We start from the raw sequence: 288358 nt of genomic DNA, 5'->3' as shown, positions 1-288358 counted from the left end.
AAATTGGAAAAGAAGAAGTAAAACTGTCACTGTTTGCAGATGACATGATACTATACATAGAGAATCCTAAAGATGCCACCAGAAAACTACTAGAGCTAATCAATGAATTTGGTAAAGTTGCAGGATACAAAATTAATGCACAGAAATCTCTTGCATTCTTATACACTAATGAAGAAAAATCTGAAAGAGAAATTAAGGAAACACTTCCATTTACCATTGCAACAAAAAGAATAAAATACCTAGGAATAAACCTACCTAGGGAGACAAAAGACCTGTATGCAGAAAACTATAAGACACTGATGAAAGAAATTAAAGAAGATACAAACAGATGGAGAGATATACCATGTTCTTGGATTGGAAGAATCAATATTGTGAAAATGACTATATTACCCAAAGCAATCTACAGATTCAATGCAATCCCTATCACATTACCAATGGCATTTTTTACAGAACTAGAACAAAAAGTCTTAAAATTTGTATGGAGACACAAAAGACCCCGAATAGCCAAAGCAGTCTTGAGGGAAAAAAAACTGAGCTGGAGGAATCAGGCTCCCTGACTTCAGACTATACTACAAAGCTACACTAATGAAGACAGTATGGTATGGCACAAAAACAGAAATGTAGAAAGCCCAGAGATAAACCCACACACCTATGGTCAACTAATCTATGACAAAGGAGGCAAGGATATACAATGGAGAAAAGACAGTCTCTTCAATAGGTGGTGCTGGGCAAACTGGACAGCTACATGTAAAAGAATGAAATTAGAACACTCCCTAACACCATACACAAAAATAAACTCAAAATGGATTCAAGACCTAAATGTAAGACCGGACACTATAAAGCTCTTAGAGGAAAACATAGGAAGAACACTCTTTGACATAAATCACAGCAAGATCTTTTTTATCCACCTCCTAGAGTAATGGAAATAAAAACAAAAATAAACAAATGGGACCTAATGAAACTTAAAAGCTTTTGCAAAGCAAAGGAAACTACAAACAAGACGAAAAGACAACCCTCAGAATGGGAAAAAATATTTGCAAATGAATTAACGGACAAAGGATTAATCTCCAAAATATATAAACAGCTCATGCAGCTCGATATTAAAAAAGCAAACAACCCAATCCAAAAATGGGCAGAAGACCTAACTAGACATTTCTCCAAAGAAGACATACAGATGGCCAAGAAGCACATGAAAAGCTGCTCAACATCACTAATTATTAGAGAAATGCAAATCAAAACAATGTGGTATCACATCATACCAGTTAGAATGGGCATCATCAGAAAATCTACAAACAACAAATGCTGGAGACGATGTGGAGAAAAGGGAACCCTCTGGCACTGTTGGTGGGAATGTAAATTGATACAGCCACTATGGAGAACAGTATGTAGGTTCCTTAAAAGACTAAACATAGAATTGCCATATGACCCAGCAATCCCACTACCGGGCATATACCCAGAGAACACCATAATTCAAAAAGACACATGCACCTGATGTTCATTGCAACACTATTTACAATGGTCGGGTCATGGAAGCAACCTAAATGCCCATCGACAGATGAATGGATAAAGATGTTGTGGTACATATATTCAATGGAATATTACTCAGCCATAAAAAGGAACGAAATTGTGTCATTTGTAGAGATGTGGATGAATCTAGAGACTGTCATACAGAGCGAAGTATGTAAGAAAGAGAAAAACAAATATCGTATATTCACGATATATTTTGTGGAACCTAGAAAAATGGTACAGATGGACAGGTTTGTAGGGCAGAAATTGAGACACAGATGTAGAGAACAAACGTATGGACACCAAGGGTGAAAGCGGCAGAGGGGGTTGGTGGTGGTGTGATGAATTGGGAGATTGGGATTGACATATATACACTAATATGTATAAAATGGATAACTCATAATAAACGGCTGTATAAAAAATAAATTAAATCATTTTTTTAAAAAAAATTAAATAAAAAAAGAGTAGAAACAAAGTGAAAAGAGTGACACCAATTACTTTGCTACTACAGCCAACAGGCAGGAAAGGATAGTAGCTTTGACTAGGATGCCTGTAGAAGAGATGGAGATACATTTTTAATGTGGGATTCTTTTTGATGGTAGAAGTAGCAGATCATGGTTCTGGGATAGAGGTGATGATGATAAGGTAGGCATCTAGCTTGGGGCCTGGGAAATCAGCTGCATCGTGACCTTGGCGACCCAAGGGGAGGTGGAGGTGTGAAGAAGGCAGCTGGAGATGGGAGCCTGGAGTTCAAAGTGAGATCTGGAGATGAAAGTGGGTGAGTCATCCTTTCAACCCATTTAAGGTTGCAGTCTTGCATGTAATCACCAAAAAGAAAGCATAGAGAGAAAGTTGCAGGGCCAAACTGAGCGACTCCATCCTTTTTTTTTTCTACTTGGAGAAGGTTGCTTTTTATCACTGAGGTATAATTGACAAAACATTATATTAGGTTCAGGTGTACAACATAAAGATTTGATATTTGTATACACTGAAAACAATGAGCACCACCATAAAGTCTAAGTTATCCTTTATCGCCATACAAACTTACAAAGTATGCAATGCAATATTATTGACTATAGTCACCATGCTGTATGTTACATCTCCATGACTTATTTATTTTATGAGTGGAAGTTTCTACCTCTTGACCCCCTTCACTCACCCCTACTACTCCTCCCTTCTGGAAAATACCAATTTGCTCTCTGTATATATGAGTTTGGATTTGTTTTGTTTGTTTGTTTGTTAGATTCCATACGTAAGTGCGATCATATGGTATTTGTCTGTGTCTAACCTATTTCGCTTAGCATAATACTCTCAAGGTCCATCCATATTGTTACAAGTGGCAAGGTTGCATTCCTTTTATGACTGAGTATATTTTCATTGTATGTGTGTGTGTGTGTGTGTGTGTGTGTGTGTGTGTGTATCACATCTTCTTTATCCATTTATCCGTCTCTGGACACTTTGGTTGTTTCTATATCTTGGCTATTGTGAATAATGCTGCAGTGAACATAGGGGGGCATATTTCTTTTTGAATTATTAAATTTTGTGCTTATTTAAATTACTGTTTTTGTTTTCTGCTTATAAATACCCATAAGTGGAATTGCTAGATCATACAGTAGTTCTATTTAGTTTTTTGAGGTTCCTCCATATTGTTCTCCATAGTGGCTGCACCAATTTACATTCCCACCAACAGTTCACAAGGTTTACCTCTTCTCCAGAGCCCTGCCAACACTTATTTGTTTTCTTTTTGATAATGAGTGACTTCATCCTTTAGGAATAAGAGAAGGAGGATGAAATAGCAAAGGAGGTGGAGAAGAACTCCCAAGAAAGGGAATGGACTCTCTGGACAGTCTAAACACTGTAAAAAAAAAAAAAAATTAGGGTCCAGGGAGGAAGGAAATGACATCATCAAAGAGAAGTAGTTGAGTTTTGAAAGATCCAGGGCTCTCGCATTCAGCTGTGGGGTCTTGTCCAGGAGAAAAAGTGTGAGAGGAAGTTGTTATTGATTGCTTTTAAAGGTTTCCATAAATTTCCGTAATGTTCTAGAACTAGTGATTTGACATAATTAGTATTATAAATACTGTATACACAAAGATAAATGATACTGTAAGGTAGTCCATTGTTCCGCGCTCTCTCAGTAACAAGTGCCTGACACGATTCAAAGTTGCTGAAGCAAAAACTGGAAATTGTTCACTCACACAGTCAGAATTCTCTCCCTGTGTCTCTCAGCATTAGTCCTTTCATCGGTCAACATAATTCCCTGGTAATGGACATTGTCATCCTCCGTCTCTCTGTGGCAGGGGACAGTGAGGTATGACACCAGAAAGATGCAGGTATCCAATATCTCGGCCTCAGGCATCTAGAACAAGGACAGAATCTTCCACCTGGAGTCCACATAGGAAATTCACAAGATCGTCTCCCTGGGACCTATGTCACCCCTTTGTTGACCACTTGGGGCAGAACAGAGAATAAGGAGTGACCCATCCTGGACTCCCATGGAGAGGAGGGGCTACACTCCCCAGAGGAAGGAGGTCCTCTTTCCAGCAAAAGACCGGGAGGGATGGGAGCTGAGGAAAGCACCAGCTGTCCACTGCAGACAGACAGCAAATGCATTATCCTGTCAACAAATGCATGTCCAATTAAAGGACAATTCAGTCTTCTCACTTGCTACCAAGTAAATTTTAATAGTGACAACTATTCCAGCTGAAAAATAGATTATCTTCCTCTGGGGCGTTAATATGCAAAGACAGCAGCATCCAATACAGGCTGTTCTTGAGTTAATTTCCTTAGGTGGCAGCAGTAGGAACATAAGATTTGGCTTAAAAAGAATCTAGCCTGCTGAAATAGTTTTGATATTTTCCTTCAGAACTGATGAATAAAACTTAAGACATTCTACAAGAGACTTCATGGACAATTTTTTAATTAGTTCACGTTGCTATCCAAATGGGAAACCATTGTTATGGTTATTACTACATAAAATGCATGATAAAATAAGAAAAGAATTCCAGAATCTCATAGTCTCATATTATTATGTGTTGAAAAAAATATATATATATACATATACATACCCACAGTTACATACACACACACACAACTGAACAAAAGATATTCTAGAGCCACAAATATGTCTGTTTTTATTTGTTCTGGGAGCTCATACAAGAGCCCTTGTCTGGCATTGACATGTAAATGAGTCAGTGATGGAACTATGCTTGCTCTGTCCCTGATCTACATGTCAATACCTGACTATTCTGTAATTTATGTACACAGAGAAATCAGCGACTAGGCACAAGTCTTATCACCCCTGAACACATGTTAAAAATTTACTCCCTGAAATGGGTATGCTCGAATCTAGCTTAGTAATATAGGCTAATATACTTTACAAGTTTATTCACATGCAAAGTATATTTTGAAGCTATTTACCTTTCTTTTAAAAGAAATCACTGCCTTAAAAACATCTTTGGGGTCGGGAGCCTCTGATTTCTGCATTAAAATGTCCAGCTGCGTATCATCGAGCAGAGTCGATCAAGCCAACGTGCACACCTGCTGACAAGGTTCCCCTGCAGCCTTTCATTACCAGACACCCAAATATCACTGTTTATGTCCTGCTCAGATGACTGATACTTGAAGATCTGTGTTTTAGAGTTTATACATTAGACCAATTATGATGAAAAATCTGGTTCCATGATGGCAGTAAGGCTGTGCCCATCACAAGTCCTGTCACTTCAGAAAGGTGTGTCCCAAGGAGGCTTGGGCCAAACTCCATTCCAGTGCCAGGCCTTTGGGCAGGGAGAGCAGCCCTTAATCACTCTATTAAATGCCTTCAGGCAAATTGCCCTTGTCCATCGAGGTCGCCTGACTTTCCTGTTTCAGCGCTTGTCCATCGAGGTCGCCTGACTCCTGTTTTAGCGCCTCCTCGAAAGGCAGCAGCTAGCAGCAGCGTGTGACTTCAGACTTCCTGTGACAAAGATGCGAAGCCTATTTTCATCAGAGTCGGTTTTCAAACATCTGTTAAAACTGGGTAGGTTGAGAAAGAACCCAGCCTTATGAAATCATTTTTAAAAACTTTAAGATCGATATGTCCTCAATGAGGGAAGTATACAAATGTATTAGTTGCAGAAAATGGTCAGGTCTCTCTAAGGTGAAATAAAGCAAATGCTGATCTTCAATGTCTATGAAATTTCTTTGGAAATATTTTATGATGCTATTCCTCATATCTAATTCCCACTATTTTGATAATTTTAAACATTGCGGTAGGAAGAAGGGCAACATGCTGTGATGGGAAAACAGCTCTGGAAGGGGAATCAACAGACCTGGGTGCTTATCTGCTTGGCTTTCCTTGGGGATCCCAGGAGAACCCCCAGGACCTCTCTTGGCCTCAATTTATATTTATATTTATTTATTTGTAAATATTTATATTTATATCTTATATCTGTAAGATTAGGGAATTTTAAATATTTGTTAAATGTTCATATCTTGTATAATGCTAATTAATTATCACTTTCATTTAGGGAAAACCAGAATGGCACTTAGGTACTGACAGTGATGGATGCAAAGTTGTAGGGTCTTAAGTCCTCTGAGATAGAATTAGAGTTCCTGCTTTTCTCTTTGTATCTCATTGAACTTCTGACTGTATTCTTGTAAAAATTAAGCAAAGCAAAACCAAACAAAAAAACTAGGTGTGCTAGAGGTTGAAACTGTGGGAGAAGTTGTAATATTTAAACGTAGGTCTGAACGTGACCAAGAATCTGCACTTCTGACAAGTTCCAGGTGGTGCTGCTGGTCCAGGGCCTACACTTTGAGAATCACTAGTGTTGTGTGTCTATCTAATTCCAGCACTAACTTGACATCATTAGGAGTCACTTTAGGGGTTTTCTGATTTTTTCCCTTTTTGAAGAGAGTTCTCTAAAGCCTAAGTAAGGTTCCTAAAGTTAGGAACGTATTTTTACTTATCAGAAGCATCTTCTACCATGAACAGATATTGTTTTTAGGAATACTGTGGCAGGCAGGCAGCATGTGCGTCATGATAATATCGCCTTATACCCCAAATCACGTGCAGGCAGAGAGAGGCCGCAGCTCTGGGAATATATTCTTAGTCCTCCTTCCATAGTGCAGCTTCTGGGAGCAACCGTGAGACTAGGGGGTTTTCCAAAGACCACCTACCAGGTAACAAAAACGTGCAGGGATGTCTCCCTCTCCATCCTTAGAAACCAAGGGAAGCACACGAGGTCCCTCGAAAGCCCAGCATGTTTTCCACTTTCAGCTGGAATCACATGTGGTGCTCCCAGCGACCCTTTGTGCGCAGTTCTCCTCGGCCGGAACAGGAGGCTGCTTCTCACACCCAGGTGAGGCTCAGTTCCCTGTCCAGGAAGGAGGTCACTCTCCTGATAGCTGCACTATATGTTGTTGCAGGATCAGAACTAAGTATGTAACATACTAACAGTTACGTATTTTAGCTTACACATTTAGAAACATGCTTTGAGATGTCATTCTCAGGTTCTTTCTTTCTTTCCTGCAAGTAAGTGTTGAAGTTTAGAGGATGATAGGAAGCTGCAAAGCAGTGCGGGGTGCAGGAGAGGGGTCTGGGCTTTGACAACAATCGAGTCCCCATGAAACATCTCATCTAACCATAGGTACCGCCGGCCTCCCAGCTTCCCCGCTAGTGAGAAGGGGGCTCTCAGCCCTGGGATCTGATTCAGAGACTCAGAGAGAAGGGGGCTGACTGGCCTGTCTCCTTAGGGGAGGGCTTGACAACTGAACCCCAGAGGCCCACCTCCCTTGGGATCCCCCCACACAGAGGCTCTCCCTGAACATCACTTTCTCCCCTCTTCTCCCCTTTTTGTGGGCTGGCAGAGAGCATCTCTGCCCCATGATACTGACACATCTACAGAGTCCAAATATTTCTTTTACAGACAAGGAAACTGAGGCCAAATAAGTTAGAGGGTTTTCTGAATGGCAGGAAAGAAAATCAGCTCGAGGACCAGACTGAATTCCGTGTCACCACACTCCAGGCTGATGTCCTGGGAAGGAAGATACATAGATATATGGTGTTGTTCTATTTCATCTGAGTTATTAGGTACTATGTTCCTTTTTTCTCCTTACTATAAAACTATACAAGGGTTTCTGAAACTGGGCACTGTGGACCTTTGGGACAACAATGTCATTGGTTGGGGAAGGGGCATTATGTACTGTAGGATGTCTAGAGCATCTTGGCATCTTCCTGCTAGATGCCAGTAGCACCAGGCCTGACAGCTGTGATAACCAAAAATGTCTCCCGACCTTTCCAAACACTCTCCAAGGGCCAAAACCTCCCAGGATGAGACCCATTTAAGTTATCCTGTGGCAACTAATAAGCTGCTAATATATGTCAAGTAGTTTACATATGAAAAATAACTATTTTTTAAAATAAATTTATTTATGGCTGCATTGGGTCTTCATTGCTGTGTGCAGGTTTTCTCTAGTTGCAGTGAGCGGGGGCTGCTCTTTGTTGAGGTGCGTGGGCTTCTCATTGCAGTGGCTTCTCTTCTTGCAGAGCAAGGGCTCTAGGTACGCGGGCTTCAGTAGTTGTGGCTCTCAGGCTCTAGGCACGCAGGCTCAGCAGCTGTGGCACACGGGCCTATTCGCTCCGCGGCATGTGGGATCTTCCCGGACCAGGGCTCGATCCCACGTCCCCTGCATTGGCAGGTGGATTCTTAACCACTGCACCATCAGGGAAGTCCCAGGAACTATTTTTAAAAGGGTATGTGTGGGAAGTATATTTGGGTGTGTGTCTGCATATATCGTTCCGTGTGTGTGTGTAAATGATAAAGAGTTCCACTAGATTCTCTTTGGTTAAATCAAAATGCATTGAGACTTCTGTTTCTGGCCAAGATCGAGTCAGAGTGACTGGATTTACCTGTCTGCCTGAAACCATCAAAACTCCAGGCAAATTGTCGGCAACAGCAATTTCAGATGCTGGTCCTCGGGCAGCGCGTGCAGGGTTCTGGAGAGAGGATAATGGGGGTTCTGCCACCCCCTCCACAGCTGCCCCAAGTGTGTCCAGGAAGGCACCTCCCCAAGTTAGGAGGCAGGACGCAGCACATCTTGTGTTATCATGATGGACCCAGCATCTCCACATCCTGCACAGCCCAGCTCACGCATGCGCGATGCTCTGCCCTCAACCTGAGAGATGCTGTCCTGGGGACAGGAGGCACGAGCCCTGGCCCCTCGCCTCCAAGTGGGGTGGACACGTTTGAAGTCTGCTTACACTGCATCGAAGATACAATGATTTCCTGTTTCAGAGAAAATACCTCCTTTCTAGAAAGGCTATTCTCTTGGCGTACAATTTCCCCATGTAATTTTGGGGAAAAGTACTTGCAATCTTGTTAATAAATAGACTTTTTCTTACTGACTGAAAATAGTGGTAATTTCAATCTGGCTGTAATCACTGGTATTTATATATTTTCTGATGTGTATATCAGCAGACCATCACCCCACCCCACCCCAGGGAAAGGAAGAGTTTCCCAGCCAAACAGAAACAGAGGGAGTGGATCGTGCTACCTACTTGCCAAACCTCAATTTCCCTTTCTTTTAAAAAGAGATAGTATGGTAATAATAATACTAACATGATCATGATGAGATCTTTCTCCCAAGTTTGCAGGGAGTGATAAATGAGTTCTTACACATGTGATGCTGAGCAGAGCCTGCTTGCTGTAAATACTGAGACTTTGGCTCCTCCAGTATTATCATTGTTACTATTACTACTTTTACTCCTGCTATTAGGAGAAAGAGATTATATGGAGAAGGGTTGAAAACTGGGTTAGAATCCCAACTATGAGACCTACTTAGCCATTTAATCATAGAAAGTCAATGATCACCTCCTGCCCTATTTCCCTGTAAGCAAATGGCGATAATGATGAAATCTTTCTCTAAGCACAAGGGAGCCAAGATCCAAACCCAAGGCTGTTTGACTCCAAAACCCTTGCTGCTTCATACCCCATCAAAGTCAATTATTGGTGAATCTAATCTTAAAAAGCCACGCCGTCCTTTAGAAGGCACCCAGATGACAAAGCCATCCTGCAACATGTCTGAGTCCTGGAGTCCTAGATTTCACATATGAAAAACTCAGGATAAATGTGGATTTGTATCTGTTCTTATCTCCTTCCACAAAGTTGCTACCACTCCCAGAAAATTCCTTCTGAGCACTGCCTGGCCCACCATCTGCGATATGCCGTTTACCTAGACAAACCTTCCTGCAGCAGGAAATGCAGGGCCGGGCAGACATGACTCAGAGCTCCAATTAAGAAAGGAAATTTGCATTAGGAGCCCTAACCGCCTGTCTCTCTCCTCCTTCCTTCCGAAGGAGAGAGGAGCCTCAGGGGTGTGGGTTTGGAGTTTTGCGAGGGGGATGGGGTGTGATTGTCCGGGTTCGAACGGCTTATTGTGGCGGAGGATCGGAAGCCTGGCAACACGCAAAGGTGTGGGAGGCGCCCACGAGGAGAAGATGGGCTCCCTTCCCTCCGGGCCCTGTCTCTTTAACTCTTCTCCATCCGCTCTCTGTGAGACCCTGGCAGCCCCTCGCAGCCATGACCTCTCTAAACTGTCAGCCTCAGATTAACTGATACTTCATCAATTTCGCCTGAACTACATTTGCAACCCGCTCTCAGGAGGACGGCCAAGTGCGTCAAATGCCAGGCATTAGCCTCCCAGAGCCAGATTTCCTTCGGAACGATGGGGCATTTTCCAATATTCTTGCAGGGGCCTGGGCAACAAGCCGAGGGGGACTTTGCCCGGAGGGGAAAAGCAAGAGCCTCTGATTATTCCTTGTAAATTTTTCATGAGGACATCTGCCCACCCTCGCTCCTCTGGAACTGCCCTCATCCCAGCCCCCCTCTGCATTCAGGCCTCCTGACAAGGCATGAAAAACGAGAATGACTGGGCTCGGCCCCCATTAGCCAGGAAGTGGCTGCTAGGAGCCTGGGATTTCAGTCTCTGGAGGGTCCAGGCTGCTGGAGCGGGGTCTTCGAAACAAAAGACCAGTGGGAGATGGATGATTCTTAGGTGAGTCTACAGAGCGAGGCCACTCCTCCGGTAGGTGGCCTGGACACACAGATGGTCCTGGTTGATAAAGCCAGCCTGGCCCAGAGAGAGCTGTTAGTCCTGCAGCCTGCGGACCCCACCGATCTTGGCCTGGGAAATTAGGGACCTTGGTCCTACCTTCCTTGCACTTCTTGGGGGGCCCTCCAGCATGGGGTGGAAAGGCAGGCTCCCCATGCTACCATATTCATATCCCCCAAGTCAAAGCCAGGGAGGATTAAAGTATAGAGATGGGGGAGGGAGGTGCTTCCTTAGTTAAGTAATAAAATACATCTAACCATTCCTTTGGAAATACCAGCAACTCACAAGCTTCAGAATCCTCTCTCTCTCCATACAGTTCAAATCAAGAGCCAGCACCTCTTTCTCATTAATGCATCAAATCATGTCGATGTCCTTTTTGTGCTCCCTTTGAAGTGGCATGTGCTTCAATTTATTTTTAATCTTCTAAGTGATGTCGTAAGGGCTGCCACCCAGGTGACATATGAAGTCGGTTCTTCCAGGCGGAAGAGCTGCGAAGGCTGGTTGGACCCACACCGGACCCATGTGCTGAAAAGCGTCCAGGGTCAGAGATTGACCTCCAACGCGGGGAGATGCCTGGAAAGGAGGATTCCACGATAGAGGGAAATTTATGAAGACACTCACCGCGCACACCTTGGAAAGGCCACCTTTTGTGCTGAGCTTGGCCGGTGCTCGGGGAGCCGGGGGCGGCCCTCCGTGGAGCAACGGTGCCCCCAAGCGGTCGCCCCTTGCCGCTCCCTCCCTTCCTTCCCGTCGCCGCCAACGGGGAGATGACAGAGAGAAAATGAGTTGCTATGAACTGTTGGCCTGAACATCACATCTTTAAATAGTTATCCACATGAAAGAAAGCCTGGGACTGATTCAAAGCCACCTTGATGGGAAAATCTGAGAATGCCCATAAAAAGCAGCACACAGAACTGAGGAATGTTTTTTTTTTTTTAGCTGTTGCTTTGTTTTGCGCTTTCCTCCCCCCCCCAAACAGCTATACTGGCGATTACATATTCCACAAGAAAATAAAATTAAATACATTTATTTAGTTGATTAATTAATTTGTGGATATCTACCACGATCCAATTCAAAGATCTGAACAACAGAAACTTAGCTGGGAGGGGTGCGGGGAGGACCTCTTTCACCCCAAAGCAGGAAAAGAGGACAGAAGTATCAGAGAACCGGGAGTCAGGCAGATGCAGATAAAACTCCTGCCCTGATGTGGATGGTACATGGTTGATGACTTTCAATTAGTCACTTTGCTGTTGGTGCTTTGGTTTTCTCGTCTGTGAAATGGACCATCTGTGAAATGATATTATTCGAGATAGTGCTTCTGAATGATGCAGTCAATACGAATGGGGGTTAAGCTTCCTTTCAAATTCCTGCCCATATTCCTGATGTCCTTCCTCCTGCTCTGCCTCTCCTTCGACCTCATGCTTTCTCCTCTTCACCTGAAAGTCTCACCTCCATCTTGCCCTCCTCCCAGGAAGCCTCTTCCCAGCATGTCCACGAGTGTCCACGACCCAGTTCCTTTCTGACCATCCATGTCCTCAGATGTTCTCGTTTTCTATCCCTCAGTTCCTCAGCCACACAGTGGATGCTTAAAAATCCTTACTGGTGAATAAGTTGGTTCTCAAATTAGAAATGCCTGAATTTTGAGGCAGAAAGCACAATGACAAAATCTTTGGATCCAGAATCTAACTCCATCACTGGATTTATCTCTCTGTGTCACTGAGCAGTCACAATTTCTGAGAACGTTTTTTCCATCTATAAAGCAAAAGGTTGCGTTGGAAAAAATAATAGTTTTATTTTTTTGGAAGTTTTCAACTCATTAGTTACTGAAGCCTTTAATAATCTCCCATGGTGAGTTGTTTCAGAAAAGGTTATTTAGTGAGTGCTGGGAATTACTAGATTAAATCATGTAAAGTTGCTATTTGTATGGGCTAAAGTTATCAACTATGAGAAATTTTATAAGATATAGCTAAAATGGCTTTTCCTGGAGAACTGGATCATACTAAGTGAGTTTCTTCTCTCTGTCAGGCATTTTAGTACCAAGGCGATCGAGGAAACAGCCATGCCATAGTCTTTACTTTCTTGGATTATCAGGGTCTATGAGGATTGAACAACATTGTCTTAGTATTTGCCAGGCACATGTGAAAGCATTTCAACTTTAAAATGTATTAAGAATAAAAAGGTAAAAGTGTGAAGGAAAGTTTTAACAAATGCTGGAGGTCAGAATGTGAGGCAATGTAAATATCATCTCTAAATACACACTGAGATGGTTTCTAGAAAGCACATCTGCAGACAGCTAACACTTCATAGTCGTTTCATACGAGTTTGTATATTGACAAAATCGGGTTCGTTAGTGGTAAGAATGTCTGATGGCCTTCGGTGTTCTTCCCTCTATACTGGCTCTTTTTCCTCCCAATCCTCTTCTGTTACGGTTCAGGTATATTACGATAGCTCTCATTTCTTATCTAGAATAACATTGTGCAATTTTGTTTCCTCTGATCATGCATATACTTAGGAAACCAATCTGAGAAACTAAAAAGCATCTGTGCCTATTTATGTACTTATTCATTACATACACCTACTTCTGAAGAAGATGTGTACAGTATAGGTGAGATAAGAGAAAACAAATAATGTTTTGGATGAATTTTAAATTTTCATTTAAAAATAAACAAAAACTTTTGTACCATCAAGAAGAAATATTTTATTAATAATAAGATTATACTTTAGTGAAAGAAATATGATTAAATATGATTTGGTATTTTTTTATGTTGGTTCGACACTTTGTGATACAATAAAGCTCTAAGTTCAGTTTATTTTTTATATTAAATTATTGTCATAGTTGAAAAGTATATTTCATGGAAGTACATAAATCCAGATAGAAATGAATCGTGAGCCATGCTTTCTAAATTTGGGTGCCACGATTCAATCCCATTCAACAATTACATGGAGACTTGCGGGGGGGAAGGTGGTTGTTAGAATCCAGGTACTAAATTTCCTTTTTCCTGAATTGTTCTTTAAAGCTTACATTTTGCCATTTTTATAATTTCATCCAAGTGGTTCAAAGCTCTATACCTCATTTTAGAAAAAATTTTAAAATATATATTTTTGTTGTTTTTACAATGCACAGATTTAAGAGTTTTGCTGTCATTGTTGATGTATAATATTTTGATAATAAAAATCACATCACAGTAGCATCACTTCCAGATATCTAATTCCAAGTTCCACGCTCTCTGTAGTATAAATTTCCCTCCGAAAGGAGTTACCTTCTCATTCATTGTTTAAAAAACACCTATGGGTTGCAGTATACACTTAAGATTACTCATTTAGTTATTCATTTTCAATTTCTTCATTAAAAAATACCTGGCTGGGCTTCCCTGGTGGCGCAGTGGTTGAGAGTCCGCCTGCCGATGCAGGGGACACGGGTTCGTGCCCTGGTCCGGGAAGATCCCACATGCCGCGGAGCGGCTGGGCCCGTGAGCCATGGCCGCTGAGCCTGCGCGTCCGCAGCCTGTGCTCCGCAACGGGAGAGGCCACAGCAGTGAGAGGCCCGCGTACCGCAAAAAAAAAAAACCTGGCTGGCAGCATTGGATGACAGCTAATTCTTACCACTACTCCTCCAAAGCATAACTTGAACAAATAATTTTTATAGCTCCATTTCACATTTGACAACTCTTAAGAACTTTGCAATGTAATAAACAGTAAACGTGTGTACTAAAGATTTTTGTATTTATTTCCCATGTTTTTAAAAAGTGTTGCAACATTTTAAAGGATCACTGACTAGGAATAATGTGGGGAGTGAATGGCTTGTGCTAGCATCCTTTGTCATTGGCAGGCAGAGCAACCCTGGTCACCTTTACATCAGTTTTTTCCATAAACTATCATTTTGTTAACAGAATTGTGTGCTGTTCAGATCACAAAGAAGTTTTTCGTAGTGTATTTCATTAGTGAAACTGAATTTAGGAAGTACCAGAAGGTTGGATATACTACAAACATCTGTATTTTACCCAATTGTAGAGCACACCTCCCAGACTAATTTAATCACAAATTGGTTTCTTCCAATCTTGAATAATATTTTTATGCATCTTCCAAAAGCACTTGAAGACAAGGGTACAGGAACTTCCCTAGGGGTGCAGTGGTTAAGAATCTGCCTGCCAATGCAGGGGACACGGGTTCGATCCCTGGTCCAGGAAGATCCCACGTGACACGGAGCAACTAAGCCCGTGCATCACAACTACTGAGCCTGTGCTCTAGAGCCCACAAGCCACAACTACTGAGCCCATGTGCCACAACTACTGAAGCCCACATGCCTAGAGCCCGTGCATTGCAACAAGAGAATCCACCACAATGAGAAGCCTGCGCACCGCAACGAAGAGTAGCCACACTCGCCGCAACTAGAGAAAGCCTGCGCTCAACAACAAAGACCAAGGCAGCCATAAATAAATAAATAAATAAATAAGACAAGGGTACGATTTTGTATATGACGTATTGTTTTGTCTGCTGTTCCAGCCATTTTCACCAAAGGAGGAGAAGCGCTATCTTCTTAATGGATACGGCTTTTCATCTTTTCCCACCAAACACCAAGGAAAAAAAATTCAGAGGAGACTTCTAAAGAATTATCATTGAGTTTATGGAATTTTGCAAAGTACAGGACTAAATAATGTAAAACCTGTAGCATTGGCAAAAGAGTTATATATTCTTGTCTTCATATTTGAATTCTTAGAGTACAATGTCTTCCTAATTCTGATGGAACTGCACTTTTGTGAGTTAATATGCCAAGGCACCAGCTCTCTGCCCACCAAAAGTAAGGATCATGGTTATCACGGTTGACTTAAACCTACATTTCAAATCATTTTTATAGTGTTGAAACTTGTGTTTGCTAGTTTCGGATTTTATTACCTTATTGCCCTTTTAATCTGGTTATGACAGAGGAAGCTCTTGAATCATGAATGGGACATATAGCAGCTCTGTTATTTCCTTTTTGTTCATCTGTACTTGCAATATTAGTATTTTCAATCCGTGGTTTTGTAGGAATACTTCTAATGTATTTATTCACTTTGAAGGGCTAGCAAAGTTAACACTAGACAAAATGATCTATAATAAATGCACTTGACCAGAGAAAAGTAAACGGCAGTTGCACAAAACCCTAAAAAGTGGGAGTGCATGTGGTGCCACCATAGACCCTCTGCCCTGGAGACCGCCCACTCCTCCTGCACGACTGTCCACCGCCCAACAGAGAGAGAGCCCCGGGTCTCCCACACCCTGACAGCCGTGGATGCGGGCACAGTCGGCTCCACTCTAATGCTTGCTCTGACACGCACGCTTGTTTCAACGAGATTATATATTAAGGAACGATTTGAGAATGATACAGATGTTGTGTCTTCAGATGCATGATTTCTCCTGCAAGAAACACTAGGTGAGTGCGATAAACTGCACCCAGCTGATCCGAGCCTAGGAACATGCACACCTGCGCACGCACATGCACACACTCACACACCCCTCCATCATCTCCCAGGTACCACCCACCACCAGATGTCTCTCGAACCACACCCACCGTTCCATTAGAACTGGGCCCCTTCCACATCTCCATCCTTCCTCCAAAAGCCACCACAGTTCACAAGAGGATCCCTTAGCACCCACGTCCTCAAGCAAACCTCTGGCTTTTCTCAAGTTTAAGTGCCGTGTTTACTGCAGTACTGATGTCAGTCCTCATCATTTAACAAAGTGTAAAACTGTAAGACTCTTTTTATTAGATTCTTATCCTTTTTTTATGTCACTGACAAAGATTTTGTTCAAGCATTGTGCCCCTAGATCCATTTTCCCCATAACTGACTAATTGATTACCCAATTTGACATAGTTTGGTGACTTTTAGGGAGATATGCATCCTGTTGTAAGAGAACTGATTGTGTAACTTAACTTCTTTCTTTTTTGTCTCTTCCATCAATTTGCAACCAAAAACATCCCTAACATATTCAGGCATCTAAACGGGATGAAATGAGCTAGAAGAGCTTATGAGAGAAAGTGGCACCCAAGTGAAAAGCAGAAGGATGGGTAGGAAGAGGGTGCCAGACCAAGGAAACAGAAACTCTATTGATGTTCTCTGGGGCACTTTGTATGCATAATTTCAATTAATCCTCACAACAGTCCTATGAGGCAGACATTTGAATCCCTATTTTAGACACAGGGAAAGGAGCCGTGAGTTATCAAAGATTGACTGAAGGTCACGCATCTTTTGCAGCTGTCAGACACCAATGCCCTCAATATTTCCATCATGCTTGGCTGGCACAGTTCCCCTTGGAGTGTCCCATCCTAATTCTGATCCAGCAGATGTCCTAATAGGAATCTGGGGCCCTGGCTCTTCAGAGAAAAGTATATTGCAAGACAAGTGAGCTGTCAGCTCCTGCAGGGAGAGAAAGACCCACCAGCAATGTTGAACAAGGTGAGGACATAAAGATGTTTGAGCCATCTGGTGTACCCACCCTGACCTCCTCCCTACTGTGACCAGTGGTGGCTCTGAGGAGCATATTTCCCACAAAGTTCACAAAAGGGGCAGGTCCTGGTGGAGGTACTTAGACTTTCACAGGCAACAGCTCCTGGTACCAGCTCTTCCCGCTGTCACTGCCTGGTGGCCACAATCAGGGGTGGCCTCCACCAGAAGCAGCTCCCAGAGGATGCTCCAAGAGAGGCAACAACACCTGGAACCAGCTGCTTCCAAGACTTGGTCGTGACAAGGACTCTCACCCCGCCCAGCACTTCCCTCTGCTGAAGCAGATGTCTGTCTTTGGTGCTGCCCAGTTTGGCATCATCTTCCCACGTGGTGGCAGGCACTGGCTGTGTGCATTTGAGGAAGTCACTTTGACTTAGTTTCGGTTCCTCCTACAGAAAATAGAATCAATGCCTATCAACATCGTTCTGAGGATTAACTGAGATAAGATATGAAAAGAGTGTGGCCATAAAGGCACTTAATCCATATCAGCTCCTTTCATGTTTGTCTGTTCATGGTGTGTGTGTGTGTATGGTGTGTGGTTTGTGGGTATGAGTGTGTGTGTGTGTGTGTATGCTATGTGTATGGTGTGTGTATGTGTATGGTGTGTGTGGTGTATATGTGTATGGTGTGTGTATGTGGTATGTGTGTGGTGTGTGTGCAAGCATGTGTGCCTGTGCTTTCTCCCCTCTATAGCACAGACATAAGAAGACTCCAGCTGAATTACTCTGCTATGATGCAGCTCATACAGGAAGAGCCCCTTTTTGGAACTGAGAATCATAGGCTATTAGAGAAGGGATATTAAAAAAAAGAGAACAGAGACCCAGAGAAGTTAAGTCACTTGCCCAAACCAACCCATTATTTTAGGCAATGGGGTATGATGAAATGGATTCTCCCTCCACTATCTCCCAGCCAGGTGGCATCAGGAGAGAGCCTATGGAAGCTTTGGTGTCCTTAAAGCCCACAGAGGGACTGGCCAGATGGCCTGATGGGCAGCCCTATGGACCCAAGTTGCCTGGCAGTGGGCTGACCTGACCAGGTGCATTGGTGGAAGCAGCTGCCCTGAGCTCAACGTCCCACAGGATGGGGGTGGGGAAGGAAGGGTGACAGGTTGTGGAACAGCCCAAGCCCCATCTCACCAAAGTTCCAATTGTCCCAGATCCTAAGCTCATGAGATACCATCACGTTCCATCATGACCACTGGACAAACCGTGTGCAGTGAAGGCCATTCCACGGGGAAAGAGCCCAAGGCTGGTCAGCTTTGCTTCTTCCTTGTTCCTGCCTCTTGTACAGCTGTTGCAGGCACCAGGCTCTTAACTTTCCATATGCTTTCTTCTCTCTGCTTGTTCCTTGGGGGATAGCACATGTGGATGCACTGATCTGATGACAAGTGTGTGCTGGTGCATCCCGGAGCATCTACACCCCTGGGCACACACCCCACCAGCCAATGGGCACTTGTACACCCCACTCAGAAACCACCTGAAATTGGTCTCCTTGGCCAATGGCCCAGCCTGGTCTTCAGCCCCTCTCCAGGAAACTGGGCAGACAGGATCAGTAACCTCATTAGTCCAATGCATTCTTTAGTTAAAATTTTTAATAAAAGTGCAGCTTCCTGTGCACGTAATTTGGCACACCTCATGAGGACATAATTCATGTCTTTGCATTTGAAAAATAAGACAAAATGATTTATGGTACTTTTTTCTGCATATCCGAAGGAACCCCCCTAGGGTTAAGTATTTCACAAATATCATTCAGGAGCCGGCAGCTCTTTAGAATGAAAATCACATTGTAAATCATCCTAATGAGGAGAACCCTCCTTAGGAGGCACCAGGCTTTTTACAGCGCACTTAGCTTCCCCTCATTTCCTGACCAAGGCATCTCTGTCACTAACCAGCTTCATTCAGTGTGCTGGGCACCAAGAAGCACTGGACAGAGAACTAGAGAGCCCGGCTGTGACCTTGAGTAAGACCCTGGGTCCCAGCATCCAACCCTGTGAAGGAAAAGTCCTCATGTTGACACTTCAGAAGGTATTGCTGGATAAAATCAGAACGGGAGATCCAGACACGAAATACCTGTTGAATGAATGGTGAAGTAATAATAACCAACAAGACGGTCATTTCCAAATTGTACGATGTTTAACAAACAGAAGAAATCAGTATATCTGCTGTTAAAACTGATTTTCTGTCTTTATATTTGGATGAAACGGTAGACCACGCTATCATTGTTTCTCAGATATGCAGAAACAAACGAAGACAAGCTGCAGAGAGAAAAGAGAGTGAGAAAGTGAAAGTGCTGCTGAACTCAACTGAAAAGACAGAAGGACAGGAAGGCTCACTGACGTGGTGATGCCTGAATGTGCCGGACGTGCCTTCAGCTCTTGGCTTGGGGTTTGATGTAACAGCATCTCTTTCAATCCTGGCTACAGCTCAGGGCAGTAAGATTGTCTTATTTTAATTTTACACAGGAGGAAGGTGAAATCAACTCATGCATGGAAGTCGCACAGGCAGAGAAGCGAACAGAGCCCCCATCACAAGGCTCTTCCCACCACTTCACAAAGTCCCCCCATGCTGGGCTCTCCTCCACTCGCCATCCTCTGTCCAGGGACACTCCTGACACACTGACAAATGCGGAGGGCCGTAGGAGGAGGGTCTTCCCTCCCAGGCTGCGGCACAGCAGGCCCAGGGGGAGTTCAACAGAGGGGACAGGAATCTCCTCCCCACGAAAGCTCACAGAAGGAACTCTAAAATCTCAGCAGGGACTCGCTGAAATGGTGGCCTAAACCTCAGAAGGACAGTACACCTTTTGAGAAGAAAATTAAGCCAATGAGGTTAAGAATGTTTCCTCTGAAGAAACCTCCTTTAACAGAAAAGCTTGGGAAGCCACACTTTGAGGCATCGAGGTAAAAAATGATGAAGGTAATTAGAAGACTTGAGCCATAATCCTTGAACTTGACAAATGCGGACAGACTCCTGGTGCTTACGAAGGTTCAAGCTGGCTGAGCCCTGAGCATCAAGAAGTGTAATCTGGGGCAGGTGAGGGGAGCACAGTGCAGATGAAAAGGGCGGCTGGGTCTGGCCAGGGAGGCCCAAGGCTTCGGGTGCAGAGCGAGGGTGTCTGCTCTTCCTTGGGCTCTGCACGGGGGCCCTCAGCCAGCACTGCCTGGACAGTCCCACCCCAGAGGGGTCTTTCTTCCACAGCGGGACCAGCCCTGGGAACACAAGGGGCCACACATGGAGGGGTCCTGTCACCGGGATGTCCCCTCACTTCCTCCGTCCCCACCCCACACACACCCCTCACCTCCTTCACGACCAAAAGCCTGAAGACCTAATAGGAAGAGCTGCGTTTTCAGGAGATGCTGAGGGTGAAGCAAAGCAGAAAACAGAAGGGAAAGAGGGGGCAGCCCCGCCCACTGCCACCTCTCTCTGCCCCGATCCCACCAAATGACCCCTAGGTCTCTGCGGCCTCCCCTCCCGCCTCTGGGCTCTTCCGTGACCTCTCTCAGCAGCTCCTCCACCATGTTGCCCTGACCCTCTCTCCACTCTACCTCCCTACTCGCCCCAATCCTAAGGAAGCTGTGAAGCCCCATTCAAACATTGCCAATGCCTCAAAGTTACAGCCTTTCCCCTGAGAACAGGAGGATGCGGGCTTTGATTCCAACACGGCCTGGGAGCTCTCGTCTGCTCCCTGAGCTCCGTGAGGCCAGCTCTTCCTCTGTAAGATGAGGGGACAGATGCAACGTGCCCCTCGGGTGTTGAGGAGTGAATGAGACCCGTGCTTGGCACGTGGCAAGCCCCCAGAGGTGCTGGTCCCCACTCTTCCCTGTGAGAAAGTCCAGCGGCCCCTTTTCCCATCTCCTGGTGCAGACTGCCTGCAGCCCTCTCTCCCCATCCTGCCTCCACTGCGCTGCAACCCCTGTGTCTCCTGCTGCCTCCTGGGGTGAGGGCAGCTTAGCTAATCACCTGTCAGTCTCTTCCTCCAGATCAAGTATCATTTGGGGCTTTTTGGGGGGCACAGGCATTTATACTACTTCAAGAATCTGACCACCCTCACCTTTGGCCTTGAACCACTCTCCCTTGACTTTCCAGTCAAGACATCACAGCTCATCCTGCTTCCAGCCCTCTCCTCCCCCATCATCACTCTTGTTCTTTCAGCTCCACTCTAGACTCCCCACCAGACCCCACGTAAGCTTCTGGCTAGTACCTTGGGTCCTCCTGACAATGATCTTGGTCCTGTTATCCAGCAACACTGACCCTGCCACCTCCAATCAAGAAACCTCTCAGATCTACCAGCCCTCTACCAGCAATCACAGTGGGCTCCTTTGAGGACCCCTTAGCCTGAGGGGACACCAAGATGCCCACTGAGCGTGCAGTCTTGCAGTCATTTAGTATTTGTAGAGTACAATTGTGGCAGAAAAAGAGGGCTCTTAATAGTTAGATAGGGATGTTCTGCTGAGGTGTGATGCCTAGCCCATGGTTTCTTATCACTAATAAAAATCTTGGCAAATGACCCATATTGAAAATAACACCATGTTATGATGATTGGAGAATGTCTATCTCCACTGAACACACTTTACCCCAGGAAGGACTCTGGAGTGGTATTCTTCACGGGCAGGATGGGAGTCCAGCAGGAGACACGGCAATGTCAGGAGCAGAGTGTCCTAAAGCCGTGCGAGGAGCTGGTAGACCCCACCATTGCCTCTCTTTCTCCACTCGCTTTGTTCTTTAGAGGGACCTCACTGAAAGCAGCATCCTGAAGGGAAGTCAGCTCACATCGCCTCACAGACAAACCCATCAAACCATCACGCCTGTTAACTGGAGCCTGGAATTCCGTGTTGAATTTCTCATGACATTAGCAAAGCACTCAGGCATCTCTCCATGGAATTACAACCCTATTATGTACAATTGAGTATACATTACTTCAATTTTCATGTCATTAGCTCAGATAAAGCTATTTCTAAAGCACTGAAGTATGTAAAAGTTACTTAGGGGCAGAAAAAGCTGAACCAGGGAAGCAAGATGCAAAACACAAGTTGATAGAAGCCATATTTTTAGCTACACATTCGCACGTGGACTGGGGCAATTAAGCAAACATAAAGTGAGACAAATTATTTTATTTATTTCCATTTTAACTATTGTCTAGTCAATTCTGGACCTGAATGTACCTGTACAAGTTATGCATTACAATGGCCCCATCACAGAGAAATGCTGTAAATGTGACTCTGCCTCCTCTGATGCATGTCTATGTAGATCTCCTTACAAGAAAGATACAAGCCTTGGGGCCAGATTGGGAAAAAAGTGGCGTTTTTCCCAATACCCGTAACAAATTTTTACTAAAAGACAACAGCTGCCAGTTACTGAAATATTTTAGTATACAGTCTAGGAAAATAGACTATGGAGCTAGGTGAGCAGCTGGACTATCATCATGAATGTTCAAATCCTGGCTCCACCACAGGGGCATCTGGTCTTCTCTCTTGGCCTCACTTTCTCATCTGTAAAATGGGGCTATAGCAGTGCCTATTGCATGGGTTTTCTCAAGACTTAAATGAGATAAAATGCATAGGAATTAGGTCAGTGTAGAGTGCATAGTAGACACCTGGTGGATGCTTGTTATTTTTATTATTACTGAGTTGAAATGTAGGCAACTCATAACCATTTTGAGCCTCAATCATCTTATCCACAAAGTAGGAATAATAATAATACCTAAGTCACAGCATTACTCTGAGGACAGAAAATGGTAATGTTGGCCATTGCTGTTGATAGCACTGGGGGGTGAGAGGTCAAGGCGAGCTTCTGGAGGATGGAAGATTCCAACCTCATCTTGAAGAATGAGAAAGGTAATGGGGTTCATCCTCCAGGAGAGCAAACTGTCATGAAGGACGCTTGGATGCATCCGCTGTGATACCATCGCCTGAGGGCAGAAGGGAGTGCAGGGCCCAGCTGGTCAATGGGGTGAGATGACCAGTGATGTCATCAGAGCAGCTTGACAGGAGCAACGAGATGCGGCCGGATTACAGAGGACTTGACTCCACCGACCCGGGGGAGGCAGCCTTGGTGGACCCGTGTGTGGGAGGAGAGAAGAAGGGCTACATGCTCAGGTTTAAGCTGATCAGAAGAAGGCAGCTGAAGGAAGCAAAGGGAGTCAGTCAGCTGTACTTGAGGTTCTGTAAAGAAAATGCACAAGGAGATGAGGACAGCTATCCCAATGATGTCACAGTTCCTCTTCTGCTGTCACTCCAGTGCTTCTCCTCTGGTGACATGAGTGACACTTTCATCAGTGACAACCCTTGCCCATGAAGCCATTGACCTATGGGTTATCCATAGACCTGTGTCCTCCTGGCTAGATCAAAAGCTCCAGCTGAAGAACTAAGTCACGTAGCTGCTGAGGGAACCCTCCAACCAAGGTCAAGAGCAAGCCCAGTGTGGTGGGGAGGGACCGGCCGGCAGCCCCTGGTGGGGCCAGAATGTGTGGTCCAGGTATGCTGCGTGAGGTCAGGGGAGCTGGGAGACGTGTGCATGGGAGGAGGGGTTGCTATGGGGTGGAATGAAGTCTTGTGCTTTTGTTTTTCAATGATCTGAAAGGCCAAAATAAAAGGCAGAGAATACAGTTACCATAGGTTTCCAACATGACTCAGATCTTCTGGATGACCAGCCACCAAACTAAAAACACGACTGGCGACATCTCTGTAAGCCCGGGACACATTTCCCTTTCAGACTTGACAATCGCTCCCCACACAGGGCAAGTCTTCAGGTTTGAGGGGCATGCACTCATCACCACCCTGCTCAGAATGCTTCGGGCTAGCCATAAATGAGAAACTGCATCCTCAAAAAATACCTGATCAAAGAGAACTCATCTGTTCCTCTCACCGTCCTACTGGCAGACAGACAACCTTGAAAGGATAGAAGGGGAAAAAAGAAGGAAAGAAAGACAGGAAGAGAGATCATGTTATATTGACAAAAGATTCCACCAAAATTACCTGGTAATTTAACCTGGCAGTTAAAGAAGAGTGTCTGTTTACGATTGTCCTATCAGAATCCCCCCCGAGGTTTGTCAGCATGATTTCAGGAGATGAAAACAAGGATATCCACTCGAGGTTCCCATCAGCTGTCAGTCGTGTGCCATGCATCGCCCACTTTACACGGCGTAATTAAATCAGCAAGCCCTTCAGACTGTCTCTGTTTCTAAATTACATGAAATGAGGATCTTTCCAATTGTTGCCGTCACTGTCTGCCTTGAGGAACGGTGAAGAGAAAGAAGTCAAGTCCATCTGGGAATTGCATTCAACCAGGGATCCCACAGGTGTGAGCGGTACACAGCTATGAGCAAAATTTATAAACAGGGTCCCCTCTGGTGTCAAGTCCTGCAGAGATTTCTGGGGGTTGGCTCTCAGGAGCTCATATTTTTAATGAATGGGCTCCTACTTCACTTTCAACATGGCAAATGTGTTATCCTCTGTAACAGACTGAGGCTGTGCATGAATTAGTAAGGATGCAGGTCAGAAACTCTCGGTAATTGCTTCAGTTTTTCAATAGAGATGCAACTTGTGAACAGACCAAGAAGATTTGAGGCAAAGATCAAAGAAAAATGGGAGATTACATACCTTCGTAGTTAAAAAGATGGCCCCATCCCTTAGTTCAAATGCTAACTCCATCACTGATGAGCTGTCTCCTTAAGCAAGTTACTTAACTCAGCTACGGGGCACCATTCCATTATCTGTAAAACAGACATCACATTAGTGGTTTATAAATCTTCCCTTGTGAGATTATTGAAGGACTACAGCATACATAATGAGTGTACAGGGTGAAGACTCAATAAACATTATCTATTATTAAAACTCAATTGCTTGTGAGCCAAGCAGGAGAGTTTCATAGATGGTGAAAGGGCTTTGATCTGCGATGAATAAAGCCCAGCATTTAAATGTTGTCTCTCCTGCCTCCTGAGCTGTGGCTCTGGACAAATCAAGGTTTCCGAGTCTTAGTTTTCTCGTTGCTAAAGCGCTGAGAATGACGCCAGCCTCGAAGGAGCAGTCGTGGCAGGTGGACAGACCGGCCAGAGTCTCCATGAGCGCCCAATACTAGTGCCACTCGGCTTTCCTCCTCCATCCAAGAGGGAAGTGGGAAGAGCAAAAGCAGACCCACAGGTATCAATGGATGGGGAAAATCGGAGCACACGGGGGTCAGATGCCTGCCATCATCTAACATCCAGTGGAGGCACAGCACCCCCAAGGGCACGGTCCCCAGCACCACACAGCCATCCACCTTTCCCCAAGAGCCCTACCAGGTGACCCTCATGAGATCACACAGGAGGACATCCAGTGGAGGCACAGCACCCCCAAGGGCACGTTCCCCAGCACCACACAGCCATCCACCTTTCCCCAAGAGCCCTACCAGGTGACCCTCATGAGATCACACAGGAGGACATCCAGTGGAGGCACAGCACCCCCAAGGGCACGTTCCCCAGCACCACACAGCCATCCACCTTTCCCCAAGAGCCCTACCAGGTGACCCTCATGAGATCACACAGGAGGACATCCAGTGGAGGCACAGCACCCCCAAGGGCACGCTCCCCAGCACCACACAGCCATCCACCTTTCCCCAAGAGCCCTACCAGGTGACCCTCATGAGATCACACAGGAGGTACACACCACTTTGTTCATGTTCTCCTTTGGCTGATCTCCTGAGTATTTCTGATGCTACAATGTATGAGGTAGTAGACCAACCATGCTCACTGAACACCATGAAACTTCACAGTGGAGAAGGAACATCTCTGTATTGTGTGTCTGATGAAAAGAGAACACATGGCTCACCCGAAAGGCCCTTCTGCCAGCCACATGCATCTTGGGTGTATTTCTTTTTTTTTTTTATTGGAGTAGAGTTGATTTTATCATAGGATATCACATATATGTGGAATCTAAAAAAAAAAATAGTACAAATGAACTTATTTACAAAACAGAAATAGAGTCACAGGTGTAGAAAACCAACTTATGGTGACCGGGGTGGGGTGGGGAGGGGAGGTGGATAAATTGGAAGACTGGGATTGACATATACATGCTACTTAGATAACTAATAAGGACCTACTGTGTAGCACAGGGAACTCTACTCAATACTCTGTAATGACCTATGTGGGAAAAGAATCTAAAAAGAGTGGATATATGTCTATGTGTAATTGGGTGTATTTCTGTCGGGCATAAACAGAAAGCTGTCCTTGAGCCGTTGCAGGCAATCACCACCCATGTCTGGTTCATGTCTCTGTGCCCCGGAAGGAGCCTGGGCCTGGTCCACCACAGGTTCAAGATGGCTGTATGTCTGGCGCTCGTTCTCCCTCTGCCTCTTTGGTTCTACGTATATTTTGGTTGATTTAGTAAGCCCACTGGGAAGGCTCTAGGGACACAGGCAGTAGAGAAGTCAGCTCCCGTTTCTTGGTGCTTTTCTGGTCCTGGAATCATGACCCTATACCAGGTCATGTGACTAAACTGATCCCTGTCTCTCAGCAAGTCTAATAGCAGCTGTTTATTAAGTGCCTCCTCTGCCTAATGCACTTTACATGAGTTATTCCGTTTAATCGTCACCATCTTGGGAGACAAGGGGGAATCATCCCCATTTTACAGATGAGCAAACTCTGGCTTGGAATGATGCATTTGCCCAAACTCTCACCATAAGGAAGTTCCTGGGACATTTGAGCAAGAAAACTACCTCACTTCCACTTTAGCATGCAGATCACAGCATCTCATACAATCCTCAGGATGGCCTCAGGAAGCAGTGACTATTATCCCTGTGCACAGACGGGGAGAAGGCACTGAGGTACCCCTTGCAGAGGGTAGAGCTGGAATTGACACCCAGGTCTTTTCACTTCAAAACCCAGAATTGTGGGCTTCCCTGGTGGCGCAGTGGTTGAGAGTCCTCCTGCCGATGCAGGGGACACAGGTTCGTGCCCCGGTCCGGGAAGATCCCACATGCCCCGGAGCGGCTGGGCCCGTGAGCCATGGCCACTGAGCCTGCGCGTCCGGAGCCTGTGCTCCGCAACGGGAGAGGCCACAGCAGTGAGAGGCCCGCGTACCGCAAAAAAAACCCCAGAATTGTGCCACATCAGTGAGCTCCCCACTGGGTTCCATGTGCTCCTTAAATGGGGTTTTGTGGACAGGAAATGCTCTTTTAAAGGCACTAGACACCAAGAAAGAGCCACAAACACCCTACCTAGGATAGGGCCTTTTTGAACTGTCAGCACCACCAAAAAGAGTGGGGAGCTTGGGGACGTGAGCTCTGACATGTGGTCAACACTCCAGGAAGTGCTTTACCTGTGATCTCCCTTAATTCTTCACTTAGATTTTTAGATTTTAATTTCTCTTCTATGAATTTTGTTTCTACCTATGAAATCAATTCAGCAAACTTTATACACAGGAATATGTGTCAGGCAAATTGCTGCTGTCCTGGTAAACCCAAAGTTGAAACACAGCCATTGCATTCTCCCAATCTTGCTGAGTTTTCATCCCCTTCCACACAACTCTACCACCAGTGTGCACAAGTGCACATGTGTGCACACACACACACACGCTCATTCATCACAGTGCCCTTGTTTTACATGTAGGTTCATCTTGCAAACTTGACCTCACCTGTTTCTCTAAGGCTGTACTTCGTACACCATCCATCTGCAAGCCCAGTTCCCTACTGTCAAACTTATTTTTTCTTTTCCAAAAATCCAATCCCCAGAGAATACTTGTCAAGTCCAGATCAAGAGTACCTGCATAATATGTATAAAATAGATAACTAATAAGAACCTGCTGTATACTAAAAAAATTAATTTAATTTAAAAAAAAAGAAAAAGAAGAGTACATGCAGAAGACGCGTCAACTGTTTCTGCCAGATTAAGAAACGGGGATGTCCTGTGGATGCCAGAGCAAAACACCACAGTCCCCAAACAAACGGATTCCATCAAGATGGGTGCCATCCGGCTTCGCTGGTTGTGCAGTGGTTGAGAGTCCGCCTGCCGATGCAGGGGACACGGGTTCGTGCCCCAGTCCGGGAAGATCCCACATGCCGCGGAGCTGCTGGGCCTGTGAGCCATGGCCGCTGAGCCTGCGTGTCTGGAGCCTGTGCTCCGCAACGGGAGGGGCCACAACAGTGAGGGGCCCGCGTACCGAAAAAAATATATATATATATGCTGTAGATAACATTAGACCGAAAACAATTGCTAGCAGGAAATAGACATACCTAAAGAGGAATGTTATTTATTCATAACTGTGTACACAATTCCATTATTGATATACATTTATTAATAAACATTATGATTTATAATATTGTTAGTTCCCACATAAAATGAGACTAAGGAATTATTCTATTCCTAATTATCTGAAGGGAAACTCAAAAAACTTGATTTTTACCCAATCTTCTTTGTGCCATGATTACAACTGCACGAAAATCCCAAACCCTGAAAATTGTATGTTTTCTGTGAATACAAAGCAGTGAAAATAGTTGTTATGTGTGGATGGTGAGATTATGGGAGATGTTGAAATCCTTATTTATGGGATGAATTATTAACTATATACATTTTAAAATTTTTGTTTTCTCCTTACTCAGAGTGGTTCTACTTTCCTTGATAAAAATTGTGGGAAAACAAAATGAAATATACCTCCTCACACCTTGCCTTTTGTCTTCTTCTCTTCTGTTGAATGTGTCTAGAAAACAATCACAGGATCTCAGAGTTCAAAGTGACATTTGAGGTCATCTTAGCCAAACACAACAACCCACGATATACTTAGGACACGACAGTCCAGTGATGGTTAATTCATTTCAAAATAGAGCTCTCCATTGTTGAATGAAGCTTATAGTGAGCTGAAATTTGTACCCTCCACTGCACAAAAATAAGATTTAGTTCTTCCCTTTGGAGCCACAAAGAACATGGGTATTTCCTGAATTTTTCTTAAAATAATAATCTATCAGCTCTTTACAAATAGCTATCAAAATACCTCCGCCGCACCATCTAAGAGCTCCCGATCCAGCATATGCCAGGTTTAATTCAAAGAACCAGCCACAACATTCCTCTTTCTTGTCAGGCTATCAGTTTCCACCATATTGATTTTATTATACTAATTATCAAAATGGGTGTATGGAGGCAGGTACTCCCCAGGCAAATATGCTTGTCTTATTTACAGCCTGAAATTTCAAGAGGAGAACCTCCAAGCACATTTGACAAACAGCATTGTGTGTTGATATAAATCAAAAGGTCCAGTGTTTCTTTCCATCCGTGAGCAATTTTATTGGCATATTCTGAAATAGCTTGTCTTCTCTGCTTCCATTAGGCAAATCACAAAAGCTGGAAGCATTTAAGAGGTCAGATTCGACGTGAGCCATTCATAACGTCACAGGCTATGCCAGGACAGTCAGCCCACGAGGGCCGGTCAAGATACCACAAGCCTCTGACTAGGACAGTAGATGGCCATGTGGAACAGTGGGTCAAGCAGTCAATAAAGGCATATCTGCAGCCCAGATGCCTCAGGCTCTGTCCCAGTAAGGGTAGAGCTCCCCTTTGACGGCTGCCGGGGATGCACTGTGTGACAGACCTCCTCTCCTCTCACTCCGTGGCCAAGCGCATCACCTCGGGGTCTCCGAGCAGAGCTCCAGCTGCTCTGTGCCCACTTTCTCCCTCTTCTAAGTGCCTCTTGGAGGAATCCTACCTCACACTTGACTGCCACCTGATGTTGCAGGATGGCAGAGAATGCAGACGGGGCAGGGGGTCAAGATGTCCCATGACAGGTTAGGTCCCAGGACTGAGCTGAGTCAGTCGGAGCCAGAGGCCTCCAGGGTGAGCTCAGACCTTCATGGAGGTGGATCAGGGAACATCAGATCAAAGAAAACAAACGAGTCCTCTCGTATAAGAGTAAGAGGGTTGAGGAAGAGGGTAAAGCACAAGCCCAAAGTCAGGGAAATCTGGAAATGAGACTCAAGATGAGATCCCAAGTTACAAAGGCAAGAGCATCAGCAGTCTTGCTATGAAGAGGGCTGATATATCAGAATCTGATTCTTATGGGATACAGACCATGTGGTCCTTGGAAGGGGTGACCTGGACCAGAAAAGGGATCAGGATGACTGGATGTGTCCTTGGCACATGGCAGCGTGACAAGATCTGGCTTCGTAACCTGTCTCAACTGGGTTAGAGCTATGTCGGCACGCTTTGCCGGCTGTGTGTGTTTGGGCAAAGTCACGTCGGGGAGATGCCATGTTATCATCTCCACGTGAAGATGATCCTGCCTGGGTTGTGGTTTTATGAAGATCAGGTGACATACGCGAGCCCCTCCTACAGCATCTGGCGCAGAGTGGGATGCTTGCATTTTGTCCACGTCATTGGCATAGTCGGAGGGCTTCCTGTGACCAAGCTTAGCCTGTTTTCCGAACGTGCTTTAACCCATTTCCCTCCCGAGGGCAGAGTTTTCAGCTGCATCAGCCCAGACTTCAGGATTCCTCTGGAGACTCCTAATTACAAATGGTCTGTCCCTTTGTCCCACCAGTAAACTTGTTTGCCCCGGTTTCCTGATTGTTTGCTCAGAAAACAACTTGTTCATATTCAAGGAGCCCAGAGGACTTTGTACAGCAGAGGCCTTCAGAGCCTCCAGGATGCTGCTAGTATAGACAGTGCAACACCACTGGGGACTGCTGGCAGGCACTGATGCAGAGGGGAGAATTTGTGTAGTAATGGGAAAGAGAGAGAGGAGTCTTGGTTGAACTGAGAGCTGGGGGTGAAGACGATGTAGCTGAGAGATATGGCAGAGCATATCTGATCCCCAGTGTGGCCAGAGGTAGAGCCAGGGAAAGACAGAGGTCTTTGCTAGAAACTTTGTGAGTCTAGACACAGCAAAAACTAATTAGAGTCTCAGTTAACCAAGATTGGTGCTGGATTGGGACGGTGGTCATTCTTTTGCTTTGGGCCAGTTCCAGCACCTCCCTGGCACACACTCCTACCGGTGGCTTGTGCACATCTGGCTACTGGCACATCTGCACAAACGTTGGACTTCTTTCCACGAGGACTTGATACTAAGACAGCAGTAAGGCTCCTTCAGACAGCTCCACGGCAACAGGTGTTGACGGTGTGAGGCGAGCAGGCGAGAGGGACATGGTTTTCTAGTAGCTGGAGTGGGTAGCTCAGCAATTGGGGCCACTCCAGGGCGTCGTGGCTGCAGTCACAGGCTGATGGAGCTGAAGATGCCAGGGACGAGAGTGACACGGAGGAGACGGAGGATTGGTGACGAAGAGCACAGGATGTCTCAGTGTCACAGAGGGAGGGTCCCTGTCCATCCAGCGGCAACGGGCTCTGGAAAATTTCAGGATTATTTATTTGTCCCACACAGACTAAATTCGAGCCAGTAAGGAGGCTTAAGATGATGCAGTTAATGACGTGCAAACAGCATTGTCCATTCAAGCCCACCCGGAACGTACATCTCTCCCTTGACAAAGGAGGGAAAGTGAGGCACAACATATAGTGATGATATCGTCCAAACTAAACCCCTGCTCTGCAGGTTCCAGAAGGTACCAGTGCCCTCCCTGCCCCTGCCCCCCGGGGGGGCTGAAGCATGTGCCCATTTAATCAGTATCGTTCAGAAAGCTTAATAGATTTTCTTTCTCTGCTTTCAGAAGACATTATTTCTAGGCTGTGAAAAATCATAGGTAATTTGCATTTAAATGTACAGTATTCTTCAGCAACAACATCAAACATCCTGCTCATTCAGGCTAAGAGGCCAATCAGTTTTCCCATTTCTGAATCCGCTGGGTCACGCAGCACCCACTGAAGATTTAGAGGGAAAAACCCCTCCCTCTCCAGCCCAGGGTAAAGCAGTGAGAGGGTGTCCTAGGGCAGGTCATGTGACCTGTTGTTGAGAGCCACTAACCCAAAGCAAGGAAATAATCAAAAATTTAAATCACTTTAAGTGTTCAAAAGAGAGTGAGTGAGAAATTGATAAAATGATAAACTGGCCTGAATTTTAAAATAAGATAAAGAAACATAAGCCCTGACACAAATTTTCTCTGAATGATTTTTTTTTGTCCCGTCTCTCCTGACACAACGGAACACAGTAGCTGTTTTCCTTGTCCAGCCAAGTCCCTCCCCCATTCATTATAACAATCCCACCCTGTCTCCACCACTTTCAGGACTCTGCTTCAGCTCTGCTCTTCCCTACGCCTCCCATCTTGTTCCTTCCCTTGGTTCCTTTGCCCTGACCCTACGAACTTATTCAGATTTCTCCAATCCATGGGTTATTTTTTTTTAAAAAAAGGAGCTCAGGGCTTCCCTGGTGGCGCAGTGGTTGAGAATCCGCCTGCCGATGCAGGGGACACGGGTTCGCACCCCGGTCCGGGAAGATCCCACATGCCGCAGAGCAACTGGGCCCGTGAGCCATGGCCGCTGAGCCTGCGCGTCCGGAGCCTGTGCTCCGCAACGGGAGAGGCCACAACAGTGAGAGGCCCGTGCACCGCGATGAAGAGTGGCCCCCGCTCGCCACAACTGGAGGAAGCCCTCACGCAGAAACGAAGACCCAACACAGCAAAAATGAATTAATTAATTAATAAACTCCTACCCCCAACATTTAAAAAAAAAAAAAAGGAGCTCAACCACCTTCCATTCTCCCTCCTTCCTTCTCATTCTAGAAAGATGGGCAGAGGAGGGAAGATCAGGGACAGCCCAGAGAGCCGGCCGGGCCCGGAGGCCAGGCCCCGGGGGGAGGCGGGTCCCCAGAGCCAGCTTCACGTGCTCTGCAGACAGCTTGTCCTGGTGACTGAGGCCCAGCTGCTCCTCTCGGGGCTTCATCCACATTTGGAGAGACAGCCAGGTGTGGGGCACGTGACCGGTAGAAACAGATGTGAACAGGGGGCGAACGCAGTCAGGCCCCGTCAAGGAGAGAAGGGAGTCTGTGTCTACACACCTCCTTGCTGAGATAGCACCATGTCCCTCTCTACCCATCTGGTCATAGGTGAGATTCGGCAGGTGCTTTTTTTTTTTTTGCGGTACGCGGGCCTCTCACTGTTGTGGCCTCTCCTGTTGCGGAGCACAGGCTCCGGACGCGCAGGCTCAGCGGCCATGGCTCACGGGCCTAGCCGCTCCGCGGCATGTGGGATCTTCCCGGACCGGGGCACGAACCCGTGTCCCCTGCATCGGCAGGCAGACTCTCAACCACTGCGCCACCAAGGAAGCTCCTGGCAGGTGCTTTTCAAGCGCCTCGGCTCCACCAAGCCTGGAGCTGGGGCCAGGGGCTGTGGAACTGGGAAGCAGGGATTCACGTGCGGAGACAGACAAACATCCGGCCGGCAAGCCAAGCCCCGTGCTGGGCAGAGCAGGGGGGCAGCCTGAGCCAGGCCTCAGCTCAGTCCCAGACCACGTGGAGGCTTAGCCAGGAGAAGGAGGGTGAGCAGGGAAGAGAGGAAGCTCCGACCAAGAGGGTGGGAGAGGACTTTACAGAAGTTGCGGGGGACACGCATCAGCTCACCCCAAGCATCCCCATCCCCCTCTTCCCGTTCGCTCAGCCCCATTGCTCCATGCTCAGCTGGGCTACTGTTTCCTCCCTGTTACGTGGAGTATTTCATTACAGCCTAATCTTCTCAAGGCCCTGGGTTAAGCCGACTCTAACACAAGGAGGAAAGGTTAATAAGCACAAACATGAAAATTCCTCATAGACCTCACCACACACGCTGTGAGTCAGGAGACAGCAACCAAAACGCACTGTGAGCCGCGCTGCTGAGGCGGCCAGAGCACAGCCAGAGGCAGCCCAGTGTCCGGGAACCTCGGAGCTGGAAATGGAAAAGCGCAAGTGCCTCCAAACACAAGGTGAAGAAGCCAAGCTTCTCTCTGATGACGACGAGCCACGTTTGAAGAAAAAAGAAAGATCTTAAAGTGAAAAACTAGTATTGAATCTTTAGGAATCAATACATTTAAAACAAAACATGGGGGAAGTGGTCCAGTGGGTAAGACTCTGCACTCCCCAATGCAGGGGGTCCGGGTTCGATCCTTGGTCAGGGAACTAGACCCCGCGTGCCGCAACTAAGACCTGGCGCAGCCTAAATAAATAAATATTTTAAAAAATAAATAAAACAAAACATGGGGTGTCTGGTTATCCATTAGATCACTCGGGATTCACATGGAGAGGAAAAAATTTATTAAAGAACAGAACTTGAGAGCTGTCAGGATACAACCTAAAATTATGACAATAAGCAAGAATCTGATCAATTTCATCCAGATAGCTGAAAACCGAATAAGGTATTTCCCAAACCACCTATCATTTGCCCAAAAATAAAGAAACATCATTCCCATTTATCATTTGACTTAACATTGCATCGAGTAATATAATGAATGGGAATTTCTTAGCCAATAAAATGTCCTATATTTCTCAGCAATGCTTTCACATACTGCAAACTAATTAATTCAAAATCTGTTTTGTCTGGTCCCTTGTGTTCTCAGTTAATGAGATTTCATGCAGTCCATCCTGGTAACAGCTTCACGCCCCTTCTTCATTTCCCCCAATGCTTAGAGCCAAAGGGCTTCCAACTAAAAAAATAAAATAGAAAATATTCCTCAATTTTGATAAAATGCTGGATCTACATAATCAAATTTCATCAGAAAGATTCTGAGAAGGGGCCAAACACAAACCATTTCAATTTCAAATATTAAAATATTCAATATTTTAAAATTAAAATATTCAATATTTTAAAATTAAAATATTGAATATTTTAAAATTAAAATATTCTTTTAATTTCTCCATCGTAAGTTTTGGAGTTATCAGACCAGGTCTCTGAATTTGAGTGTAGAAACCGTGGTCTCAGGATGAAGAGGGAGAAAATCGCAGAACTTACCCGGGTTGAATGGACATCAGAACCATGAAGTCCAATAGGCTGGATTTCCAGAACAGGAAAGTGGCTGGTCCAGACCAGAAGTGGTGCCCAAACCCAGGCAAGAAATGAATGATGGTTCTGGAGCTCACATTTTGGGGATGCCAGCGCACACTTCTGACTTCTGATTGATTTGGAAAGGTTTCCTGGGAAGGCTGGAATTTTGGTGGAAAAGGCAATGAGGAAAGATAAGAATTGGAAGGTAGACAACTGCTTTTTCAGACTTAACTAAATCTTTTAACTCTTTCGTATTCTTTGACCTTTTCAACAAGCCCAAGAAAGCGACATGCTGACACAATACCACATGTGCATGGAGGGTTCAGTCTGCCTAAAAGGAATAGAACACAATACAATCATGATCACAGGGCCACACAGACAAAGACAGCCATCAGAGCTGGTGTTAACCTGTGTACAATTACAGCTGCCATCTACGGAGCTCATTTTGGAAATATTAGACTACTCAAACTCTTTCCTAATAATTCTCAAAATAAATTTGGAAGGTAGATATTACTATTAGCTTTAGCAATCTAAAGTTAATCTAAATTCTCTTTTAACAGATGTGGAACATGACACTCAGACAGGTTAAGTCATTTGCTAATTTCCCACCAGCTCGAGAAAGACAGAAATGAGGTTCCTTGTGGATCTTCCTGAATTCATTTGTTTTCTCTCTCTCTCTCTCTCTCTCTCTCTCTCTCTCTCTCTCTCTCCAATTCTGCTTCTCCTACAAAGTCCAGATCTTTCAAGCTTGTGGGTTTCAGCCTGGCCCCAAGGCACTGAGAATTCACACTACCATCAAGACGTCTTATGCAATTTTACTACAGCTGGTGTGGAAACTTTAAGATCCCTGGAGTACTGAAAATCACAGCTCAACAGAATATAAATGAGACAGAGAGAAAGAGAGACAGAGAAAGAAGGGGGAGACTTAGATACGCAGAGAGATGAATTCATTGATATTTTAACAAAAAGAAAGCTAAAGGTGCCTCTCCCTCTGAAAGTTTCATGTCACCTCAATTCCTGGATCTGTCTCCTATGCCTTCCCTTTGAGGCTCCTGGTATGCCCTTCCAGGAATCAGATGTCCCCCTGGCCCAAGACAGCTGCCCCTGGCTGCAGTTGGCACTGCCTGAAGCAGGTCAGCTGGGCAGGTGGGTGGGCACTCCATATGTCCTCAGCCCCTGCCAGCCCTGGGAGCTCCTCATGGGGACAGAGATGCCCTGACCACCCTCTACTACATTAGCTCCTTTCACAGGGGACTGGATGGCTATTGGTGAGCATTTGTCTACCTCCTCCCATGGGGGCTGAGACTAACCCAGGTTACTTCCACCGGCTTCTCTTTTTTGCCACCCTCCCTACCTTCTGTTGTGCGCTGGCCGGTGGGAGTTCCTGGGAAGCCACACAGGCAGCGTCCTCTGTGCTCGTCATGCCAACCTTCATCAGAGCACACGCACTGGGGGCTCTTGGAGATGGGAGAGAAGTGGTAAGCTCTCAGAATGTCCTCCCTGGAGCCATTCTGGGGCAGGCTCACTTTCAGTGGTTTGCATGTTGTTCGCCACAGAAACCGTAAGATGGGCAAAGCAGAGAGCTATGGGCCTGAGTGGGAGCAGAGCACTCAGATCCCTCTGGCTCTCATTTCTTACTTACGATGACCCCAAGTACCCTCCACAGAGCACAGCTTGAAGTGGCAGATCTAACCAAGCTTCTCCATTTTACTTATGAGAAAATAAGCCTCTGAAGAAGGAAGACTAGCCCAGGAGACACAGTGACTTTGGCTCAGCCTTGCCTCTCCATTGGCCTCTCGAGTCCCAATTCCTGTTCTTCCAGCCATCCTCCCTCATCCAAAAGAGATTTCGTACAAGGTGGCGGTCCACCAGGTCACCTACTGCCCACTCAGGCACATCCTTCTTCATCCCACTTGCCTCTCACCAAGCTGTTTCTAGTGTGTGTAAATGTGCATTTATGTGGAGACCATGGTCCATTTGCTAAGGTACATTTAGGTAAGTGACAAATTCCAGAATGGCAGTGCATTAGTTACAACCAATTAGGAGAAAATTATCACTGCGAAGTGCTCGTATCCCCTGCACTGGGCCAAAAGCCAACATGTAGCATTTACTAAGTATTACCTCATTGGGCTCAGTAGACGGTAAAGAGGTTTAAATCCAATTCAATAAAATATTTGATGTTAAGACTGAATCCTTAGGACTATAAATTCCAGTTAGTGGACCAGAAAGAGGTTACTCTGTATTTCCATACATCACTCACCTCCTCTCTCCACTGTTATCGACAGCAATAGGTGTTGGAAAATCTTGGTGTTTTGAAGATACATCAACTTGTGTTCAAGCCCCAGCTTTGCTACTTTTAAGATGTGTGATGTCAAGATCATCAGTTCTCTTATGTATAAAATAGAGACAATAATACATACTTTGCCAGGTTGTTGGATTTAAAATGGGTAAAGTTTATAGAATCTACCTAGCACATAACAACTGCTCGATAATCCATCAATTAATATAGCTATTACTACTATATTAGCAGCCTTTACATGTTAGTGGTACTGCTTAATACTTATTAAAGCAAATATGTATCATTACAGCTAATAAGTATTTAGTGCTATGTACATGCCAAGCATTTTGGTACATCTTAGGTAAATTTCAAAGAAGTGCAAAATGTAACTCTTGCCATCAAAATAACTCAAAAGACAGCTGAAGAGAAACATTAATATATATTCTAACACTAAAATAATTTCAAATGGATTATAAAATAGAAGCAAATAGTAAAATCACAAATAGAAGAACATTAGGATATTAATTTTTTTTTTAATTTATCTTGGAAATGAGAAAAACTTTCAAAGCAAAACAAGAAAGGCAGAAGCACACAGATGTTTATAGCAGCTTTACTCATAATTGCAAAAACTTGGAAGCAACCAAGATGTCCTGCAGTAAGTGAGTGGAGAAATAAACTGTGGTGCGTTCACACAATGAAATATTCTTCAACACTAAAGAGATATAATCTATCAAGCCATGAAAATACATGAAGGAAACTTAAACGCATATCACCAAGTGAAAGAAGCCAATATGAAAAGACTACCTACTGTATGATTCCAACTATATGACATTCTAGAAAAGGCAAAACTGTGGAGACAGAAAGAAAGATCAGGCGTTGTCACAAGTCGGGGTAGAAGGCGGGTGGGGAGATGAAGAGGTAGAACACAGAGGATTTTTATGGCAGCGAAACTATTCCGATTAATACTGTGACGGTGTATATGTGTCATCATACATTTGTCCAAAGCCATGGAATGTATAACTACAAGAACGGAGCCTGTTGTAAACTGTGGGTTGATGTGATCATGATGGTCGTCACAAATGGTTGTCCTTGGTTGTCACAAATGGACCACTCTGGCGGGGGATGCTGATGATGGTGGAGGCTGTGCCTGCGTGGAGGCAGGAGGATTATGTGAGCAGCCTCTGTGCCCACCTCTCAATATCGCTGTGAATCAAAAACTTCTCTGAAAATATAATGTGTTTAAGGAAAAAAACAAAGACAGAAGCTATTAAGGAACAGGTTTCAATACACTAAAATTTTAACACATTTTCAGAAAAAAATAGCATAAGACAATACATATAACCTAGGACTAGCACCTAAATATATAAAGAAATCTTACAAATCAATATTCTAAAAAGACAAAGACCCAACAGAGTACTCAGCAGGGTATGCGAACAGACAGAAAAAGCAAGACAAACGACTTAGAAATATAAATTGACCCTCAGAGTCACATATATTTTAAAAAGTACAAATTAAAACAATGTGATAAGATTGTTTACCTATGCAACTTGAAAAACAAAATGAGGGAATATTAAACATTGTTGGCTGACTAAACTGATGCAACTTTTTTGGATGCCAAATGAATCGATGTTGAGCAAATTAAAAGTGAATTAAATGAATGTATTCTTTGACTCAGTGGTTACTTTGTTATGCATTTATTCCACAGATATACTCACAGAGTTGCACAATTATAGGTAGGTATACACATATATTCACCCATACACATACACACGCATACACACACACACTCAAGTTCATTTGCAGCATCAATTAATATAGCTAATGACTGGAAGCAACTGTCCATCCATCAAGAATCCATTAAATAAATTATGATTTATGTATACAATAAAACACTATACAGATGTGAAAACGAACCAGGTAGATATCTGTGTTCTCATGTGAAAAAATTACAAGATGTATTTTTCACCTTGTGAAAAACAAGCTGTAAAAAAATATGCATCGTAAGCTGCCATGTGTTTTAGCAAAACGAACATAAAACAGAATACATACCCCTGTGTAGCTATTTTATGCATGGAAAAAGAAAAGGGCTTTGATGAGAGCTCTTAACTAGTGAAGCTGTTTTCAGAGAGATTATTCCTGTAACTGGGAAGAGGCTACAGTGGCTTCGTTTTTCCGTGGAAAGCGGACAAGGGGACAGAGAGTGAGAGAAAAACACAGGGTCACTTCAGAGGAGGAAGGTCAGGGACCATGATCACAGACATCCAGGACCGCACGGGCAAAGCATCCCGGACTCCAAGGACGGAGGGGCCGTTGACCACATGGACCTGAGTCGACCTGACAGGAGGTGAGGCTGAGGTTCAGCTGTGTCAGAGCTGCGGGTGAAAGAGGCCGGCAGTACAAAGGAAATTCAAATCTGCAGCTACGGTTCAGGAATAAGATGTACTTTTGTCTGCAAAAAGAAAAAAAGGAATCTTACAACCCCAAGAACTGTCTCCAGAGGTCCCCAGAGGAGGGGTGGAGCTTCCCGTGGGCCCCTCGAGAGGTGAAATGAAGTAGGGGCTGGAAAAGAACCCCCGGCAGGTCCGGCCTCAGTGTGGGTTGCAGACTTATGTGCAGGGGGCTCTACTTCTTTGTGGGGCGCTGTGAGCATGTTCCAGCTTCCGGGGGAGGAGAGAGGGCCAGCGGGCAGCAGGAGAGGAGGTGTGCTTGTGGTTCCTCCTTAACATAACTTAACCTTGAGGGGAGTGAGCGCTAACGACACAGTGACACAGTCTGGGGTCATCCCAGCAGAGGTGAGTGGAACCAACAGGGGAGCAGGGGAGCTCATGAGAAAGGAGAGGGGGTCCCAGGGCCAGGCACCTCACCTACATCAGCACCTACAGTCTCCTAGCTTAAAGATAGAAATCACTGGTGATATCAGTGTACACAGAGGCCCTGAGTTCTCACCTCTGTGTAAGTCAGCATCCGGGCCAACTCACACAGTGGACGTTTCCGACGCCAACACTGCCTCAAGGGAAGGCCGGGTGATCAGATCAGAGCATGCAGTTTGATGTAATGGACTAGAGCAAGAGTTCCCCGTATGGGCTGAAATCTCAGCTCATAAAATTACCCTCGTCAGATGGGAGGGCTAAGAGGGAACGTACAGATCTTGCACTGGGAGGCGGCAGAGTGAGAGCTTAAAGCCAGATGATGGCGCCAGCCTGCTCGGATTTCAATTCCGGCCCTACCAGGCACTAGCTTGCGGCCCTGAGCAAGCCGCTTCACCCTCCCGTGGCTTCCTTTCCCCACCAGTAAAATGCGGATAATAGTATGACCTACCTCAGGGGGCCGTCTGCAGAATTAAACAAGTTAATGTCTGTAGAGTGCTTATAACCACAACTGGCCGGAAATAAGAGCTATAGAAATGTTACTTAAATAAATGTAACATTAACTCCCCCCTTTACAGATGAGAGAAGGGCAGGCTGAAGCGGGAGCGTGATTTCCCCAAGTTTGTTCAGGTGCTCTGTGTTCTTCCGGTACTGGACCCTGGTCTCCAGATGCTCCGTCCACCATCCACGTGGCCTGGGAGCCAACAGGGCCGCACAGAGGGCCTGCAGATTCTGGAAGGGTCCCCGTTGTCCCGCCCCACACTGTCACAGCCTGACCTGCCACCGTGTCCCCTTCTGGCGGGGTCTGACCAGGCCACACAGAGGAAGCCACTGAGGTCTCTGGAGTTCCAGCACTTCCCATCATATCAAATACCATTTCACTTTCCATTTCCTCAAGGGAGGGAGGGAAAGAGAGAAAGACGATATCGCTCGTACTCCCCTACTTCACAGTTTTGCTGTGACAATAAAAAGGGATAAGATATTTTACATGGTAAAGAGGGCTACATAAATGTCAAATAGGGAAAAAATGGGATCCATAGGGCTGCCTTCCAGTGAGAACTTATGAATCCTATTAATTAAAAAGACTCGCATGACTTTGCCCCATTTGACTTCACTCTAGATAATTCATATATGCGGACCCAGAGCAACCGAGCTCTTCTGGGAAATATGATAAAAACGCGTGGTCTCTGCCGGGAAGGTTTCAGTCTGTGGAGAGAGACGGCCATTTCCTGCTGAGGGCTTTTCCTCAAATGCTCGTAACTGGTGCTCATCCAGTCGGGCTTCACCGTCCTCAGTGAATGCTCATCACATTTACGATACACAATTCACTCCTCTAAGGAGAGGCTGAACGTAATCTGTGCCTGAATCACTTTTGAGTTCCCGCTACTTCAGGGCCCCTTCTCTACCTGCTGAGGGCGGTTCCCTCCATGTGCCTGTTGGTCAGCACCAAAGCCTCGGATTTGCTGAACTTACCGGTGCTTGCCCTCCTCGGTGGAAGACACAACCCTCGGAGTTGTAGACTCATTTGCTGCCTGGTTGATGCAGCTCCCATGGCCTCCTTCTTATTCCTCATACACACCAAGAATCCTCCTATCGCCTCAGGGCCTTGGCACGTGCAGTCGTGTCTGTCTGGAGCCACATCACTCCTGATAAGCGCACGGCTGGAACTTCTCACTTCTTCCAGGTATTCAAATATATCTTTAGCAGAGCAATCTCCTCACACCACCCAAGTTAAAACTTCAACCCTCTCCCCAACCTGGTTCTCCCTGTCTACTTCACATATTTTAATTTTGCCTGTGGCACGAACACCACCAGGGCACTAACATCGTATGTATTTATTTGTTTTTTATCTGTGTCTCTGACCTCCAGAGAGGAGGGATAGTGTCTGTGTTTATCTAAGACCTGTGTGCTCACAAAAGCTACCAGAGTAACTGACACTTAGAAGATACTCTGTCAATGGGTAACAAGTCTCTAAGTACAGAAGAGGAGGTTTTCTCCTAGAAAGTCAAGGAGAGCAGGGGACAGAACAAGGATCTACAGTCAGAAGGTGGAGTCCAGGCTCTATTCGTTATTACCTGGGGGCATTCAGCGAAGTCGTATAACCTCTCCTCCTTCATCTATAAAGTGATATAAAGTCTCACCCAATCCTACATAGGATGGACTGAGACAACTTATAAAGGGACCATTTGTAACTAACAAAGAGCTATACAAATACAAAGCTATACAAATCTGGGTATATTTGTTTTTCAGTTTTCATCTTTGGTTTTGATTTAATTATATATTTAGATTGAACGGTCACTGGGACTGGCTTTGCTGTCACCTGAGGCCTTCAAGTACAGTGCTTGGGGGCCCTCGCTGGTTCCAGGGTCAGTCAAACATAGCATGATTCCTGGGGCTCCACCATTAACTAGCCCTGTGACCTCGGGCTGGTTAAATCACTTCAAAATAGATATAAGTTTATAGCAGTATTATGATCCATAGATTTCATGTGAACAATACGTGCAATAATGCATGTGAGACTCTTAGCAGGTGTTTAGGGTTAATACTTTTATTGACTGAAGTGGTTTCTCTTTCTAAGGGAGATAATTCTCTGTTGGAAACATTTGGTTTTTAAATACAAATGGAAAGAGGCCTTCCTGAAAGTTTTTCATTTTTGAAACATGATCTCTTGTGCTGGGTGATGGGGTAAATGCTTAAGCTCATGTCACCTAGATAGCAAAAGTATAGCTCTTAACTCTCAATTTTTGTCTATTAATAAAATTAAATAATAAGCTGCCATTGTTATTGACTTTATATACATATATATATTTACCATTGCCATGCTTAAATTCATGGGCAAATCAGCTCTGTGTTTTGGCAGTCTCTCCTGTGGAAAAGAGTGTTTATGTTTATAATCTTCCAGAGCTGGAAAGGCTCAGTTTGCCAGCTCTGGAAATGACTCAGCAGTGAATACTAATAGGTGTGTTTCCCTTTGAGCCCACAGATTTGTGAAAGTCAGAATGTGCTCAGCAAGACAGAAGGAGGAAGTAGGGAATTAACCTTAACTTGGTGCCTTTTCTGGGCCAGGACCAGCAGCTCCTCTTCCTTGTATCACCTCATTTCATTCTCACATCAGGTCTCTGAGGGAAATGATGACGTCCTTGATGGAGAAATGAGAAAATAAAGTCACACTGAAGTTAAGTAACTTGTCCACAGAGCTAATAAAAGCCAAAACCCAAATCCTGACAAGCGGGATATTTGTTCCTCGGTTTGACAAATACTTATTTTGCATCTATTATATGCCAGGCACTGTCCTAGGCACTGGGATTAAAGCAATGAGAAAAAGAAAGCCTCTGCCTTCATAGAGGGCATATTCTAGTGCAAAAGTACAGATAAACACGCACATACTATACACAGAGATATAGCTATAAGTATGGGTGTGGGCATAGATAGAGATATGGTTATGAGTACAGATATATAGTTCTGGGTATGGATATAAATGTGATAGTTGTAGACAAACACACAGGCACGGACACAGACATGGACAGACACAGGCAGTCATGAGTTAGCGCTAAGTGGAAGAGGATGATGAAAGGTATTTCAGATCAAGTAATGTGGAAGGCCTTTTAGGAGAAATACCAAAAAGAGACTTAAAGGAAGACCCCTGAGTGTGATGAACAAGGTGACTTTTAAGGATCACACTGGGTGCTGCACAAAGAGCAGGCTATAGGGGACAGCGGAGTGTCAGCAGAAACACCAGGGTCGAGGTTACCGCCGCAGTTCTTAGGAGGAAAACAGAGGTTCCACTGAGCGGGAGTGACAGCTGCATCCTCCTTAGTCATACTGTAAGTCACACTAGACTCCCCTAAGGAATTTAAAGGTAATTTTTTACAGAAGACTAATTTACCTAGACGTTTTGTGGGAACCAACACACAATGTAACACATTACATACCAACACCAGGCTTTCCCAAGTTATTAAAACAGTAACAAAATGGTATAAAAACAACAAACCCTGTGTTACAATCTTGTTAAAAATTATAAGGGATTTAGGGTCATAGGTGAATTCCATTCATTATGCAATTATGAAACTATGGCCAATGGAAGTGGAGGGCCCTTGGTCCTCTTCCAGCCTGATGGTTTTGGTTTGCAAACAGAGAGAGTAACTTACGCACGGTCACAGATCCACCCAGTTGGGAATGACACCTACGTCCGCTTACAGCCAGAAGTGCTTTCACTCATTACTTCACTTATATTTATGCACAAAAAAGTGGAAGATGATACATCTTTTCATTAAAAGAGTGGCCACCATCAGATTTGTGGTTACCAGAGGCAGAGGAGGGGGGAGGGGAATAGGATAAAAGTGGTAAAAAGATACAAACTCCCAGCTGTAAGATACGTAAGTACTAGGGATGTGACATACAACACGATAAATTAACACTTCCGTATGTTATAAATGAAAGTTGTCCAGAGAGCAAATCCTAGGGGTTCTCATCACAAGGAAAAACATTTTTCTATTATTTAATTTTATATCTATAAGAGATGATGGATGGGACTTCCCTGGTGGCGCAGTGGTTAAGAATCCGCCTGCCGATGCATGGGACACGGGTTCGAGCCCTGGTCCGAGAAGATCCCACTTGCTGCAGAGCAGCTAAGCCCGTGCATCACAACTACTGAGCCTGCACTCTAGAGCCCGCGTGCCACAACTACTGAAGCCTGCACACCTAGAGCCCATGCTCCACAACAAGAGAAGCCACCGCAATGAGAAGCCCGCGCACCACAAAGAAGAGTAGCCCCCGCTCGCCACAACTAGAGAAAAGCCCACGCACAGCAATGAAGACCCAACGCAGCCAAAACATAAATAATAAATAAATTAATTTTAAAAAAAGAGAGAGATAATGGATGTTCACTAAACTTGTGATAATCATTTCATGATGTATTAAGTCAAATCATTATGCTGTATACTTTAAACATGTACAGCGCTGTGTGTCAATTATATCTCAATAAAAATGGAAGGGAAAAAAAAGAATGACCACAGTTTTTATACATGCATCTCCACATTCCCCAACACTAAGCCTAACACTCACTTCTAATGAAGCTCTCCTCGGGTAGAAATAGACCAGAACTGCTAGTCAGACTATTCAGGGGTAAGGGGAAAACTCCTTATTGAAAGTTCTGACTAGAGAAAATGTTGAAAAATCTTTTATGGCTTCAAAAAGCACTCATTGGTTAATGGCCTCGCTTTGTTGTTTTTTTTTAAAAAAAACTTCAGAATAGAAAATTTGGGTGTGTGCGTATGGTTGTTTTTTCAGTTAAAACTCAGAAAATAATCTTTCCTACCTCAAAGATGAGCACAAAATGCATTATGTTTGTAAGAGCTTACAGACCGGGTTCAGCCAGAAGTGAAATATGAGAACTCCCTCAAATGCCTTATTATTCTAGAGAAATGGGACACACCCTCAATTATGGCAAAATAAGTACAGCCACTAATGTCACGCATGTTAATAAAAATTTTGGAGACTTCACAGGAAAGTTTATAGTGTGTTTTTTAAACCATGGTATTTTGGTGATTGGTCAGTAATTACCAGCTCTTGGACCATGCTGAATCCATTAGCCATACCCTACATAAGCAATGCTTTTTGCATCTAGAGTAATACAAGGAGGGGAGTTGGGGTGGGGAGGTTTTAAGAGCAAGTAAACAAGGACACATAAAAGCCCCAGAATATTTCTTAATGCCAGATCTCAAATCATAAACATCAGAGGGAGGAAAATATATGCATACATATACATGTACAAAAACATGTATGTAGGTATGTGTCTATAATATTTATGGCATCAGATATGCTGACCAAATCTATTGCATTATAAAGAGCACTAGAAAAAGAACTGGGCAACATTTCTATTTTTGCATCTGCTACTAGCAAATTCTCCAACCTGCGCGGGGCAGGTCTCTCTCTGGGCCTCATTTTCCAGAACTATTAAAAAGAGAGATGGAGTTCTCTGATCACTAAGGTCTTCTTTTGAAAATGTTTCTGACCCCAGGGCTGTGTTTAGAATTCTTGAAGCAAGAAATTAGCCACTTTTCAATACTTGCTACTTTGACCTAGAAATGTTCCACGGTTTGTCCTTTGTTCTCCCATTAGAGCAGACATTTAAATAAAAATGAAAGGAAAAAAAAAAAAAAGAAAGGAACCACCGTTGTTTTTCCAAGCACAGTTTGTGTGTAATGAAGGGAGTGATTATCTCGGCAAAAAGAACAGCTCCTCCCTCAATGTTTAAAATTAGCACTTCTCCTCCCTCTAGTGGAAATGCCATGTACTTACTCTAAACGAAATTGATTTGTTTTCATCAAACAAAACAGAGAAAAAGAGCTAGCATGACTGAGTCCTAATACGGGATCAAACAAACACAATTTGCTACAGTGTTGTCCCACACAAATGTCTTAAATATATTACTTGTTTTAAACAATTCAAGATTAACAATGAAAGCCTGCAAAGTAGATTTAGACCCACCCAGGGTCTGCAAATGAAATACACTGGTCCAAATTCGATATTTTGTATTTAATTTATGCCCCCAAGAATGTTAAAATCAGTTCACTTATGAAAATTACTGAGTCAAAGCAGTCACTAAACAGGACAAGTGAAGCAAACCCTAAGACAGGAAAGCTAAAGACAGGGCTTTTGGGCAAGAAATGTCCATTTCAATCCAGTTTACCTGTAGGTACTTATTTTATGTGTCTTCTGATTCCATCTCTGTGAAACCTTTCTTGACTCCCCAGGCAAAGTAAATTGCACCCTGACTTGTCGTAAACACCTCCTCCAGCCACAGAAAGCAAGTCGACAATGGTGTGTGTGCATGTCCACCTCCCCATCTGGACAGGGAGCCCCTTACAGGGAGCTTCTCACCCTCCTTGTGTTTCTCTTCTGGTTGGAGAAGAATCGAGTGACACAGCTGGAGAGACTGTGACTTCAAAGGCACTCACATTCAATTGACTCAAAATCACTGTGCTGAAAAGTTATTTTTTCTTTAAGATAAAATCAAATAACACTGGGCTGGCTCCATTCAGCCTGCTAGCCAATCCGACCAGAGCCCTGGTGGGTCCTCTTTCCCAAGTAAGAGTTGTAATAAGATCTACACACCCTAAAGCGTGAACAAGGTAAAGGGCGATCACTAAGGAGGTCGGCTGGATGTCTACAGCAGTAATTCAGAAGATGAGCGCTTCACTCAATGCGATCACACCAATCACGTGTCGCTAATCTTCCACACCAATCATGAGCCACTGCCAAGCATCGCCAGAATCTGAGGGGAGCATCCTACCTGGAAGGTGCAAATAAAACAAAGCAACCTAAATGTCCATCGACAGAGGAATGGATAAAGAAGATGTGGTCTATATAGACAATGGAATATTACTCAGCCATAAGAAAGAATGAAATAACGTCATTTGCAGCAACACGGATGCTCCTAGGGATGACCATTACTAAGGAAAGTAAGTCAGAGAAAGATGAATACCATATGGTATCACTTATACGCGGAATCTTTAAAAAATGATACAATGAACTCATTTACAGAACAGAAATAGACTCAAAGACACTGAAGACAGATTTATGGTTACTGAAGGGGAAGGGGGGAGGGATAAATCAGGAGTTTGGGATTAACAGAAACACACTACTATATATAAAATAGATAACCAACAAGGACCTGCTGTAGAGCACAGGGAACTATATTCAATATCTGTAATAACCTATAGTGGAAAAGAAACTGAAAAAAGAATATCTATATACACACACACATACACATATATATGACTGCATCACTTTGCTGTACACCTGAAACACTGTAAATCAACTAAACTTTAAACATTCCAAAAAAACAAATAAATAAAAATTCACCTTAAGGGAAATGGAGATTTTGCATGAGGAACTTTAAACAAAGCCATCACTAAAGTCTCAGAATAGTAAGTAAAGACACTGCATCCAATAAAAAAGAAAAAATATTATTTTAAAAAGAATATTTAGGGCTTCCCTGGTGGCGCAGTGGTTGGGGGTCTGCCTGCCGACGCAGGGGACACGGGTTCGTGCCCTGGTCTGGGAAGATCCCACATGCCGCAGAGCAGCTGGGCTCGTAAGCCATGGCCGCTGAGCCTGCGCTTCCGGAGCCTGTGCTCCGCAACGGGAGAGACCACAACTGTCAGAGGCCCGCGTACCGGAAAAAAAAAAAAAAAAAAAAAAAGAATATTTACATAACAAGATAAAGAAAGGAAGAAAGAAAAAATGGGAGAGAGTGGAAGCTTTTAGAACTTAGAAACTTGAGAGCAGAAATGAAAGTCTTCGTAAAAGAGTTGAAAAACAAGTTGAAAACACAAAGTTGAAAAAATATTATAAAATGTAGTAAAGGTATAAAAAGGAAATATGTGAGAGAAAAGACAAGAAAATTGGAAAACCAGTCCAATATGTCCAACATCTGAATAGCAGACAATACAGAAAGAGAGAAAAGAAAAAAAGTGAGGAGTGGAATTCATCAAAGAAACAAGCCAAGAAAATTTCCAAGAATTTAATGACTTGAGTTACCAGATCCATCAAGGGCCCAGCGAAAATGGATGAAAACAGACCCACATCAAATTACACTGTTGTGAAATTCAGAACCCAGTGGGCAGATGGAAGATTCTATTTGCTTTCTAAGGGGAAAAAACTGAAGTGTGAGATGGTGAGGTGCGTGTCCCCCAGTTTCCTGTCTCCCGGCCTTAACACAGAGCCACAGCTCAGTGCGGGGGACATGGGGAGCATCCATCTCCTCTGAACTAACCTGGAACAAGGTCAGGTTAAACCAGACTGGGCAGAATGATTAAGCAGAGGAGGTCTTAACACCTACTTTCTTGACTGTTCTCTGTTCCGGGACATTCGAATACGCCCTCAGAGTATGTGGCCCCCGGGGGTGGGTCCAGTGCCCATGAAACTAGAGCTGGAGGGGGACTGTGGGTGGGCCTGCATGGAAGGATGACACTCAAGAGATCCCAGCACCAAGGAGACCCAAGCCGAGACCAAGTTCGACAAAACAGCCACAAGAAACAAATTTCAATTGCCTACGTGGGCGGGGCAATCCACATCCAGTTAGAGAGAGGATAATGTGACCATAGACCCACCCTCCGCTCAGCCCCAATGTTGCCTAAATTGACACTTTTGGCCCCACGCAGATGCCATTCTGGGAAGAGGCCAGCATGGCCTTTGAAGACTGAGAAATCTGAGATCCTGATCTCTCTAAAAAAGAGCATGCATCACCTAAAGGGCCTGTTAAAAGATCAAATGATATTAAGGCTTAAACCTGATAGGACTAAATATTTTTGTGTCTACTGACCAGTTAGGCTGCTCATGAGAAAGACCAGATTATTTATAGGCAATATAAAGGGACAGTGTTTCTTCCTAGTTGTAGATTGCAGCTGTAGGCTGAATGAGTTTCATGAAATTCCTATGCTTTTAAAGTGAGAGAAAAGGAAAAAAAAAAAAACCTTCCTGGGGGAAAAAAAAAAAAGGCCAACATCGATTTCTCCTCTCCCTGTTCATACTAAGAAAACAAGTATATGAACAAAGCTGCATTTACAGAAGCCTGAAGATTAAACGAGTCTGCTAGTGGATATACGTGCCCATGTGAGGCATAGTTATAGTTTAGTGCCTGACCTCTGCGTTCAAAATTCAAAGAAAAAGAACAGCTTGAATGTGAAACAAACCAAAGACATAAAAGACCCTGTCTCCCAGCATACCTGAAGCCATACTTCTGCTCTACGTGGAGTTTCCATTCTGAGTCAGCCAAACTTGTGTTGGTTAAAAGGGTTTTAGCTATATCCTCACTTGTTGCTGAAATTTAAATCACTGGCTATCACTGAGAGAAAAGTATTTTTGACAATTTACACCTTCTCAGGTGCATTCCACTTAGCATTTCATTAAAAGGATTTACCCAAATGTATTTAATCAGTACATATTATACCTAAGCACACACTATGCATACATGCACACCTCGGAGATATTGCAGACTCAAATGAGTATCACAATAAAGCCAGTCACATAAATTGTTCGGTTTCCCAGTACATATAAAAGTATGTTTACACTATGCTGTAGTTTGTTAAGCGTGCAATAGAATTCTGTCTGAAAAAGCAATATACAGACCTTAATTTTAAACAGCTTTATTGCTAAAAATGCTAACCCTCATCTGAGCCTTCAGTGAGTCTAATTGTTTGCTGGTGGAGGGTCCTACCTCCACGCTGGTGGTGCTGACTGATCAGGGTGGTGTTTGCTGAAGGCTGGGGTGGCTGCAGAAATTTCTTAAAATGAGACAAGAATGAAGTTTGTTGCATGGATTGACTCTTCCTTTCATGAACCACTTCTCTGTAGCATGCAATTCTGTTCAATAGCATTATACCCACAAGAGAACTTCTTTCAAGATTGGAGTCAATGCTCTCCAACGCTGTCACTGCTTTATCAGCTAAGTCCATGTAATATTCTAAACCCTTTGTTGTAGTTTCAACAGTCTTCACAGCATCTTCACCAGGAGTAGAGTCCATCTCAAAAAAGCACTTTCTTTGCCCACCAATAGAAGTAGCTCTTCATCCACTCAAGTTTGACCATGAGATTGCAGTAATTCAGTCCCATCCTCAGGCCCCACTTCTAATTCTGGTTCTCTTGCTGTGTCCACCACATCCTAAGATGCCCCCCTGAAGTTCTAAACCCCTCAAAGACATCCATGCAGATTGGAACCAACTTCTTCCAAACCCCTGTGAATGTGGGTGTTTTGGCCTCTTCCCATTACTCATGAATGTTCTTAATGGCATCTAGAATGGTGAGTTCTTTCCAGGAGGTTTTCAGTTTACTTTGCCCAGATCCATCAGAGAAATCACTGTCTATGGCAGCTATAGCCTTATGAAATGTATTCCTTAAATAATAAGACTTGTGCTCGCTTTGGCAGCACATATACTAAAATTGGAACGATACAAAGATTAGCATGGCCCCTGCACAAGGATGACAGGCAAATTCATGAAGCGTTCCATATTTTTGATGTGGCACATATACACAATGGAATATTACTCAGCCATAAAAAGAAACGAAATTGAATTGTTTGTAGTCAGGTCGATGGACCTAGAGTCTATCATACAGAGTGAAGTAAGTCAGAAAAAGGAAAACAAATATGCTAACACATATATATGGAATCCAAAAAAAAAAAAACTGGTCATGAAGAACCTAGAGTCAAGACTGGAATAAAGAGGCAAACCTACTAGAGAATGGACTTGAGGATACGGGGAGGGGGAAGGGTAAGCTGGGACAAAGTGAGAGAGTGGCATGGACATATATACACTACCAAACGTAAAATAGATAGCTAGTGGGAAGCAGCCGCATAGCACAGGGAGATCAGCTCAGTGCTTTGTGACCACCTAGAGGGGTGGGATAGGGAGGTTGGGAGGGAGGGAGACACAAGAGGGAAGAGATATGGGGACAGATGTATATGTAGAGCTGATTCACTTTGTTGTAAAGCAGAAACTAACACACCATTGTAAAGCAATTATACTCCAATAAAGATGTTAATAAATAAATAAATAATAAGACTTGAAAGTCTCCTTGATCCATGGGCTGCAGAATGGATGTTGTGTTAGCAGGCATGACAACAACATTCGTCTCATTGTACAGCTCCATCAGAGCTCTTTGGATAACCAGATTTACTGTCAATGAGCAGAAATTTTATTTTATTTTTTTTGGACAAGCCACGTGGCTTATGGGATCATAGTTCCCCGACCAGTGACTGAATCTGGGCCCACAGCTGTGAAAGCACCAAGTCTTAACCACTGGACTGCCAGGGAATTCCCAGCAGTAATATTTTGAAAGATTTTTTTTTTTTCCTGAGTAGTAGATCTCAACAGTAGGCTTAAAAATATTCAGTAAACAGATGATCTGTCATCCAGGCTTTGTTGTTCCATTTACAGAGCACAGGCAGAGTAGATTTAACATAACTCTTAAGGGCCCTGGGATTTTCAGAATGGTAAATAAATATTGGCTTCAACTTCAAGTCACCAACTGCATGAGCCCCTAAAAAGAGTCAGCCTGTCCTTTGGAGTTTTGAAGCCAGGCATTGACTTCTCCTCTCCAGCTATGAAAGTCCCAGATGGCATCTTCTTTCAATAGAAGGCTGTTTCATCTGCATTGAAGATCTGTTGTTTCATACAGCCACTGTCATTAATTATCTTAGTTAAACCTTCTGGATAAATTGCTGCAGCTTCTACATCAGCACTTGCTGCTTCACTTTGCACTTTATTGTTACACAGACATGGCTTCTTTCCTTAAACCTCATGAACCAACCTCTGCTAGCTTCAAAATGTTCTTCTGCAGCTTCCTCGTCTCTCTCAGCCTTCATAGAATTGAAGAGAGTTAGGGCCTTGCTCTGGATTAGGCTTTGGTTCAAGGGAATGTTGTGGCTGGTTTGATCTTCCATCCAGACCGCTCACACTGTCTCCATAGCAGCAAGACAGCTGTTTTGCTTTCTTCTCCTTCATGTATCCACTGCAGTAGCACTTTTAATTTCCCTCAAGAACTTCTCTTTTTTTGCATTCATAACTTGGCTGTTTGGTACAGGAGGCCTAGTTTTTGACCTATCTTGGCCTTTTGACATGGCTTCCTCACTAAGCTTCATCCTTTCTAAATTTTGATTTAAGGTGAGAGACATGCAACTCTTCCTTTCACTTGAACACTTAGAGGCCATTGCAAGGTTATTAATTGGCCTGATTTCAATAATTTTGTGTCTCAGGCAATAGGGAGGCCCAAGGAAAGGGAGAGAAATGAGGGAAAGGCCAGTGAGTGGAGTAATCACATCAGACACAACATTTACTGATTAAGTTCACTGTCTTATGTGGGTGTGGTTTGTGGCATCCCAAAACAATGACAATAATAACCTCAAAGATCACTGATTACAGATCACCAAAACAAATATAATAATGATGAAACAGTTTGATGGACTGTGAGAATTACCAAAACGTGACACAGAGACACAAAGTGAGCAAATTCTGTGGGAAAAATGGTGCCAATGGATTTGCTCAACGCAGGGTTGCCTCCAACGTTCAATTTGTAAATAAGTGTACTGTAAAGCTCAGGAAGGCAAAGGACAACAAAACAAGGTGCATCTGTCTGCACATTACGAAGGACATTATGCAGATATGATAAAACATTTCTGTGTGCATCACTGATCATTTCCTCGGTATATATTCCAAAAAGATACCAGGGTCTAAACATTTTTAAGATGCTTCACAACGGCTTCTAGAAAAGAGAGACATTTCACAGAGAGAAGAGTCAGCAAAAAGGGGGATTCTACCGTAGAAAATGGAACAAACAAAATGAGCAAAAGAAACAGACACCTGCCACTGAAAAGGGGAAGCAAATGGAGAAGGTGGATATTGAGCTTTGTGCACAGAAGCTGTGTCCCCAGGTGGACACGCCCTCTAGGATGGAACTCCAGACACTTCCATACCCATTCCTTATTGACTTTTCCTAAGTGAAGGCCGTCCCCATTCTCCATCTGCATAGTGTCACCCTCATCACTCGGTCCCCAAATGCCTCACCACCATCGCTGAATACCAAGCAGGTTAAAAGGAGAGAGGGACACCCTCCCCCTGACATTCCTGATGTCCCTTCTGCTCACAGGAAGAACCTGTAAGTGGTCACTTGGCCACTCCAGCTGTAAGGGAGCCTTGGAAATATACTCATAATTCTTGGCAGCCACGTGTCGGGCTCAAAGTTCTATTGCTGTGGAAAAGATGAAGAATAAATATTTGGGACACTAAAGGTCTATTACAGGAACAGAAACAAACCTGGTCATGAAACAAAGCCAAGCAAATGATGCCTTGTCGTCGGTTTCTGGGTAGGAGGCGCTGTCTGTTCCCATACTCAGTAATCTTATACGTATTACAGTGTATAGAGAGCGCAAGTGTATGAAGAATTCTTTCCTATTGGATTAGGGGAGAAAATCCCTTTAATACCTGCAATGAGGAAGGAATTGCACTTTCTTGAAATGCCGTTTAAAACAAAACAAAAATGCCCTCCTCTTCCTCTGAAAGCACTGTGACCACAAATTCACACCTTTTCACTTCTTTAACCCCAAATCTCCTCCTGTACAAAAGCCTCATTGGGGGAGCCCCTTCAGAAAAACCAACACACACTGTGACAACAGCATAGGTTAGAAAATCACAGCAAGTTTATTCATTGGCAAGAGACATAAAGAAAGCATTAAATGTTTGTGTTTCTAGGCTGCCAGCATAAACTTTTCAAAGTGTTTAAAGTGAATAACACCAAGAGCATAATTAGATATCACATCTTAAAGGACCCAAACACAATTTATCAGCTTTAAAAAATATCTTCAACTGAAAGTACATCTTTACATAGGTACATATACTATGTATAAACCACCTATAGTTGTTTTGAAAAATAATATGATAGAGTTAATAGAAACTTTATTATAATTTAAGAGTCCATGTGGTAAACCTGTTAATGCCATAAATTTAATTATTTTGGGGAAATGTCTTCTTTAGACATTTCCCTAAAATAATTCACAGATTCAATCTATCTTAGAACTGGAAGGAATTTTAAGTAATCACCTGGTTCAGTCAACTCCTTAAGACAAATGAAGAATCGCTATCACTTTTTAGATCAAATTACATGATGCTAAATGACTCATCCAAGGCCCCGTAACTATTAAGTTTCCTCTTTTCTCAGCTCTTTTTTTTTCCTAGCCAAACAGATCTCAACACTGATTTCATGTGTAACCATAAGACATTCAAGTGCAAGATAAATTCACTGAGAAATCCCATTCCAGGATCCACTGTGCTTACTCAGTAAGATAAATTAAACCTGTCTGATGAAAATACACAACAAGCATTGCATTCAGCTTCTTGTCTTCAATTCTGATTAGTAAAGCACAGCCCCTACACTGAGGACAAACAAGACATAAACAGCAGTATAAGTACGTTGCTGGATTCGCTAAGTTTAATGCATCTACTTCGGTGCAAAACACTCATTCTATCCAAAGCCATGTTTTCAGAGGAAAGAAGAGGAAAGTAACTAAGCAGAATAGAATCCAAGGACTGTTGGTGTATTTGTATTCAGAGCATTGGCCTCTCAGGGGCTGTAAGCCTCAGACACAAGTCAGATGCCTTCTTGGTCAGTGTCCCCCACCCACAAGATGGGTCTGTGGGAGGGTCTTCCGACAGCCGGGACACACAGACACGTTCTTCGGGAGTGGTTGGCTCTAAGAATCGGGGCTGAGCTCACAAAGACAGAGTGTGATTGGACTAGGAGGAAACCAGCTCCGAGCACATCCCCAAGATCTCACCCGGGAGCCAGCAGTGCAGGTGCAGGAGAGGCTGGAGGAGCTTCTGTTGATCTGGAAGGTCTTCTCGGTTGCTTCTGTCCACCTCATGCTTTCTAGGGGAGACAACCCTTGGAAGGATTTGGTAGGGGTGTAGTTGAAAATCTGTTCCAAGAAAACGTTTGTTATACTTGGCAGAAAGCGATCACCGTCTCTCACTGGAATGTGCCCAGTCTCAGTCCCGATGGGTCCATCGGGCAGAAGTGAGAACGGTGGTTCAGGTAAAATCGAAATGTCCCACCTTCTGCCACACGACAAGCTCATGCAACTGAAATCTGGGAAAACTGCATAACCAGTCGTGGGCTTAGATGTATCAAACAACATCAAATCTAGTAAAATGTGTCTCCTGGCCCAGAGGAACTACAATTAATTGCAATTATTTTGGATCTCGCTCAACACCATCTGGAGGACCCTTTCTCTTGAAGGGCTGGCATCAACCACGTGGCAGCCAGGGTTCTCCATCCGCTGGTAGGACACTTCTACCCTGGAGACAGGCAGAATGAAAAGAGTTGGCCCATTTGTTAACACCGCTCTTTACGCAAATGTTATTTTCCTACCATAATATAGACAGCTTGAAGCCAGGTCCCCATCTGGTTTATCGCACTTCCGCCACCCAGGCAACTCGCTTTGCATACAGCAGACATCCGATACATTTAGTTTCATAAATGAGAAATTAATAATAATGTTTAATAGCTTGCATTTACTCAAAACCTTTTATCTGCCAAGCATTAGCATCCTGCATGGTCTTCTCATTTCATATTCAGAGTAACTTCAGGAGGAGAATCAATGTCATCCACCCCCATTTTGCAGAGAAAGGAGCAAAGGCTCACAGAGATTAACTAAGTTGCCCAATGGCAAATTCCTCCAGAGTCTGCGCCCTGAAGGATTTCACAGAAGCCAGAGGTCCTTGGCATATACATTGTTTTCACTTAGGAGTCTTCTACAATCGCACTAGAATTCTACCTCTCCTTCCAGTCTTAGCTAGCCTTGGTGTGTACAGAATTGCCGGGGCTGATTTGAAACAGGAGGGAAGTGGGCAGGGCACGGCCTTTGAAAGAATGACATAGCCCGAGGACATGACATAAACTGATTAGAACCAAATGGGCCCAAGATGGCAGACAAGTCAAGTTCCACTGGACCTCAGTATACGCTCACTGTGACAAATCAGCAGGCTAAATGACACACCCACAGGCACCATGACAGTTTCAAAGGCTACCATAAGGATCAAAAAGCGGGTGGTGGCCCAGCTCCTGGAAATCCCCGCCCCCTCCTGAAATAGCCAGAATACTCCTCCCGCTCATTAGCCTATGAAATTACCCACCCCTATAAAAACTGACAACCCCATATCCTGGTGCCTTTCTCACCTTCTGAGATGGCCCACAGTTTGACTGGGGAGTGTGTTTCTCTCTAAATAAATCCACTTCTTACCTATCACTCTGTCACTGAATTCTTTCTGTGATGAGACATCAAGAACCTGAGCCTCATTAAGTCCTGAAACCAGGTGTGTGATCTCAGTTGGAGACTGTGGGTTTTGGCCGGGTTCGAGTCCCAGCCTCTTGGGTTCAAATCCCAGTCTGAGGTGCATGGTTTCAGATTATATGACCAAAGCTCTGGAGCTCTGCGGTTAAAACAAGCACCCGGACTCAGCCATATAAAAGAATGAAATAATGCCATTTGCAGCGACATGGATGGACCTAGAGATTGTTACACTGAGGGAAGTCAGACAGAGAAAGACAAATACCATATGATATCGCTTCTATGTGGAATCTAAAAAAAAAAAATGGTACAAATGAATCTACTTACAAAACAGAAATAGACTCACAGATGTAGAAAAGAAACTTATAGTTACCAGTGGGTAAGGGGTGGGAGGGATAAACTGGGAGATTGGGAGTGACATATACACACTACTATATATAAAACAGCTAATTAATAAGAGCCTACTGTATAGCACAGGGAACTCTACTCAATGCTCTATAATGACCTATATGGGAACACAATCTAAAGAAGAGTGGATGTACGTATATGTATAACTGATTCAGTTTGCTGTACAGCAGAAACTAACACAACATTGTAAAGCAGCTATACTCCAATAGAAATTATTAAAAAAAAAGTCCTCAGAGTAGATGGTGAGAAATGGAATATTTCCCGCCATTATCAGTAAACAAAGGATGTCCCAGTCATCAGCAATTGCAGCCACCACAGCTGGTGAGCTGGTGAGCCCTGAGGGAACTCAGGAAGGAAAAGAATACCTGCCATCTAGCAGCCATCAGACTGCAGCTACTCCCTAAGGTGAGCCCTGAGGGAACTCAGGATGGGAAAGCACAGGATACTGGCCCCAGATAGCTGAGGTGCTTTCAAAGGAATGATTTCAGTGACCCCAGACTCTTGCATCTTCCCACACACAGAAAAACGCTAAATTCCTTAACTTGACTTATCTGGTTTTCTTTAATTAACAATAATCTTCTGACATTCAGACTACCTGTCCTTTGTTGCAAAACTCTTATGTGTCCTAGCTCTCCTGTCACCTCCTCGGAGCAGTTCTCTCAGGGTTACTTGAGATGCTGCCTCCCGGGCTTGAAGTCCTAAAAATTCCCGCCAAATAAAACATAACTCTCAACTTTTAGGCTGTGAATATTTTTTAGTCGACAATGGTCTGGGGCCATAGCTCTGCCTCACCACCTACCAGCTAGGAGAACATGCCACATTTCTTTCCCACCTGTGCCTCAGTTTCCTCATCTGTGAAGCGAGGACGGAAATAATGCCTTCCTTGCAAGTTTGCTGTGAAGTTTAACTGAATTAATACCAACCAGTCAATCCTTTGACATGGTTTCTCTGCACACAGCTGAGTGGTTAATTATTTATGTTATAACAGCATAAGTTAGGATAACAGTGCTATCAGTGTTTATTTATATCAACAATTCTGTTTTGGCTTTTCAAACCAGTCCTACAGAAGTAATTTAGTCAGCCGTGAAGCAGTAAGATGGTCCGGACACTCCTGCTATTGTGTTCATAGCTTTCTAATGAAAATGAAAGCACTGCCTTAAAATCAGAAAGGTCTTGAATTTAAACCCAGTTCTACTACTCAGTAGATATGCAAGTTGTAGACAAATCACTTAATCTTTGAGCCTCAGTTTTATAAACTGTGAAGTACAGCTAACATTGTCCTTGCAAGGGTTACAGAGCATCAGAAGTAAAATGCCTGACACACAGTGAGCCCCTAATGGGTAAAAGTCACTGTGAGGCCGTCAGACAGTGCTTGTGACCATTCTGTTACGATGACCCAGAAAAGTGTATTGTCTCACTCAGGTTCACGCTGGTGCTGGCACAGCCAGGACTAGAAAGACTAGGAAGGAGGTCTGATCCCCAGTCAGATATCCTGTGGCTATAAAACCACCACGCAGTGGCCCCATGGAACAATCCCATTGAAAGGAGTGAATCTAACTTGGAGGATACTGCCTCTCAGGTTTGGAAAATGGGAACCGTGTCATGTCCTCCACTTTACCAGAGTCAGTGCTGTTTCTGGATCGTCGCCACAGCCAGGGACCCCTGCCCCTCACATGGCATCGGGACACCTACTTTTGACGAAATATGCTGTTGGCCTCCAGTTCAGCCTCCTCCTTGGTCCTCTCCATGCCCCGGCCCTCGATCCTCTGCATCCTCTCCTCGGGACTCACGGTGAGCAACAGGACCAGGTCGGGTTTGAGCAGGTCCCTGGGCCACTGGTATATAGGGTGATGGGCAGGAGGCAGGTGCTGGAGACCCCCAGTTACCTCAGTGGCTATGGCGTAGGTGGCCGTGCTGTGCCAGTACCTGAGAAGGAAAGCGGTAGTGAGTTCCCCGTCCACAGAGGAAGTCAAGGGAGCACCTGAAAACCAGCTGCTGAGGATGCTGAAACCAGAGATGGCTCTGCTGAACTTGTCCTAGTACTGTACACATTAAAGAGGTAAAACTAAATCTTATTTTTTAAAGTATTTATAAAATGTAAAAATAAGCTAAAATCAGCAACCACAATAAGAATCCAGTGCACACCACCCAGAGCTCCATTTACTCAGTTAAAACTGCATGTATTGTGAGACTACTCTGTTGCCTTGGCCTTGCAGGATGCTTTCTTTTGTGATGGCAGGTTGGCATGGGATGGTAGATTTGTTCAGTAGTCCACTGGTATTTAATGCTGTATCTTGGCCAAACAAAAATCTGCAGGCCCATTCAGTTCCTACAATGTTTTAAAACTGAACTTGCTGGGCTTCTCTGGTGGTGCAGTGGTTGAGAGTCCGCCTGCTGATGCAGGGGACACTGGTTCGTGCCCCGGTCCGGGAAGATCCCACATGCCACGGAGCGGCTGGGCCCGTGAGCCATGGCCACTGAGCCTGCGCGTCCGGAGCCTGTGCTCCGCAACAGGAGAGGCCACAACAGTGAGAGGCCTGCGTAACACACACACACACAAAATAAAAAACTGAACTTGCTGACAAGACATGGAAACAACCTAAACGTCCAACAACAGAGAAATGGATAAAGAAGATGTGGTACATATATACAATGGAATACTACTCAGCCATAAAAAAGAATGAAATAATGCCATTTGCAGCTACATGGATGCAACTAGAGATTATCATACTAAGTGAAGTAAGTCAGAAAGAGAAAGAAAAATACCATATGATATCACTTATACGTGGAATCTAAAATATGACACAAATGAACCTGTCTATGAAACAGAAACAGACTCACAGACACAGAGAACTGACTAGTGGTTGCCAAGGGGGTGGAGTTGGGGAGGGATGGAGTGGGAGTTTGGGATTAGCAGATGCAAACTATTATATACAGGATGGATAAACAACAAGGTCCTACTGTAGAGCAAGGGAATTATAGTCAACATCCTGTGATAAACCATCATGGAAAAGAACATGAAAAAAAGAATGTAAATGTATATATATGTATAACTGCATCACTTTGCTGTATGGCAAAAATTAATACAACCTTGTAAATTGACTTCAATTTTAAAAATAAATAAATGAAAAATAAAAAAAATTGGACTTGCTGATGAAATCTGCATTCTAGGAACCCTGGAGAGGAGGCCTTTGTCTTTCCCAGCTCTCCAGTCATCCAACTGCAACTGTATGGATCAGAAAGAGAAATAAACCCAGATAAAATCTCTGAAACTCTGTGAATGTCCTCCCTGAGTGACAGCGGTCACTCTTGACCGGCTGATCTTAAAAAATGCTTTGAAGAGAGGAAAAGAAAATCGCAACCATCAAAGAAAATCAAATCAGCCCACTCTTTCAAAAAGCCCAATGGGGCTTCGCTGGTGGCGCAGTGGTTGAGAGTCCGCCTGCCAATGCAGAGGACATGGGTTCGTGCCCTGGTCCAGGAAGATCCCACATGCTGCGGAGCGGCTGGGCCCGTGAGCCATGGCCACTGAGCCTGTGCTCCGCAACGGGAGGGGCCACAACAGTGAGAGGTCCGCACACGGCAAAAAAAAAAAAAAAAAAAAAGCCCAATGGCTTTCTACCACCTGCCAGAAAACATCCAGCCTCCATCTAAGACACAAGCCTCTTCCCAGTGTGGACCCAGGCACGTTTTTCCATGGGGGTCTGTCTTCACACTTTTCCTCCGGCTGGAATGAGGGTCTCAGGCAGCAAAGTGCCTCCTCTTCCTTCGGCAGGCCATGCAGAGGGAGACCCCAGCAGGATTCACTGTTTCCTCCTCTGGGCTCTCAATGCCCTTCATGCTCAGCTCTACTGAAGGACTTATTCTAAATTAGAGCCAGTTGTGTACAAGTTTCTCTCTTTCATCTCCTCCATTAGATAATTCATTTTTCAGTCATCTCTGTATTCCAAAATCTGAAACCAGCATCTGGCACACAATAGGTATGCAACTAATAATGTTTTTTGGATGTAGGAATAAATGAATTAGAATTATTTTATTGATTGGCATAGTTTATTACACTCTTGCCCTGTTCATGTCATATTCCAATTTTAAGTGACGAAATGCAAAACTCCAAATCCAGTATCAAAGGACTAACACCTACAAAAACATTTATGAAACAATTATAAACATCCCAATGTCGAGAGGCACCCATGGCCCCATCCTTGTCTGTATTTTCAATTTACTGCCTGTACTGTTTTAAAATCCTAAATTCTTAATCACTTTAGGTTTGAACTGCTTTTCACAGTGAAAAGGACATACTGGTCCTTTATCTACAAAATAAATGCAGAGTGTTATCCAAGCTGTGTATTGTTTTACTCTCTGCCACCTACTTGCTTTGTGTACATTGGTTAAGTCTCAAATTCCTCTTCTGGAAAATGAAAATCATGAAAGTTTTGTTTTCCTCCCATAGTTTTTACAAAAATAGTCAAGTGCTTTTTAAAAATGTATCACACTTGAATTGGGAGATTGGGATTGACATATATACACTAATATGTATAAAATGGATAACTAATAAGAACCTACTGTATAAAAAAATAAATAAAATAAAATTCAAAAAAGAAATGTATCACACTGTCATTATAAGGCAATATTTAATTCTTATTGGACACTAAAGCTGCAAGATTTCAAATTATGATAATACAATACAGAGAATACTGAAAAGAACAAAGGTAAAAAATTAATTTGGGGGCTGATCAATTCTAATATCATTCATTCTTCAAAGCCCTTTTCCACCTCCAAAAGCGTGGCCAGTGTAGCTGCTAGCGCCTTGAATTCTGCCTGGGGCCATTCCTATGTATCACTTACCAGACTTTTAATCACTCACAAACTTGTACTTTCACCTTCTCAACCAGATACATCTTGTCTCCCAAGCTGAATAAACCCAAGCAGGTCCAGGTTTTCTTCTTCTTGGCAACAAAACTACAATTTACACTGCATTTTGCACATGCTCCGTGTTCACTGAATTAAATACTTAGCTATGAATACAGAGGCTGATATCACCTAAATGTAAAAAGCCTTCTTTTTTGTAGAAAAACCATCAGCAAGAATAGATTTTTTAAAGGTAATGAGGGTGATTAAGTTGCCAACCTTAACCGCAGTCACCATCAAAAATTACTCCATCTCCCTTCTTTTTTCAGCTAGATGATGGTGTTGTCTAAAATGGATTTCCTTAAAATCTTTAAACATGAACAATACCCATCCAGACAACAAATAACTGCTCTTTTCTTCTCATCTGACAAGGTGATCTAGCATTATCTCTTTAAAGAAACAAAATTGCAGACAATTCACAGACATAAAGAAGAAAAATCAGGGAAGAATGGGAGCCCTGTTCTGCAAAGCCAGAGTTCTCTCACTGACAACACTGCTGCTCATTTTAAATAATCATACCCTCTGGCCATCAATTTCAGACTCATTATTTAGTATTCTCCATTCCTGCCATAGGGAAACCACATTAGCTCAAATCAAATGCAATTTGTTGACACATTATACATCACTTATAAAATAATGCTTTATATTTTTATAGCAATGTGCTATTTTCAAAGCACGTCCACCTTCATCAACTCATTGGATATTCACCACAAGTCTTTTAATTTTTATTCTGTATTGGAGTATAGTTGATGAATAACGTTGTGTTAGTTTCAGGTGTACAGCATGGTGATTCAGTTATACATATACATGTATCTGTTCTTTTTTCAAATTCTGGTCAGCAGGGAAGGGATAAAGAATATCATCTTTGAGGAGATTAGGAAACAAGATGCAGAGAATAAGTGTCTACCTACATGCAGAAACCCGTGCTGCTCCAGGATTTTTGGAAATCCTAGGAAGTAATGTGCCTTATGAAGTCACACTTTATTAGGAAAAGCCTAGTCTATCTCCTTGAAATAAAGAGAGACTAACAAAATATATATATATATATATATATATATATATATATATATATATATATATATATATATCAATATGGTAAATCCAAGGACTTTAACAATAGGGTGGATCCCACAGGTGAAGAAGTCCCACAAAGGAAAGCAATGTCTTACCCTTGTCTAGGATTCCTTGTAACTTGCCAACTTTGAAATCACTATCTTGCCATCCCCAAAGTTAAGAGTACCCACTGGCATTATAGCTTAGATGACAGCAAAGGCCTTCTAACTACTTTGTACGGTTTTCATCTTCCCCACCACCACTCACCACCACACACTTTTTCTTAGGTCCAGTCACCTTTCCCCAGGCTTCCCACACCTCAGACCACTCTGCTTCTTCGTCCCATAAATAGCAAGCCCCTTGCTTTGGGGAAGGCAGATTTGAGATGTGCTCTGCCGTCTCCTTGCTTGGCGGCCTTATGAATGAACCCTTTCTCTGCTGCAAACAAGAGTCTCAGTGTTTGGCTTGGGGAACATCGAACCTGGTTTGGTAACACACGTGGGCACCAAAGTTGTGTAAAAGAATGGTCATGGCAACAGGGACGATTCTCACAGGTGGCGTGAAGGAAGGCAGATGCAAACAGCAGTCAATGTCTATCTGCTTGTAGAGACAGTTCAAGAACACGCAGAACTAACCTACGGTGACGGAGTCAGGGTCATGGTTCCCACGGGCGGGAGGATGGGTCGTGACTGGGAGGGAAGGAACTTACAGGGTGGAGTAAGGTTCTAAGTCACGACCTGGGTGCAGGATGTACTTGAACATGTTCACTTTTTAAAATTCCTTGAGATTTCCATTTATAATTAGTGCTCTTCCCTGAACACTTGTCAGGTTTCAGTGCAACTGCTCATCTTTCCAAAAATAAGTCAAACTGCAGCAAGAACAAGATGTACACTGGAGTCATGTTAAGGACGAATTCACCTGCAACTGAAGCCCTTTGGTACTCCCCACCAACTGCATTTCTCTCTCTTTCCCAAGGGACAGCACTCTCCTAAATTTGGTGTTCAACATCCTTCCATCCCTTTTTTGGTATTATGTTTTATATTATTTTGCATGTGTTCTACTGAATATCTTTCTGCAAGTTGGTTTCTTTCATTTGAAATTATAGTTTTGTAACTTAGGCACATTGATGCATCCTACGAGTGCATATGGCTGTTCGGTGCTCCATTTTATAAGTATATGCCAGTATTAATTTACCCTTTCTTCTGCTGATGCCTTTGGTTTTTCAAGTTTTTCAATATTATGAACAAAGCTGAAACAAACTGTATTTCTTCAGGAAGTGGAAGCAATCTTCTCAAATTGCTCCCCAAGTCACCCTACAGGTGCCCACTCCCACCAGCACCATGTGAGTTTCTATCAACCCACATGATCTCCAACTCTGGGCTATCAGACTTTTCTAATGAGTTCTCACCAACCTGATGAGAGTGAAACAGGCTCTCACCGTCGTTTGAATTTCCATTCCTAGTAGGACTTGCCTGCCATTCCCTTTGTCCATTTTTGTAGCACTTTTAAGCTACTTCTTATATATGAAATTTCAAAATATAACTCAGCTTCTGTCACTCTATTATCTGAAACCTCCCCAAGGCCCCCTTCTGCACTCAGAATAAAATCCACACTCTTTTATCACAGCCACAGACCCTGCTGACCTGTCTCTGTCTTTTTATCCATCCAGAAAGCAGCCCCTCGTCCACATGTTTTCCTCACGATGGCCTGTTTCTAGCCCTGGAATGTGTTCGCATTTTCCCGTCTCTACACTTTGCTTTTGCTGACCCCTCTCCCACAAAGCTTTTACTCCAGGATTTTCAGGTATGTCTCTCTTTGGTCATTCAGAGCTCAGACCACTGGTACCCCCTCACGCAGGCCTTCCTAAGTCACATCTAGTGGGGGGTTAGCCATCCTCCACCACACGACCTTGATCTCTCCTCTTTATAGTATTTATTACTCTCTGATATTACCTTATGTATCTGTATGCTTGATTATTACCTTCTCCTTCAACAGAATGTTTGCTCCATGAAAGCAGGGCACTGCCTAGCTCATTTACCACCGAATACTCTAAATTGAGAACTGTCTTTGGCAAATGGTAGATGCCCAATATATGTTTGTTGAATAAGCCAATAAACAAATGAACCACTGAAAGCTTGATTTGTGAAGCAGAGACTTTTGTTAATATCCCCCATATGCTATTTCTAGCTCTGTCACTTTGGTAAGTTACTTAACTTTTCTAAGACCTGTGTTTCTCATCAGTAATTTTAGTATCTATGTAGTAGTTGTTCCAGATGTTAGTATAGTATGTATAATGTCTTTAGCAAAATGCCAGCCAATGGTGTAAGTGATTAATAAATCATAGACATTATTCCTGTTATTATCATAATACACTTCGTCTTAAACACTACTGTGTACTTGCATGTATATGTACACACACACACACACACATACACACTACTCATATGTTAGGAAGAAAATGCCAAATTCAACGCATCTTTATACCCACCTGTCTACAATCACAGGCGATTTGGTAGATTCTTTAGCTATTTCAGAAGCCACGATATAATTGCCCAAAGAGTAAAAAGCTCTTCTAATGATAGTTGGTTCATCATCAAAGATTTTCCTCCACTGGCTGATGCAAGAGGGTGGTGACTTCAAGAGAACAGCCTTGAGTGAATCTGAAACTGACTGGGTCACAGTGGTTTTACCTGCAGGTCGGATACAAAATGCAGCACATCTTAACCACAGCCACGGTATCACTCCCAAAAGTTAACACTGATGCCAGAGCAAAGACATTCTTTCCACCTGTTACCAGAAGGAGTTGATTAAATAATACAATTCTTTACAAAAAGTTGCCAACCCTTGGGAATTCAGGATTCCTGTTTGGTGTGAGAATGCTTGAAAGTAAAAAACAAATGGTCATCTCGTTTACAAACTAATGATAAACTCTGCTATCAGCTTCCAGGAACTCACTCCTCCCATCACGCCTCACCTGACTCAGGAAGGAGACTCACAGGGAACCCCGTGACCCTGTGGTTCTCCCAGACCCACCCTGTCCTTGGGTATTCCCTGTGGCCCTTGGAGCCACCCTTTTCCTGCTGTCGTGTGTTGGACTAAGCGTGGGCACGTCCACTGTATCCTGACGCCTATTTGGCAGCTCCAAAGGCTTCTGCCCTCCGCTCCCTAGCTCTTCCACACTTTGTTTCCACAGGGGCCTCTGAACTGCCTGCAGTTCCTGGACACACCAGGCCGGTTCGGGTCCCCAGCTTCACCCTGCTGTTTCTTCTGTCTGGAGGCTCTCTCCCGCCTTCCTCACCCGACCAACTCCTGTCCTACTGAAAGCCCAGTAGAGGATCCATCCTTCCAAGGTCTCCCGGACCGTGACCGCCCCTCATCTCCCACACGGAGGCTGTACCCAGTGCCCGCCCATGTTCACCGGAGCACCTGAGGCTCCCCCCACCTTACGGGGATGGATAACGGAAGTTATCTATCTTTGTGTCCCAGGCCAGCCTTGCTCCGTGCCTGGCACACGACAGAGGCTCACAGGAGGCTTATGAATTGAACCCTGTATAAAGTTTTGTGTGTCAAGAATTGTCTATTCCTACAACTCACTGCCTGTAACTAGAAGGTAATATTCTCTTACCTGTGGCATCCAGGCCTTCAATGACAATAACGGGGAACTTTCCCTTCTGGACCTGCTCTGGGCACTGGTCAACCAGGCCCAGCACAGCCCGGGCTTCAGGAATGAAGGATGTACACTGTAAAAGAATGTCCGTGCATCAGCAGCAAAGCAACGGGGCCCTGGCAGAAGCTACATCTAATTGCTGAGAAGAAGACCGCACAATGCTAATAAGGCATAAGCTATGTTTGGCACCATGCCAAAATGTGAAGTATTTTGAACCTGAGCAAGGGCTGCCTTGCTTTATTTTGTCCTGCGTAGCTGAGGCTCAAAAAGGCCGTAACTGTCGGGACCACCCAGCCTGCAACTCTCATTGACCAGTTTCCCCCAGAGGAGGAAGGGCAGAAAAGATGTATAATTGCAAAGCAGTGTCACGTAGCAACAGTGGAACCATGGGCCCTGTGTGTCACAAATGTGGGAAATCAGCCACACTGTAGGCTCCAAAGAAAGCAGTCAGCATCCCGTCCTTTGCTAAGCTCTTGGGGGCTCAGAAGAGTGCCAAGCACTGCAATCACCAAGCGGGTAGGGCGGCGTCTCCGGGAGATTCCAGGTTTTGAACTGTGCATGACCTCACGTGTACTCACAGCACCTCTACAGAGAGGCCCAGACATGTATTTTCTTCTTACGTACTTACTCTGAGCCAGGCAACAGTCTAAGTGCTTTCACAGTATTAACTTGGCCACTGTTGAAGGGAACCCTGTGAGTGTGCTACCGTTATTAACCCCATCTACGGATCAGGGAAACCAAGGCAAAGAAGCATGTTTAATAAACTTACTGGAAGTAACACAGGTAATACATGCCAGAGTTTGGATTCAGACCCAGGTCTTGCAATCTTAACCACTCGGGAATACTATCCCAAGGCCCATACAAGGTATCTAAGACCCATAGTGCAGCCTAGGGACCTGCCCAGGCTGCGCTCAGGCAGGATCTTAGCTGTCCCGCACAGAGCACCTCTTGTGGGTCAGATGCTTCCCTGTCCTAACACTGCAAGGCAGGTATTTTACAGATGAAAAGGCACAAAGCAACACGGAGTAGCCGAGTGTCTGGGTGGCAGCCAGTAAGCAAGCAGGCACCGCTTAATCTAAGTTTCTTAAAACCCCAAGCTCATGCCCTTTCTCTACACCCCGGCCTCCCGGAACAGGGTCCTCACTTCCAAGATGGCATTGCTTTCCCTGTACCCAGCAGCAACCCCCGCCCCCACCTCGGGCACCGCCAGCGCGGGAGCCGCACCGCTCCTGTTGGGATGTCAGTTTCCCCCATGGGGTTGGGGGTCCCTGGCGAGCAAGAATCTGGAAAGAGCCACGGTGTCTAAACAGAGGCTGGCCCACCGGCGACCTTCACCACCAGATTTGCGCTCGGGAGTAAAGCAACTCCCTGGCAAAGGGAGGTCTGGACAGGCCAGCCCCGCGGAGAGCGCACGGTGTCCACTTCCCTGGCCTGGGGGATCCACCCTGAGCGCTGGGAAGAGATCCAACTCTTACCGCCTCCAAGACGGCGCGGGCGGCCTCCAGGCGGGGGAAGACCCCGGAGCTAGGCAGGTCCGGCACCACCGGGTGCAGCACGGGCTCCGGCACGGGCACGACGCGCTCGCGGCCCAGCTGCCGCCACCCCAGGCCGTCCTGCCGTTCCCACGGGAGCTGCCACAGCCGGCAGAGCGGGTCGCCGGAGAACTCGGCCAGGCGCGGGCGCGGAGCCTCCGGGCAAGCATCCAGCAGTGCCAGCAGAGCGCTCCGGGTGTCGGGGCTGTCGCGGGGGTCGCAGAGAAGGAAGCCGTGCTGCAGGCCCCCCGCCCCGCCGCCCGGGCGGTAGCACAGCAGGCGGCGCAGCTGGCACCGCCGGAAGGGGCCGCGCCGCAGCTGGTGCAGCAAGCGCTGGTGCAGCCGGGCCGCGCGCACCCGGGCCGCGCAGCCCGCGCTCCCGGCCACCGGCACGCTCAGAGAATAGCTGCGGCCCGGGGGGCCCAGGAGCGCGGCCACGCCGGGGTCGGGGCGCGCGCCCGGGGCCTCGTCTCCCACTGCGAAGTGAGCCAGGGTGCAGCCGGGCAGCTCCAGCGCGAAGCAGCGCGGCGGCGCCATGGCCCGACCGCAGGCCCCGCGCCGCAGCCCCGAGAGACGCGCGAGCAGCAGTGGGGCGCGCGGGCGGCGGCCAAAGACCATGGGCGCCTCCCGGTCCCGCCCCGCGCGTCGAAAACGAAACCCGGGACTCGGCGGGCGGCGCCGCGGGGAAAAGCGAAAGCGAAGCGGCAGCGGCGGCGGCGGCGGCGGCGGCGGCGTGGGGCGGGGGCGGCGGCGGGAAGCGGGCGGGGCCGTGGATGGGGCGCCCTCCCCGGCCTCCGCTTCCGCCTCCGCCTCGCCACGAGGTCGCGCCGGGAGGAGGCAGCCGCTGGGAGGGGATTCCCGCAGGGGCCGGGCCGCAGGCTGCCGCCGATGGGGACCCGCGCTGCGATCGATGGGGAGCGGGCAGGGGGTGCCAGGCCCCGTTTGAATAATTCCTGGGAGTGTGTGTGTGTGTGTGTGTGTGTGTGTGTCTCACCTGCGCCACCACGCTCACCGGCTCTTGCTCGCTCTCTGGTACCGCCGACGCCTCACCTGGGCTCGCCTTGCGGGCCTCGCAGACGCGGCCGCTCGCGACCCCAGCCCTGCGCCCCGAGCGCCCTCCCCGCCCGCGCCCGGACTCCAGGCCTGGGAGCCGCTGGAGCGTTTTCACCCCGCTTTGCACACGCTTTCCCCTCTTTTGGAATTAACCCCTCCTTTTGCTGACTCTCAAACTGAGAAGTGTCCCCAGACTGGCACCTCTAAGTTGACTTACGCCAAATTAAAGTCGTGCACGCAGGTCCAATGAGACAGCAGCTTGATGGCCTGGAAGCGCCGTATCAGCCAGCAGCCGGCGTCAGATGCATTGCTGCCTTTGTATAGTAAAGCAGCATTGACAAGATTATTTGGGTGTTTTGTTTTTACTCATTGACTGATATCTTTGAAAATGATTGTCCAGCAGACCCAAAAGTTAGAATTGAAACAAAGATGGAAAACATTAGATAAACTGAAAGCATATAGTTATTTAATCAAATGTGCATTTAGCGTGGGATTAAGTTTAATTCTGAACGGAAAACCCTTTATGATAGACATGAACTATTACAGATATGTGGTGGAAGTATGGTTAATAGGCAAGGAATAATTCTGAGATTAAGATGTTTTCAGCTCTTTGAGAACAGGATCATTTTTATACTCTGTGAGCAATTTGACTTTTGGACATTTAGGGAGCAGAGATGTTGTCACCTGTGTGGAACATAAGAAAATAGGAAAAGAACAAAGTCCTTTTTGTTCCTTAGGACAGGATTGCATCCTCCCGTGAGCCTTTCTTGACCTTTTTTCCATGACACCCCCCCCCCAATCATATCTGCTCTTAATTTAAGTTTTCCTCTCCATTTTCACTCACCCTCCTCCCTTCCAGAAGACTGTGAAATTAGTGACACTGCAGGATCTGGTCTCGCTCCATGTTAACTGGGAGTCGAAGATTGAAGATACAATGTCTTCATTCATGAAGTGAGAAAAATCTCTGTCATATTTTTGAGCTCCAATTTCAAATTCCCAGGACAGAGAATCTGATGGACCCAGCTTGGGTGCATGTTTAGATTGAATAAATTGCCTGTAGTAACCTATCCAGTGGGTGTGGAAGAAAGAAGCTGGGCCTGGAAAGACACTTGAAAGAGGTCCTTGAATGAATGAACAGCACGACTTTATTCATTTATAAAGCCAGAGTCTTCAACACTAACAACGTCAACCAGGAAAACATGAAAGATTCTAGTCATTCTGCTCCTAGGGAAAAAAAAAGCAGAAAGGGAGAATTAACTAATATAAATGTTGTAATTAATAAACAATAAAATGAGAAAATAACATTTATTTTGAAAAAGAGATTGGTTTTTGGGGATCCCTTCCAGGCCAGGCTCTGGCCTCCAGAGACCAGCTGGCACCGCATAAAACCGCTCTGGGGGCCAGACCCCTGGGTTGTGGGCTTCTGATTTGAAGGGTACACTATCTTTTCTCACTAAGAAATATAGTTTATACAGCTCCCTGTGAGAAGAGAGCTAACACAGCAGGTGAAGATACTTACTCCTGGCGTCTCTACTGGGGAGCCTGGAGCCATGATTCATCGTGGCCAAATCCTAGAAATATGCCCTCAAAAGCTTCTTTATATCAGTCATTGATGGTTCTGTGTTTGCACCAGGAACAATGGACACGCCACAGCAACTTGTCAGGGTTGCTTCGCACAAACATCAAGATTGGTGATGGGCACCTCATTCACAGATGGGGTCCTGAGATTAGGTGACCCAAGACTGGTCACAGCAGGATGTGCCTACGTGTCCAGCCCACCACGTAATGGCAAACCTGAGACCCAAGCGGGCTTTCCTGACCAGCCATCTCACTCCTGTACCCAGGGTGGGAGTGCTTCTAGAAAGAAAGCACATCTATCTATGCAACCTAGATGGTGAAGGACTCAGAAGCTGTGCCCGTCTCTCCAGACTCCTCTGATGTTCATCTTTTTCCTGGTATCCTTGCTCTGCATCTCTTCCCTGGAATAAAGCCCACCTGTGAGTGTGACCTGTTCCTGTCCCAGGAGTCCTTATAGCCGATTAGCAAACACGTGGGTGGTCTTAAGGCTCCTAAAACACAACCCAATACACACACACACACACACACACACACACACACGGAAATTAAATTAGAAGTTCAAGGAACTCTTACTTTGAAGTGCTTTGATATTCCATTGTATTTATTTAAATACACACACTCACACACATAATTACAACTCTGTAAATTAGTGAAATGGCACTCATTGGATGAATTAAATTACAACCAGTAAATGAGTGAACAGGAAAGACAAAGAGTTAAAGAAGATATTTGCAAAACATATAACTAAGAAAGTACATCTATACAATGAATTCTTATAAATCAATCATAAAAATGCAGAAAATCCAATACAAAAAGGGGCAAGGGATTTGAATAGGCACATCGCAAACGAGAATATCCAAATAGCTAATAAATACATTAAAAAGATGCTTAACATCATTAGTCATCAGGAAACTGGAAAGTAAAACCACAAGACACCACTCCACAGCCACTGAGATGGCTAAAGTTAAACCAGATAAAACAAACATCTAACAGTGACAGCACCAAGTGAGAAGAAAGATGCGGAGCAATACTTACATTACTCTGGACGGAGTGTAAATCGGGCCAGCACTCTGGAAAACTCTATGGAATTATGTACTAAAGGGGAGTATATATGTATATATATATATTTTTTTCGATACGTGGGCCTCTCACTGTTGTGGCCTCTCCCGTTGCGGAGCACAGGCTCCGGACGCGCAGGCTCAGCGGCCATGGCTCACAGGCCCAGCCGCTCCGCGGCACGTGGGATATTCCCAGACCGGGGCACGAACCCGTGTCCCCTGCATCGGCAGGCAGACTCTGAACCACTGCGCCACCAGGGAAGCCCTATATGTATATTTTTTAGGAACCAGTGATCCCGTTCCTGGGTGTATACCCAACACAGATACATACTTATGTTGACCAAACGACATGTACAAGAGAATTCATGGCCTAATAGCAAAATAGTCCAAATGCTCATTATAATTGAGCAATTCAATGGATTGTGGTATATTCCAACAATAAAATCCTAGATGGTTATGAAAATGAACAAAGTACTGGTAGACACAACAAAACGGGTAAATCTACAAATATAACATTGAGTGAAAGAAGCTATACAGAAAGCAGTACATAAGGTGTTATTATATCCACAGGAACTTCAAAAGCAGGCAAACCTAGAGGATGGTTTTAGAAAACAGGACATGGTTATCTTTGGGGCAGAGGTAGGGTTTAGGGCCTGGGGGAAGGTACTGGACACGCGAAGGTCTGAGCAAAGTTCTGTTTCTTGATCGAGATGGTTGTTACACATGAGTGCTCGTTCGGTCCAAAATTTGTTCTGCTGTATGTGTATGAACTGTGCACTTTTCTTTATGCACAAGACGCTTCAGAAAAAGACTTACCAGAGTAATAATATGAAGATTGCAAGTAACTGAACCGATTCTGCAATCTGCTAATGTGTGCCAGCCGCTGTTTGATGTTACTGCAGGATGGTCCACATCAGGGAGCAGGGAGTACCCTGGGGATGTGCAAGCCTTTAAAGAAAAAAGTCCCTGGCTGATGAAAAATGGTAGTGACATTTGGCTGTTACCTGTTTGCATTTAGATGTCTTTACAGATGGCTGACTCCCGAGAGGTAGAGACCAAGAAGGGGCTGCCTTGACCTCCCTCCAGCGCACACCCATCTTGAGCAGTTGGGAGAAGAAATCCCTCCCTGGCCTTTGTCAGCCATGACTTTGAATAAGAAAGTCTACTTCTCTTGAGCCTTACTCTCGGATGCATGGAGGAAGACAGGTTTTGAGTGAATAAGCATATGTTCAGAGGATATCAAAATGACGTTGACTTTTGTGAGCTCTTTGCCAGAAGGGACTTGGACTTGTTTATTTTATTCATATTTATTAATATTTTATCTGATACATAGGAGCTTCTCAATAAACCATGGTTGAGGAAAAGAAGAAAGGAAGGAAAGAAAGAATCCTTGAATGAATGAGTGAATAAGTGAATGAATAAACAAATGAATGAATATAAAAGAAACTGGCCTGGATAGAACAGACTTAAGAAGTAATAATAGGGCTTCCCTGGTGGCGCAGTGGTTGAGAGTCCGCCTGCCGAGGCAGGAGACACGGGTTCGTGCCCCGGTCCGGGAAGATCCCACATGCCGCGGAGCGGCTGGGCCCGTGAGCCATGGCCGCTGAGCCTGCGCGTCTGGAGCCTGTGCTCCGCAACGGGAGAGGCCACAACAGTGAGAGGCCCGCGTACCGCAAAAAAAAAAAAAAAAAAAAAAAAGAAGTAATAATAAAATAATGTGATAGTAATTATCAATTATTAAGCAGTATTGCAAGTGTTTAAGTCCCGATTCAAATCCTCACTCCCTGTGTGACATAAGTTTCCCCAGCTGTAAAATAAGTTAGTGCCTGCAAAATATAGCCCAGTGCCTGGTACATAATGTTATATACATGCTAGATATTTCTAACTGATAATGTCGAGCTCTACTTTCAGTGCTTGATAAACTTCATGTCATTTAATCCTTAAAATGCCCTGGGTGAAATAGACATTAATACCCATATTTCCCAGGTGTGTTAGCAAAATCAGGCAGGTAAAGAAAGTTACCCCGAATTAAACAATACTGGCTGACCTAAGATTCAAACCTTAAAATGTGTGGCTTCAAAAGTCTGTGTGGTTACCCTTTATGACATATTTGTCATAATCATATTTGATTTGTAATGGAAACTGATTTGATTTTCGTTTCTTCATACACATGTGATCTAGAAAAAAAAAAGTATTTCTTGATTGAGCCAGGCCATGGTAAGGTTATAAAATACTTTTGACTGAGTCCTATTTCTCATTGCAGGCTTGGTAATCATTAAGCATACACTGGTTATTGTGCTGAATTTGCTTTCAGTTTCCTTCTCAGTGAAATAAAAGTCATCTTTGCTTCTATTCAAAACATAACACGAGTAGAATAACAAAAGCTGACCCTAATTGAATGGTTTTCCCGCACTGTTTTAAGTGACTCACATAAATTAGAATTCTCACTCTTCACAAATATCCCTTGAGATACCTGGTCTTACAGATGGGAATTGAAGATCCAGAGAAATAAAGTCACTTAGTCACCTAGCTAGTAAGTGACAAGCTAGGCTTGTGGTTTCATAAACTTAACCACTAGGGCTATCCCAACTTCCTACAAGTCTCATGAAAACATAAAACCACACACTCAAGATCAAACCCAATTCCCATTAAAGAGGGCTAAAGGATAGAAAATTTCAGTACAAATCTCAACACTTACTAGGAAAACTGTGAAAATAGATAATAAAAAAACACAATAATTCTTGCCAACTAAGAAGAATCTTGGTTATTAGAGAAATGCAGATCAAAACTACAGTGAGGAATCACCTCACACCAGTCAGAATGGCTGTCATCAAAATGTCTACAGATAATAAATGCTGGAGAGGGTGTGGAGACAAGGGAACCCTCCTGTACTGTTGGTGGGAATGTAAATTGATACAGCCACTATGGAGAACAGTATGGAGGTTCCTTTAAAAAACCAGAGTATAGAATGTGGATATTATATACTGAATGTTGTGTAAACTTTATATATATTAGTACTTACTTGTATTTGCATAAAGAAACATTGGATGGTGTAGTCACTATGGAAAACAGCATGGAGCTTTCTCAAAAAACTAAAAAAAATAGATATGATCTAGGATATGACCATATGATCTAGCAATTCCACTCCTGGGCATATATCCGGAGAAAACCCTAATTCAAAAAGACACATGCACCCCAATGTTCATAGCAGCACTATTTACAAGAGCCAAGACATGGAAGCAACCTAAATGTCCATCGACAGATGAATGGAAAAAGGAGGTGAGTGGGATGAATTGGGAGATTGGGACTGACATATATATATTACTGATACTATGTATAAAATAGATAACTAATGAGAACCTACTGTATAGCACAGGGAAATCTACTCAGTGCTCTGTGATGACCTAAATGGGAAGGAAATCCAAAAAAGAGGGGATATATGTATACATATAGCTGATTCACTTTGCTGTACAGTAGAAACTAACACAACATTGTAAAGCAACTATACTCCAATAAAAATTTTTAAAAATAAATAAAAAATAAAATAAATAAATGACTGTCTAAGACACACACAAAAAAGATGTGGTATATACATACAATGGAATACTACTCAGCCCTAAAAAGGAATGAAATAATGCCATTTGCAGCAACATGGATGGACTTATATATTATCATACTAAGTGAAATAAGTCAGACAGAGAAAGATAAATATCATACGAGATCACTTATATGTATAATCTAAAATATGATACAAATGAACTTATTTACAAAACAGAAATAGACTCACAGACAGAAGAAAAAACATACGGTTTTCAAAGGGGGAAAGGCAGGGAGGGATAAATTGGAGTTTGGGATTAACAAATACACACTACTATATATAAAATAGACAATCAACAAGGATCTACTGTATAGAACAGGGAACTATATTCAATATCTTGTAATAACCTATAATGGAAAAGAATCTGAAAAAGAGCAGGTAGATATGTATAGGTGAATCACTTTGCAGACATCTAAAACTAACACAACGTTGTAAATCAACTAGACTTCAATTTTTTAAAAAAGGAAGCATCTTAGAAAAGCATCTGATTTTCCTATTGTCTATTAAAAAAGGTATAGAAATGCATAGACATGCAGGGAAATACAATGTCTAAATTTGAACATGTAAAAATGCGTACATTGAGATAAATTACTAAAGAAAGATTCAGGCATCAGTGTCATTATGTGCCTATGCGTTTTTTTGGTTTTGTTTGTTTGTTTGTTTGTTTTCAGTATGTGGGCCTCTCACTGTTGTGGCCTCTCCCGTTGCGGAGCACAGACTCCAGACGCGCAGGTGCAGCGGCCATGGCTCACGGGCCCAGCCGCTCCGCGGCATGTGGGATCTTCCCGGACTGGGGCACAAAACCATGTCCCCTGCATCGGCAGGCGGACCCCCAACCACTGCGCCACCAGGGAAGCTCTGCCTATGCGTTTTGACTGTGATGTGAAAGGGGATGCTGAGGCTCATGGAGTTGGGTCTCATCCTCCAAGGGTCATTCATTCTTTTCACTATTTGGCTCTCCTAACAAACACCTGAGTGCCCCCAGGTGAAGGGTGCTGGAGTGGAAGCTTCTACATGTTATGTCATGCACAAGCAATACAACAGCTACAGACGTGGCTAAGTCTCTGTCTAGTCTACTGCTATCTGCTAGATCGAGATAGAGATCAGATGTCAATACCTTCTCCATCTGTATCCAGTTAGGAGGCTGTTATTTATACCCCTATTATTTATAGGCGGGGGAAGCAGCGGGGCAGGGAAAGCAGATGTCAGTCTTAGTCTTGAGCCTTCAGTCTTGGCCCTGTTCCAACTTTCATTTTCATGAAAAGAGAAATCGAAACTTGTGCTCAGCTGAGAGTTAGCCAAGGAAGGGGTGTCCCTGCTCCCCGTGTGACAGGTTGCCGGGCACATATAAAGTGAGCCTGCAGCTGCAGGGCGGCCTCAGGGAACCTGGCCACCATGTGGATGCTGGTACCCGTGTCATTCACTCTCAAGCTGCTGAGCGCCTTCGTGCAGCACCTGGGCTCCATGTGGAGCAGCCTGGGGACCCTGTTCCCCCGGCTCAGGGCAGCATGCTGGCTGGCAGGGGGCAAGAAGAGCCAGCAGCAGCGGGGCAGGAGAAAACCAAGGAAGCCCAGCAGGGAAGACGAAGAGGACCGCGATCTGCCCATCACCCCCATCAGCGTAAATTATCACTTCACCCGCCAGTGCAATTACAAGTGTGGCTTCTGCTTCCACACGGCCAAAACGTCCTTTGTGCTGCCGCTGGCGGAGGCCAAGAGAGGCTTGCTGCTGCTGAAGGAAGCGGGTGAGTCCGGACCCAGTACGAGATCAGCGGCTCAGCTGGTACGTCGCTGGCTGACAGGAGGGGGCTGGGAGCGCGCATGGGCTGGACGGTTCCCCCAGAATCCTAGCGGTTCCCACAGCACAGGGAGGATGCCCTCCCTCCAGAGGATGTGGAGGTGAATTTGGCGATGGGTGTCTAGACCTTCCCAGCCTGCAGAGTCGGCTGACCTGGGGGTAAGTGGAGCAAACCCATCCTCCTGACGCTGCTAAGCTAAGCGAGCCGCGCCTGCCCCTGCCGGGTCCCTGTCCGCCCAGCCCGCGGAACGAGGCAGGTCGGGAAGGTCGTGCTGCACTCTGAGTCGGCCCGAAGCACTTGGGGTTTCCCAGAAACAGTTAATGAGGAAGGTTGCAAACAAATACAAACACTTTGACTTAAGAAACGCAATAGCTGAATCTTTTATTTTGGACTATTTACCTGTTCTTACTATGAAACTTTAGAGAAACTATTTACGACTCAAATAAGGCAATGACTTTGCTCTGGAGACTCTCACTCAGTGTCACCACGTCAGCAACTCGAAGGCATATCAGAGAGACCCCAGCCTGTCCAGTTCTACGGTGACATCTTCCGCTCCAGATCTGCCCTCCTGTCTTCCCTAGAGCAAGTTCAGACACATGGCCAACTTTTTTCTCAACTTGCTTGCCTTTTTTTTTAGTAATTTATTTATTTATTTTTGCTGTGTTAAGTCTTCGTTTCTGTGCGAGGGCTTTCTCTAGTTGCGGCAAGCGGGGGCCACTCTTCATCGCGGTGCGTGGGCCTCTCACTATCGCGGCCTCTCTTGTTGTGGAGCACAGGCTCCAGACGCGCAGCCTCAGTAGTTGTGGCTCACAGGCCTAGTTGCTCCGTGGCACGTGGGATCCTCCCAGACCAGGGCTCGAACCCGTGTCCCCTGCATTAGCAGGCAGATTCTCAACCACTGTGCCACCAGGGAAGCCCCAACTTGCTTGCCTTTTTTACAGACATGTAACATACATTTGCACAGACCTGCACACACCCAGGTAAACAGCACACAACTCTAGACAGAAAACAGCAGGGCATCCAAAGCGCACGCTCCCTTCAGCCCCTGCCCTTCCTGCCCAGGATAACCACTAGCTCTTACTCTAACACACACACTAGTTTTGCCGGATTTTGTGCTTGATACGGTGAGATCGTAGGCTTGCACTTTACTGCATCGGACTCATTTTGCTTCCCATACGCCTGCCCAGTCATCCACAGCTCATCCAATGCCTGACCCACCTTGCCGTTCCCATTGGGGTCTGGTTCAGGGTCTCATTATTTCTCACCAGGACTGCTGCAATTCATCTCATTGTCTCTGGGTCCCCTCTGAAAGCACGTTATCTTACTAAAATACGTATTTTGATGGCTAACTCCCCCACTTAGCTCTCTTGCATGGCTTCCAAGCCCAAACTTGTCAGCACAGGCTTCAAGCTCAGTGTTGCCATCCTTCACCCCAATTCCTGAAGGGCCCCAAGCTGTGGACACATCATGTGACACAGTTCTCCCACAACACCTGCATCGTGGAGCCTGTGATCGCACTGTTCTCTCTTCCTGGAACGCTTGTCACCTCAGTCTCTGTTGGTGAACTTTCAAAGCTCCTTAGAATTATCCCTGGTCCTCGTCATGCAGAATGAATGCCCTCTCACCTTCCTTTGTGATCCCATGGTATTTGTTACAAATGCATGTATTATAGCATGTTTTATTTATTTTATTTTTTTACTTGAATGAAAGATTCTTTAAATCCTATAACGCTTTACAGTTTTCAAAAGTTTCACACACATGATTTCATATAATCCTAATTATAACCCTTTTTCTCTCTAGCCCTATCTTGCCCCTCCCCACTTCCCTCTCCCCACTGGTAACCACTAGTTTGTTCTCTATATCTGTGAGTTTGATTCTTTTTTGTTTTATTCACTAGTTTGTTGCGTTATTTTAGATTCCACACATAAATGATATTATACAATATTTGTCTGACTTATTTCACTTACCCTAATGCCCTCCAAGTCCATCCATGTTGCTGCAAATGGCAAAATGTCATTATTTTTTATGGCTGATTAGCATTCCTTTGTGTATATACACCACTTCTCCTTTATCCATTCGTCTATTGATGGACACTTTTTAAAAAATGTAAAAGCTTTTGCACAGCAAAGAAAACCATTGACACAATGAAAAGACAACCTATTGAGTGGGAGAAGATATTTGCAAATGATATGACCGATAGAGGGTTAGTAGCCAACATCCATAAATAGCTGAGACAACTGAACATCAAAAAACAAACAACCCAGTTAAAAAATGGGCAGAACTCAATAGAAATTTTCCAAAGAAGAAATGCAGATGGCCAACAGGCACTTGAAAAGATGCTCAACACCACTAATCATCCGGGAAATGCAAATCAAAACCACAATGAGGTATCACCTCACACCAGTCAGAATAGCCATCATCAAACAGTCCACAAATAACAAATGCTGGAGAAGGTGTGGAGACAAGGGAACCCTCGTACACTGTTGGTGGGAATGTAAATTGATGCAGCCACTATGGAGAACAGTATGGAGGTTCCTTAAAAAACTAAAAATAGAATTACCATATGACCCAACAATTTCACTTCTGGATATATATCAGGAAGAAGTAAAAACACTAATTTGAAGAGATACATGCATCCCAATGTTCATAGCAGCATTATTTACATTGCCAAGGTATGGAAGCAACCTAAGTGCCTACTGCAGCATATTTAAAATTGTGCTCTTGTGTTTTGTTTTTAATATCTGGGTCCCCAAAGAGTTTGAGTTCCAAGATTGAAACCTAGCATTCTGCTTATCTTACTGCCTAGCAAAGTATCTAGAAGGTAATAGGAATCTAATGAATGTTTTTGAATGGATGAATTAGTGCATGAATGAACAAATGAAGAGAGGTCTGGGGTTATGGAACAAACTTAGCCTCTTGATTCACACGGCCAGGATTTGAGTTCCTGCTCTAGCACTTAAACAATGTGTCAAGACATTTAACTTTCTGAATATCAGTTTAATATTCTTTAAAATACAGACAATAGTGATAACTCATATATCAACCTTAAAAAGTTGTTACAAGGCACAAATAAATAAATGCTCATATGTTTTTTAATAGAGTATAAACTATTACAGTTATAATTAATACTTTTATATCATGACCTCTCAGTTTTAAGTAAATAAAACCAAAGTTAGTTAAAATGGTTAAGGTATAGTATGGGTGATGTGTCCTGTAAGTAAGATTTCTGGCAAATAGAGGAAAATCTATTTTGGTAGCTATTAAAATTTTAAATTTATTTTTAAATTTAAACAATAAAAGTACATTACATTTAAAATTACTGCTCTGGCTGAAGATGCTTCTAAAATATATTATTTACTTCTTTGGGTTTTTTTTTTTTTTTTTTGGCTGAGTTGGGTCTTTGTTGCTGCGCGCGGGCTTCCTCTAGTTGCAGCGAGGGGGGCTACTCTTCATTGCAGTGCACAGGCTTCTCATTGCGGTGGCTTCTCTTGTTGTGGAGCACAGGCTCTAGGTGTGCGGGCTCAGTAGTTGTGGTGCACAGGCTCAGTTGCTCCGCGGTATCTGGGATCTTCCCAGACCAGGGGTCGAACCCTTGTCCCCTGAACTGGCAGGTAGATTCTTAACCACTGCGTCACCAGGGAAGCCCACTTCTTTGGCTTTTGAACAGAACAGACTGAATAGAACTCAAGCATTATGAGCATCAGCTATTGATCCATGCTGTGACAGGATGGCTTGTATGTTGGCACCACTGTGAATTAATTGCTCCTCGTCTAAGCTCTTAGCAACATCTCTACATCCTGTTTGTTCAGTTTTCTCATTCTTTCATCACCTCTAACCTAATCCTCAAACTCCTCACGGGCTACACCACTGGCCAATACACTGTTTCACTTTCTCTAGTTATCTGCCCCTATTTAACCACACTTCTAGGGAATCGTATTTTTATTGGATCATAATGCTCATCATACAAGCCACCTCCTAGCATGTTAGCTTATAAATAGTGAGGTGTTATAATTTACCACCGCCCCATTGTAGAAACATCTGAGAGTAAAAGAGGGTGCTAGAAAAAGCTAACTGATGAGATTTGGTCCTCCATAAACCGGGACTGTCCTGGGAAAGCTAGGATGGAGGGCGACCCTGCACACTTAGAAAGATCAAAGGCTTTGGAGCTTGGGCGTACGTCCTAGTGCCACTTTTCTCTCATCTCATTCTATTACATTGAGAAAATACTACTTTTGCCATTAAAATAATAATGGATGTTGATGAAGTGGAAAACTAGAAGGAAAAGCCGTGCTCTGTCTGTCCCAGGTATGGAAAAGATCAACTTCTCCGGTGGAGAGCCATTCCTCCACGACCGGGGCAAATACCTTGGCCAGCTGGTGAAGTTCTGCAAACAGGAGCTGCAACTGCCCAGCGTGAGCATAGTGAGCAACGGGAGCCTGATCCGGGAGAGGTGGTTCCAGAACTACGGTGAGAGCCTCGCGTGGCACGGGACGGCCGCCTCTGTCACTGTCTGTTGCTCTATTTCCCTCCATCCCGGGCTTTTGGCCAGGCCTGCTGGGGATCCAAAGGGAGGAGGAAACAAGTGGGCTTACTCTAATCTCTTTTCAAGCTGGTAGGGCTCTAAGTCAACAAGTATGGCAAGGCAGATAACAGAACAGACTAGCCCCAGAACTCTTCCGTCCATTATCAGCGTAGCTAGTTTTAGCTGAGCCGCTAGTGGGGAGAATTAACGCAGTGTACAGTTTTGCAAGCCCCGACCTTATCGTTTGCTATTCATGTTTAATTTTTAAAGTATTTTCGGAAATAACTCTATTTTAGTAGTCTCGTGTACAAATTAAGTGATTAGACTAGAACAGTCGTTCTCACCTTTGGCTGCATATTTGGCTACTGAGGAACTTTATAAAATATCTGTACTGGGACTGGACTCCAGACTAATTATATCAGAGCCTCGTGGTATGTGGACAGGCCAAGTTGGGGTGCTCCGAGGGATTCCATTATACGACCCAGGGTTACAAACCCCTGGTCCTAAGACTGGGAAGCTAAGTTTTACATAGATGTTAATATTCAGAGAGCAGTACCTGGAATTTAGGAGGCACTTGAAAAATGTTAGCTATTATTGCTACTATCATTTTGGGAAACAGTTCTAACTGAACTCTTAGAGTGTGCTTTGCTTTGTGTAAGTTGTTTGAGCCTTGAAATCATCCAAAGGGTAGTTGCACTTGTGATCTGTTGAGGACACTCACAGGAGATCTCTGATGAAATCCTCCTTCCAAGATAATGAAGAAATGGATGTGGATCTGGGTGTGGATGTGGGTAGAACAGCCCACCTGAGGAGGGTTAACAGGAAGACCACAGGGCAATGAGTCAACATCAAAATGACCGTGAAGGGAGTCACTCAGTGAAAGAGGGGGTTCAGAAGTTCAAAAGTAAGCTTTGGGAACCAGATTCAGAGCAATAAGACAGGGTTAGGGAGCTGTGTGATCAGAGAAGAACTGGTTGGGTTTGCTGTCTGTGTCCCCAGGGCAGCGTGCTCTCTCCAGGATGGGCTCTACATGCTGTCAATATGGTGTAAAGAGTAGGGACCAGGAGGGTTGCTGCACCTTTGGGTCAAAAGCTCAAATGTTGTACGGGAGAGGTGGTGCAAATTAGTGAATTTGGAAGTGCATAAGAAAAAGGATCATTAGGGGTAGGGAGACAAAAAGAAAGTGTAAGGACTATTAATAGTGGACACGTGGACAGTCATTTATGAACTTCCGTTGATCCTGGTCCTATATGGGAGTTCAAGGTTAGTGCTGCCATATGCTCAAATTATTAAAGATACACCATAAATCTACATTCTATGTTAAATCTATCCCCCCAAAAATAGTTGCAAACAGTTTGAAATATTTTTAGATGTCTGGAGGAACAAACAAAACGTTTATGTCTACCTATGTGGTCCATAAGGCTCCAATTCTCCACCTCTGGCTTAAAGGCCTGTGTCTGCATCCTTGGATGGAAAAGCCTAATGGTGACGGTTTTCCCTCAGGGGAATATTTGGACATTCTCGCCATCTCCTGCGACAGCTTTGACGAGCAGGTCAATGTCCTTATTGGCCGTGGTCAAGGAAACAAGAACCATGTGGAAAATCTCCACAAATTGAGGACGTGGTGCAAAGATTACAGAGTGGCCTTCAAGATAAATTCTGTCATCAATCGATTCAATGTGGATGAGGACATGACAGAACAGATTAAAGCCCTGAACCCCATCCGCTGGAAGGTACGTACCGAGTTGCTTTTGCTGGTTGTAATTAAGAGAACGGTCAGGAGAGACTTACTTCGGCAAAACCCGAAATGATAAGGATACAGAGAACTATGGACTCAGAAAGCCAGTTGGGAAAGCAGGCCCTTGGTCCTTCTTTCAGCTCTGCTAAACGTTAACTACTTACATTCGCTTTGCCTCAATTTCCCCCTTATAACTGATTTCCTTCTGGGAAATTGTGAAAGTAAATATAAAAGAATATGAGAAGTGCTTGGAGATATTCTGAAGAATATGTTCATAGGAAGTCTAACTCGTATGTATTTATTAAAATAATAAGACTGATTTGTCTTAAAAGCTCTTGGCCTATTTATAAATGGGTATGTGTTCTTCATAAATTCTGTTACTTCATTTTTCATAGAATTATTAGAAGCTATTAGGAGAAAGGCCATCCCCAAGTGGTAGCAAAATTCATTCCCAAGATTCCTTCACCCAGATGTGTGCTTTAGGGCTTAGCCCCACTAACAACTCCTAAAAAGTCTAAGGTTCAAATACTCGTAAGCCAGTTCACAGTGACTTACAGCACCCACCATGCACAGATGCTTACAAAGAATTATAAGCTGAAGGTTTCTGCCCCTGGATGTTCTTCAGAATGAACTCAGGGAACTGTTTCAAATCAGCTTCTTGGGCCTCATCCTATACCCACTATCCTGAAACAGATTAGCCGCAGGGTTTGTGTGAATATGTATTCTTAACAAGCTGCCCCGATGATTGCTATGCAGGTATCCAAAGTCTGTGCCTGAACCCCAGACTAATGCAACTAAAGATAAGATGTAGAATTCAATTCTAGCAAGTAAAAGAGTTAAAGAAAACTCTTGTAATATAAAGCTATGTGTGCTGGGATAATGTGGCAAGGTGAAACAGGCAAGGTTTATTTCTGCCAAAGAGCCAGGAAGACTTCGTGTAGGAGGAGGTATTTGGCTCCTGCTTGGACAGAGGGACAGAATTTCCACAGGTAGGGAAGACCTAGGGAAGGAATTCCTGTCTAGACACCAAGAAAACCTTTCCTATCAAAGCTGCCTGGGATGTGCTGTTAATCCCACGTTAGCATTCAGAGAAGGGTTGTGGAGATGGGAACAGGATTAATGTATTATTTTCCTGAGGTTATCCTGTAACATGTGGAAATGGGTTATGGGAAACAAGAAATGTTTCTTACTTTAAAAAGTTTTAATTTGTATGTTGAACTTGATGTTTGGTTATATATGTAAGTAAGCTGGAATATCAGCCACTCTTCCAGGTCCAGGAGGAACTGAAAACAGCTACAGAAACAGGTGTGATGGGAAGACCCCAGGCTATGACCCACTGTGTGGAGGTGTCAGAGGAGAGCCAGAGGGCTAAGCTCTAAGCTCTTAGATTTCCCTTCTAGAGCCCCCTGCCAGTCATCACTCATGTACTATACTTATATATTATAAATACATATTATATATATTTTTTCTCATAGCTTTGGTTTGCTCATGGCTCCTTGTCACTTCTTCTCTATCTCTTTTCTCCAATCTTTCGACCCCTACTCTGGCTTCCACTTGCCTGATTCACTCCAGAATTGCCTTTTCAAAATTCTGACTTTTTTTGGAGGGAGAGGATTAGCTGCTGTCCATTTAGAAAACAGTTTTTGCATCAGATCACTGAGGTCTGCAGGATGCAAGTTGATGTAAACCTGGATCAGGTGTCAACTGTTATGCAATTGCTCACGTGGTTCAGAACCTGGTCCCCCAGGCAGCCTCCTCCGCGGGAGGCCCTGGGCTTGCAGGCAACCATTATTTTGTAGTCTGAAAATATTAGGTTATAAGACTAGATCAAATGTAATCTAGATCAGTTTTTAAAAATTTATATTTTGGGAATGTTTGGGCTTCTAGTACCATATCCCTAAATTTCAGGGCATGTTCTCATTTCCCCAGAGCAGTGTCTTTCTAGAATGTTCCCTAGTTGGAGGAGTCTTCTTTGCTCAGGAGAGGTTCAGGGAGAAATGAGATTTGGGGCAAAAAGAGATGGAAAGCTCTTCACAAAGCCAACACCACACTTGTGTTTCAGGTCTTCCAATGCCTCATAATTGAAGGTGAGAATTCTGGAGAAGATGCTCTGAGAGAAGCAGAACTGTTTGTGATAAGTGATGAAGAGTTTGAAGCGTTCTTGGACCGCCACAAAGACGTGCCCTGCCTGGTGCCCGAGTCTAACCAGAAGGTTGTATGAAGCAAATGTTGTTTTGTTCCCCATCGCACATTTAGCTCCAAACAGGAAAGTGTCTCCACCAAGGGCTGCACACACTGTGGCTTTGGAGGGTTTGCGTGGAGAGATGGGAGTAGTCTCAGGGCTGAGGTGGAAGTTTCACTAGATCTTTAGGTTTCCAATGTGAAAAATTGGATCCATCCTGTTAGTCCAAATGTATGTATCATGTAGTTTAAACAGTGTCAGCCAAAGCACGTCTACAGTTTGGAGCTTCCAGGTGTTATCAGAGACAGAGTAAATAATCAGTGTGTTCTCAGAAGGTAAAGAAAAAAGAACTTATTCAAAGCTACATTACTGCCGTGTTAGGAACAGGAGTAAAAAATTGAAGGTAGCCTGATATTCAACATACAGAGAACAGGTAAGCTCATGTTCTCTGTATGGAATGTTATACTGACTATATAACCTATTTCAAAGAATATTAGGGAACAAGGATAAATTTGCATGATATGATATTAGGTACAAATGAAGAACTATAGGCAAAATTCATCTGACCTTTAATCTTAATGTGCAAAAAATGTGTGTATGTACACATCCCATGGTCATCTTGGGATAATGGGATTATCAGTCATTCTTGTTTACCTTGATAACTGTTTGGACTTTAAATTTTTCTAAAATAGGTAGTTTTATTATTTTTAAAGTATTTAAAAATCAAAACTTTCCCCATCTTCCGCCAAAAAATATACATGCAGCAAAATCTCTCCTTCATATGCTTACATCATATTAGAAATTTGAGAACAAGGATTCATTCCTTATACTTCAGATTTCTGAGTAATGTTGACCAGAGTACGAATAAAAAAATTCCTGAATGGGGTCAGAGCAGCTTTTGAAAAGAAGCCACAGAACAGAGGAGAATACTCATATCTATACACTATTTTATTTGACTTTTTAAAATTTGCCTTAATTACATAGGTAATGTGAGATCAAAGAAAATACATCATAAATTACTGCTTTTTGAGCACTTTACAGAGGCTTCATGAGCCAGAAATATTACCCCCGTTTTAGAAACTCTGAGGCTGAGTCATAGGGTTAACTGACCTCACCTACATGACAGAAAGGGTTAGCTGACCTCACTCATGTCAGGGGTAAAGTGAGCTGATCTCACCTACATGAGAGGCATGGTTAGCTGACCTCATCTGTGTCAGAGGTATATTAACTGACCTCATCTGTGTCAGAGGTGAAGTTAGCTGACCTCGCCTGTGACAGAGGTAGAGTTAGCTGACCTAACCCATGTCAGAGGCAGAGTTAACTCACCTCCCTTAGAGCCCAGCAAGGGACAAACTGGGGTTTGGATAACTCCAAAGCCTGAGAAGCTTACTAGTCAGTTCATTTCAAACTTCATTGTACAGACCCCACCCCCCACCCCCAGGCAGGGTCTTGCTAAAATGCAGATTTAGAGTCAGCAGGGTTGGGGAAGTTATTGAGAGGAGGTGACCACTATTTGACCCAGAGCTGGACTGGGGCAAGTGGAGGCTCCTAACCCCTCCTCTGTCTTCAGGACGTACCCTCCCACGGTGAGACCATCTGGATGGCACATGTGACTGAACCCAGCTCAGGCTTCTCTATAAACTTTTAAGACTAGCAGAGGGTGCTGAGGTCTTCTTGTCTTGCAGGTCACCCAAGACAAGCTTTGTGTGTCGGTTCCCTTGCATTGGTGAGGTCAACTCACTTCACCTCTGACATAGGTGAAGTCAGCGAACCCTGCCTCTCATGTAAGTGAGGTCAGCTAACTATACCTGACGGAAGTGAAGTCAGTTAACTATATCTCTGACATAGGTGAGCTCAGCTAACTTTATCTCCAATGTAGGTGAGGTCAGCTAACCATGCCTCTTATGTAGATGAGGTCGGTGAACTCTGCCTCTGACATAGGTGGGGTCAGCTCACTTTACCTCTGACGTGGGTAAGGTTTCACCCAGGGAACTCCCAAGTTTGCAAAACAGCAAGCAGGTCTTAGGTGGACCCATGATTCAGCATTTTAACCAGCTCCCAGGTGATGCTGATGCCTGGCCCACCTCCAGACATTCAGGAACAAGGTCCCGAACTGGCCATGCACAGGAGGAGTTGGCAAACTACAGCCCGTGAGACAAACCCAGAATGCAAGCCAAGAACGGTTGGAAAAAAAATCAAAACAAGGATGACATCTGTGACTCATGAAAAGTATACGAAATGCAATTTCAAGGTCGATAAGGAAGGTTTCAGTGGAACACAGCCATGCTTCCTCTCTAAGCATTGTCCACAGTGGCTTTTAGTTGCCACAGAGACCACATGGTCTATGAGGCTGAAAATATTTACTCTCTGGCCCTTTACAGAAAAATGTTTGCAGACTCCTACCTATATGGGGTACGTATAGAGGGTATACCTTCCTATGAGAGTGTAGGCACACTCTCTATATACCTATAGAAGGCATAACTAGTTACAAGTAATGTAAGTAATATTAAAATCCTCAGATAAGCTCCCAGGTAATAGCATTAAAGGGATTCTGCTTTATTCACTGAAAAGGGGGTCCATCAGAGGCATGGCAGACACAGGGAATATTGAACAATGAAGGACAGGGTTCCCCAGAGCTGGAGGAAATGGGGAAATTAGCCTGGGGGTTTCACTGTCAGAGGAGCTTTCAGAGTGGCATGTGACCCTTCCAGCATGGGGCAGAAGCCAGCCTGCTAGAATCTGCTAGAATCCGAATGGACACAAACAGATGGCTCGGAGATGAGTGTTAGGTGGGTATGGGGCACTGGCAGATGGCTCACCTTGTAACGGACGCATCTAAAGACACTCAAGAGATTTAAGAAACGTGGCCTCCAGAAATAATAAAGCACAAACGCACAAACGCGGTAAGACAGACAGTTGAGCATACATACTGAAAAATATGCTTGAAACTAAATTGGTATGTGATTTCTGCTTTGCAGATGAGAGATTCCTACCTTATTCTGGATGAATATGTGAGTATGTCTAATGCATTATAAAATGATCCCTTAAAAATTCATTAAGCAGCAAGATCAGGGTTGAGTTATAATCAGCATAACCATTTAGTCTATATTCATTCTGTCTGGCCAGCATTTCATATTTTTATTGTCACTGACTAACATTAATATTATAGAGCCCTTACTTCGCTGTGTCCATCTCTGAGCTAAGGGGTTGGGCAGGCATTGGCTTGCATCTGATCCCAGTGTTTGCACACACCCGCACTCGATGGTCTTTTCCCTATGGCTATGGATCCGTGGATGTCACACAGAGCTGACATCACACAAAGCAGTGTCCTTTGTTATGCCATCTTCGGCTGGGTTCTCTGGTCAAGGGGCACCCAGGGATCTTTGCAGGAAGGACATGTCACACTTGACGTTATTGCCTTTAATACCTCAGATGCTGCCAGCTTGTCCTCTGACAGATAGCTCTTGGCTTTGGAGAGAAGAGGTTACAGTTCCTCTCCAAAAGCCACTGGTACCTTCCTACCCCACTGCCTTCCAAAGGAAGAGATATGCCATCATTCTCCAAACTGAAAAACAAATCACTTCTCCCTTTCCTTGTGTCTTTTTGTTTTCTTTTTCTGTCCCAATTCATAAACTTTTGCCAATATTTCTAGCACTGGACAAATAATTCCATTCAAAGATCTGTTTTTAAGAAATGAGCTCCAAGAAGAACCATGGCTTTTCCATATTTAAACTGAATTTGGTGTTTCGAGAAATGCTTGCTGTGACTTTTGATATTTTATTATTTTCAAGTTAAATAGTGATGATTCACAGTCATTCATTTGTTGTCAATATGTGCTTTCTTTAAGGAACAGAGGGGAAAATGTGGTAACACAAATGTTCAGTTTATGGGTTCAAGGTAGAGAGGAAAAGTCAAACAGAATTTATTTTTGGAGTACGATGACTGGCTGGGGATTGTTTTTTTTTGGCTGGGGATTTTGACCAATGTTCCTCCACAAACTCTCTGGTTTCTGTACAGTTGGAATAAATAGAGAAGGAACAAAATTTACTTTTGGCAATCTAAGAACATTTTGATTCAACAAGTGTTACTACAAAATGCTGTGTGCCATGGTAGGTCACAGAGGTGTGAAGATCTGGCTCCTGTCTGTAAGATGCTTAATCTAGGATAAAAACCAAGACCCTTAGCAGGGCATGTGCTACTCTTCTTGATGTGGGACCTGCCCGCCTCTGTATCACCTTTCTTACCATGCTATCTCCCTTTCTTAAAAGAAGCTTTTACACTTTTTTTTTATTTACACTTTTTTTTTTTTTTTTTTAAATTCCTGCACACACAGTTTTCACTCCAGGAATATCATCTACCTGAAATTTCCCAAACTCACTGTACTGTTTCACGCTTCTGGGCTTTTACGATGTTGTTCTCTCTAGCTTACAATTTCAAAACATAACTTAGATGGCAACACATTCTGGAAACCTTTCCTGATTACCCCGCCCCCCAGTGGAGGGACAGGCACGTGTATATAATTCTGTTTATCATGCCCTTACCTGGTCTCAGGTGTTCACGTGGGTGATGGGAGCTGGTTGAGTACAGAGATGGTGTCCCCAGAGTTCAACGCCCCCAGTGAAGCATCTGGTTCACAGCTCTCCACAAACATCTGTTGAAATGATTGGAACATCAAAAGTCATTTTGAGTTGATCCCCCGAATTGAGTTTTACAGGAAATATCCCAATTTCTGTCATGAATTTCCTAGATGCGCTTCGTGAACTGCAGAAACGGGCGGAAGGATCCTTCCACGTCCATCCTGGATGTTGGCGTAGAAGAAGCTATAAAATTCAGTGGCTTTGATGAAAAGATGTTTCTCAAGCGAGGAGGGAAATACGTATGGAGCAAGGCGGACCTGAAGCTGGACTGGTAAAGCTGAAGGCTGAACAGCCTTCAGCCCATCTGTGGGGACCGCCCTGGCACTCAGCGCGTGGCTGCCTTGCTTCCCGTAGGCACTGCCAGCGGCCCCAAATTCGATTTTCAGTCGCACGTGGAATCTGATTGCCTGTGGTAACTGAACAGATAAATAACTGGGAAAATTGAAATCCTTAGAACATGCAAGACCATCAACTTTAGTTAATTAGCTTATTATGGATTTAATTTTTGAGTAGTATTTACTGACTCCTATATTTCCATTTTGAAGTTATTTTTCTAGTCCTTTCATTTGATAGTTATTTTCCCATATGGAAAAATTACAAATTATCTCCCCCGATTATTTCTGCTTGCAGTGAGGCTCTTTCCTTTTCGGCCTTCATATCACTGCAATCTTGGACTTTTTACCCAGAAGTTTAGAAATAGTCCATACATGTTTCAAAGAATAAGAAATGCTCATCTTACCAGGCTTTGATAAGTACCTAGAAGGAGATAACTCATCTCCCCGGGGCTCTGCATGGCCCTGACCCACGCTGGCTATTCCAGGAATGTGAGTGATATCTGCTGCTCCCCTTTCTCTTCCAAGATTCTTAACAAAACCAAGGTGTGCTTTAAATTTAGTGAGGACGTTGACATGGGGTCAGGGCTTGGGTTGCTGTGTGAATCTGCTGAGTCTGTCAAGCAACAGCATGTGAGTTTACTTGCTTGGTTGTCCCCGTGTCCCTGAAAAGCGACACGTTCCTGGACTGGCATGAACTCATCTGGAAAAGCAGCAGCAAAGGTGGAGCAAAGGGTGTGGCGAAGAGTGTAGGATGAACCAGAATTTCCTGTAAATGAAGCTGTGGCACAATATAATATTTCCCATTTAACTCTGAATCACTTGAAATTAAGAATGTAATCTAGGTCAATATAAGATCCAGAGCCTTCCTTTGCTAGGCTAAGAAAGAGCTTGAGGGAAAATGTCACTTGAATTGGGTCAAGAAAAAAAAAAATTCTCTTCTTGGAAATACCACATTCAGTTTGTTCATGCAACCTAGACAGTATACCATTTCCTGGGAAATAATAAGTTCCTATCACTGTTTTACAAAAGCAAAATCATGGACAATTTTTTGCTCAAAGAACTCTTGTAATCCAGCTGCAGTTCCAGAGTTGGCCACTAGGTGGCATTTAAATGTTGCCTGATTCCGCTATGCAGCCATGCAGAAATTCCGCTTCAGAATCTTTTTTCAACACTTGGTGATTTTGAAAGTGGTTTATGTGATTTTTTTTTTTTCCCAGAAAAGATATTCCTACTTCAAATTTTAAATCACTGTAATTCAACTGAAATATGTCTTCTATGATAGAATTGTTGTCATGTATTTTCCATTTTATTTTATGTTTTTAAGAAAAAAAAAAGAATTAGAAAGTATTTTTCCTCTGTGGGTCTTGATAGTATCTAAACCATGACGACCTTAATATAATCAGATAACCATAAAACAGGTTTTTTGTTTCTTACTTAACATGAGTTTACTTTGCTGACCATTACATTATTCCACAGAGAAAGGGCACATATGTGAAAGCACAGAAGACATTGTATGGTATCCAGTAGATGCTCAATTATTATAATCTGAAACAAAATCTGAATCTGAAGCCCAAATCCTCTGAGTTGAAGTGAATTTCTCGCGAGCTGAGGGAAACTGCATTTCTCTTTCCCTAAAGGGAAGTATAAAACAAAACACTACACTTGAGAAAAAAATATATATATATATGTATATATATATATAAAGAGAAAAAAACAAAAAAAATACAAAAATGAACAAAAATCAGAAAAAGAGAAAAACAAATAAGCTATTTTAAATGCAGTTTCCAGCTGTTTTTACACCACAACCCCCTTTCTTATGCACTGAGAGAATTTGCAAAGCCTTCATGTTTAAAATATTCAAATGTTCATTTTTCTTAAGTGGGAGAAGTCAGGACATTTATCATTAGAGTAAAATTCAAGTTTGGATTATATAACATTTTGTTTTATAGTTTCAGTTTTTAAATATGTGTATCAGCTTTGTGAGACATATTCCTTTTTATTAGGAAAACAAAAGGTAATTTAAGTGAGGTATCTCAATTTAAGTGTTAAAGGCAAGTATTTTGTGGTGCTTTCAATTATTGCTTAGTTTGGCTTGTGATACTATGAATAGAATTTTGTCTTAAGAAACCTGGAAAGATCAGACATTAGTAACAGCGTACTGGTTTAGAAAGGATGAACCATCTCTGTTATTTAGTGATAAATGCTATGAAAGTTGCCTGTTTAAGTTTGAAGACGAATGAGATCATTTGGCTGAATCATCTGAAATGTCAGCTCCTATTCTATGACAATCTGGAGTTTGGAGTCTAGTTGTTGGATCAGTAACGAGAATCATGATACTAAGACAGGCGGACAAATTCTCAATGAGGCTCCATCAGGCAATAATTCATCCCGCAGGCTGCTCTTCTGTTGAAAGGACTGTTTCATTCACTGCGATTAGTTGAAGACTAATCATGCAATAAGATTTTAAGGTTTTTTCTTGAGTATATTTAGGACATTCTTAATTTTAGAGAAATATATGTAAATATGTATATTTTTTTCTCTATATATGATGCTCTTGACTACTGGTCTGTTGTATTGTAAGATGTTATAATACATTAAAGTATTTTTTGTACATTACCTTCACTTTCAGTGGGTCAATGTAGTGAAGTCTCTCCTTGGCGTGTGTTTTAAAGTAATGACATGCTTTTACAAACCACCCTCGTTAAAGGCAAGTACACTTTAAAAATCAAGAAGGTTATCAATAATTAATAAGCACATCTCAACCAACCCACTGGGCAACAAGATGGAGCAGAGGTGATCCCCTGGGGAAAAAACTCCTTGTGTTCTAAAATAAAAGCCAGCCTCTTGGGGGCCCAGTGTCCAAAACTTGATCCCTTCTGAAGGAATGAATTCCTGCAGACAGGCAGCAGGAATAGTACCAGCCCAGGGTACGAGTGGTCGTAGAACCACCATTCTGAGTGTGACCTGGTCAGCAGTCCAAATGGCAGGCGTCTGGCACCCCGGAGTCCAAGGACGTGCAGAGCTCCCCCCGAGCACCCAGTTCCAAGCGGTCTATTGAGTCACCTCAGAGGCATCAGGCCGGCCCCGCCGCTGCTTCCCCCGTCAGCCTGTTTCTCCCTCCCACCTGCTCCCTGGCTGTGGGAGCTAAGAGTTTCACATCCCTAGCTCCAATGCCCACCTCACATCCTCCAGACGCAGACTCGTCCTCCTCGGACATGCGGCATTTCCCAGACATGGACTTGCACTTGATCTCCAGTTACAAGCACTCACTTCTTCAAGAAGGATATGGCCTCACTACCTTTTCCCATCCTGGATACAGGCCAACACTGGGCTCCAGCCCCCAGGACAGAGGTCAAATCCAGGGGCTTGAAGATAGTGAAAGAGACTCAAGGGGCAGCCAAGGTCCTCTGTCATCGTGGCTGGGACACGGACAGCCACATCTGGGGTACACAACCCAGTGTCAAGCCACTGCTGGCACACGTCGTACCAGTCAGGGGAAAAGGATGGGAAATTATGCAGAAAACCCACATAGCAATTTCAACTCAGATGTCATTGAGCTGGGTTTGAAAGACCAGAAAGAGTTTAACCACATTCCCCCCCCCCATGATTCTAAAAAGAATATGCATTTGGAGAATATCTGAAAAACAAAGTAAAGCAAAATGAAGAAAATAAAAATTACCCATAATTGTATCACCCAGAGGCAACTGCTAATTAATTTCATGCATATGTCCAGTAATGCATAGCTTTAATAGAATTGAGCTCTTACTCAATTTTATTTTCCACTAATATCTTATGAAGGGTTTTAAAGCCAATTAGCATTCTTACACTTTAATGAGAACAGCCAGTTCTTAACAATTCACACAAAAAGATGAGCAGAGATTCAATGGTATTCTGAAAAAAGCAGTTAATTTGAAAAAAAGTCACTGGAGTTCATTTTTGAGCTGTTTACATGTTTGATTATGAATGTGAGTGCAACTTGTGCTCTGGGAATTCACTTCATCTAGAAAATATACATATAATAACGGAAAGAAAGCTTCTCTGCGCAAGTTCATTCCAGGAGGATCCAGGGAACGGCCCAAAAGTGATTTATTTTTTCACCTGGGGCCATGTCGGCTTGTCCTTGCCTGATTCCTTTTTTTTTTTAGGCTGCACCGGGTCTTAGCTGTGGCACTCCAGGATCTTCCTTGAGGCACGTGGGATCTTTCAGTTGCGGCACGCGGACTTCTTAGTCGTGGCCTGAGGGCTGTTAGGTGAGGCATGTATGCAAAGTCTAGTTCTCTGACCAGGGATCGAACCTGGGCCCCCTGCATTGGGAGCATGTCATCTGACCCACTGGACCACCAGGGAGGTCCCGTCCTTGTCTGATCCTGCTCCTAATTCCCATGTGTGAGTTTTTCCACACCACCAAGCAATTCTCCCACACCAGCTGGATGTCCTACAATTCAACTCAAGTCTGACACTCTCTACCTGGTGGTAGCATCAGATTCTACAGGTTAAGGGCTCTGTCCTACAAGACTGTCCCTCACCACCCCTCCCTCCAATGCAGATGCCAATCACAACTGCAGGTTGTCACCTGTGCTTCTGACTGACCAGCTATATTGAAGGTTCCAAGGACCCCCTCCTAGGATTGGATTAATTTGCTAGACCAGCTCACAGAACTCAGAGAAACATTTTACTTATTAGATTCCCAGTGTACCGTGAAAGGATATAGCTTAGGAACAGCCGACGGAAGAGGTGCAGGGGGCCAGGTATGGGGAAAGGGCCCAGAGCTTCCATGGCTGCTCCAGGGGCAGCAGTCTCTCCCAGTCTCCACATGTTCAACAACCTGCAGGCTCTCTGAACTCCATCCCTTTGGGTTTTTATGGAGGATTCATTACGTAGCATGACTGATTAGATCATTAGCCACTGGTGATTGAACTCCCCTTCTGGAGGTCTGGGGGTGGGACTGAAAGTTCTAACCCCCTAATCACATGGTTGGTGCCCTGGCAATCACCCCCCACCAGAGGTGGCCTAGGGGCTTTCCCAAAGTCCCCTCAATAGTGTAGCAAAAGACATCCATATTGATGTCATTGAGATAGGCTGGGATCTGGGACCTGGGACCCCCTTACCTAAATGCTTGCACCTGCACAAATGTCTCCTACAACAATGGAATAAAAAGAAACTATAGGGGCTAAAAGTAACTGTGCACTTGCACAGTTGGGGCAAATTATGAACAAGATACAAAAAGGCTAAAACCCAGCTGCCACTTCTGAGGTGCTGGGAGCAAAAGCAGGGGACCGCACGTGTCCCCTGTACACAGCACCACCAAAGGGGTGGGCACACCATCCAAGCCACCCCTCCTGGACCCATCTATGCCCCCCCCACCCCATTTAAGGGACCAGCTCGCCCCCTCTGGGGAGCAAACAAGGAAACCTGTTACTTCTTTTCACTCCCTCCTGCTGTAGCATGAGTCCCAATAAAGCCTTGCCTCAATTCCTCATCTGACCTCTAATCAATTTCTAGCGATTAAAGTGATCCAAGAACCTAGTAATATCATCACTTAGGAAAGTCCAAGGGCTTTAGGAGCTCTGCACCAGGAATGAGGATGAAGACCAAATATGTATTTCTTATTATAAATTATGATCTGTCACCCTGAACCCCCTTAGCTCCATGTCTGAATAGATTGACTTCTACCAGTTCTCTCTTGGAGTTTGGGTTGTAATAAGTTTCCAAGAATTCCTCCCCATAAGCTGTTACTGAGGAGTCACAAGACGTGTGTGTGTGTGTGTGTGTGTGTGTGTGTGTGTGTGAAGCAGGAGCTGTGTATTTTCTCAAGGGATACCTCGTCGCTCCTTCCATCATAACACAGATGTCACTTTATTCAAGTGTTGTTTGCACTGAACTGACCTGTTGCAGTCAGCTCAGGTGGCCATAATAATACACCTTAAACAACAGACATTTATTTCTCACAGTTCCGGAGGCTGGAAGTCCAAGACCAAGGTGCTGGCTGATTGCGTGCCGGGTGAGCAATTCCTGCTGCCCTCAGGTGGCAGAGACGACCGGTCGGTAACACTGGGGAGGACTCGCCTGGGCTCCAGGCTCTGGGAAGGGGGTATTCCCTCTGCCTCCCCACCTCCCGGGACACCCAGACTCAGCAACTCCAGGTATTGCTTGGTTGTTATTTGTTTGTTTGCTTGAGTCTGTGGAGCCTTCTCTTGATGATTAGATGTTCTAAATGTGCATCTTCTTTCAGGGAAATGAGATGTGGCCTTACCCTGAGATCCTGTGATAAGAAAAAGTTCTCAGAAATACAGCCTGGTATCCAGCATTCATACACAGATATGAAATAAGACAGGGAGGAAAGGGGAAGACAGAGAATTGATACAGACCTTCATACACATGCAGGATGGGAACGGAGGAAGAGGAAGCTGCATTCTTTCATCCTAACATGGACCCATGGTGTCAGAGCCATGGATACCACGAGAGTGAGGAAAGTATGAGAGCTCGGGTCAGGCACAAAGGCTGATGACCTAACGACACCAAAGGCAACAGCAGTGAACTGAGATCTGAAAATATTAGGAGAAGTTTCCCAGCTTGTCCGGGGTTGGAGAACTTAAAGAGATTGAATAATCTCCTTAACATAAAGTATCCTTAAAATCATAGCAGAATAAAAGTTAAATACAAAGAAATCAAATAGTTCTTAGAAACAAACAGAAACAAGAGTCTCCAAAGGGGTCTCCAGGTCTGTTTAGATCCAGAAAGGGTCTTTGCAGCCACGGTTCTATTCTTATCCCCATGGTCCCTCAGAACTGTCCATCCACAGGTGGTACCCAAGGCCCCGTGGATCCTGGCTGTCCAGGACCCATCCTCCACCCTCATTTCTGGTAGACAAACCCACTGCCTCGCCCAACCAGTTGACCCCGCCTGATGTGTCCTGGTTCTCCCCTCTGTGGCTGTGCTGGGGCTCTTCCCGCTGTTTATGTCCGGGTCAGCTCTCTGGGAGGCAGGCTTTGCCATGGATGTTTCCTGGCAGGGAATGCTCTCTGAATGGCTCTCATAGGGAGTGGGGAGAAGAGGGCCTGGGAGGAGGTTGCGATAGAGCTTCAGCTGATGGGATTGGCTGGGACCCTTCAGGACTGTTCCAAATTAATGCAGTTGAGCAGGCCCTTAACTCCCAATGGACTGATGATTGGAAGCACTGCCTCCAGACATTTGGGTGAGGCAGCTTCCTGTGGCAGAGGAGAATTCCCAGGAAGTGAGCTGTCAACACCCCCTCACTCCAGGCAGCTTGGGGAGTGAGTGCTGCCTGGAACCATGGTTCCACGGTAGGATGGAAGAGCGCAGGTTCTATAGGCAGGTCTGTGCAAAGGCACTGCTGCATCGACCTGTCAGATCTCACCCAAACCCTGTCCACTGGACGGAGCTCATGTCCTGTTCCCCTCTCAGCCTTTATTGTAAACCTTTAAGACATTATACCACATGGCCACACGCATGAGGAATGAGCTCCGGGCACCACAATCTCTGTTCTGATTCTCGCCTGATTTCCTCACGGTGTTGCCTTTCTGCCTCTCTGATACCTCCATTCCTTCCAGGTTCCCATATTCTCTGGCTCCTGGCCACCTGCCTCAAACGTGCTCTCACATCTAAGACTTGATGACTCATTCTACGTACCTGGGACTGCACATTGACTCTCCTGAATTACTGTGACTCAACAGCAAGTCTAGAACGAAGGCATTAGTAAGTGTAGACTAGGTTTCCATAGCTTAACACGTGCAAGTGTACATTCTTCTGGGAATTACCAGAAGAATTACCTAACAGGAGGTAACCCAGGAACCCAGACTGATTTCACTGTAGGGTCCAACCGTCTCACTAGGTGGCTGTGTGCTCACTGTGATGGGGCCAGGCCAGGCCAGTTAGAGGTCTTGAAATTCTTCTCTCTGCCTCAGCTCAGAAGTGACAGTCCTGCGCACAGTCTGGTGAACAAAATGAGTCACACGTCCCCTCCTACCTGCAAGGGGCTGGGAGATGTGCGGAAGTACGTAGATATTTAGTGAGTATCAAATGTCTGCCCACAATTAAGTCCATCTAATGTTGAATATAACAGTCATTCCTTCAGAACTGGAAAAGCCTTTTAAAATTCTGTCAAGCCACAAGGGTCAGATCCCATTGATTGTTCTAGAAAAGCAATATAATAAAACATGAAAATAACTGAATCAGCCAAGAACCTTGAGTAATAGTACTGTGGGTGTCACTAACTGGCAGTGATCTTGGGACCTTCAAGGGCCACTTTAAACCTCAGTGTTTCTATGTGTGAAACGAAAAGATGAGATGAAACTTTCTCTCTGGTCTAAATGTCTGCGTAGAACCTATGGCCTTTGCATCTGAGCCATATAGAAGTACAAGGTAGCAGAGAGTCCTGGAAGACAAGATTCATCTGTTTCTTTCAACAAATATTTATCAAGTGCCCAGAACTTGTTCTTACTGTGCTGGGGTTGGTGGTGAACAAGACAGAAAATGATTTTACTTTCTGAGAGAGTGCCAGAAAACTATCTTTACTTTTTTATTAACATGGTAACCTTCTTGCTTATTAGCATGTACTTTATCACTTTTGTGTGACATTGTTATTTTTGTTATGAAATTCTTCTCTAAATCGTAGTCACCCATGGGCTCTTTCTAGCTACTTGTATTAATGTGCTAGGGCTGCTGAAACCAAATACTATGGGCTGAGTGGCTTAAACAAGAGAAATTTATTTTCTCACAGTTTTGGAGGCTAGAAGTCTGAGATTAAGGGACCGGCCAGGTCGGTTCTTCCTGAGGGCTGAGAGGGAGAATCTGTTCCAGGCCTTCTCCTAGCTTCTGGGGCTTAGCTGGAATCTTTGGTGATGCTTAGTTTGTGGAGGCATCACCTCATCTCTGCCTTCATGTTACCATGGCGTCCTCCCTGTGTGCCTGTCTGTCTCAAAATTTACCCTTTGTATGAGGACACCAGTTGTATTGGATTAGGGCCCACTCTTCTCCAGTACGACTTCATCTGCAACAACCCTATTTCCATATCAGGTCATATCAGGAGGTGGTGGAGGTTAGAACTTCAATCTATGAATTTGGGGGACACAATTCACCCCTAGCAGTGCTGTTGTTAAGTGATTGCAAGGATAAATTTCCCCTTCACTTGTACTTTCTTTCCTGAAGTTCTGTTTTTCTTCCTTAAGCTATCATGCTTTTTTTTTTTTTTGGTACGCGGGCCTCTCACTGCTGTGGCCTCTCCCGTTGCAGAGCACAGGCTCCGGACGCGCAGGCTCAGCGGCCGTGGCTCATGGGCCCAGCCGCTCCGCGGCATGTGGGATCTTCCCGGACCAGGGCACGAACCCGTGTCCCCTGCATCGGCAGGCAGACTCTCAACCACTGCGTCACCAGGGAAGCCCCGTGTTTTGTTTTTTTGACCACACACTTAATTGTGACGGTAAGGCAGTTTTGCTTTTTTGCATTTTCTCTCCACGTATTCTGGGAAAATACCTGGAGCCTTGCACTTTTTCTAGCTCCGGGGGTCTTTGTACAGCAGAAGGCAGAGCTGCCTGAAGACAGCCTCTCCGGGCTCCTTATGCGGATGCTCCGCCTGCGGAAGAGATTCTTTGGGACATCTAGGCTGGGAAGGAAAGAGAGGAGGTCTTTGTGGGAAGGGAGGCAGGGGTGGGACGATGAAAGCTTTCCCAAGAAGCCCTGAGAACGGCAGAGACTTGGCATCACCCTGAGAGGTGGGGAACCTCTCAGCTTCCTGTGTACCTGGAAGAGAAGCTGAGCACAGCCTGCTTGCAAGGGACTGCAGGGCTTGGAGAAGGGACTGCTGGATGGACAGGGTGATGGGCTGAAGAGGACAGGTTACATCCCATATCTCAGCACTGTAAAATCCCCCAGATTCCTGTGCGCCTCTAGGGAGAGAGAAATAGAACAACAACTGGCATTCTGATTACTTGCTACTCTAGAAATGAGGAATTGAATTTAAGTTAATTTTAAAAATTAAAGAAATGTGAATTTTCTATACTTTCAGAATGTGTGATTATGAATTCATACAAACTCCATTGTCTAAAATTGTTCAGTTTTAAGCCACCAGTGTGAATCTTGAGCTTCACTCAATTTTCTATGTAAAGGAGGAACTTCATAATGGACTTCCATTTCTCCAGCTTCTGGACCATTTATTTACTGTGGCACTGATCCCCTGGCCTGTAACCATCTAGCACAGAATCTTGCCCTTAGTAGGTAATCAAAAAGGGGTTTGTACAGAGAGTGAATGATGAGTCACATTGCCCACAGGCACAAATGCTTAGCAACAAAGGGTATTTTTTAAAGTGATCTTGACCTGACAAACCTCTGGGTGAGATGGCTGAGAGCCCCGACCTGTGCAGAGGGTCAGTCGGACAGAAAACCAACCAGTGATGGGTGGACGTGACCTTGAGAGACATTGGAGAGAACCAGGAAGGTTGCTCAGTGGCACAGCTCAGAGGAGATGACTCTAGTCTTTATTTATTGAGCACTTACTATGCTCAAGGCCCTCTGGGAAATTCCGTACAAAATTACTTCATTGCTGTTCTACAGAATCTCACGACCTAATAAAATCAGGCAGTAAATATCCAAAGCATGAAGTCTAAGAGATGCCATGATCAGCATATTATACAACTTCAGACTCCTGGAGATGGGGAAAGCAGTGATGGATTGGGAAGACTTCACAGAGAAAAACGACATTTGAGATGCAGCGTATGGCCTGCTGCAAACTGTATTGTCAATAATGGTGTCCTTTTTCCCCATCTTCCCGACAAAGATGATGTTAACAAAGACAAACAGAAAACATGGGAATGAAGTCACACACACACACACACACACACACACACACACACACGTCACTGCTTAAGGACTCAGTGACTCGGTTGGGTAAGAAGTTGGCTTTGCACCTCAGCCCTCTTCCTGTCAGCCCTCCCCCCATCCCCATTCCCATGCCCCTGCTAACCATACAAACATCTGCATCTCAGTATGGGCCCATTCATCCTCCTTCCTGCTATTTGCTGTCATCCTGTCATTCATTTAACCATTCATTCATAAGCAGTATCTCACCAGTACATTCCTGGTACCACAGCCAGTGTATAGAAGGGGTGAATCTATTTTCTGTGAAGCTCAGGCCTTTATGCAGAATCGTTTTCGTCTTCTGGCGAGAGGCTGGAGTGACCAAGTGTTGTTAGAATTCTTGCCATTGTGCCTTTTCCTTGAAAGATGACATTTGTACAAAGAATTAGACAAAGACATCAGAAGTGCTCATTCCTATTTGGGGAGGAAAATATTTACTGGAATAACTTCTCGATGTAGATGAGAAGATTTATTATGATCATGATCGTGATTTCTAAAAAGACGGTTATGTAGTAGAGGAAGACAAATGATGCAGTGTCGAGACAGTTAAGAATCTTGTAGTTTGGGGAAAAATGAGACAAATAACAGCTAAGGATTATGGAATCCTTACAATTTTCCAGTTATGTTGAGATTGCTTTATGCATATTTGCCTTATCAACCCCTGCCAAGATCTCGATGACCATCTGTATTTTTCAGATAAGAAAATCAAAGCACAGAGAAGTTAAGTAACTTGCTTAAGGTCACTAGGCCCGTAGGTGATGGCATTAGAATTCGTGTTGAAGAAAGCTATGGTGGTGGGTTTTCCCATGCTTCTGGAGAAAAGAGTCTGTCTATTGAAGGAGGCATTCTTTCATACGCACCAATAGGTTTTGTTCAGATACGCATGCCTGAGACATATAATTTAGCACTGGTGCAACCTCCAGCTACTAGAGGGAGTGGCAAAGAGAAAATTTACAGGAAAATTCTACCTTCAAAGATCTTTGGCTCTAACAAGCTAGAAACCCTAAGCATAGGAAGTAAACTGCTGTGCCTGGATCTCGGGAATCCCCAGAAGGAAGGACCAGACAAGTTGCCTCCAGTTCTCCGTCCGTCCAAGCAATCAGGTAGTGGGATGCAAAGACATTTCACGTGACGCTGGCGTGGAAAGGCCCTCAGCCTTCATCTCAATGTCCCCACACGCCGGGGCATCGAGCCCAGGTTCTGGGAGCCCCGATCTGCTCTGAGGCAGTGCTCTTTGTATCACCCGCGCAAAGAGTGTTTTGGGATCACCCATTTCTCTCCTGTCTTGCTGATCGTTTCTTCCGGGCGCACTGGCATCTGCGGCAGTCTTCTGGCTGCCGCCGGACGACGCGCCCTGTGTGCCTCTTGGCGGCGTGAGGTCCGGGTGGTCCTCGGGCACCGGGTTTCCCTGCGGGCCTGCGCGGCCCAGGGCGGGGCGCGGCGCGGCGGGCGGGCGGCAGGGGGCGCTGCGCGCCGGGCGGGGGCGCTCGGGCCGAGCTTGTGCTCCCCGCGTCTTTGTGCCACTCGGCGCCGCCGCCCACTCTCCCCCCGCGGGCCGTGCGCCCCGGCTGGAGGGCGGACGGGAATAAAGGGCAACTCCGGGCGGGGCGGCGGACGCGCAGCGCGGACACCCGGCCCCGGACCGCGGACCTGGGCACGGCGCGCGGAACCCCGCCCGTGGCCAAGCAGGAGCGGCGGCCCCGGGGCCCCTGCCGCGCGGGACCAGGTGGGTGACGCGCGTCCCCTTTGTGTCGGCCTCGCGGGAGCCGGGCGCGGCCGAGGGGCCCGAGAGAGGTGGCCGTGCCGAGCCGGCCTCGGGCGCCGGGATCGGGCAGGGGCGAGGGCCGGTCCGCGCCCAGGGCGCCACCCTGGCCCTGCCCCTCGGTGGCTCCAGTGCCGCAGCCACTTCGGGACCCCGCCCGCCTCCCCGGTCCGCCGGGTCTGCAGCGCCGCGTCCCCGCGCTCCGGCCGGTCCCGGAGCGGCCCTGGGTTGGGGGCCGCGGGACGGACGACCGCGGTGGACGGGGTCTGGTGAGGGCGAGCCGCCGGGGCGCGGGGCGGGGTGGGGGCGTCGGGAAGGTTCAGCCCGGCCAGAGTGGGCCGGCGCCGCGTCCTCCGCGGGGCACATCCCGGCGCCCGATGCCCGCGGCCGCCAGCCTCGCTCCTCCAAGCCGTCCCCTCCCCAGGGGCGCGCGGAAAGTTCCCTGCGGGTCTCCCCGCCCCACCCTCCGGCGGTGGCTCCCCAGCTTCCCCGTACTGTCCTGGGCACCCAGCTCTGGGCGCTCCTGCGAGCCGGGAGGCTCAGGGTCGCGGGGAGGAACGGGTGCCTCGTGCACCCTTTCGATATCCATAGGCAGACCTCTGGATGGGCACTCCAGAAGTTCTCTCTGCCTGCCCTTTTCCCAGTGAACAATTATAATAATAATAAAAATCTCGCTCAACAAGTATCCCATGCTGGCCTTGTGCCAGGCCTAGGGCAGGCGGGGTGAGGGAGCCCCAGGGGAGTATCCCCAGGGGGTCCTGCTGCCCTGCGCGGGGAGGGAGCTCTGGTCCCTGAACTAAAAACGGACCTCACATCTTGCCTTGAACTGTTGTGGGAGGAAAGCCTTTTTCTAGGAGCGGGCCTGGGGATCTGATAAGGACACATTCCAGTGAATCTGGCCGGGGGCAGCTGGCAGATAAGCTGTGCGGATAGTAAAGTGTGAGAAGGAAAGTGCTGTGTGTGGACACCTGCCAGAAGAGCTGTGAGCTCTGTGAGTGCCCAGGAGGTAGAGGCAGGGGGAGGAGGGTCCCAGCTGCCTGGTCCTGGGTCAGAGCTTGAAGGAGGGGCAGGTTCTAGGTGACAGGAAGGGCCCCAGGCCAGAAGGAACTGCCCGGTGGAGGAAGGGGGAAGAAACACAAAGTGTGACCCTCGAACTTTCCCACAGGCCTGCAGCCCAAGTGTTCCCTTTCCTGGTACTGAGACTCAGGACCTGGTCTTCTGCAGTTTTCCAGCACCTTTTAAATTTTCACTTTTATTATTTTTTAGAGAGTGCAAAGGAATTATGCCTAGAGTGGTCAGATGAGGGTAGATCGTGAAATTCTGAATTCCAGGCCTCCTTTGGCCTTGATCCTGTGGCAGTGGGAGCCATTGATGCTTTTGGAGAGTGAGCTGGGCCCGGATTTAGAGTGGTGAAGGCGGGGTTGAAGGATGGGGACCGCACCTTGCTGTCCACGGTGGGGTGTGTCGCCTTTAGTCCCCAGCGTGGGCTCCCACCTGTGCCCTTGCCCCTTATGAAAGGTCAGGCATGGATTCAGAACCTCAGGAGAAAACAAGGTGCAGATGACCTAATTTTAATGGGAGGGGCCTTTTCCAGATCCAGCACCACTGGGGTTTGGGAGTTTGTTTAAAGAAGCTCTGATTCAAGTGTCAGGACGCTTGGAGGAGGAGCTGATGAAGGGAGAGCTCAAGTGCGGGGGGCAGAGCTGCAGCCGGCAGATGATGGTACGGGCGCCCACGGGCCGTGAAGATGGGGGTACTGAAACCTGCAAGAGCTCTGACCAATCCCTGTGTTTTAGAAGCGTGTTCCGGTGCCCTTCCTGTGATCGAGCGTAATCCCTGCATCCAGGTCTTCACCTGAGCTCAGGGCTTGGCTTGTGGACTCGATGTTGTTTTGGACTTGGAAGGGACTGCCCACACTTCAGCTGAAGCTGCTGGCATTTAGCGGGTGAACGTGCTGCTAGGCCAGACGGCGGCAGGGCCAGACACCGGGAGCCACGTTGCCTGTTTTTTCCACTGTGGTTCATAATTTGTCCCCACTGCCGCCTTTTGTGCACATTTCTCCTTCTTGAGAGCCTTTCTCTCTGGTGTAGAGACAGGGGAAGTCTGTACCCGCAGACAGAGCATCACGGAGCTCGCTGGTCAGCACAGGTCACCAGGCCAGCCGGCCCACTGTGACGGAGGACATTGTGGACTGGAGGGGGGAGGTCAGGGGCCCCAGCAACACAGAGGGCCATGGCTGGCCTGGGCCTGGCATCAGCTCTCCCGACGGTCTGCTGTTCTTTCTCCTGTTCCACCCTAGAACTGGGAGGATGAAGACGTGTCAGCTGCCCTGGGGTCTGGTGGTCTGGAGCCCCCCAGACTCTTCCAGCGCATCTGGCCAATAAGGACCTCCCCTGGATCCCTGGGGTGTGGAAGATCAGAGGCAGCCACGGGGCTGTGAGTAGAATGGAATGCTTCTATGGAAGATGGACCCTCCCCGTATTCCCTTGGGTAGTTTCCTACCTTGGAGACCCGAGAACTAAGTTGAAGGTTCTTTCCTTTAAGACTGGAAAAGTCACGTGAGGCAATCATTTCTGGAACCAGCCTCCTCTCTCCTTTGTTTCTGCATTACTGACACACATGAATACCTTTTCTTAATTAGATGAAGAAATTAAACGGAAGCAACATACCTGCTGGGGATTCGGGCCAAAAGGCAGAGCTTGTACAACTTTCTGACCCAGCTCTGTGACCTTGAGCAAGTGTCTTAACCTCCCTGTGTGGCCCCAGTTCCTTCAACTGTGAAACTAAGGTGTTGGTCTAAATGATTTCCAAGATCCAGATATAAAAATGTGCTGCTTTAAAGGTCTTTTCCAGGAGCATCAATATTGCCAATGCAACCATTTTTAAAGAATTTTGCAAGAAAAAACATTATATATATATTTTTGCTTTCAGAACAATGGTTTTTCTCAAAGATGATAATTTGAGAGATGGGCTTTGAAGAGGGTGGCTCCTTGGTGATGAGAGCCTGGAATCTTCCTTCTTTCCTGGAATCTAAAGCCTGAATCGGATTGTGTTTCCTGAATGGCCTATAGATAGACGCAGAGTAGGGCTTTCACCAAGAAGCAAGTGGACAAGCTGGATGCAGTGTTACAGAGAAAAAATAAGTTCCTGGATAGCATGAAGAAGCATGTCAACCAACGTATTATAGTCTCCTGGAGTTTGGCTCCCTGGAGAGCCAGGGAACAGTGGGTGTTCATTTAGCGTTTTCCATCACCAGGTGCTGATAGGAAGTGCTCTGTATGCTCAGACCCAGTTCTCACTTGGCCCATAGGATAGGCATCTCTACTGTCCCCAACCTACCAAGGTGAGAGGGACAAGGAGAAGCTGTGGCGTCCAAGGCCAGGTACGTGGTACATGTTGAAGCTGACATGGAACTCAGAGTCCTGTGGAAAAGGATATCCTCCGTGACCTTGAGGAGGCAACGGTCTGGGGGGCGGAAGGTAGACAGTCACAGATTGTTCTAGCGCTGGGGTCGGTGTGCAGCATGCAGTGGGGCGTGGTGAGCAGCCTGCCCGCTGGAGCCATTGATGCTGGCTAGGACCCGAAGGAAGAGTCCCAGTTAACCAGGCGAATGAGAAGATCAGGGTCAAATTCTGGGGCTGGGAACAGCAAGAAACTGCCTGGGGTGGGAAGGGAACTTCGGGCCGGCATGGCGGGGCTAAGCCCCTGTCCTGTTGGAGGGTGGCCCGGCTATCTCTGAACCCTGTTCAAACCAAGCTCCTGGGTGCAATGCCGCTGCTTTCATTTCTGGAATCTCCTGGACCATCTCAGCAGTGCGGGGGACTTCCGTTCTTTGGTTTTGGAGCCTCTGTCCTAGAAGTCTTCCCTCCTTTTCCCTTCCCGCCCCCAGTTTCCTTGGTAGAGGAGAGAGGCTTCAGGGAAGATGAGAGGAAGCCCAGCAGCAGCCATGGTTTTTACAACCCAGCGTCGCCACGCTCTGTCTGCGGGGTCACCTGAGCAAGGCTGCTGTGATTCCCCAGGTGATGGCAGCCGGGCCTGCAGTGGGGAAGCTCCGAGCTGGAAGTGAGCCCCAGCGAAGGATGGCAGTGAGACTGGGGTCACCCCTGCTCCTGCCGGCTCCACCCTGCAGGCAGGAACCCGGGAAGAGCTGGTGGGGCAGGGAGTTCCAGACCCAGCACATGGAACCCTATGGTATGGTTGACCTGGGACATGTTTTGGCCTCCGAAGGGTCAGTTTTCAAACAGTCCTTTGAAACAGCATGTTTGATGTTGAGGCGGCAGCGTTTAAAGGTGGTTTGAAGGGAGGTGGGCTGTGCAGGCTGCATCGAAGGAGAACAGAATGCCTTTCGCACTTCCACTGACCCGCTAGCCACGCAGGTAGCCAGGGAGCCGTTCCTTGACGGTCTGTCTCTGCGTCTGGGACGTGGTCCCTGGCCAGCAGCAGGTGGCGTGTGCATCCCCTCCCTGCTTGTCCTCTGTAGCTGGCAGGTCTTCAGGCGCTCCCACGTTCCAGAACAGCCCCGCTGGCCACCCCTTGCTGCCCCCTCCGCGGGGAGGCTTGCGCACACACCCTACAGGAAGGGCAGCCTCCTGGGCAGAGAGGCTGCTTTCCCCCGCCCCGCTCATGGGTGGAAATTGCGCAGACCTCTGCATTAGGGGGCCTCTTTGACCTCAAGGTAGAACAGTCTCTTCAGTAGGTGTTCTGAGGCCAGAATCATGCAGATATTGTTTCACTTTCCCGGGACGACTTTTGCGGTTCCCAGTGGTGTCCACCTCCAGGCTCACCGCTGACCTCTTGTCACTTTCCTGCTGAGACACCGTTGCTTGTTAAGTCACGCATGTGCCCCTGGATCGAGCTTCTGAAATTCTTCCCCACTTGGTTCCAGCCCATCTTTCCAGGCTGATCTGTCCGCAGCTTCCACACGTAGGCCCTGGAACATTCTCCCACCACCTCCACGTGCCAAATTCCTAATGATCCTTCCAGGCTTCGCACACATGTTGCCTTTTTCTTAAAGCTGTGGGGTCATCAACGTGGGAGCCGTAGAGGCTGACAACTCCAGCACTGGCGTCTTGCAGATGAGAAAATGCAGGCACGGAGCAGAGAGGACGGAATGGCAGAACTGGGGCTCCAGCCAGGCCCCTTTCTTTCCAGGCCCCAGCCTCTTCTCCCGTGAGCGGGGAGCCTCTTCTCTACCAGGTGTTTCCACAGCAGCGTTTTTTCAGAACCTGTAATTGCTCTTAAACCTCTCTACTCTAATTTTCCTGTAACTTTATCATTTCTTTTACTAAATTATAAGCTCTACAAGGGCAGGAACTTCTTCATGTTTGCATTCCCTCAGTGCTTATCGTGCTCTCTCTAAATGAATTTTTGCTCTGTGGTTGAATCCAAGATAGAGAAACCTGGTTCAAAAGGGAACCTGAGGCAGGTTATCGACAAAGAGATGGGATCAGGGTTCACATTCTGTTCTCCAGCAAGATCTGAGCAAATCGAGAGATGTTTTCCCTTTGGGGAGGTCAGGCCACAGAGCAGGACACTGCAGGATGTGTTCATGAGGATGTCGGGGACCCGGGGCTGAGGGTGAGGCTCCATCAGCCTCATGAGTCTGGATCTTTCTAATGGGAGACAGAAGTGCTCTAGGTAAAGAGGTGATCAGGGTTCCTGGAGTGTTTGCCAGGTGAATGTGGTGGGGACCCTCGAGTCACATAGAAGAACAGAGCTGTTAGAGGTTCTGGACCTACAGGGCATGTAAGATAATCCATAGTGGTGAGTGTCTTCTCTGTCCCCGAGGGGTCTGTTTTTTGAGTGCCTTCCCCTCTGCTTTGGTGCATGGGGCCAGTTTGCATTCAAGAGCATCTTGTAGGCTGTGTGTTCCCAGAGCAGCTTCGCTCTGGGAAGTGGGAAGGCTTGCAGACACCCTGGGGGGCTGGCTGTTGGATATGCCATTAAGAACATAAAGAAACAAACAGTCCCATAAATTGATTTTTCCTGACACCCTGATTGCCACACGGTACTTCTTGGTACCACATGCATGGCTCATAACAGTCCTAGGACAATGGAATACAAAGAGCTTCCCGAAGGCTTTCAGAGCTGGCGCCTTGGGAGCCGAATTTGTTGGCGGAAACTGTATATTTCCTCCTAATCGCTTGGCAGGGGTGAGGCGGCGCCAGTGCTGTTGTGGACCAGACAGAGCTGGGTGTCCCTGCTGGGATGGCAGTTGCTTCTTCTTCTTTGTGTCCTGCTGAAACGTTAGCCTGAGATAGCGGGAGGTAGAGTGGTGGGTGGGCTGGATGTATGAGAAAGAAGAAAAACGGGATCTTTAGTCCCTCAGCTCGTGGGACCCTAAGAAATTGCCTCTGCTTCCGTGTTTATTCTCCCTGCTCCTCCCAATCTCGCTCACTGAGACCTTACTAACTTTCCTCTTGTCCTCAGGTAGACATGTGATGCTATAGACCCAGGGTTTGTGTGCCCCCCAAGTTCGTATGTTGAAACCTGACCCCCAGTGGGATGTTGCTAGGAGGTGGGGACTTTGGAAGGTGATAGGTTTAGATGAGGTCGTGAGGGTGGGGCCCTCATGAATGGGATTAGTGCCCTTGTATTGATAAAGTAGACCCCAGAGAGCTCCCTCGCCCCTTCTCTGTGGGAGGACATGGTGAAGACTGCTGTCTGTGAACCAGAAATGGGTCTCACCAGACACCAGATCTGCTGGCACCTTGTTCTTGGACTCCCAGCCTCCAGAACTGTGAGGAATAGATGTTTGTTGTTTAGAAGCCACCTAGTCTGTGGAAATTTTATTAGGGATATCTGGATGGACTAAGATAGGCAAAATGGCTCGTCACCAGTCATATTGGGGTGAACCCACTCTGCTGATCATCTTCAGAGACCCTTATAAGGTCATGTTCCCAGACGCTGGGACCTAGGAGTTCAGCATATCTTTTGGGGACACAGTTTAGCCCATAACACACATCTCCCAGTGCCATGCAGTACATGTGCATATGTCCTTGTATGTTACTGTATGTCTGGCCAGCAACACAACACTCCCTGTGTCCTCTGTGACAAGCCATGGAAGGGGCTGGTGGCTGGCCTTGGTTCAGCTGCTCTGACAACCCAGGGTCTCCTGTGTCTGCACCATCTTGCCCTGGACCCCGGGGCCAGATGGCTCTCCAGGCTGCACTCACACCCCGTGTTTAGGTAGCCGGAGAGGTGGGGAAGTTGGTGTCAGATCCACTTGTCTTTCTTTATCATGGAAACCACCCTTTCCAAAAGCACCACGGCTGCCTCTGTTTCTGTCTCATTGCGGTGGGCTGGACGGCAACTCCAGGGAGTAAGAGAAGCTGAGAACGTGAGAGACCACGGGAGCAGGGAGAGCGTCCCCGAGTGGACGGGACAGGACAGAGCTTCCGGTGTGGTGCGTGGCTAGACTGTGATTTAATACAATGTCTTTGCTGCTCTCACTTGCTCTTCTCTGAAAGGCAAGAATCCATATGGGATGAGATCCAGACCACTGTGCACGTGGCTTAAATGTTCGTGGTGTCTCGCCAGTGTAGTGCAAGCACACCTGAATCTCCCGTGGATATTTGTGGTTTGGGGTGCAATGAGGGCCAGGAAATCAGTCCAGTCTTGTTCATTTCTGTATCCCTCTAACACCTGGCACACGGTAGGTGCCCAGTAAATATTTGTCAAACTTAGTAGGCGTCTTTTTCCTTCAGAGATGTTCGAGTCCAGAAACAATCTCGTCATTCCTTCTTTCTTCTTGTTCATTCATTCACTTGGCAAAATGGTTTTGGTCCTGGGGGTTGAAAGGCAGATTAAGGAACAGACAGTGAGGGTGAGCCATGGGGGGTGGGGCGGGGGGACTGGTGAGGCAGTTTCTAGAACAAGATAGGGTGTGCTGTTCAGTAATCAACAGGACGGACAGGTATCAATCTCGTAAACTTTTGTAATTTTATAAATTGCGGTTTCACTAAAAACAACCACTTGGGACACATAGGAATTTCCATATAGCAACACTGCTCACTCTCCATTTCTCCTATTTGTGAAATAGCTCCAACGTAAGGTGCATGCTTTTTAATATGCTCAATAAATACTTATTGAGCCCTCACCCTAAGCCAGGTCCTGGGCTGTGGAATGTGCAAACGTGATAAGTCTCTGAAGGAAATGTTTTCAGTTTGTCCTTCGATGAATGTACCCTTCCTATAGCAGAGTGGCTGGGAGCAGTTCTTATCTGTTAATACTTTAATCACTCCTAGGATTCTTTTCCTTTGGCCTGAAGCCATGCTTCCTTGATAGTGACCTTGTTTTCTCCCTGTCCCCAGCCACATGCAGCTGGTCCAGCCTTTGTCCAGGAGGACCAGCTCGACTGCCCGAGGGGGCCGCTGGTTGGAGGCCTTGAGCTGTGTCCTGGGGCCTGACAGATAAGGCCTGTCTTTGGGGACCTCTTCCTGGTACAGCAGGAGCAAACCAAAGGCAGGCAGGCAGAGGGGAGTGCGGGTGGAGGTCCGGGCTGTCCAGGCAGCAGCCACTGGTCCTGTGGGGCTGCTGAGCCCTTGAACTGTGGCCAGTTCCACGTGAACTGTGTCCTGAGTGTAGAAAGCATCTGACTTCCAAGATCTAGTGTGAAAAACAGAATGCAAGATATCTCATTAATAACGTTGAAGTTGATTACATGTTGAAATGATTTTAGTTTGGCTGTATTGGGTTAAATATATTACTAAAATGAATTTCCTTTGCTTATTTTTACATTTTATTTTTAATGTGGATACCAGAACGTTTAAAATTACTGATGCGGCTCTCCTGATATTTCCTTGGACTGATGGTCCAAAGGGACTTGGAGGGGTGAGTTTCTTTTTCAGCTGACAGACCTTGTGACCAGCCCAGCTCTGCCCCCTTCTAGAACCTGGCCACCCGGGGACTCGGCACTGGTGGGGCCGGCCAGGAGCGGGTCTGGGCCTGACTTGTGTCGAGTTTACTGTCACTGGACGGTTCTCTCTTGAGTTTAGTCCTGGATGCTTGAGATTCCTGCCCAGCTCGGCCCATCCTCTTCTCCACAGCCTTCGCTATTCAGATTCAAACATTCCACTGAGTCCATTCAGTACCAATTCAGATGCAAGTCCTGGACTTTTATGTTTTATGTGTAAAAGGAGGGGCTTGCCTTAGATGAACACTTTTCTTTACAAAGCTCCTTGATCATTGAAATCTGCCTCAACTGTCAACTTCCGGCCTCGGGTTAATAGCCGCCCTCCTGGTTTTGTCTCCCAAGTCCCCTGTGGCTCACAGTGTCCACCTGGCTTGCCCTGGGACATCGGCTTCTGGCCACCCGCTGTCCAGGATCAGGTCAAGTGTATCCACCAGTCCTCCACCACTAGATGCCCAATGGAGACTGGTTGAGAGAATCCTCTCCCACACATGTCCCCTCTTGGTGAATCTTGCCACCTGTGCCTGGCCTGAGTCCACACATCTCGCCTAAGATGTTCTAGAGTGTTTTCTCCAGCTGGTCAGCCACCCACTCAGGCATCCTTCTCTAGCTGACCTCCGGAGAGCTGTCGTCCTCATTCCCAGCAACAGTGCCTGCCTTGTTTGCATCCCTGCTTTCAGGGCTGCCAGCTTTTTTTTCCCTGCATCTTTGAGATGTGTTTCTTTCGCCTGCCTTTTCCATTCTCTGGCCTGCTGTCCTTGGCTGGCTGTATTCCCCGCAGTCACTGGACACACTGCCATGGTCCAGGGCGACCCAGGATACCTCTGCCTCCACATCACCTGCTTTTCCCTGCATCCCAGGCTCACCTCCGTTTTCCTGACTCGGCACTCTGCCTTTTCCTGTGGTCATCCTGGCTCACCAGCTGCTTCTCTTCCTGCCAGTTCCTGGGAGCTCTGCGTGGCCCCTTTGGACCTCATCCTGGCTCTGAACTGCCCTGGCATTTTGTGGATGACACGGAGTTGAGTCAGCATCCTTTCACTCGCGATCACAGCAGGCACGGTGCCTAGGGCCTGCGAGCTTTGCAAAATTGAGTATTTTAAAATCCTGGAAACAAGTATTAGCTCCAAAGTATTATAAAAAAACAAGAAACAAAAAGAAGCCCAAAACCTGAAAAGCCAAAATTGATGGTAACACCCGTGTCGTGTTATGTCAACAAAATATAACTGTCATTTAGTCAGCTGAGAATTAAGGCACAGTTATATAGAAAATCATATTTAACCTGAAATGAGGGTACTTTTTAGTGTTTGGCATGATTCATGGTGGGGCCTCTGGGAGTAAAACATCCCTGAGGTAAGCACTGCTCTCCATGCTTTTGCCTTCTGAGATTCAGACTTCCCCATTTATTTATCACACGCTCCTCGCTAAATGGCAGGCCAGGCCTATCACTCATTTTTGAATTCCCAGCACAGGGCCTTTTACACCCAGCTTCAGTGTGCTAAACTTTTATCGCAATTCAGTACATTAAAAACATAAATAAATAAGGGACATTAAGATACTGCCTGAAGGTTTAAAAGTCTTCTCTTTTTTCTGAAACACTACCATATGGTAGTTTTTAAAACCACTGACATTTATAAACTGACCCCACGTGACAAAAACCCTTAGATGAACTGCTAATAAAAGTAATCATCTAGAAGCTGCAAATGTAGTTTGTATCATTTTAGCTTAGATCGTGTGTGGATCTTTCCTTCCATGGACCCTATGTACTTTACACCACACTGCTTATCTAGAGATCAGTCTAGTTACAGTGTAACTACCGTTATGTGATAATAAATACCTTGGGTAGTAAGATAAAAAATTTCTGGGTTAAAATTGTTTTTAATTGAAAAACAATCCTAAGATAAGTTAGCTACAGGGAACATTTGCTAATATGATGAAGTGAGCCCTGCTGCAGAGCAGGGAGCATTTAAATATAAATCATGTTGCCTCAGCAGGAAAAATGAATTTCTAGGTCTAATCTGGGGGAAGGGATGACTGAAGGATAAATGCATGATTTTTATTTGTAACCACATGATTACTTCAGACAGTTGCACTTTGGAGAATTTTGCTCAAGGAAATGATACTAAATCTGGAGAAAAAGAAGTGCTTTAGGCCCAAATGCTCTTCATTTGTTTCTTTGTGTGTTTTTAATAATAGCCCCAAATGGCAAACATCTAAATATGGATAAGCAAATATCCCGCTCTTATTTGGTAAGATTTTTAGAGATTATGGTCATGGGAAAATGTTTAAAATATATCATTAAATGAAAACAATTATGAGACTGAATTGTATGCATGATATGTGTACAAAGATGGAAAATATACTACAGAAAGGAAATCCTAACTCACAAGGATTGTGACATTTTTTTCTATTTTTGATTTTTTAAATTGTGGTTCTGTTTAATTTTATAGTGGAATTATTTCAGTTTAAAAACATTTAATTATAAATTCTGCACTCCCCCCTCAAAAATTTTATTATTTCATATACAACAAATATATTTCAGCAAATAACTCTGTGTCTCAAGTGGACGTTCTGCTTCCAGGGCTTGAAGAGAAATGAGTGTAAACTAGTAGACGTCCCTTCTGTTAAACACGATAAAGCAATACAAACACTGACGTTTTTCCCGAAAGGGGGCTCTTTCAGGCTTGCTTGTAGCTAACGCCCCTGCATCCCAGCAGTGACAGTTCATGTCAGAACCATGACTCGCCCTGTGAAGTCCGGGCACCTCCTAGCCCTGTGGTTATGGTCACTGCCTGAGCCGAACGGAGCAGGACTGCAGGCCCGGTGGCTCAGAATCCTGCCCCAGACTTCACATCTCATCGGTCACTTCTGCAAAAACCTTTAACCTCTCTGTAAACGGTCCCATTTTATTCACCTAAAAAGTGAGACTAGTACTAGGGCTACTTCTTTGTTTTGGCTCCTCTGAGGATTTCATAAATCGCCAATGAGAAAACCTGAAGAAACGCCTTTAAGCTCTATCCAAAAGGCAGAGTCACGAATAAGTCTTCAGAATTCCACAGGGACGGGGGCAGCCAGGTATGAGATGTGAGGAAGTGGTGAGGGGTCTGGGAACTCGGACAAATACTGCCTCTAAATGCACTCAAATTCCATCTGGGAAGCACGTCCTGGTTGGATACAATACTGCCCTTCTGGTCCACAGGAATGGAAAGTATTAGACCCATCAAGGCTGTTATTTTCTCTAGCTTTTCAGCTGTTTCTGTTGAGAACAGTCTAAAATGAAATAATGCCACATTTCTTCCTTTCCTTATTTTTCTCTTTTGATTGTTGTTTTGCTTTAAATTTTCAGTGAAAATGCTCTAAACCACTGCATTGCTGGTAGACATGGCAGATACAGGCTATGGGCTGAGGTTAGTCCTACGTGCATTTCTTATTGAAAGCTCACACTCCTTATGTACCATCTTAACCATCACAATTTTAGCCTAGCTAGATGTCTGTCAATTTTATTGATCTTTCAAAGAATCGGCTCTTGGTTTTGTTGCTTTTCTCTGTTTTGTTCTGTTTATGATTTCATTGATTTTTGCTCCAGTTTTTATGATGTCTTTTCTTCTGCTTGTTTTAGGCCTAAGTTGCTCTCTTTACTCTAGTTTTCTAAAGAGGAAGCTTTGATTATTGGTTTTAGATCTTTCTTCTTCTGGCATATAGGCATTTAATGCTATAAATTTCCCTGTAAGCACTGTGTTTGCTACATTCTGCTCATCTTGATAAGTTATATCTTAATTTTCATTCAGTTCAAAATATTGTTAGTTTCTCTTGAGACTTCTTCTTTGGCCCATGTGTTGTTTAGAAGTGTGCTGTTTAATCTCCAGATAGTTGGGGATTTTCCAGCTATCTTTCTGTTATTGACTCCCAATTTAATTCCATTGTGAAGTGAAAGCATACCCGGTATGATTTTTGTTGTTTTTGTTAATTTGTTAAAATGTGTTTTATGGCCTAGAGTGCTCCGTATGAACTAGAAGAATGTGTATTCTGCTGTTGTTGGATGGAATATTCTATGTGTCAAATAAATCAAGTTGATTGTTTAGTGCTGTTCAGGTCAGCTATGTACTAACTGCATTTCTTCTTGCTGAATCTGTCCATTGCTGAAAGGAGTGGGGAAGCCTCTAGCCATAATAGTGGGTTTGTCTATTTCTCCTTGCAGGTCTGTCAGTTTTTGCGTCTGTATGTTGCCACTATGTTGTTAGGTGCATACACGTTTAGTATTTTTATGTCTTCTTGTAGAATTGACTCCTTTATTGTTACGTAGTGTCCTTCTTTATCCCTGATGATTTTCCTTGGTCTGAAGTCGGCTTTGTTTGAAATTAACATAGCTACTCCAGCTTTCTTTTATCATTAACATGTTATGTCGTTCTCCATTCCTTTATTTTTAACCAGAGTCTTTTTATTTAAAGTGTGTTTCTTTAGACAACATATAGTTGAGTCTTGCTATTTTATCCACTCTGAAAATCTCTGACTTTTAACTGGTATGGTTAGACCGTTCACACTTAAAGTGATTATTGATATAGTTGGATTAATACCTACCATAGTTGAAATTGTTTTCTATTCATGACATCTGTTCTTTGTTTTTTTCTCCCCCTTTTTCTGACTTCTCTGGTTTTGAGTATTTTATATCATTCTATATTATCTCCTCTTTTGGCATATCAGTTATACTTATTTTTAACCTTTTTCAGTGGTTGTCCTAGAGTTTGCTATATATATATAGTATATATATGTATGTATGTATTCAATATACGTATTTTACTAAACTAAGTCAACTTTCAGATAACACTACACCACTTGCTATGTAGGAAAGGTGCCTTATAGCAAGTATTCCTGATTCTTCTCTCCCTGCCCTTATGACTTCACTGTCATTCTTTTCCCTTATCCATATTCTGTAGTCACCCAATGCACTGTTGCTATTCCTGCTTTAAATAATTTTCTTTTAGATCAATTAAGAAAATTAAAAAATGAAACATTATATTTTACCTTCATTTATTTTCTCTCTAACTCTTTCCCTGTGTTTATGTTGATCTGTGTTTCTGACTTATTTTCTTTCTCTCTGAAGAACTTTACATTTTTTATGGTAGATTCCCTCAATTTTTGCTTGTCTGAAGAAGTATTTATTTTTCCCTCACTTTTTTTTTTTTTTTTTTTTTTGTGGTACGTGGACCTCTCACTGCCGTGGTCTCTCCCATCGTGGAGCACAGGGTCCGGACGCGCAGGCTCAGCGGCCACGGCTCACGGGCCCAGCCGCTCCGCGGCACGCGGGATCCTCCCGGACCGGGGCACGAACCTGCGTCCCGTGCATCGGCAGGCGGACCCCCAACCACTGCGCCACCAGGGAAGCCCTTTCCTTCACTTTTGAGGGATAGTTTTCCTGGAAATAGAATTTTAGTTTGGTAGTGGCTTTCTTTCAACATTTTAAATAGTTCACTCCACTTACTTGCTTGTATGGTTTCTGTAGAGAAGTCAGATCTACTTTCTTATTCCTGCTCCTCTATAGGTACAGTGTTTTTTCTCCTTCATTTCTGGTTTCTTTCAAGATTTTCATTTGGTATTTGATTTGTGCAACTGAGTATGGTATGCCTAGGAGTACATATTTTGGTATTTCTCCTATTTGATGTTCCCTGAGCTTTCTGAATCTGTGGTTTGGTGTCTGTAATTGATTTTGGGAAATTCTCGGCCATGCTTGCTTCAAATATTTTCCTCTTTTTTCTTTTTCTGGTGTCCTAATTATGTATATGTCATATTCTGACATATGCATATGTCCGTATGTATATTGAAATTTTCCTACAGTTCTTGAATGTTCTTTTATTTATTTATTTATCTATCTATTTATTTATTTATTTCTGTTTGCATTTTAGTTTGGGAACTTTCCTACTGTTGAAATTTGAAATTTTCCTACAGTTCTTGGATGATCTCTTCCTTCCTTCCTTCCTCGCTCCCTCTCTTTCTTTCTTTCTTTCTTTCTCTCTCTCTCTCTCTCTCTCTTTCTTTCTTTCTTTTTGGTTTGCATTTTAGTTTGGGAACTTTCTTTTACCTGTCTTCAAGCTCACTGACTTTTCTCTTCACTGTGCTTACTCTGTTGATGAGCCCGACTAAGGCATTCTTCATTCTTTACAATGTTTTGTTTTCTAGCGTTTCCTTTGATTCTTAAAAAAAATTCCATCTTTATGTTTACATAACTGTGGGTGAAAAATGTCACCTGCCACATCAGTAGACAAAAGATGTTGTGGCCATCAAGCCATCAGCCACTGCAGCCACCACCAACTGTGTACCCTGAGGGGAATTAGGGTAGAGAAAAGTAGGACACTGGCCCTAGATAGCTGAGGTGCACATCAAAGGAATGGTTTCGGGATGAGTCCAGACTCTTATATCTTCCCATACGTAGAAAAGCGCTAAATTCATTAACTTGAGATGTCTGTTTTTTCCTTAATTAACTGTAATCTTTTAATGTTCTGAAGACTGGGTTTTTGTTGCAAAACTCCTATGAATCCTGGTTCCTCCCTTACCTCTTCAGAGCAGTCCCTCAGAGTGATTTGAGAAGCTGTCTCCCAGGCTTAAGTCCTCAGAAAATCCTCCAAATAAAACATAATTCTCAACTTTTAGGTTTTGCATTTTTTTTCAGTCCACATAACCCATTGGCTTTGTGTTTTGTCTACGCTGCCCAAAAGAACCCTTATTGTATTAACCATAGCTATTTTAATCCCCTGTGTGATAATTCCAGTATCTGTGTCATGTCTGGGTCTGGGCTTGATGCTTGCTCTGTCTCTTCAGATTGCAATTTCTCTTGCATATGGTATGCTTTGTGGGTTTTTTGTTGATAGCTGAGCATGATGTATTTGTTAGTAGGAACCAAGGTAGAAAGCCTTTAGGGTGAGGTTTTATGTTAATGTTGGTAGGAGCTGAGCTGTGTTTAATGTGTGCTGTAGCTGTAGGTGCCAGAGGCTTCAAATTCCTCTTGTGAACTTTTTTGTCTTCCCTGACATCTTTGCGGTTCCCTAAGAACTTTCCTAAGAACTCATCATTAGAGAGTGTCTGTTTCCTGCAGCCCTCTCACCTGTAATTCACTGTTACCATACTGGTGCCCTGTTCATGGGGCTGTAAGTTGCGAGGCAGGGGAGCATTCTATACTCTCAACATTAAGCCTCAGTCTTTCAGCAGGACAGTGTACCTGGGCTGTGTTCCTCACAAGAGTTTCTTAGCTATTTTGCTCCTCCTTGGGTGAGACAGGGTGAGACAGGACCGGAGTGGAGTCATTGCTGTTCTTCAGGTTAGGTGAGGGCTGCAGAATGGGCCCGTGTTATGTAGACCATCTGGGCATATTTCAATTGGTTACTCTTCCCCTCTCCAAGCTAGAACCAGGAGTGAATTTTCTTGGTTCTTCACTGTGAGAACCTGGTGGGATTCCTAGAGGTCAAACCCACCAAAGCATGGGGGCCTCCTCAAGACTGTGGCCCCTAGTTGTTTCTTTCTCGCTCAGTCTAGTTCATACTCAACTTCTAGCAATTCATGAAAATTACCATGTAGGTGATCCTATCTGTTATGGCCTAGAGGATTCTCCTTCTGGTGAGCAGATCCTGGCTGTGACTTTGTGACCTCTCCAGATTTCAGGGGATTGGTTTGCCCTGCGCCCTCAGTTTTCTGATGGGTCCAAGAAGTTTCTGATTGTGGGCTTGTCCAGCCCTTTCGTGTGAGAATGGGAGTGACAGCTCTTTATGTGTCAGAGCCGAAACCTCAGGTCTCCACCCTCACAGTTTTCTGCCCACATGTGTTATTCTGCCTTACTCTCCTTTGTTCAATAACAAACCTTGTGAAGATGTTGGCTGTGAGACTGGAGAGGATATCAATGGAAACCAGGGCACTCAGAACTGCGGTGTGACGCTGGGGAACTTTGTGGGTCTGGGCCTTGACTTTTTAACCTGTAAGTGAATGAAACCTCTGTTCCCTTCCAGCTTTGAATCTAACCTTCTCTTCCTTCTAAATTACTCATGATACTTTGCAGGATATTCTGCATAGGGCAGGTGTTCAAACTTTTCTTCAGTAGGCTGATAACTTTTTGCCCTTTGAAGTGGAACATAATTAGCTGAATAATCTTTTCATGGCTAATTTCATTGTTCTGTCATTTATGAGACATGATATAATGGATTTACATATATTAGGCATTTAAATATTTTTGAAAAACGTAGTGAATGACTAGAATGGAATTTTTCCAGGAAATATTGTATTTAAATTTTAGTTTTTAAAAATGAAGTGCAAAAGAACCCAGACACAAAGGGTCACATATTGTATTATTCCTTTTGTATGAAGTTCCCAGAATAGGTAAAACCATAGAGACAGAAAGCCAGTTTCTGGTTGCCAGGGACCGGTTGGACGGAGAGTGGAGATTACCTGCTTAGGAGGTAATGGGTTCTAGTCTGGGGTGATGCGACTGTCTTGGAACTTGATTGAGGTTCTGCTTGTACAACATTGTGAGTGCACTGAATGCACTGAACTGTTAACTTTAAAATGGTTAATTCTGTGTTATGTGAATTTGACCTCAATAAAAATCATATATAGCACATTAAAAATTCAAAAGTCTAACAGTATAAAGCAATTCTTCCTTCTGCCCCAGGCTTTTAATCTTCTGAACCAGATGCACCTGCTATCAGTTTCTTATATACTTCCACACCAGTCCCTCTCACCTCCCTTTTTAAGTGGGAAATGCTGCCTATTGCTTTTTTTCTACTTATTTTGGATTTTTCTTTATCAGCACATAAAGATCCACCTTTCTCCTTTTCAGAGCTACATAGTCAAAGGAGTTATTTTCTAAGTTCTTAAAGTTGGTGTGTGTTTTATCTCACCATTCTAAATAAACCATTCTTTCCTGTGGTGATGCCTCTACTATAGCAAGCTGCTTAATCTGTGCCTAATTCAGTATCCAGTTGGGTAAATCAATCTGCTCTTTGTGCGCAGGTTTAAACCTAAGAATTAGCTTCATTTTTGTGAGTCATTTCTTAGAATCAGGAAGGATGATGGTATTAGCCAAATGCCTTTTACCACAAGATAATTGAAAATCATTTAATTAATTGATAGTTAAGGAGCCAATGAATCTGTTCCATAGCTATAATTTGACAAATATCTCCATTGCTGAAGACCGTGTTTTATTTTCCCCCAGAGAAGACAAATGTGAAATAACTAACTGCAGGACGACTCCAAAGGGATGGCTGTGGGGCCCTCTGTCTCCCAGTGTGTGATGCTATTAGTATACAATGCCCGTAGACAGAGATGGCTTTATACACGCCGGACAAGACCTCTATTCATCTCAGAGTCAAACAAATTGCACATACGAAAACCTCCACTTGCTGTAGCCACAGAAGCTGAACCGAGTAGAACTACACGGATTTTTGAGTTAGGAACTTTCAAGCCCAGCAGCAACTAAAAGACAGTTCTTGATTTGGAAATTGAAAGATTGGGAAGAGGTAGAGGGACTGCCTTTGGATCTCTTTTGAGTACTTGTGTGTATGGAATTGTAGGTAAGTGGGAGGATCTCACTCTGTGAGCTGGAGTCTGTGCTGATAACCAGTTGAGTCTCAATGTCCATTCAGTGTAGAGACAGACAGGAAGAAGGAAGAGCCTCCACTAACTCTAATCCCTGTGCCCATGGCAGAGCCAGTCCCGCTCTAAGGATTTGCTTCAGGGAGCCCTGGAATGCAAAGCAATGGGGCTTTTTGTGGGATTTTAATTCAGTTTGCAGTATGAGATCCTGTGTGAAGCCAAAGAAAAATAACTACTTTCTCTCAATGTGTAGCATCTCATGGGTAATAGACTACATCAAAAATCTTTAGTTCTAAAAACTTAGAGTTATAAATGTAGAAAGTAAAAAAAAAAGTTTAGGAATAAAATGAGGAGTAAAATTCTCTTTAGTATAAAGTGATTACTAACTGTTTTTTTCTACATTCTTCTAGAAAAAATGTGTGTGTGTGTGTGAGTGTATAACTAAAACTTATGTTTGTGAATGGGATTGTTATACACATTGTTATGTATTATGCCTTTGTATTTGCTGTTATGTCTTAGACATCTCTTCGTACCAATGCCTGCAGGTCCAGCTCCTTCTTCTCTTATATGAAAGACACCACCTTATTTATTCGGCTTGTCCCTTTTGATGGACACTTAAGTCACTTTCCAGTTTTTATCTTGCAAAGAGCGCTGTGAAGCATTCTGTCATCTGCCCGTTCCCAAAGTGATACCTGGCTATTCCGACACCTGACATCCAGCACCCACTCTGATCACTATCGTTCCTCAGTGCAGCTAATCCTTTTGCTCCTGGTCTTCAGAAATACCTCACCCCCACGGGATCGTCAGCCCTACTTTCTTTTCAGCGTTCACTGCCACACTTATGTCTTCAATCCTCTTCTTTCTGAAATGTGGCCCTTTCTCCCACTTTAGTAATCACCTGGCAAAACCCATTTTTGGCTAAGTCCATTTTCCTGCTACTGTGTGCCTGCACCTGAGCTGCTGGGTGGAGGTGGGGGAGTGCTCCGCCTGGCCCCCTGCCACCCTAGATCTGACCACAGTGCTCCCTCAGCAGGGCCAAGCAGTCCTGCAGTATGTGTATATATATATATGTGGGTGTGCGTATATGTATTACGAAATTCTGAAGGTTTTGAGTGGTTATCACTAACCCCAGTTTTTTCTTTTGTTTTTGTTTTTTTTGGCCGTGCCATGAGGCACAGCATGCAGGATCTTTATTCCCCAAATAGGGATCGAACCTGTGTCCCCTGCAGTGGAAGCTCGGAGTCTTAATCACTGGACCACCAGTGGGAATTTCCCCAGTTTTTTTCTTATAAGCCTGGTTATTTTAGTGATTCCAGCTGTTCTTTGTTTGGTGAATTAATTTAACAAGGAATAATCTTATATATAACTCACTAATAGGACCCATTTATAAATTGATGTACATACAGTTGGTGAAATAATTTCTTTAATGCGTATTTTTGTACCAGGTTGGCTTTCTCAGGTTATTCCAAACAGTTGAGACCTTTGTTATTTGATGTAGCATCCCTGTTCCTATAAAAGGGTGAATTTATTAAGTTTATATTGGAATGAAATTGAGATTCCAGAGGAGCACAGACTTAGGAAACAAGAAGCCTGGTCCTAGGCTGTGGTGTGTCATATTTCTTCCAGTGACAAAAAGTAATGTTTTTTATGTTTGATCACCCAGGAGAGTAATGTGTGGGCATAAAAGTTCCTATCAATTCTGATCTCCTTGAGAGCAGGATCATGCCAGATCCATTTTTGTATCATTCCTACCCAGCATCTCAGCAGATGGTAGGAGTGCAAAAAAAAGGTTAATAACTGATAAATGTTCACTATAGGTGTTTCTGCTAAAACCCAGTACATATACTCCCAGTTCTCTGCAACACCAGCACTAAAAATAGCAGGGCTTGTGGGGACCGAGGATGGGGACTGACCGATCACAGTCTGTGCAGCTCTGTAAGCAGAGCTCTGTGAAGGGCACTGTTTCACACCTGGAGGATTGAGCCAAGGCTGGAGGTGGCCACCACTTCCACGAAACATGTGATTGAAGAACCACCGTGGGAAACACTGCAGCACTTTAATACTTTCGCCCCTGCCTGTTTGTGGAGCCCAGGCAATGCCAGCGTAAGGCAGCCCCCAGAGTGGGGCTCTGGAAGGTGGGCAGGGGTTTTCCGACCTGCTGGCAGCCTGAAAACACACAGGCTCACAGCACAGCCTCCGGGCAGAGAGCTCTGCGTGCAGCCTCTTTTCATGAACTTTTTCTAATGTAGCTAAAGGTCTTCTGTTGTCACTGCAGCAGCTCACCGAGAGCTTTTCTTTCTTGCTGAAGATTATAGTTTTATTTACTGGCTCTTCGTACCTGGGAAGAATGGCAGAAACATGTAGTAAAGCAGACTTTTGTATTATCTTTTGTTTGAAGGGTTCTTACTCATTGCCAAGTACAGGCAGAGAAAAGATGTGCAAAACACAGGGTCATATTTTCTGAAGCTGGTACCTTGATGCTTCAGGGCAGAGGAGCAGCTTCCTGCAGGTGAACAGGGTTGCTCTGTGCAGGGACCAGGTGACGGGCGGGGGTAGCTCAGAGGTTTCAGCCTCCACATCGAAGGCTGTAGGCTTTGGGAGCTGGTCAGGAGCATTGCAGGAAAACTCACTTGCTCAGGCCACACGTGGGCAAAGCTTGTCATTTTAGTAAAAGCACAGGGAGGAAGCGCTAGCTCCAGAGGAGATGTGCGTTTGTCCATTGGGATGTATCTCACGTCTACTCCGATGGAGACATCTGCTGCTCTCGGATGCCCTACTTTGAAGTGACTAGAAAGACAGAATTGATTTTGTTCTTTGCTTCCTGACCATAGATGCCTAAAAATAAGCCAAGTTCAGATGCTGGTGTTGCATTTCTGATGAGCAGATGCTGTACTTGAGGAGAGAGAAACTTGGGAAATTCTGGAGTTATTATGCCTTTACATTTTTTCCAGTTGATATATTTCTTTTTCAATAATAGTTTCATTGAGATGTAATTCATATAGTATAAAATTCATCATTTTGAAGTATAAAATTCAGGGGTTTTCAGCATATTCACAGAGTTGTACAAGCATCACCATCATCTAATTCTAGAACATTTTCAGTTCCCTCCCAAATCCCTGATCCAATAGCTGTTGCTCCTTACTCTGCTTTGGCTCAAACCCCTGGAAACCATGAATCTCCTTTCTGTCCCTCTGGATTTGCCTGTTGTGGATATTCCATATACATGTTTTCTTGCAGTTTGTAGCCTTTTTGGTCTGACTTTTTTTTTTTTACTTAGCATGATATATTCATAGTTCATCCTTATTGTAGCATTTCAAATCCGTTCTGTGGACATACCACATCTTGTTTCCACATTCACCAGTTGATGGACGTTGGGGCTGTTTCCACTTTGTGGCTATTTTGAATACTGCTGCTATGAACATCCATGTACAGGTTGTTTGTGGACATTTGTTTTCCATCCTCTCGGGTGCATACCTAGACGTGGAATTGCTGGGCCATATGTGACTCTGTGTTTAACCCTATAAGGAGCTGCCAAACTATTTCCCAAAGCAACTGCACCACTTCAGTCTCTAGTAGCAATGTGTAAGTGTTCAGAATCCTCCACACCCACGCCCACGCTTGTTATCTTCTGTCTGATTCTAGTCGTCCTAGTGGGTGTGACGTGGTATCTCATTATGGTTTTGATTCGCATTTCCATAATTGAATAACCATGTTGAACATTTTTAAATGTGCTTATTGGGCATTTGGATATCTTTTTTGGAGAAATGTCTATTCCGATCTTTTGCCCATTTTTTAATTTGGGTTATTTGTCTTTTTATTGTTGATTTGAATGTGTTCTTTATATAATCCGGATACAAAGTCCTTATCAGATACATGATTTGTATATGTTTTCTCCCTTTCTGTGGGTTGATGTAACTTTATTGATGGTGTTCTATAACACACAAAACTTTACAATTTTGATGGAGTCTCAGTTTATCTAACTTTTCTTTTGCTGTTGGTGCTTTTGGTGACATATCTAAGAAACTAGTACGTAATCTCAGGTCACAAGGATTTACTCCTATGCTTTCTTCTAAGAGTTTTATAATTTCTGCTCTTCCATTTAGGTGTACAATCCATTCTGAGTTAATTTTTGTGAAAGGTATAAGGTCTGTGTAGAGATTCATTTTCTGAATGTCAGTATCATTTGCTGAAAAGCCTATCATTTACCCTCTGGGTTGTCATGGCACTCTTGGCGAAAATCAATTAGCCATAAATGTATGGGTTTATTTCTGGACTGTCAATTCTAAGCCATTGCTCTCTATGTCTTTCCTTATGCCAGTATCATACTCTCTTGATTACGATAGCGGTTTTTTTGTTTTTTTTTTTTGACATCCAAAAGTGTGAATTCTCCAACTTTGCTTTTCCTTTTCAAGGTTCTTTTGGCTATGTGAGATGTCTTGGATTTCTGTATGAATTTTAAGAACTGCTTGTCAATTTCTGCAAAAAAGAAAGCTGAGAATTTAATAGAGATTGCATTGAATCTGAAGACCTATTTGGGGAGTAGTGCTGTCTTAACAATATCGTCTTCCAACCCATGAGCACAGGATGTCCTTTCTGTTTACTTAGTTTTTAATTTCTTGTAATGATATATTGGTAGTTTTCAAAGTACAGATCTTGCATATCTTGTCAAATTTATTCATAAGTATTTTATTCTTTTTGATTCTGTTTTGGTGCTCTTCTAACAGCATATGTTATTTATCCATTGTACCAATTTCTGCCTTTTGATTGGAGCATTTAGACCATTTAGTGTAACTACTGATAAGATAGAATTTATGTCTGCCGTTTTGCTTTTTTTCCTTATGGATCTTACGTCTTTTGTGTTCCTTTATTCCTCCATTTTGCCTTCTTTTGTGTTAGTTTCTAGCATACCATTTTAATTCTGTTGTTCATGTCTTATACATTTTTCCGTTGTTTTGTTAGTGGTTGCCCTGGGGATTACAGTTAACACAATCTTGCCTTATGTTTAAACTTTTCTATGGCCCTAAACCTCTGCCTGTAGGAGTCCCACTGGGGCAAACCTGAATGGCTGTGATTGGAAAAGGAGGGGACAGAAATGGAGACCCAGGGACACATTGTTATCTGAGAATTGTCTGTGTTGGTAGATTTATCTGTTAACTTCTTTGTGGAATTTGATTACCTGTACCATAAACCTTAGTTTCTTCTCCGGTGGTACCTTCCAAATGTTGATCAGATTAGATTTCTAGTAGTTATATCAATAGCTTTCCCCCTTGGGTTGGGGATTTGAAGGGCTGATGCTGGGTTCTAAATCAGCACAATGATCTTTGCTGCCCCCTGCCACCCCCCAACCTGCTCTCTAAGCTCCTGTGCCCTTCTCCTGCTCCCCAGGTGTTCACCCTGCTGAGCCTGATACACTCCCCATCCCCCAGGTCTGCAGGGACCCCAGTGCCAGAGATCTTCCCCCACTACTCCAGATGGGCAGCCTGCCGTGAGAGGGAGGGCCAGCTGAGCACATCAGGACACCAGGATTTGGCCAGAAGACCGTTCCTCTCCTCCCATCAGGACTTCTCAGAGGTAACTTTGACATTGGAAAATGAAAGCTTGAAAACCTTCATTTATGTCTTCTTGGTGGGCTCTCAGGCCATTGTTGGGAAAGACCCCAACCTGGATGGGTTTTTCTGTACCTCTTAAACCACACCAAATAAGCAATTGCCTAGTTTGTTTCCCCTGAATGAGTTTTGAGGATGGTCTTCAACATATTATGTTAAGCGGTTATAGTAATTAATATTTTACAAAGGCTACCACACGGGTCCTCATTTTCTGCTTTTAACAAGCTCACGAGGCTCTTATTGCTAGTCCGGTTTTGTAGACCAGGAAACAGGTTTAGAAGATCAAAGTGACGTCCCTAGGGTCTCAGTGATTCACTAAGTTGTCCAGAACATATGGATTGAGCAGCCGTATTGTGCCAGGTGCTGTTCTAACCCAGGACCCACGGTGAGCACAACGGACGCAAACTTCTCTCACGGAGATTCCAGGTTGCGGGGGGCGGCGTGTGAGTGGAGGGTGGGTCCAGGCACCAAGAGGCTGACCACCATGTGAAGAAGTAAATTTCAAGTCTCATTCCCTGGCATAAGTGTTGTGGAGAAAATAAAAAGCTACCAAGTTTAGAGGGGTGGAGTTTTAAATGGAGCACTCCGGGAGGTCTCATAAAAAAGTCGACATTTGAACGTGAATTTAAGGAAGTGTGGGAATTAGCCATTTAACCGACTGGGACAAGAGACTTGGAGCTAGAAGAAAAGGTGGGTGTGAAGGCCCGGAGTCCAGTCTGTGCATCGCAGCACGTTGGGGGATCACCGAGAGGCAGGGGAGCCAGCAGAAGCAGTGAGTCGGGCGGCGGGGTCAGACAGTGGTCAGGAGGTCGCAGAAACCCGTTAGCGTCGCGGGCTATTGGGGGGAATTCTAGGCTTTAGGACGGGAAATCAGTGCAGTGTTTTAGGCAGAGGAGGGACGGGATCCATTTTGATAGGCTCATTCTGGTATCAGTGTTGCATGATGGGGGGTAGACCAGGAGACCATTTAGAGGTCATTAGAGAAATCCATTGTCGTAAGTCAGACAAGAGATAATTTGGTGGCCTGCGCCACTGGGAGCCGTGGAAGTAGGGAAACGTGGTCACATTCTAGCTATATTGTGAAGAAAGAGTCTTTACGATGTCCTGGCAGAGTGGGTGTGGGGCTTGAGAAGAAGGGAAAGTCCATCATGATGGCAGAGATTTTAGGCTGTGCAACTAGAGGGAGTTGTCGCCACCTGAGATGGGGAAGTCTGCAGAGTGGGGAGGGTTTGGTGCCAAAAGAAGTTAGAAGTTCAGTTTTGAACAGGTTGAGTTTGAGATTATAAGACCCCCCCAAATGGAGACGCTGAGTGGACAGGTATATCCACATCTGATAGTGGAAGATGGTGATCTGAGCTGGAGGTACAACGGGGGTCTTTGGCCTGCAGTTGGGATGTAAAGGAATAAGGTCAGTGAGATCCTAGTGAGAGAGGAGTTCCCAGGATTGGGCCCTGGAACATTCCGGCTTTAGGAGGAGCAAAGGAAGTGGGAGACCAAGAGGCAGCCCCCAGAGAGGGAGGGGAAATCCAAGGGTGAGGCATCTCGGAAGCCACATGAAATCACTTCAGAAGGAGGGAATGATGAGCTGTGCCCAGTGTGTGGATGGGCCAGATGAGACGGAGACTGGAATTGACTCTTGGATCAGTGCCACGCAGGTCATTGGTGCCTTCGGTAAAAACAGCAAAATGTCATGTGGGTCTGATGACTATGGCAACCGAGGGAAAGATGGAGGGAGAACTCTGAGACCGAGATTGTTGATGGCAGTTTGGAGAAGGTTTGCTGCAAAGGGGAGCCGAAAATGGGGTGGTACCTGGTGGGGTGAGTCAGGCCAAGAGAATTCGTTTTGAGTTGGAAGCATTAACAGTATTTATACGCCGATGGGAATGATTCAGTAGAGAGTAAAAAGTTGATAATATAGGACAGAGGGTTGCTGGAAGCACGTCTTGAGTGGGTGAGGGAGGTGTGTTCGTGGACAGGTGCAGTTGTTTGCTTCAGGCAGAGCTCAGATAGTTACTGGTGGGGGACGGACTAAATGACAGATACGTGGGTGCCGAGGTGGTGCTCAGAAGAGGAGTTTTCTTCTGATCGCTTCTATTTTCTTTGTGAAATAGGAAGTAAAGTCACCAGCTGAGAGTGCCATGGTGCAGGAGGGCTTGTAAGTTTGGGGAAAAAGGGAGGAAGGTGCGGAGTGATCACCTGTTGGTCGTAAGAGTCCACCTGGGCTCATCAGTGAGATTGTGTGTTTCTCTAGACAGTTCAGCTGTGGAGCTGAGGGCACACACACACACAACAGCTCAAGAATTGAATTACGGAGATCTGTGAGTCTGTTTCTGCTTTGTAAAGAAGTTCATTTGTATCCATTTTTCATTATATTTCACATACACATGATATCCTATGATATTTGTCTTTCTCTGTCTGACTCACTTCACTTAGTATGATAATGTCTAGGTCCATACACATTACTGTATATAAAATAGATAACTAACAAGGACCTACTGTATAGCACAGGGAACTCCACTCAGTATTCTGTAATAACCTATATGGGGAAAGAATCTGAAAAAGAATGATGGATACATATATAAGTATAACTGATTCATTTTGCTGTCCACCTGAAACTAACACACATTTGTAAATCAACTGTACTCCAATAAAATTTAAAAATAAAAAGAATTGAATTGTCATTTGGCTGAGCAGAGACGGACCATTTGGCTGAGCAGAGACGGACAGATTGAAAGGGGTGGCCCCAGGAATAGCATCTGCAGGAGAGAGATGGCCCAGGTCACCTGGAGGTTACCACGATGACTTGAGGACAGAGGACATCGGTCGTGAGGAGGAGGTTGGGCTGGGCGATAGGGGGATTGGAGGTGCAGGAGAAGGGCCAGAGCTGTCTGGCCGGGGACACCGGAAGGAATGGCTGGGGAGACCGGAGGTGGTGGGCTGACCGTGTGCCTGAACCTGGGGATTTGGGGTGCTTTCGGGAACCTAAATTCCAACGTTCCTTCCCCCGAGCCTCAGGTTCTCATCACCCCGCTTTGCCTTTTCCCTGCCTGCCCTTTATTTGTTAAATGTTTTGGGCCACACCGCTAGGCTTGTGGGACCTTAGTTCTTAGACCAGGGATTGAACTGGTAGTGAGTGTGCGGAGTCCTAGCCACTAGGCCACCAGGGAGCTCCCTCACTGCCTGCACTGTGAAAGGGCCTGCTCGAGAACTCTTGTTGAATCCCGAACCAGACACCAATATTACCAGTGTTCCTCTGGTAATACTGGGAATATATCGCTTATTTCTTACTAACACATTTCTTTGCTGAGGCAGAGGGAGGCCTGCAGCCAGCTCATCAGTGCAGTAAAGACACAGGAAATGTGACAGCTGACATTTGAAGCCGCCCTTCCCCTTCTTCATAGGCCTTGGACACTAAGAGGATTTTTCTTTTTCTTTTTTTTTTTTAACCTCGACTTTAACGTTTTAGGGTTACTGCATCCCTCTCTGCAGTACATTTGCTGGTCCAGAGACAGAGTTCCCTCAGGTATGAGGAAAACATGAAAGCACCCTGGAACAAATGCACTGCAAGGCCAAGTGGAATTGTGCATTCTTTCCTGAATCTGCCCACTCCCACCTCCCAGGACGTTCTGCTTGGGAATCTGTCTCCAGCAAATTCCAAGAGCTGAAATGGCTTCATAGTTACAAAAGATTCATGTTGAAGAAGCCAAAATACCAGAAAATGGCATTCCAGCACAAGCAAAGATATTTTTAAATGGTTAGGTTTTATAAAGAGAAACGGCCTCCGTAGGATATAAACCACCCCCAATTCACACTTCTGTCATTGACGTAGCTGTATCTAAAAGATAGTTTCATTTTTTCTTTTTCTTTTTTTCCTCCAGTGGAGAATGTCATTGGTAAGAAAATAAATCTTCTGTTAAGAAACTTTAACTGAGCCTTGGCCTTGACTCAGCCTTGGGAATGGCCGGCATGTGGAGAGCTGCAGCTGGGACAGCTGGGCTCAACCATGCTCTTGGCTGGTGAAGCTTTAAGGCAAAGGTCGTTTAAAACTCTAACTAGAATCGAAAATATCAATACCCTGCTTAACTTCTCATGGTTTTGGAGTGGCTGAGGTAGTTACACGAGCAATATTTTTAGAAATAGAAACACTTAGAGATGCTGTTCTGAGATGCTATGGTGGAAGGCCCTGTTCAAATAAATCTTAATGACCACATTTTCCACATTTGTCTCAATTGCAGTTTCTTTGTTTTTTTAATTAAAAAATTTTTTTTGTTGTTCTTTTTTTTGTTTTGAGAGCTATATGTGCTATCCTCTAAGCCCTGCTGTCAAGTCAGTATTTCCTGGGTAAGTCTCCGTGAGCATTCTCGGTGTTTCCCCATCCCAAAGTGCAGAGGCAACGAGAACCACTGATCAAGGAGAAGCAAGTGTCTGTTCCCTAGGGCAGTGTGGATTTCTCTAGACAGCCAAGCAGCAGACACTTAATGAGCATCTATTATGTGCAAGGTCATGTGCTTGGGCCAAGAGGGATGGAAGAGTAGACACGGGGCGGGTTTCTGCTGTTATGTTTTCCTTTGACTAATGTTAACAAGCAGATATGGAACGCCAATTCCCAAAACTTGAGCGCAGGACAGAGCAGAAGTGAGGCTGTGAGAAGTGGGTGCTGAGTACTAGATCCCTTCATGGCTGAGACATGTCTGAATGGAGAGGAGAGAGGGAAAGAGATGAGAAGGCAGTACGGAAGGCCACTCGGGCTGGACCCTGCAGGTTTGGAGTTAGACTCTTTCCTGTGGCTGGTCGGGAACCATTATGATTTGCTAAGGGTAGTGATAGGATTTTTTTAAAAAGTGATTTGCACAGATTCATTGGGCACTCTTGTGCTCCTAATACAAAGAAAAGATGGAAAGCAGGGAAAACAGTCAAAAGGAAAAGTTTGATCATGTGGCTTAACAAAATTAATGGAATATTTTCCCCCCAATTTAAAAACTACAGTACTTTTTTGATTGTTCCCCAAAGCCTAAGAACAGAGCTTCAGAAACACATGCAAGCACTTTTACCAGAGAAATATCATCCTTTTATCATACTTATGATGTTAGCTACATTTAGCATTGCTTGATTAATATCAGTGAGGAAACCGTTAGTATCTAGTCATTATCATGATTGAAAACTGCATAGCATAATTGAATTATCTCAATCTCATTTTAATCCTGAATTTACTTATTTTAATGGCTGACTTTATGGGTGTATTCCATAATTTATCTATCATCTATATATAAACACACTTACCTGAATTTAAAAACAAGGTAAAATCTTTCTGATAGAAAGGAATTCTCATTGGCTCATTGGTTTGACAGTGAAAACTGTCTTCATCTCTTAAGTTATTGGAAGGAGCTAAATATGCAAATTATATGGACAAACATATAGTTGAAACATGGTTATAATAAAATCATGTATTAAGGTATTTTCTATGGAGAGGTGCATTGAAATGAATGTATTTTTTCTCAAATTTTTTTTCTGAGTGTATTTGTTTAAACAAAGGGCCTCTATAGTCAGCATGTTGTACATTAGATCCTCAGATCTTATTCATCTTATAACTGAAAGTTTACACTCGTTTACCAACCTCTGCCTATTTCCCACACCCTCCTGCACCTGGCAACCACCTTTCTACTCTTTGCTGTTTCTCTGAGTTTTACTTTCTTTCCGTTTTTTTAGATTCCACATGTAAGTGATATCATGTGGTCTTTTCTCTGTCTGGCTTATTTCCAGACAGAGAAATAGCCTCCAGGTTCATCCATGTTGTTGCAAATGGCAGGGTTTCCTCTTTCTTTGAGGCTGAATAATAATAATAATAATAATAATAATAAATACACACACACACACACACACACACACACACACGCATATCACGTTTTCTTTATCCATTCGTCTGCCGACAGACCCTTAGGTTTTTCCATACCTTGGCTGCTGTGAATAGAGCTGCAGTGAACATGGGGTGCAGATATCTCTTTGAGTTCATGATTTTGTTTCCTTCGACATATATCCAGTAGTGGGATTGCTAGATCACATGGCAGTTATAGTTATAATAATTTGAGGAACCTCCATACTGTTTTCCATAGTGGCTGTACCAGTTTACATCTCCATCATGTGCCCAAGGGTACCCTCTTCTCCACATCCTTGCCAGCATTTGTTAACTCTTGTCTTTTTGATAATAGACATCCTAACAGGTGTGAGGTGACATCTCCTTGTGGTTTGATTTGTGTTTCCCTGATGAATGGTGATGTTGAGCATCTTTTCATGTACCTGTTGGCCATTTGTACATCTCCTTTGGAGAAATATCTATTCAAGTTCCTTGCCCATTTTAAAGTTGGATTATTTATGCTTTTACTATTTTTTTAAATAAATTTATTTATTTATTTTTGGCTGTGTTGGGTCTTCGTTGCTGTGCGTGGACTTTCTCTAGTTGAGGTGAGTGGAGGCTACTCTTCATTGCATTGCGCGGGCTTCTCATTGCGGTGGCTTCTGTTGTTGCAGAGCACAGGCTCTAGGTGCGCGGGCTTCAGTAGTTGTGGTGCATGGGCTCAGTAGTTGTGGCTCGCAGGCTCTAGAGCGCAGGCTCAGTAGTTGTGGTGCACGGGCTTAGTTGCTCCATGGCATGTGGGATCTTCCCGGACCATGGCTCGAACCTGTGTCCCCTGCATTGGCAGGTGGATTCTTAACCACTGCGCCACCAGGGAAGCCCTGTACTTTTACTATTGAGTTGTATGTGTTCTTTCTATATTTTGGATATTAACCCCTTATCAAACATAGGATTTACAAATATTTTTTTTCCCATTCTGTAGGTTGCCTTTTCATTTTGTTGATGGTTTCCTTTGCTGTGTGGAAGCTTTTTTGTTTGATGTTTACTTTTTTTGTTTACATTGCTTTTGTTGCCTTCGCTTTTGTGTCAAATAAAAAAAAATCATTGTCAAGGCTGGTGTTAAGGAGCTTACTGCCTAGGTTTTCTTCTAGATTTATGGTGTAAGATAGGGGTCCAGTTGCAGTCTTTTGCATGTGACTATCCAGTTTTTCGAACACCATTTATTGAAAAGTTTATTCTTTCCCCATTGTATGTTCTTGGTGTCTTTGTTGAAAATTAATTTCTCCTATACATATGGGTTTATTCCTGGGATTTTTATTATGCTTTGTTGATCTATGTGTCTGTTTTACCCAATACCATACTGTTTTGATTACCATAGCTGCATCATATAGTTTGAAATTGAGAAGTGTTCAGCTTTGTTCTTCTTTCTCAGGATTGCTTCAGCTATTCGTACATATTAAAAAAAATGATATACTGAAAATTACATTTTTTAAACTGTTGCTACTTTATTTTAAAAAGGCAATATTTCCAATATGCCAGAAATTACATATTCTGCAACTATTTAAAATTCTTCTATAATTTTTAATGGCAACTGAGGAATGTGCTAAAGGCCTGTGTACTTGTAAAAGGTTATTTTTGGCTATAGCCCAGCCCCTCTCCAACAAAACCAGAAAATCTCTGCTTTGTGCCACACAGAGCAAATTCAAGGCTTTGTGGTGTGGTAGGAAGTGATGGACACAGGGGGTTAGAAGACAGGTCTAGGCCCAGCTTCACCACTAACTGCCCAGTGCAGCTTGGGAAAGTCACTGACGTCTCAGAGCCTGGATATTTTCATAGCAAAACGGGAATGACAGCAATGCTTCCCTACCTACCCGGAAGTCCTTGTGAGGATCAGATGTGCGTGAAGGATGGGGACATTTCTCATGATGTGTAAACAACTTTCAGCTATTATTTACTGGTTAGGAACCAAATGCAAATGAAATGACCACCTGCAGCCTCCTCTGGGACCTGAGGGAAGGGGCAGTGAGGGTAGTGTGTGTGCAGGCGGGGCTGGACCTTGGAACCACAGAAGATGCAAACAAGATGACAGGAGGCACGTTGCTCACAGCTGTGAGGAGGGCTAGGCATTCCCGCAGTCATGCGCGTTTTGTTCTCTGAGGAGGGATATTCTGATTACTAGGGAGGGCTGCAGGAATTTGGAGGATCTGGCTAAGGGATGTCTTCCAGCACGGCAGGGAGAAGCCACAACGCTAGAGAGTTTGATTTACTCTCTGGCTTCTGAAGCCACTGTCCAAATGTCTAGGGAGAGATGAGGTAACTACTGATGGCTGCTAATAGCTGTCGTTGGTATATCGCTTTGGAGTTCATACATGAACCTCCATGTGCACTGTGTACTGTTACTAGCTTACACAGCTCTCCTGTGATTATAGCTATTGTTCTTCCTACTGTCCAGTTGAGAAAACTAAGACTGAAAGCGACTTGTTCAAGATGATGCAGCTGGAAGTTGGTGGTGGAGCCCAACAAAGCCAGGACACCCAACTTCCAGATCTCACTTGACCTTTCTGCCTGATAAAGAAGGTTTTGTATGCACTCCCAGCACCAGGAAAGCAGGGAGGATTAGGAAGTCTGGGAGAACATCTTGGTTCAGAAATTTCAGAAACAAAGTTATTTAAGTTTTTTTTTTTTTTTTGCTAGATATGGTTAACTTTACAAGAAACTTCCAAACTGTTTTCTACATTGGCTGTAACATTTGGCAGTCCCATGAGCAATGTATTAGAATGTCAGTTCCTCTGCATCCATGCCAACAGGAAGTTATTTAGGTTTGCAAGACATCTTGAGTGCCAGTAGTAACTACCCAGCTATGGGAGGGGCCATATATATTGAAATGTGATGAATTATTTGCGGAGTTTTGGAACATCACTGTGAAGTCCATTAGTGGGCGGGGTTGGTGTGAGGGAAGAGGCCAGTTGGGCTCTGGGGCATCCATCCCTAGAAGTATTAGGAAGTGTAGGCTGTATAAGATGACCACAGGGTACTTCGTAATTGTGTTCTGGATTCTCTCTGCTCAGTTCAAGTTCAACACTGTGGTGCAAGCTGAAGTGAACACCAGAGAGTGTAATCTTATCACTAATGTCCCCCAGAAAGAAAATCAAATGAACTATGGGGTTTTGAAACATCAGAATGAAGAGCAGACTGTGACTTCTCCACTGTGTGAGTGAGTGAACTGAATGTGAGCATTAACAAGAAGCAGGATGTTTTGTGTATAAATTGCTCCAAGATGGGGAAAGAAATCATATTTCATAATCTTTGAAGAGGGGGCTAGCCAGGGGAAAACATTTCATCGTCCTTTTCCCCCCGTTTTTAGGGAATCAAAAAGCTTCCAATAGAATAGAGAAGAAATTACAAGTACATAATCTGAGGAAGGTTCTTATTCTTTTATAGGACAGGACCCAAAGGATGTCCTCTTTATTGAAAGGATCATGAAACCTGTAGACCTTAAGAGCTGGTATTGGAGTTGAATCTGGACTTCTTGCGCCCAGAGCTGCCTCCCTGGCCGGGGCGATGGAGGCGTGGGATTGGGGGGCGGTGTGGGCATGGTCCAGGATATCCGTTCAGAGAGCTGGCCACCAGCTCAGCCCGGACATCCTTGTTTTCTTTAATTTCATTGATGATGAATCAACAATGAGCTTTCTGAATCCAATGAGCTATTGTTGCTCATAACCACCAAATTCGAGTTCCTAAAGCTTACCAATTAAGCTGGGTACTTAATTTTTTAAATACATATATGCATGTAGTAAAATTATTAAAATATAGACAGGTTATTAAATACAAATGTAAATGCTTCATCTCTTTGTCCTCCCCAGAGGAAACCACTATTGATTTTTATTTTTTTAAATTTCCCCATCTAGAAAATTTAGTACCCATGAAAAGATACTCATTTTAAATCTGAACCAGATTAGACAACACCATTCTAAGCAGATCTTTTAAAGAAATGTGCAGATCTTTTAAAGTCGGATCCAGTACATACAACACTTTATGTATGTGAGTTATGAAGCATAATTAATGAATATCCATGAACCTGTCTCTTAAACAAAAATATCATTAACACTGTGATAATGGTGTCGACATTTTCCTCTATCTGACTGCTTTTCCCCGCACTATCATTTAATCTTCCCTTGCTATTTTTGGTAGTCTGTACTCCTAAAAGTATATATAATGTTACTCATTAAAAATTGTGTCATGCTGTTGTTCAGTGTTTTGTTTCTAAGATTTAACCACCTTGTTCCGTGTAGCTATATTTATTCATCTCGCTTACATAATATCTGATAAGGTTAACATCCATGCTTCCTCCTGTCAGTGGGTGTTTGAGTTATTTTCAGTCTTTTACTGTCACAAAATACTCTGCTATTTATATTCTTGCACATATATCTCTGCTATACGTACACCATTTTTTTTCCTTGGTTATATACCTAGGAGGAGAGTTTGGGCCTGAAGAAAGGCTAATTCATGACCAACTTTACAAGAAAATGTCCTGGTGATTTCCATAGTGATTATACCACCAATGCACATTGCCATCAGCAGTGAATAAAAGTGTCCTTTAAGATTCATGTCTGCCTTATCCCAACACTTGGTGTTATTGGACTTCTTAATTTTTGACAAATTAATAGCGACGTGAACTTAACGTACCAATAATATTGAGCTTCTTTTCACATATTTAATTGTCATCTGTTTCATCTATTGTAAAAGGACTGTTCATCTCCTTGTTCTAGTTTCCCAGTGGGTTGTATATTTTTTTTCATTGATTTGAAAGCATTCTTTATATATTCTGAAGATTCATACTGTTAAAACTATTACCTTCTATTTTGTGCCATATATTTTCACAAGGTGCTTTTTGATGAACAGAAGTTCTTGATTTTAATGTATACAACCTTGGCCATTTATAGTTAGAGCCTTTCACTTAAGATATTCTTCTGTACCCAAGGTTATAAGTTACTCCCTTATTTTCTTTTATCAGTTTTACAATTATTTGGAATTAATTTTTGTGTGTGATAGAGGAATCCAGGATTATTTTTATCCATAAAGAATAATAATTCTCCTAGTACCACTTATTGAATAATCCTTTTTTTCTATTGATCTGGGATATACAGTCTGTAATATATTGAGTTTCCCTAAGTGCATGGGTTTGTTTTTCTGTGTTGTCTCTATTTGTATGTTGGTTAATTTGCCCACCTCTGTATCAGTGCTGCCTGCTCTTAATGACTGTAGCTCTCTACGAAGTCTTGATATTTGGTCCTTTCATCTTTTCCCTCTTATTGGGTGATGTTTGGCTGTACGTGGACTTTTGCTCTTCTATAGAGATTTTAGAGTTAGTTTATGAAACAGCAATAGCAACAATAAAAACAACAACAAAACCTGTGGGGAATTTGCTTGGATTGCAGTCAATCTATACATCAATTGAGAAAAAATTGACTTTTTTTGATATTGAGTTCTCCTATCCATGAACATTGTGTCAGTATCCATATATTTGTCTTCACAAATGTTTTTTGGGAAAGCTTTATACTTTTCTGTAGATAGATCTTACTCATTTGCTGTATACTCCTAGGTACATGTGACATGTTTGTTTGTTTCCAGCCACCTCAGTTTTGGGGTGCCTTCAGAGATGGCGTCTTTGCTGGAGGATAAAAGTGTAATTGATATCTATACATTGATCTTGCATCCAGCCTCTTAACTCAACCTTTAGTATTTCTAATATTTTGTCTATGGATCCTTCTATATGTAAAAAGCCATTTGTGAATAATTAAAGTATGGTTTATTCCTTTCAATTCTCACATTTTCTTTTTCCTGTTTTCCTTGTTTGAGTTAGGACCTCCAGTACAATAATGAATTGGAGCAATAGAAGATAGCCCTTCATTGTTCTTAATCTTTATAAGGAGTGTTCTAATTTGATTAAGAATGTTGTTTGCTATCACTTTTTTTCCAAATACCCTTTATTAGGTTAAGGGCGTTCCCTTATGCTTCTGTTTTACAGTTTTGTTTTCTGTTTTTATTCATAAGTATATGCTGAGTTTTATCAAAGGCTGCTCTGCATCTATTAAGATGATCGTATGATTTTCACTGTTTTCCTATTACTATGTTATCTTACATGTATGGCTCATTCCGATGGTAAACTCTCTTCTATGCCTAGGATAAATCTAGCTTGTTCGGCTTTATTTTTTTCCCCCTAAATACATGCCTGATGCACATCTGGATTCTATTTGCTCTTATTTTGTTTTAAATTTTTGTTTCTTTACTCATGAGTAAGTTTGGCCTCTATTTTTCCTTTCTTTAACTGCTTTTTGTCTGACTTAAAGAGGATTTATTTTCTATTTTTCTATTTCTTGCAAGATTTTCTGTATGATTTGAATCATCTGCTCTTGAAATTTTGGTAGTACTCAGCTAAAAACAAGAACTCGTGCTTTCCTTGTTGCAAGATTTTTATCTATTTAATTTTTTTGAGGCTTTTAAAATGATCTGAATCCCTATTTCTTTTTAAACTGAATTTCTTTCAGTTTTCCTAAATTATATTTTTCTAGGAGTATATTCCTAGTTACCTGTTTTTCAAATTAAAATTAGCGTAAAATTGTTCATTTAGTTTAAAATCCCTATCCATTTTTTTCATTACAAATATGTTAATTGGGCCATATCTCTTTTTTCTTCCTTGACCAATCTGCCAGATAGTGTATGTTTTATTATTTTCAAAGAAAAATACTTTTGACTCTGTTGACTCTATTTTAACTTTGTGTTTTATTTATTTTTGTTTACCTGTTAATAGCTCTTTTCTTCTACTTGCTTTGTGTTTATTCTGCAGTTGCTTATCTAACTTCTTAAGCCAGAGACAGCTCAATAACTTTTAGACTTCTTTTTAAATATAAGCATTTAAGATTATAAATTTCTTAGTACTGCTTTAATGGCATCTCATAGGTTTTGTTAAACAATATTCTCAGTATGTTTAGTTCTACATGTTTTTAAAGTTCAATATTTTCTTCTAAACCCATGAGTTTATTGATGAGTCTTCTGTGATTTTCAAGCATGGAGAATCTTTTCATTATTGATGTCTGTCTTTAATTGCACTGATGTCAAAATACATGATCCACATGATACCAGTTACTAGAAATTTGCTGGTCATTCTATATGTCCCTGTGTAAGGTCAGTTTTTGTAAATGTTCTGCGTACTTTTGAGAAGATTGTGGATTTTCAGTTTGTTGATTATGAGAGTTCCTATGTCTGTTAAATTTAGATTGTTAATAGTGCTTTTCATATCACCTCTATTTTTCCTAATTTTCTATATTTGCTATATTAAACAATGTGTTGTGATTTCCCCACTGTGGTGGTATATTTGTCGTTTCTTTTCAGAAACTATTTTATTTTTGCTTTTTATATTTTGAAGCTATTTGATATATACAAACTTAGAATTACTATAGCTATGTAAAGAACTGGGTATTTTATTGTTACATAATTGCCTTCTTTTACTCTAGCTATGTTTTTTGCTTTAAGTCTTCTTTTGTCTGATAGCTTTCTTTGGGTTGCATTTTTCTGGACCACCTTTCTCCATCCTTTGACTTCCAATCTTTCCAGTTTCCTATGGTTTTATGTGTATCTCTGTTTTTAAATTTCAATTTTATCTTTTTTTTTTTTGGCTATTGAGTTTAATCAGTTTATTTCTTACATGATTTAAGGTTGGTTATTTTCCTAGTAAATTATTATTATTATTATTTTTTGCGGTACGCGGGCCTCTCACTGTCGTGGCCTCTCCCGTTGCGGAGCACAGGCTCCGGATGCGCAGGCTCAGCGGCCATGGCTCACGGGCCCAGCCGCTCCGCGGCATGTGGGATCTTCCCGGACCGGGGCACGAACCCGTGTCCCCTGCATCGGCAGGCGGACTCTCAACCACTGCGCCACCAGGGAAGCCCCTACTAAATTGTTTTTATACTATTTTCTTTGTTGCTTGTTTTTTTAAAGTGCATGTTTGTCTGTTTGTATTCTTTTTCCACTTCCTCCTTTTACATTGGGCAGTTATATATTCAATTTCTCTTCTCTCAGTGGAAACTGCTGAAATTTTACCATAAATTCATCTAAGGTCTAAAATAAATATTTTAACTCCTTTGTTCTCAAAATACACAAAAGCCTCAGAACACTGCAATTAACTTGGAGGCATATAAGCTAGGGGTACTTATTTATTTATTTTTGGTTCAGTATTTTAACTGGACTTTAGTTATCTTCCAGTGTGAGAGAACTCTGCAGAATCTAATTCATCATACTGAGAGAAGTAGATGTCTCCCATTTATTTTGTTTTAAAGTAATTGAATCTTTGTTGCTACCGAAGATATGGATGGTTTCCAAGCCCATTTCAGTATTGGGAGCATCCCTGTGGCTGATAACCCCTTACTGCTAGGAAGGTTTTCATGACATTTATGTAGATGGTCAGTGAAATGGGTGCAGCAAGTGTTAGTGTAAAGAAATATTTGTTGGTCAGTTTGGACCAGATGACTGATCCAGATGTAACCTGTATGTAAACAGAGGGGCTTCCTTCATACATCATACAGACATACAGAGAGGACACAACAGCATTAACATTGCTTCGTATCAACATGGTATTCTAGATTTTTTAATTCTGTAATTTCATTTTACCCTTATTTTCTATAGTATATCAACATTTATAAAGATACTTACACCCTCTTCCCTCAAAAAAAAACAAGTCCAAGTGTGTATTTCTTTAAAAAGGAACCTCTCTGTCCCATGTTTTTCTCAGTGACTTGAAGTTCTGGGATCTGGCACTATGCCAGACCTTATGGGGCAAGATCACACTCTCTCTTCTCCTGCACGCTTCCCTGCCAGGCAGTGCCGATGTGTCTGGATATAGAATTGTGGAGTGTTCTGCTTAAAGGAAATCGTGCTTCTCATGTAGCACGTGGTTTCCACAATTATTTCGGGGAGGTGGTTCAGTGATCCTTTCTTCAAAGAAGTCTTCGGGAAGCCTGATGTCTCAAAAATAAACAGGCTCAGATTGGAACAAACTTGGGGCACCTGTAGCCTGTGCCAGTGAAGGCCTCCCCACCCTGGCCCCCAGGGAGAGCCGGGGAAGTGCAGACCCTACACAAGGCCTTTCCTTCTAGCTCCTAGCTCAGCAGAGGAGAAGCTGGAGACCTCAAAGGGTCCCCAGGTTGGCTGGGGGCTGGAGCAGAGATCAGGTCTTTGCATCCTTTTCTAGGCCTTCCTTGCCGCTAATAGTTCATTTCCACAACCAGGACAGCTGCTCGTTCGTGCAAAGCCAATTAGGAAGCAATTTCCACGTTTCCACTTTCATTATTTTCTTTATATTCAGAACCATGTCTAGACGTTTTGCTTGGGTGACCCCAGTTCACCAGCTAGACTTGCTGCGTCCTGTGTCTTCTGAAACCCCAGCCCCAGGTCTGTTGTCAGCTTTCTTAGCGGTCTCCCAGACTGGGGAAAAGGTGGCTGGTAACAGGGAGATGGTGACAAAAAGCCTCATTTTATTCTCTGTCTTGGGTTTGCTTCAGGCCCTTTGCTGGTCTTCTCCCTGCTGGTCACAGAGGGACCCATTCCTTCAAGCAGACAGACCACATGCTATTTCTGTTCTGTAAATTTCCAAGGCTTCTCCCCTGGCCACTCTCCAGTCACACGCAGGAGCAGAAAGTGTATTTGCAGCTATAATCAGCATGCTTAAATGCTGGTTAAATTCAGAGTAAGTACAAAATCTGTACTGCTCTTGACTCCAAAAGAAGCTATAAAAATATCACATGGCCTTGAGCCCTCTGAGACCTTTGACAATGAGGTGGTCCCTCTGAATCATTTCAAGGCTTATGGCTGTTCCAGAATATCCCAGATTACATGGTAAGGGGGGTGTGATCCATAGAGGACTGAGTCATGGCTGCTGACGGGCAAATTCCTCTCTTGTTTCTATTTTTCTGGGACAAGATGCACAGTAATGGTCATTTATTTTCTCGTAAACTCTTTGAGGGCGGCACCTTCCTTAATTGTCTCGGTAGCCTCAGTGTCTGGCACATGTACGGACCCGAAATAGTTGTGAAGTGGCTGAACTAAAGAGTCAGGGGGCGGAGGGCAGAGGGCCGCCAGCTCCCTGCCTGATGCTCCCACGCAGACGCCCCTGATGCTTTCCCGTTTCATTTATGCAGTCCCCGTGACCGCCCCATGAGATGTGGGGTGGTCGCTATTAATTCCAAATTACAGATGAGGGCGCTGAGGCTTCCAGGGGGTGTGGAATCATCCAAGAGCTTGTGAAGTTAATGTACAATCGGCTCTTGAGTCTAGGTCTCTTGAATCTTAGGGGTTCTTTTCGTCTCACTACCGGTATATCCTCAAAGATGCTCTTTTTTAATCTACTGGCCCCTGGGGGCACTGGGCTGCCTCAGCATCACACTCTGGAAGGCTTGCCACTTTAGATCCCATGCCCTCACACGTTCTCTGGTAGCCTTTCACTATGTACATACACTACTGAAAACAGAGAGGCCGCTTCCAAATCGTTACTGATCTTCAGCAAAGTTCTAACTGGTTTCTCTGCCCCAGTAATCTAACTGGGTTACTGCCGAGGAGTAATCGTCCTAAAATGATAAACATACCCTCTGTTCAAAACTCCGTCACTGGCTCCCAGAGCTTCAAGGACCAAGATAAGAGTCTTTATCTGAACCCACGAGGCAGCTCCAGCCTACCTGCGGCCTTGTCTGCTCTGAGGTCCCCGGCACGCACCTGGCTGGAGTCCAAGGAGTGATTTCTCAGTTGTTACTCCCTTCGCTCGGTCCAGTGTCTGCAGGAAGCTGGTCCTGAGACCCAGTTCGGTGGAGAAGCCCCTCCCCTGTCCCCTGCATTTGCTTTTGTTGGAGCCCGTGTCCCTCCTCCCTGTCATCAGGATTTAACCAGCTCTGAGTAGACTGTGAGCTTGGTGGGGAAGACCGTGCATCTCCTTGGGCTTTGACAGCGCCTGGAAGGCCGTGCACTTAGTCAGTGAGTAAACGGACTGCGTTTACAGTTCAAAAATTCCCTCTTGAATCCCCTTACATGTGTGTGCGCAGTATGGGTATTTGGAAGGATGTGATGGAGAGGAGGGGGCTTGCCATGGGGTCACTCACAGGGAACGTGCTCTACCTCGCGTTCACCTTGGCGCTGGTCCTGGGCTCCAAGCCCCTGATGTACGGAAGGCGCTGTGGCCTCTGCCAGGGAGGCTGCCCCATGGGGTTCGTCTCTGTGCTCTCCCAAGCAGCTCTGCACAGCGCTCTGGCACGGCTCTGGCTCTCAGCGATGTTTATGGGGTTGTATAACACTGTAATTTCTCTCAACACTTAGACTTTTTTTTTTTTTTTTTTTTTTTTGCGGTACGCGGGCCTCTCACTGTCGTGGCCTCTCCTGTTGTGGAGCACAGGCTCCGGGCGCGCAGGCTCAGCGGCCATGGCTCACGGGCCCAGCCGCTCCGCGGCATGTGGGATCTTCCCGGACCGGGGCATGAACCTGTGTCCCCTGCATCGGCAGGCGGACTCTCAACCACTGTGCCACCAGGGAAGCCCAACACTTAAACTTTTTGAGCCTTTTCGGTTCTGGGCCTCTCATAGATCCCAGAGAACACTTAGAGGGTTGCTCTGAGAGCTAATTCTAGAAATGCTTTTGTTGTAATAAAAGCAATATCCTTTGCTCCACCCTTTCCAGTCTTTGAGCTGTGTCACCCTGTGTGTCACCCTGTAGGCCCCGTGGGGACCTCACACTCCCTGCTTTCCCAGCACCCTGTCCTGACTGGTCAGTAGCCCGATACAGGTTCTCAGCTTTTCTCCTGGACCGAGACCACCTAATCTTGGATGTGTCCCATTAGTCACCTACAGACTGGGGTGGGAGCGGCAGGGGACGTTCCGGGAAGCATGTGAATCCCCGGGGGGCTTCTGCCCTGTGCGTGGAGCTGACAGAGGGACGCCGGCAGTCTGTAGAGTGGCTGTCATGTGGCAACCTCAGGGGACAGGCCCGCTTGTTCTCAGGATGCTGGGCCCCGTCCCATCGGCCCTGCCCCTGCAGCCCCTCCATAGGCCCCCTGCTCTGCACTGCTGCTCCTGTAGAAGCTGGGAAATGTCCAGAAAGTAAACAGGAATGATGGAAACACAAAGCCCGGCTAACTCGCTAATGCTGTGACAGAGACGGTGTACACAGACAGACGGACAAAAAACAGACAAGCTTTCCTTGCTCTCTCATCACCCAGTGAGGGAGAAAAAAAGCCCTACTGCAGGTAGAGCAGTTTCTAAGAAGAAAGGTCCTTAGCTCCCCTCAGGCCTCTCGGCACAGACCTTGAGAAAGTGGCCATGGGACCCGTCTGCGGTTCCGGAGTAGCTCTGGGCCCCTTTGGGCATCACACAGTCAGGCTGGGACTCGCACCTTTAGCTGATGACATGGCAGCCTCTCCTGAATCATAGTGGCAAGTTCCTGGGCCTTTGATGTGGCTTTTTGGGCCAGGCCAGAGCCTCAGCGTCCACTATTCTGGGAACATCCGTGTGACCACAGTTGACTTCCCAGAGGGTCCCAGGCTGGCCTTCCTTCCCAATCAGTCCGGTGTTCCCGTGAATCTTGGTAGGAGATGTGAGGGGTTTGGCCCGCACGTTGCACAGGTGTCGCTGACCCTGGGAGGGTGCGAGTGCCTGAAAACACAGGATTCAGAGGAATACGGGGGCCTTTCGGTCCTTGGTTTTGTTGTCAGGGCAGGTGGTGTTGCCAGACCTAGAGGCTGTCCACAGCAGCAGGGTTCATTCAGAGGGTCTCAGACCCACAGGGGCCTTAGCAACGAATATAGACCACATGTTACAAACTGCTTTTGTTTTGGCAGTGGAACTTTTTCCCTCCAAATCAGCTATCATGTGTGATCTGAGCTGGGGTGGAGGACGCAGAACCCCCTTCCCTTCTACCCCAAATCATTGTGCAAACCCTGGGGCCCCTTCCTGGTCCTAAGCCAGCCCGCCTGCCTTCACAGGTACACAGACACACAGATGCACAGACATACAGATGCATAGACATATGGATGCACAGACGCACAGATACACAGATGCACAGACACAGACACACAGATGCACAGACGCACAGATGCACAGATACACAGATGCACAGACACACAGATGCACAGATACACAGATGCACAGACACAGACACACAGATGCACAGACATATAGATGCACAGACACACAGATGTGCAGACACACAGATGCACAGACACACAGATGCACAGACACACAGATGCACAGACATACAGATGCACAGACACACAGACCGGGGGTCAGAGGCTTGAGGGGCCCGGCGGGTTGTCCAGACGCAGGCGGGCTGTCTAGCAACGTGAAGGGGGAAGGCCAGAGTGCCGTCTCCCCCCCCCTTCCACATGCCCGGCTTCACCATGAACATTCACCAGCCTGATGCCATCTTCTTGGACCTTGGCTCAGGTGTCGGGAGCGTGGTGGCCTCGGGCTGTCGAGGAGTTGAGGCTTCACCTCTGTCCTCCTGGGCTACCGCCACCGTGTGCTGAAAGGGCTAGCTTTGCCAGTGCCTGAGACCGTGAAGGATGACCAGCCCCACTGACCACTTCTTAAAAACCCTTGCAGTTAGGATGTGGTGTGTTTATATTCAATATTAGGGAGCTTAGAGTTTTGTTTTTTTCTTTAAGAATCATTTAAAAGCCCTTTCCCTTCAGTTCAGTGCTGACTCTGTCATGAAGCACCGGATTCAGGCAGCTGGCATTGGCGGGTCTCCTCTGTCCAGGCCGTGGGTGGCTTTGTGCACAGAGAGGCTGGTTCATCCCTCGCGGAAACCTCACGCACGAGACAGGCCTTATGCCCCTGTTTTTCCCATGATGAAGCAGAGGCGCAGAGAGGTCAGGCCTGTGCCACAGGGCTGGTCAGTGCTGACCCCCTTTTAATGGCCATGTTTACCTGACTCCACATCTGCCCCCTGCGTCGCCCTCCGCCCTCCACTCATCCAGCGGTCAGGGCACACTGTCTTTTACTTTTGTACATTTTTACACACCTGTGCCTGTTCTCCCGAGGCCAGATCAACTCAGCACACGTGTCTTAAGCTTCTGTTTTGCAGAAGGCAAACGTTAGAAGACCTAAAGTATGAAAACGTGGAGAAACTGCCACTTTTCTCTCAAAACCCTGCAGGAGAGGGTCGGGGTCATGATCTGGGTTGAGTGTACAGGGTACAGAGTAACACTGCGGTGGGTTGTGCAGAGATCAAGGTCTAGAGCGGGGGGGCCATCTGAGAGGACTTTGGGTACTGAATTAAGAATTATATTTTCCCCTTCGGTCAGCCCCCCTAAATCCTACTTCAGATGAGCCAGCATGTGGCTCGGTCACCGTCGAGCAGGGCTGGCTTCTCCTCTGATTGTCCTCTTCTCCCCTTAGAGCAGGGACGTGCGATGCTCCCGTCAAGTTGCCCCAGTGACTTATCTGGAATACACACCTCCCCCTCCCCCATCCCTACCCTGCGAGGACAGGGGCCTCCGGATCCCTGTAAAAGGTGCTGTTGCAGCCCAGTCACAGCCCCGGGCCAGGTCGGCGATCTTATACGGCACAAGCATCTCAGGCCTGAACACGGGGAGCTCTCAATTCCACATCCCTGGACTCTTAGGATGCCTTGAAATGTTCACAGCCTCTCTCCTAATGGGAGGTCTGGGGTTCCCAGGAGTAGGAATAGGTGGACAGGAAGAGGAGGAATTGAGACCTAGGATGGAGCAGTGGGAGAGAAACTCAGAACCTCTGCAGAATTTGATGGTTAGTTAAGAGCATGGAGGCCTTGGGTCCGTTTGCATGCTCACGTCCGGGCAGGAGAATTGTAGCTGGAACAGCCAGTGGAGCCCCAAGTCCCATGGGTCCCCCAAGACTTGTCTGGCATCAAATAGGACTTTGATCTCACCTTCCTGCAGGTACAGAGATCACACATTTCTCCTCTAAGCCACTTCTTCTCTGTGACCCTTTGCTTCCTACGATCTCCCCAGCCCTCACGATCTGAGAGTCTAAGAATTAGTTCTTCTTTGGAAATGTGCAGCTTGCCTCTCATACTTGAGAGGGTGATTTATGACAGTGGAGGCCTTTGGAAAACTACACGGACACACGAGAAGAGGAAAAGTCAACTGTGCCTTGTTTTGGTTTCTTGCTTATTGAAACCCTTTAATTTTATTTTTGTTTCTGTTTCTCCCCTGGGGTGGGCTAGGGAGGATGTACAGTGTAGATGGAGACGTTGGTGCCTTTGGAAGAGAGTCTTTATAGCAGAGCCAAGCCCTCTGAGGTTTCCAGATAAACGCTGGCCTATGTTCTTATTTTTTGAAACTTAGCATCGCAAGAGTCTGCTCTGATGCTTGGAAGGCTCACCCAGAAGGGAGCCTTTGCTTCTGTTCTGTTAGCAGTTGAGTGGGGGCATATGTCCACGAGGATCCCTACACGCTGCCCTTTCCTCCTGGCAATGAGAGCGGCCAGGCACGCGTTATGGAAAGTGGTGACCAAGACCTGTCATTGAAGAAATTTAACCCAATCTTGAACGTGAAGAGAAAGCAGTCATGACTCAGACGTGCTGGAGTTCAGGGAAAGAATTACTGAAGTCAGAGGAGCCATGGGCTTGCTTTCTGCCTGGCGTTCATTTCATCTCACTGGCCCTCAATTTCCTCACCTATAAAAGGAAGAGGTGCTGGCAGTCCTGTCTTTGCAAATCGCCCTGCATGTGGCTGTGTGTGTACTTACTCACCTTGCCCTGGACGGGCGAGGTGTTGCAGGCAGGGTGTCGGGAGCTCTGCCGTGTTCACAGTCACAAGTGGTTTGTTTGCTACCTTCAGTATGAAAGGAAGAACAGAAGAAAGTACTGTCTGCCTTTTATTTTGAACTTGGCAGTGAAGGGATTGTGTGAAGCCATTGCTCAGTGTAATGCCAGTTTAGGGTGTGCGTGTGTGTGTGTGTGTGTGTGTGTGTGTGGTATTGAAGAAACCTTTAAAACAGCCTGCTTAGGTTTTTGAAATAAACCTGGCCTCCTTCATGTCTTTCTTGGTTTGTGAGTTTATCATTTGACTCTTTATGCCTTTTCTTGTATTTTCTCTTTAAAACATCAAGCCATACTTTTGCAATTGGAAAAGAAATAATAAATGCTTTTCTCCTTTTTACGTCTGATGTTAAAGCAGTCCGTGGGTTTCTCACTGCCTCTTACTGCATTACAGAGAGGTTGGTTGCTTCATAGGTATTTGATATATATTTAGATTGCGTTTTATTTCTTTCGTTGTACTCAGATGTTAAAATGATAATACGCAGCAAGGTCAGACCAGGAAAAAAAGCAATGATTTTCTAAGGGGTGGAGGTGTTTTATTTTTGCCGTTGAATTCCTGTGACAGTACACTGTGCCTCTCAGGATGCTATCTGCTCATTTAAGATTTGTGTTAAGTGACGACTACACTCAAGGCTCTGGGAGTGGACCTTTTGGGGATTTGAAGATATTTGGCATAGATCCAGCCTGCACAGAGATGTTTATGTATTTGGAGAGATGGGACATGCATGATAATGACATCGGTAATACTTTATTTCAAGAGACACATGTCACTAAGAAATGGGAATTCTGATGTGGGTGGCTCCAGCAAGGTCGTGCTTTCATTTCTGGCATGTGGTTTGTTACTTTCCATCACTCCCTGGTCCTCCTGCCTGGCATCTCTTTCCTCTCGCACAGCAGCATCCTACTAGTCCCTTAAAGCCACACACAAATAGCTCCTCTTCCGTGAAGCATTACCGATGAGTTCCTCTGGAAACGCTGTGTCTCTTCTGGGAACTCCTAGAGTGTTTGGCATTAGCTATGGTGTCTGGTTGGCATTTGGAAATCTCCCATTGTTGACTAAATACATGTAAGATGTTGTGAGAAGTCTTTAACCTTCTGACAGTAGGCTTCCTCGTCTGTAAAGTTAGGGTAACAAATATCCCATTGGACTGAGGTCCTGGCTGAATTCATGTAAACAGGTAAAGCTCCTAACACTTACTGGGCAACCAGTAAAACATCACTTCTTTTCCCTTCTATGTTGTGTAGTTGTTTGTGCACGTGTCTTATTCTATCACCTGCGTTGGAAACCTCCTGAGGCTGGATGCTGTCTTACCCAGGGTCCAGTGAAGACCCTCACACACGGACTGGATGGCCCTTTGCCCTCTCCATGGTTTGTGCCATCGTGAGGCCAATGCTGGACCTTTGGAGTCTTTGGTTGGTCTTGGTCTAGGGAGACCGCATGATCATAATGTTGATCTTGAAAGACGGGGCCGTCCTCGGCGCTGGGAAGCAGAGGACAGGGGAAAAGTTGCGCGTGGCCTGGAATCAGGCAGCAAGTCTGAGCGCGGCAGATTGATTGTTGAGATCCAGCTTTCTGTGTTTGAGGCACGTGAGAACGTCTTTTTCTGTCCCTTCCACAGAGAGGCACTGGGCCTTGAGAGGAGGGATCGAGGTGGCATCATGAGTTCTCCGATGACACAGATTTTAAATGCCTAACGATGCAAGCCCAACTCTTGCACGAGTGTATTTTCACCCTCACTGGCCAAGCAAGGGGTCTTTGGGTTGAAGTATGTCCATGCATTTTAGAGAGAAAATAATTTCCACTCATTCTGTTAGGGCACCAAGTTACCATGCAGCCGATTCTGATCAGCGAGATCCCCCGTGTTGGCTTCTTCCTGTTCTTGAAGGTGTTGATGGAGCCGAGCGCCCTCCACGTGCCCCCACCTTCTCCTCACATGTCACGCTGCTCCTCGGCACCTGGCTCTCCTAAGTTAAACCCTTTGTCTGGCTTCCTCCCCCTTCTCAGAACGAATCTGTGTAGTCAACTGTGTGATGTCTGCTTAGATGTCCCCTGCCTGAGCCCCACGTCTGGAAAGAAAATGACGGAACGAAAGAACATTACAAGAGAAGAGAACCAAATAAACTACATGGTTTAACTAACTCCCTTTCCTTCCTCCTTCTCTCTTTATCTTTCTTCCACTTTTCTTTCTTTTTCCGCACCCTTCCTCCCTCCCTCCTGTTGATGAGTAAAAGTCTTCCAGCTGGTTCATGACCTGTCCAGGGATAAAACTCAGGGTTTCTGGCTCATTTGTCTTTTACGTGCCAGTCATTGGATGAGGAACTGGGGTCACGGAGATGCGTTTAATCTAGTCCCTGGTCCCGAGCATCCTCAGCTGGGGAAGGCGTCAGGCACACAGGCTATGCAGAGTGAAGCGGTTTTGCACTGGAGAAGGGTCCCTCTGGGAGTCTAGTGTTTTCCTTGCTCACCGACTGGCCCACCTCAGCAGCTTGAGGCAGAGCTGTAGAAGAATTAATGAAGTGGCCCGGAAAAGAGGAGTAGGGTTAAAGGAAAACCATTGCAAGAGTAGCGGAGATGGAAAGGAACAACAAAAAAGCAGGGGCAAAGGAACACACTGGTTTCAGTGTGAATTCTCCTTATTTGGAGCAGGGCTTATGGTTTGAGATCAAGGAGAGAGTAAGGAGATGAGATACAAAAGCAGGGTTTTCTGCATAAAAAGGGGTCCCGAGTGCGTGTTTATGCGGGCCCTCGTTTGGAATTGCATGTAGCCACGTGTACTCAGGTGGGAACTGTTTCCTTCACCTTGGCTGGCGAGGCTGTTTTGAGCATATTACAGAAGCGTAAGCACTCCGCAGACGAATGGGCAGTGATCGGGCTGGTGAGGAAATGAGGACGTGTCCTTTGCTGTTGAAGGAGGGCTGTCTGAGGCGGTGATACGAGACAGGTTTTCTGACCCTGCTGGGGAGACTGAGGTGTCTGTGCAGGGCTCCCCGCCGGCCCTCCCCGCTACCCACCACACCTGCCAAGGCCGATGGGAGCCTTGGGGTGCGTGGGCTGGCAGCACCAGGCCCCCTTCCCTGGGGAGGCTAGATTTCTCTCAGTTACAGAAAGGTCTGTACATTTAGGGCCTTGATAAAGTTTGGGGGACCAGTTTCTTATAAAGGCAGAACCTCCCAAAGTCTTGGACAAGGTTGTAAAACGGCAGCTTATCCGCGTGCAGGTGGCTTCCCCAGATGTGCAGGGCTGATAGGCCAGTGGCACCAGTTCTTGGAAAATATTATAGGATTCTACCTTCAGGGTTTCCTAGATGAAGCCATCTGTCTACCCTTTCCAGGTGAACAGTGAAATAAGCACAACCTTTTTCTTTTTCTGCAAGTAACTTTGTAATAGTAGAAGGACATCTTTGTTTTAACTATCAGGTATGTGTTTCTTGGGGTTTTCATTTATTACGTTTCCAGTTTTTAAACAGGATTTGCATTTTAGTTTTGAGAGACTTAAAAGTTTAGTGTTATTTGAAAAAGGAAAAAAAGAAGAAAGAAAGAAAAGGGAAGAAAAAAGAAGACTGTCCCCAAACCAAAATCCCACGTTCAGTATTAGGAAAGTCCTCACTCAGCAAGCACTTGCTGTGCCCTCGTGAGGCCCTGAGTTTGCCTCGTTTTTTTAACTCCTACATAGTAAGAAAAGAGGAGGTTTAATTGACCGTGTGAGTCTTAATTGTGACAAATTGGCCAGAAGGGCTCTAGAATATTTTAAGATTGGGGGTATCTTCTCCATGTTGGGTATTTTCTTCACCTTCCGGCTAGGATGCAGGACCCAGACCACAAGCACAGCCGGCAGACTGCACGGTATCCAGTTGCCATGGCCCAGCCCTGGGCTTCCCAGAGACGGGAAAGGCTGTGCTTTGAGGGTTGTTTTGGGAGAAGGGTAAATTGCCACTGGAGAAATCCCCAATCACCAAAATATCCAAAACAATCTGTTATAAAAAGAACATTTTAGGGTAGAGGCTAATGGTAGCTAAATTAACAACCTCCTCCCTTGCATTTATGAAGTCCAGTCAATATTGGTCTGAGAGGGTGAGTGACTGGAGGCTATTTTGGGGTGGTCTGAAGAACCTCAAGTTTGTCTAGTAGAATAATAACTGAGGAGGGTGTTCTGTGAACAGGACAGTTAGGAGGTTAGTGGTTAGGGCCATTGGGCAGGTTTCGGCATGCCAGGTGGTCCCTTGGGCTGTGGGTACCCAGATAGGTGTATGAGCTACCCGATTCCGTGTTGACAGACCTGGGATACAGAGACTGGGTTTGTGTGTCCACCTGGAAGCCCTTCTGTCTTGGTAACGTCCATGTTTCTGCCTGGCACAGACTCCTGTTCTCAAATCAACCCTGCTTTCTTGACTTCTGTTACCGTGTCAAGAGTGTCTCCAGGACCTGCGAGGGGCATTTGAGGGATACTTCTCTGTCTCCTCCTCCCCAGCCCCCCGATCCTTACCCGCATCCCTCTGGCATCTTCCCTCACTGACTGTCCCATCCATCCTATGCTCCTGCATTTTCCCATCGCCATCCCCCTGAATGCAGGTTCTCATCAATTCAGACACGTATTCTAATAAATTCTAACCCATCTCTGTGCATTTAGGTTGTTCTGTCTCCAATTAGAGACTAATTTATTTGACAAATTACCCCAAATCAAGCTTGGAAGATGTTCTGTGAAACATCTAATTCCTCATGTACAGAAAGGCACAGCCCGTTTGTCACCTGCCCCAGGAAGTCTTCCCGAAGCTCAGAGCCGGGCACTCCCGTTGGTGGGGGGATGGAGACCCCCGGTCTGCAGTGACTCCTGTGGTCTGTACCCCGCCCCGCCCCCTGCAGCACCCAACTGTGGGGAGGAAGCCCCCATTACCCATGGGGGGAGCTGTTCCTGATGAATCCTGCTCTGGCTGCCTTTCCTCTCCTGCCTCACTCTGCACGTCTACAGCTGGGTCTCTGGGATCACTTCCCAAATAAACTGCTTCTGCTTCTGGGGGAGGCCAAGCTGAGATGCTTCCGTAGGCTCTGTTTCTCTATGTGCGAAACGAGGGAAAAGCCGAGAGCTTGCTGGGAGAATCAGATGAATTAAAGGGCATGGATGTACTCTTAAACTCAAAGCGCTAACCTGTTTGAATTTGGAATTTGTGTGTTGGCGGACCTCCTATGAGCATTTCAAAGAACACTGATGCTTTTCAGAAACGGGTCACTGCTTGCAATGACAAGTCGCTGACATCTCTGGGGCCCGAGAAATGGTTCCCTCTTGAAAGGATTCTTAGTTCTGTGGGATTTGTTGTTAGTTGCTTTTAAACTGTGTCCCTCTCCTGCACTGCACTACTATTCCCCCTGCATTGCCACTATGACACGGAGTGAAGGGAACGTTTCTATGAAGACAGGATATTATGGCCCGGGACAGTCTGATGCAAAGACAGCACGGCAGGGGCAGACGTACTGGACTTACGGTCCGCAGACAGCCCATCCCTGCCAACCCCTAGTGCGTCCCTTTGTCAAGTCTCTTCCGCTCTCTGGGCCACTGTCTTGAAGGCTGGCAGAGAGACATTCCAGGGCCCTCAGGCTTTCCTTATCTGCATTAGAAAATACAGAGTCACAATATCCTCCAGGGTGACTCTCAAGTTGAAATATGTTGGCAAAAACACTTTCATTTTATTTTGGTCGAAGGAGGAGTGCGGTGAACATTTAGGGCACAGAAGGAAGCCAGGTGGGAATTAGGGCCGCAACTCCCTCCTGGCTGGCAGGCCCCGCTGAGCCAACTGCTGTTCACCTCCACAGCCGGGCAAACCCTTGACTGATTCTGGGAAAACACAAGCCCGTTCAGTAATTTTAGTGTGTCCTGTGGCAGGGGCAGGGATGAGGGGCTTCTGACCCAGCCTGCTCTTGTCACAGAAACAGACATGCTTGACACAGAGGTCATTCTCTCCAACCATACAAAATAGCGCCCGGAATTCCTTGTAAATTTGTTCTTTACAAGTCAGTTGAGCCACCATGTCTAGAAAAACTAATTCACTCTTCTTCAGGACAAAGGAGGCACTTAGAACTTAGGGGGCAGTGGGCAATGGCTCTGCAAATCTTCCTCCTCCAGCATGAGAAAGGGTGATGGTGGCCACGCTGTGTCCCCGAGTGCTGCCCTTCCAGGCCACCCCGTCCCCTGCAGAGAAAGTGTGAGGCTGGCAGAGTGTGACCCGTCCTGCCAGACAGGTGGGGTCCTGTGCCTCGGGCTGTGCCTCCTGCCTCTGGTCCAGGGCTTGCACACGGCCTTGGTGACAGCCTGTCACCAGGGATGGAGCTCTGGGAGTGATGATGACATTGATGGTTAGTCCGTGAAGGGCACTGGCTGAGTTTAGGGCCCTCAGCAGAGTCACTTGGGGTCTTCACAGGTGGAATTAAGTTGAAATGAGGTTATTAGGGCAGAGACTCTAACCCAATATCATGAGTGTCAGCATCAAGTGGGGAAATTTGGAGACAGAGACACCTCAAAAGGGAGGACGATGTGAAGAGACACGGGCAGAAGATGGCCATCTACAAGCCAAGGAGAGGGGCTGCGGAGGAACCAACCCTGCCCCCAGCCTGCCCTGGGACTTGCAGCCTCCAGAGCTGTGCGACAATAGATGACTGTTGTTTCCGCTGCCCGTCGGTGGTGCTGTGTTGAGGCAGCCTTAACTAACTAATGCACATCTCCTTATCCTCATTCTATAGATGGGAAAACTGAGGCTGGGCTGCTTGAGTAACTTGCCCAAGGTCCCCAGAGAGCATGGGCCGCAGGTGGGTGTGACCTAGGTCATCTGGTTCCAGCCATGTGCTCTCGGCCCGCAGGCCCAGGGGGTGGGGATGTGGGCCTTCTTCCTGCACAACCTCAGGGGCTGAGTTTCCTCACCCTGTGGAGACTTCTTAAGGGACCCAGGGCTCCCTGCCTTTCTCCCAAGACCTTGTCCCTGTTCAAAGTTTTCTTAAATTAATTGATTAATTAATTAAATTTTGGCTGCATTGGGTCTTCGTTGCTGTGCGCGGGCTTTCTCTAGTTGCGGTGAGTGGGGGCTACTCTTCGTTGCAGTGCGTGGGCTTCTCATTGCGGTGGCTTCTCTTGTTGCAGAGCAGGGGCTCTAGGCGCATGGGCTTCAGTAGTTGTGGCGCACGGGCTCAGTAGTTGTGGCGCACGGGCTTCGTTGCTCCGTGGCATGTGGGATCTTCCCAGACCAGGGCTCGAACCCGTGTCCCCTGCATTGGCAGGCAGATTCTTAACCACTGTGCCACCAGGGAAGTCCCTGTTTGAAGTTTTGAACTAAATGTATTGCCCCTGAAGCATGGCCTGCACACAATTTATTGCAGAAAAAAATGTTTGGGGCTTCCCTGGTGGCGCAGTGGTTGAGAGTCCTCCTGCTGATGCAGGGGACACGGGTTCGTGCCCCGGTCCAGGAAGATCCCACATGCCACGTAGTGGCTGGGCCCGTGAGCCATGGCCTCTGAGCCTGTGTGTCCGGGGCCTGTGCTCCACAGCAGGAGAGGCCACGACAGTGAGAGGCCCGCATACCGCAAAAAAAAAAAAAAAAAAGAAAGAAAGTTTGTTAAAAAAAAATGGCAAACAAACAAAAACCTTGAGGACATGAACTTTGTGCGCTAAAATCACTCAGCTCTACCTTACTTTCCTAAATTTTTTTCTTCTTTGCCACATTTTTCTTACTTGTTTTTCTTCTTACAAAGTATAACATACACTTTGTGAAATATCTGGCAAATCTAGAGAAACAGGAATACTGATAAGCACCTTGTTTGACTTTATTGCTGGTGCCTCTGGTTGCCCACTGTCCTTTTCTGTCCTGGCTGCAGAAGCTCCAGCCGGCTTGAGGTTCACCGTAGCCCGGAAGTTATGCGGGGGCCTCTAGGGAGGGCTGTGCAGCGTTCTCTTAATTCTCGGATTTCCAAGAGTCTGTGAACCATTGTGAACCCATCTGAGTACTCCTCCAGCTGTCCGGTTTCTCCAGTCGACCTGACTTCTTTGGTGCTGTGAGCCCAGGACGGGGCTGTGGCGCGATGGCTGGGGGACGGTCCCGCCGATCGGCATCCGGTGCACATGGTAGTTCCAACCTTGCTCTGCGTAAATGCCAGGAAGATGATGAATGCTGCAGAGTTAAAATACGGAGCTACCTCTGAGACGCGATGGTTCAGAGTGAAAAACAGATTGGGTTCTTGGGTGGGTCTGGGTAAAAACAAGATACAGTGTCAGGGTTACTGAGCATTTTCCTCGACCCTTCTCTGTAGACCTCGTGCCCTCTGCCCCTCATTTCAGCTGTGTGAACAGCTTATTCTCAACGCAGACAGCCCTCCAATCTCACTGTGCTGGTACGGCGCCCCTCCGCTGACCTGGGGATTAGGGGCCTGTCTTCTGATTAGATTCTGCCGCTCTGCTACGTGGCCATGGAGGTCTCTTGTCTCTGAGTGATGTGTATGGAAGAGGGCTTGGACAGTGTGATTCCCAAAGCTGTCCCTCCTCTTTTACTGTGTTAGCAAGTGTGGAGTAAACTCTGCTTAACTGCAACTCTACCTTTGAATGAGGCCTTGCGTGTTTCTCTGCTGTAGGTTAAGTACAGCATGTATATTTCTGGATTCCTTGTTGGCTTCTTTTGAATTTAATGCAGTTTTCTTTCTGGTCTTTTCTTACTGGCTTGCACACAGGGGAGACCACAGCCTGGTTCCCGAGCGGTGGGCCATGGGGGAGGAGCCTCATTTCTTTGTTCTCAGGCTCCTGGGGAGGAATGGCTCCCACCCCCAGGCCCACAACCTTATGCAATAACCGCAAATCAGGCTGGAGCCACAGAACCCCTCCGCTATCCTGGAAGCCCCAGCTCAGCACACAGCTGAGAAGATGCTAATTTTACATGATCTCCCTCCCCCTCCCCACCTTCTCCTCTTCATCACGAGCCAGGGTTTGGGATGGGCTCACTCGTGGGCACATCAGTTCCACAGAAAGACTGGGTGGCAGTCTGAAATGCTGCCACGTTTCTTTGTTCATTTGTCAAACTTCGGGAGACAGCTTTCCCCCAGCCTACAGAAAGGATGTTATGTAACTTCTGGCATTCACCGCACCCCTCACCTTCTTAAACTGCAAGTCTTCATGTGTTTGTAACTGATTTTTCCCTTCTAGAAGAATTTTCGAGTGGGTCAGGCTGAGCAGAAACAGCCCCAGGTGGTTTCTTCTGTGGGCTAATTGCTCTTTCTCGGTATGGGAGCGTAGGATCAGACTCCTTGGCAACCCTTTCCCTTTCTAGGTCCTCCCCACCCACTTCCTGGCCTCTCTAGCTTATGCACCATCTTACCATTGGCTGTAGGTGTTGCTGTGATCTCGGTTGACAAGGCAGCCAGCAGTGTTCCAGGGTGTGTCTGACCCTCCGTGAGGGCACTGTCCACACCTACCAAGGCCGAGATCAGGAGGCCCATCCCTGGGCTGTGTCCAGGCCCAGACTCCCAGAGGAAGACCTCCTGTAGATGCTTGTGGCTGGCGGAGCAGTTGATGAGGCAGGAAAGAGTTGATGAGGTCAGTTCTCCAACCCGCCTTAGCTAGAGAGGTGTACGTCCTCTGCCAATGAGGAGAGAATAATCATAATAACAGCATGTGTTGAATGATCAATAACAACGGACACCATTGCCAGTGAGGCCAAGGGGCCCTAGAGTTTATGGTTGGAAGAGTGGGATTCTGGAGCCAGAACACCTCGGTTTGGAACTAGGCTCTGACACTTAATGTTGGACAAGTTGCAGCACTTCAGTGCCTCAGTTTTCTTATCTATAAAATGGGGATAAGAGTGCATACGTCACAGTTGGTGGAAGTATTAAATGAAGCAGTATGCATTTTATACAGCCTAAGATAGTGCCGTGGTAACTGTAAGCTGATGTTAAGTTTAAGTGATTTGCCACCATCCTGTGGCCGTGCTGAGATTCAAACCCAGTGGCCTCTGGTCCTGGAGATTGTCCACTTTCAGCAAAGGCCACTGTCTATCAGACTAGGCTCCTGTGATGTCTTAGGCTCCTTGGATAAAGAGACTTAGGATCTTCTCTCAGAATTGCCACTAACTCTTTAACCACAGCCTGGCCGGGTTATCGTACTGCACCTTCTCAGCTCCTCGCGTGTGTACTGGGATGGTAAAGCCATCCTATTGCCATTGACCCACAGAATAAATGCTTACGTAAGAGTCAGGAGCGCAAGGCAAGATGGCGTAGCTTTGTCTGGAGGGTCTTAGATACTGAGCATGGAGGTAAGACGTTGTGTCTGAATAAGTTGTGGTCGGGGTACCTCGGACCTGGGGCCGGTGAGATTCATGGGAGGGTCACAATGCCTCGCACTGCAGTGATCTTGGCAGATGCCATTAAGCTGGATGGTGAGGGGGGCACGGATTCACTAGGTGGAGGAGAGGCGTGGACGTCCACGCCCTTGGAACAGAGCGAGCAAAGGCCCAGGACTTCTGCAAGAAATAAACACTAGAGCACGTGGCCTGAATGGAAGGATTTTCTTGACCTTGACTGGGTCCCCGTCCTGCGTGAAGCCAGGCGGGCTGTTCGGTGCACAGTTTCTTCGGGCTATAGTTGGCAAAGCATCAGGTCGTGTAGTGTCTTCACTGCAGGCTCAGGCATTCAGAATAGAAATGATTTCAAAAAAAACCAAAGGCAAACTTTGTTACAGTATTGAACCAGGTTAGAGCAGCGGGACGGTCAGAAAGATGGGCAGGATTCCCCCACAGGCATCTACCCCATATCCTGACCCCTGGTTTCATTGGCGTACAGCCCCGCCCATGGGTTAGGAGCTGCCTCTGGCTGCTTTGAGGCTACAACTGCCGAGTGTAGCCGTTGCTGCGGAGCCTCTCTATGACCCACAAAGCCTACGGTAGGAACTGTCTGACCCTTATGGGGAACATTTGCCAGCCTCTGGTCTACACCTTTACTGGGTTTTCATAGCACATTATTCACTAGTGGAAGGAAGGATGTAGAAATTAAGATTGGGTAAGAATTCTAGACTCCACAGCTCCCAGGCCATGCTTAGTGCTCGTCTATTGACGGTAGCTTGGACACCACCCACTTACCCGCTCCATCTCATTCATACTCTGTAAACTGGGATGGCAAGCTCACTTACCCCTGTTCACCAGCAACGTTGTAACTGAACACATAGGATTCTTAAAAAGCAAGAGCGGCGACTGGAACGTGGTCCCACGTGTCGCTGAGGTTATAGCTGCCTCGTGACAACCAGTGCTACGTGCGGTCTCATTGCATTCAGAAAATAAAGACGTACAGCCTTGTGGTTAGAGAACAGGCCTGGGTCCTGCCTGCCGAGAGATGCACCCCACCTCCACCACTCAGCCTCCCTGTACCCCGGCCCTCCTGCAAGTGAGGGGTGATGTTTCTTACAGCTGTTGTATGATTAAGTGGCTTGTGGATTTGTGCTCAGTCAATGTTAGCTGTTATTATTATTTCTTAATCTTTATTTGAATTGATGTTGCTTTTTTTTCCTTGTGGGAAGTATAAAACCCTCCCCCAGAGGCTGACACTGTGAGAGTCTTATTACTCTGCGAGCTGACAGGCCCTTGTCTGAAAACTTAGCACTGCCAGGCAGGTGATCAGAGGATGCTGAGCCTTTCAACAATAAAATAAATGCCAGGGTTTAAATCTGGAAGAGACATGGAGGAGAGCAGATATACGGTGACAGTTTTGGAACTCTGAGCTAGCTCAGAGAAGAAAAACACTATTAAAATATCATTTGGAACTTTTCTCTTATACAATTTTGAAATGCATCCGCTGACTTTAAGTAGGCAAGTCTATGTGTAGAATGAATAGGCATTATCCCTTGATGGAATTAAGACCAGGCAAGAGATCCTCTGTTTATCCTAAATTACTGTTATTAAAATACTTAAGTTTATTTCATTAAAATCTTTGTAATCTCTAAACAGGAGTATCCATATAGTTCACGATCAATTTATTTAAAGGTAATATTTGAAGAGTCCTGTTTGCCTCTGTGCCCGGTCAGTCCCTCCACCCTCTAGCCCAGCCCACTCCGCTAGGTAACTGCTTTAATTATGGTTCGGGTATTCATCCAGTGTTCCTTTTTTTTCCATTTTCTTTTTCTTTCTTTTTTTTTTCTTTGTTGAAGTACAGTGCTGTGTTAGTTTCAAGTGCACAGCAAAGCGATTCAGTTTTATATATATATATGTATTCTTTTTCAGATTCTTTCCCCTTATAAGTTATTACAGATATTCAGTATAGTTCCCTGTGCTCTACAGTAGTTCTTTTTTGGTTGTCTATTTTATATGTAGTAGTGTGTATGCGTTAATCCCAAACTCCTAATTTCTCCCCTTTCCCCTTTGATAACCGTAAGTTTGTTTTCTATGTCTGTGAGTCTATTTCTGTTTTGTAAATAAGATCATTTGTATCATTTTTTTAGATTTCACATATAAACAATATCCTATGAGATCTGTCTTTCTCTATCTGGCTTAACTTCACCTAGTATGATAATCTGTTTTTCCGTCCATGTTGCTACAAATGGCATTATTTGTAAATAAGTTCATTTGTATCTATTTTAGATTCCACATATAAATATCATATGATATTTGTCTTTGTCTGTCTGACTGACTTCACTCAGTATGATCATCTCTAGGTCCATCCATGTTGCTGCAAATGGCATTATTTCATTCTTTTTTATGGCTGAGTAATATTCCATTGTATATATGTGCCACATCTTCTTTATGCATTCCTCTGTTGATGGACACTTAGGTTGCTTCCATGTCCTGGCTACTGTGAATAGTGCTGCAATGAACACTGGGGTGCATGTATCTTTTTGAATTATGGTTTTCTCCAGCTATATGCCCAGGAGTGGGATTGCAGGATCATATGGTAGCTCTAATTTTATTTTTTTAAGGAACCTCCGTACTGTTCTCCATAGTGCCTGCAGCATCCATATGCAAATAAAATAAGTACGAACATACATATGAAGTTTACACAGCATTCAGTATGCAAAATACATGTTCTACACTTTGCCTTTTAAATTTACTACATTGTTCAAATCTTCCCATTTTAATGCGTGGAATGTTTCTCCTCTTTCTACAGTAGCCTAGTAATCCATTCCAGGGTTGACTTCCTCAGTTTATTTAACCTGTCACCTACTTGGATTGTTTTTAATCTTTTGATATTTCAGACAAGACCACAATGACAAACTTGCTCACATATACGCTGGTCACGTGCCCGAGAAGTGGGATTTCTGGATCAAAGGATAAATGTAGGTAAAGTGTCAGTAGATTCTGACAACAAAACCCTTTTGATGTGTTGTATCATCTCGGACTCCAACCAGTCGGGCAGGAGAGCAATTATTGACCGACAGCCTCGTGGACGAGTGTTTTGTCAAACGTTTGAATGTTTGCCGGTTGGAGAGTTGAGAAGTGGCATCTTACACAGTGAATTTGCATCTCTCTTCTTAGGAATGAGTCCATCTGGGGACACTTGTCTTTCTTTCCCTGTGAACTACTTCTTGTACTTTGATCATTTTCTATTACTGTTGCTCTTTTATCTCTCAATTTCTAAAACTGTACAAAGGAAGTTAACTGGAATAAGTTTTGCAACTGTTTTTTAAAATAATTTTGTTATTTATTTTGACTTACCTTGGCTTTGCAGAATTTTTTGAAATTGTATATATAAAGGAATATTGCCAGGAAGAAACATAATGTCTCCTCATTCTAATGAAGCAGTGATTTTACTTGTGTGGGTGTGTATCCTTTCTTTGTCTGTGGTGGCTAACATAGCATATGATTCTTATCCAAAATTATATTGTAAAGCCATTGGTTAAGACTGTAAAATATCATTCTGTGGCTCGTACTTTTCCATTCTTCTGTTTTTACTGGTTTGGTATTTCTTTTTAAAACGTATATTTATGCTCTGAAAACTTTTTTAATATTACGGGAAATGCTATAATGAACATTTAATGCCCTTGATTTTTTTTATTCTTTTTTTTAAAAGATAGATTTATTTATTTATTTTTGGCTGCGTTGGGCCTCCGTTGCTGTGCGTGGGCTTCCTCTAGTTGCGGCGAGCAGGGGCTACTCTTCATTGTGGTGTGCGGGCTTCCCATTGCGGTGGCTTCTCTTGTTGTGGAGCACGGGCTCTAGGCACACAGGCTTCAGTAGTTGTGGCATGTGGGCTCATTAGTTGTGCCTCACGGGCTCTAGAGCGCAGACTCAGTAGCTGTGGCGCACGGGCTTAGTTGCTCCACGGCATGTGGGATCTTCCCGGACCAGGGATCGAACCCGTGTCCCCTCCATTGGCAGGCGGATTCCTAACCACTGCACCACCAGGGAAGTCCTGATTTTTTTATTCTCATGGATGAATTCCCAGAAACGGTGTTACTTGATCAAAGGAGTTGAACGTTTTTAAGGTCCTTGAAAAATATTGACTGTTGCCTCTCAGTAGTGGTCTATCATTATGTATTACCATTAGCCATGTGTGTTAAGTAGTGGCTCCATGACTATAGCCAGATTATTATAATTCAAAAAATGTGCAGTTGATCTTATAGGTGGAGGATCAGCCCTATCATCTTCCACGTGAGTAAATCAGGGTGCAGAGTGCTCAGGAGGTGGGTCAAGGTCACAGAGCTGGCTACGGCCAGTGTCCTGGCTCCCAGGAAGAGAGAGCTGGCACCTTTCCACGTGAATTCACACCAAAGCACAGGTGACTGGACGTGGTTCTTTGGACAATTTTCACATAAATTTAACTGGGCCAAAATGAGCAATTGTATTTCGCTGCAGAGAAAAGTCACACCAAATTGCTAATTTAGTAGTTATGGAGACATCCACTCAGTAAATATTTACTTTCCACATGTAGCCCATAATACCAGGTAGTGGATATGACATGGACATAAAATCCTTCCTGTTCCAGAAAAGCTTCTAGTAGAGCAGAGATCCCTCTCACCCAGTCACCCCGGCTTTCTCCCAGGCATGAGTTTGGAGCATCAGGTAGATTGTGCTGACCTATTTTCATGGGACACGTCCTCTGTGCCGGGGCCTTTGGATGCAAGTGTGAGAAAAGCCAATGAAAACCAGCCTCCTCGAGGAAAGGACGGCAGAGGATAAACGAGATAAGTAAGATAAGCCGCAGACAGTGATGGGCTCTGAGGAAGAGGAAGGTGGGTGCAGGTGGGGCTTGAGGGCTTTGCATTTCACCTGCACTGCTGGGGAGTGGTCAGAAGCTTTCAAGCAGGAGAGACCTGATGAAACAGTGTCCTGTCCTGCAGACACGTGAGGCTGCTGCGGAGCCCGGAGAAACAGCCCCTCGGCTCCCATCCCTCATCGTCTCTGCGCAGGTGCGAGCGGACTTGGAGATGAGATCTGGGTGCCCGTGGGCGAGGGTGTGTGTGGTCTTCCATGGCCCTGGAGCACCTGAGCCTGCTCCTTTCTGGAATGTCAGGAAGCATGCAGACGGCCCTTGATGCATCAGAGGCCTGTAATAACCTGTGAAAGAGGAAAACGTTGGCTGGACATAGCGGGTCCTATTATTTTGGGTGCTGTAATTCTACACTGATGATTCTCAAGTGACCAAAGAGTTGTATGTCTTTGAGAGAACGTAGTCCCTTTAGACCCATTATCATGTCAACAACTTGGTCCTTCCCCGAAACAGACTTCTCCATGTCTGTTCTCCGTGAAGGAAGGCTCCACGCACAGGAACACCATGTGCCGCTCCGAGGAGTAAAACTCAGGTTTCAACACTGGGCTGGAAATAAATGCGCTTTCTAGACTCGCTTTCTTATGGGTATTCCCAGCAGGAATGTTGCCCACCTTGCAAGCTGGCGTTTTCTTGAGAGTTATCTGAAGTTGGCATCTCTTTTTCCCTGCAGGAAAGGTTGCGTCAGTTTATTTGATTACATCCAGTTCCCTCATGGGTGGGCTTTGAACAAAGCTGCATGTTCAGGAGACGGTGAAGTAGTTCTGCAGGCAGAGTGCTGACCCTGTTCGTCTGGGGCCTTCCTTCTGTCTTTGTGACTCTTCTCTAAATTGAAGCTCTGTGTCTGCACCTGTGGGGCATCATCGTCACCATGTCAGAACTAATTTTGAGTAAGTTTTGTGGTTTTGATATTTAATAGAGTCCGCAGTGTTGTCTAGCTAAAGGCTGGAGAGTGGGGACAGGCGGGGTATTGGGACTCCCTAATCTTGGCCACACCTCTGGACCCCTGGTCTTCAGTCCTGTCCAAGGACATACTGATGACCCAGCTTTCTTCACAAAGAGGTTAGGAAACCCAGTAGGGTGATAGATTGTTTCTCCTGATTATTAGAAAGTACAGACTCTGGCATTGGGCCTGGGGAAGACAGAGGAGCTTTTTGTGACATTATGATTCATCATCTCATCAAGGAAGTGGCGCGCTGGATTGATTTCGGTATCTTAGCCTAAATGGACTGTCCTTAACCATCATGGGGCCAAATGCCTCATTTCATAACTGAAGGACTCTCGGTGACGGAAAGGATATTTTCATGTGCAAAACATGACACTTTCAAAATTCTTAGGTTAAAACAGCAGTGGCGTTTTTTCTCAGAGGGTGGCCTCTTGTCATCTAAAGGTGGAACAGCCAGGTTAGCAATTGGCTTTTGTGTGCAGTGGACGAGAGGAGAGGGGCCGTGAGTGGAGTTTTTGTGAGTGAAGGGGCCTCTCCAAGCCCCAGGGAAGACTCTGCCACCCCATCAGCAATCTGAGCAGTGGGTGCCTTGAGCGCGTTCGGTGGACCTAAGAGTAGTGGAAACGTTGGTGCGGGAAGAGAATGTGGCTTTGGAAAGTCAGGAAGGGGGTGAGAATTCTGGATTTGCCATCTGTTACCTTGAGACTTTGGCAAATGTTTTATTCTTCTTCAGCCTCTGCTGTTATCTGTTAAATGAAGATAACTGAGCTGATTTCCTTCTTTGAAGTGTTGATTATCGACTATACAATAGAAAGTGTTTTTGAATAGAAGTTCAGAAACGTTGCAGGCAATCACAAGGGCATTCTGAGGTGCTATTCAGCATTGTTTGGTCAGAAAATAGGTGTGTCCTCTTCACCCCAATGAAATAAGTAATGCCCACTGAGGCTGGTATTTTTTTTCCACCTAGTTAACTAGGCAGTAAAGGAAAGAACTACATACAGCCATATTTTTCTGAGTAGGTTTTTTTAAACTGTCGGATGGTAATACTGACTCTTCTCATGGAACTTACTTTCGAGGGGGAAGAAAACAATACATAAATAAAGAAGTGCATGTAGAAAAGGCCTGGGGTAACATAAAGAGGGGCAGGGGACCGGAGGTGATGGGATGCAGGGGGTTTTATGTAGGTGATCAGATGACTGAAAGAAGGTGAAAGATGGGATAGTCTGTAGGTCATGGGCTTTGGAAAACAAAGATTCGCGATATTATTGTCATAATCATCATACCGATGAAGTGACATGGGATTCTTTAGGCTTGTTCCAAGCTCTCGTTTTCTGAACACAGGGGTCCTTTAATAGTTATCAGGCCATTATTACAATGAGAAAATAGCTGAGCCCCCAAGGGATAGAGTGATGTGGATTCTGCCCAGCTCGGGGCACAGCGGGTTATAATTTATTGGTGATTGAAAGTGAACTCTGAGTATACCCAAAGGTATAAATGAGAGTTTGGAGATAGCATAGGGAAGATACTTGTCATAGAAGTGTTACAGGGTCCAAGGCAGGGGACACCACTCCTGCTCTGCACATGGGATTTGCATGTCTCTCCCACGCCTGTGCTGGCAGGTGTCAGAGGTTACTGCTTCCAGATCTAAAGACATGGGGACTGAGTGTGGCTCACACCACGAGGTGATTGCACTTTTATGTGTCTGGTCCCTGTGTGAGCAGTCACCTCATGGTCTGCTCCAAATAGGAGAAGCGGGATTTAAAGCTTCCTGTTTGCTTTCCCACAAGAAGTCTCCTGGATGCTGAGGGTGTGCGCTGGACCTTCTGACTTGCGCCTGCTGTGGTCTTTCTAGGACAAATCCTTAGGAGCCCTTGGGTCTCAATGAACTAGAGCACAAAGGATGGGGCACTTAGAGCTGTCTTGTCCAGGCAGTGTCCAGCCTTTGGCTGTCATACATGCGGAAGCAGAGAAAAGGCCCAAACCTCTAGTTCTTTCACTTCCTTTCTTCGAACCTCAGGCTTTGGAGAGTTGCTCACGGTTACGGGTGTTTAAAGTGACATTTCCAGGATGCTGTTGTCAGGCCCTGGCCTTGGTCCTGACCTTGGGCCTGCTCTCCTGGAGGACTTCTTGTAGGGATTTCCTGTCTCTGAGCCTCACCCAGGAGTCCTAGTTGGCTCCACCCACGGAATCCAGGATGCCGGCCTGTAAATCAGGAGCTGGCAGACTTTTCCGCGCAGGGCCAGGGAGTGAGTGTTGTAGGCTTTGCTCGCCCACATTTCTTTGCTTGTGTTTTTCTTTGCCTTATAATCTCTCAAAATGCAAAAAGACATTCTTAGCTTGAAGGTTGTACAAAGAAAAGGCCTGGCCCTGGTTCGCAGACTCTGCTCTTCACTTGGAGGGCTTCTGCCCCTTGCAGAGCCTGCCTTGCCTGCTGGTAACGTGTACCCACCGTGTCTGCTTCCTGGGAAAGCGGTTGAGCTGGGCTCAGAGGGGCTCGTTGAGATCCTGCAGCCGGCGGTAAGTGATGGAGAAACCCTGGCACCTTCCTCCCACGCCCACCAGACTTGAGCAAGGGCAGCTCTGTCCTTCAGTCCTTCCACTTGCGAGGTCAAAGGTCTTGGGGCTGTCCTGGACCCTGTCTCTCTCATAGCCATACCTGGGCTGTCAGCTCATCCTAGCGGCTTTTCTTTCCAAGCAGGTCTAGAGTATGACCACTTGTCCTCGGCCTGTTTCTCATGGCATCACCCGGACACACCCCGTCTCTCACCTGGACAGTTGCCGTTGTCTCCCGCCGGTCGCTTGGCCTCTGCCTTTGCCCCGCTGGTCTGTCGGGGACCCTGGACACCATTTCAGCACATCTCCCCCGCCCTGCTTGTTTTGCCCACTGCACACGCATTACTGGCTGACACACTGTCTGTCTTACCGATTTACCTTATTTATTTCCTGTCTCCCCAGTGGAGTGTTAGCTCCCAGAGGGCAGGGGTGCTTGTAGATTCTGTGCACTGTTAACGTTTCCGGTGACCAGAGCAGTGCCTGGAACAAAGCGCTCCGAGATACCTGTTTAATGAATGATCGAAGGAAGACTGCCTTCTGTTGTCCCAGGTGTGAATTCCCCTAGGGACACATTTTAGTTCATCCCAATGATATCGTGTACATTTGAAAACTAAGGGGTATATGTGTATGTACGTTTCTCGGGCATGCAGACCCTGAACGACCCCAGACCTCTGGCACGTGCTGTGGCCTGGCCTGCAGGGGCACCACCGGAACCTCAGGCTGGGCCACGTGTGCCTCTTGGTTATTTCAGGCCCCTCATTGAGTCCTACATGTCATCCTGCCAACTCTGTCTTCAGAGAATCTGGCAGATACCTGGCCTCCTCACTGAAAACATGAGTCAGCTCTAACTACCCGAGTGGAGTTTATTGTATCCACTTACTCTGTTTTTAGCAATACCCCTTCCTCTCATCTGTTCTTGAGAAGCAAAGACAAAATCCAAATAAACCTGATAGAAGAAGTGTATATATCGGTACAATAAGAAATCTGCTGCATGTATTTGGACGCTCCAAATTTTACCTAATTTTCTGGCTAAAGTACATCAAGGAAGCCGAAACCATCTGCAGCTCAATATTGATAAAAGGGTGATTCTGCTCGACTCCCCCAAGGTTTCTTTGAACAGATTCCCTGTCATTGTATACCTTTTATTTGATCCCTTTTCTTTCATGCTGAGGTCTTCAGGTGCTTCAACCGGAGAAAGCAGGTGCTTCAACCGGAGAAAAGGCTTTGGTTGTTGCCCGACGTGCTGTGTGGGTGAGACCTCTGGCCCTTGTCATCCCGTGTCTAGAACAGTGTTTGGATCATTACAGAAACCTAACGCCGGCTGGCTAACTGCCGATCGGGAGTACATGGAAGGATTGGGGTGTGTAACCGTAGGCGTTGGGATGGGAGGGGCTTGAGGTGGAATTGTGGTGAGCTCCTAGAAAGGGCGGGCAGGAGTGTTGAGATGATTTCGTGGACAGACAGGGCTCACAGCTGCAGGAGTACCTGAGCTCTGAGATGGGTCTGTGGTGGCAGGATCGATCCTTCGAGAGCATGTTTTATCCTCTAGCTCTCTCTCTCTCTGAGATGCATCGCCCCCCAACGCCCCCGCCGAAGCCCCCCTTTGCTGCTGCAGTCACAGCAGCAGTCACTCTTGCTGAGAGCTGGGTGACAGCTTCCCAGGTGGGTGGAAGGAGGGAGGGTTCAGGGGCCTGGAGGAATCCAGCGAGCCAGGCCCAAGCCAGCGCTCAGATGAGGCTGCTGATCCAGGAGGGTCCAGGACAGGTCCCGGGGGTCGCGTGGTCAGTGGGCAGCAATGCTGACATGAGAACCCCGGCTTCTGGAATCTTCACAGAGGCCCGTGTCCATCCCACTGCGTGCTCCATACTCCATCACGTCTTGTTCTGTTAACCCAAGGGATGGACGAGCTCCACACCGAGGAGTTTCCCAGGCTCCTTGTCTCAGCAGCAAGACCTCTGCTTGGTGCCTGGAAGGACACAGCCACGTACCTGTCCTGCCCCCACCTGAGCTGGCCAGAGCGTGCTCCCATCCACCAGGACTGACTTAGAGGGGCGGGGGGACGCAGGGGACACGTGTGCCCCGCTGAGGGCCCTTTCTTCTGCAGATCGTGATTAGGAATGTTTAGAGCAGGGAAAGGGCGTGGCCCACGCTGTCCGTGCTCTATCCTACATGTGTGGACATGTTCTGCTGCTCTTTTCTCTGTGTCCTTATCTGAAAAATAAAAAGCGGAGATAATGATTCACTGCGTCACTGGCAAGGTTTGGCAATAGTACCATCAGGGTAGTTCATGACCAGGTAGAAGGCGGTGGGACGGCGTGAGGTGGCCGTGCGACCTCTTAGCAAATCCCTAAACAGCTGGGAGCAAGGAAATCATCTCTAAAAGGACACACAACCCGATGATGATCCCCATCGGCCTTAAAACGCAATGCCTTTATGTCTGACTTTTAAAGTTGTTGCTCGCTGGTAGCCAAAGTGTGACGTTTGCGGTGGGAACAATAGTCCCTTTGTGTCTCCCTCTTCGTTTCATTCCTGGACCGAGGTCAGAGAGCCAGGCTGGGCTGGGCCGCCTGCGGGAAGCAGTCTGTGATGAGGAAGATACTGGGGCGTTGTGAGTGAGTGCTCTGCCGTGAATGTCACTTGTTTCGTAAAGCCAAGCCTCCCACAGAGGGGCAGCTTCCAGAAGCAAGTGCACAGGTCTGCCCAGGCCGGGGAGGAAGCGTCTCAAGGCCGGCGCCCCGGCTGGCGCTGGAAATGTCTGTAAGGGCTTTTTCAGCCGGATTTCTGTCGTGTCTGTGTGGGCCTCCCTCTTTTGCACCCCGGGCAGCCGGACGGGCTCCGGGCCCTGCTGCAGGAAGACTCACTGTGTTGGCCTCGCCCCAGCCCAGACGTTTTTTCTGGCAAGAGAAGCGCAGACCCAGAGCACCAGGGTAGGATGGAGGGAGGAGGTGGGCCTGCTCTGTAGAAGGAAGCGGCTCGTTTAAGTCAACCTTCCCCTCAACCCCACTGTGTACTTCAGTGCCCAGGAATAGATGCTGCATCACAGTCAGGATGCGCCAGGTGAAGGAGCTCCTCTTCGCTCTCACCTGTGCAGGTGCATTTGAAAGGTGCAGAGCTCCCATTCGTGGATGGTTTTTTAAACCCACTTTTAGTACATTTCAAGATTTTGAATATGACAAATTTATCAAGCCATGAATCTGTAGGCAAGGCAGTCAGAGCCCCAGAGCCCAGTGGCGATGGGAAGCAGATCTCCTTCGCCCTCCAAACGACATCTAGAAGGGGGTTAAGTTGAAATATGTTGAACTTGAGATAACTACAAGCAGAGAAGCTCCCGGGGCAGATCCCACAGCATTAAAGGAATAGAGCATCGGGCCAGACCTCTGCCTTCCCTTCCCTGCTTGAATGCAGGTATTTCCCAGCATTAAAAAAAAAAAAAAAAAAGACAAAACTAAAAATCCCATTTTACGGAAAAGGTGACTGAGGGACACCAGTGTCAGGTAACCGACTGAAGACCTCAAGGGGAAACAGGCTTACCTTCCTCAGACGCGGGGCCCGGCTGGGACACGGGTTTGTGGGACAGCCTGGCAAGGGGGTTGCCTTACTGGATGGGGCCTCAGGGATGGGGTGGGGGGTGGGCAGCCGAACGCAACAGGACCTGTTTGCCCGGGAATGGCTGACTGCCTTAGACATCCATGCTTTCAGCACAAAGAGGCTTCTGGGTCACTGTTAACAGAGGTGAGTTTATATGCTTGTAAAATGGTCCGAATCTTTGGGAGGCAGGAGGGAAGTAAACGGAAGGTCCCAGGTTAAGTGAAGGCAAGTTTCCTCATCCTGTCTATGGTAAGGGACCCTTGGGCCTCTGTGACGTGCGGAGTGGGAACCCTTACCTGTGCCTGACAGGTCTCTGGCTGTTTCTCCTGTGCAGAGCGCAGCTCGGACAGGCCAGAGTTCTCTGTGGTCCCTGGGCCCCTTGTTGATTGTCTCCTCTTTGCTCTTTTCCCTGCAAAGTCTGAATGTTGGGGAACCTGTGACAGCGAAACGACTGAAAAGTAGCTTTTTCTTCCCTTTTTAACCTTGATGGTGTGTGGTTGTGCTTGAGAGCGTGTTTTGTGCTTTGTCCAGTGGAGCCATACTGTACGGCCTTCTTGGAGTATCACTGTGTTCATTACCACCTGAAGACCCGCACGGGGTTTGATGGTTAAAAATAAGCACACGAATCTGCCCAATTATATTTAATCCCGTATTCCTCTGATTTTTAGTATCACACTTAATAGTACTGTTTGGAGTCAAATCTAAAAAAAAATGATACAAATGAACTTTTTTACAAAACAGAAATCGGCTTACAGGCATAGAAAGCAAATTTATGTTTACCAAAGGGGAAGGGGAGTGGGGAGAGATAAATGAGGAGGTTGGAATTAATGGATACACACTACTATATATAAAATAGACAGTCAACAAGGACCTACTGTATAGCACGGTTTACTATACTCGATATCTTGTAATAACCTCTAATGGAAAAGAATCGGAGAAAGAATATATATATATATATATATATATATATAATTTAACTGAATCACTGTGCTGTACACCTGAAACTAACACAACATTGTAAATCAACTATACTTCAATAGAAAAAAGAGAATAAGTTAAAAAATAAAAATAATACTGCTTGGGGAAAACATGGTCTTAAAACAGATTAAAATCTTAGATTCTTAAAAGATTCCAGTTGACTCTGCATGTTAATAGGCTTATTCGGGTTTAAATGAAAATAACAAATTTTTTAAAATAAACTTTTTATTTTAGGGCAGTTTAGATGAACAGATTTGGTTTTAAATTTACCTTTAGGTTAACAGATTTGGACTTATATTTAGAAAGTTGATGCAGATTGTATAGGGAGGTACCATATAGAAGAGTTTGAGGTCTCCACCACTGCTGACATGCCATCCCCACCAGAGGCGTGGGTGTTACAGCGATGAACCTACAATGAGACATCCCTCCCACCCAGAGTCCATAGCTTGCTGTATTAGCCCAGGCTGCCGTAACGAAACACCATAGACTGGGTGACTTAAAACACAGAAGTGTATTTTCTCACAGTTCTAGAGGCTACAAGTCCAAGATCGGGAAGCCAGCAGGGTTGGGTTCTCCTCAGATGCTGGTGAAAGCCCTCTTTGTGGCTTGCAGGTGTCTACCTTCTCCCTGAGTCCTCACCTGTAGGAGAAAGAGAGGGCGATGCTGAGATCTTCCTCTCTCATAAGGCCACAGCCTTACTAGATTAGAACCCCACCCTTATGACCCCACTGAACCTTAATTGCCTCGAAAGGCCATACAGTCATCACACTGAGGGTTAGGGCTTCAACATAGGAACTTTGTGGGGGACACGACTTTGCCCACACCATTGACATTGGGGCTCACACTTGGTGTGGGTTTTGGCAGATGTATGATGACGTGCATCCACCATTACAAATCATACTGATTAGTTTCACTGTCCTAAAATATCCTCTGTGCTCGGCCTGTTTATCCTTTTCTCCCTGACAGGCAATCTCTGATCTTTCTACAGTCTCCATAATTTTATCTTTTCCAGAATGTCATATAGTTTTAATCAGACAGTCTGTGGCCCTTCAGAGAGATTGGCTTCTTTTACTTAATAACATGCATTGAAGGTTCCTCCATGTTTCTCCATGGCTCGATAGCTTCATTTCCCATTAGCCCTGAAAAAATGTTCCATTGTCTGGATGTCACACAGGTCATTTATCCGTTCACCGCCTGAAGGACATCTTGGTTGAGGCCACGTTTTGGCAATCATGCATAAAGCTGCTGTAAATATCCACGCACAGGTGTTCATGTGAATATAAGCTTTCACGTTAGTTGCGTGAATACCTGGGAGCAGCACCGTCTCCTCTGGAGGAGATGACATTCAGACACCTTCCTGAAGGTTCATGGAACCACATACACTTGGATAAGTCAACCTCCCTGCAGTCAATTTTCTACCCAGCAACCGTTCTCATGTTTCTGCTGTGACTGGCAGCTCCAAATTGTGAAGCTGTAGCTTTCCACCCCGCCGCCAACGTGGAAGCACTCGGGTTAGGCCCAGGAAGCTCCGTGGCAGAACTGGAATTAGTTTGTCTACAGACCCAGAAGGCTCCCTTCTCATGCAATCCATAGGATATACAAAGGAGGTCTCGCAGGCTGGTTACGTGCCTTCTCTGTGTCTTGCTTTCCTCATTGTTGAAACTGGAATAATAACAACTACTAGAGCCTCAAAGTCACTGTGCGGATACATGAAATAATGTATAAAATTGGTTCACATAATGCCTGATGCACATATATGCGTATGTAATGGGCTGTCTGCCTGTGACCAGCACTGTCCAGCAGGGTAGAAAGCACTGCTTTTCAATTTGGGGGACAAACTAACACACGTGGCAGATGTGGAAAGGCCACGCTTCCCCGGAGGGAGTCATGGCAAAGAATACAGGAGGCTAATATGCAGAGTCTAACCCCGTGCCTGGCAGACACAGGCTGCGCAGTGTAGCATTTTTGAGAGGTGATCATGTGTTGGGCTTAAGCCCCTATGGGCTTCAGGGTGGGAGGGTCCTCGGGGGAGATGCTATCCTGTGGAATCATGTAGCCCAGTGGTTCTTAGACTTCACTGCAGATAGGAATTCCCTGAAAGGCTAGTGAAAACTCAGATGGCTGTGACTCCCCCTGCCCCCTCGGCTGGGGAAGAACCACCAACATGCCTCTGCCGGCTTTAGGGCAGTCCTGAGAGTAAAAGTTGGGTAGTGATTGGCTGACACCAATTTGATTTTCCCTTCCCCTACTTTGCCTTGAAGGGGTGACAGTGGGTGAATAGGGACCTGCAGAATCCACAGCCCCAGAGCCCAGGTGCGATGGTCCTGGCCAAATAACCACATCGTACTTTTAAGACTATCTCCCTCAATGGGTTCTTTTCCCTTCTAGCTCTTTCTCATCCTTGTATACCTCTCATCACAATGCACCCCCTGCATAACCCAGTCGTGCTTAATAAGTAACTTGCCTTATAAACATTTTGAGTTGCTTAGGTTGAATAATGCTTATAATTGACCAGATGTTCTTAAAATAGTTTGTTGTTTCATTCTACTTGACATTCACATTAGGAAAACAAACACTTTTTTTTCTCTTATTGTGCATTGTGATTTTCTTTGCAAATTCCTGTTTCAAGTTTGCAGCTGTTCAATGTTTGCAAAATCATATTCGGCCCATCCTGTGTGTCGGGAAGGTCGTGATGGGCTTAGACAATGTATCCTTTTTTTTTTTTTTTTTTTTGGTAAAATATGTCCAGTTGTTGTTTCCATTGAATCATGATTGTGAGCTCACCTTAGAGAGTGTCTACTCTGTAGGAAAGAATACTGACAAGATGCCAGGAGACCGTGTCTGACATGCTTCAAGGCTGAATCATGGGGCTGGGAGGTGAGAGGCTACGGCTAACCTGTGCCCAGGGCAGTGGAGGCCACACTGTCTCAGGTCAAGTGGAAATCATGGTCCAGGAAGAAAGGAAGTGAGAGATCAAGCCTTGCAAGTTGAACTGAGGGTCATTATAAACAAGAAAGGAGCCAAGCTCAGAAGCTGGGGGAGAGAGAATTGTCTGGGGAGGAACCAGCCAGGATGGGACCAGTGGTCCAGGGTGAAAGGCAGTGAGTGGGGTCAGGGCCGTGGGCTTCAAGGACTATGTCAAAGGGTTAAGTCCCTGATTTCTGCCATTTGGGGTGATGTCCAGCCTTGGAGCAACCTGCACAGCACATGATAAAGCAGGAGGCTGCTGAGGTTTTGGTGTTTGCTTCTTCCAAAGATGACGGCCATCAGCGTGAACTTCCTGAGACTAAGTGCATCTTACCATCTCTCAGTTTTTCTCCTCCCCTTGGTTCATATGGGTTAATGTCCAAGCTCTTGAACCCGACAGAGCCTAATGACCTTTACTTACCAGGAATTTTAAACGTATTCTTTCTCACTCACTCTTCACAAGTGTACCTGGGAGGTGATGGTGTGTAAGTTTTACAGAGAGAAAAACACTAAAGTTCCTCGAGGTTGAGTAATTTCTCCAAAATCACATGACCAAGTGGCAGGACAGGAATTTGGACCCAGGTCTGCTGGGTGACATGTCATCTGCTGCTCAGTGCCCTATAGAATCTGGACCCCAGACCTTTTGGACAGTGTCCACTGCAGCCTTTCCCCAGCTCTCCAGGACAGAGAAGCCAGTTAAGCAACCTCTGTCCTCTTGGGGACATTTCCAGTCTTAGGCAGTTTTCTCAATGCTTCCAGTAAAGCTTTGTGATCCCTGATAGGGCTTAGCTAACAGTCTTAATCAAAACACAGTTGACACTCTGTACTGTGAGCTTTAAGAGATATTAAGGATTAAAACAGAAAAAGGTGCGGAGAAACATACAGAAAAAAGTCTTGGCACCTGAGCCCAGGATCCAGGCAACACTGGACATTTAAAATAACCATAATAAGCATAAATTCAAGATGCAGGGAGATGTTCCAAATGAAAATGAACTCAGGGACATGAGGAGCCTTGATTCTGGTACACTCTGCACCCCCAGATCGCTGAGTGACCCCCAAATCACCTAAGTGTTCTGGTGCCCTTGGATTAAGGTCAAATGATCATGTTTGTTTAAATTAGCCGGAAGGCTCCAACCCACCCCCAAATTACTTGAATTTGTGTCAGAGTTCTTTTCTAACAATGGAAAGTGCACTTACTTTAGACTAAGTCGCCCACAGATACTAACTGTCCTGGGAGGAGGCTGCTGTCCATTCCCTGCCCCGACCTCGGATTTCCCGCCCTCACTCCCAATGCCGATTCCCGCCGGAATTCAGTAACGCCCCTCACTTGCTTGAGCTCTTATAGGTCAGGGTCTCCTCCGCTGCTCTGCCACCCTGACATCACTCATGCGCCTGGGTCGTGTGTCACTGTGTCTTACCTCCTCTGTGCGTTCCCAAGACCATCGCAGAGTCTCTTCCCCAGCTCACACGTGCCTTCCCCGCCCCCAGCGCCCTGCGTAGAACCCACAGTGGTTCGTCCTAAGTAAATATTTGCTTAGTGATACCCGGTGAGCTGTGACTGTCAAAACACGAGAAGTGGATATAATTTTTTTCTAAAAAAAAGTATCATGACAGCTCCCTGACCCCAGAAATAACTTGCACACCCAGCCCCTGGTTGGTATCAGCAGAGGCCTTCTCACAGGTGGATAAACTGTGGCCAAATGAGGCATCCCAGGGGAAGGGACGAGGGTTTACTGAGCATTGCCATGTGTGTCAGGTCCTTCATATGATCTCTGCTAATCCTGCACCAGCCCTGGGAGGGGGAGGTTGTGGCCCCATCACACACATGAGCAGACTGAGACTGACAGTGGTCAAGTAAGCCAGCACCCCACCAGATAGGGGTGTTCTGTTTGCCCTGGAGGAGCAGAGTTCCTTCTGCCCCTGTGGTGCTGCCTCCACACCCTGTTGCCTGGTGAAAGATGCTGGGATTCTTCTCTCTCTTATTTTGACATCCACCCCCTTTTCACCTGTATGAAATGTAACCTCCCCTTAAAACTCAAGCCTTATCTCCCCTGCGAAGTTCTATTCGGAAGATTCTAGCCCAGGCTGATTTCCAGTTTTCCCGAGTGCCTTGAGCACTGATTTCACACATAATCCTACACTCTGCCTTGTGTTATCAATTAGCTTTTTATTTGGCAAAGGATGTTCCTGAGTTGAATCCGAAGACCCTAAGGTGGGGAACTCTGTCTCACACATCTTTGAGACTTTCCAGGATCCGAGAGCCGTTTTGTGTACGTTCTGGGCGTTGGTTGGTGTTGCTTTGTCTTGTTTTCTTTCCCTTCATGTGTGTACCTTTGTCGTTATGCGTACAGTCTTCTGCTGTACATGTGGAGTTGAACGAGACAAACCCTCTTTTCATGGCCTCACAAACTCGGGGAGAATGTAGGTGTGTCTTGCTATCCAAATCTTTTCATGCCTCAGTTTAGAGAGTGAGGTTAGGGGTTCAGTAGGGAAGGATACCAAATTCTCTAAATCAATTTAGGTCCTGAGATTTGGATAGCAGATAGAGTTTGGATAGCCGTGGATTTTATCTGAAATTTTAACTGAATCTTTCTCAGTTCTGAGTTTGGGGGGCAAGGGGGTGCTGGTAGAATAAAGCACATATTTACCCACCACAGGTGCAAAATAAGTGTTGTAAGGCTTAAATCAAGTCGCAGGGGGTATGCTAGGAGCAAGGAGCCATTTCCCTGGATGCAAGAATTCAGTCAACCAACAGGAAATTATTGAGGCCACCGTGGGTCAGAGCCGAGCTAAGAGCTGGACACTCACACCTTCTCTGTTTCCCTCGAGCAGTAAGCAGTGGAAATCGGTGTGTAACATAGCAATAGGAAGATGCCTGTTATCAGGGGAACACAGACCAGGGGTGGATGTGCACAGAGAATGTTGGGGAGGGTGGGGAAGTGAGGATTGTTCCATGGATGATTGTGAGGTGTCTGTCACATACCGGGCACTGTTGGATGCGCTTGACCCACATAAATGAACAAATCTGCCAAAGGGCCTTGCCTCTCTGAAACTTACATTTTAGACGGTCTTCCAGGACTTCGGAGGCAGTGGTGCTTGAGCTGCTTCTGGAAGGTCAGGTGACACCTGGGCGGTGAGGACAGAAACCAGTGTGGAAGGACCATTCTACTGGGAGGGCACAGAGAGGCCAGAACTCCACCAACTGGTTTCCCTGGGATATCCCTACAGCATAGACTGGAGAACACTTTGATCTGATCAGTAACTATTTTAACAAAAGCGTCCTTTGCCGGGTTGCTAAGGTTCTGCCCTCCTGAGCTGGGTGCTTCGTTTAGTGGACAGTGTCTTCCTTAGTACCCATCGGAGGGGTGGAGGGAAGGATGCCAACGGGTAGATCACTCGCCGTTTTGAATATTACCATCAATACGGGAAGGGAATCACCGACAGACTCAGATCGGGGACCTCTGGCTAAAACTTCTCAGAGGCCCCAGACGAGGACTCTAAAACCCCGGGCCCCTCAGTGTTCACTTGGCCACCCCCCAGAGCCCCAGTTTCAGCCAGGAGTGACCCCTGCCTCGGTTCTGGTGGAGGCCACAAGTGTCTGATGGCCTGTGCTTCTCTCGTTTCAGACTGCTCTACCATGACCACAGCACGGTGCCGGCCCACCTGGGACCTGGCCCTGGACCCGCTGGTGTCCTGCAAGCTGTGTCTCGGGGAGTACCCAGTGGAGAAGATGACGACCATTGCCCAGTGCCAATGCATCTTCTGTACCCTGGTGGGTCTTGCAGAAAACGCCAGTTTAAAAGAATTTCAGGCTGAGCCTTTTTCACTTTTGTTTTTGGAGATACCATGCAGCCCTTTGCCCTCACTTTTACCCAGTTATTGGAGGGATTCTCCTCCAAATCAGTCAGGCTCCCCAAGCAGGTTCGATTGCAGGCGCTCGTGGTGCAAAAGTAATCAGTTAAACAGAATCTTAGGAGCTGGGAACGCAGTTGAGAAACCCTGAGCATGGCGTGTGCGCTCCTTTCTGGAAAGGCAAAGCTTCACCACAGCCCCCTTTAAATTTAATTGCACAGTGACATGCCTGAGATTGCAGGGGTGCTGGCCTGGTGAGTGTGTGCGGTAGAATAGCCAGTTCTCCGTGCCAGCCGTCACCGCTTTAGCGCTAAGCTGGAGAGGCTGCATCCTGAAATCACATTTGAATTTCCTGAAGATGCAGCCAGCATCACCGTGGGCCAAATGGCCCGCTCTTAATGCCTGTAGGGGCTTCTGTTCCCATCAGGCCTCTCTCAGACCCAGCATTTTACCTATCAGAAGAGAAAAATGAGGGTGTAGGGTTTGTTTCCAGTTTGTCTCATTTAATTTTGCTTGGTTTTTCTTCCCATTCAAGAAATACAAAAAAAAAAAAAAAAAGCCCGGAAAAAACAATTTTCCTTTAAACTGTGAAAAACTAAAAAAGTTTCTGAATTTGACTACTGTTATAAATGGACTATAGGGACGGCCTTCCCATGTATGGTTCAGATGTCTGGATTGGGTTCTGTCCCCGACAGCCTCCTCCTGATTTTCAGAGACTTCTTTCTCCCTGCCCCTGTTTTACAGACCTTATTCTGTTTGTCTCTGTCTTACAGACCTTGTCTGTTTGGGACGTGTGTGCATTCAGTAGCATCATCAGCGTTTTACAGATGAGACGGAGCTTTCAGTCGTTTAAGTCTGGGTCCTGACTTCCCTTTATGTTAGACGCTGGCTTCCTGAGGGCACAGCTCTGCCCCCAAATGCCTGGTTTGCAGCGGGGCCCATGATAGATAATCGGGAGAGGCAGCTGCGTTGAACCGCACAGAGTCAGCCTCAGCCGTGCGCTTAGCAGCCGAGAAATGTGCCTCATTAAAGCCCCAGGAAAGTAACTTCAACCTGGACCACCGGAAGTTGCTTTGGGCTTTTTCTAAGCTGGGGAAGGTTGGGAGGGAGAGAGCCCTGGGGGGAGGTGGGTGGAAAGACGGACGTGCAGCCAATGAACACAGAGAATTGGACTCGTTTTCATTTCTGGAGGATGAGATGGTCCAGCGTGGGGATGGATTAAAGAGTTCTCTTTATGCAAGAATTGCCTCCCTCTTGCCTGAAGGGGAGTTTTCCGCAATCTCAACCAATTGGCTTGATTCCCCTCTGCAGATGTGCCTGTAGGCGAGCTTGCTGCCACTCGTGTCCCCTGCCTGCGTCGTGTGGGGAGGGCCTCATGGACCCACGACTTCTTTTCTTCCACCGTGAGGTCGCCCATTCACCCTGGCATGGTTTTACCCAGCCTTTCATTTGTTGTCATTGTTGTTTTAGTTTTCTATTTCTAGAGCATAGTAGTGAAAATAAATAGGCAAGTCTAATTCAGATCAAACATTTAATTTAAGTCATTGACTGTGAATAGAGGAAAATAACATTGTTTTCTCAAAGAGGGGTTTGCTGGGAGCACTGAGAAACAGGTGACAGCTGTGATTGTTTTCTCACAGCCATTTATTAAAAATTAAGATGTTGAGGCAGGCTTACTTGTGTCCGCAGCTCCCTGCACCGTGAAGCACAGGAAACACCTGCGTGTCGCAGACTGGGGGAAGGCGCCCATGTCCCCTAGGGCTTCCGTCACGTGCTGTCCCCTCTGTGCAGGCCTCAGGGCCCCCCAGCCAGCAGAACTGCCACTGTCTTCTTCCTGGGGACAGACCTGGGAAGGTAGGAAAGAGTGAAGAGAGAAAACTGTGCAAAGCTGAAAGGGGGCACTCTTCGAATAAAACGCTACTAGAGAATTATGGGCTTTAGGTCTGAGGTAGATTGACCTCAAGGAGGAAGGGGCTCGAGAGGAAAGCCTAGTGATTGGGGTCAGGCGTCAGGGCACTGAAACGCAGGCTGTTTCTGACCTCAGCTTCCCTTGTGTGCCTTATCTGTATAATGGAGCTGAACGGAGTTTACCCTAAGGTTCAGGAAGGACGTGTGAAGGAGTTGCCACGTGGAGGCTCAGATCCTCTCCATCTCGCTTCTGAACTGGGACTTAGAACCGCAGGGATTCAAGGGAGCTCTGGGCAGCTTTCCCCAAGCGTGTGTCCTGAGGAACACTTGTCCTCAAAGATGCACTCAGACAATCTGTGTGTTTCAGTGGATTTACTAAACACAGCATGCCGTGTCCCTCTCTGTACCCTTACCCCTGGGACGCTCTGGGTGCCCAAGAGCACAGAGAAAGCCCCGAGGAACCCACACGAGGGACAGCTGTTGATTTAACCTGCATCTCCCCAGATTCCTCGAGCACCAGAAGTGTGTGCCTACCACGTACTAACGTGGCGTGACCATGACACATGTTCCGGGGGATTTCCCTTGTTTATAGGGTGCCTGGTGGCTTTAGGGTGAGTTCAAAGGTCATGGAGAGCCTGTGCATGGGGCCAGTGGGGCGTGACACAGGTAGGAGAGGGGTGCATTGGTCCAAGGGTCTCAGTGGCTGGAGGGACCCTCCCAGCCCCGTGCACGTTCCAGGTATGATGCTAAGCTCCAGGGGTTTGGAGATGTGACGCCCACCAGGTAGCTCAAATGGTCAAGCTTTGGCTGAGTGTGAAAATGAAACTTAAAGAGATAAACGTAAACTTGAACATTTGTGTGCAAAAATGTGAAATCTTCAAGTATGACCAACAGTTTCTGTGCAAAAGTACTGGGAGGAGAGAAAGGGTTGTTGACGTTTATGTCAAAATATGTCCTTAAAATAAGATCCTGCACTGAGAGCCAATCCCATTTCCATTTCGTCAACCTATGTTTCTGGTGGCCTGGGAGATGCCCCGTGGACCAGAAGCTAAAATGTATGACATTTTAAGCTAAAATGAAGCCCATCAAGGCCATTGTGGTCTCCCCGATACTTGCAGCATCCTATAACATAGAACGTTTATGGTGTTTCACTGCTGACAAAGCAGGGTCAGTGTGACAGCTCGCAGCACTGGAGGGGATCTACTTGTTCCAAAGGTTGGGGGGACTTGAGGCTCAAAGACGTGGGGTGCTGTGGTTCCCCCCTCAAAATAACACGCCCCAGGGATCAGGAAGGTGGAAATGTCTGTTTTCCGAGACCCAGAACTTCTGACTCTTTCCCTTAGTTATGTTTTCTCATCCAGAAATCCATCACGTGAGGAGATGGACCTTGACTTGCACACCTTAACATCCCCATCAGCTTTGCACAAAGTGGGTGCTTGGTCACTTCCATTCTTCAGTCCTTGTCAAGCGCCAGCCTGTGCCAGGTGCCCTGGGTACCTGGGGAAGATGAAAGCTTCCAGTCTCTGCTCTCCTGATCCCATGTGTAGGTGAGAGAGAGGTCTGGGTTGCTGTCATTGGGATGGAAAGACTTGTAATCGCAGTATAAACAGAGGTATGTGACCACACAGAGAAGGGAGCTCACCCGGCAGGCTTCAGGGGGTCATTTGAAGAAAGCGTGATGGATACAGCCCCATCAGGAAGGGCAGGCAAAGGACGGGGTGTTGTGAGGGGTTCCCACAGTGACATAACTGGCAGGGACTAGAAGGGCATCAGGCCAGAAAGATGTGAATGTGCAGCTGTGCTTGGATGGTGATGTGCAGAGAGCAGGGCAGCTTGGGTCATCCGCCTCCCGCATGAGGCCAGAGATGTGCAAGGAGCAGAAAGCTTTGGGCCTAGAAAATGCACGAATCTTCCAGTGAGACCAGCTTCTCGGCAGGGCATTGTTTGCATAGACAGCCACAGTTTGGACACTGCAGGAAGGGCGCTTGGCTGTAATTCACAAGTGTTGACTAGTCCTAGGGTCCGCCCCACCGTTAACAATGGGGGGCCCTGGGCGAGTCCCTTTCCCCGTCTTCTCTGGTGCCCTTGTCCAGGGAAGGAAAGTGGGACTCTTTAGTCTCTGAGCTCTCAGACTGCACGGACATTGTCACTTGCCAGTCCCACTGGCACTGCCTTTGTGTAGGCATTAAGAGCTTCCGGTGGCATGAGGATCCTGCCCGTGACCCAGGAAGCCTGCAGAGCTGGGGCTCCCAGTGATGGTAACAAAATGGTAGCAGCTGCAGACGGCACGTCCTCACCCCACGCTGTCCACAGGTAGAGCGAGGGCATCTCTCTCAGTAACTTGTGGGTAAAGAAGACACGTGTGTTCCCAGGGAACCCTCTGGCCTCATTGGCTGTGTGACCGTCATTGATCCTGTTCTTGGGGCCGGCGAGCTGGGGCACTGCTCATAGGCTCCGCAGGCGTGGTTTTCATTTTTACGTCTGGATTTAGGGTCCCTCTAAAACTTCCCCTTGTGGGTGAAAGAACAGCTTCTCTGATTGCCGGTGGTCTACCCCGTGCCTTGCGACATGGCCGCACTTCCCATAAGACTCTGCCAAGTGGGCAGGATTCTCCATCTCCTAAAAGGGACACCACAGCTCAGAAAGACGGGACCAGCTGCTCTAGAATGTTCACTGGGTGTGCCTTGACTCTGGTGCATTTGCTTTTTGCATTAAAACCTGATGCCTGTGCATTAACCATACAGAAGAAAGTGCTGACTCCTGGTATCAGCTTTGCTGACAAACATAACAAAGAACTGAAGGGCTGCTGGGAGGCATTTGCAGGCCATGTCCTGGGTCACAGGCACTGGGCTTCCTTCTCATGCCCCCAGATCTCAGTACCTTCCTACCCAGTAAGGACACTTGGGTCCCTCTTTCTCTCTCCCCGTTTTGTGCACTTGATTCTGAATCTCAAAGCCGACCTCCCTGTTCTCTTGCAGGAGGCCCATCCACATCCTGCTGCAGTCAGGGTCCTGGAACCCTGCCCCATTGATGGCAAGACACCCAAATGGGCATTCTCGGTCTCCCCAGCCCCTTCTTATTCATGAGATAAAAGACAAACAAAAGTCTCGGTTTCTCCATTCGATGGAATAATCTTCAGTCGTTTGGAAAATCTAGACAGCTGAACCTAACGAGACTGGGTGAACAGAGTACCCCTCTGTTAGAATTAGCCCTCAGGTACCACCTATTCTGAGCAGTTGCCCATGTACTCCCATTGTCACACCCTCAGACCCTCACAACTCGTCATATCCTTGCATCCCCTTCTCTCACGTGCCTTCTTAAGTTCACATGCACACAACACACAGATCCCACACAACTGCGCACGAAACACACTCATTCTACTTTCAGGAAGAGTTCAGCCCAAGGTTTATCTGTTGCTTCTGCATTTCCGGCCTCCTGGACTTTTGGTGCAGAGTAAATGAATATCTGTTGAGTGGATGAAACAGAGGACCCCTTTGTGTCCCTGACTCTGATTTCCATATGTTAACCCTGCCCACCACAGCCGGCTCTGTCTGGCCTTCCCTGGGAGCTCTTGGTGATGAAGGTGTGGTTTGGTGAAATGCTCATACTTGCTTCTCCGCGGCTTAGGAGAAGAGAGACCTTGTCCTACACACACGGCGTCTCCTGCAGCTCGTTTAGAAGCCCGAGGGTGAGGAGAGCGCCCTCCCTGCGGAGGAGAGAATGGTGTCTTCTCCCCAGAAAGGCCCAAGGACAGCCAGGGAGCAGAGCACCGAGGTTACCTGGAGCAGGGTTGACCGTGGGGCTGCACCTGGTCTTCAGCAAAGCCGAGGGGTTGGAGCTCAGGGGAGCTTTACTCCAGGAGACAGCAGATCCTGTGGTTTGTCAAGAGCAGAGGACAAAGAGAACACATAGATGAGAGTTGGGTTTTGTTTTCTGGGGGTTTTCTTTTGGTAGAAAGTACGTCTGAATTTTGTTTTCCTCTAAAATTTTTACAAAAGCAACCTTCATACTCTGGACTCCCCTGCTTTGGGTAAAGTCACATTCCTGCAGTCTGGAGCAGTGTCGCTGCCAGAACATTCACCACGGGGCCGGCTGGGTGGCCTGCTCAGGTTTCCAGCCCCTGGTGGCATGGCCGGGGGGCGGGGGGGGGGGGGATGCACGAAGCATCCTTGTCATGCCTGCTGTGACAGGCGGTGGCTCCCGCCTCCCTGAGGACAGCTCTGTGAGGAAGGGCTTGCCCTCCCCGCCTGCGGAGATGCCTGGGATGCCACGTCGTCCAGCTGCTCTTTGGCAGTGACCTGAGGTCCGCGCCGCCCTGGGTCTCCTCCCCTCTCTGCACGGCTGCCGAGTGTCCGTGTCCATGCGGGTGTCGGCTTGTCGTGTGTGTGAGCGCTCAGCTCCCCAGTTGTTGGCATCTGCCTTTCCCTGTGGCGTTGTTAATCCCTTGCATTCTACCAGCACTCACAGGCACAGGGACTGGAGAGATAAACAGTTCTTGCTTTCAAAGAGCCTGCCTTCTAATGGAGAAGGAATGTAAGCAGACCCTCAGTGATGGAGGCTGAGGGGATGCCGGGCAGGACACGTGGTGCGTGTGCGGGCACCATGCCGGAGCACTGCGGACCCTGGGGCACCGACTGTAGAGGCACCCTTTTCTGTCCGCCAGGCTTGTCTCATTCCACACTGTGGAGGACGGGGGCTCAGAGAGGCACAGCTCCGGCTCCAGTCACACATCTGGCAGGCGGGTTCGCTGGCATCCCAACCCAGGGCGGGGATTCCAGGGTCCTTGCTGTTTGAACACTGTTCGTGGGGGTCCCACCACAGTTGTTTGGACCTGCCTGCATGGACTGTTTGTAAACAGTGGATCTTGGTAAGCAGAAGCTACTCAAGCACCTTTGAGCACAGTTTCTGGAGGTTTCTTTCAGCTGTTAGCATCATCAGTAGCCAGCAGGCCTCCAAGGGAGAAAACAGGTGAAATTCAGGCTTGCTGCAGACTTTACATCAGGCAGAGGTGTCTGTGTGGCCCCCTTCTCCTTGGCAGAAAAATTCTGGCACAGCGGAGGTACCTTAGCAGATCAGCAGTGCTGCCTCTGCCTTTGGACCGGGTTTCAAAGACTTGGACGACAGAGTGGAACACGAAAGGCCTGGAACATTCTGCGGCTCTCAACAGCCCCCCTCCCTCCTCCTGCCCTTTGTGTGGTAGACGCTCCTTTGCTGGGACGTCTTGTCCCTCTGGCCAGCTCTCCATCTCTGGGATGCCACCCGCGCCCCTGAGGTGGGACCCCACTGGAGCCCCAGCACAGCGCGTCTTAAGGATCTGCACCCGCATCTTTTCCCACAGGGGCCTTGGGGTCTTGATGTCATGGAATGTCCTGGCATCCAAGCATCAGGGACACATAAAGACACAGCCTAGTTTGACTCAGACTTTGCCACTTTAAAATGCATACAATGCTTTGTACTGAAAGAAAAAAAAAACCTCATGAGGTAACAGAAAATAAGTAATAAATGATTGCTTATGAAAGAATTCCTTTTTTTTTTTTTTTTTTTTTTCGGTATGCGGGCCTCTCACTGTTGTGGCCTCTCCCGCTGCAGAGCACAGGCTCCGGACGCGCAGGCTCAGCGGCCATGGCTCACGGGCCCAACTGCTCCACGGCATGTGGGATCTTCCCGGACCGGGGCATGAACCCGTGTCCCCTGCATCGGCAGGCGGACTCTCAACCACTGCGCCACCAGGGAAGCCCTGAAAGAATTCTTGATTGGGGAGGAAGAAGACACGAGTTTAATAAAACAAAACCCTCACCTCTTTGGAGTCAGGCACACGTGGGTTTGAGCTCGAGCTCCTACACTTACAGACTCCACCTCTGGGCTCGTTTTTAACCTCCCTGAGCTTTGTTCTCTCCTCCATAAAATGGGAGTGATTAACACCTCCTAAGAGCCTCACGTTTGTTTAGTTGGCTAACACAGGTAGTGATTAACACAGGGTCCTGAGGCATTTGGTTACAGAGAGCTATAACTAATATGATAGTGGGAAATATCAGTACATCAGTGTCTGCCTTTGTCATGTATATTTTGACTGAGGTTTCTCTGGCATTTTTTTGTGCTCATTTCAAGACATCTTTTTGCTATTAGATTGAAAAACATAGCTTGTGAGTCATGGTCTGCTTTATATCTGGAAGAAGCCCGGGCTTGTTTTCGATGGATGCTTGGTCAGACACTTGGATCCTCATCTCTTTTTGTATAGTAAACAAATGGATGCTTCCAGAGCACAGTCATTTTGCAAATTGCATAGCGGCCTGCTAATGGCATAGGACGGACGCTCCTGGGTAGTGCTCCGCAGACGTGACGCACTGCTTGTTGATACGTGCAGTCTCTTCAACAGCGTCGTTCAGACTCGGAGACGCCCCCCGGGTGTGTGCTTCACACCAGCTTTCAATGTTGCATTTTGTAAACCTGCTCTCATCGTGTACTTCTCTGTACAGTATTGTGAGAGTTTTCAGCATTTTATCAGCTTACGGCATTCCAGTGTCCTCCAGAGACTCAATTTAGACAAACTTAATTGTAAAAAGTAAAATAATGATCTTGTTGCTAAGGTTTTGACTTTCTTTTCACCTATGACTGTAAGACATCTATCACCCATATACACACCGCAGGTAACAGCGGTCCCTCTTACTTAGCTGGTCTGTGTGTTGGGAATTGTGCCGGGTGCTTTTACATAGTTTCTTTCTTACCGTTGCAAAAGCCCAGCAAGATGGGCATCTGTATTCTGTAGTCAAGGGGGCTGTGGCCCAAACTCTTCACATAACCGGTCCGCGGCTCTGCCTGGAAGGACAGGGATTGCAGGCGTCTCTGTAACTCTGAAGCCTGCGGTGTTTCTCTTCCTCAGCCTCTGCCCCCAGCCCCACACAGGACATTCGCTTTCCAGTCACCTCCCACTGTGAACAGACCTTGCTGTAGGGGTTCAGCACGCCACCAAACCCTGGTGCCGTCTTCCTGAAGAGGTGCAGGCCTGATGGAGGCTCGGCGTGACCCCCTCCCTCCTCCTCTGCCCCTCCCTCGTTCTGGGAAGCTCCTTTGTTGGTTTTGATGAGTTTACCTCTGAAACCTCTGCCATCTTAGGCCTCAGAGGCAGTGCCAGGACTCGGCTCATCCTTACTCGGTTCTCTGGAGCTCTCTTCATCATCACTGCATTGGTGAAACATAGATGATCTGGGGAAAACCTGAGTTCAGGGCCCGCGTGGTCACAGGGAGCTTGGATAGGACAGAGGCATACAGGGCCCTTGGGTCGTAGGCACCCAGGCTGCAATTGACACGTGGAGTCTTCGCGTTCTGTTCAGTGCTCTTGAGAGAGGCTGTAGGAGATGGGTCTTTTCGAGGATTACCTTGATTTCTATTTTTTAAAGAAACTGCCATCTTTAGAGTCTTTAGTGAATGAAATATTCTGGTTTGCTAAAATGGTGAGAATTACCCATTTAGATCAACTGTCATTTATATATTGAGCATACACTCTTGTCCATGTAGTCTTCTAGACTCTTTCTCTTTTTGTTTTTTAACATAAATGTATTTACTTATTTATTTATTTATTTTGGCTGTGTTGGGTCTTCGTTGCTGCGCACGGGCTTTCTCTAGTTGCGGCAAGCGGGGGTTACTCTTCATTGCAGTGCGTGGGCTTCTCATTGCGGTGGCTTCTCTTTGTTGCAGAGCATGGGCTCTAGGCACGTGGGCTCAGTAGTTGTGGCGCGTGAACTCAGTAGTTGTGGCTCACGGGCTCTAGAGCGCAGGCTCATTAGTTGTGGTGCACGGGCTTAGTTGCTCCGTGGCATGTGGGATCTTCCCAGACCAGGGATGGAACCCATGTCCCCTGCATTGACAGGCGGACTCCTAACCACTGAGCCACCAGGGAAGTCCTCGACCTCTTTCCCTTGCACAATATTTTTTCGACTCCACCATGATGTAGGCTGAACCACCCTAAAATGCAGATCCAGAAAATGAGGCTGGTAGAGAGGCAGACTTGTTCAAAGCACAGAACCAGTGGAAAGTGCAGCTGGATCTGATTTTAGGCCCATCCGTTCCTAGTAACCATGCATTCTTATAATGAAATGGATTAGACATTTTGCGGGGGCGAGGAAGAGGCTTAGGAAACAGCTTATGTGCTTTACTTTTTTTTTTTTTTTGAATTTTTGAATTTTATTTTATTTATTTTTTTATACAGCAGGTTCTTATTAGTCATCAATTTTATACACATCAGTGTATACATGTCAATCCCAATCGCCCAATTCATCCCATCACCACACCCCCTGCCGCTTCCCCCCTTGGTGTCCATGCATTTGTTCTCTACATCTGTGTCTCGATTTCTGCCCTGCAAACAGGTTCATCTGTACCTTTTTCCTAGGTTCCCCAAATATGCGTGAATATATGATATTTGTTTTTCTCTTTCTGACGTACTTTACTCTGTATGACAGTCTCTAGATCCATCCACGTCTCTACAAATGACCCAATTTTGTTCCTTTTTATGGCTGAGTAATATTCCATTGTATATATGTACCACATCTTCTTTATCCATTCGTCTGTCGATGGGCATTTAGGTTGTTTCCATGTCCTGGCTATTGTAAATAGTGCTGCAATGAACATTGGGGTGCGTGTGTCTTTTTTTTTTTTGCGGTACGCGGCCCTCTCACTGCTGTGGCCTCTCCCATTGCGGAGCACAGGCTCCGGACGCGCAGGCTCAGCGGCCATGGCTCACGGGCCCAGCCGCTCCGCGGCATGTGTGATCCTCCCGGACCGGGGCACGAACCCGTGTCCCCTGCATCGGCAGGCTGACTCTCAACCACTGCGCCACCAGGGAAGCCCCTGCATGTGTCTTTTTGAATTATGTTTTTTTCTGGGTGTGTGCCCAGCAGTGGGATTGCTGGGTCATATGGTAATTCTAGTTTTAGTTTTTTAAGGAGCCTCCATACTGTTCTCCATAGTGGCTGTATCAGTTTACATTCCCACCAACAGTTTATGTGCTTTTCTTGATGAATCGCTATGACACGTAATAGCGTTATTATAATAGTGTAGTGGTGGTGGAATTATGATCCCCAGTACTCCACTGGGCTGTGACTGAAAGGAGGTTTGGAGACGCTGGTGAGATATTGTGCTTTGTTGTCCCTTCACTGAAAGGTCTGGTTTCCCATGCTCTTTGAGTTCTGATGTAAGCGCTTCAGTGTTTGTCTCAGTCACAAATGGTAGTGAGCTTGCAACTAGGGAAAGTCATGACCTTTCTTCTACTTGTTGTTTACAAAGGCTTTTTAAGGGAGTATTGGATTTTTACGACTAGCAGACAGTGAAGCCAAGAGTAAACTGGCATTGGGAAAGGCCTCCTCACTTTGGTATGAACTTTGCTTTGTGTCCCTCACTGATTTTTCTGACTTACTTCAGATGTCCAGCCAGACTGCCAAGTAGCGGAAGGTGGTAGCAAGTAATTGCCCAGTAAGTAAGGGGTCCCTGAAGGAGGATGGGCAGCCATACCTGGGTTCTCGGTGTGGGGTGCAGGGGCGACTTAGAGGCAGGCGAGGCTGGCTTGGAATCTGGGCTCTGCCCTTGCTGTCTGGGTAAGCTGGCAGCTCCTTCTTTGGTGACTCAGTGTTCACACCCGAGTGATGACATGGTCACACCTTTCCTGTGAGAATATTCTAAGGAAAACGTGAAACAATGGAATATAGGGGACTGAGCGTGGCGCCTGACGTCTGACGTGTGTCTGAGGGACGCGGCTTCCCTGCTTCCCTCGATGCCTCTGCTCCTGCCCTGGGCGCACTGGCATGGTGTTTGCCGAGGTCGGGCCCAGGGGTCCAGCCCGCATCCCTAGTCCCGGTGCAGAAGAGGTACCCCGCAAATATTTGTTGAGTGAATACAACCCCTAATTTGGTCGTTGCTATGGCTACATGGCAAATATACAAAAAAACGCATTGGAACAATGTTCTTGATTTGCCCTTTTTTTTTTTTTTTTTTTTTTTTAATGCCTCACTGCTCCTTCAGCCTTAGGGAAGTAAAGATGTTTACAGATATTTCTCTGTTTTGTTTTTTCTTTTTTTCAGTGCCTGAAACAGTATGTGGAACTCTTGATCAAAGAAGGATTAGAAACTGCAATTAGCTGCCCTGATGCTGCCTGCCCCAAACAGGGCCACCTACAGGAGAACGAGGCACGTTCAGCTGGGAAAACTGGGGTGCACGAGCATGGGCTCCTCAGCGGATCGGGGGTTATGGGTTCTGTCTAGGCTGACCTGGCATTGTAGTCTAGCCCTCAGATTGTTATACTCCTTTTTCTTTTTTCCCTTAGATCGAGTGTATGGTTGCAGCTGAAATCATGCAAAAATACAAAAAGCTACAATTTGAAAGAGGTAGGTGCCCCAGTGCCTTAGCCCGTGACAGAATCCGGGTAACTTCGGGGAGTGCTTTGGGTGATTGTGATTATATATCATTTGGCTACAGCAGAAGTGAAAACATTGATGTAAATTAGACTTCTAAAGTTCGGCTGTCATTTGAATTCTCTGCAGAGCTCACAGTTGGAAGGCCTCTGTTGGGGATCTAGTTAGGAACAGGAAAGATTCGTGAAACACAGCTTGCTTCTAGGGGTTTGGGATTTTGGGGGTAGTTTAAAGAGACCCTCGTGGGGCATTATTCTCCAGCCAGGTTAAGGCCTAACAGTCTGAGAACTAATTCTTTGACCTCCGGAGAATTTAAGAGATACAAAGGCCTGGAAGCAAGTCCCGAGGTCACGCAGGGTGGAATCGTGGCGCTCGCCATCCTGACCGCACGCATGTCCATCGCCTTCACAGGCTGCGTCGTGCGTGCTGGGACCAGTGGGTGCTGAGTCCTTAGTTCACCAAGTCTCCCGACAGCCCAACAAGGTTGTCTGTTAACCTGACACCCACAGAGACTAACTGACGTGCCCTGATTTCCATCTCTGGCGGGTAGTGGGGTGGGGTGTGGACCAGATCCCCCGCAGTGCCCTGCCCAGCCCTGCTGGCTGGAGCCGGGCCGCTCCAGAGTTCAGACACGCTGAGCGTCCGGGATGGGTCTTTCTCTTTGCTGTCTGAAATACTTCAGGATCATAACATGGTATTCTAAAGAGTCTGTGGATTCTGTTTGGCCTCGTTTTCATATATATTCTGGACCTTGGGCTCATCTGAAAAGGAGCAGAATAAGACATGGGTAGAAGATGCTCTGTATGTAAAACTTTATTGTGAAGATGCTGCATCCGCACTGTAAAATTTTCAGCTCAGTTTGTGAGCACTGAAGTTTGCTCCCCGCTCTTCCTGGACTGGTCCTCAGTCCTTGCCTGGATCAGGCATTTATGAGAGATGAAGCCCTGGGTGGCGTGTTTACAGGAAAACACCATCAGGATGGGAATGGAATGCGGAATAGACTAGAGGAAAGTGTCCAGAGACTCTTAGTTTAGCTGAATGTGGAAAGTTTTCTTTTTTTTTTTTTTTTTAAAGAACTGCTAAAGATAGCTGCATTTCCTCTTGAGGCTCACTTCTCAAGAAAAAAAAAAAAAAAGGTAATGTGCGGCCAACCTAAAAAAAATCAAACAGGACTTTTGATGGCATTGAAATTTGTTTTCAAGAGTTTATTTAGTCAAATGCCATATATTGTTTGGTTTGGGGCAGTTTATAGCTTAAATATAATGCCATGTGATACAAAAGTCAGTATGTGGAGCAATAAAATTAATTTGGATTTCTGAGACTTTGAGCGTCTTCTGAAAACATTTTCCAGTGGGAATCTTGACAGAAACTGGCAGTTACTTGGGTTACAAGAAAATGAACTTTCTATGACATTGAATTTAAAAACGCAGCTGGGTAAATATTCCTACATAATAATTTTAACTGTGTTATTTCTTCCGAACTTTAGTTTAGTCAAAGATTTTTTTTTTCCTTTGCATAATAATGAACCCAACTCGACTTAGGTTAAAAAAATATCTCTCAAACCCATCACTTTAAAACATTTTTCTAGCATTACGTTCAAAGCAGCAAAACACACAAAAAGGACTCGGACTTAATAGGACCAGAGACCGGTCTGAATGAAATGTTAAAATGTTAGGGCTAATAAAATACAGCTCTTGATTATAGCTGGTCACTGAGCAAATTCTGAGACAGGATCAGTGAGCAAGTTTCAACGTACTCCCTCCCTTTGAAATTCGTTTTCAAATGAGGATGGCGACTGGATTAAAAGTGACAGTTGCCATGATTTTCTGACAACCGTTAGTTACTAAAAAGTCCTATGGTTAAAGTTTCAAACACTGTCTTCCTGTGAACTTTGCACGTCTCATCTTATATCAGAGCCTTGATTTCAATCTGAGTTTCCCCACTCCTCCAGCCAGGTCCTTGGGAAGCAGGAAGCCAGGAGGGAGGCTGTGAGGTGCTTTCTGAGCACCTACTCTCCCAACTGGAAGACCCCCAAGGCTGGGAACAAACAAGCTTCCAGGGAAGGTCCATCGCCCTTGCCTGCGTTCTCCACTGGACTACACACGAGCTCCTATTTGGGCACTGACCACACCACGCTGTAGGCATTTGTTTATATATCCAGGGCAGTGAGAATGGACCAGTATGAGTGGGGATGCTGGGCCCTTCACAGTGTGCTTCTCAAAGGACAGTTGTGTTTAAGAAAGAAAAACATCTTTATGTGGCACATATATACAATGGAATATTACTCAGCCATAAAAAGAAACAAAATTTAGTTATTTGTAGTGAGGTGGATGGACCTAGAGTCTGTCATACAGAGTGAAGTAAGTCAGAAAGAGAAAAACAAATACCGTATGCTAACTCATATATATGGAATCTAAAAAAAAAAAAAAAATGGTTCTGAAGAACTTAGGGACAGGACAGGAATAAAGACGCAGATGCAGAGAATGGACTTGAGGACACGGGGAGGGGGAAGGGTAAGCTGGGACGAAGTGAGAGAGTGGCATGGACATATATACACTACCAAATGTAAAATGGATTCCTAGTGGAAAGCAGCCGCATAGCACAGGGAGATCAGCTCGTGCTTTGTGACCACCTAGAGGGGTGGAATAGGGAGGGTGGGAGGGAGGGGATATGGGGATATATGTATATGTATAGCTGATTCACTTTGTTATACAGCAGAAACTAACACACCATTGTAAAGCAATTATACTCCAATAAAGATGTTAAAAAAAGAAAGGAAAGAAAAACATCTTTTAAAAGAGTTGGGCTTTTTGATAAGTAGAGCTATTAGGGAACTGCTTCATTAATCTATTATGAATATACCTTTGGGAGATGGGAGTTAAGATGAGTTTCTTCTAGTGTGCCAGAAAATACACTGCTTGCCTTGTGTGAAAATATATACAAATATGTATATATATATATATTAGATACAATATTTATAATAGTTATAATATATCATATGATATAATGTATCTAATGTATAGTATAACATATATATGTAATACATAGATAGACAGACATAGATATGTATGTATATACACATCCTGGAAAGAAAACCTCTGCTGTTGCCCGGTGTGGATTTTCCTGTTGATTGCATCCCATCTTGTACAACCAGCTGGCAGGCTCCAGCAGCGGGGTGATGATGTAGCATTCTAATAGACGTCTGAGAGAGGAGCCCAGGCTGTGCCCACAGGGGCATGTGTGCCGGGAGCACGACAGAATGGTGTTCTGAGCTAGCAGATCCATGGAGCAGAGTGTTTGCCCTCCACGTCTCCCACAGGGAGTCTCTCCCATAGGGATGGGCGGTGCCATAAGGACACAGGTCACACAGTTGAAGTCGTTACCATGGAAACCCTAACTGGGTCTCCTCTGCTGTGCGCTGCGTGATATAATTGGGCCTTTCATGAAAAGCTCCCCCCCGCCCGCCCCCCCGCCGGCAGCCACGCGTGCCATCTAAGAGGAGTGGACGGAAGATGGCGCTCTGCCGTGAGATGCAGGCAGAGATTCTGCTGGTCCCCTCCTGATGTCACAGGCTCCTCAGAGCAGAAGCGGGGAGCGGTGGGAACTGGAAGGGTCTAAACTGGACAGTGTTGTCCCTTTAGGGGCAACAGCACTAAACACCTTGCCAAGTTGGCAGGGAAACAGACCCCGCTGAGGACGTACCTGCCCGTGTCCAGCTGTTGGAAGGCCGAGCGCGCACATCCCGCAGCACTGCCCTCGGGGGCCGGGCACATAGGGGCCCCGTGATGTAGGTGCGGCAAACCCTGGCTCACCCACCAGCACACCAGTACGGGAGGCAGAGCTCTTAGAGAAATTCCAGATGACGGAGGGGGAGGGCCGCCTGCTAAAAGGCACAGGACCCTGGGGCAGCGGCCTTTGGTGTTTCCCCTGGTGCCCCAGGCCGCCTCTGCATCCCTCCCTCTGCCTTCCTCCTGCCTCCTCAGCCCAGGGGCCTGCAGGCCGCTGCCCCACACACGTGCGTTTTCCCAGAAAACCACTGCCTCGGATCGGACAGCCAGAGACGGTCTTAGAAAATCCACCACTCTCAGCTCATCGTGACAAGAGCGAACTTTACTCCTTCGCTCACTATTAGGCGCATCAGGAAGATTTTACCTTATTATAAAGAAAAACAATTAAAAAGTATCACATTTTCCTGAATGCAGGTGTTCCTCTGTATTAGCGAGTCTTCTAAAGCTTCTGCCAGACCTACCAATTTGATACTTTTGTGCTGTTGATTAATTCACCTTTTAAAAAAGTTAGATTAGGTTAGGAGTCGGCCAGCCATGGCCAGTGGGCCAAATTAGTACGGCCCCTGGCTTGGGGTTATAAATCAAGTTTTATTGGAACACTCATTTACGGATCAACACAGATGCCTTTGTGCTACCACAGCAGAGCTGAGTAGTTGGATGGAGAGCTCATGGCCCTCAAAGACTGAAATACTTACTGTTAGCCCCCGGATTGGATGGTGAGATGGGTTTTAGTCCAGTAGTACCTGACAGGAGCTCATTCATGGTGGGCTGAATCCACATTTGATTGGGGAGCATGGCAAACACACAGGTGGCCTCTTGAGGTGAGGCCCAGACGCCTGCAGCTCATGACAGCCCCAGCCTGTTGGAGTTCCCAGTGCCTACAAATCCTGTCTCTGATGTGGGTGAACCCACCCACCCTGGCCGTCGCTGGTCACGTGGCCGAGAAGCCTGCAAGCGCCTTTCACTGCTTCCAAGTTCCCAGCACAATGCAGTCCGTTCCTTCTCAAGAGCGACCCTCAGTGGCTGACTTGGAGGCCTTTGAACACACCCTGGAATCCTCTGGCCTCCCTCGCGGCGTTTTGGCCTTGCATCAGCATCCGTGTGGGTTCCTGCCCAGCTCTCCCTCCCGCTGGCCTGCATTGAGAGTCCAGTCACACTGGACAAAGGGTCCAAGGAACCAGTAACCAGGCTTACGTGAAGGACAGCTCGGGACCGTTATTTAAAGAAATGTGAGATATGAAAGCAGATGTGAAGGAATGGGAGGGTTGTGGTGTTCTGTTTTTCAGAATCAACTTCCTGACTGATTTCATCAAATCAGCCTTCTCAGTGATGTGGGCTCCACTTCAGAGGGAAAGCCTGCTGTTGAAGAGTGAATTTCATACAGTCCTTAGCTCAGGGCTTAGATTTGAACTTGGGAGGGAGACAGTCATAAGTCAGAGGTCTGACCTTTGATGGGAAGAAGAATCAGCCATCGCCCTTCCTTCTTTTCCTTCCATCCTTAACCAGTATTTTGGGATGCCCGATGCACGCCCCACACTGGGCTAGGTTGTGAGGCTATGAGCCTGAAGGACGGGCCTGACTTCACGAAGCTATGTCCCAGGGCAGGCGGGCAGCGAGCAGGACGTGGTCCCTGGACCACAAGGCTTCCAGGATGTAGGGGCTCCTGAGACACAAGGACTCTGGGGGTAGTTGGGGATCTGCTGTCCCCCACGTGAGTGGAGTGGGAAGTGGGGAGTGCCTGGGGGGGAGGAGGTAGAGCCAGATGGGTCCCGGATCGTGAAGGGGATGTTATGTCTGACCTTGATTTCCTTTTCTCCCTTAAATACGTGAAGTCCGTGTCCATCAGTCCGAAGCCCCGCCAGATCCTTAGTCCTGCGGAGTTTGACTTGCCCGTTTTTATTCCCTGTGTCAGAGGTGCTCCTGGACCCCTGTCGGACTTGGTGCCCGGCATCCACCTGCCAGGCTGTGTGCCAGCTCCAGGAGATGGGGCTGCAGACCCCGCAGCTGGTGCAGTGCAAAGCCTGCGACACGGAATTCTGCTCCGCCTGCAAAGCCAGCTGGCACCCTGGCCAGGGCTGCCCGGAGACCATGCCCATCACCTTCCTTCCCGGGGAGACCAGGTACGCTCGGGGCACAGACTGCAGGCTGGGAGATGGAATCAGGCTTCTCCCGCAATGTGCCTCTGGGGAGGACAGGGCTGCACCCCGGTCAGTCTCCAAGGTCAGTCTTCTCTTGGGTCTCATTCAGACCTGGATTTGTTTATTATTAAATTTTGAGAACTGATTATGTGCCTGGCACTGTGCCAGCCTCTGGAAATATAAAGTTGCATAAGAAACAGAGTACACTCTGCCCATCCAGAAAGGCAAACGTATGAACAGTCAGTTCCTATGCAGGGTTTTAAGTCCTGTGATAACCTGAAGTTTTGCCAAGACTCCATTGTGCTGAAGATGATCCGAAATGGGGGTGCGGGAGCAGAAACGAGGGGGGGCAGTGGTTAGAAACACCAGAAGGATCGCCAAATACAGGCTTCTGGTGCCTGAGGCCAAGGGGGCCACATGTCCCTGAAATGGGGGCCTTGGCAGGAAGGATGCAGTAAACCACTATAGCGGTTTTGCCCTCCCGTCCCCCGCCAGACCCTCAGCCTGGATGGCCAGGTGGACACCACAGCATCACTTGAAATTTAGTAGGTTGAAGCATAGAAACTGATCGTATTCAGCTGTTTTGTCCTCCAGTATCTGCAGTGGCATCTGGTTCAATCAGATAGAGGTGGCCCAGCGCCTGTTGAGGCCAGTTTCTGGTGGAGTAAATCTCACCATCCACCTGAAGGTGTCACCAGCCTGTCTTCCTCTGTCCCCATCTGCTGCCCCCGCCCCTCTCACCACAGCTCGACCTGCCCAGGGACCCTCGTGGCGACGCCGGACACACTCCTGTCCCCTGCCGCCTGCACCTCTGTGCTGTGCCTGGAATGTCCCTTCTTCGCCCTCCTGCTTTCCCTGGGGACTCCTTGCCACCCTCGAGGACGTGGCTCATGTCCCCTCTTTTGTCAAGCTTCCCAGTTCCCGGGGCAGGGTTGGAGACCCATCCTCTGTGTCCCCCCTGGAGATCGTCTGCATTGATGACAGCACCAGCCTTGTTGGCTGTTAGTTCATCTGTTTATGTGGCCAGTCCCTCCACTAGGCTGAGCTTTTGTGTGTGTTTGGGCGTTGTCACCCCAAATCTTGGCATACAGCAGGCGCCGAAACGCTAGAATGAGCACTTAACTTATACTTAGGGTCTTGATCCTTCATAATTTTGTGAGGAGAGCCACACTGCGAGTGTGACAGATTACACATAACCGGAAGAGCTGGATTTCCAGGCTGGGGAAGAAGCAGGTAGAGGGCAGGCGGGGCTGTGCCCTTGTGAAGCAGTCGGGTGACTGTTTAAGAGAAGGCCCCGCTTAGTGAGTGAGGGGCTCCTCCCTTCCAAGAACCAGCGAAACCAGGAGTCAGGAAGAGCCGGTGTCCTGCTCTTGGGACGGATGGAGAAGGGATCCATAAAACCTTCTTAAGGTGGAGGGTGGTGGGTGTTGGGAGCTTGACGACTTAGTATTTCTTCATCTGTGGTGCTCTGATTTCATGGAGGTCATTGCCCAAAGACTGCAATCATGTCACGGTGGCACGACATACATGTATATTAAATCATCAGTGATATACCTTAAAAAGAACAAGAACAAACAAAATGAAAAAAAAAAATCAGGTTGTGCAACCTAAGAAACTGACACAAGGGCAATTTGAATAAGAACTCACAAATCTCATTTTGTGAAAATATAAAAAACAGAGATTTTACCCCCCAAAAATCTGACTTTCTGGCTTATCCAGCCACATGGAACTTCATCCCACACAGGAGACAGGTGTCTGGAGCTGGGCAGCAACCCCTTCTTTATCTGGGGTTTCTGGCATCTTTACTTTGCCACAGTCCTCACCACTCCCTCTTGTCTCCCTGGCCCCTGGGCTGACTGTCAACTACCATTTATAACTGAGGACACACTCGGTTATTTTCATATAAGAGACTTTTTTTTTCCTTTAAGTTAAATCTTCCTTTAACCCCCATTCCCACCCACCACCTGATGAGCCCCACTCATTTATGTTGTGTGTTTGCCCCTTAAAGACATTAGACCATGTAAACTGTGATGAAACTGTCAAAAGACTCCTACCTGCCTTCATAAGTTTGAGTGTATAGTAGTAGTTGTTACTGATAATCTTTTTAAATATAATTAAGGTACCAGAAAATGTTTGAAAACTGTTGTCTATACCATATAATTTCCATGCCGCAATGCACCAGAACTTACATATTTTAACTGTTTCTGCTTGAAAAGTCTCCCTGAGAGGCACTTTCCACTCTCCACTAACGTGGCCTCTGTTCATGGCATTTCCTTCAAAATTAGTTTATGAGTCACATGAGAAAATTGGTTTCATTATTTTAAGGTCACACCTGGCTTTCAAATCAAAACAATGTTTTCTAACCTGATAGTCAACCTTAATCACGGGACTTGGTACCTCCTGACTTTTGGCCTTTGTTAGAAATCAAGCTCGTTCCAGAAGGAGGAAGCTAGCGTCCGTGCACGGCTGGCCCCTGCCCGTCCCCATGGAGGCACCTGCACGTGTTACGACAACCCTGCTTCATTGTAAATCTCATTCTGTGCAGCCAGGCTGGTCCGCAGTTTGCTGTTAAATGAGAGATGAATTTGAGCTACAGCTGTATTATCTTTCAGTAATAGTATTACCAACAACTAGCGTTTACCGAGTGATGACTATATACGTGCTGGGTTCTAGGTGCTCAGCACAGAGAAACTCTTTACATCTTCATCCCCCGCTCTGAGACGGATGCAGTTTGCCTCATGTCTGCAGACGTGGACACTGATAGTATGGACACAGCCCAGCCAGGGCTTGCATGTCTGTCTCCAGACCCCCTGACTACGAGGACATACTGCTTCCTTCCAGGTCGTCTTACCTGGTCACCTTGTACTAGTGAACGAAACAAGAAGCTATTAAGCTGGGGCACGTGCCCCACGGTGCAGGAGCCTCGAGCTTAGGAAAACCCTGAGACTGCAATTGTTTGGAAGCTCACTGATCCTCAGACAGCCGTGTAAAGTGATGACATAATTAAGGCTGACATTCACTATGATGCTTGTGGAAGATCCTTCAGCCAGAATTTACTCAGGATGCCAGAGTTTGCTCACTTGTAGTGAGTTTAGACTCATGAATGCATTAGGTTCTGAAAAGGCTGCTCATCCCAATGGGAAATCATGTTTCTCCCGGTGACGTTGAGTAGCTGCAGTGAGCTCAAACAGTGCGTGCCCCATACTCAGTGATAACGGCCCTTGATGGCTTCTTTTTCCAGATGATTCCATATTTTTAGCTGTCTTTTAAGATGAATAGCATGGGATGGACATCGCTCTACAGTCAACCTAAAAAGATACCTAGGCTGTCTTTTTATGAACAGCATAGAATCATTGCTGCCAATTACTGGGCACTCCACACAGGCCTGCACTGCCCTTTGCCCTTCACACATGCATAACCCCATCTGTCACACTCACACTGACCAGAAGGCTGGGCCTCAGAGAGGTTGCCACCCAGCCTGTGTGCAGACGAGCTGCACTTGACCCCAAGCTTAAATGCCACCATGCTCACCCCTGTGGGCCTGCTCAGACCTCTCAGGAAAACAGTTTTGTACAGACAAGCCAAGTAGATCTTAATAAGCGATTAGTGTGTATGTGTGTGTTTCTTAATATTTTTTTCTGATAATGGCAAAGAACATACCATGTGTTATCAACCCTTAGGAGCGTATACAATTATATGAATAAGGGCATAAAATTCGACCATAATCCCATTATTCAGAGACCTCCATTCTAAGCCTTTTGCCCTATTTTCTTTGGTTTGTCTGTGCACGTCTAAATTTAGACATGTGCTGATCTTGCTTTTTCTTTTCCCCAAGTCAAACTGGCTGCTTCACAGTTTTTCGGTGATTGTTTTCCAGAGTTCGAGTGTCTTTGGTTTCAACATATTTCACAGGTGACCCCAGTCCCTCTAGTTGAGCTAGTGCTTCCAGGGTTAACCTGTGCTGGCAGGTGTCTCCTGGCCCTGTGGCCCTCTGAGCACAGCCCTGATGCAGCTTCTCCCTCAGCAGCTCCACTTTCCAACTGGAGGAGGACGACGCGCCCATCAAACGTTGCCCCAAGTGCAAGGTCTACATCGAGCGGGATGAAGGGTGCGCACAGATGATGTGTAAGAACTGCAAGCACGCCTTCTGCTGGTACTGCCTCGAGTCCCTGGACGTGAGTACGCGGCGGGGGCTTTGTGGGTCAGGCTGAAGCCGGAGGCGTGCGCCAGCCGCTTCACTGAAGTTACACTGTCAGGCGTTTTCTCTGTGCGTATTTATGGTAATGTGAGCTCCCTGGATGCAGTGGTATCAAAAGATGGGAGTCTGTGCAGGAGCTCTGGGAGCGAAGGGTCAGCTCAGGCTGTGGTTCAGCCTGGGTGTTAAAGGGGTGGGTAGGATCTCAGCATCTCCGCACATCGGGGAGCTGAAACAACAGACGTTGATCTCTCCGTGCTGGATGCTGGACGTCTGAGATCAGCGCCGGCGTCATCAGGTTCTGGAGGCTCTTCCTGGTGTACAGACGGCCGCCTTCGCTGTGGCCTCACCTGGCAGAGAGAGGGAGCTCTGGACTCTCTTCCTCTTCCTATAAGGACATGAATCCCATCACGGGGGCCACAGCCTCATGACCTCCTCTGAACCTAAACACCTCCCAGCAGCCCCACCTCCAAACACCATCACACTGCAGGTCAGGGCTTCAACACAGGGATTTTGGGGAATGCAAACAGTCCATAGCAGGGGCCGTTACTGGAATAGCAAGGATGATGGAGGCAGGGGACCGCGGATGCTGGGCGCGGGGCGGTTACTTTAGTGACACTCGTGTCACCTGCAGGGCAGAAGAACATGCAGACCCTCTGCTGTCTGGCAGAATGGAAGTTTCTGGCCTCCTACGGCCACCATCTCCCCAGTGTACCCTGCACTGTCTCTGCTGTTCAGAATGATGTCTGAAGCATTAAAAAGTCTTCAGGGCCTTCAGAGGCTTTATGTGTATAGTTTCTTTATTTATCATATATATAATTATATATATAGTCCAAATATATAGTCTCTATATATCATATATAGGCTATATATAGTCTCCCTGTATTATACATAAGATATATATATGTAATTTGCATTTTACTGTATTTCTTTTTTTTGAAAACTGATTATTAAATTATGTTATATTATCTAAAGTCTGGCCTGCAATTTGCAATTCCTTATCAACTTTTCCTAAAGGGGGAAGGAAATGAAATGCCAGTTTTACCTCATGTTATCAAATCTCCTGGTAGATGTTTTGCGGGGAAGTATTAGAAATGGACAGACACAGATTTCCAGAGGGAGCATTGCTTCTGCTGTGACCTCCCCTGCTACCGTGACCTCCCCGAGGTCTGTTCCCTTTGAGCCCAAAGCTGTTCTCTCTCTGCTCTGGTCTCTGGAGAGACACCCTCTCTGTCCGTCTGTGTGTCCTCCTGACTCGGCTGTAAAGCACAGTCCCTGCCGGCCAGAGGCCCCGTTGTGTCCTGACTCTGCCCGGACCAGGGACAGAGGTAGCACAGGGCAATTTCCTCCTTGAAGGTCAGTGTCCTTGGGGCCAAGGGTGGCCTGTTTTCCTCTGTAGGTGATGAGCTGCTGAAAAGTGACCCTGTGACCACAGAAAACAGACCCTGAGGGACAGGGGGTCTGCTCTGCAGCGGTCAATCAAGGACAGTAGCCGTGATTTAGGGCAAGTGTGTGAACGTGTGTCTGGAAGCAGCAGAGCTTCTGAGACGGAGGAGGGGCTTACACGGCCCCCTTCCCTCCTCTCGGGAATTTTCCTCTCCGAGCACCGGCTCCTGGGCACGTACACCTCCCGGAGTTATCAGTCATCTTAGGGTGATTCTTTCCATTCTCGTCCTTGCCCCTGCCCCCCCGCCAGGCCCCACCCTCACCCGTGAGGCCCAGGACTGCACTGCTTCTCTGCTGCCCCTGCGGGCCCAACATTCACCACTTACAGACAGAAGGGACCCGCTCGCCTTCTATCGTTTTTGGAGTTGGTGGTAAATGGTCCCTATTTATGAAGTGATGCTTACGTGGGCTGAAGGTTAGCCTATCTGTGACATGCGCTCCACAGCCCTGTTGTTTCATACGGGCACTCCTTCTGTGAGAGGTGGAATGATTGTTTCCTGACTTTAAGAAGCAGTCCAGGAAGGTTAACCATCTTTCCCCAAAGCACCGAAGGAGTGAGGAACGGACTCAGCATCCACTCTCTGATCTTTCAGACCCTAAGACCCAACAGCTTGGGTACGACCAGTCACTGTCAGCCAGAGTAGGACAGGAAGTCTCACACCTTCCGTGGTGGAGCTGCTCTGAGGAATTCACTGTTATCTGCGAGCATCTGGTCCACCGTGCTCTCTTTCGCCAGCACCATTGTTTCTGCTTCCACCCAGAAGCTTGATGAGGCTTCTCTGAACAATGTAAGGGAAACATTCACTCTCACCACGCACCTAGGTTCCTGGCAGGCCCTGCGGTGGGTATACCCAAGGGCTTCATCCAGGAACTTAAAAGTCAGGATGAAATCACTTTTATATTGTAAAAGCATCTTGGAGTGCTTTTGTTAGGGAGAAGGCTTTTGTTTTGCTCAGGAAGCATGCCCTGAGTGTTGGCAACTCAACTCCGCATGGAGGCCTGGGCTGCCAGGATGTCGCTGGCAAAATCCGTGACCTTGAGGGGCTGGTGACCTCCCGACTGAGAAGCCCCTAGTAGCACCTGGTCCTCGTGAGCACAGTGCTACAAGACGGCTGGTGTGGAGTCCCCAGCAGCCCCTCTGGGGCGGGTCACTGGGTCTGGGGTGGGAGTGGGGTGTGGGCACAGCTATGGAGAGTTAGCTGACCAGGCAGAGGGCAGAATGTGGGAGACGGGTCACCTCCAGAGGACAGGACGTGGTCAGGAAGGATGTGGCCTGTACATGGTCTGTGTCTGGCCGAGGCGGGGAACGTGACCAGGGTCTCCGTGCCGAGCTAGAGCTGGACCTCTGGCACGGGGGCTCGTGCCCCCCAAACACTGGTCCAACAGCAGCTTGATGAGGGCCACGTGGGGCATCTGTGACCTGGGTACAACCCCCCCCCCCCGACCCAGAGTCAGGATCCGCGTTTCCCCAGGCGGCCCCAGGGACTGTAACGTGCAGTCCCCGGGTTTGTCCAGCTTTGCCAGGCGAGAGCCCTGAAGACTTTTCAGCTGGGTCACGCAGAGCAGCTCAGCTTGCGTTTCAGAAAACAAATCCAAAGGCTGTTAGGAGTCTACAGAGCAACGCCGTGAGAGGCAGCCTGGGAAAATGAGGCTTAAAGTGGGACGTTACTCTCCGTGGTGTGTGGGTGAAAGAAAACAGAATTAGGAGTTCGAGGAACAGAGAGTCTCCGTGGACAGAAGTCATCAGAAATGGCCCCAGAGAGGACAAGCTCCAGCCAGAAGAGGCGTGCGTTCACCCATGCCTGTGCTTCCTTGGACAGATGAGGGTCTAGGACAGGGGGTGAGTCGGGGGGTGGCAGTCTGGGCCCTCGCCACAACCCCCAAAAAGCCAGGATTTCCTGATGCTCCAGCGTGTGTTCAGGCTCCACGAGGCCGACCTATAAAATCATCAGACTGCAGGCTCCCTGGGAGGACCACCCAGCGGGGCCGCTAAGGACCAAAGGACACCATCGCCCCCGGCTCTGCCCGGCCCTCGGAGGAAGAGTGACTTCCCGCCTCAGACACGCTGGGCCTTGTGCTTATTTCCCCTTTTCTCAAAAAGAGGCTCTGTTTACAGCCTCAGTTAAGTGAACAAACAGCGTCAGCCTCTCTTTTGTGCTGTTTACTGAGCTGGTCCTTTTTATGGACGATAGGAGAGAAAATGGCACCTCCTGTACATGGAGAAGCAGAGGGTTTTGTCCAGAAAACGCACTCCTGTACCTCGGTCGCTGCTCGCTGAGGTTTGGGGGCCGTGCACCGAGCCGGGGATGTGGTGACAGCGGCTGACTGATATCAGCTCAGGGTCCCGGCTCCAAGAACCTGACGGTCTGGTGAAGGTTGTCAGGGGAAGGTGATTGGAGATGGAGGTGGGACGTGAGGACACCTGGAGGTGGTAGGGTGGGCAGGATGTTCCCTCGAGCTGTCTCTCACTTCTAGACAGTCCGAGGTGGAGGGTGGGTCTCCTCTTGAGTACTGAGAACATTTTCTTGGTCTGAGCTGAGAGGAAGGACTTTCAGGGCGAGGAGGATGGACCAGACATAAAGGAAGTCATTGCATCCCGGAATAATCCTGCCAGGGTGGTGGGAAGATGCACAGGCAGAGACTCGTGGGGAGTAAAGCACAGCCAGGGCTGGGGGCAGCTCGTGGAGCAGCAGGGGGCTCTGACCTACTTGTTCAGAAGTCCTGCAGCAGCACCGAGTCCCTGAGCCCGGCGGGGGTGGGGGTGGGGGAGCCAGGCTGCAGCAGAGACCGAAGCTGGAGCAGGGCTCCCTCTAGTGGCCCGTGAGCAGTCTGTCGGGGACGCTCCACGGAGGATGGAGAGCCCGGGGACTCACAGGGACCTGGGGTGGCAGCAGCTCCCTCTGGGTGTACGTTCTTCCTCTGCTGTTGTCCTCGTTCTCTCACATCCCCAATTAGAGCTTTAAAAAGAGAAACTGGGACCAGGCAGGACTCATTCACTGAACAGAGAGGACTGTCCCACCCACCCCTGTTCTTTCCCTTCCTTCTCAGGATGACTTCCTTCTGATCCATTATGATAAAGGGCCCTGCAGGAACAAGCTGGGTCATTCCAGGGCATCTGTCATCTGGCATCGGACACAGGTAGGAGGCCGCTCACCTCGCACTCTGACCTATGGGGGAGAGGGGGAGAGAGAGTGTGTGTGTACACATGTGTGGGGTTTCCAGGAGACTTGCCAGTTGGTCAAAGGTCTGTTATATAGAAAAACAGCTAGTAAATGGGGTTCCTGCCTGAATTTTTCCTGGACCAAGATTATGCTTTCAGCAGGCCTGGAATAAATACGCACCACACTTAGCCCCTGATGATTCTTCAACATCAGGCTTTTGATTGCTTGCACCTACTCTTGACCTTGGTAATGACCCACTGTGCTTAGTCAATCCTTGCATGGCCTTTAATGGAAGAGCTTTCCATAGAGGCTCCCAGGTGAGCAAATTAGTCACAGAGAAGGGTAAGAGGGAAAGAATGGAAAGGTCCCTGGGTGATGATGTCTGTGCAGCTGGTGCAGTTATTCATACTTTCAACACATATTTATTTCCTATTGTGTGCCTGGCAGTATTCTAGGAGCTGGGAATACTGCAGTGAATAAGATAGATGCATCCTTCTCTGATGGAACCCACATTCCATGTAGGGACAGATAACGTATATATATATGATGTGAATTCAGCTATAGGGGAGGTGTGATTGGGGAGAGGTCTTTTAGATGGTGTGGCTGGGAAGGCTTGTTGGAGGCGTTGCTTTATGACTGAGCACTGAGTGTTGGGGAGCCGGCGATGGGAGTAGGTGGGACAAGGCAGAGCGGACAGTGCAAGCAGGGGGGACGGAGAAGGGCTGATGGGAGGAACTATGGCATAAAGGTCCATGGGGACAGCAGGAGGCAGCAGTGGTCAGAGATGATCAGAGTTGACCCCATGGGCTTTGCAGGATGAGGTGCGATCTTCGGGGTGTGCTCTGGGCGCGGGGGGAGCCTACCGAGGGGAGCTGCAGGCAGGACTCAGGTGTGCGCCAGCTCCCGGGTGCGGGGAAGAGCCTTGATGGGCTCCGACCATTACCACATTGTCGGCATTCCTCAGCACAGCCTTGAAGCAGGCGGGCTGGGAGATGCAGGAACCGAGACTCAGGCAGTTTTGTGGGAATGGGAGGAGACCACCCGTAAGTGTGCTTCTTCGGTGATCCTCGCTGCAGACCGCGAGGCAGGGCTGATGAACCCACAGGTGGCCGCACAGTAGACGGCCCTGGCTTTGCAGGCCGTAAGGTCTCTGTTGCAACCATCAGCTCTGCCTGGTAGGGAAGCAGCTGCTGCAGCCAGTAGGCCGACAAAGGCCCGTGGTTGCATTCCAGGAAAATGCTTTAAACAATCAGGCGGTAGCACTGACTGTGGCGAAGGCTGCGCAATTCTGAGTGCACTAAAAACCATCAAACTGTACATTAAATAGGGGAGTTGCGAGGTATGTGAGTTATAGCTCCATAAAGTTGTAAGAACCAAACTAAACAAAACGGACTGCGGACCAGATCTGGCCCAAGGGCCAGTCTGCCGACCTCAGCATGGAGAGTGGATTTTAGCTGCATTTTATTTCGTCCTCCTGGCCAGTACGGCCAGCTCCAGTGCTCGCCCCTCCACCTCTGCTGTGTAAAAAAAGCACCCCAAACAACAGAAATAGACTCCCTCACGGTTCTAGAGGCCAGGAGTCTGGAGTCGAGGTGTGGGCAGGGCTCCCTCGGAAACCTGTAGGAGGGCCCCGCCTGCCTCTTCCGGCCCCTGGTCGTTCCCTGCAGTCCTAGCTCCCAGGTGCGCCTCTCCAGTACTTCATCTTTCTCTCTGCACATCTGTCTCTGTGTCCAAACTTCCCTTTGGATAAAGACAGCAGTCATAATGGATCAGGGCCCATCCTGGTAATGTCATTTTAACTTGATTCCCTCTGTAAAGGCCCTCTTTCTGCATAAGGAGCTGTCTCTCCATGTGGCCTGAGCTCCCTAAGAGCATGGCAAGCTTCCCAGGAGAGTGTGAGAGCTGTGGAGACCGTGTCACCCTGTCCAATAGCAAGGCTGGGCTGGGCGCTCACACCTCAGCCCTCGTGCCTGCTTATCCCCGGGAGTGAGTCACGTGTTCCTGGGGTCCTGGAACAGTTGCGGTTCCTGGTAACGGTCATTTAGAGAACAGGCCCTTGAGAAATGCAGAAGCCTGGACGGGGGTCCGTAGCCTCCCCTGTTGTTGAGGAAGGATCCTGGGGGCACCTCCCACCAGCCTCTCTCAGCATCGTCGGTCGGCATCTGCCAGGGGCACCTGCTGAGTGCCAGCTCTGAGTCACCCCTGGAGCCACATGGACAAAGGAAGCCCCCCCCCCCCGCCGCCCCGATCTCAGGCCCCTCTCGGTGCTCGTGGAATTGAACAAAGGCACTCGGGGTGCAGGGGTCTCTTCCTTGGGGTGTGAGGAACCCTGGAGACACGCAGGGCTGTAGACAGATGTCCACACATTAGTGTTGGATTTGGGGTAAACAATAAAATATGAGTGAGCAGTGTCAAAAGGAAAGGAAGGGAGTCACGAAAACTAGCAAAGCGTGTGACATATAAACCAGGAACGAAGGCCAGAGGCTTGGGAATTAGCGAGGGACATGGTGTGCAGTGGAAGAGCCCCGCCCAGAGCAGACATTTGTGTGCAATCACAAGACCAATTTGCTCTTAAGCCTTCAGTTTTCATAGTTAGAACCACCTCCCAGCACATGATACAGAATCTCCATTACTGAAAGGAACTTTCACTCTCGTAATTTGCTTTTAGAGGTAAAGCATCCACGTGGAAGCTGAGAAAGTCCTCCTTTCCCTTGTGAGTCTCCTGGCTTTCCATCCGATTGGTGGCCTCCATTCCCTTACCCCTCAAACGGGCTTCTGGCTCAGGGCATGTTCATGATCTGCTTCGTCAATGATCCGCGAGTGGAGTTTCACTTTGCATTTATCACCAAGTCTCTTAAGCAGAAATGCAGGTTTGATTATCTTCCATCAATTTACTCAGGAAAATTGCATTCAGTGTCTCCCTAGCACCCGGACGTCGTAGTAGGCGCTGATGCCCATGTGCTCTGGGACGGCGGGCAGGCCCCCGTTCCATGGCCCGACTCTGGGTCTCCCTCCGCAGCCCCTCCTCTTTTTCTTCTCGTCACTCACTGGACTTCGGGACGGAAGCCCCCAGCTGTGCTGTGTCCCTCTCCCTGGCCCTGCTGTGGCCCCGCTGTTGTCCTGGTCTTCATCACCCACCCCTCTCTCTCCCTGTCTTGTCCATGCCCAGCTCTGCACATCCTAATTCTGCCCCCTTCCCTGACCACACTGAGGGGTCACAGTCCGGGCCTTCCACCTGCCCTCAAGAGCATCTCTGGAAACACGCTTGTTGTGCGGCGCCCCCTGCCTTTCCCGGTGCTGTTCCAGCAATCAGCCATCGTGCGTAAGAGACAAGGGCGGCATTTCTTTCTCAGTCAAGTAAATCTTCTTCCTTAGGAGGCCAGCACCTGACAAGGTGGAGTCTCACCCACACTGGCTCTTCCTTTTCTTCTGAGCAGGAGACCCACCTCCCTGTAACGAGAGAGCTCACTTTTAGCCCGAGGGTGGCATTTCACACGCGGCTGATTGCTGATATCTGTGTTCACACGTGGTGGAGCTGTCCTCACTCAGCCCCCCTGAGGCTGGGCTACAGGGCAGGGGCCTCACGCAGTGACCTGTTCTGAGGGTATTTTTCACTACGCTCAGGAAAATACACACAAGTTGTGTCTTGTACTTGAACTAGACGCCCAGTCCTCTCTGTCTTAAGTGCTGGGGCCTTTGGAATCGCTCTTTGGCCATAGATTTTGCATTGGTGAAATGAGAAAATTGGACTGGATTATTATCCAGGGTCAACCTGGTTTCATTATTCTACGTTTATAGGCAGGTGGGACCAGCGCTTGTGACCACGGCAGGGAGGGGACGTCGTGTCAGCCCTCTGTGTGCATTCCTAGAGCCCACGGCCCCCCGGGACTGCAAGGCTATGTCTGCCTCACTTCGGTTTCCGTCCTGGCGGCCCCACCGAACTCGCAGCTTCGTGCCTACCTGGCTGCCGGCCATCTCCACTTGGACGTCTAACGGTACATTTCAGCTAGAACAGGCACGAACAGAAGTTTAGATTTTCCCTCAAGATCGCCTCCTTCTCCAGGTCTCCCTCATGGCGGGAAGCGCACCCCCAGCTTCCGTATCTTCTGAACAAAAGACCTGGGCCGCCCCCAGGGTTCCCACTCCCCCCAGCACCCCTCCACTCGGGCCACATCACCTCCTTCCTGCTCCCCGAACACTACTCCCAGGCGCACTGCACGGGTAGCCGTCTTCACGTTCCCTGCTGGGGTCCTTCTCCTGCAGACAGCAGCTCGGCGATTCCCATCCTCAGAGACAGCTTCCCGTGTCTCCCTTATCAGGCCCCCATCTCCACCTGCCTGACCCCTGCGGGACCTGACGCCTCTCCTGGGGCTGTTTTCAGTGTCCTGACTCTGTTTTGGGGCAGAAGTTTTTCATTATTTGCGTCCAACTCCTCCTCCCAACGGGAGAACCCATTCTCTCAGAGGACAAAAGCAGACCCTAACTCTCCCGCACTCTATCCAATCCAGAACGGCAGATACTCATGAAGCAGAGAAAAGAGGGGCTCTGTGGTGGGGCGAGGACTGCTGCAGTGGGAGCAATCGGTAAACGGTCCATGCAGACGACGCAGCTGCCACCGGCCCCCTTAGCTCATTCATCCCCTGCCTCAGAACACACACAGGGCCAGCGCAGTGAGGATATTCAACAGCTGGCCATGGGGCGGCAGGGGGCGGGCCGACTTTGTAGGGTTGGTCGCTTTCGGTGGTGTCAGCACCCCCAGGATGGCTGTTTCAGGTTGCCAAGGTGATGTCATTGGATGGAGAACTGGAAAGAGACATGGGAGCAGCCCCCATATACCCCAGCACAGCCCTCGGGCCAGTGGCCCGGCCTCTGCGCATTCAGGCCTGGGCGCGGCAGACACCCAGGCTGTGTCCAATGCCAAGTTTCAGTAAATTAAATGTGTCCCGTTCATCTCACCATCTCTTTGACTTGGGTTAGTGTTCCCAAGCCCTGGAGTGGTTTTGTCACAGAACCCTCTGGGGGCAGAGGGTTCAGAAGCTACTAGATTCCATTGAACTGGTTAATCCTATAAACACATATTGGACGTTTGTTAAGGCAGAGCCACCAGGCTGTGTACAGGGGCTTATGGTGGTCACACAAACTGTGTTCTGCTCTGAATGAGTGTACCTCTTGAGAAACTGTCTGACAGGTTAGCCGCTCCTTTAAATCAGGGTTTGCCAGTATGAATGATCCTCATTTCACCGTGATTCCTTCTTTATCCTTCTGTCTTCCTACAGTATATCGTTTCTGCCTGACACGTACTTATAAGATGCTCACGAAGTGATTATTTTTGTTGTGAGGTATTTGCTTCCTGTCTCATTCTTTATTGTTGGCTGACTTCCCTCTGACAATATCTGTATCCTCCCGTCACCAGTTGGGACCCACTGGGTAACATCGCTTGTTCAATGGCATGCAAAGAAAGAGACAAGATAGCCTGAGTGAAAATGAAGATGGGGTCTTATTGACCAAGAATGTGAGCATTTGGTGAAGGATTTTGGTGTGTTATTGGTGCAAGAGTCCCTGGCTCCCTAGAGACTGAGAAAGTTTCCCAGGTGGTTGAGGTTATCCAAGATGCCCTGCAGATCAGTGATGCCTTCCTGGGGGGTTTTATGTATTCTGAAATATCTGTGTGCGTGATTTTGACAGAGCATGATCTGAATCCACACCACGTAATTCCACCGTTGACATTATGTTCAGACAAATGGACTCAGCCAGGTGGCAGAAAACACAGATTCTTAGCATAAGCACAATCTGATTTAGAAACACAACATGGTGTGTGTGTGTGTGAGAGTGTGTGTGTGATTTTCCGGCAGAATCTAAGGGTGCACTTTCATTCACACCGCTGTGATGCTGCAGCGTAGCATCACACTTCAGGGCTGATACTAGCTCTTGGAGATCTTTTACTTTATCTGCTTATTTTATGATCGAGAAAACTGAAGCCCAGAGAGGTGAACTCACTGAGTCAGGATTAGAACCATGAGCCCGACGGGTTCATGTATTTATCGCTCTGAACACTAGGTGGCGGACGAGCTCCACCTTCGGATTCCGATTCTGGACTCCAGCAGCTGGTGGAGGGGGGACCAGTTAAAGAACCACCCCCCTTGCTTCTTTGTCCAGCCTCACTGCCTGATTTGAATGACAGTATGTCTACATTTGAGGCTTATTTCCTTCGGGATTTACTCATACCTAGGGGTAAATATATGTTTTTTAAAAAAATCAAAATTCGTAGCAGTAAATGTTGGGTTTTAAACTCCAGGAATAACACAGGTCTGGTCACCCCCTAATGCACCACGCCTGTGCCTTTCTGTTCTCCCACCTGGAATGCCTTATCCCACTCATTTTTGTTTACCACCCACGTCCTCGTAACCCTTATAATCTCAACCATTTCCCATTGCACGCAAAGTCTCCTGCCCCTGGCTAATGTAGGTGTCTGGCTCCTGGGCTCCCTTTACACCCTGGAGCCCAATGGCAGTTTTTGTAAAATGTATTATTATCAGTTGTAGTCATGGTCTCTTTCCATCAGACTGGGTGGTCCTTGAGAGCCAAGATCTAATGTGCCTCTGTGTTTGCCACCCCTAATACAGCCTTTGGCTCAGAGGAAGATTGTTGGTTAACTGGATGTATAATTGGATGGATGTTTGGGTATTTAGATGGAAGGAGGGAAGGGAAGAGAAGGGAAAGGGAGAAAAAAAGGGAAAAAAGGGAAGGGGGAGTGAAAGGAAGGAAGTGAAGGGAAGGAAATATGGATAGATGGATGGATAGGTGGATGGATATACGTGGGTGGATGATGGATGCGTGGATGAATGGATGGATGGATAGATGGGTGGATATAGGTGGGTGGATGGATGGGTGGACAGAGGGATGGATGGTTGGGTGGATACAGATGGATGGATGGATAGATGGGTGGATATACGTGGGTGGATGACGGATGCACGGATCGTTGTGTGGTTTATACTTTAGCTATCGAACTTACAGGTCAGCCAGCTTACCCTGTGCCCCTCCGTCTCCTTCTTGCAGGTTGTGGGCATTTTTGCTGGATTCGGGCTTCTGCTCCTGGTGGCCTCGCCTTTCCTGCTCCTGGCCACGCCGTTTGTGCTTTGCTGCAAGTGCAAGTGCGGTAAAGGCGACGACGACCCCCTACCCACCTAGAGGAAGGCGTGATGCTGGAGAAAGACCCCACCTCCGGGAAGCGTGGTTCTCTCCCATCCCCACCCCGCCGTCCCCCTCTCACTAAACATGTTTCTTGCCTTATGTGCCCCATTGAGCTTCACAGTGTCACGCCGGATGCCGTGATTTCAGGGACTGATATCAGATCGTTGGCGGAGGCCCCAGGTGCAGTCACCCCGGCGTGGGGGAGGCAAGGCTGGCATGGGTGGGGCGCGTCCCACAGAGGCTGTCTCTGCAGACTTGACAAGGGAGCTGCTGTATGGACCACAGGTGGTGGTAGACTAGGAGCGTCTGGCGTTGCTTAGGAGACCTTCTCTCGCAGAACGTTGTCCGTCTCCTCCTTGGCTTCAAGCTGGCGCCACGTTGCTGAGAGAAGAAGTCTTTTCAGGATCGCATCTCACTTCAGACAGAATCCAAGTGTTCTGACTTGAGAAAAGCACTCTGTTTATGACAACTCTTTTTATTACTAATGGCATTTAGTAAAATCCTTTTTAGAAGGTTGTTTTTTTTTTTTTTTTTTTTCCAACTGGGTAGTGAAAAATCAACAAGGTGCATTGAAACCATCCTATGCCTTTTCTTGAAATGTGCATTTTAAGAAGTTACGGTTAAATGACCTTTCTGGCTCGGCCACTTTTCAGGAGATTTAGAAAGCCTTATGCGCTCTTTGTGTTTTTCTTGAAACTTGTGGAGACTTTTTGGATGCTGTAAGCTGTGTACTGTTATCAACGTGTTTCCTGTATCATTGCATTTCTTTGAAAACATGGATGCATTTGAAGGGACATGCCCATCCTTAGGTTTGCCTTTTGTCTTTCTCTCTCTGGTGATTCAGCTCAGCTCACAGGGCTCCTCTCTTTTCACCCAAGTATCAGTAAATATTTTTTCATGTCTTCAGAAACCAAATGTTTTACTTGGAAATAGTTCTGCTGAGAATCCCTGTGGTTTGGCCGTAGCCTCAGTCTCCTCAAGCAGACAAAACCAAGCAAATAGTGACATTGATGCCCAGAAGGGGGGCCTCCTATCAGGGCTGGGGGACTCCCAGGGGCTGGGGGAGAAGCTTCCGGATGTTCACAGTGTTTGTAATGACTAAGCCAATTTGGAGAAATCATCTTAGTTCCAAATCCTGTTGCTTACCCTGCTGAAAAAAATCTTCCATTTCACTTAGTTATTTGGATTGGTCTTTTACAGGCTGTGTGTGTCGATTACCATGGCAGCAGGATGCCCGGATCAGTAAGACACACGGAACTCCATCAATTGCCTTTGGACAGTGTGTTCTTTACAGAAAGTTGACTTTAATAATGGCTTTTAAAGAGCAAACTGATCGCATCCAACTTGGGACTTCTAAACATAGTAGAAAGGCAAATGTTGTAGATTTATCATGGTGGAACTTTTTTTTAAAACTTACTGAGCATTCCACAAAGGAGTAAAATGAAAACAAAACCTGACTTTTATCTCAGTTGTTTGCTTGTGGCAAGCACATTTGTAAAGTGTGGTGGTGTTTTATATCCTTGACTTCTGCAATTGGGTATCTGTCTCAGGTCCTGGTTTACCTTCCCATAGAGAAATGTCTTTATTTCTTAACATTTCATCAGTTAGGAGAAACAGGCTCACCTCACTCTTCCCCTCTAGTATTGATTTTCTTTTTGAAACCGAAGCCATTTAGGAACCCAGTCTGTGTCAAAATTACATGCAAAAAATCCTCCTTATAATTGCAGTTTGAAAACTCAGTAACAATAAGAACATGCCTGGGACCATCTTTTTGGATGAAGCCTGGGCACTAGGTCTCTGCAGCTTGAGACGTTTTGATCGGCCCTGGAGGTAGAATGGCTTTTCTGGAGAGAGTGACAACTCCAGGAGGCCTGAAGATGAGGTTGGTGGCCCAGGCGTGAGATGGCTTCATGATCTGTGAGTGCGCTTTAGAATTCGTATGGAATACAGCAGGCTCGTGGCCCATGTCCAGTGGTCCACGGAGCAGGCCTTCATCACCCCAGGTCATCCTGCCTGTGCTCACCACTGCCCATTGCATACAGAGGTCCATACAGTAGTACCCCCTCCTTTGGGGTGGGAACCAGAGGCTTTGGAAAGGTTGCATTCCCTGGGTCAGTGCTCAGGTCCCTTTATTCCTAGCGAGTCAGGCTGTCTTGTCTCTCCTAGAAGAGTCCATGGGCAAATCGTGCACATTTAGAGCATCAACCATCCCTGTGCCTTTACCTCTGCTCATAGCACATGGTTTGACCCAGGTAGGGAACACCGGAGATTCTGGGGCCGGCCGGGTACCTACTTGCTCTGAGTTTTTGCATCAAGTAGCACCTACTTGCTCTGAGTTTTTGCATCAGGCATGCCTCAGAGTGCTCAGTCTGATTCAATAAAAACAAAACTAAAACTGTCTATTCCCTAGAAAGATACCAGCGGGATCGCATTGAGATCCTTACATAGACTTGCATCGCCCCCATATGACTCCTTTTCTTTCAGGAAGGAATGCCATCCCGTTGTTTGTGGGGATGCAGTATGAACCAGGCTTGATGTCAGATGTAAACAGGATGTGGGAAGGTGGCCCGCGGTTTGGGTTTTGACCTTTCGGTCCCTCCCAGTAAAACCTGGGGATTCGATGCTTAGGAGCTGGTCTTAATTAAAAATGACACTTTTACAGGTGGTTTTCCTGCTGACTCTCTGGAAGCACACGTCTGTTTATTCATTTAGAGGCCTTTAAATCTGGGGAGGAGGGGTGGAAGAGCATGGAGACAGACCACGGCTGACTCTGCCCCTGTCCGGGTGGGGTTATCTGAGTCCCTTTGGTAACTGACAACGCTGTGAGGTTTCCCCGGCCGTGCCTGGTCTCTGAGCCTGATCCTGCCCTGCATCCTCCAGCCTGGCCGGCCGAGCTCGCCATCGTCACAGGGGACCAGCGCCTTCAGAGGCGTCTCTGTAGATGCTCACGGGACAGAGACCGACCTAGGACCTGAGCATGCGCAGAGCCTTTGCCAGCGCGCATGGCTGTCCAGACCAGTGTCTGCTCCACCTCCAGGGGGAGCTGCGGGCTGAGGGACCAATATCCGCCACCTCTGGCATCTTTTTAAAGGGGAACAAATTCTCTTTACAGCATATTATTGCACAAAACCGGTTTAGCAACCAGGCCAGTTCCCGGGGGAAGGGGAGTATCAGATATGCAAAAATTACTCCAAGATGATTTTATCTTTCTCTCCTATGTTACAAATGTTAAAGGTTATTTCGCAAATTAGAAGAGAGCATTTTCCCTTGGTCGTCTTTAAAAATGAGAGGATTGGAAAGAACCAGGGTGGTTTTTTTGTATATTTCTCAGATTCTTGTTGATTAATAAATACCCCGGGATGTGTATATAAATCACAGTAAAATCATCAAGGGAAAACATTTTGCATGTATAAATCTTCCTGAAGGTCTCTTTAAAAAAATGCCAAAGCTTGTTTATTCCTTATCATTAACCCAAGCCCTTATGAAAGTAAACAAGAGTTATGACTGGTATTGTCAAAAATGCCTGCTGGAAGGAAGGGGCTGCATTAAAGCAGAATGATGGATGCATCCTAACCAGGAGAGCCTGCTGTTTGGGTGTGTAAAGCCCGTGGTCTCCCCATCCTTGGTTTGCACAATCCTGTCTTCCGAGATTCCAGCAGCCTTCAGGGAGGGGTAGGTACCCGACCTTTCCTTCATTCCATGCTCATTTACCATGGGTGTATTTTAATCTTGTATAAAAATATGCATGAATGAGTCATGCACATGTATACATTATGTATTTGACAAGTGGTGGTAAAAGCAAAACAACAAAAACAAGTTTGGTTTGTGTTTTTGAGATGTCAGTACGTTTTGTGCCACTAACACTGTGATGTATAAAAGAGCTGTTTGAATGCCTTTTAATGTTGTGTTTTGTACTTTGGAATCATATGGAAAAGTTTGATTTGTAATTTCAATATATATTTTAAGTGTATTGTGTCTTATGTAGTTTGCCCCCCCCCACCCTTTAGAAGGGATTTCTTTTTAAAGATATTTTGGCTGGAATACAGGTTACTTTTGTAAATCCTGTCTGGCTCCATCTTTTTTATACTCTTAGTTGACTGCTGTCTTGAAGATTGAAAATACTATGAGGATTGGAGGTGGACGGGAAGGGGAACTTCTACCACCGGGAAAACAGGGTTTTTTTTTTTTTTTTTAAGAGTAATTAACATACACTAGGATATTGTTTTGGGTGTACAGCATAGTGATTCAATATTTTTATACATTATGAAATGATTACCACAGTAAGACCAGCTGTCATTCATCACTATATAAAGTTTTTACAATCTTTTTTTTAATTATTGGAGTGTAATTGCTTTACAATGTTGTGTTAGTTTCTGCTGCATGGCGAAGTGAATGAGCCATACGTACACACACACCCCCTCCCTCTTAGACCTCCCTCCCATCCCATCCCCCATCCTACCCATCTAGGTCATCCCAGAGCACTGAGCTGAGCTCCCTGTGCCATACAGCAGGTTCCCACTAGCTATCTATTTTACACACTGTAGTGTATGTATGTCAATGCTAATCTCCCAGTTCATTCCACCCTCCTCTTCCCCTCCATGTCCACCCTTCCATTCTCTACATCTGCATCGCTATTCCTACCCTGCAAATAGGTTCATCTGTACCATTTTTCTAGATTCCACATACATGCATTAATATACAATATTTGTTTTTCTGTTTCTGACTTACTTCACTCTGTATGACAGACTCTGGGTCCATCCACATCTCTACAAATGACCCAATTTTGTTCCTTTTTATGGCTGAGTAATCTTATTGACTATTTTCCCTATATTACATTGCATCCCTGGGATCTTACAGCTGGAAGTGTGTACCTCTTAATCTCCTGCACATTATCTTGTCCATCTACCAGCCCCCTCCCTTCTGGCAACCACCAGTTTGTTCTCTGTAACTATGAGTCTGTTTCTGTTTTGTTTCATTTGCTTGTTGGTTTTGTCTTGTAGATTGCACATATAAGTGAAATCATAGATTCTTTGTGTTTCACTATCTGACTTATTTCACTTAGCATGATACCCTCCAGGTCCATCCACATACACTGAGGTTTTCTCTCTTGGGAATGTTCTCAACTCTGTTTTGCAGCCAAAACGATCTGGGACGCTGGGAAGGTGAGCCCACTCATCCTCCCATGTCTCCTTCTCCCGGTGCCAGCCCAGGAAGGCGGCATCGGAAAGCATCCCAGCCTGGCTCCTCTGCTTATGTCTACAGAGACAAGCACTTGCAAAACTACCAAAGTTTACAAGAGCATCATCAAAATCAGTGATCAACCTTTCCCTACTGGGAAAAAAAGAATAAATATGGATTCTGTGTGTTTAGCAGGGGAGAGGAATAGTAACTCTGAGTATTCCACCTTGATTTTCCTTTGCTTCATCTGCACCTCATGGAGGAATGTATGTACCTCACTTGTTAACCTGAAATGAAAGGCTAGAAATAGACAGTTAATTACCTGTTCTATGGCTACGTTTTAAAAACCACCCTTAGAATCTGGAGATGCAGATGGAGCGAGGAGTGTTGTGTGAACTGGGGACTCATTGCTAGCATTGAAGGCACAGAGTCCCTGCTCACAAGCACTCCTAGTCTGGAGTGAGGCAGGTCTGTCCATCAGAGATGATGACTAGTGATCTGGTGGGCCACCTGCAGCCCTTCAGCCGGAGAAGGAGGATGAGCTATGTGAACTGGGTCTTGGAGATGAGTAAGGGTCAGCCAAGCAAAAACAAGGGCTGGAGTGTTCAAGGGAATGGCCCAGTCCAGCAAGTGCAAGGGCTTTGGTCAGACCAGCACACTGGGGCTGGACTGTCACTCAAGTGTCCACCTGCGGTGGGCATAGCGTGAAAAGCTCTGGGACTTGACCTTCATTCTAAAGCTACGGGGAGTGTGTCGGTTTTCTAGGGCTGCCATAACAAAGCCCTACAAACTGGGGGGCTGAAACAACAAAAATTTCTTCTCCCACAGTTCTGGAGGCCAGAGGCCCAGGATCAACGGGTAACAGGTTTGGTCCCTTCTGAGAACCCTTAGCGAAGAGGATCTGTTCCAGCCTCTCTCCCAGCTTCTAGGGGTTCGCTGGCATCTCAGGTGTTCCTTGGCTTGTTCATGCCTCAAACCAATCTCTGTCTTCATCTTCACATGTTCTTTTCCCTGTGTGCCTGACTGTCTCTGTGTCCACATCTCTTCTTTTTATAAAGACACCAGTCACTGGATTAGTCCCACCAGGGACTAATCATCCAGGATGACCTCATCTTAACTTGACCGTTTTCAAAGACCCTATTTCCAAATGAGGTCACATTCACAGGTGCTGGGGGTGAGGATTCCAACATGTTTTGGGGGAATACAGCCCAGCCCAAAGAGGGAGCATGGCCCATGGGTGGACAGCACTGCCCGAGTGAGACCGATCACAGAAGGCAGAGGAGATCCAAAGGTGGGAGGTTGCCAAGCCTCCCCCGCCCTGAAGCAACCCCTCCCCACTCTGGTTGGACCTCAGTTCTTCAAGCTGACCAGGAACGTGGGAATCACCCCAGAGGACACTCTGCTGAGAAGGAAACTGCTTTTAAGCAAAATAAATCCGCGTGTGTGTGTGTGTGTATACACATGGGCGCATGGATCCGTCCTCCCCACAAAAACTACTCCTCACTGTACCAGCACTCACCAGTATCAGCCTCTCAGGGACCCAGATTGCAGGGTGCAGGAGGGTGTCGGTACTGACCACGGCTTGTGTGCGTAGGAGGGTTGCTGCGAAGGTCGACCTCACCGTGTGCCCTGTTGCTAGGGGAGAACGTAGCTGTTGATGTGGTCAGATCCGAAGACAGTGTCAAATGTTGGGCTCTGTCTCAGCCCGTGGGTGACTCAGACTTTTAAAAACAGCCATTCCTGCTCATTACTGGTTTATTACAATTCTTCCCTTTCTAGCGTCTCTCAGCGTGTGTGTTTTAGGAATGGGGCCGACACGGAACAGGAGGCAGAGCATCACGGTCAGGAGTGTGGCCACTGTGCTCAGGGCACCCTGGGCTCAGGTCCCAGATGGGTGACTTCCTAGGCATGTGACTTACCCAGGGGGTCCCTTTCTTCATTTGAAAATGAGGGTTAAAATACTTCACGGGATTTTTTTTTTCTACTTGCTTTTTTCAATATTTATTTAAATTAAAAAAATTATACAAGTTTTAAAGGTTACTTTGCATTTACAGTTATCACAAAATACTGGCTCTATTCCCCGAGCTGTGTAATACGTCCTTGAGCCTGTCTTACACCCAATAGTTTGTGCCTCACACTCCTTCTCCCCTGCCCCCGTGTTGCCCCTCCTCCACTGGTAACCACTAGTTTGTTCTCTGTATCCTTCCCTGGACCTTTCCAAGGATAAATGAGAAAAAGCAAGTCAATCGTAGAGTGTTGGGCAACATGTCAAGTCATTGATGAATTCTGGTTCTGATGTAGGTGACAGCCCCACCGAGAATAGCCACTCACATCCTCCAACTACAAAACACCGAGGGCCCCTCACCCTCTTCTCATTCTAAGACCCGTGAAACATGCCGGATCTGACCACTTTTCCCTCTGATATCACAGCCCATGCTGCCAGGGATGCTGGTGATGGCTGTGTTGGACTCTTTAACACAAAGAAACACGGAGTAAAATTCTCCATATGGGAAAACCAAAAGTCATTCACTTGTTCCCCTAGGTAGTTATTTGGGTCTTTTTAGATACATATTTTAACTCATTCTATATATAGTTTTTTATCGACTTAGAAAATCCACTCAGAATGTCCGTATATTTAATGCAGTTTTCATCACACTGGAAAGCTCCAGGAGAGCACAGCCTGTTCTCACTACCCAGATTCTCTCTGTTTATCACAGCTTTTATGAAAGGCCCAAAATGTAAAAAGAATAAATTTTGAAAGCTTCAGAAAAGTGAACTCGATTATTAGTTTTGTCCAGGAGTTTAGGAAATTAACATTATAAATATGGGCTTTTGTTGTTTGCATCACTAACTCCTACTACTGTCTGACACAGAGTAGAGACATAGTAGATGCTTATCAAATGAAGGAATTAATTGCTCTGTGAGTGTGTGTGTGTGTGTGTGTGTGTGTTTACAGGAGGAAGGTCAATTGCTTGGGTCATTTGGTGAAAAAAATCAACCATTAAATTTAAACTGGCAGACCCAGCAATCCCACTACTGGGCATATACCCAAGAGAAAATCATAATTCAAAAAGACACGTGCACCCCAATGTTCACTGCAGCACTATTTACAATAGCCAAATGGATAAAGAAGATGTGGTACATTTATACAATGGGATATTACTCAGCCATAAAAAGGAACGAAATTGGGTCATTTGTAGAGACATGGATGGCCATAGAGACTGTCATACAGAGTGAAGTAAATTAGAAAAAGAAAAAAATATCGTATATTAATGCATATATGTGGAATCTAGAAAAATGCTATAGATGATCTTATTTGCAAAGCAGAAATAGACACACAGACGTTGAGAAAAAATATATGGACAACAAGGGGGAAAGGGGTGTGTGTGGGATGAATTGGGAGATTGGGATTGACACATATACACTATAGATACTATATAGAAAATAGATAACTAATGAGAACCTACTGTATAGCACAGGGAACTCTACTCAGTGCTCCGTGGTGACCTGAATGGGAAGGAAATCCAAAAAAGAGGGGGTATATGTATACGTATAGCTGATTCACTTTGCTGTACAGCAGAAACTAACGCAACATTGTAAAGCAACTATACTCCAACAATAATTAATAAAAAAAATTGAACTGGAAGTATACAGACAGTCTAGAAGCAAAAGTATCACTATACTTGTATTATGAATTGGGACCCTATCATAAGCTGGGCAGTTTGCTCACTCCCTTACACGGGTTGATTTGGGTGCTCACAGGTCTGCAAGGACTGTCATCTCCACAGCACAGGAATGAAAGGGACTCTGGGAGGCGTGGCCACAAGGACCCCTGTAGGAAGTGGCAGCTGGCGGGGGATGCAAGTCTGCCCTGCTGGACACATGTGCTGCCCATCACACTATTCTCCTGCCTTTTCTTTCTTGATCCACTCTTAAAAAAATTATTATATATATAATATATATTATATATTGTAAATATACTACAATAAACCACTCTGCATGGTTTATTGTAATATATTCTGTAGAAGTTTTGCAAACAGAAACAGTGCACAACAGATCCAGGAAGGCAGTTACTTTCTAGAAAACTGGGGTGTGGCAGGGTGAGGGAAGGAAGGGGACACCCATCAGAGACTTCTCAGCCTCACCTGTGATGTTTATTTCACACACCAGACATATAACTGAGCTCTATAGGATTCAGGTTTTAATTTTTTTTTTTTAATTTAGCTGAAAAGTGCATGGGTGTTTGTTACACTATACCTTTCAGTTTTTTGGATTTTTAATTTCTTAAGAATTAGATTTTGACCCCCAGCTTCCCATACTGCTCCTTATTTATGCTTTTACAATTCTAAGACAATAACATATCCCAGGAGTGCGAGTTCTCTGGAGAGCTTCAGGGAGATGCAGAAGAACTCTCCCTTCAAGGACTGATTCTTGGCTCTCTCTTCCTACCTCATGGAGGAGACCCCGAATACCAGCATTTCAGTGAAGCTTTGATCCCTAACGAAGCTCCCCAGGGAAGAACCGACAGAATCCCACGGCTGGAAAAACCCCTCAGAGATCACCTGTTCTTATAAACGAGGAGCCTGGCGCCCAGCGGGGAGACTTCCTCGCCCACAGCCCGCAGCTCCTTCTCGGCAGATCTTCTCTCTCCATCCTCAGCACCTTAATTCCGCACACAGACCAAAGAACGTGCAGCGGCATTCTGCCCTCAGGCATCAAGGCCACTGGGGTGCAGAGACGAGGAGGTTATACCTGCCCTGAAGCACAGTGAGGGGCAGAGAGGAGCAGCATCCCTCAGGGGAAGTCAGAGCAACTCCTGGGGGAGAAGGGATTGCAGGGCTTGGGGGTGGGCAGAGAACAGGGCTTCCCTGAGCACAGACAGGAGAGAGGGGAGCCTCTTCACACCCCCTGTGTGAGCAGAGTCACAGAAGCAGGCCTCCCGGGGTGGGGTTGGGGACACACAGGTGGTGAAGGGGCTGGAGCAGCAGGAAGAAGACCACTAGGCTTGGCCAGCCTGGGAGATTCAGGATGAAGGCCGGTGGTGGCATGAGAAGCATGGCTACCAGTTGGGAGCCTGCAGTGGAAGGGAGTGGAGGCCTGGAAGTGACTAGGAGGCTGTTAAAATGGGTGGGCGTCTGTACCAGACTGTGGAGTGGAAGCAGAAAGGATGGAACATCAGTAAAAAGACTTAAGATCAACAGAGGTGAAATTGCAGTTGGCTCTGTTGGCAGCCGAGTTCTGGGTGTACGGTTTGCTGGACATGCTGCAGTGACCTGGACTCAGGGACTGTGTGTTCCTGGGCCGTGTTTTGGCACTTTGTCCACAGGGTTCAGGATGACCAAGGGAAGAATGACTACTCTGACTGTTCCCGTCCTCTGCTTTCAACACTGCTGGATCTTCCTGTGCTAAGCGCCCTCCTCCAGGAGAATCATGAAAACGCCCAGTGTTAGGAGATACGCAGAGCAATGCTTGCCCGGGTGTGCCCACTTCTTACTCATATTCCCCCTCCTTCAATCCATCTTAATTATGATGCTTAATTAAACATCCCACAAATGCTGCCAAAGTGCCCCATTGCCTCAGCAGCTAGAGCCTGGAGGAAGTAGAGGCACAGGGACAGTCCGTGCTCACCCTCAAAACTCAGGTGATACTCTCTCAGAGTCACCTTTTCTTGATGCTGAAAGAGGAAAAAGAAACTGATGATCTTGGCCAAGGAAACCATGGGGAAATGGTCAGGGGGATGACTAATTTTTTTCTTCTGTGATGCTTCACTCAACAAAGAAGCTTACTGCCTAACATGGAGCATGAGAAACCTTAACCCTTAACATTTTCTAATCCTTACAAAAATTCTAGAAGTCTGTATTATTTTGCACCCATTTTGTAGATGAGAAACCATAAGTTGGCCTGCTCATGGTGAAAGTCAGTATTCCATGGAGCCAGGATTTGAGCAGGTGTCCTTAGGATTGCCAAGATGGATCTCTCCACTGAATTGTTTCATTTTCCCAATGCCTCTTGTAGAGTGGGTACCGTGGAGGCAGGACGGCTCATTATTTTGAGAGAGTAGCTCATTATGGCTCAGAGAGGATGTATTATAAGTGATGTAACTGGTAGCAACAAAGCCAACTTATCCCATGCTGCCCAGCGACTGTGCACTTGTGCCTTTGGTCCAGTGTTTTAGAAGGAGAAGCTCTTTGGTTTGTGGTCCCCATGCTGAGAGCATGTTTCAGGCTTCTTTTGTGACATGGTGGGGGCCACCTGTTTACCAAAGACCCTCCTGTTCCCCGTAATTCTCGGTTTGTGTATGAAACAGGGTAAGTCGTGCACAGGGACCCATGTACACCATTACACATGTAATATTTAGTTAGAGCTAGCACTTTGTTGTAATTTCTCTTTCCAACATTTATTTCATCATTAGTCTTTTCATTTCTCCTGCAGAGCCTTGAGTATTTCTTGAAAATGACTTCTATGAAATACTCCCATATGCATTTAAACTTGTTCAACATACTTTTTCAGTTTTTAGTGAAATTGCAAAAGTCAGTTTTAGATATTTGCAAACGGCAATAACTTCTTTTCTTTGATCCTCACGTGATTTTCTTCTCCAGCTGGTATATTCCTAGAGTTGGAAGGAATCTCGGTAGGCGTCTTATCTCCTTTTTACTGAAAATGTGGAACTACTTAGAAACGCAGGAACTAAGCCCCACCTCGGATCTACTGAGTTAGAATCTGGATTTTAGGATGATCCCTAGGTGACTGGTGAGTACATTATATTAACTTTTCATGGCTGTGTAACAAATTAGCAAAAACTTAGTGTCTTAAAGCATGCTGATTATCTCACAGTTTTTATGGGTATGTAGTCTGGGAAGCTTAACTAGGTCCACTGCTCAGAGTCTCACCAGGCCAGAAAGGTGTCAGCTGGGCTGCGTTCTCATGTGAAATCTCCACTGGGGAAAAGCCCACTTCTGTTCTCATTTACAATGTTAGCAGAATTCATTTTCTTCCATGTGCCTGTTGTTGTCTGCGGGGGGCCCCTCAGATCCTAGAGGCTGCCTGCACTTCCTCACCACGTGGGTTTCCTCAACGTGGTGGCTTACATCATCAAATCAGATAAGAAAGTCTCTCTCTAGTGTGTGCTAGCATGTATATATGCACTTGTATGTATAAATATATGTATATATACATGTGTACGTGTGTGTGTGTGTATGTAGATTAATCATGGGAGTGACGTCTTTGCCTTGTTTAGAAGCAAGTTACAGGACTTGCCCCACTTGAGGCAAGGGAACTATACAGGGTGTGAGCATGGACGCTACCCTAGGGTCTTTCTTTCGTGTACATAGAAATTTGAGAAGCAATGATCAGATCTCATCTGTTACCACATTCTCACAGGGGCAAGGACCTAAGGCTTTGCGTATGAACCACTTTTCCCAAGTGACACAGCTGGATTTCCAATCCTCTCGTTTGCTTTTACACCACACTCACCAGCTTCTACACCCACTGCCCCCTCCAAGCATCTCTTGCTAAAGTCACCAATGTCCTCTCAACCCCCACAGGCTCCAGTTGCATTATGCCGGCATTCTGCTTTCCCAGAGAGGGTCACAGCTGAAAGGGCTCGACAAAGAAAGCGTGGCAGTGTCCCCAATGGATGAGGGGGTCTGTAAGACCCTCAGCCATTCTCAAAGCACGTGGTAATCGGCGGTTCTGGATGTTTCTTTTGCTCCTCACAAATTCCAAAGGATTCATCCAGACAAATACTCCAAGACCCTCTGGAGTGTTTCCCTTGTGCACAAACTTCAGCCAGAATAAACCAACAGTGAAATGGAGGGAAAGGTCACAGTGTTTTTCTGGGACTCCAAGTGACTGCCTCAGATTTAGCTCTGATTTTTCCAGCTCACGATCCCTAACCACAATCCCACCGTCCTTCACTGTTTCCCAGACCACATCAGAGATGCCTGGGATCTCCTGCCTTCTCTTCTCACTTGGAAGAACTCTTGACCTCCTCCAAGAGACCCTGCTCAGATGTCCCATGCTCTATAAAGCCTTTCCTGTCAATCCAGCTACTGGTCCGCCCCACCTCCCTGACCAGCTCCGGCAGTCCCGCTTTCCTCCTATGCTCCCCTTGCATTTGGTCAAGTTGCCACGCTGGCACTTAAGATGAGTTGTAATGACCTATTTATGTGCCTGTATTCCTTGGGAGAACTTGGGCCCTGAGTCTACACTTTGTTTTTCCTAGTGTCTAGTAGATGGGCACCAAATGATTTCTAAAAGGGTAGATGGAAACTATAGAACTCAAAGACAAATAAAAATGTTTTGAAGACCTGAGTTCTACTAAGATAGTGGCCTGAGTAGACCTGTTCTGTTCACCCTTGACATTCATGTGAGCTGGTCACAGAAATAAAGAGGCTGCCAGCATTTCAGACCTGAGTTTCGTTATCAGGTCCAAATTAATTCCCAGTGTCCAGGCAAAAGCAGAATGTGGCACTCTGACAACTCATTCCAAGCTCATTTATGTAAATATTTTTCTGCACAGTTTTATGTCTCTGAGTTGTGGTCTGACTTCCAATGTCAGCACAGAGCCCTGACGGGAGTATAACATTCCCACCAGGCTTCAGTTGAATATTTATGAATATTCTGTAGTAGCTGCCTTCTATTGTTCCTGGAAGACTTTTATTATTTAGAGAGTAATTAATCATATTCTGAGGGAAAATGCAGGAGCCAAGTTCCATGGTGAGGTTTTTCTTCCCAGATGAACAAAATAATAACCTCAGCCAAGGCTTTCCCCCCAGATTGCTTATCTCCTGCATCAATCTGCACACATTCCCACAGGCCAAGGTGGAATTCCATTACCACGCAGCCGGCTGAAGAACACAGTTCAGGTGTAAGTCTCCTGCTGTGGATTTTGTTGGTTGGTTAGCACACCTAGTCTTTGGAATTCATGATTTAGGCCAAATGCTGTGGCCTAGAATTATATCTCATACTTACTTCTGGTAAGGCTATCATAGCTCTTCATAAATTACCCAACATAAGAATGAGAACGATTTCTAGAATCTCAGAGGTTGATATGGAAGAGTCCCTACTCTGTGCATTTGACAGATTTTACCTATCAAATACATATTGTGTGACAGGAATTTTCCCCATTTTACTCTGTAACAGATAAAAAAGATAAGTGATAGTAGATCGGTTTGCTATTGATAATCATTCCCAAGTTCAGTGGTTTAAAATAATGAGTATTTCTCATTGCCGGTGAACCTAGTGGTCAGGGAGGCAGTTCTTCCTGTGTTCCCAGAGCTAATTCAAGCACCTGTGATTAGCTCGGGTCAGCGGGGTTCGTGGTTCTGCTGATCCAGAACTGACTTGGTCTCGCTTCACGTGGCGGCCCGTTTCTAGCAGGTTTGGCAAGTGTTGTCCTCAGGCTGACCCGGGCAGAGGTTGAACAAAGAGTAGAAACACGCAGGGTCCCTGGAGGTCTAGGCTTGAAACTGTTTCATTTTAATTCTGCTGAGTTTTTTTGTTTTTGTATTGTTGTTTCCTTTTTGTTTTTTTGCCAAAGCAAATCTCAAGAAGGTTCCAGAGTTAAGAAATAGGGAAATATTGTACATTCTGCCTCTTGATGTGAGTGGCTGTAAAATCACATTGCAAAGGGGGTGGATGGGGGGCCATCCATCTAATCAGTCACAGATGTGTTCTTTGTAATGACGTGGGGAATTCGACGAAAAGAAGATTAGATACGGGGCCTTCAATCTCAACCAAGAAAGGCCACAGAAGACATTGCATCCTTGGTATGAAGGACATTATGGTCCCAAGTTAAAACAAGTTGATTACAGACAACTCAGGTGGAGAGTCAGATAAACAAAGAACGATAAAGGTTTGTTCACCACTGATACCAGCGTGCGTGGTGTTGAGTGAGATGGACCAGAGGAGGGAGGAGAGAGATACATCCATTTTCTTTCTCTGAATCTCTGCTGACTTTGAAGGGAATTCTCTCGTCTGCTCAGAGGGCTGATTGTGGTGAAGTTCTATCAGCAGCTTCATTAATTCTTAAGCAGCTGAAATGGGGAGCTTCTGATCCCACCATGTATCAGGGCAGTCATATTAGGGATGACATAGTTTCTGGTAGGCTCCTGTCTATGTATGGACCATCTCCTTTCTCTAGAAATTCTTCTTTTTGGGGGGAACATAAATATAATAATACTAATAATATAAAAACAAAACAATGGCAAAAATTCATTTGGAATTGTTTGTGGTCCAAGTACTGAACAGAGGTGGAAAAACGAAAATGTTTGAATTTATCCTATGGGTAAGGTGTAAGCAAGCAAGAGCCATGCTCAGCTTTGCAATTTAGAAAGGGCACATCTATATGGAGTGAATACTCACACTAGATTTGAGAACACAAAACTGAGTTTGGCAGTAATCTACGGAAGAGATGCTAAAGGTCATGATGGAGGCATTGGTCATTGGGTTGGAGAAACGAGGATGAATTTAATAATGTTCGTAGGATAGAACGTGGCAGTTAGCTGTAGCAGCATGGTGGTGACAGGGAGAAAGCAGCAGCTGTTGTTCTGGGTTCAAGGCCTTGGACGAATGTGCATATGCCCTGGGGTGGTGAATATAGGAGGAGGAGCAAGATGGGGTTGGGAGGGAGATTGTGGGTTCGGTTATGGACAGGTTAAGCTTGACGTGCCCATGCGGTACCCAGTGGAAGTGTCCAAAGGGCAGGTAGATATAAAAGAACAAAGCTTAGGAAAATAATCAGGGCAGGGGATTAACTTTGGAACCATTGTTATATAGATGGACAGTAAGGATATGGGAGCCAAAGAGGTGTTGAAACAGTTACCAAAGGGGAAAAAGCCCAAGGCAGCAGACCAATATTAGAGCTTCGTCAGAGGAAACACAGCCCACAGAAGGGAGACTCAGAAGAAGTGATCTGCAAGGTAGAGGGAGAAAATAGGAGTGGAGAATAAAAGATTTCAAAAATGAAGAAATGGTCTAATGTCTACTGCTGCAGACAATTCAGGTTAGATTTTTTTTTCAAAACCATTAGTTTTGCCCTAAGGAGAGCATTGGTAATCTTGAAGAATAGATTGGGAGCCAGAACAAATTCAAGGCTACAGTCTGCAGTAACCATAAGCTGCTATTGCGTTTAAAGTGCTTTTTAGGTGTCGGAACGTTTTCTTGGCTGTAACAATAATAATGGTAAAAGCTAACATTTCCTGAGTGTTCAACATGCTAAGTACCAGCATGGTACTTAGTGCTTTGGGAGACACATTTTAAAATTTAATCCCCTGAGCAACTCTATGAGTTTGATACTCTCATTTTTACTTTAAAACTGAGCACATGAGGCTTCGAAATGTGAGGGAAGTGGCCTGAGGTCAGCCAGCTAATAGTGATGGAACAGAACTGGTTTCCAGGTGCTCCAACCCCAGAGGCAGAACCTCTTACCCAGTAAACCATGACCCCTGTTCATGGTGTTCAGACTCTCTGGGCTGCAAGTACCCCATTCAGTTCTGTTAAGCCCACAAGAAAAAAGATGAATTCATGACAATGAAGCAGGCAGGTGTTCAAGGGAGTCTTTTACTGGGATGGAGAAAGGTGGTGGCTTTTCTCTCCTTCTCCCTTGCATGGACATCTTTCTCCCTGAAGCCTGACTTTGTCAGTATCCCACACATCAGTGCCCTGACAACAACTGTCTTTAAGTTGATATTCCCTCTGTTCAAAGAAGATTTAGGTTGATGCTCGAATCTCTTAGTTCCAAATCAAGAGTCCTGGAGAAGAACTCTGATTGGAACAAACTGATCAAGTGTCTTCCTGTGGCTCCATCAACTGAAGTCAGGAGGCCTGGACCAAATGTAAAAATGGCTACTCTCGTCTTGACCTTGTAGAATTGGGAGAGCTGGAAGGGTAGGTTCCTGAGAAGTGGGATGAGGTGGGGGGAATCTTAGGGACAAAACAGTAGGTGTACATTTTCCATGATGTCTAATTCCTCTGGCATCCCAGAGAAGTGGGTAGTTTATCCCATGTTTTAAAAATGAGCACTGACAGGTATATGAAAAAATGTTCAATATCACTCATCATGGGGGAAATGCAAATCAAAGCCACAACGAGATGTCACCTCACACCTGTCAGAAAGGCGGTTATCAGAAAAACAAAAAACACGTTTTAGTGAAGATGCAGAGAAATTAGAATACTTGTACACTGTTGGTATGCAAAATGGTGCAGCCACTATGGAAAACAGTATAGAGGTTCCTCGAACAATTAAAAATGGAATTACTGTAAGATCCAACAATCCTACCTCTGAATATTTATCCAAAGCAATTGAAATCAGGATCTTGACAAGATAGTAGCATTCTGATGTTCATAGAAGCACTATTCACAATAGCCAAGGTATGGAAACAAGTATCCATCCACAGATGAATATATAAGGAAATGTGGTGTATCCCTACACTGGGATACTATTCAGCCACACATGACAACACTGACAGACCTCGAAGACAATTATGCTAAGTGAAATAAGTCAGTCACAGAAAGATAAATACTGCATGATTCCACTTACAAGAGGTATCTATTAGTCCAATTCATAGCATCAAAAAGTGGAATAGTGGTTCCCAGGGGCTGAGAGGAAAAAGAAATGAGGAGTTAACTAATTGTCGGACATAAAGTTTCAGTCAAGCAAGATTGGAGCTGTACAATGAGATGAATGTTGTTTTTGTGCCTGGTAACACAACACCCATTCTGCAGCCCGTGGATCAAGGAGTGATTCTGACTTTCAAGTCTTGTTAAAAAATACGTTTTTTAAGGCTATAGCTGCCACAGTGATTTCTCTGATGGATCTGGGCAAATTAAACTGAAAACCTTCTGGAAAGGACCATTTTAGATGCCATTAAGAACATTCATGAATAATGGGAAGAGATCAAAATATCCATATTAAAGGAGTTTGGGAGAAGTTGATTCCGACCCTCATGGATGACTTTGAGGGGTTCAAGACTTCAGTGGAAGAAGTAACTGCAGATGTGGTGAAAACAGCAAAGGAAGTAGAATTCGAAGTGGAGCCTGAAGACGTGGCTGAATTGCTGCTATCGCATGATAAAACTTGAAAGGATGAGGAGTTGCTTCTCATGGATGAGCAAGGAAAGTGTTTGTTTATTTTTGAGATGGAATGTACTCCTGGTGAAGTGAAGATTGTTGAAATGACAACAAAGGGTTCAGAATATTACAAACTTAGTTGATAAAACAGTGGCAGGGTTTGAGAAGATTGACTTCAGTTTTAAAAGTTCTACTGTGGGTGAAATGCTACCACACACCATTACATGCTGCAGAGAAATCTCTCATGCTAGGAAAAGTTAATCAATGCGGCAAACTTCATTGTTGTCTTGTTTTAAGAAATTGTTGGGACTTCCCTAGTGGTCCAGTGGTTAAGACTGCGCTTCCAGTGCAGCGGGCGCAGGTTCTATCCCTGGTCAGGGCACTAAGATGCCAATCCTGCCCATCCAAGAAAAACACAATTGCTGCAGCCACCCCAGGCTTCAGCAGCCACAGCCCTGATCACTCAGCAGCCGTCCACATCGAGGCAAGACCCTCCATCAGCAAAAAGGTTATGACTCTTTGAAGGCTCAGATGACAGTTAGCATTTGTTAGCAATAAAGTCTTTTTAAATTAAGTTCTGTACATTGTTTTTTTCTTAGACATAATGCAATTGCACACCTGATAGACTACAGTATAGTGTAAAGATAAGTTTTACATGAACTGGGAAATGAAAGAATTTGTGTAATTTTCTTTATTGTGCTACTGGCTGTATTGCCATGGTCTGGAACTGAATCTGAGATATCTCCAAGGTCTGGGAGCATTTCGACCAGGTGGTGAGGATGAAACTAAACTCCTTGAAGCCCCATTAGCTTGGGTGTATTCAGTCCTCCTAAATATAATAACTAGAGAAGATTCAAAGTAGTCCAACCTAAGCAGTCATCAGTAGAATAATTCCTTGTTAGTTGTAGCCCAGCTTCTAAACACACGTGCACTGGAGGTGGGGGGCACATAACTTAAGAGAGGCTGGTCCCCAGGTGTCTGTGGCGCCGCCCATCCTGCAGGGAGTTACTGCAAATTAACCATGGTCCCTTGGCCATGGGTGTCCTGTAGGGTGTCCTGTCCTTCTCATGAGCAAGAAGGTTGAGGTGTTTTATCAAGAACTTGTTCTCATCGCTATCAGAGCCACCTGTAACTGAGCATCCCTCTGGAACGATAGCCTTTTGGTTTATTATTATTAAGACAGTATTTTAGAGTAATTTTAGGTGCACAGCAAAACTGAGCTGGGGGTAGAGAGATCTCCCGTTTACCATCTGCCCACGCCCACACACATGCCTGCCCCCAATCTCAACAGCCCCCTCCAGAGGGCACATTGCTGGAATCTATGAACCTACACTGACACATCATCACCCAAAGTCCATAGCTTACATTAGGGGTCATTCTTGGTGTTGTATATTCTGTGGTCGGACAAATGTATAATGACATGTATCCACCATTATTGCATCATACACAGTATTTTCACAACCGTCAAAATCCTCTGTGTTCCACCTATTCATCTCTCCCCCGTCCCCCAATCCCTGACAACCACTGATTTTTTTTTTTACTCTCGCCATAGTTTTGCCTTTATCAGAAGTTTATCTAGTTGTATTCATGCAGTATGTAGTATTTCATATTATCTTCTTTCATTTAGTAATGTGCATTTAAGGTTCTTCCATGTCTTTTCATGGCTCGATAGCTCATTTCTTTTTAGCCCTGAAAAATATTACATTGGATGTATCACAGTTCATTTATTCATTCACCTACCGAAGGACATCTGGATTGCTTCTAAGTTTTGGCGATTATGATTAAATCTGATATACACATCTGCATGCAAGAATTTGTGTGGACATAAGTTGGCAACTCCTTTGTGTAAGTACCAAGGAATGCAATTGCTGGACATATGGAAAACATATGTTCTTCTGGTAAGAAACCACCAAACTGTCTTGCAAAGTGTCTGCACCATTTTGCAGTCCCACCAGCAATGAATGAGAGTTCCTGTTGCTCCACAAACTCATCAGTGTTTGCTGCTGTCAGTGTCCCAGATTTTAGCTGTTACAATAGGCGTGTAGCGGTACCTCATTGTTGTTTTAATTTTCATTTTCCTGATGATGTACAATGTGGAGCATCTTTTCACTACTATATTTTTTAGCATTGTGTTTACCCTGGAAAGGCTCTTAAAATTTGTCTCTAAAGATAGGGCAATATGAACTATTAAGATTATCCTCACACAAACGTTACCTTTCTCCTCCCTCCCTCCCTTCCTCCTTTCCTTCCTTCCTTCCTTCTTTCTTTCCTTCCTTCCTTCCTTCTTCCCTCCCTTTCTTTTTTTATGATTAAGGCTTTATAGACATGCTAGGCTATGAAAATATAGTTAGTAAAGAATTTACGGTTTAACGTGGAAGCAACATGTGACCTATACTACTATTACTACTACTATAACATAAGAACTATAATAATTCTTAGAAGTCAAAGACAGAATTACTGTCCCTCCCTGAACAGGTGTGGCTCAAGGAAAAGATTTAAGGAGGTACCATGTGATGTGCACACACTAAAGGTGAGTCAAAAGCTCTGGTCCCATTCCACTTTAACCCTACAAAGTGGAATGATCTTTTCAGATTTGAAATGCTAAAGTGATGTGACTTTACCAGTATCAGGAATTGAAGAAACTATTGGCTTGGCCAAAAAGTTCATTCCAGTTTTTCTGTAAGACGTTGTGGAAAAACCCAATCAAACTTTTGGGCTAACCCCAACATATCACAGCAAAAATCATAGACACTAAAAAGAAGGCAAGATTATGAACACATTCATGCCACTACATTTGACAACTTAGATGAAATAGAGAAGTCTTTGAAAAAAAACACAACTAACCACAAGCGACAAAGAACAAATAGAAAATCCACACATCTCTACATCTACTAAAGAAACCGAATTTATAAGCAAAGACCTTCCCGAAACAAACAAAACAAAAACCTCCAGGCTGAGAGGGTTTGACTGGTAACCTTTATCAAATATTTAAAGAAGAAATGTTAAAAAATCTTACATACAAACTCATTCAGAAACTAGATGAAGAGCGAATACTACCCAACTTATTTATAACCCTGATACCAAAGCCTGACAAAGATTAGAATGTAAGGAAACTGCAGAAACACAGATGCGAAAATTCTCATTAAATTTAGTAACTGAAAACCAAAAATATACCAAAAGTATAATTCACCATAATAACAGAATAAAAATAAAAATCATACAATCATCTCAGTGAATATTGCAAAAGCATTTGACAAAAGTCAGCTTCCATTTGTGTGAGAGCTCTCAGCAAACTAGGAATAGGCAGGAACTACTGTGGTCTGTTGAGAGGCTTCACCTACAATTTACAGTGAAATAGTGAATGCTTTTTCCGTAACACTGGGAACAAGGCAAGGCTATCTAATCCTTCCATTTCTATTCCACATTGTACTAGAGTCCCTGGTTCATGCAACAGACAGGAAAGAACTAGAAGGCATAAAGATTTGGATAAGAAGTAGAACTGTCTTAGTTTGTAGCTGATAACGATTACTTACATAGAAAACCCTAAGGAATCTACACAAAACTACTAGAAACATCAAATAAATTTAGTTATGTTGCAGGATACAAGGTCAATATGTAAAATTTATTGTATTTCACTAGGCTAGCAGCAAACATTTGAAAACTTAATTTTAAAATCCATTTTTAACAGCAGCAAAAATACAAAATGCTTAGAAATATATTTAACAAAATACGTATAAGATGTTTACTCTCAAAATCTCAACCCATTGGTAAGAGAACTTGAAGAAGACTTGAATGAAAGGGAGATACGCGACGTGATGTTCACGAATTGGAGGACTCAGTAGTGTCATGATGTCAATTCTCCCCAAATTGCTCTGTAGATTCAACGTACTCTCCAGGTCTTATCAGATGTTTCATATAGAAATTGAAACTTGGTTCTAAAATTTATACGGGAATGCAGAGAACCTAGAATAGACAAAACAATCTTGAAAAAAAAAAAACTTGGACGACTCACATCACGATTTTAAAATTTCTTATAAAACTACAGTAATCAAGACCCTGTGGTTTGGGGATAAGGATAGACAAAAATGCGTTGACAAACCACAGCTGTGAGCCAAAAACAGCCTGCTGTTTGCTGTTGTACAGTGGTAAGAATGGCTTTTACATTTTTAAAAGTTTGACAAAATCAGAAGAAGAAGAATATTTTGTGACACGATGTGAAATTTGCCTTTCAGTATTACAGAAGTTCCCCTGGAAGACAGCCACACCGCACACTCTGACTATTTCACACCACAAGCGGAGAGGTGAGTCTTTTCAACGGAGACCACATGGCCTGCAAAACCTAAAATACTCCCTGGCTTGCTCTTTACAGAATAGGCTTATTCATCTTTGGACAAATAGATCAAAAGAGTAGAATAGAGAGCCTCCAAATAGATGCACGTAAATGTCGTACATTGACTTTTAACAAGAGTGCCCAGGCAATTCGATTGTGAGTTTTCCTAACAACTCCACGTGGAAGACCTGAGCCTCAGTACCTACCCCACAACCTACACAAAAATGACTTGAGGTTGATCATAGATTTAGCATAAAAGCTACTGAAAGAAAACAGAGGAGCATATCTTTGTGGCCTTGGGGTAAGCAAATATTTTTTTGAGAGGATACAAAAATTTTAACCGTGGGAGAACAAGATTGATAGAATGGTTTTATCACAACTAAAGCTCGAAAGGGGAGGCTATGAAGAAAATGAAAAGACAAGCCGGGGAGAAAATATTTACGATATAGTATCTGACAAAGAACTTATATCCAAAATATATAAAGAACTCCTTCAAATCAATAATGAAAGGGAACCAACCCGATTTTAAAAGATGGACACAGGACTTCTATAGCCATGTCACAATATAAAATACATGATTAGTTAATAAACACATGAAAAGGTGTTCAGCATCACTAGTTACCAGGAAATTGCAAACCAAACCTGCAATGGAATAAGGTTACACCCCCACCAGAAAGGTTAAAATTAAGCCACTGACAACATCTCTCACCTAACAGAAAGACTTTCCCCTCATAATTAAAGTTGGCTTAGGCAAAGATGCAATCGTTTTGAAGAAGCAACAAGTATATGAATGAATATTGCAAAGAGTTTTGCTCCCGCACAGCTTTTGAAAGATTCAGAAACAACCATGAGTGGGGATTTTTCAAAAGAAAGTTTTATGTCTCTAGTTCCCAAATCTATTCTCAAATCATAGCCTCAGCCCCGAGGATGGACATGCCATTTGTTTACGTGCCCTATGCCTTATAATGATTTTATTTTATTCTGGTTTACAGATTTTTGAAAGAGAGAGTAGGACCAGCTGAGCTTGAAGGCGTGTGGTACGTGTACTCAGACCCTGTGATGCTGAACTGGACGCCACACAGTGTAAGGATTTAGGGGAGTAACAGGTACTCTGCTCTACCTGTTCGTTCACTTACTCACTGGCTCTGAGCACAGGGTGGGGATGGAAGGGAGGCAGTGGGACTGACCACAGGCATCCTGGTCAGGACACAGAACAGTGGACTTTCCGAGCATCTACTCGAGGCCAAGGGCTGCTGGTGGTGGTGGTGGGGGGCTTCCTTATGGCTGCACAGTGTGGCCAGCATCTTGTAAAACGATCCACACACCCCTCATCCACCTAAAGAATGTGGGCAATGGGCAGGAACCCATGGCGGGCCATTCGGAGTCCTTCTCAAGGAAGTCCGAAGTCATATTAATGCTCACGAGGCCAGATAAACTTGGGGTGTCCCCACCTGAGGAGCAGAGAGAAGGCTGGTCTGCAGGGAGATGGCGGAGAAGGAGCAGCGGGGAACGAGACCTGCGCTCACAGTGGCGTCCAGTTCTAGGGAGCTGCCCTACACTTAGGCAGCGAGGCCCTTTCGGGCTTCGAGGTGTAATAAGATGGAACAAATGTTTTCAGGAGAATCCTTCTCTGTGGAGCATTGTGACGTTTTTCAGGAAGGTTTTCTTTCGTGAACATATTTAAGGTTTCTAGCTGAGATCAGCCCTGGAGAGGAGTTTCTGGTTCTTGTTGGACACATGGAAGCAGGAAGAAGGGTGAGAGAACCCGGAGGTGGTGGAGGGTGAATTCCTTGGTGTGGTCATTTCTGGGCCGTTAAGGAACCTCACAAAGTGTTTGCGGTGGGCGAAATATGTGCATGTGTGTGCACACTCGCGGAAATAACCCGGCGCAGGGTCCGGACTGGCATGGAGGGAAACCCAAGGTTCATCTGAAGAGGAGGGCCCACGGAGGCCGGAAGAAATTTGCAAGAGGAAAAAGTGGGCGAGAGCTTGGAGCTCACAATCTCTGGAATTGGGGTTTGAGTCAAGCATCACTGCGTTTCTGAGAAGCCGGCCAGAATGCAGTGCCAAGAGATAGCCAGCAGGTGGCACTGCAGCACTTCGTGTTTCCAGTTTCTGGCGGGCCTGTGCTTTTAGGTCTTTTGTTATTTTTTATTTTGTCGTTTTTGTTTGCCATGTAAGTGGCGAATTCTGTGTCTGTCTCCTGTCCTTCCACCCTGTACGCACCTAGCTTCCTTTCAACTTCTTTCAGAATACTTTTTTTTTTCTTTCTCCCTTAAATTAACCAAAACAAGAAGGGCAGCAAAGAAAGAAAAAGCAAGTGCTGAGGTTCAGAAAGGACCGTGTGATATTTAGGGCCGCTGAGCAGACCCTGCCGTGCACGTCTCTGACTGAGACCAGACCTCTGCGGCCATCGCCTCACCCTGGTCCCCGGGGGCCACACTGAGAGTAGGTGGAATCCCATCCTGGGGTCCAGAGACAGGTGATGGACAGGTACCTCCTCCCCATGCACCTGGTCCACATCCCAGATGGACACACCTGTTTGAAGAGGTCCCCTTTCAAGATAATCTAAAAATCAGCCTCCACCTTAGAAGTCCTTCAGTAACTGCTTTCTGTTCTTCAGGCCAGGAGATTTGCTCTTGCCCAGACAATGGTTTCTCCCCATAGGCTCCTTTCTCCTTAATAGAATGAGAGGGAACCCCAAAGACACACCCGCTCAGGGGGGACTCTGGTCCCTGCTCTGCCAGTCACCTCAGGCACGTCACTCAACCTCACTCATCCTCGGTGGCCTCACCTGGGAAAGGTTTTACTACTGTGCCCTCTAGACCCCCAGGAAGTGAGAATAAGAAAAAATTAAACGGGTTTTGCCTTCTCCCTTCGAAAGTGTTTTCAGCCACTTTTAATCCTTTGAAAGGCTTTGAGGTAGACATTGCCCTCCCATCTTCTCTGTCCCTTAATGCCTGTGGGACCTTGGACCCACTCTGCTCCATCTCTGAACCGCAGGTTCCACATCTGCTCTTCATCTGTAAAATATGGACAAGAGTACGAATCCTCTAAGCGTTCCATTCATTGAAATAAACATGTATAAAGTTAACTGGGTTTAGTCATTGCAGTGGTTAGTATTGTATCTTATGGTCTAGCCTGATTACAAATCCATGCATGGATGAAAAGGAGATCTATTTAAAACTTTAATGAAGGGACCTAATATTTTTCCTTCTACTGCCAGATTCTACTCAGAATATGGGACCAGAAACATTTGCTCACCAGTCTTAAGGGTGAGATGTTTGGGCTGCAAAGCAAACTCTTTGTTTCATAAGTAAAAAGACTTCTTTGCATAGTGAGCAGAGTGATTCCAGATCTTTCTCATTCACTCTGAGCGGCTCCGTTTAGCCTCTGGGTTGGGATGCAGTGTGTTGCCTTATTGCCAGCTGGGAATTAGAAGGAGAAAGTCGGAAGACCCCAGGTTCTGCTTCTGCTTGTATGGTCTTGGGCCTCACTTCATGCCTTTGCCCGCCATTTCTTCCCTTGGAAGCAAGACTACCCCTTCCTAAAACAGCTCATAAGGCTGTTGTGAAGATCAGATAAAGATGGGGGTGTGAGAACACTTCTAGAACTAGAGAGCTTTGTAGACATAGCTGTTACTAGCGGGTCATTTAATTCTCAACTTGTTGAGAACCTCTGTATCCTGGTCCTAGGCACGTGGCAGGAAGGCACCTGGCAGGAAGCAGAGTGAGACAGAGCCCTAGAAATGAACAAAGCATAGTTTCCTCCCTCAAGTCATTTCTATGGAGCCCCCTGGACTTGACAAAATTGAAGACCATTTATTTATTTTTAAAAAATGACCAGAAAGGGATTAATGTTCGGTTTCCCAGAGGTAATTCCAGCAAAAAGGAGTGAGATTTCATTTGAAAGCTTTAAAAAAAAATGTATTGATGAATCTCCCTGGGATTCATTTCTCTAAATAATAAGTTTTATTTACCTTGAAAATCTCAACGAGTATTGTGGACTTATTTCTAGCTGATAAAGTGGGTATTTTCCCTACTTTATATCTCAGTGTTGTACTGCTTTGAAAGAGTACTGATCACATGAAATCATTTGTTTTTTGTTTTTTGTTTTTTTGCCGTACACGGGCCTCTCCCGTTATGGAGCAACAGGCTCTGGACGCGCAGCCTCAGCGGCCATGGCCCACGGGCGCAGCTGCCTCGCGGCATGTGGGATCCTCCCAGACCGGGGCACGAACCCGTGTCCCCTAGCATTGGCAGGCGGACTCTCAACCACTGCGCCACCAGGGAAGACCCCCATTTGTGGTTTTTAAACCCTGGAAACATTGTTAGCTTTCTTCCGAACCGCAGCGGCCTGGAACATATGCAACATCGGTGCTATTAACGTTTTCCTGGTTATTGTCACTGAATAGGCATCTTTAACATATGCATTATTCATTCTTTGTCTTTAAGAATCATTCCCAATTTACAGTTTTATCCTATCTGCATGCAAAATTTTGCCAATTTTCTCACAATTTCATTTTAAGTTACCTTTTCTTTCCTTCCCATCATAATTATAACTATTTTTGTGTCGCTACTTTGGAAACTTTCACTACTCTTGCATTTATGAGACACAGTGAGGTTTATTATATATTTGTAAAACGCTTCAAATCTGAGCACCATGCCGCACCAACACCTGCATCGCCCAGCCGAGCAGATGGGATTTTGTCCTGGAAGATCACTTTCATCTAGTCCAAGAAAAATTTTTAAAAGTTTGTAAGTAGAAAAAACTCCACACTGTTGCCCAATCCTATTTCATTAAGAGTTTTAAATCAATAATGGAATTTTAATTTTATCAAAGAGCTCTTCCAAACGTATGGAAAAGGTGATATATGGTCTTTTTCCCTTTGGTCCATTCAAGTGGAGGATTGTGTGGTAGGTTCTCTAATGTTGAATCACCCTTGCATTCTAGAATGAACTAGAGCTCTTCATGGTGCTAGACTTTGACTAGGCCTCTGGATTATATTTGCTAATATATATTAAGAAATTGAATGTAATTATTATTATTTATTTATTTATTTTGCAGTACGCGGCCCTCTCACTGTTGTGGCCTCTCCCGTTGCGGAGCACAGGCTCCGGACGCGCAGGCTCAGCGGCCATGGCTCGCGGGCCCAGCCGCTCCGCGGCACGTGAGATCCTCCCGGACCAGGGCACGAACCTGTGTCCCCTGCATCGGCAGGCGGACTCTCAACCACTGCGCCACCAGGGAAGCCTGAATGTAATTATTTTTATGTCGAGTTGTCCCACGGTTGTCCTTTCTCTTCTTGGTTGGTTTGTTTTCATGTTTTGCCGCTTTACAAAATGGTTCGGGAAGTTTTCTTCCCCTTCTCCCTCTTCCATCCTCCGCTTCCTCCTGATCAGAAACACTTCATGTCATTCTAGTACCTCTTCCTCAAAGGATTGTTAGAAATCTCCTTTGAGAATGACCGGGCCTGGTGCTCTTTTATAGGAAGGCAGTTAATTCTCTAGGACTTCGTTTGTTCTCTATTAACTGGACTATTTAGAATGTTTTCTTTCTTTTGGAGTCAGTTGGGTCATGTATATTCTATCTCAGGTCTTTATATTGATTTGTGTAAAGTTTTGCAAACTGTGCTTTATCTTTTTTCACTTTCCCCTTATGTCTGTAATTCTTATTATTAATGGTTCATCATTTTATTGTTATTGTTGCTCTTTAAACCAGGAGTTGGTTTTTAAACAGTTTTTAATGTTTTTCTCCATTTTATTTATTAATACTACTACTTTTTTCCTTAGTAAATAACTTCTGCTTTTATCTTTATTAATTCTTTTGTTCTGCTTTCCTTAATTTTACCTTTCTTATGTTTTTCTAATTTCTTGCATTAAATAATTAAATAACACATTTCCAGTTTTACTTTCTGATTAACATGCATGATAATGGCAGAGAAATCCCCTCTGAGAACCTTACATTCCTGTTCTGTGATTCTGGCATTTCACGTTCTCAGTGTCCTATGTCCAGAAACTTCACACTCGGTTTTGAGGTTTGGATTTACTCTTTGACCAAAGTATTGTTAAATGGAATTTCTTAAATTTCCTCATGAAAGGCTTTTATGATTAGTTTTATTTTCTAACTTTGTTTTTTAATCTCTGGGTTTTTTTCCATCGTTGTATATAGCATTTCTGCTCTTTGGGGATTTAATGAGTTTTTTCTTGTGACCTCATAAAAGGTCCATTTTTTTAAATTGAAGTATAGTCAACATAAAATATTGTGTAAGTTTCAGGTATACAGCAACGTGAGTCCGTTATACATATATATATATATATATATATATATATATGCTGTTTTCAATTCATTTTAAAGGGCTGTTACATGGACACTTGAAACTGTTTACTTATCTTCTGTTCCCATGGCATATGTTAGACATGAATTGATTTTCTTCACCTTATTAACATTTTATTTAAGACTCCTCTTTGGGATGTGTTTTGTCTACTTTTATCTTTTCCGTCATGATACAAGTGACTTAAAATTCTGCCACTAGTGTATTTCTATTTGTCCACGTCCTATCTTCAGTTTTTGATTTATAAACGTGGGTTCCAAGGTATTTGGAGCATAAGCCTTAGGTCTGTTCTGACTTGAATTCAAATCCTGACCCTATTACCTATTAAACGTTTGGCCTTGGTTGATTTACTTTATTGACCTGAGCTGTCTTTGGAAAGTGGGATAATGATTCATACACTGTAGAATCATGACAGAGTTTAGAAATGATGCCTGTGGAGAGCCAGACCCTCAGCAGATGCCAATAAACTGTGTAGTTTTCACGCTTGCTGCCATTATTCTTATAATTACACTCTGTTAGCAAGTATAATGGGTAGTTTTAGTAATGAAGGTGTGACGGGTAACACACTTTTCTAATGGTTTCTCTACTTCTGTGGACGTTGTTTATGTAAATACTTCCATACGAATCCTACCATCCATGTGACTCACACTATACTCATTACCGTTGCCCTCATACTGCTGCTACTGCTTAAGCTCTTGTCACTACCGTTAACACCTAGGCTGCTGTTATCTCTAACTTCAATAATTCTACCTTTGCTGCTGCTTCTGCTATTAATATGGCTTCCAGCACAACTGCTTCTCCTGGTATTATTTCTCTATTGTTACTACCCCTGTGACTGCTGTTCGTGAATTACAATGATTTCTGAGTGTTTTAGTATAAAAGAATGTGGGACCGGAAGACAGAGGTCAAGGCATGGTTCTAGTTTTGCCACAAATCCAGAGCAACTCGTTCACCCTCTGAACAGATTTCTCTACCTGACAAATGTGGTTTCACTGCTTCCCTAGCCCCCTCACTGAGTCACCATGAGATTCAAATGAGATCACATTTGCAAAAGTTCTGCAAAGACGCTGAGGCCCTAGAGGCTACCTCGGAGGTTATGATATCCTGGCTTCTTTGTTTGTTTGTTCCAGAAAGGCTTGGCCTTGTGTGTATGTATGTGTGTGTGTATGTGTGTGTGTGTGTGTGTGTGTGTGTGTGTGTGTGTGTGAAGGAGCACAGGACCCAGTGTCTGTTTCCACACCTAGTCCCAAATCAATTCTGGAACCACATCGATTCTATGCTGTTCCTGGAGTGAAAGAAGATGCTCTGAGGCCAAAATGTATCACTTTGCCCTTTAGATGTTGAATCTCAAATTTCTAGTATTCCTTCCAAGCTAAATATATGTGCCCATAGATACAATAATCTAGTTAAGTCTCAAGATTTATTATGTCACAAGTGAGGCCAAGAAGATGGCTTCTGCGAGGTTGCCAGGAGGGCAGGGCCACAAGCCAGAATGAGGCTTTTCTGGAAGAAGGAATCACGTGCGGTTTTCATCAGGGCTGGGAGTTCTGAGGTCACTGACAAGCTTGTTGTTTCCCAGAGAAAGATGCATTTAAAAAGTCTCCTGGGCCTTCTAAATTGCAGGATGGAAGTGGTCTCATGCCTGTGCCCTTCTGTAGCTGTAAGTGAAGTCACAGACAAGTTAGGGGCCTCCAGGCCTAGTTGACCCCCTGCTACCGGGACTACTTCGGCCCCATCAGACCCTCTCTGAAATCCATCCCTAGTGCTTGTTCAATGAGGTCAGGCAGGCAAAGATGTTTGAGACAGTGAATGCACATAGTAAACCTCAACAAATGTGATGATTAAAATGAAGGTCATAGTCTCTACCCTGCAGAGTCCGTGGCTGCAAAAGGGAGTGACCGCATGACATCATTTTGGGTGTTTTGGAAATGTTCCCATTTCCCCTTAGGTGTTCCGTCAGGAGAGACAAGGATTGAGCATGAGAAGAGAAGATGACGCACACGGTGCTGATGGGAACCAACCAGAACATTAGAATTTTGGAGGGTAATTGCGCGAGAGAGAGTTGGGCAGCTTTCATTTTGTGCAGACACTGACATGTGTGTACATGCACGATCTCACACACACACACACACACACACACACACAATGCAATGGCTGTCATACTGAAGATGACAGACAAGCAGTTTGTGTACCAGGAGTTGGCTCAGATGAGAAGCCTGCCAGCTGCTGGACAGGCCGTGTTCACTCACAGACTGCTGGCTGGGGCAGAGGTGCCTCGTTTGGAGTGGGAGTCCACTGAGGTGATGCTTGGTCACTTACTACGATGACCTAGTGGAAGGAAGTGGGCTAAGGCAGCATAGCTCAGAGAAGTCGGATTGGATGGACAGGTGGATTGTCCTAGGCTGTCTGGGGTTGCAAGGATTAGGGTCCACTGGGGTGAGAGGCAAGGTGAGCTAAAGAGAGTTAAAAGCATGTGGGGCAGGTGAGAGAAGCCACCTGGGGAAATGGCTGAGCTCCGGTGTGTGTTGATAAACCAGGTTTTTACCCAGAGCCCCGATATTGTGCAGGGTTTGGGGGGACACTGCCTCATGGCCAGTCTGGATAGAGGCTAGGAGGCCACACAGACTGATGAGAGGAAGAAAGAAAGACTGGCTGCAGAAGGTGCCTTCCCTCTGTGCATCTGGGGAGCAGAGGGCTGCCCACTCGCCCTGCACACCCGGAGCACAGGTCAGCAGGGCCCTGCCCCACTCAGCGGCACCCCAGATCAAGGAACTCTGGAAAACTGATCAAGGAGCTAGGGGCTGACGCATGAGGGCTCCACTGCGAAAGGAGAAAACATGCAACAGGATGGATGAGGGGAGACTTTATCTTGACTTACAGGCTCCGTGGTCATTTAAAAAACTTTCCTAGGGCTCACCTGCATTATACAATAGTATTTCACAACTCAGCAATCCACAAATTGAATTTTTTAGGTCTTGTAATATTTGGTCATCTAATTCCACAGATGAGGAAATAGAGCCTCAAGATAAATAATTTGTCCCCGTCTCTGCAGCTCATGAGAGGGGGAGCCCTGGTGTGACTGGCTGCAGAGTTAGCTCTTTTCCTCTGCAACCCTTGGCCTGAGTGCACTCAATGTATCCAGGCTTCAGATGTCTGCAGTGGGTTGGTTCCTTTTTGAAGGTCATTCGTGGCAGTGAGTTTATTTAACTGTTGCCTGCAGGCAGCCTGGGCATGGGGTGGGTGTGCATGCACACATACAAGACAGGTGTGTAATTGTGAGTGTGTGATGTTTAGCTGAACTTGCACTGGAGTCAACTCAAGCTGACCAGGGGCCATTCCCACCGAGCTTGTCCAAACACCCAGCGAGGACGTTCGGCCACTTTATAATGCATGTGACTGGGTTCTGCTGTACGATGGTGCATGACTCCCCTTCATTAAATCCTGGAAACATCTGTTTCTCTTCAGCCTGTTTAAAGGTCTCACTTTATTAGATATTGGGTAATGATCACCAAGTCATTTGCTGTTAAAAACAGGTGTCCTCATGCTTAAAGTTGGTGTCTGGGGCTGATGGGAGGACAACTGTGCCTGTACACAAAGGATGAACTGTGGGTGTCCCCGAGAGAAGCCCCAAACCACTGAGGCAACGGAATTGTCCACTGACAGACCCTGGGCTTGCACTGTCTTAATCCTAGCCCTGTGGACTCAAGATCATGATTGTTATTTCCTTAGTTGGGGGTTGGTTCTGGCCTTGAGGAATGTCCTGTCTGGACACATAAAAGCACATGCACATGGGGGTCCGTCTGTGGCACCTGCACTGTCGCTCTGATCTCCTTTATACCAATGCAGTTGACTGCTTGCCCTTGGATGATGAGAAAATAGTGGACTTTGACCGCTGCATGCTTGATTCTCCAGGAGCCCTAAACCCTGACTTTGCTTGAGCCAGACATTGGGAGGAGCCTCGTAGCTAAACTGCAGCCACCAAGCTCTTGGGCCCTACAATGTGAATGTAAAAAAATTTTTTAATTGAAGTATAGTTGATTTACACTGTTTCAGTTTCAGGTGTACAGCAAAGTGATTCAGATATATGTATTCTTTTTCAGATTCTTTTCCCTTATAGGTTATTACAAAATATTGAGTATAGTTCCCTGTGCTATTCAGTAGGTCCTTGTTGTTTATCTATTTTATATATAATAGTGTGTATCTGTTAATCCCATACTCCTAATAATTTACCTTTCCCTCACCTTTCTGCTTTGGTAACCATAAGTTTGTTTTCTATGTCTGTGGGTCTGTGTCTGTTTTGTAAATAAGTTCATTTGTATCTTTTTCTTTAGATTCCACATACAAGGGATATCATATGATATTTGTCTTTCTCTGCCTGGCTTATTTCACTTAGTGTGATAATCTCTCCATCCCAGACTTAATTTGAGGTTTTGAGCTCTTTACCAGGTATGATGTGAAACTGTAAAAAGAAAAAAATCCACCTAAGTCTCAGTTAATGAAGATTGAAACACCTATTCAATGGCTTATTCCAAAGTCTTGTAGAGAAGTTCTAGAATTCTAGAAAGTTCTAGAGCTTTCTTTCAACAACAAACTTGTGGGACTTCCCTGGTGGTGCAGTGGTTAAGAATCCGCCTGCCAATGCAGGGGACACGGATTCGAGCCCTGATCTGGGAAGATCCCACATGCCACAGAGCAACTAAGCCCGTGCGCCACAACTACTGAGGTCCGTGCACCTAGAGCCTGCGAGCCACAACTACTGAGCCCAAGTGCCACAACTACTGAAGCCCTTGTGCCTAGAGCCTGTGCACCACGAGAGAAGCCACGACAATAAGAAGCCCACGCACTGCAATGAAGAGTAGCCCCCGCTCGCCACAACTAGAGAAAGCGTGCTCGCAGCAGTGAAGATCCAACACAGCCAAAAATAAATAAATTTATAAACAAACAAACAAACAAACTTGTGGTTACCAAAGGGGGAAGGTGGGGGAGGGAGTTTGGGATTAACATACACATACTACTATGTATTAAATAGGTAACCAACAAGAACCTGCTGTGTAGCCCAGGGAACTATACTCAATATCTTGTAATAATCTATAAGGGAAAAGAATCTAAAAGAGAATATATATAACTGAATCACTTTGCTGTGAAACTAACCTGAAACTAACACAACATTGTAAATCAACTATACTTCAATAAAAATAAAATAAAATAAGTGGCATAAAACCCAGCCCTGAACCCCCAGTGGGAAGCAACTCTTGACCACGTCAATCTGGGCATGATGTTCAGCTCACCTTAACTTTTTCTCTCCCAAGTATCACTTGGTGATTCAGTGTAAAAGTCTGTCACAAGTCCAGCTCAGAGTGGCGGTGCAGTAAATGTGCCTACTGTCCCTCAACCTTTCCTGGACCCCTATGATGGGAAACTCCGAGGACTTGGAACTTCCTAACAGCATCTGCATACGTTGCTCTCTTCTGGGTCCAAGGTGTTGGCTTCCTGACACCTGCAGGTGGCAGACTCTTGCACTAGTTAGGTGTGTTGGCTTTAAGGAAAAAAAAAAAAAGAAAAAGAGGAGCAGTTGGGCTTTTCGTCTTTAGCTTTTTTGGCTGGCTGCTTCCTGCTTCATAAATCTGGGGAGCGAGGCGAGGGAGCCTGGGAGGGGGGTGAGCTCAGCACCTCTCCGGCCAGCTGCTGGGTCCATCTGCAGCTGGGGCTGGCGCCATGATCTATGGCCAGAGTGCTGCACCAGGGGGCCTTTACTGCTGCTTCATGGCAGCTGGTGTGAATGGCAGTGGAAAAATAAACCCTTCTTTTCCCCAACATCAGGAAAAATGCTCCCAAAGACAAACATTCACGCACACAAACACACACACACACACACACACACCTTAACTATTCCATTCTCGTTGCAGTTCTCAGGCCTGCAGTACCAGCCCCAAGGGCTGGGGTTTTTACTTTTGAAGATCTGTCTTTTCACTTGGGAGCCATTGAACCCCCAATAATATATCAAAGTTGTTTGGTATTCAAATTTCCAGCTTCCAAGGGAGTTAGGAGTCTCAAGGGAAAGCGTCAGTCATGAATTAAGAAGGAAAACACCTTCGTTTCCACTTACATTGTTTTTTCCCATTTTTTAAAAAAAAATCTATTTTGTATTGGAGTATATTTGATTATCAATGTTGTGTTAGTTTCAGGTGTACAGCAAAGAGATTTGGTTATACATATACATGTATTTATTCTTTTTCAAGTTTTTTTCCCATTTAGGTTATTACAGAATATTGAGCAGAGTTCCCGGTGCTATACAGTCTTTGTTGGTTATCTATTTTAAATATAGCAGTGTGTATATATTTCAAAAACATTCTTTGAAATGACAGATTGACAACAGTACTTGTCAGCCATTGGAAACTCCGTGTTCTCCCAGACCAATCTGGTAACTAGCGAGACTGAAAAAGGACCTTGGCCCTTCATCTTGGGCCGTGTCCTCAAGCCCAGCACTCAGCAGGGCCCCCCTGAGTCATGTTGAAATGCACTTTGTTAAAATGGGCTCTACCCCTCTGAAATTCCAGTGCCTCAGTTAAACAGCCAGGGATTCTGATAGGAGCTGAGTTGATAGGACAGAACAGGCATGCATTTTTTTCTTTCATTTGGCAAGTATTTTTAATAGATGCTAATAAATGCCAAGCGACCTTTAGTTTTTGGTTAAGACGATTCCCAAGCCCTGAGGTACTCAGAGCCCAACGGTGCCATGGGTGTTAGGACACACGTCTGCAGAGGGCACTTCAGGTTCAGAGGAAGAAGCTGTCAGGCCTGCCTTGGGGATGGGTGTCAGGACAGGACTAAGGCATTTCACACTGGGAATCCAGGGGCGTGATTGAAATTGTCTGCTCATTAGAGCTCAGATTAAATGCTACTATCTCCATGAAGCCTTTTCTGATGTTTCAGCCAAAAGTGATTTTTTCTTCCTTTATCCTCCACAATTTTAGATTCTAAAATGTGTTTTTACTAGTTCTCAATGGATATCTAGTTTCTGCCCGTGGACGTCTTGAGGGCAAGGATGGGATGTGGCACATCTTGTACTCTTACTTCGTTTACTCAGCAGGTCAGAGAAGAGCACATGTGTCTTCTTTGCCTGAATAAACAACCAGGCAGGAATCAGCCTCACTCAAGGTCATGCTAAGGTCTGGGTGCCTTTGGCCTTCATTCAGTCTCAGGGCCTGGCCAGCCCAGGACCCATCTGGACAGATGGAAGGTGGAGGCTGAGTCTGTTGCCTGCAAAGCATCCTTGGGAACTCTGGCCATCCTGATGAAGTTAATGTCTGCAGATGTCCTTTATCCCTGTGCTGTGAAGCAGGAAAGGTGAGAGATGATGGGAAGAGAATGAGCTCACAGAAGTCAAGAGAATAAGGTTTCATCTCGCTACATGGAGTCCAAATCGAAGAGACCTGGATTGATAGGATACAATACATTGTATTAGGAGGTCATGATTCATGGGCTTCCTTATTCTACCACCTTGGACATATGACCTCATTTCTCTAAGCTTTGGTTTCTTCATCTTTAATTGGCATTTGCTAACTACATTTTTAGTGTGGAGAGGAATTAACAGAACATATGTATGTGTACATATATATATATATATATATATATATATATAAATACCTAACACAATTACTGTCATGTAGAAACTAGATTAGTACTCTATTTGTAGAGAGAAAGCCCATGAATTTCTTCTTTTTTAAAAAAATTTCATAGTAAAAAGTGTGCATGGCTTACAAAAATCAGAGTAATAAAAGCTTAGGAAAAACTGTAGCCTGGGCCCTCGTCCAGAGTCATCTACTTCAAACTCTTCTAGTTATATCTTCTGGTTTAAAACTTCAGATTTTGAAATAATATATATTTATTCTATTTTTTAAAAGTTTAAAACCTTCTGATTGATCTCAGTCATGGACGATGAGGATTTAGGTGTTACATTCTATGCCTACCACATATATCTTTGATAAAAAATATTTTTTCTATTAACCTATCAATAATTCTTTTTGAAAAAGGGGTTTAGTATACCATCCAGTATCATCCAATGCCTAGTAAATATATGGGCTCCACTGTTGTTGAGACATCCTTGTGAGAACTTCCATCCTCCTGCTCTAACATGGACGGTTCTATGTTAAATCTGTGGTCCAGTGGTCATCTCAGAACCTGCCTTCACCAATTTTCTCGGAACTCATTTTTGTTACACCTAATTTGGCTTACCTTCCTTCTAGACTTCATGATTTCCTCTTTTCCTGGAGTTTGCATCTTCATTTGAGTATATCCTCCAGGATCTTCCCAAGAAAATGTGAAGAGGTTCATCTAGTGAGGTACTGCATGCCAAAATGTAAATATTTGCAACTAATGTTTTATTTCGGTTGGATACAGAATTCTAGATCAGAAATTATTTTAATCTCAGAATGTTAAGTTCTGTGGATATTGCTGCATTGGATTGTAGTAATTATTATTCTAATTCCTGTCTGAGTCCTGTTCCTTCGAAGATATTTCTTTCTTCTCTCTGAAAGCTTTTAACCTCTTATCTTTAAGCTTGGCATTCTGAAAGTTTGCTATGGTGCTTTTTGCTATATATATATATATATATATATATATATATATATACACACATATGTATATTTTTCTCCATTTATTGAGTAGGCCACTTTATTAGTTTCCTGTGACTGCAGCAGTTACCACTAACTGGGTGGCTTAAAAAAATAAATTTATTCTCTCAAGCTCTGGTAGCCAATGGTCTGAAATCAGTGTCACTGAGCTGAAACCAAGGTGCTGACAGGGTTCCATCCTGGCCTCTCCCAGCTTCTGGTGGCTGCCACCATTCCTTGGCTTGTGGTTGCATCACTCCGGTCTTTGCCTCTGTGGTCAAATTGCCTTCTCTTCTGTGTGGGTCAAATCTCCTTCTGCTTTCCTCTTAATGAATGCACAAGTGATTGCATTTAGGGTCCACCTGGATAATCCAGGATAATCTCCCCAGCTCAAGGTCCTTAACTCAATCACATTTTCAAATACTTGAAATAAAAACCCAACATACAACATTATAGGTTCCAGGTATTAGGACATAGATATTGTTTGGGGAGGTGGGCAGCTATAATCCATCCCACCACAGTCACTCAATAAGAACTGAAGTCCTTTGGTTCTGAGACATTTTCTTTTATTATTTCTTTAATAATTCTTCCCTTCTATTTACTCTGTTTGTGCTTTCTGTAACTCCTGCTATTAAGATATTTGATTTCTCAGACAAATCTTCTTAATTTCTTATCTTCTCCTATTTCCCATGTCCCATAATTTTTGTTACATTTTTCTGGGAGATTTTCTCAAATTTAACTTCCAACCTTCTTATTGTGTTTTTAACTTTTTGGATTATAGTTTTAATTTCTAAGAGCTCTGTTCTCTGATTATTCATGTTTAACAGCATTCTTTTCTTGTTTCATTGAAATAATATCTTATCTCTTTGAGAACATATTTTTAAAGTTTCTTCTACAATGAAGAAACTTTAAAAATATATTTAATTAATATTCTTTTCCTTGTTATTAAGTTTTGATTTGTCTTCCTGCCCTCCAAATGTCTAGTGCTTCTTGGTTTTCTGCTTAGATTTAAGAGTCAAGTACTAAACAGCCACCTGAAATTCTGAGTGTATGGCTTAGTAATTGGTAAGCTTCACTTGGAGTAATTGGTGTTTGGATGGATATGACTGTGTCCTTGGACCTATTTTTTTTTTTTTCCCCTCAGGCACATCCATTCTCAAGAGATTGGTTCTCCCATCTCTTCCTGTGGTGTTTTGTGAGCCAAGGAAAGAAGAATCTTGGGAGGACCTCCTCTTCATTATGCTGATGTCATTCTTTCCCTCTGTCTATAGCCTCATACTTTACCTTTTCCCTCTTTACTCCCACCTGGATGGAAGAGTGTAGATGCCTTAGTGCTCAGGGTGGAGTGGATGGGGGGCTAGCTCTCTGTATGGCTATCAAATCAGCTTTGTTCTCAGCCTCTCTTCTTACTCCTGTTTCTTGAAGCAAATGGAATTTCTGAGATTTTCTGTGGTCTCTATCCTTAATAAGCCATTGACTTGAGTACAGTGATTGTGAAGCTTTTTGTTTGGATAAACAACAGACACTGAGCACATGCAATGTGCCCAGTTACCATGCTGGGCATTGTCTGGGAAGTGTGAATGGTTTGAGATAGAAGGAACAGTTCGGGAATTATCAAAAATTGAGTTGAAATGCATTGGGCAGACTAATCAGAAAAGTCCCCGTGTGCTGTACCTTGAGGACTGAATTCATCTTATGGCCAATGAGGCACCCATGACAGGTTTGAAACGGAGACGTACGATGTCTGGCAGAAAGTCCAAAGAGGGCATATTCACCCTCACATTTTTCTCTCTCTTCTTTTATTCTCACTGCTTTTTCTCTTTGCATCCTTTTTCTTCTCTCACAATCATTCTAATAAACACTTTCATTTATAAAGTTCCCAAATGGATTTTCTTTCTTTGAGTTTGTAGTATTTTATCATCAAGTAATCCTTTAACTTAGCTACACTTGGCTTACGCCATTTCTTTCTTTCCTTTTTTTTAGTAACAAGCACAAACAGTTTGATTTGTTCAAAGCAGAATTTTTTTATTATTAAAATGAACAGTTCACACCAATCAAAAGAAGTCAGTGCTTAGAATAGCTGAAAATGGATAGACATAGAGCTTTGGAACATATTTTGATAACTGAACAGGAGGACAGCTTCAAGATTTGTGACTAAAGGTTGTCCAAGTTTCCCATATTTTAAAGATTTGCAGGCAAGCTCAAAACCTGTTTAAAATAAGGAACTCCTGTCTCAAATGCCGATCACACTTGTCCTATGTATAGATCATGCTTATTTTATAAATGTCATCCAAGGGAAGGTCAGAGCTACCCACCTGGTCCTTATCTTTACCAGCTGTGAAAGAGAAAGTTGTGAAAAGACAGCTTCCAAAAAATCACATCTCTGGCCATGTATGAAAAAAAAAAAAAAGGGAAAAGAAACCCAACGTATTGAATACCTATTATGTGCAGGGCTCTGTGCCGGGCACTTTGACCTGCACTCACCTTCCTTCATGCAATAATGATGAGAGGCAGATGGTTTTATTACCACCTTCAAATAGCAAAACCAAGGCTCAGAGGTGGATGGGTCCAGACCACCAAGGTGGAAGCGGGGAGTGCAGTCTGTACCCAGGACAGTCTTGGGTCCCACAGCTGCATTTTCAGGTTCCAAGAGAGTGAGGATAAATCATATGGTTTCTTTTCGTCATACACCGCCAACAGAAAGAGCTCCAAAATGCAGCTATCTTCGTTGGGAAAGCAGGTCTCTGCGTGCTTCCTTGTCAGCAGTGACAGTCTGTCTTCCCCTGCGTGGTGCAGAGGGTCAATTTAAATCCTCTGAAGTGCCAAGAGCCCCATCTGCTCCTCCATCTGAAATGGGAATATTTTGCTCTTTTTTTTTTTTTTTTTTTTAAGTCTTGATTTGGTCTTTCAGTGTTTGTGTTGCAGCCTTCAGCCCTGATGCCAATAATGAGGAAAATGTATTAAGTGATAAGGGGGAAATCAGTGAAATGAACATGAACGAGAGAGGAAAATGGGAAATGGGAAACTGAATTTGTGCTGTAATATCCAGTCCAGGTGTGATGAGGAATGAAAGTGCATTCCTGAGAGATTCCAACAGAACTGACGAAGCCCTCCACATCTGGAGTCGAGGGTTCAAGACGGCCCCAGAAGACGTGACAGAAACACCTTGAAGAGCCTCCCTGAAGGTGCAGCCTGTTCTAGGGTCCAGCTGCTGTGTATTAGGAATGCTTATATTTTATGTATGCTTGCCTGAGAAGGGAGTGCTCTGGTAACCACAGTGTTATTGGTTTCACATCCGTGTGCAGAGGCGCAAGTCTCCATTATAAGAGTGTGAGGACAGTGTTTCAGGGAATCATAGAATTACAGAACTTGAGGCTACCATGGAGCGAGTGGGGTTTGGGGGTGATAAACAAGCACTGGGCCAGGAATCACAGGGATGAGGCTTTAGAACCATCCCGGTAGGGTTACTGGTCAACCTCCCAAATCTCCCTGAACCTGTTTCTTCAGCCAGAAAATGGACCTAGGGATGGCACCACAGAAATGTAAAAAGCAAATGCAATGGTCATGTTTAACATGTTCTGCTAAGTAACAAGGTATTATTAATGATCCCCTAATCTGATCTCTCATTTTATATTGGGGCAAAGGGAAGACTAAGGAAGTGAAATTATTTCCAGTTTTACTTAAAAACAGGAATTGTTTAGTCTTTTGCATTGATTAAAACTTTCTCAGATAAGTTGTCCCCCTTGATTCTCATAATGGCCAGGAGAACTTCCGCAGGCTGGGTCATCCTCACCCACAGATGAGGATGCACATGTAGTGATCTGCAGCTTGTAGTTCTCGCAGGAATGTGGCCATTGTCCATGGACCATGGCTTCCATGGGGCTGGACAGAACATCAAGGCAGCTTACCCTGTGCTTGGCAAACTGCCACATGAGGGTCTTTGGGCTGCCAAGGAGTTTTTTCAAGGCTGCTCTGGGTGAAAAAGCAAAGACTCCCCCTTTTCCAATTTTAAAACTAGGCTTCTCTGCTGATAATTTGATGTATGCAAAGAGGGTTAAACAGATTTCTATGACACTCTGAAAACTCTTGAATTATGCTCTGACTCCTTGATTTGATCCGTGGAGAACTACGACTAAGAGAGGTGAAGACACCTGCTGGAGGACACCCAGCTCACTTATCCTCGACAGCCCGCTTCTGCTAATTCCTAGACCAGCACTCCCGCCACAAAACAAACTCCTCCGTTTCAGGTATTAGTGACATTCATTTGATGGATTTCCTATGGGTGTCAAACTATCCATGTAGGTGAGAAGATAGTTTTGGAACCCCAAAATAATCATTTTGAAAGTATTTACATGACTACCTGAGAGCAGGTCATTTAAAAACGTGTCTACTTTAAAATATATATATAAGGTAGGAATTTGATATGTCATCGACACTTCAAGGCCTGCCTTAATTAAAAGTTAAGGCAAATTAAAATCAGCAATAACAGAATTATTCCCTAAGATTACAGGTAAGTGTGAAATGGGCATTGATCATAAATGTTTCCTGTTATAATTTCTAGGGTTTTAAAGAAATCTGGGTACTGTGTCTTTGAACATGAGGACCGTGTAAACTCGATGAGCTGGCAACAGAAAGCACTTATTTTCCCAGTGCAGGGAAAACAGGAGAAAGAGGACATTTCTCACCACGCCCTATGCTGAGGAGGGTGGCAGGTGGACCTTGGGTGCTTCTTTGCTTGGGGAAAGTCCATCAGCAGAAACCAGTTCCTTGGTGGATCAGGGTCTGCTCTGAGGATGCTGGGCTTGGCCTCCTAGGAGAGAAGGAGAGGACTCTCTGCCCCCGAGGAGGTGTACCCGATCCCTCTAACCACTCAGAATTCCTGGGGTCAAGAGCCAGCTCTTATTCAACCTTTCCTGGCCAGGTGGCTTTGTGCCAGGCTGGCAGGGTCTTTGATCTCTTTGTTTTTCAACACAGAAAACCTTTCTTTCCCCTTTGTTTTTCTCTTCCGGTCCCTGGCCTCTTGTTTGATGTTGCTTGTTCAACGCAGCAGTACTGATTCCTGCAAAATGAGCCCACTTATCCTTCCAGATGTTGGAGATCTGAAAGCCTTCTTCACCCCACAGAGACTCCTCTGGCAGAAATCGCCAACTTTGTCCTCAACAACAGGTGTCACTGTTGCAGCAAAAACCCTGCCAGGGCCAGGTCAGCCCAAAGACATTTATACCCAAGGGAGAAAAGGCCCTGCAGGAGACGCAAACTTGGCAAAAGGAACTCCGAAATGAATGTGAAACCTCCTAAAGGCTGTAAATCATCCGCATGTCGTGAAAGGCTGAGCGCCCGTCCTTTTGGAAGCGAGACAGTGGGACTGGGCCAGATCGGTAACCACGGACGATCTCACAAAAATGGGCAGAGCCGGCACATCCTGGAGGCCAGTGCTGCCTCCTGGCCCAGCAGGGATGGAGAGGAGCAGGGACAGACCCCACGTCTCCTGGACCACAGTCCGGGGGGAGTCTTCTGTGCTGGGTCTGGTGCTCATGTCCTCAGTCTCTCGGTGACGACCTCAGCAAGAAGCCGTGCGCTGGAACCCACGCAATTCACTGGGTTTGCCCAGGGACACCCAGAGAGAAGCGAAGCTGTGCAAGACCCACTCTTGTCTCACAGCTCAGGCTGGTAGAGACAGAACAATGAACTTATTTACAAAACAGAAACAGATTCACACACATAGGAAGCAAACTTGTGGTTACCAAAGGGGAAAGGGTGGGGAGGGATAAATTAGGAGTCTGGGATTAACAGACACACACTATTATACATAAAATAGATAATCAGCAAGGACCTACTGTATAGCACAGGGAACTATATTCAATATCTTGTAATAACCTATAAGGGAAAAGAATCTGAAAAGGAATATATATATAAAACTACGGCACTTTGCGCAACACCTGAAACTAACACACCGTGGTAAATCTGCTCTACTTCAAGACCAGCACAGCGTGCCACCATCGTCCAGACTTCTCCCGGGTCTCTGTACCCAGAAACACGGGGCCTTCCAGTGAATCGTGCAGACGTCCTTTTAGGCTGGGGGATTCCATGTGACTGTCCAAGACCGCTCACTCGCAGGGGTGCTAATGGTTACAAGACTCAAAACTCTTTACTCTCAAGTGGGCTTTGTGTTTTGCAGACCTGGTTGTTCGTTTAAAGTCGAAACATCCTGAAATGTTAATAAGAAGTCAGAATTTACCTACCTTTAGGCATACCTGAAAACTGCCCATTTCAGTAGACAGGACTTTGGAAGGCTGACAAGCAGCTTAGCATGTCACCATTGGATTTAAGTACAGCGTACACCCATAAATAGAGGAAATAAAAGAAAGGAAGAAACATGGGGAGAGAAGGAGCCTGGGAACATGTGCTCAGAGAGCTGGATCCATCATATTCCTAAACAGGACCTGTGTCCCGGGAAGCCAGTGCTGGGTGGGGGCAGGCTGGGATCACAACTGCTATTTAGTGAGTGGTCCATTCATAACACACAAGTCACGCTTCCTAAGGATGCACCCCTCCCCCAACATCTGCACCAGCAATGACGTAAGGATCGTTTCTAGTTTTGCTTCAGGGAGGGAAAGAAATGAGAGTATCTGTCAACTCAAAAGTATTAGGTGCTGAGGATGCCCGGGAGGGAACAGATAAAATTGTCCTCGGAGATGGAGGCAACACTGTGTGAATAACTCAGATTCCATTCACAGACTGGCTTTTTTTTTGTTTTTAAGCACATCCAATAATTTTTTTCATTTTGAAAGTTGTCTTTAGATTCTGCTTTTTTAAATGAATCCATTTCTATCAGCACTGTATATGCTGTAATTTAAGTCATCCTTGACACTTCCTACCCATCTTCTCTCTAGTGGGTTCTTCTATCTACCTCCATGATCCTGAGTACCAAGTTGCACCATCATTTCTATTTCTCTCTCTTTTTAAAAATAAACTTCGTATTTTAGAGCAGTTAGTTTTACAGAAAATTGGGCAGATAGTAGAGCGATTTCCTATAGTCCCCTCTCTCCTCTGTCACAGTTTCCCTTATTATTAGCATCTTTCATTAGTGTGGTGCTTTTGTTACAATTGAACCAATATTGCAACAATATGAAAGAAGGCCAGAGTTTACACTGGAGTTCTCTCTTTGTGTCGGGCATTCTCCTAGGGGTTTTGACAACTGCATGATGTTATGTGTCTACCAGCACAGTATCGCACAGAATAATTTCCCTGCCCTTAAAATTCTATGTGCTCTGCCTATTCATCCCTCCCCTGAGACTAGGTTTCTGTAGTTGATCAGTAACTAGCTAACTATGTAACCATAATTAGGCGTCTGATCCTTCCAAGCCTCAACTTCCAAATAGATGAAATAGGATTTATAATACTATCTACTTTATGGGGTGTTTGTAAAGATTAAGAGAGAAAATGAATATAAAAGTACCACGCATAAATCCTTACACAGAAAATGTTTAATTTAGTAATAGATAAAGTGGGTTAATACTTGGCTCTCCTTCCACAAGCACAGAGCTTTATGGCTAGGAGGGCTTCGGCGGTGATAAGGGTGTTTTACCTCAATGCTGCGAGCACTGGTAAGGGTTGTCTGAGGGCTGCTTTGTGCAGGACCCTGAAGCCGGTCCCACTTAAGCAGGACAGAGTTTTGACCTTTATCATCACAGACAGTCAGGGGCGTAGGAAGGAGAAGTAGTGTCACACTGCTGCATATTTGCCGTTCCGGGTCCTTCGCAACTGCATCTCAGACAAGCCCAAGGTGGTCAGGGAGCCCTCCTCCTGGGCAGTGCAGCTCATCTGGTGGCCATTAAGTCCAGCCCTGTCTTCCAGGCTGCACTGAGGCCATTTCCCCTTAAAGGACGCTGCTCCTATGGCTCTGATGCAATACAATGCTAACCACCTAGACTTTAAGTAGAGGGAGACCTCTTCAAGAAGGGGCTGTCAGTGGTAAACCTTATACCCATTAACTCGGCCTTTGGTTGGGATCAGGGATTTCATTCCTTAGCTCCAGAGCAGAATTCCTCATCTCTTCTCCCAGGATAGAGTAAGACACTGAATTTTGCTACGTGTTTGTCAGAAAGATGCAACAGCACTGTGGTTGGACAGAATCCCTGTGGAGACGCCGCGCCGCCCTGGAGGGGACACCGTGTGGGCCCGAGTGTCCTCCCACACTACCCACATGGCAGGCCCATGGGTGCACGCGGACCAGTGTGCAAGCAGCCCTACTTTAAAGGAAATGTCACAGGTGAGAGGCGTGGCAAACAGGACAGGAAGAGCTGGAGGTGACCCTGTGCATTTGGGGGGCAGCGGTCACTCTGAATGCGTCCTGGTCTTCTCTCCTTCTCCCCTCTGCTGTCCCCTTCCCCGGAAGTCGGGTTAGAGAGGAGGGGTCCGTGTCACCGTATGGATGGGGGTCCCTCAGTTCTCCTCTTCTATTTCAGACAAGCCATGGTCTCACCGGCCTGCCCGATGATTTGGTTGGAGCGGCCACGAGGTTGGACTTGCTCTTTAAGAAGGGCAACCTGCCCAGGAGAAGCTCTTCATCTGGTCAAAGGGAGGGGAAATGCCTCTCCAGTCCCCACCACTTTGTCTTCTGGAAAATGAGTAAATATTACCAAAGCCACGAGTCATACATTTTGAGTAGATAATCACTAACAGAAAATAAAAACAGACAATTATTTCAAGTAAAAAGACCACCACAGAGCTGCTGGCTGCAAGCTTTGCCTTGCCTATGCCTTGTTCAGTATGGAGGAACTTAGGTGCCAAGAAACCTGGATATCTTTTCTTTTCTTTATTGTTAAAATTTTATTTATTTCAGATTCTTTTCCCTTATAGGTTATTACATAATATTGAGCATAGTTCCCTGTGCTCTACAGCAGGTCTTGTTGGCTATCTATTTTATACATAGTAGTGTGTGTATGTTAATCCCAGTCTCCTAATTTATCCCTCATCCCACCCCCCTTTGCCCTTTGGTAACCATAATTTTGTTTTCTGTGTCTGTGAGTCTCGTTTCGGAAATAAGTTCATTTGTGTCTTTTTTTTTCTTTTAGAGTCCACATATAAGTGATATCATAAGATATTTGTCTTTGGCTTACTTCACTTTGTCTGATAATCTCTAGGTCCATCCACGTTGCTGCAAATGGTGTATTGTCATTCTTTTTATGGCTGAGTAATATTCCACTGTATATATGTGCCACATCTTCTCTATCCATCCATCTGTCGATGGATATTTACGTTGCTTCCTTGTCTTGGCTATTGTAAATAGTGCTGCAGTGGGGTGCATGTATCTCTTTGAATTATAGCTTTCTCTGAACCTAGGTACCTTTTCCTAGGAATTGTATGAGGCAGGGGTTCTGGGACACAGTCTCTTCCCTTGGCTCTGCTGTTCTCTTCTTCTTATCAGAGTGGTAGCCAGGAAACTCACAGTTCTCAAGCTATATTCTTCGGGTTTTCCTTTTGAAGTAGATGCTGGGCATTCAGAAGAGAATGAGGCAGAAAATGGAGAGAAACTTGGAAAGAAAACATTTAAAGAAATAGTATGAGAAATGTCTAGCATAAAGTCCAAATAGCCTAAAGTCTTGTCCTGGATTTTGTATGTATGCTGAATATAGCTTGAAAGGAGTAGAGGCTGAATCAAGACAAAAATGAGCTACTGAGACTGACAGTGACAAAATAGAATAAAACTATACAGCGTTGAAGAGGGTGAAGGGGTATGGCATACTCGCACACAGATTGTGTGAAAATAATTTGTGGTAACCTCTTTACAGACTGCATTGAAAGCTTTAAAAATGTTTGTGACTTTGACCTGCTTCCAGGGATTTGTATTAAGAAGATTATTAGTCAAGTGCCAAAATATGTATACACAAAGATGTTCATCAAAGTGTTTTTAAAAATAAAAACAACAACAAAAATTAATCAACTGTGATCTTATTTAAGGCTATGTAGCAAATAATAGTATTGCACCCATTTGGTGGAATGGCAAAGCCACTGAAGTCATAATGAACACTATATAAACATTGTAATGAAGACATAATGAGCATGATAATGAAATTGTTACTACCAAAACCTGATAATACATTACAGATAGCATATACAGTGTGATTTCACTGTGTAATATAAACATGTATATTATAAATCTATAGGAAGCAAAAATGACAAGCTCCAAAAATGTTATGAAGGGATTAAAAAAGATATCTCCCCCCTGCAATTGGGTTAACATAAGTCAAATCAAGTTGATATTAATCTCCCTTAGTTTTGAAGAGATTACACATGATTTTTTCTTTCTTTTCCTTTTTTTCTTCTCCGTATTTTCTATTTTTCCAAATAAACATGCATTAAGTGTATACTCAAAATAAAAAATACAAATAAATAAAATGTCAATCTGAATTTAAACATCCTTTCCTTAAAAGAAGAAATCAACAGTTATTTGACCTTTGTTATAAAAGTGATTTCTTTATAAATTTAAGATTTTTCAGTTTAGGACACTTTGAGTCTTTCTCCCAGTTCCTTTAAAGCTACAGTTTGGAAATGCCAGCTGCCATCTGTTCAAGTATTGACCTCGATCATCAGGGAAGTGAAATTGTGCTTAGAAAAGAAACACGGAGGAGAATCCTGAGACTTCAACTACAGTCGAACACAAAGCAGATTGCTCTTCCTGACAGAAAATTCAGGGAGCTTGAGTTGTCTGTTGGTTCCTGTTGCCCTCCAGTTTGATTTTACTTTGTAGCTCTTTCCACAAAGATGTAGTTGATAGTATAGATAGGGTACACATTCATTGATCTTCAACTATATTCTCTTGCTGTTAAGAAAACTGTTCCGTCTCTATGAAGAAACATGTGAAGATACAGTTTCTGTTTTTTTGGAATCTGATACAATATATTTAATAGCTGGTTCAGCCCTGAGTATAAACTAATCAAAATGAATGCTGGTTGTTTTAAAAACAAAGGTACTTGGGACCATATTTGCTTGCTGGAAGAATATCGGGGAGCTCAGGTGTATTCACATAACTTCCAATTAAACCATTCTGTTTAGAAGAGTATTTTTTCCTCTGCTGTAGCAGGAAGATCTACAGTAGTGCAGGTCACCTGCTAAGGCAAGCCTTCACTTGGAATTTTTATTGATTTCTACTCCTCTTTCGAGTGGACCTTCTTTAGCTTGCTGCTGGTGGTTAGGTCCAGTTAAGAGCATCTTTGGATTCTGACAGAAGAGCATTTGAACCTCCTTGCACCGCTCATCAACTACATTTCCCTGGGCAAATTATTCCAACTTTTGAGACTTAGTTTCCTAAGCCACAAAATGGGGGTAATGTTATTTACCTTGCCCAATCGTAGTGTAATTGAGATCATATAAGTCATCAAGATGTCTGCGTGGCCAGAAAAAACATATCTCATCAATAGTAGTTGTTCTTGCAAATATCATTAATAAAACAAAATAAAGTTGGCTTCCAGATAAAAACCTGCTTCACATGAAGGCAGTTTTTGAATATAGAATCATCTAAGAAACAAGCTAATTCTGTAGCCAGTGCAAATATTAATTATCAGTCTAGCGAGAAGCAGGTCACAATGCTGACTGTCAATGTGATAAAATGTTTCCCAGTTACAAGACGGTAGCACCTTGCTAATTTGTCATTAAGGGGCCCCTGGAGCTGAGAGAGATGACAAAAATCTGTGTGAAGAAGAAATTCTCACTGATTAAATCAAGCTTCTGCAGTTTTGAAACATGTGCTACCTTTGTTAGCTCTGCTTTAGAGTTTAAATGATATCCATATAATTGACAGGGTCTCCTACAGTTGAAAATTTACCACTTCAAGTTTGGCAAAATTTTTCAACTAAATGACAAAATCTTCTCATTGCGGATGGGAGACTAGAGACTTGGCTAAAGAAATTTAAATTTTTTTCTGAATTTTAATTCAACTACCTAGATATTTTGCAACTGGCTCTGTCTTCAAAATCAACCGTTATATTTGCATTATCATCAGGAAAATGTCAAGACTATTTAGTATTTCCACACGAATATGGGAAAGTTTAACAGAATAAACCTGGTGAGAAGTAGGGATTATGTGTTGGAAAAGCCAATGTTTTCGAATTCAAATACATCTGTATTGGATTTCTAGTTTCAGACTGAGTATGTGACCTTGGGCCTTATAGGTAAAATGGGGACTGTTTTTCCTGCCTGACATGGTCGATAGAGACAAAGTATGTGATGAGCTTGAATATAGCAGGCACACACAGTACGCTGTAATGGCAGCTTCTCTTATCATATACATTATTTGTTAATTAAATATCATTGGAAAGAAAAAAATGCTCAGTTACCGATTCTAATTTCAATTCCAACCTTTTCACCTATAACAAATATTTTGAGAGAATTAGAGCTATCAAATGTTTCCTCTAAGGACCTGCTAAAGACACAGAGGTAATCATTTTTAAAATGGTGATTGAGTGAGAATTCAGTTCACCAGTGATTTGTGCAGTAGCCCTTCCATGTGGCCTGGCGTGCAAGTCTCATCATAAATGTTCCCTCCCCCAGCAGAGTTTTTTTCTTTTTTTTAACATTTTTATTGGAGTATAATTGCTTTACAATGGTGTGTTAGTTTCTGCTTTATAACAAAGTGAATCAGCTATACACATACATATATCCCCATATCTCCTCCCTCTTACGTCTCCCTCCCACCCTCCCTATCCCACCCCTCTAGGTGGTCACAAAGCACCGAGCTGATCTCCCTGTGCTATGCAACTGCTTCCCACTAGCTATCTATTTTACATTTGGTAGTGTATATATGTCCATGCCACTCTCTCACTTTGTCCCAGCTTACCCTTCCCCCTCCAGAGTTTTTGAATTGAAGTTTCTTCAGTGTCTGGCCACTCTATGGATACATAGCAATCCAGAATGAATGTCCTGCAGGGCTGCCCAGGATCTCAGACCTTCGCTTCTGTTTTAACAGGGAATTTGGTTCCTAAAAACAAAACCCACACTTTAGGTAGGATATTGGCCAGGTCAGTGGAAGCAATGCCATTGAATCAGCCTGATCTGAGGTGCTGGGATCTGGGATCCGTCTCAGTTCTACCTGCAGTGTTCTGTGGACCCTGAGCAATACGCACCATCTCTCTGATGCATTTCCTCACCTGCAGTCCTGTTTGAGGTCCCCAACCTGCTCCCCGATCCTAAAGTTTAGGACCCTGCATCTTCCCAAGTCTAGGTTTTCATCAGAAAGTCACTTGTTCTATAAAGAAATAACTAGTTATAGCCACTACTGTACAAAAGCTTTTAGTGATTAGGAACAAGCATATTCTAACTGGGTTCATTTACGTGCTATAGGAGTTTCTACTGGGAGAATGAAACCCAGCTGAGAGTTTTCCCAGTGGGATAGTCTTGTGCTATACACATTTACAAATAATTTACGTTTTTCCCATTTTTAGCAAATATTAAAATTCCTTAGCTGAGACACTTATGTTTCCTAACATTATTTCATATTATTTTGCCATAATTTATATTAAGAATCTCCATTTATCTTCCAAAGGTTAATGCATAATTGTATGTGATACTTAATATGTCTTTACCTGTAAACTTGTAGTTATAGGGATCCACTGCTCTTTTTCATGAAAAAGCTTCTTTTTAGCAATCAACCTTTTAGTTCTACTGAAATTGTATTTATAACCCTGAGGTATAAAACATATAATAATGTCCAACACTTTTATGGTGCCCATTTTATGTCTGGCCTCACCCTAAGGTATTCAACTCATTTAATCCTCATGAAAAATCTATAAGCTTGGGAAGGTAGTATTATTACCTCCATTTTATAGGTGGCACTGAGAGAGAACTATCTTGTCCACAGTCACAAAACTTGTCAGTGGTGGAAACTGCAATTTAACCCAAGCAGGGTGAGTCCAGTAGGTATAGAACCCCTGCACTGCATGGCTTTTCACAAAAAATGGAGCTCATTTGGTTAAAACACAGAGGCTTGGGAGCCAAGAGCCCCCAGTGCTTCAGCTTCACTTCTTCCCCTGGGGCAGCCCTAACAGTGGTTCTCAGGGCTGGCCCTCGGACCTTTCCTTTGCCACACTGCTCTCTGGTGCTCTCTCCAGTCTCGTTGTTTTAAATAGCTTCTATACTCCCGATGTATGTCTGATCCCTCCCCTGAACTCCAGCCTTCTACAACCACCTACTTACTTGACATCTCTTGTCGGATATTTCATTGGATTGTCACTCAACATATCCCAGACCAAACTCCTCATTCCTCCATTCCTACCCACACACAGAACTCCCTCCCTATCTCAGTATACGACAATCTGTCCTTACAGTCGCCCAGTCCAAGCACCGGGAAGTCTGTCACCTTGGACTTATTTTCTCACGGTTCATGTGGAAAATCCTACTGGAGCCAACTTCAAAATAAATCCAGAATCTGAAGGCCTCACCATTTCCTTTTCCATTCCCCGATCCATCATCTCTCCAATGGATTATTACAACTGCTCCAAACTGGTCCAAGCTTCTCCACTTGCCTCTGTAACATGGGCTATTCTTGACATAGGGACCGGGGTGATCTCTTTACGTGGAAATTCCATCATCTCAGTTTCTTGCTCACAACGTGATGGTCCCCGTCTGCCCCTAAATAAAAGTTACACGTCCTCCCTGACCTGACTTTCTGCTGTTCTGCTGGCCACCTCTTCCACACCTGTCCATCCACATCACTGGTGTCCTCCCTATTCCTTGAACATGCTGAGCAGGTGTCCACTCCAGGGGCTCTTCTTGTGGTTCTTTCTTTTGGATACTCTGCCATCAGATAGTCTCATGGCTCCTTTCCTTCTGTCCCTCAGATCTTTGCTAAAATACTACTATATTACAGAGACCCATTCTTGGGCACTCAAAAAAGAGCTACCCCTCACACCTCTCCTGGAAATTTCTTTTCTCTCACCTTGCTTTACTGTTCTTCATAACATTTAACACCATCTAACATCCTCCATAATTTTGATCATTACTTCTACCCCCTCCCACTCCAACACCTACCAGAATGCTATCTCACGAGGATAGGGATTTTATTTTTATTGTTGGTGCAGAATCGATAGGGGGCATAGTAGTCAGGTAATACATATCTGTAGAATACAATAATGAATGACTTTCCTAGAAATTTCCAGGTTTCATGGAGCATAACCGCCTGGGCTCAACATCAGGGATGCACATACAGTGGTGGCCTGAGCTGAGGTGTAAGGGAAGGAAGCTGGGACCAGGTCAGACCTGGCTGCTGAGATGACTTGAAACCCTGAGAGCCAGAGTCTAACGCTGTCCCAATTTGGTAAGAAGGGTTAGTGGTACAGCAAACTTTTGCTTAATCCATGCCAGTGTCAGCATCCAGGGCAACCTACTCTGAAAGGTGGGATGCAGGAGGTGACATGTGCAGTGAAGGTCTCAGAAAGTTCAGTCTATTTGTAGCAGAAGGAAGTGTGAGATTGAGGTCTAGAAAGTGACAAGAGCTGGACGGGGAGTCAGAACTGAGCATCAAGGCAGCAATACCAGCAAGGCAGCAGGGATGGTGAGAGGCCCAGCACTGTTGGGGCCACATGAAAAGTGTGGGGAATGATGGGAGAGGACAAGCAGGACTCTATCTATATGGACTAGACTCTGGGTCTGGCAAACGCTTCTACCAAATGCAAACTTCTGCACTCCTGAGAGCCGGGTCCTATAGCTTCTCCCCTACGGGCCTGGGATTCTGCAGGTGCTGAAAGGCAGCACCTGTAGCCAGAGGAGCCAGGGAAGGCAGGGCTGACACCTATCTCTACAGCCTAACAGATTATCTTTCCGGAGGTTTCTCCAGCTTATGTTTATGGTATTTACCTTCTGTTCTCTTTGGATTGTTTGTTTGTTTAAAGGAAGATTAAATAACCTCACACAACATCATGACACTTGAAAATAACATGAATCTGAGATTGTTTGCTTCATTATCTCCTTGTAAAAACAAACACCGCTGTCTCCTGCCCACCTCTCTCAGGCGAGCCTGCTGTCAGAATTCTCCTGTTAGAGCAACGTTACCACTGCGTACACATCATTCTTTCTCATAAGTAAATTGTTTTCATAAACCTCAGTGGCTTCTACAGCCCTTCTCCTCCAAGAAGCCTTCTTTGTGAATTTCCAATAACATTTGCTCTCCCCTACGACCAGCCGGCAGCTCTGTTTATTGAAAATGTGAAATATTGTTCCTTCCTTGTGTTGCCCCAAATCACTCCATGTTTATGTCTCTGGCCCAGATTTCTACTCTGAGCCCAGACCAATAGCTTAGTTGACATCGACACTTGGAAATCTCAAAAGAAAATGTCTCAAACTTCAATATTGAACATTTATCTCTTCAATCCTGGTGTATTTCAGTGCATGACACCGATATCCATCCTGGGATATCTCATGTGGGTTAGCAACCGTTTCACCTTGAAAACTGCATAAAAGCCAAGTCTTTATTCCCATTTAACATATGCAAGCACGTGGCATAGACTCAACCCGACAAGTTCAATAACAGAACACAAAATGCCATATTAACCTACCCCTGGGATAAGGATGGTGGAAGACCCCTCCCCTCTGCTGGGACACCTTCCTGCCTTGTACATGTCAAATACTTGCCTAGTCCGGCTACTGGAGAGATTTGTTTCCAGCAGCACAATGAACCATGCTCCCTGAATGACCCTTCTTGATGAAAACAATCAAAATGCCATCAGTTTACAATTTTTAGAGATATTTTTCTAAAATATATAGAAATCATCTTTTTAATTGTATCAATAATCCCTTAAGAAATTCTTTCTGAACTTCTCAGAGGCCAAATATAGTATGAAAGATGAAGGTCAGAGAAGTGAGCAGATCAGTACAATAAACTGTCACCAGATGCCCTTTGCCAATGGGGCAATTAGAAGATTCAATATTCAAGGCCACATTGAGCACAAGGCCACATGAAGCCAAAGCCCCACGCATGTTGGGAGGGCCAGTAGATCTGTCCAATGAACTTGTGACTTCTAGTAGCTTCACCTTTAGCTTAAGAGTAAACTAGAATAAGCTCACTGCCCAGTTCCTTACATGGAAAATTACATTTTGCTCTTGGTTGAAGGTCAAAGAAATCTTCCCTGAGAATCAAAACCACAAGCTGAAGCTCACATAGGTTTAGAGATCTAATTCGCCTCCTTGTGTAGGGTGAACAGTGTGGAACCAGGATTGAGAGTCTCCAGGCACCAGGTAAGAGCAAATACAATTACTCTCTGAAGGAACTTCCTTTGTTGGAAATGTAGATACTCCCGACCCATCCCAGATCCACTCAGTTAAAATCTGTAAACACATGCACATATCGAAATCCCATAGATAAAATTCCAATAAATGAAAATGCACAGTAAGTCATAAAACACAAGGGATCCAGGCACCATGAATAGGAATAAGAAACAAGAATCACATCACATAGACCTTGGATATTGACATAATCAGACATTGGATGTCTTCTAGCATTGCTTCTGAGCATCTATGGGCCACCTAGTGATATTTTGATTTATTAAAATAATATTCTAACTCAGTAAGTCTAAGAGTTGGTCCTGATATTGTGCATTTCTAATAAACCCCCAAGGTTTGCCATTGCTTCTAATCTGTGGACCATGCATTAAGTAGTAAAGTTTTGATTTGATGTTCAATACATTGTATCTGTTTTCTCTTGTTGCTATAAGAAATTACCACAATTTAAGGTTTTGAAAAAACATGTGTTTATTATCTAGTTCTGGGGGTTGGCTCAGCTGAGTTCTCTGCTCCAGGTTTCAGGAATCCAAAGTTTAGGCTTTGCTGGCATAGTCTCATGAGAAGGCTTTTGGGAGAATCCACTTCCAAGCTCATCAGGGCTGTTGGCAGAATCTGGGTTTTTGCAGTTGTAAGCCTAAGGTCCATTTCCTTCCTGACTGCTGCCTGGGGGCTACCATTGACTCTGAGGTCTCTTTTTGGTCATTTTATGGGAGCACCTACATCTCAGATCCAGCAAAGGTATATTGAGTCCTTCTCACCCTGGGGGCCTTTCTGCTCTCCCCTCCGCTATATTTTTTTCTTACAGGAGGAAGTTCTCCCCTTTTCAGTCTGCCTGTGATTAGAATGGATCAGCCTGGCTAATCGAGGCTAATCGTCCTCCTTAAAGCCTGTAAGCTCAGTTACATCTGCAAAGTCACTGTTGCCCTTTAAAGCAATATATTTGTAAATTCCAGGGATTAGGGCATGCACATCTTTGGAGGGGGGACTTTCTCTACATTATGTGTATTAAGATATTAGGGAAGCTTAATAACATCTTCAAAAACAGGAGAGTGAAAAATAATAAATAAGGTTAATTAGAGAACTAAATAAAATAATTAAAAATTAAAATACCATGACAATTAAGATAAAAATCTATTGGAGAGAGTAAATGGAAAGTTGGGCAGCTGTAGAATCATTAAATCACATGGAATATGGTCAAGGGGGATAAATGGATATCATATAGTAAAAGGGAAGTTGAAACACATGCAGCGGAGATCAAAGTTGTGAACTTGCATCAAACTGGAGTTTCTGAAGGAGATAACAGAGAGAATGAGAGAAGAATTAATATTAAAGGATATAATGACTTAAAATTTTCCAGAATTGTAGAAAGAAATCAATCCTTACATGCAAAAATCCCAATAAATCCCACGCAAGATAAGTAAAAAGAAGTCCTTACACAGACTCATCACAATGAAACTGGAACAAAACGAAAACAAAGATAGAAAGAGTATTTTTAAAACAGAAAGAAAAGATTACATTTACAAATATGACAGTTTGATGGATATCTGATTTCTCAAAGACCACAATGGAAGTTGAAAGATAATAAGATTTTCTATACACTAAGAGGAAATAAATGACCAGGCAAAATTATATATATGTATGAATTATAATTATTATGTAATTATATGTATTATATAATGATTTTATATATATATTATGAAATATGTTTAAAAATGAGTACAAAATAAGTATTTCCTATTAATAGAAACTCAATTTTCCTCCAGCCAATATTAGAGAAATTTCTAAAGGATGTATTTTGGGCAGAAGGAAAATTATCATGCATGGAAATTCTGAGAATCATGAAGTATTGAGCAAAGAGAGTAATAAATATGCAAAAGAATCTAAACAATCATCAATTTTATCCTACAGTAAAAATGAAGTCTGTGATGTAAAAGAAACAAGAAAAATCTAAAATCAGTGAGAACAATATAACTTAGAAGTCAGAAGACAGGCAGTGGAAAATAAATATTTTAAGATCTCTGTATTGTTCATGGGGAAGGTAATGTTATTTTAGGTGCAAAGTATGTGTGTTCAATTGTCTCATGTAACCACCAAGAGAATAATAGAGTGCATAACTTCCAAACTATAGGAGGAGAAAAACAACAAAAGGTACATAACCAATCAAAAGTAGGGTGAAGTGAATCAATATGAAGCACAAAATCAGGTGGTAGAAATAAGTACAAATGTATATGTGTATGTATACATACATGTAATAATATAATTGAAAATGAACTAAAGTATCCAATTAAAGATTACCAGACTTGTTTAAAATTGTTTCTATGTATAGACCTATGTGTTATTTATAGGAAACATATATGAAACAAAACAATACAAAAAGGCTTAAAGTAAAGGCAAATCCTAACCCAAAGAAAGCTATGATGGCTACATTAATGTCAGACACATTAGTCTTTAAGGCAGAAAGGAATACCTGAGAAAGACATGTAATCTCTTGAAAACTACCATGAAATATAAAATTATAAAATATATAAAAATAAAAATACTCTGAAATTTATATGGAATAGTAAATGGCAAAAATTAAAAAAAGCCAGAACATTGAAGAGCAGCAGGGCAATGCTAGGGTAGGGGGCTGAGGGGTGACTTTGTTTGAGACATTGAGACTTCTCATGTTACAGTCATTAGGAGGACAGGAGAGTGGGGCATGGCTTCAATGACAGACCAATTAACCAATGAGCAGAACAGAGATCCCATAATCACCACTTGATAATAGAACCATGATTTATGACAGCACTGGTGTTGCAGATCCATAGGAAAAGGAGGGCATAGCTCTACATCTCTAAAGGAAAATATGGGACAACATCTTTATCACACTAAGGTACAATTTTTAACAAGATGTAAAAAGTGAAAAACAAAAGAACTGCAAAAATCAAATTCCTTTAAAATTAAGAATCTCTCTTCTACTAAATAAACCTCAAGGAAAAAGATTATGAATGCTGCAAACTGGAAGATATTTTTTCAAACTTGAAATGGGATCAATATGCAGAATATATAAATAATTGATACATATCCATATGAAAAACACAAACAACCTCATAAAAAAGAGACAAAATGTAAAGAGACAATTCACAGGAAAAGAAATTCAGATGGCCGATAACATGAGAAAAGTCCTCAATTTCATTAATCAGGAAAATGGACATTAAATACATGTCACTGGATTTGTAAGACTGGCAACAATTTTAAAGACTGCCAAAATCAAGTGTTGACAAAGATGTGGACTAACTGGAATTCCTTGTATACTGCTAGTAATACTCTAAATTGGTAAAACCATTTTGGGAAATAATGAACATTATCTACTATAGTCCAAGATGAAATTAACCTATATGGCATTAATATACAATCCAGTAAGAAACAATAAAAATTGGCACATATATTGAAAGTGCATACATAAAATTTGAAGCTGACAGATACTAATATGATTTGTATGGGAGTATCACAGAGCTAGGTAATTATTGACCCTCAAACCCTTCCAGTCAAATTTGAAGAGAGGTTCTTTGATTTTGAAAAATAAGATGATTATTTTAACCAAACAGTAAACTCAAAAAAGACCCTGTAATTCTTCTAAATAATCAAAATCATATTATGGATATTATAGGTTAAAGGATTGCTATCACCCACACATGTTAATATAAATGCACTGGATTGTCATAATAGTTTATGAAACAACCTAGGACCGTTATGGATTTGGAAGACTCTTTGGCTAGGACATTCATAAGACTTAAATCCCCATTTTGAGTGTGATTCTGGAGAAGAAATGAGCATCTGAATGGAATCCTTTGGCTTTTGTAACACAACCTGATCTAATTTCCCTTCAATTACTCTGCCCACTCTCTCTGTTTCTGTGGTAGGTTCATCACCTTTAATTGAGACACTAACTTATGCAGCTGCTCAGGACTCAATCCCAAACCCTCTCCTCTTCCCAGCCTAACTTTTCCTCAGGCACTTACACCCGTATCTCTGTCTTTATTACCACAGTCATAGACAATGTCGAATTATGTGTTTGCCCAGATTTCTGCTCCAAGCATCAGCTCTGTATACCCAAGTGACAGCTTGATATCTCCATCTGGTGTTTCAAAGGCAGCTCAAGGTCAACATTTTAAAATTTAATCCCATGATGTATTTGCTTCAAACCATGTCAGCTGCTCCACAGAAAGGCACTGGTACCTACTGTCTTATGAAAGCCAGAATCCCCTACATCACAAGGCAAATCCAGCTTGTGGCCTGTTTCATGTAGTTCATGAGCTAAGGATGAGCCAAACATTTAAAAAATGGTTGCTAAAAAGCAAGAAGCAGAATAAAATAAACCAAGAAGCACAATATGCAACAGAGTCCACGTGTGGTGTGGCTTTCAAAGCCTAAAATGTAAAAATGTTTAGGGACTCCAGATTTAGACTTACATTTGACACTTTGCTGTTTGTTCATGTGCCATATGCAATCCAACATGAAATTTTATCAATTTGCTATATGAATATTCCAAGGATCTTTTCAGTTCTGTTTATCACCACTGCACCACTGCAGGTGGGAATCTGATGGTCTCTTGTCTCAAGTATCACAGTAGGCTCCTAATTATGATTTGTTTCCCTGAATCCATCCTGAGACAGAGGAACTTTGTCCTATGCCTGATGAAAATTATTCAATGGCTTTGCCCTTGTCCTCAAATAAAGAACAAATTCTTAGTGTGGTTTACAAGACACACTGAGGTCACTATCATTTTCCATGCTCCAGCCACACTGGCCTTACTTCAGTTACCAAAACACGCCCTTCTTCTTCCTGCCACTGGACCTTTGCACAGGTGCTCTCCCTGTGTCTGGAACAGCCTTCACTCCTCCCCGCTTCTCCCGTGAAAATGCCACTGTTCCTTCAAATCTCACTTCTGTTCAACAGTCTGTATCTATCCTCTCTGATCAGGCTAATTTTTATTATATTCTCTTTCGTAGCACTTATAATAGATGTAGTTATATATTTGTCTGATTCGTGGTTTAATTATTTTTGTTTTTATTTTAAATTTACATACAATATGGTTCACTTTTTGGTGCACAGTTCTATGAGTTTTGACAAATGCAGAGAACTATGTAACCACCAGTGCAGTAAAGTCACAGAAGGTTTCCATCACCCTAAACGAACACCCTTATGCTGCCTCTCCTACCCCACACTTCAGCCCCAGAAACCACGGACCTGTTCTCTGACCCTAGAGTTTTGCATTTTCCAGAATGTCATATAAATGGAATTAGACACTGTATAGCATTTTGAGTCTGGTTTCTCTCGCTTAGCATAATGCATTTGGAATTTATCCTTATCATTGAATGTACCAGTAATTTGTTAATTTTTATTGCTGAGTAGTATTGATGTACCATATTTTATTTATCCATTCACTGTTAAAGGTCGTTTTGTTATTTCCATTTTTGGTGATTTATAATAGAGTTTCTATAAACTTTGTCATATAGATTCTTGTGTGAACTCAATTTTTCATTTCATTTGAGTAAATGCCTATGAGTGGGATTGGTTGGTCGTAGAGTGTGTGTTTAAATTTATAAGAAACTGACAAACTGTTTTCCACATTTTTTTCTATTGTGCCTTCTTCCATTAATGCGTGAGAATTCTTGTCATATACAGTGGTATACCTTGGTGATTTTAATATGCATTTTTCTAATGCCACATGATGTTGAGCATCTTTTCGTGTACTCATTTGCCTTCCACATACTTTCTTTGGTAAACTGTCTGTGAAAATATTTTGCCCATTATTTACATTGGCATGTTTGCTTTTTAATTGTTGAGTTTTCTAAGTTCTTTATGTATTGTGGGAAACGTCCTTTGTCAGATATGCAAATATGTTCTCCCAATCTATAGCTTGTCTATATTCTTTCAGCAACCTATTTTGAAGAGCAGAAGTTTTAAATTTAAAGCCCAACTTAACATTTTTTCTTTCACAGATCATGCTTAGCTAGGAAAGATGTCTGAACCAAGGTCATAAAGACTTTTCTCTGATGTTTTCTTCTGAGAGTTTTATAATTGTATATTTTACATTTAGAGCTGAGACATTTTGAGTTAATTTTTAGTTAAGGTATAGGTTGAAATTTGTTTTTTGCTTTTTGTTTTTATTTGTCTGTTTTGCATATGGAAGTCCCATTGGTCCAGTACCATTTCTTGAAAAGGCAATTCATTGTTCATGTAACTATCTTTTCACATTATATAGCAATCTGTTCTGTCACATTGGTTTATACCAATACCACATTTTTTTAAAGGTATCTTTGATGAAGTTATTTTGTAATTTAATTTATTTTTTATTGAATTAGAGTTGATTGTTTTTTATTCAAGTATAATGTTATATTGGTTTCTGGTGTACAGCATAGTGACTCAGTATTTTTATAGATTATACACCATTAAACGTTATTATGAGATAATGCCTATAATTCCCTGTGCTATATAATGTATCCTTGTTATTTACCTATTTTATACATAGTAGTTGTATTTCCTAATCCCATAACCCTATCCTGCCCCTCCCCACCTTCTTCTCCCCACTGATAACTACTAGTTTGTTTTCTGTATCTGTGAGTCTGTTTCTGTTTTGCTATATACTTTTGTTTGTACTATGTTTTAGATTCCACGTATGAGTGATATCATACAGTATTTGTCTTTCTATCTGACTTATTTCACTAAGCATAACATTCTCTAGGTCCATCCACATTGCTGCTAATGGCACAGTCCCATTCTCTTTTATGGCTGAGTAATATTCCATCATATATGTCTTCTTCATTCATTTGTCTGTTGATGGACATTAGGATTGCTTCCATATCTTGGCTATTGTAAATAGTGCTGCTAGGGACATTGGGTGCATGTATTTTTTTGAATTTGTATTTTCATTTTTTTCTGGATATACCTACACCCAGGAGTGGAATTGCTGGATCGTATGGTAATTCTATTTTTAGGTTTTTGGGGAACTCCCATACTGCTTTCCATAGTGGCTGCACGAATTTACATTCTCACCAAGAGTGTACAAGGGTTCCCTTTCCTCCACATCCTCGCCAACATTTGTTATTTGCAGACTTTTTGATGATAGCTATTCTAACAAGTATGAGATGATATCTCATTGTTGTTTAGATTTGTATTTCCCTAATAATTAGCAATGTGAGCATCTTTTCATGTGCGTATTACTCATCTGTATGTCTTCTTTGGAAAAATGTCTATTCAGGTCTTCTGCCCATTTTTTGATTGGGATTTTTGTTTTTCAATATTGATTTGTATGAGATATTTATATATTTTAGATATTAACCCCTTGTCAGTCATATCATTTGCAAATATTTTCTCCCATTCCGTAGGTTGTCTTTTTGTTTTGTCAATGGATTCCTTTGCTGTGAAAAATCTTTTAAGTTTAATTGTTTATTTTTGCTTTTATTTATTTGCCTTAGGTGACAGAGCCAAAAAATTATTGAAATAATTTGGGCAGTATTTCTTCCCCTGTTTTTTGGAAGAGATTATGTAGAATTGGTAGCATTTCTTTCCTAAATGTTTGGTAGAACTCTAGTGAAACCATCTGAGTCTGTTTTCTTTGTTGGAAGGTTTTTAACTACAGTTCAGTTTATTTATTTGGTGTAGGAAGAATCATACTACCTATTTCTTCAGTGAGGTTTGATAATTTGTGACTTACAAAGAATCATTCCATTTCATCTATGTTGTTGAACTGAAGACCATAGAATTGCTCATAGAATTTTGTTATTATTCTTTTAAAGTCTTAAGTGTCCCTAGTCATATTCCCTCTTTAGTTCTTGAATTAGGGAGTTTGCATCTTCTCTCTTTTTCGTGGGCAGTTTGAGTAGCGCTTTATCAATTCTATTGAGCTTTACAAAGAATAAGCTTTTGATTTTAGTGATTTTTTCCTGTATTGTTTTTGCAGTCAGTGACTGCTGCATAGTTCCACAATTTGGTTCACCTTTGCAAAGACAAAGGAGGGGGAAAAATCTATGAAAGTCACTCTGGCTATAAGTTGTTACTCAGCTTTTACTTCAATTCCCAATTCATCTGATATTGCTTACTTTTCAGAGGCCTCAAGTAGCTTTTTGTTGTGTTCTGTCCAATTTCAGCTAGAACCAGTGGGAGAGATAGGCTGTAGTCAGCGTGTGGTCCCTCTAGGCCACAGTGTAAATCCGCATGTTGCCTTGTTGCTGTCTATGTCTCTTTCATCTATACTGTGGGTTCATTGAAGCAGAAAGCTTGCATTTTTCCTTATTAGCCCATCCTCTGGGTTTAGCAAAGCACCTGGTACATCAATATATAGTATTATAGGTGGTTAAATCCCCCTTTTTCAATATATATTTAATGTAGTAATCCTAGTTTCCCATAAAACTATTACTACATTGATTTTAAACCTTATAAGGTGGAATCTTAGAATCAAGGATGTCTTAGTTTTCTCTTACTCCATAACAAACTATTACCAACATACATATTATCTCTAGTTTCTGACCAGTTTCTGTGGGTCGGGAGTCCAGGCACGGCTTAGCAGTCTTCTGCTCAGTGTCTCACCAGGCTGTGACTGAGGTGTCAGCTGAGCTGTGCTCTGACCCAGAGGATCATTAGGGAAGAATCCATTTCTACGCTCATTCAGGTTGTTGGCAGGGTTTATTTCCTTGTGGTTGTAGGACTGAGGCCCTCAGCTTCTCACAGGCTGCCCTTAAGTCTTGGACCACTGTGGTTTTCTGACACTTGGCCCTCTCCATGGGCACTTCACTACATGGCTGTCTGCTTCTTCAAAGTCACCAGGAAAATCTCTCTTTAGTCTGCTAAGTTATAATCTTATATAATGTAATGTAGTCATGGAGTAATAGCCTTCACCTTTGTCATGTAACATAACCTAATCAATAGAGTTACATCCTTTGCCATATTCTGTTAGAAGCAGGTCACAGGACATGTCCACATTCAAGGGAAGGATAGTAATCACATTAGGCATCACCTCAGGGGGTATGTATCACAAAAGAGTTATAATATTTATTCATTTCATGTGAGTATTTAGAAAGCACTACTAAAGTGGACTTGGATCAAGAATGGGAGTGAGAATGTCTCCCGTTTCACTTGCTGTCAAGTTTCTAGTTCCACGTTCATATAAAATAGTTGATCTATAGGAAATATCCTTTGAATTAATAAATGAGAAAATGCTTGGGACTTAACATTTGATAGAATGTAGCTCTGCTGCTAGTCTCTGGCCAGAGAAGATGCAGAATAAAGCCCATGGATGATGTGACGCACTGTGCCCAAAGGTTTCACAGCATATAACACAGTTTGTGTTCATAATTTCAGAGAACTGTTTTCTACCCCAGCCCTAGAGTCACACTGTTCTACCTGGCACTGTTGGGTCTCACAGAGCAAGAATCCAGTTTGTGATGCAGTGCAACATAGATGACCAGTGATTTAATCCATTCCACTCTTACTTTAGTGAAACTGCTTCCATTGATTCCCTATGATGCATTGCATTTTCTGGTAAAGATCACATTGGATGTTATTGAACATCACACTTGTTATGTGATATTTTGATACCATCAGCAGCAGCTGGGGAAACTGTAGAAAGCTGAAACATGCAATCATAGCTCAGGTCTATGAACTCCAAGGTCAAAGAATAATTCTTCTCCATTTCATTTTGTTCAGAGCATTCAAAACTTTGAAGTCCCTTACATACATTATCTGTACAATATTATGTTATCCAAAGGTTTCCTACCACATAAGTGACACATGCCCACTCATGGTAGGTCTCCCTTTCTGAATTTATTTTTAAGTTTATATTTTCCACAGGTGCTCCTAAATGCTTTTTGTAAATGCAGCAGCATAATATTTAAATGTTGGACCTTGATGTCTCCAAGACTGATTCTCTTCCCTTGATAAGGAGCGGGCTTTAAAGGCTCCAGGAGGACCAGGGTCGGTGTGCTTCTTTCCTGTCATTGTGGGTTGAGATAGGGCTGGATTCTGTAAGAATGTCCAAGGTCAAATAAGAAATAATAGGTCTGAAATTTACAACGATTACAGGGATGAGATGGAGAAGGGGTCAAGCTGCAGGGACCAGAAGGTGATGATGAATGCAAGGGTGGGAAAGCAAGTCACAGTTGGGTAGGTGAGGAGGACCAGGCACACAGGAGGTCAGCCCATGCTAATGGACCAGAAAAAGTTCCAAAAGATAGGGTGGAATTTTCTTAGCTTGCCATGCAGGTCTCCTGTTACTTGGACTCTCCATGTCTTAGTACCTGACCCTTTCTGGCCATATTGAGCGTCTAACTACTCCCTTATAAAACTCGGAGTGTGCTTCCTGGTTTTTGTAAATGTTATTTCTAGATGCATTCCTAATATATCCTTCTTTATTTTATATGATTGAATATCATAATCACCTCTAAAATGTAATTTGAAAGTTACCTCCTCTGAGAAGTACTCGGTCCCTCCTCCTTCTGTACACTCATCATAAAAGCATAGACTGCACTATAGGGTCTTCCCTACATAGCGTGAGAACCCTGATCATTGAGAACAGAGGCTAGGACCTCACATATTAGGTTCTTCTTTGAATTTTTTTTTTCATTCATCTCAAATCAAGGGAACTTTGTAGGAGTCAGTGCTGTGGAAGACAAAAGGACCCAGTCTCTGAATTCAAGAAACTTACTTTAATGGACAAGATGACACGTCCGCAAATGTATAATATATGGTAAGTAATGAAAACTAGCATTTTGTGGTACTTTATAAGCCACAATCATTACCTCTTTGCTTCTCACAAGACATATGGGTCAGATAATATTTCCATAACTTCACAAGTGACAAAACTGATAGATAAATGGGAGTACAATTATTGCCCAAGGAATACAAGGAACACAATCATTGTCCAACGGTCTTAATTAGGAATTTCATTTTAGATTTTCTGCTGCAAATTTTATGCATTTTCCTCTAACTCAGGATTTCTTTGACCAAAATGAAGGATGCAAATGACTTGTATGGGAGTTTCTAAAGACAGAGTGCTTGCTTTTCCTGCACTGGTTCAGGAAGGCCTTATGGAGAGCGTACTAAGTGAAATACCCCTGGAAGCATAGATAAAAACTTGATCAATGAAGTAAAAGTGAGAAGCAGTTTTAGAAAGGGAGGAAAGAATGAACATGTTGCATTTGGGGCATAAAGTCTGACTAGGAATAATATCAGAAAGCTTTAGGTGCTTGCTAAAGTTTTAAATGATCTTTTTGCAACAAGAGTGTTAATGGCTTCAGAAGAAAAAACAATGATGAATGTGGTACCTCAAAGGTCACAATGTGGAGGTGAAAAATGGGATGAATTGCTGATGGATCCTAGGGTAAGATAACCAGATAGGAGACTTGAATACAACTAGGTGTGATTACCTCTGACAAATGGAGTGTATTGGTAGCAAAATTGTGTTTAGAGAAATGGTCATCATTTTACGCTCAGAGAAATCTTAACCCACCTTTGATATTTGGCAAGAGATAATAATATTTATGCAATAGAAAATGTAGTTTGGTGTTTTTGATAAGTCAGCACAGATAACGTTTGAACACCTGTTACGTACCTGGCGTTGTCTCAGCTGCTGAAGATACCACAATGAACAATACAAAAATGCCTTAATGGAGCTCCTATTCTGGCATTAAATGTGTTCCCGATACAGATAACAGACGCTTAATGATAAACAACCACTCTTTTTTTAGAGGTGAGGAGTGGAGAGGGGTGGATGGTGTGAAGGGCAAAAAGAGAAGCTGGCTGTGAAAAGAAAATGTCTTATTTTAGCAGTGTATGCCTGATGAATTGGGATGAAGCTAGAAAAGCCTTTATACTTGAAACTGCTTTAAGAAATTCAGCTGAGTGAAAAACAAAATCTTGTTCCTGGGGGCAGCTGGATGAAAAGTTTGAAGCTTTGTTGTTGTTGAGAGCACTGGTCCTTCTCACCAAGCTATTCAGAATACTCTGGTCTCCCAAGGCAATGCGGAAGCAGGAAGCAGGTACTGGAGCAATTTTTTTTTCTAAATTTAAAATAAACCCAGTGGGTTTTGTGCCAAATAATCACCAGCTGCTGTGAGATCAATGTGTGTGGAATTATTAACAGGAAGCAAATTACTAACTACAACCTGTGGAGAGAATTCGTCTCAGGCAAGGACTTTCTTTGAAGGATTGTGCCCAGTGTGAAAACATTTAATTTCCCCACAGTCACTCCACAGGGACCCACCAAGGGTGCCATTGGTAATAAACAAGAAGTTGCTGGTTGCAAAGCTTTGGAATCACTAACCTGAAATACAGAGAGGGAAGTGTAGCAGAGAAAAAGTTCATGCCATCAACAATATCTTCAAGCTTTGGTATAAAACCTCCAGGTTAGTGAACAGGTCCCTGCATTGGATCTGAGACCTTGAGCTTGGAATGTCCTCAATAAATATTTTCTGTTATTGGTTGAATGAACCATACCTTTACCCTCATGAGATGCTGCACTACAAGAGACCATGGGGATCATCTAAATGAAGTTCGTCTTTTTAACCAGAGACATATGACCTTGGCCCCAAACCAGAATATATATCTCCATAGAAGGGTCCATTGCTCAATCTACCTCATCAAAAAGAGTTTAAGAACCCTGCTGGCATCCCCAATCGATCTTTAATAAATAACAAAATTAGAACATAAACTCACAAAAGTCTTAGTGAAGAGTAGTGAGAAGGACAGGCTGGATATCCATAGTCCTTTTCTGATATCTCCCTGATTCCACAGATTGTGTGGACCACGTTACAGAATCATGAGGTAATAAATGAAGAGCCATTGAAAAAGAGGAAGAATACTCAGTCCTAACGTGTCTCAGATACTTCGTGTGTTGTTGAGAGAGTCTGCTTTTGCACACAGCTTGCAGAGTGAGGACACAGGTCTTCTGACTTCAGTTGGAGGAAGAGCTTCATAGAATTGAAGATATCTGAGCTGAATTTTGAAGAATGGGTAAAAGCCTTTATAGGAGAGCCAGCAAAGATCTGTCCTCTATGTAGAGGACATTTTATGAGCAAATTCCAAAATGTGAAAGAATGTCAGAAATCCAAGTACTGCAAGAAGTTTGTGAGTGGAAGGCAATCTGAAGGAGATGGCAGATTATGAGTGACTTTCTTTTATATACTATGGGTTTTGACTTAACACTGTATTTCATAGAAGAATTTTAATAAAACATGAATACATTTGGACTTCATAAGGTTTACACCAGCAGCAATGTAGACTATGTCTTTGACAGAGGAAAGGGAGAAGTAGGGCAGATAGCTAGACTGTTGTTGCTGTCTTCTTGGGTAGATATAAAGTTCAGAAGTAAAGGATATTAGCCAGACAGTCTAGGCTATACCATGGTAACAGAGGAACTGCAAATTCCAAGGGTGTAAAACACCAAAGGTTTATTTCTTGCTCATCCTAGATATTCATCTCAAGTCAGCTGGGGGGCTCTAGTCTATCTGCAGGCTGTCAGATAGATCCTCCATCCGTAATGTTCTTGAAAAGATTGGTAGCAAAAAAGGAAGCATGATAAAGTACACTTAACTCTTAAAGCTTGTACCAGTGATAAGTGTCATCTCTCAGCCTTCACTGGCTGAAACAAGACATATGGCCACACCTGAGGTCGGTATGGTGGGGAGACATAATTTCTTAATAAGAATGAAAGCTGGATATTGGTGAGAAGCGATAGAGTTTACCAATAAGATGGTGACATTGAGGAAACTGACTTTTGTTTTGAAATCTCACATATCTTGTGTGCTGTGTTAGCTTTTCATTGTTGGGTAAGTCATAATAAAATCACAGGGCCATGTTTGCAGGTCCAAACATGTTGTGGATGGTAAAAACAAATAATCAAAATCAAAAGTTGACTTTCTTATTTTTATCCATCAACATTTTAGTCATAATCCAATTAAGAGGAAAGCTGGCATAGATACTGATGGTCTTTATTAAATAGGGATTTTATACTCATTCTGCTGGTGGCAGGGATTTTTTATTTTACACATCTGTTGATGCCAGCTAATTTTGCCCTCAATCCTTGGACTTGTACTTTTCTGGCTATTTGACAAAATCTATAGTTGAAAAAGATTAGAGAGCAAGATTACAGGGTGCCTTTTCTGGTGTCTTTGGAAGGTGCAAGGGTTGATAGATCCATGGACAAGCTATACCCATATAAACTGAGAAAGAAACTGTTTTTCAAAAGGTTAACGTCTGTGTTGCCTGGTCTGTGGGATAGATGAGATGGAAACAGTATTTTTCCATCTTTACCTGCCTGAGAATCAAGTACTGAAATGTGAGTTGAGACAAGGTCAGACCTGCAGCACCCACTTTCCCTAGGACACATACGGTTTTGGTCAGCAGTTGACCTGCTATGTATCACCTGTCTCTTTTTCACTTGCATGTTGAAATGAACAGTTGCCACTTTGAGCAGTGGTTATAATCGTGTGTGGGATCACAATTAGTCTACATTTTTTTGCAACAACTGTGACCTTATCCAATCTTACTTTTAGATAAGTGAGAAAAGGAGAGTATTGTTTTATACCTGGGGAGAGGGATGGGGTCTTGGGAGTCTGAGTCAGGTGGTAAAGGGTTCTGGGATTGAAGTGTCACAATTTAGATCAGAGTTGGTGACTATGCTGTACTAAATTCACGATAAAGTAAGTAAGATGATATAAGTAAGCAGAAAAAAAATAGCCAGAATTTAAGATAGAGATCGAATACATAACACCTTGGAGACCAAGTAGAGACAAAGTGTACTAGACTTTCCATTTGTCAATCATCAATTCCAATCTCACAAAGTCTGACTTAATTTTGGTTTGCCCTTCTTGAATTCTATAACATTTAAAAATTATTGAAATAATGCTCATTCAATATATTTAAATTTGTTTAAGTGGATTTTATTGTTTGCAATTTAAAGAATCTGGACTGGACACTGCTAGGGCTAGAGATGAGAGAGGGTCAGGAAGGGCTGCCCAGACTGTCTTCGGCAGTAGATGGTGGACATTAAGTGGTCTTTAATATGTAAATAACCAAGTATTAAATGCACTATTTTTGAAATGAACACAGGGAATTAACAATGCTATGGATACTTTTAAATGTGGTCTCATTTAGTCATTTATATTCAATTTAATAATTTATCCTATCTTCTAGTAGACCTTTGCTAAAATAGTTTTCAAAAAATGAGTATGTGTGGACCTCTTTGAAAAGTTTTTTTAAAAAAGTCTTTTGTGTCTCAAAGAATACATAAATGAAGTTCAGTTTTACTTGATACTTTGGAATTATTGGCAATTTGCTAAGTATTATTAATTTGCTAAGTATGCTAAGTATATAAATATCATTATATTACAATTATAGGAGATTGTCTTTACTTTGATGAGAAACTCACTGTAGTATTTAGGGTAAAGCATCATGATGCCTGAAATGTAGATATGGTTCAGGAAATAAAAACTAAGTAAAGAAAATATGGGACAATGTTAAACACACATACATATCAACACACTCGTATTTAATTTGAGATGGTTGGGTAGATGGGTGTTTATGTTAGATTATCTAAGCTGTGCAACAAATCACCGCGAATCATGTAAGCTAAAAAAACTCACACCTGTATTGTTTCACAGTTTCGATGGGTCAGGAGTCTGGGCTCAGCTTAGCTGGGTCCTCTGCTTAGGGTTTCACAGGCTGGGCTGCGTTCTCATGAAAAGGTTTGCCTGGAGAGGGCTCTGTTTCCAGGCTCATCAATGCTGTTGGCAGAATTATCTTTGTAGCTGTGTTCATGTCAGCTTGCTTTTGAGATCTGGAAATGGATGAAGACTCTAACAAAACAGGCACCACACTCTTATATAATCATGTGCACATAATCAGGTGTGTCACTGTTGCCACATTCTCTTGATTAGAAACAAGTTGCAGGTCTTTATCACACTCAAGAGATAGGGATTACACAAAGGTTAATTCTAGGAGTGGGTGTCAAATATTCTTAATATTTGAAAATGTGTCTCAACATCCAATTATGCTGCAAAAGAGAACTTTCATCTTCTATCTTTGTAACCAGTGAAATCATTGCAAGAAAGTATTTGTCTAAGGAAAAAATGTACATTTTAAAATCACTTGGAATTTGAGGGCTTCTGAGAATACCTTTTTAGATCCCTGAGTTTCGCGGATGCTGTATTAAGGTACAAAAGTTTAGTGAAGCAGTTTAATGATGGTTAGTTTTAACTGTCACTGTCAACTTGGCTAGGCCTGTCAATCAAACAGGAGTGTTTTGCAGATGTGGTTAACATTTACAATCAGTTGACTTTTAGAAGAATAAGTCAATCATGTAGGTGAGCTTCATCCAACATTTGGAAATCCTTAAGAGCAAAAGCTAAGGAGTTATGCTGCCACAAGCCAAGAGACACCAGGAGCCACCAGAAGCCACATGAGGCTTCAGAAACAGGTAGAACAACTTAAAGAACTGCAAAAAAGAGATAGTTTACTGAACAATTACAGTTGGAGATTTCCATTCACCCCCCAAAAAATTGGGAAGAAGTAGACATAAAATCAATAAGAATATGTTTATCTTCCTAAATATATGATTTTGTGGAAGAAATTGTATGGAGATTGGGATTTCCTAGATCAAATGACATTCACTTTCACTTTGGAGGCATCAGAATAATTTGTTTCCTCGCCTGATTCCAACAAAGAGCATTGGTGGAAGAAGCGAACTAAGAGAACATATTGGGAACCAAGCCTTCCCAGGAGCATGTGAGCTTCACTGGCCCGTGAGGTAGCCCAGGGGTTGCATTCTGTCCTCACACAAAGAACCTGTTGCTAATTAAAGATTTAAGAAATACAGCGGGATAAGTAACATCAGCCCAGATGGCATGGCAAGAAACCTCCGGTGAGGCTTGAGGCAGACAGTAATTCTGCATGATTTGTCAGCCAGACAGGGGTCTGGAATGATTGGCCCAATACACTTCAGATGGAAATTACCTTCAAGGACTGGGGACTCGGGGCAAAGTAGAGACTGCTAACTCCTCTTTCAGAAGGTTTTTGTTCGGTTCACTTACTTCGGAATAGAGAGATTTTTTTTTTTCAAGCTGAGTTTTATTTATTTTCATTTTCTTTTCTCTTGGGATGTAGTTTACATACAATATATCCTAAATGCTCGGTTCAATAAGATTTAACAATAATATACATCCATGTAATCAATAACAAAGAGAAGATATAGAACATATTCATAGAGAGACCTTTTATTCTTTAAGCTTCATGGAGATTTCTGTCTAGCTTCCTTACCTCTTTATAGGACTCAATAACCACATGAATTCAATGTGTGCTTTAAGTCCTACTGTGTAAAGAGCATTAACGTTAGATTTGTAAGGGATGCAGTGGTGGGGTATTTCCCAGGATGTGTTCCTTAGAATCTAAGTCCATTAGCAAAATGGCGGGTAATGTATTAAAAAGGAAAAAAGGTGGGTTTGTAGCCAAATAAAATCAGGAAGTATTGGTTCAACAATTAAGATTTCGATTTTCTAAGTTGAAAGTTGCAGAAGTTATCAGAACCTGTAATAATTTAAGAAAAAAGGTGACTGTCCCTCCAACCCTGGATGAGCTGGCTTTATCACCGGATTCCCCAAGTCTACCTGTGGGGTTGTGTCTGATCACTTGGCAGAGGGAAAGGAATAGAACAGACTACCTGTCTTCACCTTAGGTCAGTGCCTGGCACCTGCAGCTTGGCTGATGCTGTGATTTGGGGAACCTGCACCATCATCAGCTCAGCCAAGGTGGATTCACAGTGATGTGACCTAAAGCTTAGAAGATTTGAGTGGTCCTCATTGACAAAAAAATTACAAAATTATAAATGCATTAGGAAAGCAATTAGGAATGCATATTTAGAATGAAAATATCCATCATAACGAATTGCTAGAACATTAGAGATTTAGGCCCCAATTATTCTGAGCTGTCTTTGGATAGTTGACCTGCTATGCTGACATGGAAATACTTCCCGATTGCAAATTGTCCCCCACTCCACACACACCTGAGAATATTCCCAGCAACTCTGAGCGGTAGTGGATGGAAGAGGAGTGTCTTAGTCAACTTGGGCTGCTATAACAAAATAGCAGAGGCTCGGAAGCTTATAAACAGCAAACACCTATTTCTTGAAGTTCTGGAGGTTGGGAAGTTCAAGATCAAGATGCTGGCAGATTCGGTGTCTGGTGGGAACCTGCTTCCTGGTTCATAGATGGCTGTCCTCTCCCTGTGTCCTCACATGGAGGAAGGGGTGAGAGAGAGATTTCCCAACTGGCTTTTACAAGGCACTGATCCCATTCCTGAAGGCTCCACCCTCATGACCTAATCACCTCCCAGAGATCCCATCTCGTAATACCATCTCCTTGGGAAATAGGTTTCAACATATGCATTTTAGAAAGACACAAACATTCAGACTATGGCAGGGGAAAGAAATTGATGGGTCCTCAGGCTTCAGTTGCTTCAGGCTAAGTGCTCCTTGGTCTATCCCTCTGACCCCATGCTCCTTCCCACAGAGCTAAGGGTAAGGACCCATGTTACAAATATAAGTAGTATCACAATTTATTAAATTTTTCCTAGTTTTCTAATATCAAAAGATAAACTCTTATTATTGACATTATTGAAATATATCTTTGTTTGTAACAGTAGCCACCATATACTTTAAGTAAAATAAATCATAACCAACCTTATTATAATTTTGCAAATCTCCTAGAAAAATATGGGAGCATATGCATCATTAAAAAATTGGTCCACCTCTACTCAGGCCATATTTAGATTTGGGGTTTAAATCTGTGGGAAGTAATCTGAATTTTCCTTTGTGCATTGTTTAGCTTGCTGTTGCACTAAATAGGTGTTAAAAAGTACAGAAGAGCTTGCTGTTTGTGCAAGAATATATTAAACACATAATATAGACTTCTGGTATAAACAGAGTACTAATAATTTAGTTATATTCTGCTTAAACCAATCTGGTGTTAACTGACCACAAATAGAATGTCTCCAAAGAAAGTCAAGGAGAACAGTTAAGGAAGACTGAGCATTGGATTTCTGAGTGGAGCTTAAAAGGACTAAATCTGTGCCTTAGACGACTAATAGATGAGAGCTTCTCTAACACTGGGGAGGGGGAGAGCACATCCAGGGGAGTGCAACTGGGAAAGACAGAATAAAATTAAGCAAAGGAAAATTGAGTGAGGGAAAATTAAAGCAATCCTAACAGTGAGGGCTATTAAACCATTGAAAAGTCTCCCGAGGGAAGTGATGGAAACCTCCTTGCTTGAGTCATTTCAAAATCGACAAAGCAACGGAAAATGTACTGCAGGGAGCAATCCAGTGCCAACAGGGAGCGGACACGATGATTTAATAGTTCTTTTCCCTCTCTCATTTCCACGTTCTGTGAAATTGTATTGCAGCTATGAAATAAGATATTCTTCACTCCGACAGTATGTTTACAGAGGCTTCATCTGAAGCACAACGTTGAAAAGAAAGAAAAAAATGCACTTAAAAATTCTGTGTTCAAATTCTTTTTATGAACTGGGATTTCAGATAGGGTGTAACATTGGAATTTAAGTTGAACTTTGTGTTCCTTTGACTTAACAAGTAAGAACTTCTAGAACTTTAATAAATGAATAATTCTGAAGCTTAGCTTGTATTTGTCCCAGTGTGAAACGGAATACTAGGCAGAGTAAAGTTTAATATTTTTTGGAATTGCCCATGTAAACATCAAACGTGGTACAGCTTAGGCAATAAGCATTAGTCAAAAGCTAACTTTAGCACAAAAGGAAGAGAGGAATACAATGAAGGTATCAGATTCCTCTTTGCACCTG

The 288358-nt window shown here is 45.0% G+C and overlaps 4 protein-coding genes and 1 non-coding gene across 28 annotated transcripts; 3 read left to right on the top strand and 2 right to left on the bottom strand.

Moving 5' to 3' along the window:
* Positions 1–28280: 28280 nt before the first annotated feature.
* On the bottom strand, positions 28281–40964 carry LOC149747817 (uncharacterized). Its single transcript, XM_089922503.1, has 5 exons — positions 40728–40964; positions 40155–40211; positions 36285–36513; positions 34898–35088; positions 28281–31373 (listed from the first exon to the last, which is right to left on the bottom strand). Exons 1-5 carry the CDS (start codon positions 40962–40964, stop codon positions 31119–31121), a joined length of 969 nt encoding a protein of 322 aa, XP_089778629.1. The 3' UTR covers positions 28281–31118.
* On the bottom strand, positions 35603–69211 carry CMPK2 (cytidine/uridine monophosphate kinase 2). 21 transcript variants are annotated; one of them, XR_016395554.1, is made up of 8 exons: positions 68430–69211; positions 66913–67027; positions 65776–65977; positions 59019–59252; positions 55407–55547; positions 43115–43214; positions 42888–42941; positions 35603–41752 (listed from the first exon to the last, which is right to left on the bottom strand). XR_016395554.1 is itself a non-coding variant. In XM_089923483.1 (5 exons), exons 1-5 carry the CDS (start codon positions 69102–69104, stop codon positions 55499–55501), a joined length of 1275 nt encoding a protein of 424 aa, XP_089779609.1. In that variant the 5' UTR covers positions 69105–69211; the 3' UTR covers positions 54251–55498. The 21 variants fall into 21 exon arrangements, 2 of the variants coding, with proteins under 2 accessions (XP_089779609.1, XP_089779608.1); XR_016395555.1 differs by having other exon boundaries at positions 35603–41704; XR_016395558.1 differs by having other exon boundaries at positions 35603–38430.
* LOC149747816 (U6 spliceosomal RNA) lies at positions 50990–51093 on the top strand. Its single transcript, XR_016387431.1, has one exon. It is a non-coding gene; the product is annotated as a U6 spliceosomal RNA (small nuclear RNA).
* Positions 69212–76946: 7735 nt separating the features above from the next.
* RSAD2 (radical S-adenosyl methionine domain containing 2) lies at positions 76947–94262 on the top strand. The gene is made up of 6 exons (XM_089923484.1): positions 76947–77517; positions 81877–82038; positions 83597–83826; positions 85894–86043; positions 88992–89024; positions 90761–94262. Exons 1-6 carry the CDS (start codon positions 77169–77171, stop codon positions 90923–90925), a joined length of 1089 nt encoding a protein of 362 aa, XP_089779610.1. The 5' UTR covers positions 76947–77168; the 3' UTR covers positions 90926–94262.
* An 8911-nt stretch (positions 94263–103173) lies between these two features.
* RNF144A (ring finger protein 144A) lies at positions 103174–220467 on the top strand. Of its 4 annotated transcripts, none has more exons than XM_089923481.1 (9): positions 103174–103583; positions 127486–127671; positions 179263–179408; positions 191467–191571; positions 191709–191769; positions 197497–197704; positions 201750–201897; positions 206412–206501; positions 213581–220467. In XM_089923481.1, exons 3-9 carry the CDS (start codon positions 179274–179276, stop codon positions 213710–213712), a joined length of 879 nt encoding a protein of 292 aa, XP_089779607.1. In that variant the 5' UTR covers positions 103174–103583; positions 127486–127671; positions 179263–179273; the 3' UTR covers positions 213713–220467. The 4 variants fall into 4 exon arrangements, with proteins under 4 accessions (XP_089779607.1, XP_089779605.1, XP_089779604.1 ...); XM_089923479.1 differs by having other exon boundaries at positions 103175–103583; positions 127527–127671; positions 201747–201897; XM_089923478.1 differs by having other exon boundaries at positions 103175–103583; positions 201747–201897.
* Positions 220468–288358: the final 67891 nt, after the last annotated feature.

The sequence above is a fragment of the Delphinapterus leucas genome, chromosome 13, assembly GCF_059928025.1.
Source record: "Delphinapterus leucas isolate spDelLeu-1000000601 "Yukka" chromosome 13, BTC_Dleu_Yukka2, whole genome shotgun sequence".
NCBI classification, from domain to species: domain Eukaryota; kingdom Metazoa; phylum Chordata; class Mammalia; order Artiodactyla; family Monodontidae; genus Delphinapterus; species Delphinapterus leucas.
This window is presented reverse-complemented; position numbering and strand designations above follow the sequence as displayed.

Bases quoted from the DNA above. Each gene is read 5' to 3' on its own strand.
- LOC149747817 (XM_089922503.1), bottom strand. From the start codon at position 40,964: ATGGAAAGTGAAATGGTATTTGATATGATGGGAAGTGCTGGAACTCCA. The intron at 40,212-40,727 runs GTACCGGAAGAA...CCCTTGAGGCAG, and splicing joins CATCTGGAGACCAGGGTCCA to TGTTGGCGTCGGAAACGTCC. The intron at 31,374-34,897 runs GTAAGTTCTGCG...GAAATTTTCCAG, and splicing joins CTGATGTCCATTCAACCCGG to AGCCCGTTGCCGCTGGATGG.
- CMPK2 (XM_089923482.1), bottom strand. From the start codon at position 69,104: ATGGTCTTTGGCCGCCGCCCGCGCGCCCCACTGCTGCTCGCGCGTCTC. The intron at 67,028-68,429 runs GTAAGAGTTGGA...ATTCTTTTACAG, and splicing joins CCCGCGCCGTCTTGGAGGCG to TGTACATCCTTCATTCCTGA. The intron at 55,927-59,018 runs GTAGGTGTCCCG...GCCTGTCTCCAG, and splicing joins AACAGCATATTTCGTCAAAA to GGTAGAAGTGTCCTACCAGC.
- RSAD2 (XM_089923484.1), top strand. From the start codon at position 77,169: ATGTGGATGCTGGTACCCGTGTCATTCACTCTCAAGCTGCTGAGCGCC. The intron at 77,518-81,876 runs GTGAGTCCGGAC...TGTCTGTCCCAG, and splicing joins GCTGCTGCTGAAGGAAGCGG to GTATGGAAAAGATCAACTTC. The intron at 86,044-88,991 runs GTTGTATGAAGC...TCTGCTTTGCAG, and splicing joins TGCCCGAGTCTAACCAGAAG to ATGAGAGATTCCTACCTTAT.
- RNF144A (XM_089923479.1), top strand. From the start codon at position 179,274: ATGACCACAGCACGGTGCCGGCCCACCTGGGACCTGGCCCTGGACCCG. The intron at 179,409-191,466 runs GTGGGTCTTGCA...TCTTTTTTTCAG, and splicing joins AATGCATCTTCTGTACCCTG to TGCCTGAAACAGTATGTGGA. The intron at 191,770-197,496 runs GTAGGTGCCCCA...TCCCTGTGTCAG, and splicing joins AAAGCTACAATTTGAAAGAG to AGGTGCTCCTGGACCCCTGT.